The sequence below is a fragment of the Cyanistes caeruleus genome, chromosome 13 (genome assembly GCF_971803275.1).
Source record: "Cyanistes caeruleus chromosome 13, bCyaCae1.hap1.1, whole genome shotgun sequence".
Lineage (NCBI taxonomy): Eukaryota > Metazoa > Chordata > Aves > Passeriformes > Paridae > Cyanistes > Cyanistes caeruleus.
Genome location: NC_141713.1, coordinates 8,779,391 through 8,997,960, shown reverse-complemented (window position 1 = coordinate 8,997,960; position 218,570 = coordinate 8,779,391). Strand labels below are relative to the sequence as shown.

The 218,570-nt window shown below is 39.4% G+C and overlaps 1 protein-coding gene and 1 long non-coding RNA gene across 6 annotated transcripts; one reads left to right on the top strand and one right to left on the bottom strand.

The window, feature by feature from the left end:
• Positions 1 to 2,184: 2,184 nt before the first annotated feature.
• Positions 2,185 to 185,864, top strand: LOC147650687 (uncharacterized). 5 transcript variants are annotated; one of them, XM_086849553.1, is made up of 5 exons: positions 2,185 to 2,230; positions 98,951 to 100,261; positions 130,678 to 130,730; positions 132,650 to 132,722; positions 172,152 to 173,949. In XM_086849553.1, the coding sequence occupies exons 2-5, from the start codon at positions 100,194 to 100,196 to the stop codon at positions 172,339 to 172,341; spliced, it is 384 nt and encodes a 127-aa protein (XP_086705679.1). In that variant the 5' UTR covers positions 2,185 to 2,230; positions 98,951 to 100,193; the 3' UTR covers positions 172,342 to 173,949. The 5 variants fall into 5 exon arrangements, 1 of the variants encoding a protein (XP_086705679.1); XR_015275931.1 differs by lacking the exons at positions 98,951 to 100,261; positions 130,678 to 130,730; positions 132,650 to 132,722 and adding exons at positions 174,880 to 174,965; positions 177,096 to 177,214; positions 183,969 to 185,864 and having other exon boundaries at positions 2,188 to 2,230; positions 172,152 to 172,408; XR_015275934.1 differs by lacking the exon at positions 132,650 to 132,722.
• On the bottom strand, positions 6,282 to 46,675 carry LOC111934069 (uncharacterized). Its single transcript, XR_002867003.2, has 2 exons — positions 46,592 to 46,675; positions 6,282 to 6,429 (listed from the first exon to the last, which is right to left on the bottom strand). It is a non-coding gene; the product is annotated as an uncharacterized LOC111934069 (long non-coding RNA).
• Positions 185,865 to 218,570: the final 32,706 nt, after the last annotated feature.

Here is a 218,570-nt window from a genome sequence, read left to right as displayed (position 1 = left end):
AGAACAATTGAGGGGAAAAAGTGTTTCTTAAAATCCACATTAAAGACCTCTCTGCTTTATCTAGAGCTCATTAGAGAGTTTAAAGAAAACTCAATGTCGTGTTTAAATGCTTTTCCCCCTCAGTTTTATAGATGGTTAAATGGCACACAGGTTGTGCTGTCTCAGCCATCAAAAGCTAAGAAAGGAGGTTAAAAGACCCCAGGGATCCTTCACATTAATTACTACTACTGTCAGTTGGTGTGAAACCATGTTTGGGCTTTTTAGAAAGGAAGAGTGTAATTTGTGCTTTCAGTTAGGGCTGAAACAAATCCTGCAGATACTGATGGTATATACTCACATGTTAAAATGACTAATTTGTTTCCACTGAATTCTTGCAGTTAACCTGGAAAAAAAAATATATGGGAAACCCCCTCACCCTATCCCAATAACTCCAACTGAATTTTAGCAACCTGAATTGGCAGTCTGTAAAACTGGCTTGAATTAATTGGAAGCCTAATCCACGGAAATTAGCTAAAAAATGCATTATTCACTCCAGTGTAGCAGCAGGGAGGAGAAATGAAAGAAGCAGAGAGGAAAAGCAGAAGCAGCACCTAAGGCAAAGGGCTGTCATTTGAATTTCATAATCGAGGGTGAGACAAAGACACCTCTTTGTCCAAGTAAACTACCTTCTGAAAGGGGAAATCTGAAGAAAACACAGAACTATGTAGTCTGAGCTTTGGGGCTGGTTGGACTCTGCATCTCCCATCATTTACAGTGGTGCACAAGAACAACCAAAGTGAAATGAAGCTTCTATAGCACAGCAGCACAGTGTATGGGTTGCATTTGCCACTCGGTGTAGTCTAGTGTAGTCAGCCTGCTGAGAGAGACACATACAAAATAAAAACTGGGGTGCACCACAGCAACAGAAAGACTGGTTTGAAATTCCTTTCCACACCTGCATCCTACCCCATGTGATGGCAAGGCAAAAAGAGATGTTATATGCAAGTTACACCCAGGTGTGTGCAGAGAAATGGCAAAGACTGAAAAGATAGAAATTTTCTAGAGTACATAATGACAATTACCTTGACAACTGGTAATTATCTGGTGCTGCCTAACAAGTATATTTCAGAAGGCCAGAGGAGTTTGGTGCTTTTTCATTGAGTGGTCCAGGCTCTGAGCAGGAACTGCTGTTAAAACTGGCACAGCAAGGTGGGAGAAGGGCTGGCTGCAGGCTGAGACAGCTGCACTGGTCCCTGGGCTGGGACAAGCACCAGGGCTGAGTGCAGGAAGGGGACTGGACCATGGTGGGGGGCAGAGAGGGGAAGGATTAACCCTTTTGGTAGCAGTGAGTTGTTAGATCAGCCCAGGTGTGTCTGAATCCCCATCCTGAAGTGCCCTACCCTTGCAGTTTCACTTGGCTGCATTAAGCTTGTCCTAAAGTCTTTTGGTGCTATGTTGTACAGTGCTCACACTTTCCTAAAAGATGCCATTCACTCTACCCAGGATTCTCATACTTTGCCTATGAGAATTTGGCACATAGATACAAGTTTATCTCAGGAATCCAGTGTTTCAAAGAAGAGATCTTAGAGGTCGGGACACCAAGAACAGAGTGGTTCACAGAAACACAAAGTCTCATTTTCACACATCTCAGCAGCAGCACAGAGAAAGTTAAAGCATGGTGCTGGCATATTATTTTTAATTAGTATTGCATCCCCAACACACTATGACCTCCTTTTTGCTTTGCTACATATGTGTTTTATGATGTGTAACCACTCAGCATCTGCTTCTGCCATTTATAAATTGTCTACAGTGGTGCTGCAGGGCTATACACAGGTGTGGGGAAGAGGAGGCTGTGCTGCCTCCCAATTCCTCCCTCATGCAGCTTGTAATTCCCATGTGAAACTGCTCCTCTGCCTACCTGTGCACACCTCTCAGGGGGCACCTGGAAGTTACTGATGTTTGAGAACTGCTTTAAGATCTTTGGATGAAAGTACAATTGAATATAAACTGATACATTTAATTTTTGGGTTGGTGTAATCCTCATAGAAGTGAGGAAAGGTTATCATAGCCAATATCTACTTCCATCTGACCCTCACACACAGGTGAGGCACTTCTTGCATTGCTCATGGTAGTGCAGAGAGCAATTTGACACACCTGAACTGTTTACCTCTGGCAGTATTTAACTCTTGTTAGGAGTTTTAGGCTAGCAGAGCTGCTGCAGAAAGAGAGGCTCAAGCCTGCTGCTCACCAGGTATTTGTGTGCCAAAGATGGGACAAGTGGAGAGTGGGTTGGTGTAGTCCCTGCTCCTTCTCAGCCTGGGTGATAGGTGATGAATGAGGTTGGTCTGTAGTGGGGTACAGCCTACAGCTCCCTGGTCTTTAGTGCACTGAAGTCTTTTTTGCTCTGGGAAAGGTAAGTCCTTGAGCTCTGGAGATAAAAGGACTTGGGGAGATTGTGTCCAAAATATGGTATAAAGTGATGATCTGTGAGTGTTCTCCTGGTGCTCTTGAAATTTAAAACTCATTTGCTGTGATCAAAAAGCATATTTGCTTAGAAGAATTATGTATGGGTAATGGTCTGAGAAGCTGGTCATGTGTCTGGTTACTCTGGAAAGTAATTTCTTTAGTTTACAAACTGCTACTGACTGGGAAACAATCGCAGAGATGAGTCTCTGTAATTCTTCACCCTGACAGTGTAAAACTGCTTTACTTGTAACCATATTTCTTCCTTAAAAACAAGGAAATTATGATTTTCAGGAAGGAAAGGAAGAAATTAATACTGCTGTGGTCCTAGTTCTCCATTTCTATCCTACTAAAAATCCTATTGTGCCTGTAGTATTAAGACCTAAGGAAGGCAAAAGGAATAGCTTTATCAATCACCTGGATGTGGTTTTGTTATTAGCAGATACAGTTGTATCCTGGTTCTTCTGATCAAAAAGCCACACAGTAATGTCTAATTAATCCAGGTTTGACTGGTACTATCTATGAGTTGTCCTCCAGCTTTGTATGTGATGTAACTCTTGGATATTTTTCAGATATCTAGATCCAATTGCTAAGGCAAGATTGAAATTCTGTTTTGTTTTTGCTTGTTGGCTTGGTTGTTTTTTAATTGCTTAATGTGCTTGGGCAAAGGAAGAACAGATGTTTGGGTGCCTTTCTGGTTATATGTTGTAATTAGGAAAACCTTTGCTATCTCTCAGAATTAGCCTGCTAGTTCCTGATATCAATGTGGCATTTGTACTCTGATTTCATGAGAAGACACATGCCAAATTCTGTGCTAGTTACTTGGGTTAAACTTAAATAGCTGAAGTTTTGTGTAAGATTTCCTGTTCCAGGGGGAAATGATACCATGATGGGATTTAATGAATTGTGGACCTACAAAAGCAACATAGCTCACAAAGTGCTTGGTCAGCTGAACTGCTTGTGCTGCAAATGGTAAAAGTTCTGCTGCTCCTCCTTTCATAGGCATGGCCAGAACCTGCAAATTAGTTTTCATAATGAAAATGTGATATTAGACATAAATGGGAAACATGTGCAGTTGTGTTGGATTGCAATTTTGGAATGAATGCCTAGTTGTGATCCCAGGACTTTTGCATTAGTTTTGTTCATTTGAAGGCTATCAGTGATTTCTCTGGTTCAGGCTCAGACCCTAATTAAAACACTGAGCTTAGCATGGCACTTGGAGATATGCTACCATCTTGCTGAGGAAAGAACCTTGCCTGCTGTTTGATTTTGAGTTCTGCTGGATGGTAAGATTAGCTCTTGATGTTAAGTTAAATAAGTGGTTCAATTATAATTTATTTATATCTGTGTAATTCACGATTCATAGCTTGACTCTGGGTTTTTGGGGCTTGTACTGCAGATTCTCTCTCATTCCAGGAGTTTTCCAACCATCTGCATCTGGTGCTTAGGGCTGGGGAGCAAAGCAGGGGGTGGTGGTGAGCCCCAGCAGTGCTGCTCTGTGCTGGGCTGGTGTTCTGGGAATGCCCCTTTGCTGCAGGGGTGAGATGGATCCTCGTGCCCTGGGCAATGAAAACTCCAGAGATCTGAATGTGAGGGAAGAACTGCCAACATGGGTGATGTTGTGGGACTTGCCTTGTACCCTGGGGAAAAAACGGAGCCCTTCTTTTGGGACGATCTGCAGAATAAACACTGGCATTTGTTGTCTCTGTAAGAAAGTAACAGTGACAAAACACAACCAATAAATGAAGAAAAAAGAGATAAGGAAAGATGAAATAGTGAGATAGGAAAAAAGAGGTTGAAAGACAAAAGGTGAAAAGGGAGAGAAAGGTATCAGATTTCTTTTGGCATTCGTGTGTTCTGTATATAGAGTTTGAATATATTTTCCAGAAGAGGATTTCCCCTTGCATTTGCAATTCAAAGCTTCTAGCAAATTCCACTGTTTCCCTTGGCACTTCTTCACCCTCTGTGGATTTTCCAGTTCTGCTTTTTAGATGCAGTGCAATTGTCAAACTGTGCAGCTTTATTTTTTTCTCTTCCCTGAAGCAATGTGGCTTAAGGTGTATTCAGGCATTCCTTAAGTTTTTGGTTTAAAAACTGAACAAGTGGAGGGATGTTGTTCCCTTCCCTTTACAGTTTAATTCATGGATGGTCTTTAGGACTACTTGGATATTTGACAGTGTTTCTTGTCCTCCTTCACTTTATTCCCTTGCATGAATTAGTGGATAAAAAGATTTGGGATTTTCCATAGTATGAGTAGATGGTGATATGCAGCTGTTATATTCAAGGAAAATACCAGTAATGGGGTGGTTGGGACATGCTCATAAAGATAAATACTATCAAAGGGGATGATGTACTTAGGATAATATGCAGAGAAATAGAGTTGCTGCATTGCTGTCTTGGGAACACAAAGACTTCTACCCCACACAGCAGCTAATTCCATCTCCCCTGTGTGCCTATCCAAAATGTTGATTTTGGCCAGCCAGTTTGAAATCGCATCAATAAGAGGATAACAAATGTTGCCTAACAGTGAAGAGTACAGATGGTTGTTTGGTTTATTTTTACATCTCCTAGTGTATAAAATTAATGATTTTTAACAGAGCTTTGCTTTGCATGCACGCTGTTAACAAGCTGAAAACATTTCATATTTGTCAAAGCAGGACCGCAAAATAAAACTGTGATCACTAAAGCCTGGGTATCTGGAGAGAATCTTTATGGTGGAGAGCAGAGAAGTAACTAACATGTGGCTCTTCAAAAGCCCACATGCAGTGAAGATGTGTTAAGAAAGTGAAAATTGTTTCAACTTGTTCTGAGGTGAAGTAGGATCCTGCTAATGGATCCATTACACACATGCAATAAGGGTTTTCCTAATCACTGCTGTGATGCGCTGCTGAAAGTATTTGGGATAAGCTGCAGTAATAGCTAATTGTATGTGGAGGCCCAGCAGCTCCACCAGGCAGAGGGATTCAAAGGGCTGCATGGGAGAATTCACTTCACAAGAGGCCCCTTTCAGACACTCTCCAGGTTTGGAGCTCCTTTCCTTTTAGTACACATTCTGGGAAAGCACTTTTATAATCCTCCTTTAGAGTTATTGCAAGCGAATGCGGTGATGGTTCAATGAAAAAGCATGAAAACAGTAATGGAATTTCTTTTCTTTTTTCTTCTTTTTTTTCTTTCTTTCCTAATAGGCCCTTTAGAAAGTCAGACCATATGTGTAGAAGCCTTATTAACTAGAGGCCAGGTTTCGAAAGAACTGTGGTAAATTACCGAGATGAATTTGAAAATAAACCTAGAAAACGCAGATTTGAGTTCTAAATTGGTACTTAAAAAAAAAATAATCAGACCTATAATTGCTTGGTGTCTTATGACATTTCAAATAATGTTTGGTATAATTCTTATAAGACTGAAACTTATTAGGCAGAAAAAATGTAAGGGGATCATTAGAATGCTTTCACTTTGAAATAGCTTTCTTAGAAGGGCACTACAGTTTTACATTCCCTGTATTTTAATACATTTATTGCAGAAAATGATTTTTTGGTAGGCTGTGTAAATGTTCTGGATGATCTACATGTGAAATACATAAAAGCATTACACTGTTTTATGTAGCTGAAACTCAGAGGAAGCTGGGGGTGGAGGGAGAAGGCATTGCTTCTCCCTCAGTGCAGAAGGATTTAAAAAAAATAATTCTAAAATATACTTGGTTTGCAAAATGTTCTCTGTTTATGCTTGTTCCTAACTTGTTACAGGCATGTGCATTGTAGGGCTGTATTTTGGGTTGGTTATTTTTTATTTTTTCCTAACGGTACAAGTAGAAAGGATGAAGAACTCAGAGAAACAATGGGCAAATCTTATGAAGACTTTTATTCCCAGTTCAAATCAAGGACTCTTTTCAGATATGATCTTAATTTCCTGTGGATTAAATGACTTTTGTTCAAAGGTCTCCAAAACCTGTAATTTTTGCCTTCTCATTCATCAGCTCTTCTGGTCACTCTGTGGAAGAGGGAAGAGAAGATCTGTTAATTGCCTGTCTAAATCAGATGGATGATTATATCATAACCTTGGGTGTGTGATGTATTTCAGAACAAGTGTGCACTATCTAGTGTGACTGTATTCTTTGGAAACATCATATTCATTGTTTTCCTCCCCAAACTGCTGTTAGATACAGCAGGGTCCAGCTGGTTGAAGCAATATTTTTTCTTTATTATCCATTAATAACCTTTTCAGATTTGCCTGTGAACCTGAAAACTCTTCTGACAGAAAACCTGCATAAGAAACATTTCAGTTCTGCAAACTATCTTCAATAAAAAACCCGTGTTTTTTAATTAATTACTGAATTAAATATCACTTATTACTGACATCTCTTGGAAATTGCCAACTAGACCATGTTTATGGGAAGTAATTTGAGAATTATCGAGAAGGATAGGCGAATTTTACATATTATACAATTTCTTAGATATTATAAAATGCACATTAGTCTTTCTTCTAGATCATAAAATCCTTAAATATTCCATGTGTTTTTTAAAATTGATTTCTCATGTTGTAGATTTTAGCTGGCTGAAGATAATGGTGACTGTTACATTTTAATTGTCCCGAGAGGTGAAAGTGGAACAACTTTGTCCTGTTATTTGTACTTTGCCTTCGGGACTTAAATTTTCTAAATGTTCCTGCAGATAATGATTAAGAATTTGAAATGTTTTGGGGTTTTTTTTCCAAATCCTTATATGCAAAAACGTAAATTGGTGAGCATGTCTAAGATGGCAAGGAATATCTGCCTTTTTTTTTTTGTGCACCTTAAAGATTGGACTGGGAGCCTTTCCCAAATATCCTGAATTACAGCAAATGACAACCTTTCAGTGGATAAATTAATTTTAGGTATCAGTTTTTGCTGTAATAAAAGGCAGTGTTTATCTAGAAATGTGTTTTTCCCTGTTTTGGTCGTTTACTGGTCATGCAAATTGAGCACAGCTCTGTTTCTTGCGGTATCACACAAATGAGTTAGAAATTCTACTGTGAATTAACACAGATTTGGCTACAGATGGAACGGCAGGCAAGTCGTCATCATTATTGTTTAAACCTATTAATGTTTACAAGTGTTGTTTTAAATCAGATTTGTTTTTAAATAGGATGATTGTGAGAATCCTTTTGTATTTCAGAGATGAAAGAAAATGAGAGAAGAGTCAGTTGTGGCACAATTGAAAAAAGTGAAAGATTGCAATATAGTATCTCTGCAAAGATTTCACTGATGCTTGTGGAAAAAAGATTGTTTCTATGATTACTGTTTGTAGAATTATTAGTGAAAATCCCAGTAGTACTTATTGCCTGAGCTGCTGGAAAAATGGATGGATTGAGTTGTTAGGTGTGGAATATAGTGAACTCGTTGTGTAAAAGCCTTTGATTTCTCAATTACTTCCAGCTTATCTTAATCAGGACACTGATTATTGAACTCCCAATTTAGTCTGAATATCTACTCTCTTACTCTCTCCTAGATGTGACTGAATCCTGTTGTATCAATTTATTTTCTTCAAGAGAAGTCTGATTATAAATGTGGGCTGAGGAGCACGTTCAAAGGCCTCTGCAGGCATTGGGAACTTGGGGTTTTGGAGTCCCAAGTGTTTTGCTGCTGATGAGATAATGCCACGTTTGGCAAACAGCTGAACACGGCAGGAGGTGAGGTTTGGCCTTGGCACAGATATCAGACGGTGAAATTGTATAAAGCCCCACCATTCTGAGCATTAACATGGACACTAACTTCTGCACTCAATATTTTTTCATGGACTCAATAGAAATTTTCCTCTCTGCCAGTCTTGTTTGTATTTTACAAGTAGCAGATAAATGACTGTTGAAGAAAATAAACAAAACAAATCCCCCAGGCTACAGCTCCCAAAGAGATTCTTCTTTTCTAAAGGGGAATTTAATGAAAGGTAACAGTTTGTGTATGAAATGTATTTTTGCTTTCTAATTAGAGTTCTAATTAAGTGACAGAATTGTCATTTTTTGCCTACTGGGCAAAGCTTTACTTATATATTGGAGATTTAACTTATTTTCCTTTTTTCTGCTATGAAATTCCATCCTCTGAAGTGGAATATTGATAAAGTGAGAGGGGTTACTCACAGATCAAGTACATCTCAGCAGGCTGTCCATGCTTTCTATGAGCTTTGATTTGGGAGTGATTAGTGCCATGTCTGGCAAACTAATGCTAATTTAAAACTCCTTCTGTTCTTGACCCCAATTCTCAAGAGTTCATGGAAGGTACCTGTTGCAACAACAGTGTTTGTAATGCAGGCACACACACATTTAGAAAAAATTCTGAGCACCAATCAGCAAGTAAACAACTTCTGGTCTTTTCTGATTGTTGCCCATAAAGAGGTTTATAAAGAAGAAAGAAATGAGACTTCTGAGAAGCCTTGGTTGATTAAGAGCTTTGTTATTTGTATAACAGCAATAAACACAGGACTGCTGAAAATTAGGAACTTAACTGGTCATAGTGCTGGCATTTGAAACTTTAGGACACTTTGAGATCAGGCTTCAAAGGTGATGCATTTGGTAAATATAACTGCTGTTCACTACTGAAATGTAATAATGAAACAACAGGACAGGGTATCCTGGACTTGATGGGATTAGCTACTACAGACAGGTTACATGTGAATCCCTTCCTTTTATTGTTTTAGGGAGTTAAGTCCTGTTTGACAGTTTTGCTTCTGAAGGAGTTTTTTTCATGATCAGTCTCTAACATCTGCCATTCAACTTGTTTCTGCCTGGCCAAGAAATTGCAAGGAATTCTGCTATGTTAGAGTAGTTACATCACTGCAGAGGGAAGATTGCTGAACCTGCAAGCCCCTTGTTTCTGCTGTGCAAGCATTCAATATTTCATGTGATAACTTTAATAAATTTTGTGCTTCTGTTTAGAGAGATGAGCTTACTAATGAAACAGATATTTAAAAGTTATTTTTAGTGAACATTTAACATGGCCAGGGCAAGTTTTAGGCAGGTTAGTAGGAGGTGAGAAGTTTGCAATGTCCTGAGGCATCCGCTTCCACTGATCTTTCATATGTGATTAAATTGCTGCTTCGAGATGTAAATCTTGCCAAATAGCTGCTGGCTTTTTTATATAAATTACACAGATGTAACAGGGCAGAATAAACTTGATAAGCTGTATGAAGGCAAAGTGCAAGTTGCTTATGCTCTTCTTTTGGCTAATTGCTTCTATTCACTGCTTAGCAAGAGCTCTCTCCTGTCTTTTTACTGCTGTGAATTGCTTTGCGCATAAGCAGCTAGAGCTTAAAGAATATTCTTTGTAGGAAGATGCAGCAAAACACTTCTGCTTCTGTTCTTTGCCCTGTTTTTATTTATTTTTAAATGCAAGACAGTTTTATCCTGCTCCTTAATCATGGGGTTCCTTTTCTGCTAGGCAGTCTTGGCTGATGTGTGGATTAATGGTCTCACTTGTGAGACTGTGGAATGGGAAAAAGCAGAGTAGCAGGTAGCAATGTCAAGTGACAAGCAGTTTAAGCAGGAGGGTCAGAAAAGCTGGAGAAGAAATGGGGCTGCTGTGCTGCATCCTGCTGTGTAGGAAATGTGGTGGCCCAGGAGTGAGTGTACAAATACATCATCTTTCTGCAGCAGCCTTGCTGTGTGAGTGCTTTTGCTTGAGACCTTCCTCCTGCCATTTCTTTGGAGAGGTACAGGAAGTGACAGCAGGGAGAAAGAGCTCTTCTCTCTGGTGTGGAAGTCTGTAATTATTGCCTTCCCCATCCATGATGGTGGTGTATTTTTAAAGGTACCTTCTCCCCTCTGGGAAACAGAATTAAGTGCCCAGCTTGGCCCTTTTTTTGAGGTGATCTTGGAATGTATGGCAGCTCTGAGACCAGGCACTGTGTGCTGAAGCCATTTAGTCATTATGTCCTGTAATCAGAGGTAATTGCCTTGGGTGCTGTAGTAGTGTGCCATGTGAAACTGGGTAAACACAACTGGCCTAATAGGACTTTAGTTAGTATGAATAATTAAAACATGAACAGAATGCATTCATGGAAACTTTCTAATTCTTTCACTCTGCCTTTTCACCTCTGTCTTGTTGTCCAGTGCTCTGAGGAGGGTGTCCCTGGCAGCCCCCTTGTCCTGTTTGCCTTCCCCCTTCCTTGTGAGGTCAGGAGGAAATGGCAGCTGCTCTTCCTCATGGGGCTCCCAAAATGTAGTGGGGGTGAATGCTGCCAGTCCTCTCGGGAGGTGGTTCTGAGAGTAAACTCACACAGGTGGCAAGCCAGGGCTCTTCTCATACCTGGGGAACTGTGTACAAACTTCCTGCTGTTTTCAGGCTTATTCAGCAGCAATGTGAGGCAGGACTGTGGCAGTGCTTGTGGCCACTGATCATCTGGCTTGGGACTGCAGTTTGCAGCTTTTGCTTGCAGGAGTTTGCATCAGAAGTTGACCCTAAACATTTCATCAGGACCAAAGTGACAAGTTTGTTTCCACAGGCAGCAGTGAGGCTTTGCTTTGTTCCTCCCTCCTTCACTACAGCCTCTCACCCGTATCCTCTCTGGGACATGGGTATCAGTGCCAATTTTGAACCAGTTTGAATTGTCAAAACACATCCTGCTGTCTGTAATTTATTTGTTTTTTAGGTGTCTTTTTGTTACACAGTATTTGTTTTGATTAGGAGTCACATCACTTGGGTCTGAATATTAATCTGAAAGTGATTCAGTTCCGTGCCAGTCTGATGAGTGTGTCTCACTGCTCTATAGCCCAGCACAGTTGTCCCAGTGATATCTCTTATTTCTCTCAAGATTTTGCTTGCTCTCTCTGAAGCAGGACACTTCTTAAAGGTAACTCCCATGCAGTCACACTTCCCATGCTAATCTTCCTGCTCCATACTGCAGCTCTGCTTGGAAAGAGGGGTTGAACTTCACTGGTGCTGAATGTAGATGACACCAAGAGCCAGCAAACTCGGGTCAGGGCACTGCGGTCTTTACAGCCCCAGCACGTGGGAACAGAACAGGCAGGAAGGTCAGCCCAGAGTGAGGACTGACAGAACCGAGGTTGGTGTTGGAGAAACATGCAACTTTAAGCATGGCTGCATCATGCATGTCTCTGCACAGATCCTGAGCTCTGTTTGCCTGCTGAAACACGTCTAGGGATTGCAATGTGTGTGTGAATAAACAGTCTCATCTACGCTATTCCTTTTTAGTGTAAGCCACTTCTTAAGGAGTGATTTCTGAGACAAACACACGCTTACACAGGTACTCTCTGCTGCACCTTTTGGAAGAGAAATTTCCATGTCCTGCCCTCCTTATCTCCAAGAACAAACTCAGGTGAAAAAGTCCTTAGTTGCTATAAAGTTCTATCACAACCTTGTAAAACAAAACCCTAAGGCCCTTCTGTTATCATCTCATTAGAGGCTTAAATGAAAGGAAATTGAGAGTTAAGGCTGAGTCATTTCTTAGACTTATTCCACATTTGCTTGCATGCATATACAGTGTGTTCAAAGTTTGAATGCTCTGAGCAATTTAACTATTCAGGTCTTAAAGGCATCTAGGAAATACAATAATAAATTTTAGTCATAGGGGTAATGTAGCCCTGTGGTGGAGGTGACTATAGTCCTATATTTATCCTCTTACCAATGTGGTTCCTAATGCAATAACCATAACAGGAACTCTAACTATTCAATATTCCTATTGAAATAAGTTATGTTTAATTATAGCTGAATTCTGGTCTTCCTCAGTCTCCTGAGTGTTCATGTTTTCTGGAGGGTGGGTTTCAGATATATTCTCTCACCAAAGATATTTAACAAGTATATAAACCAGGAGTTCCTCTGGCTATGGTGTAAGCTGAGTCTCCAAGTGCAATGTGACAAAGAATTAACGGAGAAGACAAAACCCTACAACCTCCTTTCAGGTGTAGGGAGTGATAAGGGTTTCCCTGAGCCTCATTTCACCCTGCCAGCGTGGGTTAGGAGCATTCTTAACCCTTGACTTTTTATCCAGTTGACTCAGTACACCTTAGAGGAGACAGTCTGAAGGAGTCTGATGTGCCTTTGGTTGTGTGTGGCAATTTCACTTTAAAAACTGAGATTATGCAAAATCAGCCCCTTTAACAGCCTAATTGAGTTTCATGAGGTTCCTTGACAGAAAAACTGAGTGTTGCCAGTATTCTGCTTTTCATTGCTGTTGGCCTGTACTTGGGGAATAATATGTTTATGAAAACTAGAAAGAAAACAGGCATCCCACACAATCATCACATCTCACAATCTGATTCTCCTGCAGTTTCCCATTATCTTCATGCACCCAGTTTTTACATTAAAAGCAGACAAATACTGCTGAGGAAGGGTGAAAAAACCTCGAAACCACAAGGGTGCCAACAGTTGGAAGCTAAGACAGGCAAGTTGAGGTGTTTCAGGATACTGTGCAGCCACCTTTTCCCTTTTCTTTGCTCTAATGCCTGGGAGTGTGGTCTGAGCCCCTGCAAAGAGGGATTTTGGATTCCTGTCGCCCCTCCACACTCCCCCAGGGAAAATGCCTGTCCCTATTCCCAGTACCTGTGCAGGAGGTAGGAAGCTAATGGGAATTTTTGTGTGCACTACAGAGTGTCTGTGCTTCTATTTCTGACTGACATCCTAGATGAATTATTAGAATTCATTGTGTAAGAAAGTGCAGATTACTTTGTGCAAATGAGACATGAACTGCCTCAATTAAATCCCTATAACTGATTTATTTAAAAGAAACCCCAAAAATGCTGAAATTTGCAGGGTCATAGTCATAAGGAAAAAATGTGTGATTTGTTTAAAAAAAAAGTATACCAAACAAAACCCCAATTGTTTTCTCTAAATTGATTGCAAATGTGCAAGTATAAGTAACATTTGGGTTTCTTTAACAAACTCCCAAGTGATTCAGCAGTTGCCAAGGTAACAGTGCTACTTTTAATAACAATAAAGAAAGCATATAAAACTTCCACGCTTCTCATTGTCTAAGATAATGCTGCACTGATGCTGTAATAACATTATTAGCATGTCCTTTTTTACTCATTGAGAAGCATGTCTGGTTCATAAATTGGCTGTACAGTAGCATCTACCACAGTGGGGTCTGGGCTCATCAGGGCTCCTGGATACTGCAGTGATGTGAAGAAATAAAAATCCATTTCTGCAAATCCATTTCTTAGAATGACTTTTTTGATTTTTGTTTTCTGAGGCTGTCATTGTAGCTTGTGTTTGCCCTTTATTAGTTAACTGAGTATTACTGATCTCTTTAATGCAAAAGTATCAGCATAAGCAAGTCCTGCAGGTAGTCTTCAAGACTAAACTATACCTCATAAAACATTGAGGATACTCTTTTATTATTCATGGGAGGATGTGCATTACTAAAGAAAATTCAGTTTTAGTACTAAAAAGTTGTTGTTGCATGCTTTAGAACTGCCCTGTCCAAGTCTAAATGGATGTCTTCTGTTGTGTGTTTTTTTTTTTTTTTATTCCCCCACCCCTCTTGAAATTTGAGCTTCTAGAGAGGTTTGGCAGACAGCTCAGTGTGGTTACTCTGGATATAAACTCCTAGGTCTGGGTGGATTATTTGCATTCTGAATACTTGACCTCATGTTTCATTCTATCTGAGTTTTCCACCTCTCTATCAAGATTTTGGCACCTTAGTGCAAATATTGATAATATTCCGTATATGAGTCAGTGGTCATCCATTCTTTATTTCACTGCAGCTGTCTGTTGGTGTGTGAACACAATGGAGTCTGTGGCTCAGTCCTAGCCTGCAGCAAAAAAGGAAAGTGTTATAGCTTAATTTTTTTCCTTTGGCATTTATTGGTAAGGAAACAAGTATTTTAAAGTATTTCGAGTTGTTTGATTCTCCTTAGTCAATGTGCAATATGCAATTCCTGTGCTCAGCACTCACCTTCTGAGCAATGGCCTCATTCTTTTCCTGTTCTTTGCCGAGCACATCTGGGAGTTGATTTGCTAAGGAGGTGTCACTGGGTATTTTATCTCCTAATGTTTATGCTGGTGATCAGCACCCTGTCTGCCACAGGCAGACACTCCACATCTCACTTTGAAATGCAATGCAGTGTCTGGACCCAATCAAGTGATGCTGAAAAGAAACGCTCAAACATCATCTTGGAGAAAAAAGGGCTTGGAGGGCTAAGAGGGAAAGGTTTAAATCGGTGTCAAATGGTTCTGAGTTTCACTTGGATGGATGGGCTTCTGCAGATTCATCAGTGGATCTGCCAGTAGGATGCTGCTACATTAAAACACAGCCCTGCCCAGCCTCAGATGGACAAGCAGGAGGTAGCCTAAATCCAGTTAAGGACTGAGGTAGCACAGGCTTTTGTTTTTGTCTAATCAGGAGTAGCACTGGGCTAGTAGCCTGAAACATACAGGCTAAGGATGTATATAAGGCTTAAGCCTTTCTTGTAAAAGAAACTGTATGCTCAGCAGGAAAAAAATAGTGGGAATGACTATTTTTAATTACTTTTATAGTTAGCTGTGAATGGATCACTGATGCTATTTAGCTGTTTGATTACTGATGATTTAGTAACATAGTTGAATTCAAGAGAAGCTTAGGTGCCATTTTGATCAAATTCCAATCAAAGATGACACTGTCTGGGGCTGGAGCTGAAAAATACTGTCCTTTATTTTTCAATTGCAAATGAAGTTTTCTACTCTCATAGCTGCTATTCACTGCTTCAGTCACAAGCATGTTTTGTTTATTTTCATTATGGACTGCCTGCTTACTGTTATCTTCTGCTAGCCACCTTTTGTGGCGGATGCCTTTTCACCTGGCTCACAGCAAATGACTTTTTTCTGGATGGATGGCAGAGGTTTTTTTCTTTACTGCTTGGTTGTTTTCTGAATGATCAGTTACAAATAGATCATTCAAGCCATTTTAAGTTAATTTTAAATAAATCCTGCATCTTGTGGCATACTGATGTCTGGAGAACTGTTCTTGTTTGGAAATCCTTCAAATACCCCATCACCACCTTATCAATTAATAACAAAGAGCAGCACAAGCCAATGTTTGTATCATTGCAAACACTTGCTAAAAATTGATTCTAGGGTTTTATCAGCTCTATCAAGCAAATAAAATTTGAATAGGTCTGTGGAAGGCAGTTGTTTTTATAAAAAAAATTGACTGTTAACCAACCTAAGCTCTTCTGTGCTGAAGAGATTTTAAAGTCTCCTCATGGAAGCTTGAAAGTGCTGATTATGCCAGCAGCAACCCCTTTTACCTGAGAAGTTAATTAGAAGACAGGATGGACTGGTCACAGGGTCTAGAGCTGTGCTGGGAGCAGGAAACTGATGTAATTCATCCTTCATGGTGTCGGAATGCAGAAAGATGATGGTGCTGAGAGGTGCTTAGTATGTGTAGACAACAAACTACTTAAGTCTGCAAAGTATTCACGAGCAAAGATAGGGTTGAAAAAACTGTCTAGCAAGTTGAGATCTCTGAGGTTCATTACTGCTGTCACTGAGTGGTGTAGTCCTAATTTTCAAGGTGTCTTAGGAAATATTTTCTATGGCAGGCCATGGTCATGCCAATTGCCTTAAAGAGAGACTGTGACTGGAATATGTAGAGCTGTGAGTTTTTTCTGATCATAAATCACTTTACTGATCATGGTGTGGCAGTTACTGATGAAGATCAAAGATCTTTGGCAACTGCATGTTGTTTCTGCCAGTAGGTTTTTTTAGTTATGTTATAAATGACCTTTTAGAAAAGTGGAAAAGGAATAAAAGATAACCATTCCCAGTGAGTCTCAGAACACCATTTTCTCTTTAACTTGGTAGTAATTTAAAAACCATTGTACAGGCATTTAAGAATTCAATTTATCCAAGGAAATTTTTTGGAAAAACATTCCTTTTAATCACTTGACTATGCTAAAACTAGGTAACTGGAGATTTTTGTTACAAAAATGGTCATGATTGGAGTAATACTGTTACTACTATTTATTGTTAATGGTTGAAAAGGCAGCTTTGAAACATTAAACTTGGGGAGTAGTACTGATCAGACTGATTTATAACTGGGTGAAATAAAGCTCTGTGTTCCTGATAATCTCACATGGAAGCAAATAGATTAATTCAAAAGAAGTCTGAGATTAAGAATGGAGATGAAAATCTGGCCTAATTTATAAATTTTACTCAGAAAATGGGAACTATATGACATTAGTATGTGCCATGCAAGGTAACTACATTTTCTGGAAAATAAGGTAATGCAGAAACATCTGTGGTAAGACTCTTTGCTGCTCTGGTGTCTTTTATAAATTTTACCTGTTATGGTCTCCCTTACACTATTAGTAAAGAATTTGAATGCCATTGTTGAACTTCAAGTAAATAAAAAAATAGCAACCCCTTGGGTAAGTGGAAGGCTGTCCTTTCTCCAATGGCCTGAGACCACTGAAGGCAGGAGGTCAAGGTCATTATTCTGACTTCAAGGTGCCTTTTCCAGCTGTGATGGAAAGCTGTTTGGCTTGGGATGCTTTCCCTAAGGAATGAATGAACAAATAATCTGGAAGGAGGGGGAAAAGTGATCTGAGTGCAGTTACAGGAGAGGTTTTTGGCCCGTGGTACATGGTGGGTGAGGAGTGGCAGAAGAGAGCACTTCAGAGTGAGGAGCTTGTGCATAGAGCAGGGATCCCTCAATCAAGCCTTGGGTATAAGAGGAAAGGCTTTTGAAGGATTAGAGTGTGCTGGGGAGAACTTGCTGCAACTCAGATTCTGTTGTTTTCTTTGAAATGCAGGAAACAGCCAGAAAACTTTTTTTTTTTAATATTGTCACTTTAAAATTCAGCCTTGCTTTTTGGTGGAGTTTTGTGCTGATGACATGGAAAAATGTTGCATTGCTTGTTCTCTCTTTCTGTGACCCTTTGTGAAAGTGTGTCTATGTTTTTTTATGTGAGTGTTATCTTTTGCAAGCAGTGTTGTCAAGCCAGCTTGTCATGTTGTTAGGGAATTTTGGACTAGATGGTGGATCATACTGGTAATACTTCTGGATTAAAACCCTTGGGATCTGACAGAACTGGAACATGTTCCTCCCCATTTTCCTGCTCATACAATTATCTGTATGCTCTGACTTATTTATTTTTTGTGTGTTTTGACTTCTTTTTTTCTATATTTTATTTTTATTTCATTTTTTTTTTCTTTTGCTCAGGAGCCCTCTGGGTACCAAACAGATTGCCACAGACACAAAGTGTGCTCTGTGGCTGCCTTCAGCCTGTGAGGTTTTCCCCAGGCTGGAGAGCAAGGCAGTGTCCCTGCATTGCACTTATGGCAGTGTCTTGCTGGCATTTCACAGATGAAAAACTATCCTTTCTCCTTTATTCTGAACTCAAGAGGCTTGGTTTGGGATTTTTTTTTCCCCTTCAAGAAGAGAGTTGAACCAGCCCTCAATGTACCTGAACTCTAAGATGGCGATAATTTTCCTTCATAGGTCTGGTTAAATATGACATTCAGGTTTTTTCTCCAATATTTATTCCCCAATAGAGTAAAGTCCTTGCTCTTAAGGGCTGCATATTCCATTGGAGAGTTGGTTTCTTCTAGGCAAAGGGTGAAATTTATAAAGAAATTTAAGGAATTTATAAAGAAAACCAGTAAAGAGCTTTGAAGTGTGTAGAATGAAGTGTGTCAAGGATATGTTTCCACTTTAAGTAAGCCAGATTTGAACTTTAACTTTCTGCTTTCTCTTTATGACATTCAGATCAGAAGGATAGTGAGATTACACCAAAATGCTTGTGTATTTGTTATTCCAATGTTTCTTGAAAGACACGTACTGTCAAGTGTATTTGTGTGTGAACTGTTCTGCTTTTCTTTCACTTGAATGGAGGCTTTTGTTTCAAAGGCCAGCATGAAAATGACTTCGGTATCTTTTTGTAAGGCATTATTGTAATTGAAATTATTTTTTTTAGAAAATAGCATGTCTTACTTTCATTTTCTGTAAATAAAATTGGCAGGCTAAAGGAAGAAAAATCTGGGCTTTCAGTCTAAAGAGATCTTTATTGCCATAAAATTGTACACCTATAATTATCAACCAGTGTTGTAGCTGTTCAGGCTTTTATAACTAAAATGTTTATGCCCTTGATTATCTGACTTACAGTAGCAGAACAGGCTATTTAAATCATTGTGATAAAATGAATTGAGCATCATGGCACTTAAACTTCTTGAATACCAACGGATTTAAAGCACAGACTTTTTGAAATGGTGCCCACTCATCCTCTTGCTATTCATCGTGCTTCTCTGGCTCCTTCTCCTCTAACCACTGATAGCAGTGCTCAAACATCTGGTCATTGAAAAAACAAGAGTGAAAACACAAGTATTTGATTTAAGTGATGTGTGCAGTGTTCTCTGGGATGAAAGGAATGCCAGAAGGATGTAGTACAGTGTTATTTGCCCAAGATACTTAAGGCTCTCCTGGAAAATTAGTTTAGTAGCCAGTTTTGAGGAGAGGTGTGTTTTAAAGGGGGGGCTGAGCAGTGGTGGAGTTTTTAATTCACCACACTGAAAATCTTTAGCTGCTAATAAATGTAAGGCTGTTGATCTCTGTGAGGTTTACAGTCTGCTGCTGCTGCTTTGCAATACTCAGCTCTCCACTGCCACTCTGCTCATGCCTGGGAACAGATTGCATTTGAATTGTCAGAAAAATGGCATTGTGTTGGTAGGATGGGCACAGCTGCTGCTTAGACTTCAGTAATTCTTCAGAGTAACACTTGGTTTGCAGTGAGTTATCTGCAAATTTAATGAGGAAAATATAACCACACGCACCTTTTAATAATGTAAGTGACTCAAGTAGCTTCATTGTTTGAGATGATTACTGTAAATAGGACAAGGAACCAATATTTACTTTTGCTTTAATCTCTTCCTCATGATTCATAGGAGCTGGCAAAATTAGGGAATAATTAGAATCTTATTCCAGTATAAGGAAAAGTCTATTACTTAGCATGTGGTGTTTCTCTGGCTAGCAGAAGGAATCTGGTTTAAGAAAATGCTTCATCCTCACGTCTTGATGAAAATGAAATATTACCTTTGACTTTGGTGTGGCTGCATCTGTTGGAGGGTATATATGAATAGGTAAAATATGCTGGATGCGTGGCCTATAAAGTGGTTTTGGGATCATAGGATAAAAGTTGCTGTATGAATGTGAATTAAGTTATCTGATAAACCACAGCTCTAGGGCAGGGATGAGGTTTTTTGGCTAAGGCAGCTTATTACACCCCTTCTGTAGGCACTAGAGCACTATGTATCCAGTTCTTCCCTGTGGATTCACTGACCTGGGTGATCCAAGTGCTTTGTCCTGCTGTAAGGCAGGCACTTCTTTGGGCATAGCTATGATAGCTGTAGGAATGCCCTTTCAGTGACATCTAAGAGCTTTAGATTTTGCAAAAAATGAATAATATTGTGGTCTTGACTAAAAAAGACTAAATGATAAATACAATGGGGTGAAATACTTAAGTGCTTCCAAAGCCCTGATTCCAAGTGCTCTTGCAGGGTAAGTCAGAGGTAGGAAGGTGCAGGGCCAAAAGAAAAAATTGCTGCATGATGGAGCCACAGCACCTTTTTTTTCCTTTGGAAACCCTCTTTCACATACTCCTAGGATGCAGGGTTTCTCCTGGGGGTGATTTCTAGATTAATGCTTCCTTATTTTCTATCCTATTCTCTTTAGCACTGCCACTCTTCCTTGTTTTAGTCTCCCCTCTAAGAATTTATTCATTCTCTTTTGGAACCTGAGTCTCAGTTTTTCCCTCTTCTCCTATATCTTGTTTTCCTCTAAATATCTTCATTTTATTCCTTTAGTCTTTCCTTGCCCTTAAAGGTCTTATGACAACAAGTTTCATGGAAAATCTAGATTCCAACTCATCATCTGGGCATGCTTAGGGAAGAAGAGCTGTGTTAATAACTGGAAGCTCTCTGTGTGCTGTGCTCTAGGGAGATGATACATGTGAAAAACATGCCAAGAAAAGATTAGTCAAGGTCAGGGGCAACCTAGCCTGGACTTGCCTGGATCAGAACATGCCTCTTATTTCTAAGTGCAAGCAAAATATCCATTTGTAATGTTTTTCTAGGGCAAGGACACTTTGATTTGCATTGTTGCAAAGCTTTTTTTGGCCACAGATAGAGGTAGACTCCTCTGATCAGATTTTCCTCCATAAAGATGGCAGGTAGGTATCTCTTGGGTGATGCAATTAAAATCCATCTCCAGTCCCCTTCCTGTATCCACCAGCGAGCCAGTGGCATCATGAGCAGCTGATCCTTAGGGCTGTGTAATGAGTAACCCTTGTGATTGATTTCCTTCTATTTTTGTGGAAGGCTGATGTATGAAATTTGTCAGTTTGGGATCCCTGGAGCTAGGAACGTGTTTGATCACATCTGCTGGCAAGCAGAGGCCAGTGGGGTATGTAAGCAGGAGCCTGGCCATGGGTTCAGGTGACTGCTTCCCAGTTATTTTCTCTGGCACTGCCTGAGATGAGAAAGTGGGGAAATTTCTGAAAACCTGTTTTGCTCAGTCCTAGGCTGCAAGGGAAGGGCATTCCCTCCCACTCTTCCTTTCCTTCCTCTGACTGTCCTCACCTTCTCTCTCTTGCCTTAGGGCTGAAGGGGGTCTGGAGAAGAGAAAGCTAAGCACCAGAAGAGGAGGGAAGTTGTATGTGGGGTTAGGCAGAAATTAAAGTGGGATTATCTGGAGGGTGGAAAGGAAAGAGCAAAACTCTTCTCTTTACCCCAGTTTTGGTAATTTTATAAACTCCATTCAAAAAGCAGTAACCCTGCAAACCTTACCTTTGAGCACCTGTACTGTTCAGTGGCTTACTGAGATCTGTGAAGGTTTGTCAGTCAAGGTTCTTGTTTACTTGTAACAGCATAGAGGCATTTTGAAATTGTCTTGTCAGTTTGCCTTTACACCCTGGGCCCTCTCCTGGGTGTCTGAACATAGAACCTGTTAGAACTGCAAGGATCTAGCACTGTGGTTCCAGGAATAACAGCCAATTTTGATAAAATTATTAACATCCAGAGAAGAATAGGCAGGAAATAATTTATTTACTGACTTTTAACTTTATTTTCTTGTTGATTGCAGATAACTTGTGATTTTTTTGGTGCTAAATAAAACCTATAGAGACTCGTAGGCCTCTTTTTTGAACAGGTAAAAACAGTTGGTCACATTGAAATGGAATATTATGGTTTGCTTATAAGACATACAAATCATGGTATTTTTGGTTTTCCCTATAAGTATTCTGATCTGATAATGTTTCTGCCATTAAACTCATCAACTGGGTTATTCCTGGAAGATGAACAAAATAGCTTATAAAATCTTTATGTAAATTACTTCCCTTAATTTGAGTGGTTTTCCATGAAACAATTTTTTTTGGGGGGGGGGGTGGTATTTTAACCAAAAACTATATGCTTGCCAAGCTCCACCTTGACCTCTGTTTACCTTTGAGGGCAGCCAGCTTTGCTATTCATCATTTTATAGGTTGAAATTAATGGGCTCTGTCTGGTTCAGCAGAAAAGTTCCAGTTTCCTGAAAAGCACCCCGAGAGGTTGTTTTTACAGTGCCCTTTGTGCTTGAGCAGACATGGCAAGCGCTAGAAAGTCTCACTCAAGCTGTTCCCTTGGGACTTCCAGCTCTGTTTTGCAGACAAATGAATTTTCTGAACTTCTGGGTTCCTATCCTCACTGAATCTCTGAACCTCTTTTGAAGCCTGCCTTGTTCTTACAAGAAACCTTAGTAGAGAGGAGGTTTGTTTATGAAAGGATATATTAGACTCCTTCATTTGAAGCCAACAAAAGCAGCTCTCTTTTCCTGGCTGTTCTAATTGATTTTTATTTTTTATTTATTGTTTTGAGGTTAAACAAGTCATAGATTAAAAACCCCTTCAACCTACGCCTCTAGATATTTTTGCCACATAGTAAAAACACAAGCACTAGTGCAAAGAAAAAGCAAAGCACCAAAGATTGGAGTGTAATGTTCCTGCAGATGCTTTGTCTGTGCCTGCTTAAATTCCTCATGAGTGCAGCTCATGGGCTCTGCTGCCATTGCCCTGGCTTTGGGATGCTGGGACCAGCAGTGGCAGCCATGTAAGGGGTGTAAAACTTATGTTGGGGCAGGTTTGAATGTAAAAAACCCAAAAGATTATTTTTCAATGGATTTCATCTAGCATTCCACAGGAGGAGTTTAGGCAAGAATACACTGTCATGGCTCAGAACAAACAGATAATTCTGCTTTTGATTCCAATTCCTAAACTCAGAGAAAAATTAAAAATAAAAACCCTGTTAAAAGCCTAAAGCTTTGAATCTCCTCTTAAACTTCAGCACAAGCTAATCCTTATAATGTTTTTAATTTGGTTAGACCTTAGCTAATTATTGCTCTTTCCTTTGTCCTTCTACTTCATGAGTGCTGGTAGTATTTAATGAATTTTTAAATGATTAGGCCAGGTCACTTAATAGAATATGAAATGTCTTTATAAGAAAAGAAGCATTTTGTACAGTAACATCAAAGCCATTAGAAAATAGTGACTTATTTTGTCATTTATTTTGGGCTGCAACACGCCTGTAGAATGTAATTAAGTTTGAATCTGTAGCAAATACAATTTGATCTGTGTACATTTGCAGGCCTCTTCGCCCATGTGTATGTGACAGGCTATGTGTATGTGATCTTGTTCAGCAAAGCAATAAAGAGAATGATCTTTGCTGAGCAGAGGGATTAGGGCTGGTTCCTGAGAAGGTTCTTGTGTCCCTCTGGCCACCCCAGTCCTGGCACTGGGACTCTCTCCTCCATAACTTCATCCCTGACCTCCTGCCTGCCTTCCCCCAGTGCAGCGGGACACAGAGCTGCTGCCTGTGTCCATCTGCTTGGTATTCTTCAAAAATATCAATGGGTCAGAGCTAAACCTGCTGACACTGGGTCCATATTTACTCCTTATTTATAAAATGAAGTTACATTTAGGAACCAAAGGTGGGAAGGAGCTGAAGATCTTCATGAGGAGACTGGAACAAAAGGTTGATCATGAAAATGAATGGAATTATTGTGTGTGCAGACTTCTTTTTGAACACATAACATTTTCTTAATTTCTTGGAGCCCATAAATTTATAATCTTGGCATAGAGCAGTATCTTTTTTTTTTTCCACAATGAAAGTTGTTTAATTTATTAGTACGGAGATAACTTTTGTTAATATGCCAAGAAGCTGTCTTTGGAAATTATACAGTTGTCTGCATTTGGTGTTGCTAGATAATGGGATTATGTGAAATTTAAAATATACCCATCACTATTGCATATGAGTGATGAGTGCATATTCAGTGAGATTTATGGGGTATGCTACAGTTTGTGTAGTGTCATGACCATTTCTGTGGTATTTAACTAGCAGTTGCTTGGCTGAGTATTTTAAAAAGCATGAAGTAGGGGTGTTGGGGAGAAGTTGCTTTACCTAAATGTTATTTGAGTTTCATAACACCTAATGCTTTAAAGAGGTCTTATATCACACACCACACACACATACCTTTCCCCAAGCACTCCCCCTGGTAATGTGTGAGGAATATCTACTTATAGGAGTCTGGTAAATGGCTGCACTTTCTGAAGGAACTCATAAGATCATATGAATTAAAATTGATAAGAAGTGTAATCTGAGTTAGTTCTGCTGTAAAAACTGAATCAGTCATTAGCTGTGAGGACAGAACACTTCGAAACAGTCCATTAAGGCAAGAGATTGCCCAATTAGATATTCACGTGGCAGTTAAAATTGCATCAGAATGTTAACCACTTCCAAGTTTTAGTCAAATGCCTTTTTAAACTTTGACTGAAATGTTCTTAGTTCTTGCTGCATGGCAAGAGTGAAAAAAGTGCTTGAAATACTTGTTAAAAATAACCAAAGCCCCACATCCACATTAATTTCATGCCAAGTTGTTCTTTATGTAATTTGAAAGGGCTGTGATATTCAGCTTCAAGTATTGAGAAATATAAAGGGAATATTAATATGCCCTTGTAATATTCCCATATGAGGGAAAATGATGCAAAGATTTCCTTTGTAACCTGAGATATGAACAAATGTTTTGAACAAACCCATCTTCAAATTTTTTGATGCTTTTCAAAGTTTGGGGTATTTGTTTTCATTCCTGAGGCAAGGGAAAGAAATTGTAGTGAGGCATTCCAGTTTAATTAACCTTCTTTTAAATAAATTTAAATGCTATTTGTAATTCTCTGGAAGAAATTACAGCAATCACTTGAGGGGAGTGGATCTTCACATTATTGTCTGCAAATGCTGTTAAATTCGGTCTCCTGAGAACTCTTGCATTTGTCTGTGTTGTTTTGGTTGTTTTTTTCCTATCTTCTGGTTGTTGTTTTTTTTTCCTTTTTTAAGTATTGCTTCAGTAAACAGGCAGCTGAACAGTACCTTGGGCAACTGGAGCCATGGATTCTCCAGAGGGACACATCAGTAGAGTAGTGGTTTCCAGTAAGGTTAATACGAATAAATTAGACATTATAACTCTAGAGCCAGATATCTGCAATTGTCTAGTGAAAACAAGACAAAGGCACAGGTGAATTTTCCTGGAAGTCTGCATTTGTGCTCTGTGCTCCTGTATCTGCCACACAAACACAGTGTCAAGGATTTTAGAGCAATTCCTTCAGGAATGACAAGAAATGCCCTGGTTCTGAGGCTGTGCTAAGAGATGAATGCTTGCAGGGATGGCTGTTTTAGCAAAAATGCCAGGGCTGTTGGTTTTAGGAGCTGATCAGCATCTATGTATACTTTTAGAATTATAATCCCAGCATTGCTGTCAGGACTATGTTTAGAAAACTTGTTTCTAAACATTAATAGGAATACTCAGAATTAGTTAATTTGAACTGTCTGTCTTGAAAGTTTTGTTCTGCAGAGGATCAACCTGAGAATGGCTTTACCTCAAATGTGAGGAGTATTTCTTGTTTGTGGGGGCTTTTTGGGGGGGGACTTTTCAACCTGAAAATGGAGGGAAATCCCCTTTTCAGGCAGTCAATATGTTGATATTGACTGATTGTGTAACATTTAATCATATTTAGATACAGAGGCTTGCTAGGCTAAGGCAGGTCTTCAGTGACTGGCATTGTGGAACATGCATATTTTGTTTGGGTTTGGCCTATGTGTCAGAATTTAATAAGAAAAAATGAGCAGAATGGGCTGCAACAACACTTTGTGCTTAATCTGGCAAGTGAGGTTACTCTTCTTGCTTGAAAAGTTGTAAGGAGAATTGGGTGGGAAAGAACTGGGGATAAGTGTTGTCATTATTTTATGTCTAGTGGAAACAAAACTGATTTTTCCCTTTACTGACACTAACATGAGTGCTCTGATCTAGTGTTCTGTTTGCAAGTGTACAGAGCATTATTCCTTTCTAGGGTACTGTGGCACAACCCAAACTGTCTGTGGGTCTGTGTTGTGTTGAAACACATAGGAAATAAAAGAGAAAATGTGGTCAGTATCCTTGTTCAGTCCTTCTGTCCCTTCTCCCTATCCCCAGGGTAAAATGGTGTAAATTACCCCTCTGTGTGCTGCTCTTAATAAAACTGTAAATGGAGAATCTGTGCAGTGCTTGGCTTCACCTATTCTTTTATCATTCTCCTGTAATGCCATGAATCTCTGCTATTCTCTCACTTGAGCAGAGAACTTAAAAATCAGCCTCTCATAATTTGAATCCTCTATTGCTTTAAAAAGTGGGCAATGCTCCCTTTATCACAGAGATCTAAAGAAAGTGAAGCTGAGTGGAAAAAATGGCAAGTGTAGTGTTACTTTTTTTGTAATTTCCAGTAAAAGAATGTAATGCTATTAAGTTCTTCCACATTTTCATGTGATATCTTATGAATTAAATGCCAAATTGTTGGGGTGATCAGAGGATTGATTATATTTCAAATTTGTCTGTGATAGCATGAATGGAGGCATTAGGCTGAACATCATAAAAGAGTAGTATACCAAGTTAGGATCTGTAAAAGTAAATGTCCACAAGCTCTTGTGATATCTGACTTTAAACATTTTATTTTTTCAACTTTACAAAATAAATGAAACTTACGGAAAAAATTTCCTATAACATAGCTGAAAAAAGCATTCAGTATATCGTTTCAATCTAATCACTGGTAAAGCAATCTAATATCAGCTGTGAATGCTATTAGATGGTGGCACTAAGGGAGTCCTTCACTGGGCCACCTATGGAAGTCAAATAACTTTCTGGTTACTTTAGATTTAAAAATCCAAGCTGTAGCACAAGGCACTCTATTAATTACTTCAGTGGGAAAGTAATGTTTGAAAAAATACGGCAAAATGATTCAGATTTATGATGAAAGACGTGCAGGTGCAGTAATTGTATGCTAGAAGTGCAAAGATGTCTTCTAGTCATCATTCAGATATGTTTCCACCAGAAAAGCAACACAGGAATTATTTTAAGATATTAGAAATGGTAAGTAGTGTGTGGCACACATAACTTGTATCTACCAGTATTGGATGGGGAAATGGAGATTAAAAGCTTTAAGCAGACTTTAAAACAAATAAATAAAACCTTGAAGTTTAAGAGATTCCTGAGGTCTAGAATGTGACTAACATATAATGCCTTCATTTGAGGGGTCAAGTAACATACTGGAAAACTTTAGACTGCACTGTTTGATGTCATTCAAGTGGAAAGTCTTAGAAGCTCTTTTAAAGCTTAAGTGAATTTTAATGGCCTAAATGAGAAAACACTTGGAAAAAATGTCATGTGATTAACTCTTTACCTCCTGAGTTCCAAACCAGTCCAGCTGGCAGGCTGCAAAGCGTTGTGAAAAGCCAAAGAGGTGCTTCCAGAATTGTGGAATTTGAGGAAAGTTGTACTGAGATGATGCTGGGTATTACAAAGTGCTGGCAGCTCTTCTGTTAGGAGTGTCTTGTTGCTCTCAACAGAAATCAGATGACAAAAATACTGTATTGAACATGCCCAATGTCTTCAAAGATATGAAGAAAATGGGGTATAGTTTAATTAAAAAAAGTAAAACCTCCACAAACTGAACAACTCAATATACTTGGTTGGAAGGAGAGGAGAAAAAGGACTTGGGGCCAACTTCAGAAAGGAAATTGGAGCCATCAGTAAGCCTTACAGGTTCTGAAGGGTCTCTGTAGTGTGAGATTTTAGGATCTATGATGGAATCCAGGCTTTACACGTGTACCGTAATTGCCTCTGACAATGCTGTACAAAGCAAGGATTTCGAGGCTAGAAATCAATGAAAAGGCACAACAAAACACTGTTGCCTCCCTCACTGCAATTAGATACAGGAGATTCAGATCATTTAAGTTTCTGCTCATAAATTGCAGCACAGTCAGTTAGGAAGCTATAAAAGGTGGGAGCCAGTTTAAAGCGTCGTATATAATGGGTGAGATTCCAGAGCATGCTGCCCAGGAAAGACACTTTCAAGTGAACATAAAAATCCTTGAAGTGCTGATCCCAACATGCACAGCTGCAGCAAAGAAGGCAAACAGTGTTACTGCCAAAGGACTGCAGAGTAAATAAGGGAGCTGCCATTCTCATTATCTGCGGGTTAGAGCACGAGCACGGGGTCTGCTCAGTGTATCTCTGACAGGAAATAGCCACTCTTAATGGGATATGAGGGAGATGAATCCTACTGGTACCATAAATCTGGGAGGTGTTAGTAAGCATAAGGCAATTAGGGTCCTTTTCACTGTAGAAAGGAGACAGTTTTATTACTTCTTTTAAAGTGTATTCCTTTCCTAAGTTGATATAGGTGCCTATTTTGAAACGGTTTCATTTAAATACAGGAATGAATGAGGGAATGTAATCTGAACAGGATAAGCAATCTGAGGTTTTGAGTCAGCTATTTTACACAAACATGATCCAAGCCAGCTGTATGACAGTTTTAAATAATTTAAAGTAGGGTCTGGTGTGTTCACCCCTGGTGCAGAGTGCAAATTCAGGCTTCAGTGGTAAAAGATTTGCTTGGTAGACAGCAATGAACAGCTCCAAACAGTACATTCTCTCTTCCCCACTAATCTTGGCCTCCAGCATATCTCACTTGCCAAACCCAGTGATAATCTTTTGGATGCAAGTGGCATCTCTTGGATTAAGTGCTCCTGGGTAGTGCATGGCTCTCCAGGCATCACAGGATGGCTGGTGGTGGAAGGGGAAGGATGTGTACACCAGCTTTTGAAAACACTGGCAGAGCTGACATCTGCATTTAAGCTTGGAAGAACTTGGTTTCCAAACTTCAGACTCCCCTCCCTCCCCTCTGCTGGCCCAAGATCTGATGAAATGGCCAAAGGCAAGTTGAAAGCACTAATTAACAAGGCAGATAAGGTGCTCTGAAGGACTGAGCTAGGCACCTCCTGTGCCAAGAGATGCCTGTCCTGGGGCTGGGCTGGTGTGTTGTGATGTTTCTTGGTTTTTCTTTTTCTAAACAAGCTAGGTGCAGGCCCAACTGATGGACAGTCCTGTTAGAACCCTTTACTGTATAAGCTGGTACTCATTCTTTATTTTCTAACATGCTCATCACCATGGTATCTGAGCACTTTGTTCTGCAATGGTAACGTGGGAGTGTCTGTTAATTCACACAATCATGGATTTTTCCATTACTTTTCCCAAAAGGCCATTACCTATTTTCCTGTACCAGCTGTGGACTTCACTACAAATTTAACTAACCCCCTCCCACCCTACACCCCAGCTGGAGGAGATGGTTTATTCAGTTTTCTCTTTCAAAACTGTGCAAATTCTTCAATAAATGGACTGTCACACTTGTGCAGCATAAGCAAAGTGCTTTTTTGTTCATATATCCAGACAAAAAATATCACTATCTGCGAATTGTTTAAATTCTTCATGCCTTGCCTTTAGAAAGTCTATTTTAAGACTGTTTTATATGAAGTCTGTGCTATGGTTCTTTTCCCCCACCCTCTGTATTACAGCTTTACATGCAACCCAGATGCTCAACTATTTTGGATATTTAGTCACATATCAGTGGAAGAGCAATTTAATGTGGGATGCTGAGGATTTTGTATTTCTGATTCCTGATCAGATTTTCCTGAGCCTGAGAATAAAAAGGATTTTTCTTACTATGCAAGAGCTTCCCCTGAATCTGAAAACTGTTCCTTTTCTTATCCACATTGCTAGTAGTGATTTCAGTAATTCCACTCTGATCTTAATAGCACTTGTTCTTTGTTGCCTGTGTATTTCTGATCCTTACTGCACCATCCTGAACATGGATGCAAACACTGAGGGGCACCTATTGCTCTGAGCATGCCTGCAGGTATTGGAAATTTAAGTGCTGTCAATGAGGTAGCTAGTGAAAAAAATTATGGCAGTTTTTAAAGAAAAGTAGTTTCTCATATGCACAGGATTGCACTGTGTAAATTAACTATTTTCATTTGCTGAAGTTGTAGGGAATGATTACACTGACAGCTCATTTGGCTGGTCTCTAGTCCTGGCTCCTCACACAATCTTGTAGCGTGGTCAGTGAACAGAGTTTTGAGCTTTTCTCTACACCCTTCCTTACATCTGATTTGGGCTCTCCCCCTGAGAAAAACAGGGTTATAAAATTTCTGGTTAAGCAAGAGTTTTACAAACCAGAAATGGAGAAAACTGAGTAATAGAAGAGTTGACACCAAATTCCCCTATAACTTCAGGGAATCTGAGTGGAAAAATTCCAGAAGCCAGGGGTATCTGGCTTATGGTATTTTATTTTTTACTTTTAGGAGAAGAAATGAAAAGTTGCACTTAGGAAATGGGAGATTCAGAATACAGTAATACAGACCTTGGGAAGTGATCAAATGGAAACTTGTCTGCAACAAATTGCTTTAATGATCAGCATAAATGTGTTTTAATTTGGATTAATTACAGCCTGGGAAGACTTTGCTCCTAAATAAACTTCAGGAAAATGTCATCCATAATGAATATACTAAATAAACTTCAGTATAAATAAATGGGTCACGGCTCTCCTACCCACTGAAGGCTTGCTGTGTTTATAAAATGTACACAGAGCCCTGCATATATACTGTACCTTAAGGTATTTACGTAATGACAAAAGATCACTTTTTCATTTTTCCAACCATCACCAAGGGATTGCAAAGCAATCAAACTTTAACAGCCAATTAATCTCTCTAGATGATGTTTGTGTAGCACTTAACCAGTTTCAGTAAATTAGATCCCTGTGGGCTGGGCTGTTACATTGATAGAAATGTTACTGCTAGCTGGAGGCATTCATTTACTAGTTTGTAAGAACAGCAGTATTGAGAAATCCTGAGCATATGGAAACAAACTCTCTGCACCTTTTAAAAAGAAATGCTGTTTGTAAAGAATAGGAGATTCTGGGACTCGCCCAGCATGGAGTCTCACTAAACTAAAGCAGTTTGTCAGTTCTGTTGGATTGGAGAGACTGCTGTTAAATTCCCTGTAAGAAACAGAATAAATCCATTGGGAGGCAGCTGTGGCTAAAGAAAGATAATTCATTGCAATAGCATCCACTTAAGCAAACAGTTAAAGGAGCAGGTTTATTTTAAGTATTTCTCCTGTGCATGGGTGGAAACAGTTTTTGGAGAAAACCTCCAGGAGTGCAAATTTCTTGGTATATGCAAGATAGAAATCTATTGGAAAAATATCATCATTAAATTAAGCTGGAAACCTTTTCCATGTGCTGGTTCAAGGCATCTGCAGCAGCTCTCAGGCTCCCTGTGTGCCAGTTGAAGCCCACAAAGCACAGCTGGCAATTTCCAAGGGGAGAGCTGCATGACTGATGTCGGTGTACCCATGGCAATAGAGCTGCAGCTGTGGGGTACTGCATCCTCTGTGCACCCCTCTGGATTTAGTTGCTTCATGATTGCTGCATTAGGTTAATGTTAGGGTTCCCTTGTCCATTATGACTCCAGAGAAGGGTTCTGGGGATAGATGAATGAGTTCAGCTCTGCCCCTTGCTGTAGTCAAATCCAGCTGGAAGCAAGGCAGATGAATGGTTCTTGCTTGCAGCTGTACTGGTGTTGCATTCAGGATGCAAACCAGGAGAAAGGACATGACTGCAAGTGTTTAATTAACAGTTTCTAATCCATGGAAATGTCAGGAGGGCTTGAGGGAGAAATTAATTCCTGGCAGGATGAAGGCATTTGGTAAAAGTCTAGCTTGTTGCCCTTGAAGCAGGTGTGTAGAGTCAGTGACATATGGCTGGCATCACATACTGAAGTCAGCACAGGGGATGTGGATATTTTGTGTATGGTTGGCTTTTTGATGAAGGTTAGGAAATCTGTGATAAAAACTTGGTGTTACCTGGGAGATGTCAGCTCAGGAGTGTCATGGCCTGACCCATCATGGCCAGTTGGAGTGGAAGTTGGTTTATATATATTTTAATGGCTGATGAATGTGCTCAGTGTAACTGTATGTTTGCCTTGGAAAGGATATGCTGCCCAAACCTTACTCAAGCTTGCAGTGGTACATGGCTTCCCAAAAATTATTTTCTACAAGGTGTGTGTGAGTATTTGGAGTCTCTAAAAGCTGATGACCATTCTGCAGGTGTTTGCTGAGGAAAATCAGGGCTGTGAGCACCTGCTGAGAAGGGCAGCACATAGGAGCTGACCTTCTGGACATGACCTTCTGCTGTGTTCCTACTGACAACTTACACTGTCATGCAGTGGCTCATGATGTGGCCTGACCATGTGGTGTTTGTTCAGCAGGAAAAGGTTTAATTGATTGTTAGACAGGTAATACATATAGCTGCAAGGCCAAAGAGATGATAAAGGATTTCTGGTTCTGTATCAGCAACGTTGCCATTGCTGAATTTGCTAATAGTGACCTGGAAATTGAGGAATGGTTCAGGTACCTTAGAGGTCATCTGGCTCAAGCCCTTTTTGCTCTCTTATTTTTTACTGACCTCTTGTGTTACTGTTCCAGTGTCTTCCAAGCACTGCCCAGCACATCTAATGAATACAGGGGCAGAAGTTTTATCCACAATTTGAGGTTTTTCCTTGGGCAGCTGAAAGGATTCTGGGGAAATGCCTGGCATTGGTCAACATAACATGGCAGCTTTGGTAGAAGGAATGAGAGGCATGCTAACCAGGCAAGTAAAAGCAGCACAGACCATGTGGATCCAGAATGAGCAAATGTATAGGCTCTTCCAGCATTTTAGCAGAATTTATGCTGCAAATGTATATGTTTAGAAATTTTAGCTGAAAGCAAAATAGAAATTTCACTCTACACTGTAACAATTGTGGGATATGCAGGAGTGGACAGGAAGGTTTTTGAGTGTGGATATTATGGTCAAAACATAATTTAGAACATAAGGAAGCCTGTTGTATAAATGTGCTATTCACTATAATTTTTCAACAATCTGAATGGCTGGTAATGAAATGCTTTCTTAGTGCAATGGTTTTCTTTACTGTTTAGATGCACAATGCACAAGTTTGGATGGAGGCTTTTTTTTTGAGAACAGAGAAATAACTTTGTATTGAGTAAAATTACAACTTCCTAAAATGACATGCTGAGAAAATAAATGTATCTAAGTGATACTTGGCTCTAGGGGTGAAATGAAAGAACAAAACTACAAGACTTTCTCCAGCCAAGTGAAGTTCTGACAAGGTCATATAACAAAAGCATAATAATATCACTCTGGGTTTCTAGTTATCATTTCAGTATGTGCTCTGACCAGTGAAAGCATTGCTAATTTTGTTTTCCACAGCTGTCCTCCATGTCATGAGTTTGTATTTTTTGTATTGTTGGATCTTGCTGTCTTCCAGATATGTCTGTTTTTGGTTTCTTCCACAGAAATGAATAGTTTTGAGAGTGTTAAAATAATTCCCTGTGTTTCTGCTAGAAGCAGTCAACAGAATATTTCTCTGCAATTTAATATCTGGATATAACTTTCAGAGGTTATCTGTGTATCTGCTAAATATCCTCACTCTGCAATGCAGGCAGGCAAATGCATTTGAATTTTTTACACCATAGGTTATAATCAAGCACTGTCAAAACAGGAGTGAGTGGTGTAAAGATTCAAGAGGTGATGCTTCGTCCTGTGCAGACAGTAGACTTTGCAGAGCATGGTAATGGGGTGTGAAGCTGCAAAGGGAAAACCCTGTGACAGACACTTTGCTGACTCTTTGGGAGGCCTGTGGCTTGGGACACTGCCAGCCAGGAGAGCTGACCCACTGCTTCTGTCGCCTATGAGCCTCTTCCCACTGTTCCTCTCATCTTTATCCCTGCAATTCCTCCCCAGCCCAAACCTCAAATTTATTAAATGTCATGGTTGGGGGAAACCTTTAATAGCCTATTGTTATCTGAGACAGGGCAGCTGGTGTCTTCTGGAAGAGGTCAGACATACAAAATTCAGGTTTATGGTACAGGATGCCTTAGAGACAACTGAACTTATGCTGAAGTTTGATCTTCAGGACCAGTCCTGGAGCAATGGGCTGGTAATGTTGAGCAACCTTTAGGCTATCCTCATCAGTGCCTGAATTAGAAAATAAATGTTGTACCAGTATTTGAAGCGTTGCCTTTCCGTTTCCTTGGGACTGGTATATTATAAAAACTGGTATATTACAAAAATATGTTACAAGCAGAGCCTTAGAGCTGATTCTCCCATGAACTAGATCTCATGTAACAATTGCCATGCTCACACTGATGCTCTTTAGCTTTTGCCTGCTTTTCTTTTCTATGTTCTCTGTGTTCTTCACACATATATTTGTAGCTCTGTAGCCCATTGTATTAGTGACTAGTTTTCCCAGTACTTTTCCGTGGCCTTTCCTTAAGCAGAGAGACAAAACAAATTCCAGAGCTCCAAGCCCCGGGAGGTACAAGGCTCTGCTATCCTGGGAGCCAAGGCCAAGAACAACTCTTGGAGATAGATTCTCATGGACAAAGTACAGCTAGTGCTGAGGGGGGGCTCCAGAGAAGGGGCTTGACCTGGGGGGGAAATCACATCACCAATTGTCCCCCTAATTGGTGCCTTTCATCAATTATGCTAATTTCCTAAAACCTATAAATGTACTCATCCCTGTGGGGGTGGGGGGGGTTTGGTGACCATCTTTCCATAACTGCCTCTGAAGGTCTTCAAATAAAGATCCCCTTTTGTATTACCTCCTCACTAAAATTGTCCTGAGTTTGATTTCCAGGTTGGGGAAAAGGCAACAACACACTCTGCTCTTTTTCTTTATAACAGAGCATTCAATTTGGTATCAGTTTGGTTCTGGTGGGGTTTGTGCTTCCTTCATGGTCAATTCTCTTACACCAGTGGACACAGGCTGTGGACTCTGTCTACAATAACTCTGTGGAGAACAGCTGCTTGTATCAGGAGCTTTTGGAGTTGGGAGGCCAAGTTTCCTCTTTGGTAAAAAATATTGGACAATTTCTGACAGAAATTCTTGGTCTTAAATTTCAAAGAATGAAGAGGCTCTTTGCATCAACTTGTGTGAGAAGCCTTCTACAACGGGTTAGGCCATGTTCTAGGGAAATATTGATTGTTTTACTTCTGGGCTGCATTTGTAAGCCTGGTCTTCATGAGACTTGCTTGAAAGTATGAAAACACATGTTCATCTTGGTTTGAATCTTCTGCCTAAGGCAGTGGAAGGAGTTAAATTCATTAAAAAAGAGTTTTTTAAGAAGGCATAGATTTTTCTCATTCTATTTCCTTTAGACTACATGGTGTCTACAGAGTGGGGGAGTGAGAAAGTACCCAACAGCCCTATGTTTTCTGGAATAAAAATTCTGCACTAGGAGAAAACACATTCAGTCTCCTGTGCATGTATGTGTGAACAAGCAGAAGAATTCTGTGCCCCTGGGACTGGCTCCCATCCAGAGGCTTGCTTACACTGCAAGGGGGAGCAGGTGGCATCTTTGCACAATCTCCAGTTTCAGATTGCAGGTTATCTTGGGGGCAGCTTTAGCTCCTAGCCAGTGCTCTGTGGGAGCCCTTTGGCACACACCATCTGGTAGGAGCACTGAATCAGCCTGGGTTGGTCCTGTCCTCTGGCTGTGGTGGTGAAAATATTCTGATTCTTTTCTCTGCTGCTGTGTGCCACTTCAATGACCTTTGGCTGGGGGCTCTGAGGGATTTGCCCATAGCAATCTGGATCTAAATTGGGTCTTGAGAGATGTGCTTTGAAGAAGTATTCTAAAACTGAGAAGTGTTTTAAACCCCAAAACTCTAGTAGTTTATTCCCCTCTAAATTCCATTTTTTTCCCAGTCTGAAAGAGTATCATAGTTCTAGTCTCTTTCAGTATTGCTGACACTTTCTATCCATAATTTCCTTTTTCTTCTAGAATTTTCTTGTCCCCAGTGTTCTTTTTGGATTAGAAGCAAAGCTGAATACAGTTTAAAAAAGTGAAACAAAACTTGAATGCCACCATCCAAGTTTGTAGCGACAGACACATGAAGGTGTGTTAGATTTCATTCTCTGCCCCTTGAGGGGTTGCTCCTGACTCCTTTTTTCCTTTGTTGATGAACACTGAGCTGACACTTCCACAGGAGGGTTCACAGGTTTCTTTTCTGAGTGGCAATGGCTGATCTAATAACTGTGTATCACAGTTGGATTGATTTCCCCATCATGCCTGCAGAGCATGACTTTGAAGTTACTGATGTTGAATTCCATCAGATAAGGCCTCCTGGTCTCAGAAAGAACCTTTGAGGACTGGCCAAGGAAACTTAGAAGTCACAAGTCAGGGAATAGAGTTATTTAGTATTTTGAGTTGTTGGCTTTTGCTGTATTGCTTTCATCTCTTCACACCTTTGGGTTATTAAAGGACTTGTTGAGAAGGAGTGGGGGGCAGACTAGATTAAACAGTGTTAGCTGTTCACTCCTTCAGGCCTCTAGGTGTGACTGTATTGGTGAAAAATGATAAATTTAACTCCTAAGCTCAGAGGAGGTCTGAGGATGTAGTAGTTTAGGGTAGTGTTCTACCCTAGTGTGATATAAGGCTTGGAGGAGAGCAAGTGGTCTTCCAGCTTGTCAAGAAGATAGATCAAATACAAGACAATATCTTGGCACTGAGCCTCTTAGAAAAGCCTGACTTGCTCTATGGAAGTGAAGAAAATTTAACTCATTGCAGAAGTCTAATGACTTCACTAGATCTCACTGAAAATAGAAGACAAAACAGCAAGAAACTAAAAATTGCTACTGCTGCTAATATGTTTTTAGAAGTTATTAATTTTGTTGTGCTTTCTCATTGTGCACGGTACCTCTCCAACCCAGTGCCACAGGCTAAGATATTCATTAGTATTCCCATTTATCTTCAGTAAGAATTAGTTACATTTGAAAAAGCACGTGCACAGGATACATATAAACTGTGTCCTGGTGTTGGCAATTCTGTTCATGCTTGTTAACTTTACTGTAGCCTTAGGGCTCTCACACTGACTCTGTTAAGCAGGAAAGTGCTGTAACTCAGAGTACTGTTTATGTGTTAGGCCTTTAAACTTATCTTTACAAATATTTCTGCTAGTTATACTGTGTTCTCTACCTTGCAGCAGTTCTGAGTGTCCAAACTAACACTCTCTCATTTCCTCCTCTTTCCCAGTCTTCTCTTTCTTAGTTTTTAGTAAAGCAATGGGAAACAGATCAAAAAGGAAGAGGTTTTTTACAAGGACAGTGAGGTTGGTAATGCCCATGTGCAAATTGTTTCAGCAGTTCTGTCTAGGACGGGGGAGAGAGACAAGTATTAGAAAAAGGACAAATCTGTTATGGTGGAAGTGTATCACAGGTCCAAGAAGAGAAACTGGATCTGCTTCAGCTTCGTTTCAGCAATGCTGGCCTTGGGAGAAAATCCAAACTCAACCTTTGTTGAATGTATTTAGACAATTTGTGTCGATTCTACAGTGAAAGTGCATCAGTAACAGCAATCTAATTAGTGCTTATCTGGGTCAGCTCTAAGGTGGAGACTTCAGCACAGAAGTCTCCACGTGCCTTCCATGCAGGTTTGTGGGAACTGTGGATGCAAGAGTTCAGTCAATGTGAAAGCATCTTGCTGTAATTATTGTGGCTCAGCTCTTGCAGGATGCTTCCAACATGCTGCTGCTGATGCTGCTGCTCTTTGCATCACCCAAGGCAGTGCTGGGATCTGGGCAGGGCAGAGGGTAATGAAGGAGTAATGGTGGGCAGCGAGTTAAAGGCTTTATGATGGGCTGGGACAATAGGGCTGTGGTATTAGGACTGGAGGAAAAGGGTTATGGTGTTGAGGCCCTGATTGGGGAAGGCAAGATATGCCATCTGGGAAAGGAAGAGGCTGGAGCTCAAGTTTGAGGATGAGGTTTGGGCAGACAGATCTGAGTTGACTAGAAATAGCAGAGAAACAGAGGGCACTTCTGCTTCCCTGCTCTATTGATGGCCTTTAATCTAAGACCAGTTCTGTTTCCCAATCTGTCATACTTATCTCTAGACAACAACAGAAATAAAATATTGCTGTAGCTGATTGACTTTATTTTCAACAGTTTGTATACTCACCAGAAAGTTTCAGGGAGTCTTTTATGGCCTATTACTTTAAAAGCCACTGAAATTTGCAGCACGCTGTGTTATACTGCATCTTGTAGAAGCCAATGTCAAATTGTCTTAGTGAACAGATTTTGTGATACCCTGTAGGTAGGTGGGTTTTGGTACTGGTACACTCCAGGGCATTCAGCAACATGAATGACTGAGGTAGAAACCTTTGTTACTTGGATATTCAACTTTGACTTGGCTAACAGCTGTGATTTGAAGGATTAAAAAAAAAATAAAAAATCAATCACTGTCAACCTCGCTGTTCCTCTCCCCTTGCCTTAAAAGAAATAAGTCTTGGTAAACCACCTTTGGAGGGACAGACAGTGACTCATGTCATCAGTTGATTTTTGAAAGCCCTGATTCCTAGTTCCTGAACTGACAGGATACTGAGTAAGTGAAATGCCTAACAAAAATGAAAATGTCTGTCAGAAATACTGCAGCTTCCCCCTGTAGGAGGATGTTTTAAATGTGAGACTTCTCCTTTAAACATTCTGTGTGAAAGCTGCTTAAAAAAGAAAATGTTGAGGTAATATTGCTGTCGATTTTGAACATTTTTTAACCTTTCAGCTCTTGGTATGCTGTTATCTGTGTGTGAGATCTGCACTGTCTCAGAAGGCTGGATGTGTGTCCATTTCTATGCATCTAAGGATTTAGTCACAGGCAGCATAGACAGTTATGTAAAATATATCCTGAGGAAAAGTACTATGGTGTAACTCATCTCATGATGAAATTCTTTGAATAAAAATTTAAAATGTTTAGTTGAATCTTTCTGGTGATAGTGAGCTCTGCACCTTTTTCCATGAACTCCAGAATCCTTTAATCTTTTGCATTTGCTGCATTTGCACCTACTTCAAAGCATTGCTGCAGGCGTTGGAAAGGCTCCTGGCACTCGGTGGGAATAGGGTGGGGATGTGAAATTCTGTCATCACTTGGAAACTGCAGCCATTTCTGAAGTGCCAGTGTGATCTATCTTTACAAAAGGGCAGCAGCATTATGCAACTAATTTGGGAATATAAGGAAACGTGTCAGTATTGGTTATAGTTTGAGAATGTTTTTTAAAAAGATCTCAACTCTTTATACTGAGCAGTACTTGCCAATATAAGGAAACAGATGAATATGGTATGGTAATGATTGCTGGGCATCTATATGGGTAAATGCTGATTTACCTTGTGGTTTTGGAACCAGCTGTAAGATGATGTACCCTGGGTGCAATCCAGGCACTGATGTGAGTCTGGTGGCACTAGAATGTAACAGGGAACTGGAGATGAGCTGGAGAAGAGGGGGTGAAAGTGTTAATTTGAAGAGGCAGAGCTGTGTTATTTTTAATAAAGAAGGTAGTCTGACTTTTAGCTGTTATCACTTGTCTCTCAACTGGTATTTTAGGAAATAAAATCTACTTTAGGACATGTTGTTTTAGGTGAGCTGACTTAGCATGGTGGAAGCTGAGGGTGGTGATGCTTTACAAGAACCAGTCTTATGCTCCTGATACCAGTACCCCAAATTGTAGCCCAAACCTCCTGCTGACTCCTGTGGAAACAGCCAAACTTGTAATGCAAACATTTGTCTTGTTTGAAAACTGATATATCTGTATGAATACCCCCAAAAAACTATGTAATTCACAGATATCTTGGTTTCATACTGCTTTATATTTGGAAAAAAATTCAGTCGTAAGTCTCAATCATTAATGGCATCTGCTTACCCTGAGTTGTTCTTTAGCATATACATCTGCTGCTTTGACTTGCAAAACTGCAAGATAGTGCTTTTCATTCAAAGAATTTAATTGTGTACAAAGCTGCAAGGTTTTTATGGTACTTAGATGGTGCTTTATTTTAAAGGCCATATTTAGAGCGTTCTACAATTAAGTTTCAAAAAAACTAGACACTATAATGTGTTTTAAGCTGCTGCTATGATAAAGAATTACAATTCTTGGGTTATAAACTGCTCCTAAAAGTGAAATCCGAGTGCAGTACAGCTTGGTGTTTTGCAGTGCACTTAAGTGATGAATTCACAAGATGCTGGGAACAGAAGGCAATTTCCAAGGTGCTTCCAAGACTGGAGAAATATATTTAGTTTTTTATACTCAATGAGTTTTCAAATAACCTGTACTGCCAATCTCTCAGTACATCTGAATCAGTTGGAAGAATGAATTTTGAGGATAAAATACATTTTAAAGTGATTGGACCTCTAAGTTTTTACTGTATTACTGCGGTAGTTCTGTTAGCTCTTAACATGGAGCTACATGTCCATGCTCCCAATTAATAAACACTCTAATGCCAAGGGAAGAGCAGGAATCTCCAAGTAGGACCTGAGAGAAATATAGGTCATAGTGTCCTGAAGTTGTTTTTAAATTGGAATTGCACATTCAATGATTGCAAAAATAACCTATATATCTCAAAATAATTTTCTCTAGAAATTTTCCTCCAGTCTTTAATTGCTGTTGGAAAGGGAAGAACTAGGCTGCACTTTGATCTGTAGTTAATAAACTTGATCTTGGTTTACACTTCCTTCAGTTATGGAAGATCAAAGGACAGTTAAAGCTGAGACCTTGGATTCTGCATGGGTAATGTGATGCTATTTTGTGTTTGGTGTTGCAGGCAGTGCTGTTTCCTCAGGGCGATAAACTGGGAAGAGGTGGCTGCTGTTGAGCCTTTGTGATAACCACTGTTCATGTTATGGATGCCCAAACAGAACATAATGTGTTCATACCTTATGAATTCTCTTATCCCTGTTAGTTGGCAAAGATCAAACAAACAACAACAAAAAACCCAGCAGAAAACCAACTTACATATTGCTCAATGTTTTATTTTTATAAAATCTCTCTACAACTATTGTAAAATCAACAGACAATCTATAGTAATTGTAGTAAAAAAAATTGTGCATCCTTTTCCTAGAAAAAAATAAAAAAATTCATGACACAACATGGCCCATGCTGACATGAATTAATTTACATATAGTACTAGACATGGCATCATTCATGAGGAACACGTGTTCCTTCTAATTAATCTTGAATGTTGCACAGACTCTGACTTGCCCAGGCAAGAACAGATTGAGAGTTATTGTACATCTGTACAGTAAGAGATCAGAATATCATATTCATTCTAGCTTTCTGCATAGATGCATTTTACAAGTATTGTAATTGCAATATTACTGTAGAGTTTTTAACTGCATGATTAAAATAGGATTTTAATCAGCAAACTTGATTCCACAGACATTCTGCTGGGTAACCATACACAACATAACCACGTTTTGTTGCCTGGCTGTTTGAGACATGGAATTAGTAAGTGAAGGATTCTATAAGCAACAATAAGAACATGGGTGAATCAATGAATGCAAAAATTACAGTTCCTAGATTATACCTATCTATCTATATCTTCACCATTCTCTAGTTTTTAATTCAGTATGTGGACTCCATCATCAATTATTTTGGCTCTGCACATCCATAGTTCAGGAATTTTTTTTTTGCATCTGTTTGTATTTTAATGTTTCCTGCATATATCACTTTGTCTGGTATGATGTGATAAAAACCAAGTTGGTTGGGAAGATGATACTATACTACATTGTTAGAGGAGAAGATTGTAAATACAGTTTTACCACCTGTTCATATCTGGTTTTTCCTTTTCTTCTTTGATTTCCCAGATTGGTGTACTTTGGTAAGAAGTGCTTGCTTTCTTTCCTGAAAGCTGCAGAAGCTGATCTTGTTGGACGGTAAGCAGAGTATTGGGAGAATCTAAAAACATCAGTGTTGTAGCATTTGCTGGTTTTACACTGTGGCAGCAAAATGTGGTTTGTGGTGGGCTCAGCAACCCCAAAGTAGGAAAGGTCTGGCTCTGAGACCCCCTGGGAATCCTGGGCACTGCAGGCACAAACCAGGAGGCCAAGATCAAACCCTTGGCAACTATTCCACTGCAGATGCTGAAAGAGCAGAAAGGCTTCTCTTGGTGCCACCGCTGAGCTGGCAGAGGGGAGTGACACCAGTGCAGGCAGGAAGCAGCATTTGGTGTGGCCTCCTGTGGGGCTAATGACCCTGTGTGTTATCTGTCCATGAGTGTAAAAACATTTTGAGAAAAGTCAAAATTTCCCCATTTTTCTTTGTCTCATGAGGCAAAGTGGAGCAGCTGTTACAAGGACATGGAGAAATGTGGACCCTCTGGCTGAGAATAAAAGACTGGAACTTTGGGTTTTGCCAGTTCCAGCTTAATGAGTGGTTTTGAAGCAGAATTGTTCTGGGGAAGGGCTGATAATATAAAAATATATCTGGTAGGTTGGTTTGTTTTTGCTGTAAATTTTTAGTAGGGAAAAAAGGAAAAAGAAATGTTAGCACTGTAGGGCTGCTGGGAATAAAATTTTCCGTCTCTTGACTATCTTTGCAATTTGAACAAATACTCTCTTCTGAATGTCTGGCATTCCTAATTATTGCTGTAGCTAATTTGTCTTTTTCATATTATTTTATTATTTTGTCTGATAAAGTGCATTCTTGTGTTTGAAAATAGTGATGTGTAGCTTTTTATCATTCACTTTTTAATGACATTTTTTGCAGATTTACGTGGTGATTAGTGCCAAGAAAAATAATTTTTCCCAGCTATTTTCCTTTCCACTACTACCTAGTTGAGTGGTATCTCTCCTCTCTGGGTACTTTATGAGCTCAGGAGATCTTTACTGTTGTCTCAGAAGGTCTGGAAGGCAAAGATTAAATTTCACCAAGGTCTAATCAGATTTTCATAAAGTTCAGCCAGAAAATGAGGTTGCTTCTGTCTCCATTTTTGACTGGTTTGCTCTTTATTTTTTCTAAATTACATCTCTGACTTCCCTGCTCTGGTGGTCAGACCCCGGAGTCACAACATTGCCTCCTCAAGGGAGAGCAAAGCTGCAGAGAGGGCTGCTGAGGATCACAACGCACTGGCAGAGTTCCTGCTCCTGCTCTGGTATTTCTGTGGCACCTTTCCACATCTGAACTGGGAGAGCAGGGAGTGTGAATCCTTGGCTGCTGTTGCTGTTCCCTGGTATAACCCTGGCAATGCCCCGTAAGATCTGAGGAAAGCGGTGTCCCAGCAGAAGGGGAGGCAGCAGACCGGTGTGATGTTCTCTCTCTGAGCACAGGCAGGCTCAGCACAGCTGGGGGACATTCTGCACCCTGCAATGGAGCTCCTCTGGCCTCAGCTCTGTGCTCTGGGACAGTTTGGGCTGAGAGTCCAAAGTGCAAGACTTCACAGCACTGGGCAGCTGCTCTCCAGCTGGCACTCACCCGACTGTGTAGGGAACTAGTTTGTAGATTGCCCACTAGAAATGCTTTATATTTACAGTTTTTTTCAGTCCCACTCTTTGGAACTGAGATAACAGATAAGAAGTGTGAGGTGCTGCTTTTCTGGTATCCATGGCACAACTCCTACCTCCTTCAATAGAGCTAACTAATTCTCTCTCTTCCCTGTCCTTCTATTTTTCCACTTGTTTTTCTTGGGTTTCTCCCCTGCTTTCTGCTGAAGGATTTTTCCAATGAAGGCAGAAAAAGGGTGGTGGTGTGTATTTTCTCAGGGTATTTATTATACTGTGATGAATAAAATGGTCATGGGAGCCAAATATATAATAAATTATATTACACTTATGACCAGCTGTTTAGCTACATGGGATTTTGGGTGGACAGATAGAAGGGAAATGCAACAGGAGCAGAGGGTGGAGGTGAGAGAAGAAACCAACATTTTTTTTCAAAGACTATTCTTGCCCTGCTGATTTACAGGAAAGCAAATCAATAGAATAAATTTGTCACTAAGTCTACAAATGTCCTTAAAGGCATATCTAACCATAGGGAGGAAGAATTTTAAAATATTTCTTGTAATGCTGAGGCCAAAAGTCCACCTGTATGCTATGTGCTAGTGCTCAGTACAGTTATTTGTCCTCTTGATATATGAGGGCCAAATTTTCTTTACAGATTTTACCCATTTAAACCCAAGAATCATTAGCTTTTTTGGGATGAATTGTCACATCTGTGCACTTGGGTGACAAGTGTGTCACCCAGCAGGCTGCTTGTGCTAGCTGTCCTGTGCAGGAGAGCTGTCTGATGCCCTACAGCAGGCAGGCAGCACCGCAGGGGCACAGCTGCTGGGATGTGAGATCCTGTGTGCTCCTAAAATCCCTCCTGCTTTCACTGAGTGCATCCCTGGGAGCAGCTTGCATGGATAACTGACCTGCATCTTTGTGTTTGTTTCCATCCTCTCTCCTCAAACACTGTAGAATTAAAATTATGAGCAAACCCGCCTGGCAAACTTGGCAGATTCTCACTTTATTCATGAAGGCAGATCTAATGTTCCCTGACAAATTGTTCCAGAGAAACTGTCTTGTAAAATACAGGATCTGCCAGTTCCTTCATACCAAACCATATTTCTATCAGGACACAGTGTTAATGGTTCACTGAAAAGTACAATGCTTGGTGCAGAGTGAATCTGAAATCATTTAGCATACTTGATTGTTAACTGAGCTAACTATCCTGTGAGTGCATCGGCTGCCATCTGTCCATTTACTTGACAGCCTTGGAGGGGGGATAATCTTGAGAGCTGGCACCGGTCCAGTTTGCCACAGGTCTGCTTTCTAGTGTTTTTGTAGCAGATGTTGTGCCACATGCCCAAAGCTGCTGCCTGTAAGCTGCTGTGTGCTCAAATTTTTAATTTTGGTGGGGTGTCTGACTGTCTTTGACACAAGGTTTGCATTTATCTTAGCAGCTTCTTATGGAGTGCCTTTGTTATAAATGGTAATCTGATGGAAGAGCCAGAGCCAAAACCTTGAGGTCTCTGTCACAGGATTTCTGATGGGTCCAGTGGACACTGGGTTGGACCCTGACTTGCCAGCTGCTAGTGAATTTTTTATCCCTTTAATGGTGTGTATTTGGAAGCATGGCACTTGTAAAATATTTAGTATGGAATTATGGAACCATCAAGTTTGCACTGTGCTTTTAAGGAATTCAATAATCCTTGCTTATCTAAGATGTTCCAAAGCTGTTTATGTACATAGATCCTTGCCTGTTATGCACAGGGAAGCTAGAAGTTACTGAATTTTTCCGCCTCTGTTATCTTCCATAGATAACATTATTTTGCTGAAAGCAAGTTGATTCTAAATTAATGTAAATCAGCCAAGGTAAGGTGGAGCTTTAGGAACTGCTATGTTTTTCAATTCCATGATTAAAATGCTTTGCTCTTCCTGTGCAGCTTGGTGGTTGTCAGCAGAGTAGCAGGAGGGAATTATCATCTTGCTGCAGCAACCCCTGCTGCTGCTGATAGGGAAGATTTCTTCTTCTCTCATGCCTTGCTTTTCATTAAGAAAAAGCAAAAGGGGAAAAAAGTCAATTAGGTAACGCAACATGATGGATCTCTGTGCATTTTCTATATGCCATCCATTTCAAGAGGTTTGCTATATGAAACTGGAAACTGCTGGGTTATCCACAGCATCTTTCTTCCATCCTGGTCTGTATTTCCACTTGATCACTTTGTTCTGGACTGCCTGGATGAGTTTTTGGAGGATGAAAAATTATATGACTATGCCTGTTCAGCTCTAAAGCAGCTTCCCATAGATTTGCTTCTGACTTCGTATCTAAATAAAATATAGCACAAGAAATGATCTATTTTATGTGTTAGGCATGGGAAACTTGCCAATCTCCGTAATTAATTTATCACCTTTCAGAGGAAAACTTGTAGCTTGCCTTTTCAGCATGTGGCTTAATTTGCCTTTGTACAGTGTCTGTGCCTCTTTGAGCTTAAAATATTTGGTTCAGAGTCTCTGCTTTTGAAAATAATAAAGGTGTACAAAATAAAAATGTGATTACAATATTCAATCTTCCCAATTAGTTTCTATTGTTCAGTCTGTTAAATGCCATTTGCCTGTCAGGGAAATGCATCTTGTGTGTAGGGAACACTGCTGGAGTGCTGCAGAAGTGATAGGCTTTGAATATCTTGAGTTTTGGGAAAGGCCTTCATAATATCTCTAACTAGAATACTGACTAGGTAGTTAATCATAATCTAGGATCTCAGGCTGAGAAATGCTCCTAGCTCATGCTGTGTGTGCAGACATCTGTTACTCAGCAACAAATGTCACTCTCTTTCCAGATGAGTTATTAGCAAATGTTAAAAAGACAGGTATACAGTAAAAGTTTAATGCCTATGAAATGACCTGTGTGGCTGCAAATGCCTTAGCATATGGAATATAATTCTGAGTAATAAAGAGATGAGCATTCCAGAGTATTTATGATGATTTAAAAAAAAAAAGAAAAATACTGCTGCCATGTAAAAATGAATCAAAGAATTCAATTTAGTTTTCCAACAATGCATGCTTTACAAATGTACATACTATAGTTTATGGAGGCATTTAGCTGAACAAGGCAACAAATGTTTTCTGGGAAATAATATGAGGCAATGTATTTGTCTACAGCTGAAAGTGTGTAGCTGTTTTCCTAAGGATTGCAAGCAATCTTGCTAAAGCAGAACAAGAAACTTTTACAATATCAAGGTGCAAGTAGAGAGTGGACAGAGAAAAACTTCATTTAAGTAAGGTGAAGATATGACATTTATTGATCTTATAAGATGAAATACTTCACTTTTCTGTAACTGCTAGCATAAGAATAGAGTTAGAGCAAGCTCTAGCTATCACAAGTATTTTATTTCCCATACAATGCATAGTTTAAGTTTCATAAAAACAAATACCTGCAGTATTTCTCTAAAATATAGACATTAAATTCTACAGTATTTGCATCAGGACAGCTTCTCCAGCTCTTACCTGTTAAATCCAGAGACAGATGTTGGCAGTTCTGGTGCGCAAACGCTTGTGCCAGTGCTCCAGGACGCAGCACCTCTCTTTGTGCTGGGTGTGCATTGGGATAGACAATGAATGAGACCTGATTAATCATGGTACAAGCAGTTTGGAAGACAGGCACTAAAAACAAAGAACTTGAAAGTTTTTACAAATAAAGCTATGTGGAAGCCTTACTTCTATCCATCCTCCTAATCCTAAAGTCAGGCACTCTCCTGCTCCCTCGTCTCTTCTCCATTGCTTAGCAACACTCATGGGTGAACTTACTTAAAGCAGAGCTTTGTTCCCAGATGTGATTTCAGTAATATTTGCAGGCTTAACAGTTCTGAGATGTGAAAATCAGCCCCCTTCCTCCCCACCACCATTAGCCTACTTCACTAAATAGTCTTTCTTCTCTCCTGCACCCCAGGCATGTTTCAGTTTTTGTCTCTACTGTTTTGATCTAACCAAGAGAGTTGTGGAAAGAGGGGGGGAGGTTCAAATAAAGCTTTAATTATGGAGAACACACATACAATGTGCACAACAAAGCTGCGTGTTGGGAATAGAATTGAAGAGTAAATGCAGAATGGTCAAGAAAAGCACTGTTATTTCTCTCAACTCAATTTGATTTTTTTTGAAGTTGAGATTGAATAAATGGCATTTTTCACACCAGCATTTATGTGCTGAATTGGTATGACCAACTGCATATTACAATATAGCCTTGAACAATCATTTTAAGTAGGGAGAAGCTACAGTAGCTAATTGCTTCCTACACAGTTTTTCTAATTTTGGCAATAGAGTGACATATCAGCACTTCCTGGAAATGTTCAGTTTGCCAGGCTAATCTGCATCTGTATTTAGTCCTGTTTCTGGAGGATTATCTGGTTTATCCATTCTGTTTCCTCTTGTTTTCCCTGGCTGTGTTTCTGTAGTTCACTACACTTTGAGTTATGGGTGGGTTTTGTGTGTGTTTTCTTCTGCAAGCCAGAAGATGTTAATGCACACCTCTTTGATCTTGGAGAAAACCTAGATCACTCACCAAGGAGACTTGTGTTGAAATGCAAACATTTCCATTGAAGTCTCTCTCCATTTCTGTGCAGAACACTATATTTATGTGCAAAAGCTGGTGTTAAGTCTTCCAGAATTCTATTGCTTCAACAGTGCCATAACCACCTTGCTGATATTCCACTGAAAAGCTCCTGTTTTGAAATGGAAGACTTCCCAGGCATGGAAAACCTTGGGGCTCTTACCAGGCAGAATGATCTTATGTCAAGTCTTTTATGTTTAGGCCTCTCTCATGGATTTTGAGGTTGACACTCCAGCTGAATTACCAACCTCGTGAAATCAATAATTTTGGAGGGGCTGCTGCCCAAAGGGGATGAAGTGCATGTTCATGTGTTCCCTCAGCTCTAAGACAGCTAATGAAATAAATAAGCCACTTAAGAAAGTGTGGAAACCGCAGTGGAAAATCCTCTAGAATTTTTTTAAGATAGTCACAAAGCAGATTCTGGGAAAAGGTTGCAGAATTTGTCTTTGACTTAGAGAATTGTAATTAATCTGTATTCTGCCTGATTCAATTTGTTTGGATAGAAATCAAATGAAATTCTGAGTTACTGTGCATTCATTCAGTGTCTCGTGTCACAGAGCTTTGCAGTAGAATCCCGTCCTTTCAACAAAAAAATGAGTTAACAAAGGCCTATGTATCCCTACATGAAGTATTTATAAAATTTGAGGATGCCTGAAAACGTTTATGACAAGAGTACTTAAAAAACTTTGTAATTTTTTACTCTGGCTCCTTTGTGCTTGCTAGTGTGTTCCTACTGTTGCACCTTGTTTCTTCAAGGAAAGTGTGCTCTATTCCCTTTATAATCTTTCAGGGTAGTTGTGTGGGGTTTTTATTTAAAGTGTTGGTTGTTATGAGGGAAAGCCAAACAAAAAAAAAAGAATAGAAAAAGGATTGAGAAGGTGAGTTGATTCTTTAGTCTGAGAAAAGTAAGAAAACACGTCAGCTCTGTATCATTCTTACCATGTGAAATTGATAGAAATAGACTTTTTGACTGATGTGTTAGTTTAAATGTGTGCAGAGGAGTTGCTCCAGACTGTGAGGTTCTTCAGGTGTGTTCTCCTGGCTACCACAGGTGGTGTTTCAAACACTGGCCAGGTGTTGTATTTGCAGAGGATGTCTGCTCTGGGGCTACCCTGGAAGTTCCACTCTCTTTCCCTATGTTTGCTTTCATCCCTGAGTTTTTCTGTTGGGGACACAGACTACTGCTGTTCTATTATTGTAATATTACTATTGTAATTTTATGTATTACAATAATATCATTGCACTTAGTGCAGTTCTCTGTATTGCATCCTTAAAGCAAAGTGTCCTTCTCTCCCAGACCACCACCACCATCTCCCCATGCCCACCCTCCAAAAAGAAAGGCACAAAAAATCCCCAAAGCTGGAGTGATATAATTTTGAACATCATAATAAAACAGTAGGCCCATTTCTTGGTGTAATATGAGATGACTGTGATTGTTACTAGTGCAAAATGCTCACTTCCTCAGAAAATGCAGAAATGTGCATAGTCCTGGCAGATCTGTGTGCTGTACTTCTTGTGTATTGAGGCATTTTGATGCACTGCAGGACTGAGTTGAGTTTTTCTATCCTTTGTCTTAGAGTATGTAGTTAGAAGCCAGAGATGCTAGCCACTGAATGAAGAAAAATCATGCATTTTTTTAATGCATTATAATTGTACCATGTTTCCTGATCAATGAGTGTGCAGTCAGACAGCAGAATGTTTGAATCTTTCTCTCCTGTTGTTATCCTTTAAGTGAACACTGCTTTTTCAAGAGTTAATTGAAGACTGAAGATCCCACTTGCTATGTATTTGTACTGTCCAAATTTGGTCTAACAGGATAAGAAAAACAGAGTAAAAGTAAAAGAGCACGGTTCTCACACTCTTTTGGTAGAAGTGCTTTTCAAAGGGAGATGTTAAAGTCTTTGGATTACAGTGTCCTCTAATCTACCTAAACTGCTGTAGGAGTTACAATGTTTGTATATGAAACCTCATAAAGCCAAAAGGACCTGTTAATTGCTTGGGTGCTGTCACAGCTTTGAAAGTGAAAATCACAATTACTGTTAATGGTTTTTAAAATTTTTTTCATTAGGTACTGATCTAACTTTTAGCCAGAATACATTGGGAATTGCACAGCTAGGCTGATGTGAATGAAGAGTAGAACATTTTAACAAATATCTGCCCAGCAATCAGCTGTTACTTGCTTGAAAGCAGATGAAGGGGTTGGGGTGTTGCTGGAGCAGCTCTCCCTTGTCCCAGCCCAGTGAAACACCAGGCGTTCACCAGCTGCCTTGCACCGTTAGGTAGGACGAGGAGCGGTGGTGGTGAGGCTGAAGAGAAAACAATTAAGTTATGCTTTTCATGTTCAAAGCACTTTAAAGACAGTATCAAATTAATCTGTACCACAGCCTGATTAAATATTCCAAGTGGTTTTCCAGCTTGGTTGCTGTCGTCATCAGCACTTTCCAGGTGACGGGATACTTTGCCTTTACTCTTTAAATTCCTGCTGCACTTTGTCAAAATCCTGCTGACTTTGCCATTCTGGCAGAAACCCTGAAAAACACCTCTTTTTTTATTTGGAATAAGATTGATTACACTTGCCTTTGAGCATGTGTAAAAAAAGGTGTGGAAAGCCAGGACTGGAAAAGTAAGTGGGGAAAATTGAGTACTGTTGTCTGAGTGAAACTTTGAGGATTGCAGTGGAGTATCCCTTGTATCTTTTGTTCTTTGTACTAAGGGCCTGGGCTAAGATGATAATTGTAAACCAAGATTATTCAGCTTTTTGGGGAAGCATTCTAAACACCTGGACTGTAGACTATGGTTGTCATACCAGGTGTTTCCAAAATGTGTGTGTGTGTGTGTCCCATCATCTTATCCCTGCTCCCCTGTTTTTGTTTGGTTTTGGGTTTATTTTGTGAAAAATTATTCTGTGAATTTGCAAATTGGATTGAAAAAGGAATAATATGGGCTTGTTTTTTTTGGTTTATTTTCTTTTCCAGATGCATAATGCCTTCTCTGGAGGAACATTTTGCTGCAAGTGGGTCTGTCATGTTGTTAACTTTCCAACTCTCTGACCCTCGTAATTTCATTGTTTCATATCTTGCCTTATCTCTGCTGTTGGACTTCATGGAGAAAGTGTGTAATGTTTGTGTGCAGCTGAGGACAGAGGCTGGACTTGGACTGAGCAGAGCCTTAAAGGCTGTTCAGTTATAACCAATGTGCAGTAATTGCAAGGGGAAATGTCACCTCGCTTTTGTGGGCAGGTGTGGGTAAAAGCAGGCGAGGACACTGATCTTTGCTGTGTTTCACAGCTGAAGAACCAGCTAGCATGACGTGTGAAATACATCAATAAGTTGCTTCTGTGATTCACTGCAGTGAAAACTTTTAAACTCTTTTTTAATGGAGCTTTTGAGTGTTGCTGAAGCACCCCTGCTTAGGCGACTGTGTCACGTCCAGTGGGATGGAGCTCGCTTTGGTGCTGGGAGCTGGGACAGCCAGCCCTCCTGTGGCTCTTTCGGTGTGTGCACCTTCCTGGGAATTGGCTGGATCCTGTCCTGGGCCAGAATCCTGCTCAGACTGCCCCCCCATAACACCTCATTATAAAGGCACTGCAGAATCATTTCCCTGTTAGCAAGTTAGCATGGATAAATTCTGCATCCTTGGGTGTGCTTTGCTCGTGCTTGTTACACTTACCCCTCTCCTTGTGGCTCTACACAGGCAGGCAGAGAAAAGCACTCACTAAAAACCCAACCAAAAATTTGGGTTACAATCCTACAGGCTCTTAGGAACTTGCCAAACTTTATTTGTAGACAGTTGTATTTATCCTATTCTGCAAACTAGATTTAGTGCCTAAGAATTCCTAAAAATTGGAATTTTAGGAATTGGATTCCCTAAAATCAGCATAGTAGATGGTTTTGCCAGTCTTTAGTGGGAACAAGAGTTAACAAACTTAAGCAGGTGAGAGGTTTTTTTTTTTCCTAAAATGATTCCTTTAATAAGGACATATTGTCTCATTAATTTTTAAGCTGAACTCCCTATAGAAATCAAAGAAGTGTTCTGCTGAAAAATCAATTGTGCAGTCTGACCCATAGTTACTGACTGTCAAATGAGACTGAACTGTTCTCTTTGTAATATGCCCTCCATCACCCTCTTTTTCTAAATTATTTTTTATATGGAAGCAAAGCCTGTGAATCTCTTTGGAACATGCACTGAGGTAAAGCCATCTGATGGCTGAAACGGCTTCATTTCCTTTGGCTGTGGAGGATAAGTTAGCTCCCTGTGAAGCTTTACCTCCTGCAGACATCAGAATAGTATGTGAAATATTTAACATTTTAATTGTGTGAGGCTTCATTGAAAACCTTATTTTCCTTGCTTTGTGTCATTTAGAGAGGCAGGGCTGAACTGCTGCTGAAAATGGGAGCCCTGACAGACAAGGGAGTATGGTGCTTGTTTAACAAAGAACAGCATGCAAACTCCATAATGCTTAAGGCTATATAATTCCATTTTCTTCTGTAGATTCTGTTTCATTGCTTTAGTGTCTGCAACACACACAAGATTTTAGCATTCAATAAAAAAAATTCAAAGCCTGCCTAGTGCAATGTCATGTGCAGAGTAACTTAGGTTTTGCATAATAGATGTTTATTTTTTTAACACTAATGTAATATACAAAGCATATAGAACTCTTAACCCCCTGCTCAAAACACAAAATACTAAACCCCTTCAGTTTTCATGTTTCATGTTATCACCACTTGTATAAAAAAAAATGTTTTCAAGGGTTTGATAGTGTTTTTTTTAAATTTCTAATCCGGAGAAAAATTATCTGTCCACAGAAAACCTGCTGTAAGTTCAGTAGCTAATATTTTTCATGACAGACTGAAAAAAAAAAAATGCATCCTCCAGGCAAAATAATTCATTTTTGCTTAATCACCATATTGGGAAAATTTCACTCTTTTTGATGGGTGAAAAATGACTTTTCATGGCTAATGTGCTTCTTGTACTCCACCCTCTCTTTTAGTCACAAAAAATTGTTAGGGAAAGAAGATCTATACTCTTTGTGTAAATTAAATTTTGCATTACTCCAGTTAATAGCTCATATCAGGTGTCCCAAGAGCATTCATCCATATGAAAATCTACAATAGCTTAATTATCCAAAAATGTGGATTTGTGGGATTTTTTTTTGCCTTGTAATTTACTCTCCATGCCAACCCTTCAGCCCTTTGTGTGCCCCAGTCTATGGTTGGATTCTCATTCTTTGTAGGGACCATTGCATACTACAGTTATGTGGTTTAGGTAAATAAACCCTGGTATGTTGAGCGTGAAATTAGTACATGGCTTCTCTATCCCAAATCCAAAATGTCTCTGTAACTTTCATTTTTTTTTTTCATTTTTTTTTTTTTGCCTGGGTCTTATACTGCAGTTTCCAGCTCCAGCAGTGATTAGAAGAAGAAATATCAAACATCTAAATAAGATTGCTGGTATTTCTCACCTGGATGGAATGCTAAGAGAGGGGTTAAGACTGACAGATGGTATTTCTATGTTCACCCCAATTTCAGATTCATGTGGTTTTGTATAAAGTTCAAATAAGGCCCTTTGTGAATTGAACTTGAATCTCTTCTGAGATTCAACCATCATCACTAATTCCCTTTCATACTTTGACATGCTTATAATTCACTTTTGTATCCTGTATACTTTATAAGTGCAAGCCTCTTAACTCATTCTGACTAGGTAGAAATTACAGGGTAAAAATAAACTTTACCTGTGTTCCGGCAAGAATAATGATGCAGCATTTATGAATGAGATTGTCAGCATATATCCATCACTAATAGGAATTTTCTCCAGTGATGACTTGTGCATAGCTGTAAACTATATAAAAATATATGTAAGGTCCATAGCTAAGGTAGAATGTGCTAGAGAATATTCCAAGTTTAAAATTGCTTTGTACAGAGTTTTGGTTCAGGTTGGGCCAACTTGTTTGGCATGAACACTTAAAAATACATTTTTTACTCTTTTCCTAGGGAAGCTGGGATTTCAATAACTAAGCATGTTCCTTTCCAGTCAAATAACCCAAACCATACTTTTTTTTTTCCCTGCTGTAAGTAATCTTTGGGGCTGACTACAGGTAAACTCAGTGGCATGGGAAGAAGAACAAGTCTGTGTCTATGCAAAAAGCCAGTTATATTCACTCTGTCTCTGGTTAAATTAAGGGGAATCAAGCACCCAAGTAAATTGGAGTATTAAAGCCGTCCATGAGGTGTGTCTAATGCAGATCTCAATTTAAAAGAATAGGTAAATATCTACAGGTGAGGGTGGTTTTGTTTTGTTTGTTGTTTTGTTTTGTTGGTTTTTTTTTAATGGAAAAGGAATATTCAAAAAGCACCAAGAAATGTTAATATTCCCTGAAAAGGAAAGACCTCAGGTGCAGTCCATGCAGCAAAATTCTTGTCAGTGTAGTCAAAACACACCAGGAAACCCTTGTTATAGACTCCTACTGTTTATAAGAGCTCTGTTACCCATCAGTGCAGAGCTTCACCTGCCTTCCCCTGGGTCTGGCCATAACCTGCACAAACACTGTCACACCCATTTGTGCTGAAGGAATTAATCCTCAGAGCTCAAGCGTGGGAGTCTGAGGACACTGCTCCTTCTGTTCATGTTCCCTTCTTCTCTGAAGGATGTGCATGGGCTGAGATGCACCTTCAGCATCAGTCAGCAACTTTCTTGTGCTAAAAGACCCCACATGGGCTTCTATTTTCTTTGTTTATTAAAGAAAGTGGAGAGCAACCTGAGGGAAATATCTAAAGTACTTTGAGTTTAAAATGGTTTTGTGTGAAACAAGACATATCAAGAAAGCTTTTGTCTACTTTCATGTTGGTGTCCACTGCTGTTGTCATGTGGTAGCTTTGTCCAAGCAGATTCTGTGGACTGCCACTGCCAAATAATGAAAATTCTGAACTGCAATTTTCATAATTTTGAGTTTTTTAATCCAAAGTGTGTCTTACTCAGCACGATAGGAAAGAGGCTGTTGGGCACCAAGTGACCTTCTGTGTCTCTGCTGTCATGTTAGCAAACATGAGCAGGATGTTCAGGGATCTCATGATGAAGACCAGGCTGACAATAATCAATGAGTTCAAAAGTTTCTCTTGTATTATTATCTGTGTGATTTATTTTTCCCCCCCTCATCCTGAGAAACACATATCTTAGGAGAAAAAGAAAAGCCACAGCTCTTTTCTAAGTCCTTCTTCTTGTGCTTTTATGGTAATGTAACTATGGGGGCTGTTGTGCTGTGTACTGGCTCTTATTCCTGGAGCAAGTTATGCAAAGTTCTTCAAATTATCACACAGTTCCAGCCATTCCTAATGTGTCAGGCTTTATGCTATGATTAGAGTGGTAACATTAAAAAGAAATCAAAGGCAAAATACTGTTTTTGAAACAATAAACTTTGAAATGGTTTGTAGATTTGAAGTTATTCTGTTCAAAGAAAACTACTCAGGAGCTTGCCTGAGTTCCAGAAGTGTTTGGATGACACTTTCAGGCACATTGTGTGGCTGTTGTGGTGTTCTGTGCAGGGCCAGGAGTTGGACTGGGTGATCCTGATGGGTCCCTTCAAGCTCAGCATATTCTATGATTTCTATCATTCCACTTTCTGGTCATCAGCAGTTCAGTAACTTATTTTCACCCTGTTCAGTGTCTGTATTTTGACTTGGCCTTGCAAATAGTCCTGTGGTTAGTGCTACTTTTGTTCATCTCTCCTGCCATGAAACTCTATATACTTGTGATCTTTGGTTGATAAAATATTTTTGTGGTCCAAGATGAGTGATGTGATCCAGCTTGCATTTTGATTGAGCACTTGAGTCTAGAGTCTGGTTTCAGCTGCTGAAGGGGCAGAATGTACATTGCAGTCAATAGAGACTGACAGGATTGGGATTTCTGAAAGTTTGGCAGCTCCTTTTATTTTTACATCTCTACTTCAGTGACTTGTCAGATGTGCTTGAGTTTAAAAAGTGTTGATTGTACTTTATCAAACAAGTTTTCTCTGTGTGAAAAGATTGCAAGAAGTTAGGGAAATGGGATGCAGTAATCCCATGAGTGGAGATATTGTTACTAATAAACAAATACACTGGCAAAGCACCTTTGGGTTGAGAAATTTGGCAGGACTGAAATAGATGGAAAGATTAATCTTTTGCAAAATGTGGTTAGAGGTGAAATGCCTGTAGAAGCATATCAGGATAACAATTATCAGGATAATAAACCCAGAGAGAACACAGCATTTTTATAGGGAAACCAACTTCCTGGTTTGGAGGACAAGGAAGGAGAAGGAACAGGAGAGGAAGTGAGACTCATTCGGGAAAAAAAAAAAAAAAATCTGTGGAATTGAAAGAAATTAATCCAATGACTTTAAGTACTTGATTAAAAAAAACCCCAAACCAACTCAAACCCTTTTTCTCTCATTGAATAGTAGTTTTCTGCTTTGTTTGAAATGGTTTCTGATAGTATCTTTGAGTACTAGGAAAAGTATGTGTGTAGTAACCAGCTAGTTTATGGGATTTCCAGAATGGCTGGAAGTCATCTTCCAGGAGTGGTATAAATATCTGAGTTATGTGAGGTCTTATCAGCTGCCACGGGTGAGGAGGGTCACACTGTGTAGCCCAAAGGAATAAGCCCTAGTGCCTTTCCTTGCCAGAACCTTCCAGAGTGTGAGCTGTGTAGTTGTGTATCAATAACTGTGCAGAAACCCCACCTTCCAGTGAGGAGATGATTTGATTTGTGATTGACATGAGTTGTAACAGCGATAACTGGAACAGGAGCTCCGGAGAGTTTATGCATGTATGTATACACTTCAAACATGCAAATCAAAGAATAATTATCCTAACACTTTGGAAACAGAAGAGAGAGCCCCATATAACACATTAATGCACATGTTTCAGCAAGATGCGTAAAACATCTGCAATTATGAATGAATGGACTCGTTATTCTACCATGTGCTCGCTGTGCTGTACAGAAAGTAAAAATAAATCTTTGAGACACTGCTATCATTTCCTTTCTCATCAAGAATTTACATCTGGAATCCTCATGGGATCTTTCAGAATACCCAGTGATGTAAAATGATCTGCCTGACTAATACAACTATTACATTACACTGGTCATGGCTTTCTTATGGTTTAATTGTTGTAGCCTCTGAAACGTTAGCCACTGGAATGGGAGATACTGATCTCTGTCAGGTGACAGATATTAACCTTTTGTTAACCTGGATCCTTGTCCAGAAAGAAGGTCCTTTCTTTTAAAGAAATGAGGCTTCTGTTACCAAAGATCTCAGACCAAAGTATTTTTGCCTTTTTGTTTTTTAGCTAACAAATTATACGGATTTACAGTTTTGCATATTAAATACTCCTGAAAAAACATAAAGGTGTTATTTTACAGATCTGCTACATTTTCATCTTGAAATCCTGTTTAACTTTGAGCCACATGGATAATCCTGAAATAGCTTTCTCTGCTTCCTGTCAGACACATGCTTTCATTCTGCAGAAAGCAGCAGGAGGCCTTTTGCTTATTTGGAGTAGTGCTCATAAATATAAAATTGAACTGTACACTGGAGTGTCAGAACGAAGGATGAATGTTAATGGATCACACACAAATTGCTCTCTGGAAGCAACAGAGTCCATAGCATGAGGTCTGCCAATTGCCAGGCAAAGAACTGTACCCTGGTATAAGGCTGTTTTGGCAATGTAGATGCTTTATGCAAGTGTAGTACTAAGAGAAAGTTTCCAAAGTGCTTGATGACAAATTGGTGGGTGGGTTCTTCCAAAGAATGAAGGGCTTATCTTTAGATTTAAGACTGTAATGCTTATTTGCTCAGTACTTTGTATTGAGATCTCAGCAAGGGTTTGAGTAATTCCTTCATGTTTCTCAGTCTGGTATGTCTTAAAAATAATACATTTCTCTCAGTACTGAGACTCGTGATATGCAGCCTTACCAGGGGTTGAACTGTAAGGACTGATTTAAACTTGTATTTTGGAAATCAAGACAAAGTTTGTACATTGGAGGCAAATCGCATCTTCTGTTGTTTCTGAGTTTGAAGAGCTGTGTATATTGAGCACTGTGGCAGGGACCCTATGAAGTCTACCAGATGACTGTTAGTTCTCATAAAAATCATATTAGATGTTGTTTCCTTCACTTTTTCAACCTTAAAACTTCCTTGTCTGGTAGTCTGGATAGATAAGTCTGGTATGAAAGTAGTAGCATGTACACGTGTATGTGAAAAGCTTCTATGAGATACTGCAATTGTAAAGAAGGAGGACAGATACAAGGGGAAATAAGGGGAATTAAATGCTAAAGATTTGAAAAGGAGAAAGGAAGACATTGGAATGATGTTATTTTATAGCTAGCCTACCTGTTGGATTGTAGCAAAGGAATAGCTTTAGACCAAGATCACTTCAAGAGGATGGCAAATCGGACTGTACATATTAACAGGGCCTCTCTGGTGGAAACAAATCTCCAGAGGAAAGTACTACTTGGAAAAATTTCACCCTTTAACAAGATAAAAAGATAATTAGGAAGTGTTTCAAATTGAAATAAGATGACATGTGGAACAGTGGTCATGCAGTGAGAAATTAAAGCTCTGTGAGAGAATTGCACCCAAAGTCCACATTTTAATGAGAATTTTTCTGACACTTGGGAAGACCTTCCCTACTTTCGGATTCCATGGAAGAGTTCTGATCAAACAGGACTTAGATGGGGTCTGTCCTGAAGAACAGTACATGCAGATCAGATTAGGCTGCTCCTTCTAAGAGCTTTAGAATTATCTTAATATGCATTAAGCTTTTGCAAAGCCTTTGTAATTTAGGTAAGAGGCCCTTAATTAAGGGTTATATACCTAATGAATGATAAAATAAACATTTTGATGTCAAATATAATTTCATCATAAACACAGATGAATAGTTACCTTGTTTCGTTTAAGGAAGGTCTCATTTAACCAGTTTATGCCTATGTAAAACTGTGTGGAAAGTCTTTAAAAGACAAAACATCATTGCAATTACTTTGCGATGTGGTTTGTGTATGTCTGAGATCTGATACGCTCCTCAAGTTAAAGATACACCCACACTGCTTTTCCTGAATTTACTTCTGATGTGTGCTTTTAATCCTATTGTAACTGGTTATTCAGGAGGCCTAATGGATGATAGAGCTGGCATTCCTTACTATTTTGAAGTAATTATTTTAATCTTAAGAACAGCTTTCTTTTACAAATGCAATATACAGCATCAAAGATGCTGCGGTTTAGAATCTGAAAACACTTGTGCACATTGTCACTATTTATTGAAGTGTCTTGTTTATGCCCTTCAAATACATTTTTGCATATCATTTCATAAGATGTGAGGATTTTAAGCTTTTTAACAACATAGATATTTTCATGATCTTGCCTTTGTGGCAAATGTTTAATAAGTTTGCGAGTAAGAAGGTTTCTTCCAAAAATGTGGCAGGAGTTAAAAGATGAATTGTTGTTCTATGGATGAAAGATCTTTGGGGATAATTGAATTTTGTGGTAGTCCAAAATAAACTGTGCAGTAATCTGTGGAGAAAGAAGAGAACTATTCATGCAGGTCCATCTGAAAGAACAGTAGGAGCAGCAAGACCTGTAAGTCTGAACTCCCTGAATTGCAGCAGAAAAAAAGCAGTCACCAAAGGCCTGACCTAAAGTCTGCTAATTCAGTTAAAAGATTCCTGATAACTAAAATGTGTAACAGATGGTGGACACTGAGGAAAGGTGAAGGAAACAAATATGACTGCAGGCCAGATTTGTGGTCCCAAATGCTGAAACTGAGGATTGATTTGGCCTGTTTGCTGACACAGGAGAGATGTGTCTGACTGGGTTATGTGCACAGCTGTCTCTGACCACAACAGACGCAGAAGACATGTATTTTGAGAGAATATTTTGGCTTAGTTTGGTGTTTTTTCTCTGCCTTCAGTAGGGCAGAGAAAGAAGAAACAAAGCTGTAATCATAAAAGCTGTGTTAGAGAAGTGGTGTGCTTTGTTAGAATTAAGATTTAACTTTGGTTGAAAGTACTTGTTAGATTAAACGGAAATCCTTTTCCAGTCTCTTAGATAATTGTGCATACCTGTATGATAGACCTAACAGGAGAATTGTCTTTTTCCAGCAATTAAGTATTAATTTAAATTCAGGTCTAAGTTCTAGCTGAGAAATCTGCTGAGTGGTGTCTTATGGCCTGCTTTATTCACCTCAATTTCACCAAAATCACTATACTCTCTCAAATATTTCCTGTGATGAGGTAAGGGGGAGAGACTGGAGTGAAATTTGGGCCCAGTGGGCCTGTGCTTAAGACAAAACAAGGAAATTGTGTTCCCAAAAGAGTCGAGCTTGCATGGGGCTAGTGCCATGGCTAAGATTTCTGAAGTGGTTACAACACTTCAGGGGAGGGGAAGACTTGCAGTGGAAAATCCCCTGTCAGTACCTGTGTCCATATCTGAGGGGTTGTTTCATCCCTGCAAGGTTCCTAAATGCAACAGCTGGCCTTGGATCTAATGTTACTTTATAATGTAGCTTCCCAGTTGGAAGGGGGGACTCTCAAAGAAGTACTTCATGAATAAAAACTATATTTAATGTATGTACAAACCAGTCAAAAATCTCCCAAGAGAATACCACCTAATGTCTCAAGCACAGGAATTCGACTGGAACACATTTGTTCTGAAACAAAAACAAGCCAGGCCTGTGTTGTCCTCCTTATGTGTATTTATAGCAGGTACACTATGAAAGAGTTCCTTGTGAATTTATTTTCCCTTTGGTTCTGTTCATTTTTGTGCTGAGAGCTGAACAGGTAATTTTAGTGTTTTGCTGTCTATGGATGAGATGGGCATCTATTTTGATTTCAGTGAGCCAGAAAAGGTGCTGTATTTGTTGGCAAATAAGCAATATTTATGCATCTCTGTCACCCTTCAGACCAGGAAAAATGATGAACAATGACTAACTAAAGAGCATATCATATTCAGTGATTCTGCACTAGAATAGTTTGTGACTGTCACAGTCTCCCAGGCTGAGTTGTTTACAGGTGACTGAAGACATTTTTTCTCCTGATTAATGAATCCACATTAAACTCCAAGAATTTGCCAGGGCTTCTGGGGAAGCTTTGTAATGTGTCTGGGAGCTCTCACTCCTTCTCTGGACACAAGGAACTCGTAACTTGCCTGGCACTAAAAATTAGTCTCTACTTGTGTTATCCAGGATAGATTCCTTGGGCAAGGAGAGCGATGCAGGGGAAGAAAGGGGAGAACGTGGATGAATGTTGTAGCTTTACATCTTAATGTGCTTCATGATAGAGAAACAGGGAAACCCAGATTGCTGAGCTGGTGTTTAATCAAGGCCAGGCTCCCCTCCTGTGCTTCACTCTTCATGAATGTACAAATTACCCTGTGAAAAATTCAGGTCAGAAATGGAATGGTTTATCTTTAAAATGCTAAATAATAGCATTGAATTTTCCTGTCTGCTTCTGCCTTACACAGGTGAACTAAAGTAGGATATTGGCCTGAATTTATGTACAATACAAGATTAGACTGGAAAAAGAGGAGGCAAATCAGGATGAGTTTGAATCTGTCCTGAGATTTTAAAATTTTTTAATTTTCTTTTTCCTGGGTGAGTTTTTCTTCCTCTGGTTGCAGAGGGATCCCAAAACAGTTGCTTCTTTCACAGCACGTTTTTTTCACAAGTGCATATCTGCCATTTTCCACTCTGTATAATAATGTGTAGGAGAAAAATGGATCTTTGCCTTCCTTTAACTTTGGCTGTGATAAATATTAGTGTGCTGTGTGCAGCATTAGCAGCCTAAATGTGGAGGTGGCAGCTGCCTCGAGTGGCTGTGGATCACCAGTGTGTCTGTGTGGTGTAACACAAATATCTTCAGCATTAACTCTCCTGCACATGATGCAGTCTCCTCCAGCAGAATGAAGGTGGGTGCAGAAAGTGAGATAATGGAAGAGGTAAAAAGAGTAAAGCAGAGCTGTGCTGAGCCAGCATATTAGACTAGAATTTCTGAAATTAAATCACAGTTCAAGATTTTGTTATCAGGGATGACTATGAAAGACAAAAGCTTTTCAAAATGGTTGTTGATGCTTATTGGGAGGATTCAATACTTAAAGGGGAGGACTCAGAATGCAGGGAAAATACTGGAAGGTATTTCATAGTTCTTAAACTTATCAGCTTGCCCTATGTTGGGGGATAGAAATAAACCTTAGAGTTCTTTGTTAAGGAGTATTTTTTAAATATCCTTTCCCAATATTTTTGGAAAGGAAATGGCAAAAGGCCAGAAGTGACTTGAAAACACAAAGGAAGTAAAAGACACAATGCTAAGATTTAAGCAACTGAAATATACAGAAAAATACAGCAGAATCCTTGAAATCTCACAAGTGATTTACAAGCTAGAATCAAAAAATGCTTTGGATAAGTTGAATTAGTCACACTCTCAGGAAATTTTGAATGCTGTCATCTTTTCATCGTTGGGTCCTATGAAACCCACTGGGTAGAATATCAAACAAAAAGAACTTTTTTGCTGTAATGTTTTGAAAATCTTCATTATAAGACTAACAAACCATAGCAAGATAATCTGTATTCCAAACATGCCTAAGAAATGGCACAGCACTCTGAATATTCAATAAGTGAGTTGTCTCTTTAATAGTTATTATGCTTAGTATCAATGCCTGACAACTGCTGTCACCCCATCGAATTGTGCTAAATCCTCCTAAACAAGACACCCTTGCAATAAAGCTTGACTTGCAATCATTTTTTTGGCAAGCACATCTTACAATTGTTATTATTCTAACTGCTCACACTCACATACAGCATGAGGTTCCAATGTTTTCAGTTCCAGACATTAAAGATGTGGTGATAGAGAAGGTGAAACCTTATTAATTCTGAGAGATTTGCTTAATTGGGACACAATGTGAAGATTCTCAACAATAATAACAGATGATGGGGAATAAATAGGCATGGCAGGAGAGAGGCAGTTTCTGGTGTGAATTTCCCTTTGCTTCTGTTTAATTGCATTACATACTGTGGGAAGTATCTGGAATATGTGTCTTCTAGTTAATTTTTCTCGACTGCATCCATCTAGCTACTGCTCCTGGACATTTTAATGTTTGATAATACTCTATTTGCATATGACTACACATCAATAGCTGTCATTAGAACCAATTTACATACATGATTTGCTTCTTGAAGTGTCAACGTCTGAATTTTATCTAGAGACAGGAATAAGGTCAGGAAAGTTTAATTGTTTGTATAATGCAATTGAAAAGGCTGGCAGGAATCTAGGGCAATTTTGGAACATCTGTCTTTAAGTCATCAAAAATAAAGCACATAACAGCTGTGATAACAGCAGGATTATGATTAGATATACAGCATTCGCCATCAGCTTGAACAAGGACTGGAAAACAAAAGGAGGTAAATAAGTCAGTTCTTGTAATAACATTACAAAAATTTTAAATGGGTCTTTGGGTTTTTTACTTTTAAATTTTATATGTAAATACACAGTTAGACAAAAATATAAATAAAATCTTATTTTTTCCTTACAAAAGCTTATATTTATTCTTCAAAGGTAGAACTTGTGGCCCAATAGCACAGTAATGTAGCTAAATGTTGCTTCCCACTTACTATGTTGTGTGTTATGTTAGCAAATCCTGCTTTAAAATTGCAGCTACTTGGCCTTGTTCATGATTTCTGCTTAAGGAACTGTGAAACATTTGTGACTCATTTTCTTTATAACATTAAATCATCTTTATCTGTTTCTCTATTGTATCTTTGTTTATCTGTTATAAGTATAGTGAAAACAAATAATTTGGAAAAAGTGAGCTCTATCATGTTCTTTTAAACATGGACTTTTGTATTGTTTTTAATAATTTTTAAGCTTCTATTATTTTGTCCTGTTGGGTACTTGAGTTTCAGCTATTTTGTATGTGAATGTTGCCTGAGACTGGCATTGTTTTAGCATATGAGCTACTACCTAGTTCATACTATAGACTCCTAAGAAGTACTTCAGTGAGATTTCCAAAAATCAAGTTGTTTGCAATCTGAACTTGTTTCTTAATTTCAGGACTGATTCTAACACACAAGGAAGTGTCTAAGTGTCAACTATTCACATGATAAATTACTTTATATCATTTCTAGTGAAGTTTTTAATTTGATGAAAGCTGAAAATATAAAAATATATAGTTACACACACTTAGTTTAGAATTTTGCATCTGTAACTTTTAGATGCTATTCAGCTAAACTTGACTGTATGACTTTACAGGCAGAACAGAAATACATTTTATATTTTTTAGTCACCATAAGAAAGAAGAATAAATCTGAAAGAAAATGAACAGCTTCAGCATTCATTTATGTCTTCTACTTAAACTAATTCATGAGGATTGGATACATGAATAATGACACTTCCAAAATTAAAACACTGGTTTGTTCTTCTGTCAGTATGAAAAGTCATTATGCTGCAGCAATACAGGGGAAACTACAGAATGCTTGTAAAAATATGCAGCCCAGAGCTGCTTTCTTGTCCGTAGATGATTGTTGGGTTAACAAATTCATTTCAGTATCAAACCAGAAGTCTGCCAGCAGTTGAGCTGTTGGGATGTTCTGTGGCTGTCTAACGCCACACTTGGCTTTGCAAGAGCGTTTTTGTTGCTGAGATGTCTCAGCAGCTGCCCCATGTGGTATAAGGCAACTTGGAGCCTTGGAATCTGTCACTTATTTATTTCAGATACCCAAATCTTCATTTATAAGCAGGTTTTGGCATAGAAAAGCACCAACTGCAGAGAAGTATGTGTTTTATGCCAACTAGCTTTTTCCCCCATAAGTGTCAGTGCACTAACTATCATGTCATAATCAGTCTTTAGGAGATGCACTATTGTTTTAATTCCTGCAGGCTCCAGAGAGTTTTCTCTCAGATACTTCACAGAACCATAACATTGTCATTTACTGCAGCAAGTGCATGTAAAATTTCTTCAGGGAAAAAAAAAAATGCTGCTTTACTGATAGCCAATAAAAGTAATTATCTAATCAGTGTTTTTCAAAATGTACTGAGGCAGTGTAGCTCTGACTTACTGACAGCTTTGGATTGGAAGAGCCCTAAAAGAGCATCTAATTCAACCTCCCTGCCATGGGCAGGGCCACCTTGCACTAGCCCAGGTTGCCCAAGGCTTCTGATTGAGGATGCTTCCAGGGGTGGGGGAATCCACTCAATAGACAACCAGACAATGCTGGCTGAGACAATAACGTGGCAAGGCACTCTGAGACCCCCTCCTGGTTAATTTTGGTTGCAGTGATGAAAATCTGTAGGTTTTTGACTGATCTGTCATATGCCAGCCAGGAGTTGTTTTCTAGTTTGTTTTCTCACCTACCTTAAGACTGCTCTGATTCTGAACTACAGCAAAAAGACTAGTGAACTCCTCATTTTTGAAATGAAAATGAAACAGCATGTGGGAAGAAGTAAAGTATGCTCATGAATTTTGCCTGTAGACCTAACATCATGCCAGCCAATGTTGACATCAGCAACTTGCCTCCACAACATAAGGATGTTGTATGAGTTAGTTTCCCTTAATGATAATGGGTAACAGCTTGGGGAAAATCTCTGAGGGAAAAGCAATTTATTCTAACTCAGATTAGCCCCAGTTTGATTTTTTTTTTTCCAAAGTGAACTAAAATATTCCTATCTAATTGAGTAAAGATGTCCACACATTTATATTAGTGTAAGTACAGCAAATGTGCTTTCTCCAAAGTAGAAATGGTAGTAAGCTGCCCAAACTAGGAAGTACCTGGGATACAAAAATTTGGAATAAACTTATCAAAAGGTCTTAGATGTAGCAGAATTTTTCTCACCAGTTGCTGCCTTCAGATCTCTCTTATATGTTAGGACTTCTGTGCAGCTAAAGCCAAGGATGTCCTGGAACACGAGAGGTAGACAACAGCTGACCTAGCACATACTGCAAAGCCTGCTGTGAGTCTGCAATGCAATGACATGTCACCACAGAAATAAAGACACAAAAAGAAGACAGGTTTTTGAAGTCTGAGCTGAAAAACTTTGGGAGTAGAAGGAAATAATACAGAAAATCAAAGTGTGTGCAGCTGGGGCCAAAGCAGAGTCCAGTCAGAGCTGGTAGAGGTGCCTGGTGTGTAGCATGAGGGAAAGTAAGGACACTTTAGAGGAGACATGGCCTCACTGGCAGTGCCTCAGCAAGGAGGATGACTTTTTAAGAGGAAAAGATCTGCATTTCTTGCAAATCTAGAGCAATTTAGTCACTTCATCTCTCAAGTAAGAAACTGCAACTTCAGCTTGTTTCCCTGGTCTGTACCTCAGGATTCTATGCCAGCTGGGATCACACGACACTGAGGAGCTCTGCCTTAAAGCTGGTTTCCAAACTCTTCCTTCTCACAGTGTGGCTCTCTGGAACACTAATGGCTGCTCCCAGCACCTAGCAATGTTGAGGGTCCTGTTGTGTCAATGCAATCAATGTCTGTTCAGTCAGGATTAGAATTTCAGGCACTTTGGGGCAATGCTTTCAAAATGGAAGTCTTTATTTGTTGTAGGGGTCTGCTGTATGAAGTGTTCAGAGGAACTGTATCACTCTACTTTTCCAAGCTGATGTTATGTCTTTAGCTAGAGTCAGACTTTGTAAAAGGATGTCTTCATTTCTTTGTAAAGGATTTGAAGGTTAGCTGTCTTCAACTTATCAAGCACATTTGAATGGCAGATAATGAAATTATTTTGATTTTACTTTGTAAGTCTTGGGAAAGGCTTGTGTAAGTCCTAAGTATCATTGACAGCTCTCTTCAAAACACAGCAGTTTTGATTCAAATCAAGCCTCTTAAAAGATGGTCATGTTCTTGGCAGAAGGATAAGACAATAGAATGAATAATTATTTTGCTTGTGATATCTCTGGGCACACAAGACAGTTGCAATCTTCTTTTCCTTGGAGAGAACAAGGAAAACATTTAAGGTGCTGCAGCTAGAGAGAAACTTATTGCTCAGGTGGTGAAAGCACAGGTGGACTGTTCAGGGTTTGTGTTTGGGTTTTTTTTTTCCCCTAAGGTTTTAATCTTAGGAGGAAACTTACATCCTTTTAGAGAAGCTACTGCATCAAAGCAGTATAGCAGCTTTACATACTCAGATTGTTATATATGAACAGAAAGATCAGAAGTTTTAAAATTGGCAGAGATAACATTGTCCTGCTTTATTAAACCATGAATGTGGGTGTGATGTTGGTGTCCTGGGGCTCCTGTTGTGCCAACATAACTGCAAGCCTCGAGGCAATCTAACGTACCAGTTTACAGCAACACCAGAACCCATCATTACTTCAAAACAGGCAATGTCAATTTTTGTTCTAAAATAGATATGATGGTGTGGTGACCTCAGCTGGCTGCCAGACACAGTTGTTCTCTTGACCCACTTCCTCTGCTGGTCAGGAAGATAAAAGATGGACAGGCTCAAGGGTTGAGATAAAAAGGAGACTAATGAGAAAAGTAAAGGCTGCACAGAAAACCAAAGCAAAGAAGAGGATATTTATTCTCCACTTCCCAACACCAGGCAGAAGTCTGGTCACTTCCTGGGAAGCAGGGCCCCAGTGTAATGGTTGTTTTGGAAGACATGTGCCTGAACCACAAATTTCCCCACACTCCCACCCCTCAGATTTTTATTGCTGAGTGCAAAATCACGTGCTAAGGAATGTCTCTGCTCAGTCTGGGTCAGCTGCCCAGGCAATGTGCCTTTTCCATCCTCTTTCTCTGAAACTGCTTGTTGGCCTTTGGGAAGAGAAGGTGAGGCTGGAGAGAAAGCCCTGCTGCTGTGTGAGTTATCAGTGTTATCACAAATGCAAGGGGTGGCATAAGGAGAGTTAACTCCATCCCAGCCAGACCCATGGCTGGAATTGAAAGAAAACTGCTTAATCTGAAAATTCCTGCTAATCAGATTTCATTTTCTCCTCCCTTCCTTGCATCCACTGTAATGTTACTGATTTCCTTATAAATTCATCTATGATAATGTCTTGTGGCCCTGAGGAGAAGAGTGGGCCTGGAGGAAAAGAAGGCATGTCAGGAAGCCCACTCTGCTTCCCTGTTCATGCTGCCAGGGATGTTTGGATGTGTTGTAAGTACAGGCTGGAGCAGTTCTGAGATGTGGCAAGCTGTGGTTGTGAGTTAACTCAATTCCCAGTGAGACCAGTAAACCTAAAAAGTGACTTTTCCCAGATATATTGGGCAGTACTGCCTTGAAGTCAAAACACAGATACTCTGCTGGGACATGTAACTGGAAACAGAATGTGTGTGCTGATGTGTTTGTATGCATGGCTTTCTCATGAGTACGTATGATGCATATGTATGAATCTTTCCAAGTTGTTGAAAGTTTGGAAATACAGATGCAAATTAAAACAGTTCAAGGTGCTGTCTGGCTTGACTAGAAATTCATCCATGAATTTCATTCACAAACTCTGCTGGCAAGTAGACTTATTATTCACTTAGTGAATTTGGTCATTTTTAGCTCTGAATATTTCCTTATGCAAACTCATGCAGGTTATGCACTCCGTTTTTTTGTTGAGCTTGAAAACGCAAGGCTTCTAAAAGGATTAAAATGTTTTGGAATGAGTTTCTCCAGTCACTGTAGCACTAGTCCCTAAGAGCTCTCCTGCATTTACGAAGATTAAAGTGTCTACTGATTAGTGCAACACTTTGGAAATTGCATAAAACTGGTTGTGAAGGACTCTTGCAGATTGAGAGTCTGATCCAACAACCGCTGAAATTGATGTAAAGACGAGCGTTAGCAAATGCCACTTTTAAGTGCTTTAGCGGAGGAACAGTTCATTAAAATCAGAGTTTTTTTCCCACAATCTGAATGCACTGAAACAGGATAATTTTGTCTGCTTTTACATAACTTTGTGTGGGGAAGAGATTTGGCAGAGAACAGTCAGCAACAAGCCTCTCTCTTCTGTCTGTGGCTGAAGCCAGATGTATTCCTTCTTTTGCCCTCTGAGGACCAGAGATGATATTCTGAATATATGGTGGAATGGGAGTTACAATTTCAATTTTGTTTTCTCCCGGTGTTACTTTGACAGGGGGATGCTCCTAAGCATCACCTAGTACATAGGAACACTACCTAATAACTAGGAGGACTTAAGCTGTGCGATGCAGAAGATGCTTTGTTGGCTCTCACATGTGAGCTGTTCCAGTTCTCTTCTGTTGTGGTTTACCCCCACCAGTGACTAAGCACTACACAGCCTTTCTCTCACTCCCCCTGCACTGGGATGGGGGAGAGAATCATGAGTGTAAAAGTGAGAACCCGTGGGTTGAGATAAAGACAGTTTAATGGGTAAAGCAAAAGCTGTGCATGCAATCAAAGCGAAGCAAGGAATTCATTCACCACATCCTGTGGGCAGGCAGGTGTTCACCACCTCCAGGAGAGCAGGGCTCCTTCACACACAATGGTTACTTGGGAAGGCAAGCACAATCACTCTCAATCCCTCCCTCTTCCTCCTTCTTTCCCCAGCTTTATATGCTGAGCGTTATGTCCCCTGGGCTTGGCTGGGGTCAGCTGTGTCCCCTCCCAAATGCTGGTGCACCCCCAGCATTCTGTGTTCTCCTCACAGCAGAACAGGCTCTGGCTCTCTGCAAGCTCTGCCCAGCAGCATCAAAAACATCCCTGTGCCATCAATACTGCTATCAGCACAAATCCAGAAACACAGCCCCATTCCAGCTACTGCAAAGAAAATTAACTCTGTCCCAGCCAAAACCAGCACATCTTTCCATGAAATCATACTGAAAGACAGTGGAGTTAAAAGAGCAGCTTCAATGCCATGTATATGAAATCTGGATAGCAGCACTAGAGTCTCAGCAGACAGAGACCCTTAAATGCAGTGTTTTTCCCAGCTGGAGTGCCAAATGTCTCTTGATTACCAGGCTCTTGACAGCCTGCAGATGAGGGGCAGAATGTACTTGGCTTTTGAAAAAAAAAATAAATATAATGGTAGCTAAGCCACCTCTTCTCCCTTAGTGCTCTCTTAGATGCTCTCAGACTACATGGATGCTGTGCCTGAAATTTTGATCTTGTTTTAAAATATTTATTTCCTGAAATACTGCTTAGGCATTTATTATTTGACAACAGAGGAGTTATTTTAAAACTCCAAATTCTACAGTGTCAGGGTTTCACTCATAAAAATTCAGTCCAAATCTTTTAAAAAAAAAAAAAGGTCTGAAGATATGTAAAATGTTCTGTTTGAAAATGGGAGGGGGAGAAGAGCAATTAAAAATGTAAGAATAGAAGCTAATTATGAGCAATTCAGGCAGAGCTTTGTTTAGAAAATGTATCAGTATAAAATGGATAGGTGAATAGATTAGCGCTGATTGCAGTTTTTACATATAATAGTCTCTTTTTCATGAGTAATCATTAGCAATTATAATGTAGGCTTTAAATCAGCTTGAGATGGGACTGCACTGTAATATGAATACTAAATAATTGTATGTTCTCAGACAGAAGAAGAAAATAACTTTGTGATTTGGTGTTTAAGTCCATAGTGCAAGTATTTCCTTGGACTGTGTGTCATTTTCTCTCTTTATTTCTGCTCCAAGTTCATTAATGTCACCATTGAGTGCCAAGGTTCATCTGACAAATGATTGTTACCTTGTGCTAGCTGGGAGTGGAAATTACAATTATGCTTTTAAAGAAGTATAACTTCATGTAGTAATTACTGGCATTATTAATTGCTAAGAGGGGAAAAAAAATTATCCAGGAGATCAAGTGGCAAAAAGTAATGGTGTAACACAGTACATGGCTGTAACAGTGTAAATGTATTTGGAGATTGTGTGTGCCAGTTAATCAGTGGCAAATTTCTTCCTGAGCCTGAAGGTTCTGGGCATCAAGAATTGTGCAGGACTACATGAGAAGACCTTGTTGATGGTGCCTGCTAACACCTGGGGTATGGATTCCTTGGCTGCTGGTTGAGTTTTTTAGGAAAGCTATGGGCAGTGAAACACTTATCCTGATTTACATCTGAATTTCTGTTCAGGATTGTGACCCTGTTATTTTTGGTTCTTTATCCTTTCCTGAAAAGTTCACATTTCTAAAGGGTACACACCTGTCTGAGAATGAATTAAGCAGTTCAAGTAAAAGCAGCCAAGTGATCTGTGAGAATTATGGATCCAGACTCAGTTTCCTATTTTCCTGATTTTGTTAAAAAGGTTGTGGGGTATTTTTGTTTGCTTTTTAAATGGAAATAACTTGGGATTCTTTCCTGTCTGACTGCTAGATCCTTGTCCCACATCCTACCTCACTTACTGGCTAATTTTAATCAGTCTAAACAGATGTGCAAAGGACTTCAAGAAGATAAGCTTCCATGAGCTTTGTGTAAATTGGTGGCCAAGAAAGGAAGAAATTAGAGCAGCCTGCATCTTTATTCTCTTAGTAAAGAGTAGCAGAGAAAAATGGTGGAAGGGGAAGGAGTATTGAGCAGAAAATTGTGGGACTAGGCATCAACAAACAGAAAAAAGCGCTTCAGTGACTGACATCCAGGCTTAAAAATGTTTTTTGACTAGGAGGACAGGAGTCCTGGTTTGACACTCCACTAATGTCATGTTGATGCTGTTCTAGCACATTTCTGGTTCCAGATAAGAATCAGCTTTTTATCCTGAGTTTTTAAGAATGTCTTGGATACAGGAAGCTGCTCAGCTTTTCTGTGGGCCCAGAGTAAATAGATGTAATTACTGGAAGTAATCAGATAGAAAATTTACATAAATTTCCAAGCTGATCTCCTAAAATCTTCTAACTACATGGACTTCTCAGAGGTGCAGAGGTTTTAGTGCCTTGAGAAACACATTCTCTTCTCAGAGATGAAGGCAAGGCAGGTGCAGGTTCCCTGTTGGCTGGGACAGCCATCCCAGCCCTCTCTGCTTGGAGCAGGTTTTCCTGCTCCCAGGGCTGTCCCTCAGCATCCTTGTGCTGTATCTACATCTGTTCTTGTTGGCAGCGCTGTAAAGACAAGCAGACAAAGACAAGCTGCTCTTTCACTCTGATGGTTTGTGGAAAGGTTTGTCTTGCTGACAAAATAAAGACAGAATTTTGAGCTTGGTCCTTCTATGTTGAGTTGGGCTTTATGTGATGTCAGCTACCAAAGCTGCAAGCACACCCATTTCAGAAGTTTAGACACAGAAATTTAGATAACAGCTCTTGGGAGCATGCACATATTTTGTAGAAATTTAGCCTGGCATGTTTTCTTCTGCCTTCAAATTATGTTAGGTGAAAAAATTAAGTTACAGCTTAAATAGTCATAAGAAACAATGCCAGGTACCAAAACAAATGGGGGAAAAAACCCCAGTGAGACAAAAACTCAAGTGTCCCACATGTGTGTGGTCTGTCCCTTCAAAAAAAGAAGGTTATTGCTTATAATACATGCAATCAGGTATTTGTGTATTTATCTCCCCTTTTGAAAGGGAAGTAGCCAGTGAGTGCCTCCATGATTTGATTCTTTGGAGGTCTTTGTTATCCCTTTCCTCCCTAGGGAAGACGAACCTCTAGAAATATGGGAGAGGGAGGGAGATGGAATACTGTGAAAATCTGCATTCTAATGTTGGCACTGCCCTGAGGAAATGCCCTGCAGGTATAAAAGCACTGCACATTATACTTGGCCAGTCCAAAATGACTACTGCTTCTCCTAACAAGGTCTCCTTTCACACAAGTCTTACAGGTTTCTATAAATAACTGTGTTTTTAATAGCCCAACCAACACACTCAAAAAAAATGTTTTGGGAAATGTGGAATTAATTGCCTTCCTTCTCCCTATTTAGATATTCTAGGATTACTTTTTCCACATCCTTGTGAGAGGGATATGCTGTCATTCTTTACCCTGTAAGGGCTGATTTAGCCCCCATTTTTGCATCAATTTAACTATTAGAACTGTGTTAATATATGATTGCAAAAAAGTCATCTTAGTTTTGATTGAGCTAAAACTTAAAGTCCAAAACCATTAAACTTTAAACAAAACTTATCTCAAGGCAAATGGTTTGTTCCAGTTTTCATTAGTCAGTTTTATCCTTAAATGTAACCCTTTTCTTTTGGTAATGCCTGAAATCTTATATTAGAAAGAACTGAAGTGAAGCAATTCATCCTTCTCCCGGCATTGAATATTCCTCTTGACTGCAGTGATTCAGAAAGTTGTGAGTTATTCTGGTGTTTAAACTGCTGTGGCTGTAAATGTCCAAACATCTTGTGGATGAGCCCTTGAGGGAGGCGATATCAGGGTAGCCTCAGCTGCTGGCTCCTCCAGAGTTTCTGTGTATTTTATTATCCATGTGTATTTTATTATCACCTTTGTGAGCCTCTCCTGTTCTCATGGATGAGGTTTTGGAGTGCTTGGCTGGCTGTGTCCTGCTCTCTGTCCCTGCCTGCTCCCGCTGGTGCTGCCACATGTGTTCAGTCCTGGAGGAACAGATCCAGGTGCCTTCAGTTTAGTGTGGCAGCTCCCAACCCTTTGGATACCCCATGGACACCAGGAACAGGACTGCAGGAGTCACCTGGAAACTGCTGGGCTCTGCCTGCTTGCAGAAAGCCACGGTGGCTCTGAGAGCTGCATCTTTGTAATAAATTAATGGAATCGCTGTGGGATTTGCAGTTTCAATTCTGCGTATTTCCCCCTTTTCACTTGCTTTAAATGAATTAAGAATTCCATTCTTAATTTTTGGGATTTTTTTGCAGTGTGTGCAAGTGCTTCAGCCCTTGAGGGAGGGACTCTATGAAGTGAAAGAAAGAAACTGGTATGGAGTGAGATTGAGCAAAGAGCTTCCCCCCTTCCTTCCCCCAGATGCCTGCATGTGATGTGAGCAGTGCTGCTCCCCACCACCCCCCTTAGCAGCTCTACAGTCTGTGAGCAGCCACAGGCAGGCATTTAAGTATGAAAGAATTGATAGATCAGGTGCTGAAGGAGAGGTTAAAATGTCTGTTAGCCTCAAGTCAGATAATAGTGTGTATGTTAGGGATAAACAGATGCACAGCTGTCCTTAATCTTTCATCATTCTGTTTATATACAGAAATAAATGTGTTTCCTCAAATGTAAGGTTACTGTACTCATTTAAACAAACATTATGTGTATATGGGAAACCTCAGCCTTTATCCAGTCCATAAAGGCAACAGATATTTTATTTTCTCCTGCTATAGAGGAGCTTCTGGAAGAATGATCTCTTAGCCTTCCTTTAAGATTTTGCACTGTCCCTTGAATAACCTTGTGAAGAGCTGAAACAAATGGAAATTCCTGTGTGAGCAAATAGCAATATGCAGCAAAATGGGGATTAAACAGAATTCATGTAATTTCCCTAGTAATAGGTTGCCATTAAGGAATGTGAGTAACAAGGCAAGCTCTCTGCCTGCATGGAATCAAGGAAGTGGTGCCTGCCCTGACCCTCCAATTTTTTTCTTTTCCACCGGGGGTTGAATTTCAATTTCCATATAAGATTGAGGTTTTTGACAGCTGGAATTTCTGTAGTGCTGGATCTAAACACCTCTGAGAGTGCTCGTTTGCACCCCTGCTGTACATGCTTGCAGACAGGTTGAGGTTTTTTTTGTACTTGAATTCCCCTCACCTCCACATCTGGCTTGTCTGTGTTGAGCTGATAAGATATCAGCATATCTAAGCAAGGAGCACGTGAATGATCTCTTCTTGCTCTATTCTTCCCCTCCCGTGATTTGTAAGTGTTAAAGCACTCATCTGTTCTGGCAGTTAATGTATGCAGCCTCTCAATAGCTAATATCCTGTCATAGGCAGCGCAAACCGGCTTCATCTGGTTCACTGCTTTAGCAAGTAGTTGAGAAAATATAGGTGAAATGAAGAACTCAGCTACAGGCTGGGAGACTGGCGCCTGCCCTGCTGCAGAGTGAAGCAGGGAGACTGCACAGAAAAATGTGCTGCTAACAAAGATCTGCACTTTGTTGCTCACAACAGCTTGGCTGTAGCTCTCTGTCCCACTCTGTGTCTCTGAGCTCTGCTACTCCGCAATGGGAACACTTCTGTTTGAGGATTTAAAATGCAGATGCATAAAATCTGCAATGAATTGTAACTTGGCAGAGATGACCAATAATGAGAAGAAAAATTGATTTTTGTGTCTGCAGAAGCCATCATTCTGCATTTTTGGAAGTCTGATTCATTTGCTTTGGTAATAAAAAAAAAATAAATTAGTCATTTGGGCTCCAAATGCTTTTCTGCCCTGATAGGCTGAGGAAGGAGTTAATAAAAACAATCCAAACTCAGGCTCCCCCAGAACTGAACAAAATCTTTTGCACCTACAGACAATCTGGCAGAACTAAGCTCTGTCATTTTACTGTCAGCTGTGCCTTTTCCTCTGCGTTCCCCTTAACGTTTTCACAACTTTCCCTCCCACATTACTCTGTGCTTTAACAATACAAAGAAGAAGAAGTGAGTGCAAACCCAGATGAACCTATGTTTTAAAGTTCAGAATCCTGCCTTCATCTTGTCATCTCCAGGGTTTTGTTTAAAGATGCACCTTAAATTGCAGAATATCTCATGGGCACAATGGGAACTGGAAGTGACTGGAACTGAAGTGACTTGTAATGTGTTTCTTGGCTCCCCTGGAAAAAACAGTAAGAAGAGTGCTTTTGAGAATTGCTGCTAGATGCAGTTCTTGCTGTGCCAGTTGGTGACTTTTTCTGGGGAGACAGATGGTGGAAATCTCCAGAAATACTTTGCAGCAAAGCAAGACAAGACCAGAGGTCCAAGGCACAGTGACCTCTCTGAATAGACTTCTGTTAGGGGGATTTTTGCACTCTCTGGAGATGCTCAGCATCTCAGCTGTGTGTACCTCCAGCCTCTGGAAGTCAGCTGAGGAAAGCCCTAAGGCTGTGACAATGCTATTTCTTTTTTGACTTAAACTCTCTTTGATCTCCTCTCAGATGTATGATGGTGATAATCTGAACTTCCTTTCTGTTGCTTCTTTTTATACAATAAAATGTTGGCATCAGACCTAACTGTAGCTTCGGTGGTAGAAGTTAAAAACCAGAATCTGTGACACTGCCAGAGTCTCAGAGCTGGCTGCTTAGGGATTGAATGCCTGGGGGAGTTCACAGGGCCAATAACAGGGATGGATGGATGGATGACAGACCTGCCTCCTGCCTCTTCACAGATCACTCTGGAGGAAGTAATTTCAGAGCTTGTGTGCCCTATAGCCACGACTCTGGAGCTTTTGATTGTTAATAATACTCTGTAGCCACCATCTGAAAAGTGATACCTATTGCTCCAGAGTCAGATCTCATTGAGACAGTCACCTTGGCAGACCCACTTGGTTCTTGTACCCATGGAGACAAGCCAGATGTTCTTTGCTGTCTCAAGGAGCTAAATTCAGTCACCTTGCCTCCTGGTGCTTACTAAATTTTTGTGTTTCTTTTTTTGTTTTCAGCATAGGATAATAGCTCTCTGCTGCTGCTCTGTTTAGTCTTGTGGAACTATGGTAAATATGCAGTGTGATAGACCTTTGGTAAAAAAAGCTGCCTTTTGTTACGTGGTACTGAGCACACTCAAGAAGATATAGATGATATCAGTTTATCTGAAGCTGAATTCCCCATATTGAGTGTGTGTCATATTGCCTTGTATATGACATTTAAGTGATGTTTTGGTCTTGAACTTACAAACAGCGTTCCAGTTTTTGTACTTGTGTTTTCTGTAAAATTAAGGTTTTTACACTGATGTCCTTTTAATGCTCACACTTCTCACTAGTGTTTTGCTTAGGGAGTGTTCTCTCAGCATGAATTTCATAAAATACTACGCTCAGCAAACCAACTGGTCTGGCAGTCATCTGAATCTTATTTTACAGAAGGGTTGATTAGGCCTGTAATGTTTTCTGAGCTATAGGAATAACCTAGAGATGATTAAAATGAAGATATATCAATAATGTATAGATCAGTGATAAGTAAAATAATTTCCTTGCTGGTAACTTTAATCTTGAGTAATGCTCTCAACAGGGTGGTTACTTTAAAAAATGATGCCTTGTGGAAGTGAGCAGCTCTTCAGTGGAAAGCTCCCAGGGAGCCATGGTTCTCAGCCTTTGAAATCTGTGCCACTTCAGCCTGCTGTAGCTCCTTTGTGTGCTTGGCCATGCTACATACCAAAGGTCCTCACACCTTTCCTGTGTCAAGGCACACCTTGGAGCTGGGGGATGTGGCTGCTTTCAAGCTGACAGTGAGGAGCACTTTGTTCTCTGTAGAAACTCATAGAGAAGCCTGATATGTATTTCACTTTGTCTCTCTATGTTTAGTCACAATATGCAATTTTAAGAGCTCTTGTTACCACAAAGTTCTCTCTGTAGCAGGGAGGAATGGGGATTATAGACTGCTGCTGATTTTTCTACCTGTCTTCTGCTGCTGCTGGCTTAGAGTGTAGTAAATATAAGCTGAATTGAGCTGTCAACCCCTATCAGGTATAAATCTTCATGTGCTAACTAAGCATAAAAGCTAAACAGGGTGTTATAGGTCACTCTTTGGTCATTTTCTGATATCACCCATCATTTCATCATGTTATTGTGGTGATGGTAGAGAGGGTGAGGGAAAGACAGAACAATGGAGCTTCTGCCTCACTGTAATTAAAAACTTTTATATTTATTGATTTTTTTTCAGTTTGCTAAATGCTTGTGCTTCTTTGGTTGGCTGATGTAGAACATGGCAGGGGAGCAAGGGATGAATCTGGTGATATGGGTTTTTGTTAATTTTGGGGGGTTCCTGGGAGACAGTGTTTTCACAGAAAACAAATATTGGAATCAGATGGTCACTGCTGATGAGTTTGCCTCACTTTAAATGCAATTTCTGACCACAACTTTGCTTTTTTGCTCAGTCACTAAACAATTACAGCAGCTGAGGTGTGGCTCCTACAGCTCCTTTGACAAAAATTTGAGGAATACTTGTAGGCAGGCATAACCTGTTTCCATTAAAGGATTTTTATTTTGGGGAAATGCAATTAAAGCAGAGTTCCTAGGGTTGTGTAGCTGTTTAGGAAATATTAGACACTGATGTTGGGTGATGCCTAAGCAGGCAGATGTACTCACCCCAATGGTTCTTCTGTCACCATCTGATTTAGAAGAGCTGCTGTTGTCTCTCAAAGGTGGAACTTGAAATTCTGCTGATGGCATATGCCTGTGGGGATGGGTGCTGGGCATTTCTGTCTTTCACAGGCTTCCTGAGGTGTGAGAAGCTGTGAAGGTTTCTCAGCCACAGGTACTCCTCTCTATCCATTTGTCCTGCTGCACTCAGGTGGCCACACACGAGCATCTCTGTGGTGAGAGGGCAGTGACTGAGGTGCCTCAGTGCAGGTGATAAAAAGAGAATGTGGAACAGTGCAGATGGGCACTGCTCTGTGGAACAAACATGTCTTGCTCTGTGAAGTCCCCATGGCACACAGTGGGAGTGGGGAGCCCACCGCTGTGCTCAGTGTGCCCATGGCTTTGCATCCCTCCCTCCTAATATACAGAGATTGTGCCTAGAAAGATAAATCTGTGTGCTCAGGGGGAGTCTTGTAAATCCCCTTTGTTATGATAGACAGTATTTGTGTTTTATGACTTTCTCTAAAATTCATACTGCTTCCAGAACAAGGGAACTGGGTTGATCAGGTGGAGCTTTCTGGTGCTCCTCCCTGCGAGCAGCTGGCAAAGTGCAGCTTTCCAGAAGCCCTCAGGCAGGACAAGGAATGGGGAAGACAGCTGAAGCCAGAAGTCTGGAATATGGTAGTGATGGTAGAATATGGACCAGTCAGGCAGACTTCAGGGGATATTGCATTGTGTGTTCAGTCACCAGGTTAACCAAAAATAAACCTGGAATTAAGAGCCTGCCTGGAGGAACAGGACAGGTGGAAGGAGATTTGCTAAAAGCCCTTAAAACACTTCTGTTGTCCTTTGTCCCATGAAATTAAAGGAATGCTTGTGCTCCACATGGATGGTTGAGTGTTTTTAAAAGATTAAAATTTAAGCGCTGTCATCTTTGGACATAGATACAACTTCTAGTTTAGTTGTCTGTATTTAAGCAGCCCACATTCATTTGCAAGGTCAGATTGTTGGAGATTTCTGTTCCAGGCTAGAGCTTTTGAAACTTCTGGACTTTCTTATGCTTCTTTGGTTTTTTGGGTTTTTTTTTTTGGTTTTTTTTTTTTTTTTTTTGTGTGTGTGTGTTCTCTAAAATGAAATTATACAAAGCTGGAATCTTCAGTTTCTCTCCCCTGGATCAGTGGTATCAAACTGCAGCAGTAGCACACTGAAGGAGGGGAGGGAGTTTGTGCTTGCATCTGTTGCTTTGTTGGGCTCTCAGAGTTGGTTGCTCTGCTCTGGGTGCAGCTGAATTTCATAACACAAGCTGAATGCACAGGCCAATGTTACGGTCCACAAACAAAACAAGAGGCAGAATGTGGAATTTGTTTGCAGGAATTTTAGAGTCAATGAATAAGACTTAATGGAAGCAATTTTTTCCAGTCCTTTCTATGTGAAAATACTTTTGTTGAATTCCTGCAGAGCACTTACATATGTCATAGCTTGTGACCCTGTGATGTAAAACACTTTGATTCCCTCCAGAGGAAGTGGTCTCACTAGGAATCGGACCAAGCATAGATGAAAACACAATAATTCCCAGAGTCTCCAGCAACTCCAGCTGTTGCTTAGTTAAAAAGCCACTTTTCTGGCATTACAAATGTAACAAAGCAAGACAAAGAAAAAGAGGACATTGAAATTTGACTGAATTACTCTTTCAGTTGAAAAAGTATTTTGTTAATCGAATGTGAATGTCTGTAACTTTTAAAATACATTTTTCATTAAGTTTTTTTTTTCCTCCTGTAAGAGACAATCTCATTTTCCAGTTCAGCCTGACAGATTCAAAATGTGATTTCCTGGTTAAACTACCTTTCCTCCAACCCCCCTGAAATAGCTGGCAGTTTTTCTTGGTAACTACAGTATTTATCTCCTAAAACATATCCATTGTTTAAGGTTTTACATGCTGGTGGCGTTTAGGAAAGCAGCATTTCGGTTTTGTGGAAATGTCTTAAAAATCAGTCCCTAAGACTTTTTATAATTATTGTGGGGTGAAGTAGTTTGGCAGGACAGAGGATGTGCTCTCACCCTGCACGGGAGCCTCCTGCATCTCTCCTTTTGTGCTGTGAAATCACCAGGTGTCTAAGCAGCAGACAAGTCTCCTGCATTTATTTAAAGTTCATCTTGTACATCCTAAACATCCCTTCCTGGACTTTTAAGCTGTAAAAATAGACATCAAGGCAAAGCAGGAGCAGATTTGAAGAGAAACAAAGGTTTTAAACTGCTTTTTTGTTTAAGTTAGATGTTGGACTAAGTTGATGATTTAACCATCTCATCTGTGTTGCCCCTGTGCCTTGCCTGTGACCCTGAGGAGCAGCGAGGGAGCCTCAGGCTGTGGTGAAACTCATTGTGTGTGATTCTCTGCTCCTTGCTTTGCAAAATGCAAAGGTTCTCCACATCCTCCAGGTGATGTGGTGGAGTGGGAGGAGATTTCAGTTTTAGCTGAGGCCACTGCCTGAGCTTTTTGTATTGGTGTGACTCCTCATATTCCCATGGTTTGCAGAACTGGGTCCCACCAGCTCTCAGGCACCTGTAGGACTTTCCAGCCTGTCCCTGCCCTTCAGACACACTACCACAGTGTTCTTAATTCATAGGTATCCTTTTGAGTATCATGAGGGAAGGAATCATTATCACGCAGAGCCAGGAATATTTGAGGCAGGGAAATTCTGAAAGACTGAATTTCTTAGAAACATAGACGGTGTGAAAAGGAGAAAAAAAACCCAATCAATTTTGTTTGATGTTTTATTTTTTTTAAGTTGGGTGTTTCTAAAATGCTGTCTCCATTTTTCCAGCAGCAGTTTAAGTGAGGGGGTGTCAGCCCCTGTGGCTTCAGGAGAGGGATGTGTGTTGCTGCCTGGCCACCTGATGGTGAGGCAGATATGGAGTGGTGCCATTTCCATGGCTGTGTTTTGGCAGTGGCAGAAGGGAATTGAGCAAAAATGGCCAGAAAAGCACTTGTCCCCTGTGACTGGGTCATAAATATTAAACTAAGGCCTTCCTACTTTTGGAAGGTGCTTTTTGGTCTTCCAAAATCAATACCAAATGGAATGAGATGGTCATCACTGATCATCCACTTGAATGTTTAATTTGAACTCTTTAATCCTCCTGAGTTTGAATTTCATGCAGAGCAAATGATTTTGCAACAGCTAACTTGAGGGAATCAGTGAATCCCTCATCTATAAATGCCTGGCTGGGGTACCACCAACTTCATGTTTTCTATAAAAATGCAGGCAAAAGAGTATGGCATAATTGTATATTTCTAATACTGTATTACTATAGAAATATTTTTAAAATTATAAACTGCCCATATACTTGAAATATGTTTAGCTGAAAGGAGCATTTGCCATTTCTAAATTAAATGTATTCTGGATTTAAAGACCTAGAATCAAACATTCAGCATCCTCTACCACTGAAAGCATATTTTGACATTTCTACAACTTTCAAGCACACCCTTTACAGGTACTAGCAAATCATGCAAATGAACAGAGCCCTTTAGCTGATTTTCTGCTTGTTTAAGTATTTGCTGTGAGTGTATAATATACCTGTCAGGTGCTCATGGTAACGACCATTCAGAGGTGCTCAGAGGTTTCAGCTGTATCCCCAAAAGTACAAATTCTAAGATTTGTACAAATTCTGAAAAGTTTTATGCTTGCAAAATTCGGTGTACCTTTTCTGCCTTCTGCTAATTATTTTTCTGCTACTGCATGAAGCTGTTCCTGCCAGGGCTGAAGAGACAAGTCTGGGTCTGGGGCACAGCCCTTTGGTGGTTTGCTGGAGGAAACTTCACCTTCTCTGCTCTTGCTTGCTGTGGTGGCCAAGAAGGTTGCAAGAAGAAAGTGAGACATATTTATTCACATAATATGTCTGAAGTTTGCATGGAGCTTGTGTGCTGTCTGTATCTCTTCTGGAGAATCAGAACCACCTCTTCACAATTAAAAGTAGTGTGGGAGAAAGCCAAGTCTGCATCAGAGAGATCTCTTGCTGAATAATCTTCAAGGCACCTCATCTTGCCATGGCTTGGCACAGGGCTGATATTGTACTTTGCCAACAAAATATAATTTCTTGTGTCCTAAGCATTCTTGCCCTAATTTTGAGGATAGCATTGTGGTATATTTTTCTCTCAGATATCAGCTCTGTGTCGTTCAGTTCAGAGGATTTAATCATAATTTTGAGTGCAGTCAGGGTGTTTTCTTTCAGCTTCATTGTAGTTCTACCATTTGAAGTGTAATATGGTAGATTTTAGGTTATTTGTTTTAATGTTTATATTGAGATATATTGTATGATAATTTCTTGTGTGGAAAATACGTATATTCAAATATACTGTTGGAAAAAACTTGTTTTCTGAAAGCAAAGGCTGTGCACAGCCTCAGATTTAAGCAGCTTTTTCTTGATTTGATAATGGGATTTATTTTGGAATATAAAGACTGTATTTGGAGGTGATACTATTCCCATTGCAAGGAAGATAAGTAAGTAAAACCCAGGTTGTAATTCCAGAGCACTGCATTGCTCAGGTTTTTGTCCAGGCAATTCAAATTTTCTTCCATGTGTCATACATGGATCATGATTTATACATTAAAAAACTGTTTCCTTGCAGTTTCTTATCAGACTTGGCAGATGCTACTGCACAGAAGAATGTAGTGCTATTGTTTTGTCACACAGACACTCTACTGTATGGAATTGTATTTCTGTTCTGCCTGCAGTGCATTTATTATCATCGCTGAAAGATTGTTAACATAAGGTAAATACCACATTTACAGGATGGCTGAAGGCAAATTTAGATTTTATTAAAAGAACCCTCCTTGGCTATCAGCTCTGCATTAGAGGAATTTCAATGCATAACCTGCAGGGCTGCTATCCTGTTCTAAAATAGACTTTTTCTTAATTGCATACTGAGAAGGATCTCATTCCCAAGCAAATGGCTCATCCTTGTATGTGAACCAAAGGGCAGAAGTTGCATGTTTTGGCAGAATCCAGACACAGGTTGCAAATTCCCATTTAAAACAAGAAGTCTGCTTCTGTGAGGGATTTAGAGTATTTGTAATGCCTCAGAGGACAGTTGGCTTGGTTGCTATGTTTTTTTTAAATATAGCAGAATATTTTTCCTTTTCTTAAAAGAAAAGGTACATACCATTGAAAAAGGTATTGGTGGGCATTTGATTTTCCTGGGGATGAAAAAAGAAAATGAGTATTTTTCCTTACCTCCCACCGTGTCCTAACTTTTTAACCAAGGAATCCTAGAAAGGACACTTCTAAGGATCTGAAATATGACAGCTTTGTTGCACTGAGAGCTTTTTTTGACAGGTCTGGTGCTGTTTGGAGTATGATTGGAGGATGACAAGGCAGGAAAATCCTGGCCAAGTGCCCATCCACTATCCCCAAAGTTGCTGGTGCTGCTGGTGAATCTAGCTACTTTCAGCAAATGCTTGAAAAGATATTTTTCTTAGTCAGAATGCGTATCTACTGTAATTTAAACACAGTCCCAGGTGGCTGGTGGTCTGTGTGGGCTCATGATCAGCAAGAAGTTTTGAGGATGTGGGGTTTGGAAGTGGAAAGGTGATGGTCTGGGAAATCAGTGCCTTGTGCACTCTAACAGCAGCACGGTCTTTCTAACACTGTAAGGTGAAAACTGCATGTGGGGATGGACAGCAATTGCTGTCACAGATAAAAAATGATCCATGGAAATAAGCATACATAAATCCACTCTGGGGAGTGGATCCAATTATCATCTCTGAAAAGCTAAAAGCCCTGAGCACTTGAGGGAAAAGCTCTCCTCAGTAGCTGTTGTACAAGGTTCTGTATCCTTCATGAAAACTCTTAAAAGTGTGGTCTTGATGGGCCACCTGTACCTGTGTCTATAGCTTGTAATTTAAACTCATTGAGAGCTTTGTGGAGGCTGGTGTGACAAACAGCAGATTCATTTTTGCCTTCCACTGAAAACCATACCCATGCTACAGTTGGTCTAGTAAGAGTGCCTGCAGCTTGTGTGTGGTGACTAGTGTCTACTTTTTTTTTAATTTTTAGTTGTGGGGATTTTTTTTGTTTGTTTGTTTGTGGGCTTTTTTTGTTGTTGGTTTTTTGTTGTTTTTTTTTTAATTTTACATTTTGTTTTTCATTCTTCCTTCTCTGATCTCTGTGAGTGGAGAACAAAGTTCCCAGATTGCAATGGACCCAGACTGGCTCCTGCAGCCATGCCTGAACATTGGGAATGTGCTCCTACATCCCTTCCTGGGAAGGATCAGGTGCCCAGGGTGGGGCTGCTGGAAAATCTAGTTGGTGGAAAGGGTTGTGGTAGAAGTGCCCTGTTTGGGTTCTGCAAATGCCCTGACCAGACATTCCTGAGCTGGGGAGCCAGAAATGGGCAGGAGGAGCCAGTTCTGCTCGAGGAAGGAATGTGCTGCTGCTTTGAGCAGGTACAGAGCATTTTCTGTGAATGATGAGCTGCAAAGTTTTAACTTGCCTTCTGCTGCTCTTTGACAGAAGAATATCCCAGGGATGAGGTTCAGACAGTTGTCTGAATTTGGGATGTTTTAAAAAAAACATGAGAAGTGTGGGGTAATTTCCTTTTCAGTGAGTCTGAAACTTAAATAATTTATAGCTTTTAATTTTTATTTCTTAGATAGCTACCAAAGCCTTGATGCTGTTGTGTTACACATTTAAAAAATCCATAGAGGAGTTTGTGGAAATAGGCTTATTTTTCCTTTTGTTTATTACTTGTGTTTTACACAAAGTATGCACAGAAATATGCTCTGTTTAATGAAATGTTAGTGATTTCCCACTGTGGAAAAGACTGGCTTATCTGAGTCTGTCACACTTGCCAGATATTAATTGATTAAATATTCATTTGCTAATTTTGAATCCTATGGCTCTGTGAGCACACTGAACAGCCTGCAGAGGTCACAGCCATTGCTGCTGGAGCAGGAACATCCAGGGGAGAGGGGAAAGAACTGCTGGCCATCTGGCACAAATCCCCCCAAAAGGGCCTTTTGTGCTCCTCTGTGGCATGTCCTGAGCTCTGCACTGGGGTTTCTGCCCTGCCTGTTGTGTGCAGCCACAGCTGCTGTGCTGTGCAGCCTCCCCTCAGGCATCCCCCAGGAGAATGAGACCTGTTCCCTCCTGCTCCCAACTACAGACCCCTGCCCTCAGTGGGGAGGGATCTTTGCATCTCCCCTGTCCCTAGGCATCATCTCCCCACAGGCTGCCCAGGGCCTGGCTGTGCTTTTGAACAATGGCTGCTCTGGTACCAGTTAATTCCTTGAACTGAACTGCAGTGCACATCCTTAGGAATGAGACCTGTGTGAAAAACTGGTAGCTCTGCCAGGAAAATGGGCTTGCAATTAGATTTCAGCTACACAGGGAAAGGAGACAATAGCATTTTCTTCTCTTTATTCAGCCTGATTCCTTTTTAAACCATATTAAAATGCATCAGAAGTGCCAGCCATTATAAAAATCTGAGATACCAAGCAAATGAGGTAAGTAAAATTAGCGGCAATTGTGCTCAGACTACGTTCTACTGAGAAATATTAGCAAGATGGCTCCCTGGAGACAGCCTGGCTTTTAGAGGAAGCACTGAGACTGTTGTAGTGAGCTGATGAGGTCTCATGACTTAGTAATGAGACATCAGATTTTTATTTTAAGACTTACATTATCAGAATTTCAATATTTCGTGTGCTGCTTCAGGTATTGTCTTAAGGCTCTACTCCTGTTGCTGATTTTTGCTCAGCCCTACTTGAAAAGTGAGCCTAAATTTTTATAGACATTGTAGAGAAGCATTGTTCTGCATTGGACTCTATGAGGGAACATTGCTCTCATAATGGAACCAAACCAAAAGATTTTGTCCAAATAGGTCTCAAAAATTGATAAAGAAGGGCACAAAGAAGCAATGCATTGAAAAAAGGGAGGTTTGTACCCTTGGGGAGTTAAGAAACAGGTTCAGCATCTTTCTGCTCTCTAATGTAGATGAGTACTGATATCATTTGGAGAAGAGTTTGTGGGTTCTGTTTTTTGTATCTCAATTAAAATAGACAAGATTTTAAAAATTGCATAATGAATAACTTGTACCTCGAACAAAAATGTTATTTCAAGACAGTCATGTGTTGGTGGGTGCCAGTAAGCAAAGATCAGGCTGTGGGAGCTGTGTTCTTCTTAAGGTGTCTGAGCAGTGATGGAGGGAACCCCAGGGGCATGAAGGGTGATGAGGGGATTGGTGAGGGAGTGGTCACCAGGGACGGCTCTGAGGACATTGCTCCTGGACTTGATCAGCAGTTCCTGGCTGCCCTGAGCCAGAAACAGGCCTTTTTGTGCCTGTTCCTGGATTTTGGGGTATGGGCTCCCCAGATGCTTGTATAGGGGAGAGGTTTTGGTAGAGGAATTGGTTAAATGCCAGAAAATAAAATTATGCATCTCTCTCTTTCCTCATCTCCTTTGCATAGCTTCCAGTTTCTGGGAAACTTGTAGAATTTTAATACTTTCAAAGCGTGAATAGAGCCCAAATTGGTCAGTGTGTTGAAAAGCTGCTGGGAAAACAGATAGGCAATCATACTACACATGTGTGCTTGTCCAGCTAAGACTTATTTCTTTTGGGGGATTAGACAGAAAAATCTACTTTGGTCAGAAGCTTTCACATAAGGGATGCTGTGCCTGCTCATCGTGTATGCATGAAACTTCATTTAGCATTAACTAACATCAAAGGGGAGAGTAGTTTCCCATAGTATTAGTTATAGGATGCAACGCTTCTTTCCAGGCTTTTTAAGAAGGAAAGCGTTTGTGGAAATGTCTGGGTTATAGAAATTTAGAGAAAAAAAAAAAGAAAAAGTGATGAATGTTGTAGAGTTCTTGTTTAGTATTTGTGCTCAGCAGTGTCTGATGGTTGTTTTCACAAGGTCTAGCTATCTCCTAAAGTAATAAGCAGGGCTGGTTTGTTTATACAATGAATGTTTTTATGCAGTGTTCTGCTACAATGGACTGGTCAGGTGTGAGACTGAGGGGTTTTATCTCTTAAATGTGAGCTTTTATAATATGAACTGGGCTGTGCTTGCAGTGAATTCATCAGTCTGTGGCTAAGGTCAAGAGAAACAAATGCTGAGTGACTGCATTTTCTGAGCTTGTAAGTTAACAGACATAGTGCTTTGATTGACTCCAAACTTTTCATAATATATTGTTCATGCCAGAATCCTCTGTTAGAAGAATACTGCCAAGATCTGACTATAATGTGATTTTCTCCTCCATCCTTTTTACAATGTGCAATAAATAATGATAAAGGATGTCGTGCCTTGAAAGCACAGAGATACGCGATTAGGAAAGGTGCTGATTTTTGAATTACAGGAACTTCAGCACTGTTCATTAATGAACTGTTACAGCCAAATTTGTCCATGTTGGCACTGCTGGACCCAGAGAGTTTATAGCAGTTACTGTGTGGGTTGCTGGTTTCAACAGAGAAGCAGCCATGAGCATTAGATAACCTCTATTGAATGATGGATTGGTGTATAACTGTAATGCTTCACTGATCAATCCCCTACTGATCCTGCCTCCCAGGATCAATGCTGTCATGAGAAAATTGAAGAGGCTGCCATTATTTATATAGCAGAATTGACCATCTCATAGAAATATTTTCACTGCTTCTTAAATGCAGAGTGTTTCCATCAGTATTCCTGTAGACTTTACCAACACTCAAATAGCTTCTGTGACCTACCTATCTAGTACAGGAAATGCTGCTAATCACAGCCTTTGTGCCACACCATTCTGCTATGTCTTCACTGCCTGTCTTTCCTTCTGTTGTCTGGATTTTATAAATAAGCTGGAAATGGTGTAATTTGAAATTAATAATGTGAGTCTTGGTAGAAGAAAAGGAGATAACTTAGTCTAAATAGATTTTATTGAGTTCACATGATCTGTGATTACTTTGCAGAATTCTGATATGGATTATTTGCTAAATTGATAGCTTTCTTGCAGGCATGTTACTAAATTTTCTTAATGTGCCTAATCCCTCCATACATATCCACTTATTAAAATGAGGGTCTTGTTTCCCCGTGTGTCTGAACATGCTGTCAGCAAAATCCTGCTGGAGGGATGAATGGATTTTCAGGCTCATGTGTTTGTCAGAAGAACCGAACTTGGAAGAAACAATTCTTGGGTCAAAAGCATTCTACTGCCTTGCTGCTTTGTACAAGATGAAATTAGCACACAAATGCTTAGTGCCAGTAAAAACTGAAGGTGCCTGTGTTTCCTATGGCCTTACGGGGCCAAGTGCTCACAAGTACCCTTTTGCCTCATGCCTGGATAAATTCCTACATTATTATTTCTGAATGCATCTTGCAAGTATCTAATACCATAGGAAAAAATAACTTTGAGAAACACAGCCATTAATTCTAGCCTATGCAGTTTAAATGGCCTAAATTAACACAATTATTTCTTGACAAATAATGCTCAGTTACGTGTTCTTGGGCAACCACTGCTTCAGCCAGCTCTCTCTCCACTGCTGATTGCAAAACACAATCAACAGCACTCTTCACCATGAGACCTTTGCTGAGACAGGAGTTTCTTTCAACTTAAAGGATAGAATTACCCAATCGTTAAAAAAAAAAATTACCCTTATAAAGATTATAAGTAAATGAGCTTCTTTTATTTGTTTCTAAGTTGAAATTAACAATACTAGAAAGTTTCTTTGTATTGCTGAGTGTGACCTCTGCTCTAATTTGGGAAATCCGTTCATGTGGAGGGACAAGTGAATTTTCTGGTTTTTAAATTCACTCTCCTGCATGAGCAGAAAATTGCTATTAGCAAGTTCTACATATTGGCTGTATCCAAAACAATTGCATTAGAGCAGGGGGAAGGAGCCTTTCCTTTGTTTTCAACTAGAAAAACTTTCGAAACACATTCATTGTTTGGTTAAAATTGTGCTAATTCCAGAGAAATTTAGAAAAACTAATCTGTTTTCTTATCCCACCCTTTGAAAATTGAGAAATTTGTCAAGAAAAATAATTTTCTGAGAGGAATTTTTTGCCATTCTTTCTTAGGCTGCAGAAATCCATAATCTTGTTGCTATTTCAGATTTTTCTGGTGGGGTGAACAGATGGAAGAGGAGAGGTGATACAGCCAAGTCAATAGTTTTGCAATGTGCAACTTATGGCTGCATCTAACTGAAATCATTGTTGCAGCACGTGGCTTTCAGAGTCAAGGTTTTTATTTATTTCATTGCAGGTGCTCATTTAGGAGGGTTCTGTGAGGTTGTTTGGGATCTCTGAAAGAGCCTTTGTTTAACATGTCAATTCATATATTGTTTTAGTATGAACTGCAAAATGAATTTCTCAGCCTCTTCCCTTCTCTGGTAGCATTGTTGACTCCCAGAGCATGGATACATAGACCAGTTTGTGACTGAAACTACACTGATGGTCTATCTCAGTGTCACAATAACATTGTCCTTTTCTTCTTGTGATACTTCTTGATTAAATTAAAAGGAATTTTCTGATCAGTCTTAAATGCAATGTTATCGAGGATATGTATTAATGTTTTTTATTTTAAAGTCACATTTTACCTGTAAAAATGTGTAAAATTTCTCTGCTCTCTTTCCATTTCCTATCTGGCAGTGCTCTCTCAACTGTTCTTTTTAATGTACTTGTGCAGCAGTCTCATGTTCTGTAATTAACATCTACAAGCTATTTGATATTCATAGTGTAAAATATTTGTTTATTAGTTCAGTAAATATATATTAATGAATCTTAAATCATTACCTGGAAAGTATGTCTCCATCGGTTATTGATTTAACCGGAAATTAATCTGACAGGTTATCCAGAGTAAAACCAATTTCTTGCAGTGATAGGAAACCTACATTTATGTTTCAAATATTAGATATGTGAAAAGGCTTCTTGTGTGTTTAGCTAGTAAGATTGTGTATGGGCTGCTTGCAGTCAAGGCTAGTGGAAGGCAGGCTGTCAGTAATTAGTATGCGCTGCCAGACTTTGATTATACCAGCTCTTTGACCTATTTTTAACAGAAACTAGGGCAGTCCTTTGGATTGCCTTTCCCTGTCCCTGGACACCCTGCTGTGTTATGTGCTTCATATTTGACATTATAACATTCAACTGCGGTGCCAAACTGCACAACATCCCTTGGGGGTTTTCACTGAAACAGATGTAGCAGATGTCTGCCCACTCCGAAGTGAGCAGTGGCTTCTGGTAGCAGTCACACAGCAAATGATTTTTCTGCATTGTTTAGTAAAGGCTGCTTTAGTCCACAGCACCTTTTGGAGCATACTGGGTCAAAGGTTACTAAGGAATTAATTTTCAGACTGATCTGAAAGATCCTCTCTGTCCCCACCTCGTTCATTTGCATCCTGGGCTCAGGTTATGGCAAATGACTTAATAACCATTTGGATAACTAGGAGATCACAGTATCAACTGTTCAACTATTGGACACGTGCACACCATTGTGGACACGTACTCGCAGATAAAAAAATCTCTAAAACCTACTGTCAGGAAATTCAGCAATGCATGGCTTTGCTAGGAATACATTTTAAGGTGCTTTGAAACAATTACAGCACTGCAGACTTCAAATGCTTCAGGACAAGACCAAAATCTTTTCTCTTTGCTCTGTTTCAATCTGTTTCCTAATGTCTCTCTGTACCTTTGGGGAGCTGGGAGTGTGTGAGTGGCAGTTTCTGCAGGAACCAAACAGGCAGATGAACTGAACTGTGCTGAAAGAGGGGAAGTGAGAGGTTGGCTGTGGATGTGAGTGGGCAGAGGAAGAGGAGGAGGAAAAGCAGCAAGAGCTGAGAACTCTGCCTAAGCAGGGATGTGTGGAACAGATGCTTGGGGCTGGAGTGGATATTTGCTTCATAAGGAGTTGTCTGGCCTGGATACTGAAATGAAGGACAAGAGGAATGTAGGAAGAACAGAAGGCTTGGAGAGCAGAAACAAAATCACCTGTTTGACTGCATTTCTTTGTGGTGTTCAGAAAAATCCATAGACAGTCTTTAGAGAGGGATTGTGTGACTGATTCTCCAGGGAGTTTTCACCTCTGTCAATCCCTAGGAGCTGCCCTCCTTTCCTATTTCAGCTTTTGGGAATTGAGGCTGATGGATGCCATCCACCCCATCTTGTGTGAGCTGCTCCTATTGGAAGCCATCACCTTCTCTGCTGGTGGGAATGCTGTCCTCGATGATGCTCCATCTTTCCCTTGCTCTCATTCTCCCTGTGCCACCTCCTTGCAGCACTGGCATACAGCCCTTGTGCTGGGAGTAACTGGTGCTTCCTCGCCCATGCACAGACCAGCTAAGGATGAAACATGGTCTTTGTCATTGAGTGAACAAGCAGAAAGACCTTTGTTCCCCTCTTGGTGTTAAATCTTGGTGTTTCTCTTTAGGAAAGTAAAGCAGGGCCAAAAAGATGGGGGCCAAACAGGCAGGTGTTATTGTTTCTTACACAAACTCTGTACCTTCAGAGACTCTTCTGAGTGTGGGGCTGCAGCTCCCTGAGAATTTGTCTTGCTCAGAATCAAATGCATGTTTCTGAAAATCCCATTTGATTTGCTTGCCTGAGTCAGGAAAGGTTTCTTTCACTGCTACACTGAAAGCTCCTGTTTGTCTCTCGTGGGTTATGATAACACACTCATTACTGAAGTTGTATCTGATTGCTGCACAAAAACATTACTTGATTTTTAAATCAACATATTTGATTTTTTTTCTGTCATGCTTTATTAATAACATTGTATTCTAGTTGGAAAATTAATTCCAACCATCATGCACAGTGTTATCCTAGCAAGCAGGAACACTTCATGCATATGTAATACTCTTACCATGTCATAATTTTTTATATTTTTCCACTTCAATGGAGTAATGATAGAACTTGCTCTACTTTTAGAAATGTATTTCAGTGCTGGAAGAGGTAAATCACTGTATGGTTGACTTGAGTAATCTGGGGATGATTTATAAACCTCCACAGAAGGTTCATGCTTGGATGCATTTGCTTGCTTAGATCTATGAAATTCAGTGAAGTCCCCTTGGAGAGGCTGGGGGATCCCATTCTAGTGCGTGGATTCATCTGAAGCAGTTCTGCAGGATGAAAATTTTGAAGGTGGTGGAGGGACCAGCCAGGCTCCTTCTGAGCACTGAGGAGGTAGAGCAGCTGTTGGAGCTGCACCACACAATGCCTTAACAATGTTTAAATTTCAGTCTTTTGGTGCTTCCTAAGGTAGAATGGTTCTTAATGTTCCTAAGGAACAGAAAGCAAATGGAACTTCAGCTGAAACCCCAAATCTGCTGATGACATCTGGGAAATGAAAGCGCTGAGAAGAGGTAATTTGTAGGTTCTTAGTACAGCAACTGACACAGCACTGACCCTGAGCCTGAGAAACTGTTCTTTACACAGCTTCAAAGCTTTTGGCCTTGGTTGTTAGGCCACCTCTATGGAAATGTCCTGTGCCCTTGTGAGATCCCTGAAATTGTGCTGGGTTCCACTGCTTCCTTCAGTGACCAACCATCCTGCAAATCCCTGCAAACCCTGACAGATCAAGGGTCAATGCTGGTGCTCTGCTTGCAACACAGCTCTCATCCAGCAGCTCTAAAAGCACATTAAACAAGGAATCCTGCAGGCTGCTTAGGATGCAGAGTAGAGAATGTGGAGGCAGAACTTAGAATCTTATGACAGAAGTCACTGGATGGTACCTGCTGTCCAAAGTCTACAAGAGCCACACAATCCAATGTCCTGTGTTTAAATTTACTTCTAAAGAAACTGTTCCAGGTAACAAAACTGGTTTTCCTTACATGTAATGAAGACAATAAGTTCTTGGTGCAATTTCTTTTTCTTTTTTTTTTTTTTTTTTCTGAGAACTGGAGAGCCATCTATAGGTTTTAGGTCTCTTTGATTTAGATTCCTTCAGATTAACTCCAAGGACAATAGACAACTTCTTAATGAAATGCATGTAGCTGCTTTTGAAATTCACTGATGGCACATGCTCTCCTTGGGTCATAATCTTATTAAGGTCAGTGTGACAATAAGGATCTTCAGGTATAAAATATACAGGCTGTTATTTCATTTAATATTGAAGTAATGATTGTGTGGTGTTATACTTGATCCAACAATATCTCTAAGACAGCAACAGTCCCAGGATTTGGAAAGCATAGAATATAAAGGATAGTAATGAAAGTAAATAGAAAAGATGCTGAAAGGCATTGGTTGCTGCAGTTATGAATTATGTAGAACTTCAATGCTTCCAAGCCCAAGCAGCTGCACTGAGAGAGAGCTCTGTACAGAGCATTTATCAATTGTAAGAAGAGGCTACAGGTATTTGCTTTTTTTAATGTTCCATTTTGTATGCGGACTGAGTTGTGTTTCTGCATAGCAGAAATTCTGATGCTGACATGATATGGAAGAACATTTTGCTATCTGTAACCAAGGACTTGGGTCAGAAATTTGTGATAGTCAAATATGTAATTTTTGTCTCATTTTGTTTTAAACCCCTGTTTACATCCATTTTACCTTTAGAGGGAATGGATTATGCTTCATTGGTCTGAAAAATATCTTGTATTCTAAGCAAATTTGCAGCATTTGCCAAATGCTTTGGGTTTTCTTTCAGAAATTCATGCAAATAGAAAATGCTGTTATGAAGTACAGCCTGTTTCCTGATCTTAACCCCTAATGCAGTTTGTTGGTCCTGGTCCTGGTAAAATGTGAATTCTTAACTGAATCTCAAATATCAATTTTAATATTTTTTTTTCCTACCAGGGGCACATTGTTTTAAGAAGGTAAAAAAGAGCTGCACACAATGACAGTGTAATAAATAAAGATTGACAAGCTAAGGCCAAGAATTTTGGGACAGAGAAGACATAATTCACTTTTTTCTTTTTCATTGCTGTGTTTTCTGGTAGTTTCTTCAACACTCAAGTGGAACTGTGTGCCTGAGGTGCTCATGTGGAAAACAGCGTTAAAACTCCCTTGACTTTCCTCTTCTGACTCTCCACTCCAAGTATCCAGTGGTAAACCATGACTAAGTGTATAATTACTCCATGTTTTACTTCACTTTTTAAGTGTATGTTTTCAGCACTGTTTTGGGGTTTATTTTAATCACGTAAAACAGCATGTCTTGAAAAAGTTATGAGCAGAAAACAGTAAGACAGCTGAATTTGAGGCAGTTGTACCTGTGGTGTCTGCCTGTACCTTGAAATATTTTCCTTATAAGTGCAAAGAATGCTGCAGCAACCACAGCATCATCAACCCAGACTTCATTAAATGCTATTTGCATCATAACTTTTGCGAGTATATGGCAAACCAGCAAATTCTAGAACCCAGCTTCTTTGGGAGGTGAGCTATAAGCCACTTGGGTTCATGCAGTGGTTGCTAAAGAAAACTGTTGATCCTGCAAAACATGAAACAGATTAAGATGGGGTTCTTCTGCCTGTGGATTGAGGGATGGTCTGGAAAAGTTGAGCAAAAACCACCAATTTGGACTAGAGGTGGTTTGAAACTGAGTTTTCTTCAGCTGGCTGACAGACAGTTAACCTGTCCTAAAAGAGAATTGGTCTTCTGTGATTTATTTTCCTTTTGTACAGTGGTGGCATGTGTTAACCTTCCTGTTATAACTGCTCCTTCCCTTCAGCAAAGAAAAAAGCTGCAACAAGGCAACCTGTTGGGCTGTGTAATGATTTTGGCTGCTCTGTGGCAAAAGAAGGATGTAGGGCAGATCTGTCAGGTTAAGAAGGAAATGTACTCTCAAATTAAGCATCTCTGTGTGTCACCTGAGTTATGCTCTCACTAAGGAAAGATGAATGAAGCTACAGCCAGAGGTCAAGTTGTGGATGATTTTTGGCTGATTAACTCTGTACAGGTGGCTTGGTGATAGTGCCAGGTGCCAAGGTTCTTGAGCACTTTTTCTGTAAGGTGTTCATTTCGGTTTGTAACTTCACTGACTTCTACCTTTTGGGGTGTACTTCTCCACAGCTTATGTCAAGGTATTCTTCCACTTACAATAAAGTAAGTGTTTTTCACGTTGAAGAATGAGGGATGGAAAACATAAAATACCTTATCCCTTAAAAAAATCTTCCTCCAAATATTTTCTTTTCCAAAGCTAACTTTTATCATGCTAGTTATAGGATTTTCTTTTGAGAGTTCAGGATGTATTTCTTCCTACACAAGCCTACTCAAATCTGGCCAAACTTTGAGTGCACCTCGAAATATTAGCTTTGTTTAATTACAAGTTGATCTTTAATTTCCTGCACCAGTAGGAACGAACAGTTTGCCTTCAAAGGCTAGTTTGACATGAGTGCTGAGCTGGCTGGTAGATGTTAATTGTCATTCCTTATAGTTACACTGGAGCTAGAACAGGAAGTTCTAATGAGATAACTAGATGGTGTTTGATTCTTTATAACCCTTGCTTACATGATTTTTACATAATGCTGCACTGTATTTTGTAATAAAAACCAGTGCTGCATTTTTAAACCTGCCCTTGTGAGAATTTTATATTAAGTATATTTCTACTGGTAATCCAATAATATTTTTCATTTTTGATACAAAAATGTATTTATTAAAATAAGGAATTGACAAGTGGAAGATTTTTTTTTAATACTTTGTGGGAAAGCATCTGCTGGTATTATGCAGCATATGCTGAAAATAAGTAAATACCAACATGTGTCAGAGTGCCCCAACATTGTCTTAATCAAAGTGCAGACATTATTTTTTCCTGGGTCTGGTGAGCTCAGTGTCTGGCCCATTTATTAAACATTCTTTGTGTTTCTTAGTAGTATTATTTCTAAGCCTTTTCCCCTTCATATGCTCCTGCTATTAACTGAAACATTTTACCATCTGTTTTTAGGTGGGGTAGGGAATTGATTACTGATTAAAATATTTCCAAACCTATCTATAATTTAAACGTAAAGGCGTATCATTTCAAGTGTCATTGAGTTTAAATGGAAATTGTGACCAGATTAATAATGTGTTGAGTTTGTGTGATGGCACATCTCCAAAGCATCAGCTCAGTGCAAACTGCTACATCTGCATTTCATGGCTTTAGAGGAGTGCCAAGACATTTCCACTGGGGGCAGCTGCAGAGCTCTGTAACAAGGCAATGGATGCCTTCTGGTCAAAGAGAATCACAGGAAATATCTGAGCTATGTGTGGCCTTGTAGAGTGTCTGCCTCACTGGTACTGCAGAGGTTTATTTGAGGAATGCTTTAACACAGTTAATTTCTTTGCTTTTGAGCACAGTAACAGTTTAGTATAATCCAACAAGCATGTGAGTAGGTATGAGGATGAGAGAGAGAAGGCTGGAATATGATTATTAATGTGAAATGCTAGTGCATTGTGGTAACACATCTGTGCATGGGATGCTGTAAATCCCAGAGTTACATGGAGAATGGGAGTTCAGTTGTCTTGATCTTTGAATGACTTAGAAGCAAACAATAGGTAGAGCAATTGGAAATAAATCACAATTGGTGGGGAGAGCTTCCTGGTGAAGCATTAGGAAGTTCCTGTGTGAAGGTGTTGCTTGAGGCTTTTGTCACACAGCCAAATCATCACTGCTATAAAAATTAGCCACTGCATGAGCTTGAAGCAAGGGAACTCTCCAGGGGACTGCACATGTGGAGGTATGGATTTGTATGGCTCCTATAGGGAACTGCCTCCTAAAACATAGCTGTTCTATGATTCTAGTGATCTGGACATCACTGCCTGCTCTTGCTTTGTGGGGTTGGTGGGAGGTAATGATTTTCTACTTCTATACTATTTCTGCTGGAGAAAATCCTTGGTTGAACTTTTAACTTTACATTTTGTATAGATGGGAAGAAAGGATGAGGTTCTGCTACCTGTTCTATTCTGAACTAAACATTTTAAGGCAAGTGAAAGATCTCATCCTGTGCAAGTTAAACCAAATACACTCTGTCAGTGTTATCCTCTAACATTTATTCACACTATTTCTGTGCTATCTGGACAGTCATAGGTTTCAGTTTCCAACTGGTAATAGGTGGAAGATTTCTGAGGCAAATGAAGGTGACAAGTTGAAGCCCATGCTAAATCAGTGAGATGTTCAGAGCAGTGAGCTGCCAGGCTTCTGGGCTGCTTCTGTACACTTCCTGCAAATTAACTCATTAACTTAACTCTCTGAAATGTGGGGTTTGAACTCCTGTTACAGTAGACCTGTAATATGCAATCTGCTATTAAAATCAGCTCTTAGTGTGAGATAAAGTACACAATACTTCCTGCTTCAAATCCTTTTAATTTTTAGGAAAGAATCTGATATTTAAAGACCAGATGGACTTTCTGTAAACAGTGGCACTTGCTGTATTCCAAATTTCAAGGACCCACCAGATCATCAAAATGTTACATTACCTTTTCATATTTCTTGTCAAGCTGATGTGTGCTGAGGCTTCTCCTTGGCAATGGTAAGTTTAAGTAGCATTGATAGGAAATTTTTGTGCTATGAAATCATAAGTCCATTTCTTATCTCTTATGTCCAGGAAGAAAAAATAACATAAAGGAAAAAGGTAGCAGATACACAGAGGTTTGGAGCTTTTTAATTTAGAAAATCTTCCCTTCTGAATAAACTGTATGTTTTCTGTGTTGAATCATTCCATCTGAAATGCATTTTGTACATTGTCTTGCATTCAAAACAGGGAGAGGCAGTGTGGAAGCCAAGAAGGGACCAAACCTATGGATTTGATTAGGTGTGTTAGGCAACCCAAACATGAGCTAAAATATGGAGCAGGTGACTCTCTTGGCTGCAGTTAAATTGCAGTTGGGATTAATATTTTGACAGGGCTCCTTCCCTTGCTTCAGGAAGGCCTGAATACAGTCAAGGGCTTGATTGGAAAGAATGTGGCTTTATTGCAAAGGCTGTGTCTAGTTTGTGTTTTCTGTTGCGTGATGGATTTTTGTTGTTTTGTTTTTTGTTTTTCTAATTTCTTGCAAAAGTTCTTTCATTTTTCAGATGCTTTGTGGAAAGCTGAGCTTGTTGGGAACTGGCTGTTGTGGAACCATTGCCCCAGCTGTTGCCATAAGGAAGCTGGACTTCTGCTGTGTTCCTTTTTTGTCATGATACTGAGGGAGTTACATATTTCTGGAGGCACAGTTAGCATCTGCCACCTAGATTTAGATTGTTTCACATTGATTTCTGATAAGCCAGAACATGATGATAGCACCCACAGCAATTACTTGGCATGGTTTTGTCATGCTGTTGGTCTGAAATGCATTTCCTCCCCAGGTACATTGTGGAAATTTAAAATAGACTTACAGGATGTTGTGACAAGCCATCCCAGTTCCACTGGGTCCATTAAGGCATGGTTCCTACATTTTGATCCTCCATTATCTTTTCCTTGCACGTGCTGCAGTGATTAATAAACCTTGAAATTATCAAGAATGAAAATTCTTCCTTTTAAAAAAATATTTCTTTTAATGAAAGAGGTTTGCCCTTTAGAGGGTTGCCCACAGCCATCAGACAGGGAGTCCCACTATTTCCCAGTGCATGGCTGTGCACTGTACCCCACATTTTGGTTAACATGGGTTTCATTTCAATGTACTCCAAGTGCATTCAGACCCACATGATTCTTGTTTCACAATAATATCTTACTGCAGCAGATGGTGGAGGTGTCAGGGAGCTGCTGAAAACTGCCATGTTTATTAAACCTTCTCAGCACAGAGTAGCTCATCTGTTCCTGCTGGCAGTGGTTCCCAAGGGACTAGATGCCAGTCAGGATATTCAAAACACATTGTGTCCTGGCTGTGTTCTTGCCTGGATTTGCATACTCTTGCCTTTGACTGTAAGAAAAGGCTTTGTGTTGCTAGCAGTACATGTTGGACAAATGTTTCAAATGTTCTCCAAGTTTAATTCATCCATGGCAAGCATGAAAGCAGGAAGAGTGCACACTGCTGGCCAACCTTGTCCACTGCTGCCACTCTTTTCTTAAGTGCTGATAGGGCAGGAAAACTTTGATAAATTCATTATCTCCCCCTTGTACGGCCTGTAAGAGAACAGAGTTCCACAGGAGTCACGTTTCTGCAGTGCAGCACAAAGATGCTGAAAATAGTGTCCAGTTTGGCTCAGCCATCAGCACAGGAGCAGGTCTGGGAGCTGGGGTCTTAATGTTTGAACTGTATTGGTGAAACCAAACTGGGTAAGCTGCTGGCATAAAACAGAATACTCAAAACTCGAAGTTACATCATTGCTAAATGTGTGAACATAATTGCATTATTCCTTTTGCTTTCACTTCTTTGGACAGAATTTCAGATCAGAACAGGAGTGAATCTGCTTTCAACCATGGAATGGCTTTGTTTGTTTTTCCATATCAAGACTGAACTGTTAATATGCTTCCTAATCATTTTAAGGATTGGAGAATAAATGGGTGACACACATTTAACTTGATTGGTGTTAATGTACCTGAGAGAGGAGTTCAAGAAGAACCTAATCAAACCCAACAACAGGGCTGAGGCTTCATCTAACGTGGAAGGAATGGTCATGAGAATGGAGCTTTCTGCTTTAGCACCTGTGGATGCCAGTGCAGGCTCTGGGCTGGGAGCTACTGCTCAGCTCCCCATGTGCAGCCCCGCAGTCCCTGGGGTCTGTGTGGCTCAGGCAGATTGACAGCACATGAAAATCAGTACAGGCAACTGTGAGGTGTCTTGTATCAGAAGGAACAACTTTAAATTACTTGTACACGTTGCTGGATGTGAAATGAACTGCTCAAGGAAAAAAACCCAAACTTCTTGGCATCATTATGGATACTTCATCGAGAACATCTGCTCTTCACAGAGCTCTGGGTTGAAAGAGAAAAGAAATTTCATCTCCAGCCCAAGTGGTCAGTGGATTCCCTGGAGCATTGGGATGGATAGTGTTTGTAAGGCCAAGTTTTCATTTGAGTGTGTGTCTTTGGACACAGCTCACCGACAATCCATGACATGAGCTCACTGCTTGAAATCCAGTCGCTTTTCTTGCATGCTTTATTTCACTTCCAGAAGTAACTCCTTACAAAACTGAAAGTCTGAAGGCTTCCCTCTTGGAAATGATGGCCCAGAATGACTTAATACTAAATAGAAAACAATGTCCTATGTTGTGAGTGTTTTTAGATTGCTTTAAGAATCATGGATAAAGGCATCAGTACAAACAGGTTTAATATAAAAGTGACAGCACAATCGAGTTTATTGCCAAGGCTCACTCTGCTTCTTGTGAAATAGTTAAGGCACAACAAGGAAAAGTAAAGAAAAATCCAGAGTCAATCAATCAAAACTGAAACAAATACAAAACTATGAAGAGGAAGCAGAGGTGGATGAAGAGACAAAAGGATAGAAAAGAATACAGCCTAGACACACAACAGCATTTAAATTTAACAGCACTTAAGTTAAACTTAACAACATTTGACTTCATTTATAACACAAGTTAAACAATTTAGCAAAAGATTTGTATCAGATTCAGTATACCACAGTACTAATTTACAGGCCTAATTTACAAATACATGGTACTTAAGAATGCAGGAGAGCAGCATTCCTGGCACATTTGCTACAACATTCCATTTAGGATCTTGGCACACTATGAGGTAAATGCTACAGATGACTAAAAGAATGAAAGAGTTAAAATATTTTCTAGTTTTGACAGCTATGGAAGGTACACAAAGGTAAAATATGATATATTTTATCTCTTCCTCTGTAAAATTGCTGTCTGAGACTGGTGCATGTCTCTAGTATTTCACTGTGTGCCCAGTTCTATAAAGAAAATAAAGCATTGTGTGATGATAAGTTTGCTACCTCTGTTAAAACAGAGATTTTAGCTGTGGGCAATGAAAATCAATCAGATGAGTTTGCCTCTCTCCTTCTGTTGATTGGCAGTAGTGATGAAAATAACTCAGACAAAAAAATCAGCTTCTGATGTTGAAAGACTCTTAGTGGCAAGATGACCTGAAGCTGTTGACACAGTGTCTTTGTTTCCTTGTTGATCCCAGCACATCCTTAGCTATGAGTATAAATAAAACCCAGGAAAAACTGTAGGGGTGCCTTAGGGAATTCACTCTACAGAATTTATGTGAGAGCAGGATAGGATTCCACTGTTTACCTTTTCTTCCCATGCTCTGTCTTCTGTCCTGTGCAGAGCTGATGTGCCCTTGGAGCTAACTTAGGCTTGAGGACTTCAGAGTAAAGTCTCACAAATTTTATATGCAGCACAGAGTATTTTTGAACGTGTGCTAGGAGAACTCATTAGCTTCTGTGACCTCAGTGATTTTTTTCTTTATTCCTGAAATGATATCCTGATCATGGTAAGAATTTGACTTAAAAAATGTTGGAGCAATTTTTTTTTTTTCCCAGACCTCTAGTCAAGAGGAAAAGCTGTTTGCATTAAGGCCTTATTGTCTAATTAATAGAAGGCAAAGGATGTTAATTAACCCAGTAACCACTCCTTTTGTCTTTCCCTGTGCTGTACCACCTGCCTTACAGCATTACACCAGTGGTGCTGGCCAGAGCCCACCAGAGATGCCCAGTGGGGCTGTCATGAGTACTGGAATACTCAGACCTTTCAGAGCTTCCTAAGTGTTTCCCTTGAGGAAGAAATGCAGAACTATATTAAAACATCACCCTTGATAATTTCCTTTTGTCTCCTCTCTGCCCACACTTGTTTTTTTAGCTTGGTCTTCTAAAGGGCTGGAATAGCATCCTTTTATTTTGTTTCACTTGAGATTCTGGTAGGTTTCTTTTTGGGAAAATGTGGTATTGCAATTTCAGCAAATGGACCATTAGCATCTTGGTTAAGATTAATTTGCAAAATTGTAGGGATTTTCCCAGTAACGCTGTTTTGCACTTCTCTGTGTGAGAAGGGGAGCACTGCCTGTGAAAAATACCCACACTTTCATTGAAGTCTTGGTGGGATTAACTCCCTTTTTCTATTTAAAAAATTCCAACCCACAAACCAGTAATGTGAATTGTTGGTGGCCAATGGAGACCTGACTGCTTGCATGGTGCTGACTCCTCCTCTGTGTATAAGTTGCTAAAACATATTGTGTTACTTCTATAATGCAGCATATTGCTTTTCAGTGTAAGTAATTGCTGTGGTTACCTCATGAGCTTTAGGAAATCAGCAGTGGGTGGAGAAGTGCTAGTGAAACACATTGTATAATAAGCTGTGAATCATTCCATGAATAAGTTTGTGAGGCTTTTGCTTCAGAGTGCAAAATCAATATCTGGGCCATGCACAGGTCATCCTTTTTATGCAGTGCAAAGTTTAAAAAAATGCAGTAACTGAAGGGCTGCTTTCAGGAAAAGGCAGCAGTGAATCTTTTGCCAGTGGCTTTAGTAAAGCTCTCCTGTGCTGGTGAGTTATTGCAGAATTGGCCAAGGCAGTTTTCTAATTTCACCACTTTGCCATGAGTCAGTGTTGAGTATGAGTTTAAAGTTGTACAATATTAGAATATGTTATGTTTGGCTAAAAAAGCAGCTCTATACTTCCAGTCTGTGCTTATTTCACATCAAAGGAATATAGGAAATAAAAACATCATCAGTAAAGGGATGAGACTGGATGTGTCTTTAGCAGACTTGTCAACTCTAAAGGCTCTTGCAAAAATCCCATTATGTCTTGAGGTTTTTCTAAAGGCTCATGTGCTTAAGTCACAGTCTGGTTCATGTAGAAGGAGGTTTCTAGGATTTTTGTGTTTAATTATAATTTTTTTTTTTTACAACTTATACTAAAATGTTACCCATTGCATCATCTAGCTGAGTTGCTGGGTTTGAATTTTTCTCCTTTGATTCTCCCAGCTTAAGATGACAGGAATGCTGCACTAGAGGTCATGCAGGGAATGCTTTCCTAACAAAAGCACAGTTGCCAGATCATAATGTGGTGTGGTTCAGGAAAAAAGGTCTGTCTGGTTCTGATATTGTGCTGCAGTTTTCTCAGTGAAAAATGAGCTGTGGATTACTGTCCCCACAGGCCAGCCAGGCACTCCAGTGGAAATGCAAAAATGCACACCAGGAGGCCACAGGTTTTGAGCAGCCAGACTAGAAGGTTTTCCTAGAAGAATTTCTGCCATGTGACAGGAGTATTTTGAAGAGACATCCCCACTTGTTTTCTGAAACTTTAAAATCAGATTGGATATTAAGAAACATTTTTTCACCAAAAGGGTTGTCCAGCATTGGAACAGTCTGCCCAGGGCAATGGAGTGACCATCCCTGCAGGCACTTAGGGACAGGGTGTAGTGCTGGATTTGGGAATTCTGCATTAGTGGTTGGACTTTATCTTAAAGGTCTTATCCAACATAAATGATTCTATGAGTTTTGATTGGTTGAATTCCTAGCTAAATTTGTCATGAAAAAAGCCCCTAAAAACTATGTAAAAGACAAAAAAAAAAATTCAGTTATTACTGGGGTTTTTTAAAATTTTATCTGATTTATAGCCTAATATCCATCTTGAACTACAGAATTAGGAGAGATAGGAGTTTTGTTTTTTGAGTTGTTGTGGCCAAATTCTTTGGTAACATCCCCAAAGGCCAGACTAATGTGCATTTGATAAGAATATGTTTGAGTAAGTCAACGGATGACTTCTTTGTGTGATAAATGCTGGTTAACTAATGTAGAATGATTTAATATAATTGATTCTCTTCTGTCATTGCATACTTTGTTATATTACCTCAACTGCCACTTGCTGGAGTTTGTTTGGATATAAAAGCTCATTGTCATCAACAAAAATATATTAAGTTTTCTGAATATTTTGGGCAGCCAATTTATGTAAAATGAAATAAAAATGATCCTCTTCAGCCAACATCTAGAGATAGCCAATTGCAGTGTGAGTGGAATCACAGAATGCATCATCAAATGAAATTCTTTGACTGATCCAGCTGCAAGGATATCAGCCAGAAGACAAAACTCTATTTTGTTCCAATGCAAAAAACAAAGTGATCCAGTGCAGTATATTATAAATATATCAGAACAATGCTGTTTAGTGATTCCTCTGATCACTGAAAGATGTAATGCTCCATGATTTAAGCTAAAGAGGAATGGTAAATCTTTGCTTAAAACCTATAATTAAAAAGTACATGGCATACTTCTGGCACTGAGAGTTTATTTGAAGACTACAAGCCATGCTAGACCCTGAGATAAAGGAAAGAAAAATTACATGATGAGAGAAAACAGTCCAGTTGTTTGTTAGCAGCCCCAAAAACCAGAGCTATCTAAAGTGAAGATTCAATTAGTAGTGTTGGTATTAATGCTAATAGCATTCATATTGACCTATAATTCTGAGTGCATTTGGAAAAAACCCAAAATTTGCTTGAAAATGCTCTTGCTTTTTACTGTTTTTCCACTTATACACTTTTCCTGTCTTTCCAAATTAGCACTGTGGTATGCCCAAAATAACCACGTAGGTAGATGAGAAATCAGCTATGCTTCCCAACTGTGGTGACTTGGCTTTTATTTCTGACCTCCAATCAATTTGCTGTTGGCAAACACAGAATACAGCATGAGAATAGAAAAATATTCTCACAAGTTAGCTAGACTGGAAGTGGTCAACAAGAGAATGGAAGTGTTCCTTTCAGGTGAGAGGGTTTGAATATTTAAATCAAATAATCATATCCTAAGAAGCCCTGCCAGAGAGTGTTTAACTACCAGCCAGCCACTTAGAGATGCTTGTAGATGTAGTATATAGCTAAAAAATGTACCTTGAAACTTGTAGTGCAGCTCAGCTACAGAGAGACTATTTAAAGTGTAAGATAAATAATTTCCTTAATTTTAAAGGAGGCATGATAGCCTGCACAGGTGCAAGTATCATGTACCATGAAAGCCATGCTCTGGGAGAGTAGCCCTGTGACTGCTGGGAGTGCAAAGGCAGAGCAGCAGCTGTGTGTTCTCTCCTGGAGCAGAGGCAGCTTGTGCTGGGGGCTTCCCCTGCTCAGGTCAGTGCTGGGGTCCCTGGTTTTGAGTGCTCGGTGCTCTTGGCTCTCAGCCACTGCTCACAGTCCTGCAGAGTCTGAGCCAACACTCTGTCAGTGGGAGTCCTTACGTAAAATTTGGAGATATGGTGTAAAAATCCTGTTCCCATCTGAGATCTTGAAAGCTTCAGCCTCTGCTGTTTATCCCTTGGAGTGACAGGGCACTGGTTTGGCTCAAGCATATGATTGAGAGATTCATCAGAAATGTTCTGGTTGATTGCGTGACAGGCGAGCTAATATTTATTACAGGATCTGGTCTTAGATTTTCTGGATGTGATTCATTTCCAGCCATTAAGGCATTATGCAGTGATGTATAATGTGCATCCTAAATGAAATATTGATCCTTCTAAAATCAATTGTTTTACTTTTATGAAAAGATTTTTCCTGTGTAAAAGGTTTACTTTTTGGAAGAGGACATACCAGAAAAAGTGGTATTTATCATCAAGTGACCTCTGTTTGAACTTTGTTGGGTGAGTGGTTACACTCAGCTCTTTAAGTTTCCTTGTACATTAATGTCTACATATATATATATATATATTAGTGATGTGTGAATGGGCAGAAAAAACCTGGAAATAGGCAGTCTCAGGCAGTTATTTACAAGCTTTCAAAAACCAAGATAATGATTTCCACTTTGCTATCATAAAGGTGATTACTTTCTAGATGAAGCAATTGTTAACCTATGATCACAAAGCTCAGTACAGCAGGGTATTGCCACTTGTTTAGAAAATCTGGAGAGAATGTTTTGTGTAAAATCAAACATTTGCTCTTTGATCTATACATCTTGCTTTTAGCATGTTTTTGTATGGTTTTAAATAAATGTATTAATTTCAGTGCTGTCATCATTTTACCGAAACAACCTTGTTTTTATAGTGTATTTCTTTTAATTGGGGGCTACATAGAAGATCAAATCAACCTCTCACTGAAGCTTTTAAATTTGGTCCTGAACAATTATTTTTGAAGAGCCTATACTTTTATGACAGGGATTGCAGTCTGGGTTGATAAGGAAAGATGTAAAATCAATTTAGACCTTTTCATATTTGAATTCATTAAATTGGTCTTACTTCATTAAAATAACAATTAATTTAAGGCAGTCAATATTGTGCAATTGCAATGGGAGAGGAAAAAATGCAAGGTAATAATGATGATAGATTTGTCAAGTTACATGGTTGGAACTTATTACCTTGAGTGACAGTAATTTTGCATTCATTTAAAAAGATTGTACTTAATAATAATAGAGTATCTAAGGATCAGGATTGGAACGGATAGATCCCTTTATTCACTTTAGCTCTATGTATTACAAATAAGGATTTGGCATTGATGTAGCAATGAAAAAAGTCTTAACTGAGGCTCATTTTTATTCTTCAAATAAAATTTGAATAGGTCTTTAAGTACGTTTTGTCTCCTCCTGGCACACTTTGTACTGGTACCTAAAAGCAAGCTTTAGTCAGAACTATTTATATGTAATTCCGTGGTTAATGCACCAAACATTCTTGAAAAGTATATTGCTGTCTGCAAAGTGTGTTTCTAGCTCTGTGAATGCAGAGCAATCAGTGCCCAAGAGATATTCACTTTAGCTTTCAGTTTTTCAAAAAGCACTTTGGAGGGTTAAAGACTGATGTTTACTACTTCCTCTAAGACAAAAGCTTTGCTTGGTACTTGTTACATTGGTAGCCTATATATTGTCAGACACAATATACAGGATTTGGAATGCAATTAGCACAAGCTTATTGCAGTCTAAATCCAGAGTGTAGGCCTACAGTGTGTTTTAAGCCATTTTTTACTGACTAGGTTGATTAAAAGAGTAGTATGCCAGATTTTTGAATGAAAATTATCAGTTGAGGTGCTGTAAAGCCAGAAGAATTTTAGGATTTTAGTTTTGGCTGAGACAGCTTTGAAGAAACCCAAGAAGTAGTTTTGTTGGTTGGTTGGTTGGATTTTTTGTGTAGTAAAGGTAAGCACCTCTAATGCTGAGACTATTGTACTGGTTTTACTAAATAAAAAACCCTCCAAACATATGTCATATGTGTGAATCCAAGTAGCTCTAATTACTGCTGGGTGCCTTGGTCATTGTAGCTGGGACACAGCATCCTGCCTGACATTGGCCTTCCCCGCTGGGTGTGACAGAGAAGGGAAAAACAACCAAACCAGGAAAGCTTTTCCCCCTCAGTTTCACTTCTGTTTAAATTTACATGAAGCCACATGAAAGATGCTGGATCCATTTTAATGAACTGCAACTGTGTGCATGCAAACCTAGTAACAAAAATAATCATTTTAATGCATTGACCCACAGACTGGCAAACAAGATTGCGTAGCTGGATCGGTGGTGCCAAAGGTAACTGCAGCACACAGCAGCTTAGTGCACCTGCTGTGCAAGTGTCCCAGCCCTAGAGGTGAGAGGAACATTTGTTTCTCTTGAAATGATCTGTGCTAATATAATCAAAGGCTTCCACATCTCCTTACTTGCTTCTGTAAAGTAGGTGCTGTGTCTCCTGGGGCTAACAAGGAATTGCTGCATCCTGATTTATGTTACCCTTGCTGCTTCAAGACCAATTAAATACTTAGCTGTAGCAGTGGTACACTGGTTAATCTTAAAAATTTGGTTGCAAATGAGCTAGATAAGTAGCTTTAGCTTAGCTCACTCGTTTTGTAGCACTGGCAGGACTCAAAGCTGAAAGAAGCGATTTGGCTCAACAAGTGAGCCTGGGCTTTCAGGGCCCTTCCAGGGGTGTGATGGTGTCTGGCCCAGCCACGATAAGGTCTGATCTGTTTTGCAGGCACATAGACCAGGGCCAACAACCTGTCAGAGGCCTCTGCTGGTTGCTTGTGCTCTCTGGGCATTGGGCAAAATCAAAGGCAAAAGGAATTCTTAGATGCCTATCCCTTAAAGGGAAATGCAATATGCACAGCACTGGGAGGCTCTCAGCTGAGACAGTCTCCTGGTAGTACTGATCAGAGTTCAAAGCATATGAAAAATCCTCTGTTAAAGCAATTGCTATTTCTAATTCCTCCTTTCTCCTCCCCCTTATCGATTTATTTCAAAGGCCAGGTGGGAAAAGCCAAAGCAAAAGAGGGAGTCTTTGTTCTTCCAGTGGAGACAGCCCAGCCTCGCAATCCCTTGCAGACGCTGAGCACCACTCCCCACGGCTGTGGATCTCAGCTGTGGGGTGACCCCACTGAGCAGAGGTGGCAGAGGCCAACCCTGAGGCAGACCTTGAAGATTAGGGCTGACACTTTGGATTTGACTTCTGTTGAAGGGAAATATCTCAGAATAACACCCAAGTCTTTGCATGAAGGGTTGTGGTGACTCCCAGCGAATCCATAGCAATAATATGGGCAATGGTATGAAAGGAGCAGAGCTTTGCTTAACTGAACAACATAACTCCCCTGCTTTAAATTCAATAAGAAAATCAGATATTAAGTTTATTTAAAATCAAGAAACTGTTTGTTGTCTAAAAAACGAGCAAGAGAAAAGTGCAGGAGTAAGAAATGTTTCAAATAAGAAAAAGAGCAAAAACAACAATAAAACAAACATTCCAAAAATGGAGAAAGAGAGGAAAATGGTGATTGATTTACAGATACTGTCTCCAGTTTAGGGTTTTTGAAATAAGGTCTCTTTCAAGTTGCTAAATACTCCCATGATAGAGTAGAAAGGAACAGATTCTTTTATAATATTCTTTTTCTTGTTTAACTAGATTCCCAGATAATGTTTGTGAGTCTGTGGGGATGCCTTGTTATAACTGGTTTGAGCTATTTGTTTATCAGTGATTTACCACAGCTTAGTGAGTTCTTCAGGTAGTGGTGTTAGGACCCTGCCCATTTCATATGTTTTATCCTCTTCAGAAACCAAGCAGAAAACCCCAAGAAAGCATTTCATGCAAATAGCCAGGGAAGCAGCTCATTGTGAAAACAACTATTCTCCCATTATGTGACTCTCCAAAAATCTTAACCAAGCTCCAGCAGATGCAAACACAGTGCAGACAGTTGCAGTAATTATGCTAACCAGAAATAAAAGCTTCCATTTATGTGGCCCATCTACATCCTCAATGCAATCACTTCCAATCGCAAAATGCATCTACCACTTGGAAACCCGGAGCATTATTAGATTGCATTGACTGTGCTCCCCACAGCTGAGGGAATGCTCTTTCCCTGCAATACATTTTCCTAACAATTTCATGACCATTGAGATACACCCTTGAGTCAATTAAAATTATCTCCACTAAACTAGACTGCAGCTTTTAAAGTGCTGGCTAATAGCTTGTGTGAGCAGCACCCATCTAGATTAGTTATGTATGACGGTTTTATTAAACATAATTTATATTCTCAGCATGTCAGGATAGAATTCTTATTCATTTTTCTAAAAAAGCAGTGCATAAAGCCATTTTTTTAGTACAATAAAGACTATTGTATTCATCTTGCAAGGAAGAATGAACAAATGTAAAACATGGTGTTTTTTCATCTGACTTTAAGTGTTGCTGCTTTTAGGTGTAGGGAAGGTTGCACTTTGATAATAAGAGGCAGGTGTCTAGTAAAACGCAAAATGATTATGTGCTGCCTGCTATTTCTGCAGATCTCCTTTGCCTTTCTCCTTTTTGCTTTATAGCTTTTTTTCTTCATCTTCGGGTTTACTGGAAAGCTGCTGTTAAGTTACTGCTGGACACGAGAAGGATTAAAAAAATGTTTTGGCTATATGGACTGAGCAAGGGTGGCATTAAGCTTGTCAAATTAACTGGAAAAACTGGTGGCAAACAGGCCACTTCAACAGGGAATATAGTATTTTCCCAACACATGTCAAAAAAAAAATTCAGTTCAAATTCAGGTGTAATCTTCAGTTCATACTTCTTTTTCTTCTTCAAAAAAAGACAAGTAGAGAAGACAAAATTCTGCTTCAATTTAATTTTAGAAGTGCTATACCTTTACTATACACAGCTGGAAAAAAAACCTGAATATTTTATGTTTGCATTGTTGTAGCTGTCATTAGAAAAGTCTCAAAAGATTATGAGGTGGAAATTGATGTTCTAAGCTTTTGCTTTCTTTAAGTGATGCTGGTAGTTTAATTTGGTAGCAGTGGGCTTTGATATGAGAAATTTTCAAAGATTATATAGTATGGATTCTGGAAATAATTGTGTTCTTAGAGGTAGTGGGGGAGATCAGATATCACTTCTAAAGGGGATGTTTTATGTGCAGTCTAGAGGACAGTTTGCTTATTGCCCTTTGATTAGGGGCTGAACATGGGACATGAGTTGCAGTTTAGTGGAGATGTCAGATACGGGCTGAGCCTGGGACTGCTGAAAGCATCACATTTTCCATAATGTTTTGGGCATTGTCTTGTATATGGTAAAGTGTTTACTTAGCAAATTATTCACCAGCCATCTGTGGGCTCCGGCACATGACCCTGCTATGGTTTGTTAATGCTGAAATTGGTAAATCTGTTCTGTAGTGCAGCCTTGAAAGTGCCCCAGAAAAAAAAGCTCTGTTACAGAAGCAGCAGGAAATTCCCACATCCATAGTCAGGCAATGAAAGATCTGCTGGATTGAGAATGAGATCACTTCCTCACGTTTCATCCTTTACACATCCTTTGGTGTGTGGGTGAGTCAAACCCTAGGCTGGTTTAATGTATGCTGAGTGAAAGACAGAAAGGAGGAATGTCACAGTGGGCTCTGGGAGGGTTTGGCAGGAGCTTTTCAGTCCTTCAGGCCACAGGTGTCAGGAAGCAGAGTCCTGATGCTCTCTGAAGCTCTGGCCTCATTCACTTTGCCTCTTCAAGTGCCTATAAATCTGCTTCCTTTTGAAATTTGTAGGTGTTAAAACATCAAAGTTTTAAGAAGTTTAAACCAAGTCCTAGTTTGACAGCATTAAAACTGATAGTTATTGGCATGAAATTAAAACTGAGCAAATAATTAAAAACATTAAATGACTAGTAAAATTTAACCTTTTCACTGACTGTAGAATTTCAAACCACTGTCCTCAAATTCTAAGGTTTTCTTCTTGATTAGTACATTCATGGACTTGACTGAAGTTCAGAAACAAAAATAAAATTTAAAATTGTAGGAGTTTACTTTTGCTGGAAAAAAGTCTTATGGCAAGTTGAACTGAGCTGATTTATTATTTAGACACCAGGCTTTGTTAAAGACAAGTCAGGCTCCGTTATTATTTCGGCAGTTGTGGAAAGAAATAGGGTATATTCTGCTCAGAAACCAGCCTGACCCTGTAAAACTTTTCCAATTACTAAGTGAAAATTTTATTCAATTGATCTCAACACTACCTTTCCAGTTGATTGACTACAGACTTTCTCACTTTTTGAAATAACTCTTGCATATAAAGTTTTTTAAAAAATCAAGAAATTTAAAAAGGTTTTTTTTCTGTCTATGAATGGTTTCACTTTCCAAACAGAATCAGGTAGAAGACTGAAGTGAAAAGTTTTGTAAATAATGCATTGCACTCAGCTATTGTCAGATTCTATAAAACTTAAATCCTACTAAATATCAAGCAGGAACTATGGAAAACAAGGAAAAAGACTGAAATATCAAAAACATTTACACTCAGATTCAACTCAATGCCTAGGGAAATCATGGCACATGTTTTGCAGGAAAACATCCTTCAAATGCAATATTATAGCATGTTGACAATGCCCATTTAGCGAGTTACCATTAAAAATCAAAACTTCCATGTACAATATTTAGTAGATGTCTGAATGAAAAGCCATGATGAGGAAGCATTTCTAGCTGGTACTTTGTGTCCCACTAACCCTTGGCCAAGACTGCTGTTTTTTAACCTCTCTGGGAGCGGAGTGGTGAATTAGGGGTGTGTTTGTGAAAGCGATGTGCGGTGGATGATTACTCAGGGAATGGAAAAATAAAAGTAGTGAATAATGCTTATTTCTTGGTGGTTAAATAAATAAAGTTCTAGAGTGGAGATGAAAGCAAAAACTTAGGGAAGGATATTTTGGAGAGTCTCTGCAAGAAGTTTTAATTTGCCGAAGAGTTTAAACCAAAGTTTGAAATGCTGAGAAGTAAGAAATATCAAGGCTCAGAGAAGAATTTGCTATCTCTTAATGCAATGACCCTTATGGAGGTCAGAAACCTTTCAATATCCTGTTGAGGAGAATGAAAGAAAAAGAAAAACTGGAAAAGGAAATTGAGGAAAGATGTTCTTAGCAGCAGCTTCCTGGGAGTGGCTGCTGGTGCTTGGATTGGCTGTGCCAAGGAGGGGAGAGACTTTCATCTACATATGGCTGAAGCATTATCTTGATGTGGGCTATAAGGGAAGGGAATGTGCTGCTTGAGAAGATACTAAATTAATTTTTAAAACTACAGGTGAAAAAACTATATTGGCTTGCCAAGTCTTTCATTAAAGCAGAGCGTTGGAACTGACATGCTGTGAGAGACAGAAAACAAGACCTGAAATGATTCACAAGTTGAGGGGGAAGTGATACTCTGGAAGGGAAAAAAAAAAATCTTCTTAGAATGGAGTACCAAAAAAAGTGAGGATCAGTGATCATACAACTCGAATTTTTTCTTGAGAGCAGATTTAGTGGCTTGGGGTGGCTTTAATGAATGTAGATCAACATTTACAACCACAAACTCCAGTGTATTTGCAGAAATGCTCCCCCATACTGACACAGAAAACATTCCTCTTTGCCACTGTGTTACAAAAATGATGAGAAATACAGGTGATGGAGCTCTTGGAAAGCACCCTTGAGGGTGTGCACAGCAAACTTGGAAACAAGCTTTTGTATTACAGCTTGGAGTAGAAGCCCTCCTTTGGCACTGAAGAAAAGCAGGAGATTAAAATAGAGAGGAATATGTTAACAAGTGGCTTCACTTACTTCAGCATTGGGCTCCAGTGTGGCCACTTTATTTCTTGAAAGTGCTCAGTCTGTCCTAAGCAGCTTGCAGGGATAGACAGCCCTGACCCCTGTTTCAGTGCTTGGCCAACACAAAAGGGAGGGATGTAAGAGTTCCAGAAGGTCTCTAGAGCTCTGTTCTCACAGTATGGAATTTGGGTGCCTGGTGTGATGGCCATGGCAGTGAGCTTTAATAGATATTAAACCATAAATAATTGGGAAAGACAAGAAAAGGATGGCTAGAAATTTACAAATTGCTTTCAACCTGATTGAGGCCATTATTTTTGTGTCAGATTCAGCCAGTTTGCATCACAACCTCTAAGTTTTAATTAAAATGGGTGCTTCTGCCATTAATTGTATATTTCAGTAACTTTAAATAATGCAGATGATTTTTATTCAGTTGTCCTCTCCTGGCCGTGCCCCATTGAGATCACTGTTAATTAGATACTACATTACATCTAGCAGTGTCTTTATTGCTGTTAATGTTGCTGTCTATATTATCTGGATGGCTCCAAAGTGAGAACATGCTGAGAATTTAATAAGATGGCTGATAGCTGAGAAGCAGATATTAATGTGTTGTAAAACATCTCATATGACATGTTTCCTAATAAGTGACCATGTCACTCAGAGAAGAGGATGATGCAATTCACAGTCAGAGCAAAAATTCAGCTGCTCAGCACACTTGGTTTCCTTCAGCAGCCTTAACATAAAGAATATTACCATCAAGCCCATTTCAGAATGTTTCCCCACACACATTTACCTTGTGCAGGATGTGGATAAGAATTATTAGGAAAAGATTTGTGCTTAATTTGGTTTTGATGCTGCTGAATTGCTGTGTTCTTGTGAGGAAGAAGAGTCTGCTGGCTGTGCTGCTGTTTGAGTTGGCTCCTCGTTCCAGCTTGGCTGGATGCTGCCAGGCAGGTCCCTGACATGCCACTTCTGGAAACAGAGGAATAGCTCAAGGTGTCCTGTCAGAATCCACTGGAGAGAAGTGTATATATTCACATTTACACATTTTTTTGTCACTCTACTACAAGAGTGTTTAAATATGTTTCAATCAGTGCAGTTCTTGTTTTCATAGTGAAACCATTTTGGGGTCTTTTTTGAAAGAAAATGGTTCTCTGAAATTGCTCTTTTAAAAAAAAGCAATGTCTCATTAAAAGCAATTTCATACAATACTTTTAAACAGGGTCTAAACTTTGTTCAAAATCCATCTTTTGCCTGTCTGTGGTGCCTGCTGTTTGTGCAAGCCTCCTTGGAAGTGGGGGTAGGACCAACCCAGCAGTGTCCCCGCTCCAGCACGGTCTGTGTGGCGGGTGGGCTCATTGAAGATAAAGCTGGACATTCAGAAGCTGGCTTCAGAGAAGCAGTGCCAGTCATTCCACTGATAAAGCTTTCCTTTGAAGCTCTCAGGCTGTGTTTTCCATCCCTGTGTATTTTCAAAAAGCTCTGTGCATGTTGAACAGTGTAAATATATAAATAAAGCCTTATGAAATGCTCTCTGATGAGCTGCTGCGAGTGTGGGTGCAGATTATCCCCAGCTCCCAGCCAGCCACCCCTGGAGCCTTCAGGGTTTTTGGGGTTGTGCACTGCAGGGCTTGCCATTAGGAATTCATTCCCAATACCCAGACCAAACTTCTTTCCTCTTCATTTAATCTCCTGACTATTAGTTACAGCAATTATCATTTACTGAGATTGCTGCATATTTTAATGATATTTTAATCTTGTTATTACAATGAGAAGGAAGTTTTCACTCCTAGTTTGTAGTGCTGGGTTGAACTGGAGATGAAAGTGAGCTTAAGTACTTTGTTCTTGAGTAAGAGTAATGAGGTAAATATGTTTCTCCAGGTCCTGTAGAAGTACAGGGGGAGCAGCAACCTGTTTCTGTAGAGGCAAAACATGTATGGGGGTTCTTTGCACATTGTAAAAACTGAACAGTCATGTGAACCATTTTTCTTTTTTTTTCTCAACAAAGAAAGCCCTTTCAGTTTATGCACTGATCTGCTGCATACAGGGATTGAATTACAAGCTGTTTTCAACATTGCCTATGAATTTAAAGTCTGGAAAAGAAAAATAATCCTCCTTTGGGTTATGGTTTTTGATTATATCTTTCTAATTACACACATCTAGTGAGATTACATCACATATTCCGCAGACATGACTGAAGTGTATGGCTCAAGATTTAGGAGATAAACACTGAGCTGCAAACATGTAACTGCAGAGTAATGTAATGTCAGTTAGGAAAATTGGATTGAGGCATCCAGACTAACCACAAGCAGAGGGGGAATATGTAATTTCTCCTTTATCTGCTGTATGTTTTTACAGATGACTCTGTGGGCATTACATTGCCCTTTACCAGCATGTGCACACAGAATGCTATTGGTTAAAAATCATCCTAATAGTGGGAGTAACTGCAGAGAATTGCTGTGAGGTTAAAAAAAAAAAGAACCAGTGACTGTGCTTTTCTTATGATTTGTAGGTGATTCCATAATCCTGAATGAGTGCTCTATTGCTGCCCCACTATCGAGCTGTAGGTAAAATATTTCTCCTGCTGGGCAAGAGGATGTTGTTGAGCAAGACACATTTAGTCTTACTTTAACCAGGATTACGTCACGTTAGCTGCTGGAAGTTTGAGCTACAACTAAACAGGAAAGAAAAGACTAAAAGGAAAGAAAAGGAAAGGAAGGCACAGCTCTAAACTTCTCAGGAGCATGGGCAGGATAAGGTACCAGCCATCAGCTATCACATTTTCCTCCTGCAGAGGAGAATGCACAGTGGGAAGAGGGATCTCTGCTTCCCAAAGAGGAGAGGTGCTCCCCAGTCTGTAGCTTTTCCTGGCTGAAGTTCCCAGTTCCTACCATTTCCTCTTGTGGTAAGGGTGGGGAAATTTGCCTGGTGTTTCAGCAAATTGCTGCACCTGCTGGAATATTGCCTCTGCAGCGCCTGCTGAGCTGTTTCCAGCACTCAGAACGCTGTCATTTGTATCTGAAAGGTGGCAGAATGGTGCTTCTGTGCCTGCAAACCTGCTGGAATGTACCACTGCACTTCAGACAGAGAGCTAGCTGTCTTGGTAGTAAAGCCATAAAACACTGCAAATTAAGAAAAAATACTCAGAACTGAGCATTGCCAGAAAAAATGCACAGTCTTAAGCAACTACTTTCATTTGAATATTCATTTAATTATGAATGTCAAAGGTGATGAGATTTACTTTAATCATTTTGACCTCATTTTTTCAAAAATCCGAGTTCCTTAAGTTAAGTATCTAAAACTATATTTAGACATCTCAGTGAAAGTGGCCTGATTCTCAAAGGTGCTGAGCAATTAGAGGGATGGAGATGCCTGATAGCTTTTGTCCTGGATTCTGAGGCTTAAAAGTTATTACAAGAGCTTGCTGTTGGCAAGGATCAGACTGTGTGATATTTTAAAAGGCTACAATCATATGGCATTGCATGCTAATGGCAATTTACCCTTTTTCAGTAGAAAAAATGGAGATTACTAATATTAAAAGCAAATAAAAACTCGTTTGAAATAAATTATTTTACACTGTCCTGGAATATATGCAACCAGAGTAACATAAAGGATCATTTTAAAGAAACCTAAACTAGTGACAAATAGACAAAAAAAAAGCCCCCAGCTTGTTAGACTGGATCTAATCTGAAGTATTTTGTTTTAATAGTAGCTCTACAATGTGGAAATTAAAGCATAGATGGGAACACTGACACCACTTTAAGTTTAATGGCATAAGGGCACTACTTAAAACATTTGGTTAATGTGGTCACCCAGCAACTCTCAACTGCAGGGGGGTCTCCTTGTTTGGTGAACACTCCATCTTGTGTAAGATGTTTTGAATGACTGTCTTTCCAACTCAGAACTTACTCCTTGGTTTTGTTTTTTTTTCATAATGTTGACATTTTTCACTGCTCTCCACATATGTCTGATTTATGGCAATTTTATGGCTGCAGTGGATTGCCACAAATTGGGCACAAAGAAAATAGCTTTGACCTCACAGTACGTTCAGAGTCTTGGATCTTTAGTTTTAGCTTCTTGTTTTGTTTGGGTTTTGCTTCCCTGGGTGAATGTTAAGATTCTGCAGTATAATGGGTCTTTTTTCTTCAGGTATGCTAAAGTTTTGTTTTGTTGTGTTTTTTTTTTACTCTTTCATAATATTAATGGGCCATAAATGGTACAGAAACAACTTGCTGAGAGCATATCCTGTGGGAGAAGTTCCCTATATATTTTGGAGCCCAAACTAGAAATGTGACATTTTTTTGGAGAAATGCTATTTGTAGTGGATGTGGGGAGGTTGAAGCTTCTGAGCCCTGTAAATAATTCAAGCTCAACATTGCATGTCCAGCTGGGGCCACGGGAAGTTTTGGAGACCATGAATATATAACTCATGTCATGGTGGACAACACCCATCAAAAAAGTTTGGATGAGTGTTCCATTCCCAATTTGGGTCATGATCCCTGTCCTTAACTTGTATTTAGTTCTGTACTTGTGTGTGTGTGTGTTAATAGGAGCTGTAAGAATCTTGAAAGCCAGAAATACTCTACTAGAGGGAAACAATATAAACTAGGCTTTATTATTCATTCTAATGAGTCGTGTTGCTAAGGAAAGCTGAAGTTGTGGTTACCAGTAAAGTTGAACATTACAGACCTTGCTGAAGCTATGAAATAAATGATAAAGTAAATGAATTAGAAGCATTTAGTTTTCCAGAGAATGGTTTACAGGACTGGAGGAGCATTGATGATTGACAGGCTTGGAAGTTTGGTACAAGGCCCCTTTTGGAAACAGCTTACCCTCAGTTCTGTCTTTTTCACTCCAAATGGTGAAAACTTGCTGATAGACTGGTTCTGAGCAGAGAACTTTGACTTGGTTGTGCATCATAGCTGTTGTTTCCATTGTTAGTAATTCTGGGTGTAAAATAGAACTTAAAAACCAGCACCACTGCTGAGCCACCCTTTGCTTAGCAGGGTTGGAAATACGACCTCCACTCTCTGAAGTGGTGCCCTGATTGAGGGTAGGGCTTGAGGCAAAGGAAAAGTAAATCACTTGTGCTGTCTCTGGTTGCATTCTCTGGACAGCAGTGAGTCATGAAAGGTTCAGCTGAGGTCAACATCCTCTGAGAGGTGTGGAGAAACACTGTTTCCCTCCAGTAACTAACTCTGGGGAAGATACATATTTCATTAAAATGTTAAAGAAGATTTTTATTCCAAAAGAGAGCAGACTCCAGCATGAAAGAGGCTGTGCAACTGCTGACTTGTATGAACTCCCTGGCACCTTGGGAAGGGAAGGAGCAGACCTTTGCAGTCTTTTGAAGCCTTTGAAGGATATTGTTCAGCAGTTTGGCAAGGTTAGTGGTGTGTGCTGAACATGCAATGCCACAGCTTAATGTGAGTGGGACTTCTTTTTTTTTGTTTTTTTCCCCTGGTATCCTGGAGCTTGGTCAGACCAGGAAGAGTTTTGAAGAAATCAACACCCACAGCTGGTGGTGTTTCTTGGCTGACACATCCACTCTAAAGTTAAACCAAAAGAGGAAACACTTATTGCACCGCTTGAAGATTTAGAAGAAAGACAAGTTTGTTTAAGATGAAAAATAGAAACACACACACAAAAAAAAAGAGAAACAAGAAGACTCTTTGTGCTTTTTGGGGCCTGTATTGTAGTCTTCAGTAAAAACTGAGTAATATTGTGGCATCAACCCTAGAATCATATCATCGTTTAGGTTGGAGAAGCCTTTTAAGATCAGGTCCAAATGTTAACTCAGTCCCCTTGTGTGGTTCCTACTGGCCCCAAAGACCTCTGTGTGTGTCTAAATGGTGTAGAGGGTCACTGAACATTTCCCCTTGGATTGTGGGAGCTCCTTACAGATCCCCATCCCTGCCTTCCAATTCAGGAGGCTGGGTACCTGCAGAACAACTGGTCATACTCTGAAAGACTGAGGCAAAGAAGGCATTAAATACCTCAGCCTTTTCCTCACCTTCTGTTAGTTTCCTCCCACATTCAATAAAGGTTGGAATTTCTCCTTACCCTTCCTTTTATTGATAATGTATTTATAGAAATATTTTTTATTGTAATTTATGGTATTATCCATAGTAAATTCTACTTGGGCTTTGGCCAGTCTAATTTTTCCCTTGCATAACTTTACTACATCATTTTAGTCTTCCTAAGTTGCCTTCTTGTTCTTCCAAAGATCATAGATTCCTTTTTATCTGGAGTTCCATGCAAAGCTCTGTTTAGCCACCTGGTAAGGTCTTTCCTGCTGTCTCCTCATTCAGGAGATGGGGATGTCCTGCTGCTGCACCTTTCAAGACTTCCTTCTTGAAGAACATCCAGGCTTTCTGGAACCCTTTGCCCTTTGGGTCTGCCTCCCAGGAAGCTCTGTCCAGCAGGCTCCTAAACAGGGCCAACACCTGATTACCCTGTCTTTCTGGACCTTGATAGATTTGTTTTCCTATATTCTGAGTCATTGTCATGGTGTCTTTAAGCACCAGGCATGCTGATGGTGTGTGGTGAAGAGGAATAATTGTTGTTGTAGCCAGAAAGCTGGTTTGCTTCCAGCATGGAAGAGATAGTAGGATTAAGAAGAGGTTTTAGACCCTAGAAAGTCAAAAGAACACTTTCTGGAAAGTGTCTTGTATGCTTTATTGTGTTTCTAGGCCAAATAAAGGATTTAGGTCATTTCAGGGCATCTGCAGGACAAATATTCCTCAGTTTGGTTTGCTATAAGACAGAGTAACTGTGAACCTTTTGAGATGCCAGCTGGGAAACAGGAATTTTGAACTCCATCAAGCCACAGTAACAACACTTCTAAAACATAACCCTGGAAGCCCTATGACTGGAAATATAGCATTTCTCCAATATGTAACCAAACCACATTTTTTCTCCATTTTTCTCTGGTGTATTTCATTTCAGTCTTTATATTGTTACTCAATTCATAAACAATATTATATTTATATATAATATATTATATTTATATAATATATAATTATATATTAGTGTTAATTGTATATTAATTATATATTATATATAATATATAATTATATTATATATATTTATATATAATATATTTATCTATTTATAACATACTTTTAAGTGAACTTATGCTTATCAAGAAGCAAGATAGCAATATTGCCATGGTTTTCCAGTGCATAGGAAGGAAATCCAAGGCAAAGGTAATAAATTAACCCACTTTCTTGTGCTCACCTTCTCTCAGAGACTGGCCAACAATCAACAGATTCATGGCAATCAGAGACATTAAAAGTAATTGTGTGAACCAGATAACAGAAAGTCCTGGATTTTTTTCCATCTTCAGAGCAATCACTTTCAGTGCCAAAATGCAGCCAGATGCAGTTACAAACCAGATGCTTTTAAAAGACAGCTGAATTCTGCCCTTCTGAGAGAGCCACCTCCTTATTTATTGTGTTTTCCCAACAATTCTGGGACATTTCACTTATTAAAACAGTGTCATCAGCAGGCAAGTCTGAGTTATCAAACAACAGTGAATTAGATCCAATTAAATCAGTGTTCCAGTATACTGTTCAGCTATTCAGTGCATATTGGGAAATATTTAACTTGCACAGTGAGTAAACTCCTTGATCATTTGATCTTTGAGCACTTCATAGGTACAGCTGAAGGTGAAAAGCTGTTTCTGTTTTGGTTGCATTTCTATTGTTCTGAATTTGTTTGTGCTGGAGGGGGGAAAGGTTCCTGAGTAAAGAGTGAGGTGAGAGGTTCTGTGCAGGGTTCTGTGGCTTTGCACCACCTGAAGATTTTTGTTGCTGGTGGTTCTTGGTTGCTATATCACACCTTCCAATTTGCTGTGGGCTTTATAAATCTGGGTCTTGGATTTGGTCCTTTTGTATCTATAGAGGTTTATTTTTTCTTATTAAAAATACAATGTTATTGTTGGGCCAAGCAACTTAAACATAACCAGCCACAAGAATTTCTTGCATATGTAATGCTTTACAAAGAGTATACACATGAAGAAATGAGTGTTACTTTTTCTTAAAGACTGGCAGAATTGCTTTTAATAGTCTGTGTGTATTTCATTTTCTTTTTCTTTTGTTTTCAAATGCAAGAAAAATTTTAAACCTGGCAAGGAATGAACAGGAGAAATTGAAAAGCATTCACTGTTGCCTTAAGTTTGTCCACAGATGTAGTGATGCCAGTGTCACCTCATGAATTCCTTCTCTTTGATTTTGAAAAACACTTTTGTGGGTAGAATGTCTGTTGACCAAGGTGTTTAAATGTAACAAGGGGCATTAAAAACAACAATTTTTTTTGTTCAAAAGCAGCTTCCTGTTTTACCTCCCAGTTTTCTCCTCCTCCTCTTCTGTGAGGAGCACAAGGAGAGTAAGTGACCTGAGTTTGGCTGCAATGTGGCCAGTGCCATGTGCAGCTGTGGCGTGGGCTCTGTGTGTTCCTCTGTGTCTCAGAGGGAGAAGGTGATGTGCTGAAGTGATATTGATATTTAACATATTCATTTGGTTTCCTGCAGGCAATGCTAGGCTTACAGAGTACACACACAGCATTCACTGCTTCATTTATCCTTCCTCTGCATTGTGTTCTCTCAAATCTGTGTTTCAAAGTGTGGTAAGAAAAAAACTTGGGTTATGAATACAAATATAATTTCTAAGAGTGTGAACTGGAGGCTGAAAATAGTTCACATCTGGGAGATTAGACCTGGATTTTTTTGTCTTTTCTGTACTGTTGCTTACTGTGTGGTCATTCTAGTTTGCAGATGCATTTGGGTGGTCAGGGGCCCAAAGCTACAATATTGCAAACACACATGAGACTTACTTTATTTTTACAATTTACTTATTTGGATCATGTAAGGAAATTTAAATGTCTGCTCCAGTGCCTCCTGCATTAAGCTAGGATTTGCTCAATTCCAAACTCTTTAGTGCATAATTTTTAAATAAAACCAGAATTTTTTCCAGAAGTGTTACTAGTGATCTGTTATGGAGTAGCTCAATATAAGGAGGATTTGTCTGGATTTCATATCAACTAAACAAAAAAAATTAGTTATTTAAAAATCTTGTTAGGATTTTTATTTGTTTTATGTCTTTTGTTTGAAACAAAAGTTGAAAAGACCACTTTCAAATGCAAATGCTAATTTGAGCAGAAAACAGGTTGCTTGAGGTTATTTTTTAAAATGTAGATTTTAATTCATCTATCTAAAGAGTTTAATTGTTTTAAGAAAAAAAAATTAATCTAACAACCCCAGGAGTAGATAAGAGGAATGTTTATAAACTGCTCTTGGAGATAAAATTGTTTTTTATAAAAAAAGACAATTAAAGAGCTTTCCAGCTGAGGCTTTGTATTCTTGTAACTAATAACTGCAGCTTGTGTTCTCCTCTTTGGAGAAGTCAAACTGAAACCTTTGCTGTTCTGTGTCAGTAGTTTGGATGAGCTGACTCAGAAAGGTCGGGCTCTGCTCTGGGTGCTCAGTGCTGGTAGCTGCTTAATGCTCTTATAAAACTGAGGGTCTTGGTGACACTGGTTTTTGCAATTACCACTGGGCCTGGGCTAGCTTTGGTGAGATTACTCTTGCTGCCATGGGTGGGAAATCTCAGAAGAAAACAAATTTTAGAAGAAAACCCTAGTTTTCCTGGGATTAATGTGATAAAAGACTGTGTAGGAAGTAATAGAAGAGATGAAGAGTAGATCTAATTGTTCTCCCACACCATGTCAAGATTTTTAAGAAACCTTTATCCATCTTGAGGAATAACTAACAAGCAAGTAATTACATTTATTCAAGTTTGCTAGACTACTTTCCCAGAGGCAAAGTACCATTTCCTAAATTTTTTCATTCATAAATGCTTAAATGAATAAAGTAATTTTACACAGATGCTGAAGGAGTCCATTGTCTTTCTTACAGTACAACTTGTCAATGAGAAAGGAAAGGGTAAAAGTTTCAAGCTGTCAAGAAGAACTGCATTCAATCTCCTTCTGGGTCTGCTCCTATTCAACCAGGTAGTTTTTCCTGGCTGAAATTTTTCTCTGATCTCAAGGCAGAGATGTTGTGGCTGTGAGCATCTGAGAGAAGCAAAGCCCTTTGGAGAAGGTTAAGGGTGATTTGGAGAAGGTGAAGGGTGATTTTGTATGATTTGGTGTAGCTGGAAGAAGCAAAGAGACTTTCTGAAACCTTTTGGTGGGACTGAGTGGAAGATGCATTTATTGGCAGTAGCAGCAGTGTGGTGACCCCTCCTTAACCTGTGAATTGTGGTCCCAGATGCCTGTCCCTCATGTAAAAGCCCTGTATGGGAGATCTGTGTGTGCTAGGAAGCCTGGCAGAGGTGATTAGGCATAGTACCAATGAGAATAAATATATAAATATTTATTTATAATAATATTATTTTATATAATATTATTTAGGAATTGTCATATAGTCACTGAAATACAGGAATCAATCTTTAAAAATGGAAAAGAAGAAAAAGTAGTATCTCTAATAAAACTCAATCCAGGTTATGAAAAACACTGAAGCTTGATACAGTCCCCAAGTCCTCTTCTTAATCAGTTTCTTGCTGTCTTGTGTCTTCCCTTGTGCAATTTCACATATCAGTTCTCCTGTTACCATGTGATCTTCCAAGGTCAGCCAGCCCTCCACACAAATTGGAAAAACCTGTCAAAAACCTTTACTCCCAAGGAGTGCAATTCCCCCCCTGACAGCCTGGTTTAGTGGTGTGGCTGCCAGATGTGGGCAGATGTTCCTGGGCTCACAGGCACTGAGCACAGGCTGCTGCTGGACACAGGAGCTTTAGGAGCCTCCCTCCTGCCTGGGGAAGGGCTGCTGGCATGGCAGAGGTGCCCACCCACAGCACAGTCCTGAGAGGCAGGAGAGGCACAGGGCAATATAATCAGCCTGGGGTGAATATCACTTGTGCTTCTGGTAGATCTCCTTAGGGCTGCTAGGGTCTAATAGCAGGAAAATGAGAAATGCCCTGGCAAGGATGAGGTGACTGAGAGCAAGACTGTGACCTGTGCAGTTCTAAATGTGCATTTTCTGTCCTATTATGAAAAACTTATCAACACCTGTGAGATACTGCTTCTTAATACCTGCTTAACTGCCAGCAAAATATAATTATTTGATTTCTGGGATATATACTGAGCTTTAATCCTTGAAAGTCATAATCAATAATTTTGTCAAGAGAAGAACCTTCTGACTTGTTTATTGTGAGATGCAAAGGCAGGATATTTTTTAGAAGCATTTCCTGAGGGAAAAGCAGCTAGGGTGAAATCTCTTGTGCTTTAGAAATAATCCCTTAGGAGCAGTGTATGCTTAGGTAGACATGGCTGTAGCAAAGATGAAAGATTCACAATACAATTGAGCTTTATAATTAAGATTTCAGTTCATTGGAGTGCAAGTCACTCTTCTAGGACAAATAATTTTTTTCATTACCTCTGTGTACAGTTGTAATTTGAATCATGTACCATCTCTTGTTTGCTCAAGACATTTTTCTCTGCTGAGCAGAAATCTTATCTAAAGTGAGAAGATACTTTTATTGTGGAGGGTTCTTTTGATTGGATTTTTTTAAACTTTAGCCATGCTTTCATGGAGATTTAAGAGAGTTTAAGAAACAATTGATGACTTTTAAAGCAACAACATTCCAGGACTGTGCATTTAGTTTAAATTTATTTACAGTAAACTTCAGATCCAGGGTTTTCTTTGTCTCAGAGAATTTCTGTTGTTGCAGCTTTCTTGTCAATGATTAGCTACAGGCCAGTGTTGTAGATGAATTTCAGCACAATATTAAAATGCATTTTCAGTTCCAGTAAAAGGCTGCAGAAACAATGATACCTGCACAGCTGAATTCCACTGTCAGAGCCCAGCAGCCAAAATGCAGCCCAGGGCCTGAGTCTCCAAGAACAAACTGACAGGTACAGATTATTTTGAAATGTCAAGTTAGTTAAAGCATATATTGTGTCATTTAGGTGCTTTAGTAAATGAGGACATCTGCTATGCTTTTTAGTGAAGTTGTCTTTAACTGAATTTCTCAGTGGTCTTTGAGATAGCTTCTTGCTCATGAGGCCTTGAAAATCTTGCCAGAAAAAGTAGCTGAGACTGGTATCATTCAATGATTCAAGAGCAGATGATAAATATGTTATGAAGGATTTCTGCCAGGGAAGCACAATAAAATAATGTCAGGTATTGTGCTGGACTGTGCTAATTTTGCTCTTGTAACTCTGTGTGTTATGACAAAAGGCAAAATTCAAAGTAGGAGCTGTGTGTGGGGTTTTATAAATGTTTTTCTTCTGATCTGCATCCATTGATTAATCCTTACCAAAGGCACTGCTTGCTTTACCTCTGTGGTGGAACCATGTTACTGCAGAAGTGACAAAAAATTTGCAGAACAGTCCACAACAGAAAGACCTAAATGAAGTTTCCAGAATAAATGTAAGTAATCCTCATTGGTGAGTTGGTGATGAATATAACAATAAAGGGATGATGAAATTTGTTGTTCAGTATGCTATTATTCAGATGAAATCCCAAATATTATATCTCTCTTTGGTGGTGCTTTGTCTCTGATTCATAAACCAACGTGCCTCCTGCCGAGAGGCTGCTTCTCTGTTACATGAAATAATCTTCATTCTGGTAACTACTAAATGCTGTATAAATTGCAGGATTGCATCTCAATTTTCAACTTACTTCAGTAGTGTTTAGTTTTCTGGGTTTTGTGATTTCACATCTGAGCTCTAGCTTAAGAGGTAAATTCTCGGGGGCTCACAGCATTGTGAATGCTTCAGTATGAGATGTATGATTCAGCAGCTAATAGTTACTTCTGTAACTTAATGCATTATTATGGTTTACTGTAAAAACAGCTATTCCCACTGGCTGCTGCCTCCCAGGCACCCATAGGACAGTGACTCACTGAATCCTTAAAGCAGTATTAAAAGAAATACATTCCTTACATTATTATGACTAATATTCAGGAGAATCAGGCTGAAATTTTAAACACTTTACCTATCTTTCTTAGAAAGTATACACATATTTAAAGTGAAATGTGATCTCAGTAGTGGTAGTACACACAGAGCTGTGCAATCTGCACAAAACTGTGTCACCCCCTTGGAGGTGACACAGCTCAGTGGTCTGGTGAGGTAGGTACAGAGCTCTGAATGGAGGGTCTTTTAGGCTGAATTGTGGAATCCAGGGGTGCAGTGAGCATAGGCTTTCAATTTTCTGCAATTCATTTTTTTTTTCTTTCTAGTAACTTACTAGGAAAAGTCTGTTTCAAATAAAGAGTGTCTGTAAGAGCACAGGATTTCATGTTTTTAGTAAAGCCTGGGTGTGAGTCACCCATAGCAATTCCCTCAGCCTTTAGTGCTGAAGACTTAGGGGAAAAGCAAATGCTAAAGATAAATGCTTCTGAAAATGCCTTGAGGAACAGCTGAATCTTTGTATCTTCTGCCAGATAAAACATATGCATTGAGACAGTGATGATGTTGGTAAAATAAGATGGTCACAGGCTAATTTTGAAACCTGCTTTATGTCCTACTGACATACTTCATCCTCACCAGGGTGCCATTCCCTCTCTCAGCAAACACAGTGAGGTTCAACCCTGCAGGAGCTGATGGGCTCTCCTGTCAGCTGTGGGCACTTCAGGTATGGGATGTGTGGGAGACAGGTTTTCCTGAGTTTGCAAATATTTATTTCAGCAGAGAGATTTCTGTCCTTTAACACACAGCCAAACTTTTTTGGTTTATATGGTTTTCCTCCCAGACCATGGCTCTTCCCAGTGTCTGTTCAAGTGGGACTTTTGCTCCCAGGCTCTTTGACTTGTGCACAGGTAAGGAGTTCACTGCAGTAAAGAGAGGAGGCTCTGTGCAAGAGCAGCAGCTCAGGTCCCCTCTCCTGGGGCTGCAGTGGTCTGTAGTCACCACACAGGTCTTTGGCCAGGAGCACTTTCCTGTGGTAAACACAGGACACTGAAAGGTGGTTATTTGGAAGATATCCTGAGAGCTGTAAACCCTGAAAGTCACTTGGAGAGGCGAATTTCATTTTCAGTTCATCATTTAAAGGCCTAAGGACTTTTTTTTTTTTTTCTTTCTTTCTTTTTTTTATAATCCCCCCTTCCAATTTAAACTTTCTGGTATTCATCTGTAGATGAATCAGCTCCAACCTTATCTCAGTCCAGGCAAAAATCTGTAACAGATGCATCACACAGTAGCAAACGATTTTAGCCAAGCTACCGAGTACACTTTGCTCTCTCCTTAGCACAGTCATGTCCTAAAACAGCACCATGACTTTAGCAGCTGAGAGAAAAGTTATTAAACCAAGCAGGAGCTGAACACTAAAGAAGAGATCTTGCAGGCAGATAGGTCCCCTCCAGAAATCCTGCTGGATAGATGTGACTGGTAAGCTGTATTAGAACCACAACACACTGGGCAAAGCTTCTAAAAACAAGCACCTTTTCTTACAGCTTACCCTTATTCCACTGAATAAGGGTACCTTTCATAATTTCAAAGAGTAAGGTCTGATTTTATTTGTTATTTTACCCTCCTCAGCAGATGATAGAACCTTTAGGAGCAGCTGTTTTGAATCAGGCTTTGCATTTCTAGGTGTGGTAAGGGATTTCATTCCTCAATCCTGCACTGGTGGATTGCATTTGTATGGGCTTACAGCTGAGCTATTTCCAAGAATCAACCCTAACCAAACATTTCAAAATAAATTGAGCTGCCATTATGCTATGCTCCTCCAGAGAGCCTGCCATTTTCCTGGAAAGTTATAATGCTATTAATTTTTAAATAGCAAATATCATCCATAAGTAAAGCCCATGTTAGTTGCTAGAGTATTACAATTGGGTCCACTACATTTTAAATCTATGTGAAAGTACAAATGTGTAACCCCAAATGCAATAAATTAAAGTTTTAATTTAATTTTGGAAGGTTTTAAACAGACACTAGTATTTTCTGTTTGCTAGTTTTACCCTTAAATTGCTTAAAATGATTTCATAAAGTTTCATTCTCGTGATTTGCTTTAAAGGGTTTAAAATATGAGTCAGTCTCTTTTCAAAATAGTCATATTCCTATGAAGTGATCCCAGTTTGATATCAAAGGAAAAAGGGCTTTAAATCAGTCCTTTTGTTTCAGCTTGAAATGTGACTTGTACTTGTCCTAGAGAGCCAGGGAAAAAAACACCAATTAAATCTGCTACTCTGGAGGGCTCAGGATTTTATTTCTAGTATTTTCTAATGACTTTACAAAAAAAAAATATATATAAAAAAGCAAGGAACTGCAGCCAGAAGGACAGAATTTGCTATGCTTTATTAAAAGTGCTTCGTGAGTGATAGAGGCAAAATTTCCAGAGGTCTCTAGCTGTAAGAAAAGGTGTTTGTGTAAATACATCAGGCCTTATGGACCCAATGCAAGAAAAAGAAGAGTAAATAAGAATAAATTTGAGAGGTTTCAGGGCAGAGCATCTTCTACATCAAGCCTACAGACAATTGATAGTAGCTAGGGTGTTTTCCCCAAAATAACAGAGAAGATAAATTTAATTTTGTACCAAATGATTCATGGCTTGCATGAATTCCCTGAATGGACAAAGGAAGCTAAAAGGTTTTTTAAATAGATCTATGGCAGCAGTTTTGGATGTTACAGAACCCAAGCAAGACCTGGGGGACCAGGCAGGGCAGTACAAATGGGCTGCTGGTGTCCACTGAGGCTGCTGCCAGCTCTGCTGGGCAGGCAGCTGGTGTCACCTCCGTGTCCCCACGTGTCCCCATCTTCCACTGGGGGAGAACACAAGGGAGGGGTGGCAGCAGCTGCTGCCCAAGGTGTGGCACAAACGACTTGTGCTCCTTCCATCCCTGTTTCTGTTTCTGCCCTTAAACGATGGCCCTCAAAAGCCGTGCAAGCAGGTAAGTTCTGGTTGTCCCGTGCCCCCCAGGGCTGTGTTTTGTTCACCAGCTCCCCAGAGCTGAGCTCTGCCCTACTCAAACCTTGCCTTTAGGACCAGCACCTTCAAGGACATTTTGCTTGTGGGGAAGCTGTGCTGGAGCCCTCGATGCTGAGTGTGTGCTGGGGAACGCTGTGAAGTAGCAGCAATGTGTTCCTCTAGCTGCACTGAGTTCCAATGAGCATTGCACCTTGCAGGACAGAAAAGAATATATCCCTTCAACTTTTCTGTGCTTTGATCCTCTCCCAGTGTCGCTGCCCTCAACAAAATATGAACTAGCTTTAGATCTTATACAATCTTTTAATGTCGTGACATTCATCAATAATGATACGAAGACATGAACAGGTGTACACAGCTTCATTTTATAAGATGAAAGAGGGGAACAAATAATAAACATGAATTTGCAATTTTACTGAATTAAGCTTTCTTGTGGTGGACTTACTTTCCTTCTTGTGCAGTCAGATGGTTACTTGGCCAGTTTCTGTTCTTACTAATGCTGATACGAAAACTTACACCATCAAGGAAAAAAATTCCCCTGTAGCATGTAATTTTGTGCTTAATTATTAAATGCCAATATTTTTATCAGTGATGCAAGTACTGTTTCTGTAGGAATAAGCAGCATGGTGTTATCTGCTACTTGTTCTTGATAAAGGACTTTTTTAGGCAAGTTTCAGGTATCAGCTAAAGTAGATTCAAGGTTGGGAAAACAAACAAATGTCTTAAATTTTCATTTAGAGTAGATCTCTTTTATCCACAATATGATGAAAATTTCAAGCAAGTTTCCAATTTGTGGTTCTGTCCTAAATTATTTCAGTCCCATCTCCTGAAATCCTGATTTAACACAGACCTCACCAAAGAGATCAAGAAAAAGTGTACACAAATAGTTTTCCATAGTGAACATGCTCTGCAAGGTATATTTTTTTGTTTTAATTTTAATTAACTGCATCTCAGTTGCAAATATTTGCAATGAAAATCTAATAAAGCTTGCTTGGGTTTGGTTTTCATTAACATTGCAAAACTAGGAACAAATGAATAAACATGCATAAAAGGATCATGAACTGTATTGAATGTACAAGGGATTATGTCCAAGGCTTTGAGCTCCCTTAGATTTCTGAGCTGGCTTGGTTATGGTTTTGCAAATGTTAGAACCTGGGACACATTTAAAGACACCATCCTAGGAAGTCAAATGGTTATAATAATAGTAGAGAAATTTTTTTAATATTAAGAGTCTCTGCAGATTAATCTTAAAATTTTTATCACAAATTAGATCTAAACACAGAGAGAATTGGGATGAAAGCAAGTGAGGGAAAAGCTGGGGGACTTTCAGCCTTGCTGGCCTTTGTGACTCAGACAGCCACCTCAAGTCTTGTTGAAAAGTGGTGGTGGAAGGATTATAAAGATGTAAGAATCATGGTGTCCAGAGTAAAGCCCAGGCTTTGCTTAAGTTGACTTAATTTAAAAAAAAAATTAGTAGGGGCATGTTCCTGTGGATACCTTTTCCCCTTGTGGCTTCATCACTGTGCTACTTGGGGAAACCTTATGTTTTTCTCTACTTTTGTTGCTATAAACTGTGGAAATACAGAGGCTACCTGAAATCCAAGGCAGCAGCAAGTTTCTGTATAGCAGCCCTGCTTAACTTTGCATCAGGAAGTCCAATAAGAACTTTTACTCTGGCTCTGAGGTTCTGTCTTTCATACTGTATAAAACTTCTTGGCTGTTACTGCAAACCCACTGTCCTGGATTTCGTCTTGCTGTTTTTCACAGCTGTGTTTTAACATGTTCAAGATGAGAATTTCATTATGGAATCTTCAAGTTTGTAGATTCTTAACACAAATAGTGATAGAAAATCAAAGATACCCCTAGCAACAGAAATAGTACAGCTACCATGAAATGGGAGGGTTGAAAGGAATAGAGTTGAAATTGTAAAAGCAGTTTGAATACACACATGATTGCTTTTCAAGTGACTTGATGTGGTAGTGCCTGTTTTCCCTTTACAAACATTTATGCTTTTGAATTGGCATTAATGTTAATGGAAAGCAAATTCTGAAATCACATGTGTGATTACTTACCAGAGCTGAATTTCAAATACCATACATTCTACTAGTAGGAAAAAGGCATTGCCAAATGTCAAAAAAATTCAGGTGCTGATGGAATTATATTCCATGTCACAGGTCCAAAGATTTTGCTAATTTCAGCCTCCTTCTCAACACATTCTTGTGTCTGTCCAAACAAATATACAGATTAATACACTACAAGGAGTTCTCTGTTTCATTTTGACCTCTGCAACCCCATTTGTTTATTTGCAGGGCTTCCTCTACAATAGAAACCAAGGAGCTGTTCCCTTCTCCATGGCAGTCAGGTAAAGGTCAGCTAAAGCTGTGTTCATTTATAAGGATCCATGATTTTACTTCACTCTGTGTGAACCTTGAACTTAAATTGTAGAGTCACTGAGCTCTTTGCAGAATTAGCTCTGAAGCCATTATGCTCAATTAAAGTTTTTCCTTGACTTTTTGGGCATTGAGTCAATATTTTGAGCTCCTTCTGTTTCCTTCCAGTCCATTTTCTTTACATAATTATTAAGTGGCTTCATAGCTGCGTTATCATATTTGAGAAAGGCACTAAATAAATGAAAATAATAACCTTGCATTTTCCCAGATATATTAATTTCAGAGGTATAATGAGGCATAATGAAATTGTAGTTAATGCCTCTCTTTAAATATGATAATTAATATATTGTGATTGCTTTTAAGAGTGTGTGCAATACCTGCTACAAGGTCAGAATGCATTTCCTTAATCCCAGGTACTTGGTTGTTTCACTCTAATCCTCTGCAAAGTTTGAATGTAGTGTGCACCATGTTAAAATGATGAGACATCACATTTGGACTCACTCACAGGGGCCTTAGTGTTGGTTAAGGTGCAGTTACTGCAGCTCAATCATCATGAAGATTTCCCAGTGCTCAGCACTTACCCTTGATACCAAATTCTTCCACATGCATGAGTGTAGCTGTGGAAGGCCTGCCCAGCTGGGCACTTCTAGATCAGAACAGCAGTGGAAAAATACCAGCACTGGTCATCCACTTAATGTACTTTATTAAAGACTCTCTGCATCTTGATTTGTGCAGGCCTTAAGCCTCAAAGGAATCCTTGGCTTCCCATTCACTCACACATTTGCCCACACACAACCCTGGGCTTATTTTTTTTTTTTTTTTAATTTTTTTAATTAAAAAATCTAAAAATAATGTGATTTAGAAGTATCTTCATTTGGAGTAAGGCTAAATTAAAGGTATAGACCACATGTCTAAGATATGAAAATATATGAAAAATATACCTTACCTATACATTCTGTGGCCTGGGGAGCGGGCACCTATTCCTTCATTCCCTGAAGGTGGCTGAAACTGAAATATATTTCCACAACTCTTTCTATGTATAAGATGGACACTTGGAGCATCTCCAGAGTATTATCAGTTTTTGAACTTTTTTTACCTCCTTGGCATACACAAAAGGTATTGTGGAGCCTTGGTTGAATGGTTTTCAAACCTCCAATGGTTTGAAAGCTGTTAGGATGCACTCCCTAGCTGGGAGAATGTCTCTTTGTAACCGCAGACTGCTGCAAAAGTAAATTTAATCCTGTTGCAGCTGGATCTTCAAAGGCAAACATCTTAAAGAGCCTTTGGTGCTTCACTGAGGTATTTGCAAAAAGATTTCTCAAACCACTTTAAGGATGAGCTAAGGAGAAGTCTAACCAGAGACCCAACTGTATTTATTTACATTTTAATGCTCCTAACGTGATTTGATGGCATGATGTTTAATAAGCAGCAGCAGTTTGTGTTTCCTGGGCTGGATTGCCCGAGCTGTGGATATTGGCCTATTACACTGTGTAATGAAATGAATTGAAGTGAAATGAAATGAAATGAAACGCGAGCTGAGGCATCAGTGCCGGGATCTGTCACTCCTGCTGGGGCTGGGGGAGGAGGGCACTGACTCATGGTGCTGAGCAGCTTTCATATCAAGAATGTGTTGCAGACATTACTCAATGCTCATAAAAAAAAAAAATAAATAAAAAAAATAGTGTTTTAGAAAAAGATGTGGCTGATTTGCTTGCAAAACAGGCAGCAGTGCAAATCAGAGTGCTGGTGCTGTGTGAAGGACTCAGTGATTGAGATAAAGCAATTCTAGAAGGACAATGTAGATGTAAGGTAGCTAATTATTTGTCTGGGTTAGCTCTGACCTGTGATGGAATGTTTTCAAAATCATTCAGTTGTACCACTTCTTTCCTAGAGGCACAAAACATTATTTGGTGCAGCAACTTGAGAGACATTTCTCATGTCTCACCTCCTTCTCATGCTTTCAGGTAAGAGTTGTCAAATATTACCTGTAGGAACTGAAAGATGACAATTAACATTTGGAACTGGTAAAGTGCTCAGTACCCTCTTTATTGTTTATTGTGTCAGCAAGTTTGTGGACATTTGGCATCTTTTTCTGACTTGCACTTGGAGCCCTGTACAGTTGGATTGTGTTGAAATAATAGCCTTTTGAATTGAATGTGAAATAAAAAGTTCAGTCAGAAATGATGAGGCTAACACCATCGGGTTGTCTTATCTCTTGCTTGGATTTTGTTTGATTTATGAGGCCTGGTCATCTGCTAACCCAGCAAATCAACACTGAATCTGTTACATACCTGCTCTAGAAGTATGTTAATGGCATATATCTTTGATTCATGGAAAAACTGAAGCCTGGGGGAAACATGGTGTTTCCAAAGTGATATACCAAACTAATAAGCAGATAAGATACATGCTTTATTCACATATTTGGTTGTTAAAACTTTCAGTGCTGAAGCAGATGTGGAAAGTGTTGTTGTTTTCTATGCAAAGTAATATAAATTACATTTTTGTTACGAGATCAGCCAGAGTAGCCTTGTGATTTATGCACCACATCTATGAGCCAAGTTCTGGGAAGAGTGAGGTTAAAAGTAGGGCAGCAATAATGAAATATTGGAAGTAATATGGACATGGAAAATGTTATATAAAAATTCAATCAAAGATGATAAAAGAAATTTAGGAGATGGTCATATTTGATTTCATAACCAGGAAAAAAGGAACTTCTGAGAGAAAGGATCTCCTTTCTTTGTCATCATCCCCCTCATGCTTTTTCCATGTTGAAAGATGTCTTGTAGCATACAGTGCTGTAACTGTGATGCATTTCACTTTGTGTGGGTGTGGTTGGGGGGTACCAGCCATCCCCAGCCCCTGCACAAGCATCACTTGGGCTATTTTTTGCTGTGGATGACACAGCATTTACATGTTGAAGGAAGCCACGTTGAACCAGAGGATCCTGATGTACTGACAGAAACAGCTTAGCCCTCTTTTTAGCTTCTGTGAGCATATTTCCTTGTGTTGTACCCTGTTCTGTGGTACTTCTTTTGGACAAAACGAGAGAATGAGAGAAGCCATGGGCTGTGGATCTCCCATTTCCAAGTGTTCATGGAGCAGCAACTTGTTCTGGGTGTGCAGAGGATCCTGCCCCTCTCAGATGTGGGACAGAAGTCTGCTGTGATGATGGTCCCCAGGCAGATCTTCAAGCAAAGATAACTCCTGCTGATAGAGGGGGACAAGTTGAGCTGTCTTTGGGGTTTGTTTTTAACTGTTCACAAGCTTAGCTGGCTGATACAGAAGGAGGAAGAGAACACCTGAAGTAAACAAACATGGGCTTGGCTATAAACAAGAGATTAGGGCCTTTGGCAAATGAATAGAAGCTTTGCTTGTTGTAATTCCGTGAGGAATTGTTCACACTGGACAAGATGCCTTGACAGGAAACATATTTTTAAAATTATGAACCCAGGGCCATTCAGATCTAGACATATGGTAAGGCTGTATTAAACCAGGTCCTACTCTTCCCTGAGGATGTCTGAGACCCTGCCACATTCAGGGGGCTGCACACAACTGTACACCTCAGTTCTGATAGGCTGGAATGCAGAACTGAGTTCTGCTGGTACATTTTGGGATTAGTATAATTAGAAACTTATTTCAGGGGCTTCTTCCATCAATTCTTTTGTATTATAATACCAGTGGGTGTGCTTATTGACTGGAGTTAGTCACTGACTTCTCCCTTGCTTTTGCTCAGCAAGGCAAGGCAATGATGCAGCTGCTGCCTGCTGTCAGAGGGGCAATTGTCAGAAGTTGATTTGCTTATCTGCTTCCAGCTAAACAATTCTAGGATGGCTCAGGATTAATTTTCAATGACTTTTCCATCTCTGCATTCTTTCTTCCTTCTTATAACTATTTGCACAGTTCCTGTTCTGCGACAACCAGCTCCAGTAATATTCCTTATTTTATTTTAATTTAGTATAAATTCCTTTACAGATTTTTCTGATGCAGATCATTGCTTTTGTGATTCTGTAAGCACAAGACCAAATACAGTTATGCTGGTAGAAATATTTCTGAAGCTGAAGAGCCACTTTCCCATGTTTAAGTTAAATTGGAAAAAAAATACCACCCCATCACCTTGTGTACTCTATATGAATGCTAATAATAGAGCTCAGGTGTGTGATTGAAGAAGTTATTGTGGAGACTAGGAAACAGAGGAGCTCCAGCAGAGATTGTTGATTTTTTTTTTTTGTTTCAAAGATGTAAAGAAATCACAGATACAGTCAGTTGAGTGCTAGTAGCAAAACTGTATGAGAAACAAAATATGAGTTGAGAGAATGAGTACTTTTGTTTTGTAAAGTGATGGCCTAGAGTTGTGACCAAAGAATATTTCTTTTGTTGTTTCATCCCTCTTGTATTCAAAGAGTAGGAGGATTTCTGGGACTCCAGTCTCCCTGAGTATTGCACTGTTGTTCCAGTGCTCATTCAATAAAAATCTGATGCTTCCCAAAAGCGATGGATTACTGCACATGTGCTGTTGATTTCTGGATACAGAGCAGCCCTTGGCACAAGCATTCAATATATTGCATATGTGCCCTGTGAGGGTATGCATGTCTGTAGTCAGTCTAGGGTTTCTGCCAGGAAAAGGCTGCCTCATGTCTGGAAACCCCAGACAAATTCCTTAAAGTTCATCCAGATGAGATTAGAAATAGGGAAAAAAATAATATTGTAAATTCTTAGAAAAATAAGACCACAGGAAACCTGAAGATGTTACCTGTTGTGCCTCCTTGATGGAAAATGATGTCAGTCATGCTTATGACATTCTTAATTACAATTTTGTAACCTGTCCTAAAAGACCTCCAGGAAAAGTTTCTCTAGATAGTACTTCCCTGGGCAGCTCACTGTGAGTTTGACTATTCTTAGTTTAGAAAGCCTTTGTCCTAAGGTTTAACTCTAGCTGTATCTTTAGACCTGTTTTCATAGATCATGTTTTCTGGGCTTGATGATTCTAATGGCTTTCTCTTTTGCCTGGTCCCAATCTATCTGTCCTGTAGTCAATCACACAAAAGAAGGGATAGGGATGGACTTAATCCTCTGCTTTGTGTATCCATGCACCTTGAAGCCTGTTTATGGTTTGAGTATCACAATTGTCTTCTTGGGTTTTTTTACTACAGAATGCCATCATTGATTCATATTGATTTTGGGATCCCCTGTAAGCATTCTGAATATTAATCCTGTCTTCCAAAGTACTGGCAGACTTTCCATGCCATGTTACTTGCATTTAATAATTATTATTAATTCTTCCATCAACAAGTCATCAGTGATGGATTTTCAGGACAATGGCATCTAGAGTTATTTGTGCAGCCCTGTTTGATACTTCTCTCCACTTTGGCTACATGCAGGCCAATAATCTGCAGGCAAAACTTTGTTTGTCATATGGTAGTTTGACATACATCAAACTTCTATTGTTTGCTTGTGAGGACATCAGGGCAACATTCAGTGTTTTAAGTCAGAGCTTTTTATTTTGTTACAGAAAGAAGTTAGACTGGTTTGATATAATTTGCTTTGAATAAATCCATGTTGGCTGCTCATAATCTTCTTGTTTTATTCCAGGTGGTTACGAATGAGTTGTTTTTTCATGAATTTTTCCAGGAAGCTGCAGTTAAGCTGCCTAGCCTATAATTTTCTTGCTCCTCAATTTCTTCTTTTTGATAGAAGGCATTAACTCTCCTTTTTCTGCTTTTCAGTGGCCTTACCTGTCCCCAACAAGTTCTTGGAAATAGCTGCTTCAACTAGTTGCTTAGGTAAAAAGGGCTATGTGATATCCCTAGGATTACACCAGAAAAATATCTGACTCTATAATCAAATTATCTCCTTAACACAAAAAAAGCCCTGCTAAATCCTGACAATTGGCTCTGTGTGAGTTGAGGCATTTTGCAATTTCTCCTTTAGCAATCTCAAAGTGGTGTGATAGCATAAGAAATTGGAGGAAGAGCACAGCCTGCCTGATGAATAAGCTGCCTCCTCCCTTTGTCTCCTGCAGACCCTCTCTTTGCCTTTAATAGCTTGCCTTATATTTCAGTAGTTTCCATGGCAGCTAATAATTTATTATTGAGCTAAGTAATAATTGCTTTATAATTATAAATCCAAGCAGCATGCTGGCACATCTATCTGAAAACTTAGGCACTAATTCCTTTCATATTGATCTTCCTCCCTACTTGATCTTTTTGAATTCATGAATTGTTTTATCTCACCTCTTAACAGTGAGTAAAACTAATCTCAAGCTTTGTGTTGTAACCCCTTTTTGAATTCTGCTGTTGCAAAGCCTCCCTGACCAGCACAGCACTAGATATAATCCCCTTTGAATGCCTTCATATAAATCCTCCAGAAGAAGCTGCTTTGAGCATGCCCTTGCCCTTAAATTTGATTGTTTTCTCTGCCTTTTCACAAACAATTTCACGGTAGAAATTTATAAATATGTGATCGTAGTAGTAAATATGCTGCTACTTACATATACAAATATTTAGTATTAACAGAAAATATGCATCTGGACAACAATTTTCTTTTCAAAATTTAAATGAAAAGTTTCGGTGGGAACTATCCCTGATACCAATAGAAAGCAGGCACTGATTTTGTTGCTGATATGTCTTTATGTTTTCCTGTCTGCCTGTACAATCCCTGTTGCTCCTAGCCTAAATATGAGCTTTTAGCAACTGTACTCTTTGTTCTGGATTCATGCATTTCTTGGCTCATGACTGGGATCATTGGGTTGAGAGGTTACACAAATAATAAGAGTAATCATAAATAGAGCAGGATATTGATGTGGGTGAAAATTGAAATATGCACTTTCTGCAAATGACAGAAATAGTTTTTCCAACAGAGTAATATTTTCAGATAGGCTAAGCTGTTGATAAATGCATATTTTCCTACCTGAGAAGTGCATCTCTCATGCCAAAACTGAGAACCTTTTTTATTTAGTAACACTCCTATGGAGCCTGTGCAAAGCTTAGTGATAATGCAATAAATCAAACAGTTTGTTACATTCTATAGTTCTCACAAGTTAGATGACTATTTAATCTTTGCAAAATCCCTGCCTTTAAAAATAAAAGAAAGTCAAGCAAAGCTTGAAATAGTTTTTTTTTGTTGTTGTTTTTCCTCAGAGTCAAATTTCCTGCCAGTTTACAAGCCACAGCTCCTGCCATACTATTAGACCATTAGGTTTAAAATTGGAGTGTTTCTAGGTAAATAGGCACAACTCAATGATTTCCATGACTGATGCATCTGCCTTGGGCTTATGGCACAGACCACTGCCAAGGCAGTTTAACCTGATGGACCTACTGTATTTGAGCTGCTCTCCTAAGGATGCTGAGACACTCTAGACACAGTTGTTCCTTATCCTCACTTATTTAGAGATTAATCTTACTTTAGGAGACACTGTACTCCACTGCCTGGCAGGGTTTCAGTTCTGTGAAGGCACTGTGTGATTAGGCTGAAGTGTTTAGTTAAGGAAGAAACAGAAGCAATCTAGTCAACAGTTCAGTAGTTATAAATCTGGATGTACTGTCATAATAAAAATAAGTGTATATAGGTTCATCTTTTTCTAAATTGATGAGGTTTTTCATACCTGCATGAAAGAAAAAGACACTGGTCTGCTTTTCTTGTTAAAGATCTTCACAGTAGTTTCTCATGGAGATATTTTATTTGGTTCTCTAGGTAACATTAAACATAACCTTTAACCTTTCTGAATATTTTTAGTGCTGCTTCATAGAGAGTTCAAGCAAACATTTTCATTTAGGTGCTAGTATGTAGATAGACATATCTTTTCTAGAGGGAGGCTTTGTATTTCAAAGTATATATGATTATTGTATTATTTGCTGCATATTTGTTTTGCAAGACACACAGTTTTCAGATGCATACTTCTGCTTTGGTAACTTTCTCCCTGCTGTACAAGTTTATGGAGACTTGTAGGTAAGGTGTGGGTGTACAGAAGATTTATTGAAATTGTTTATCCATTGTTCTGTACTTGCATGGCAGTTCACATCTCTGACCTATTGTTCTGTGCTTGTGGCAGCTCAGCTATAACATCAAAGGGAGTTCTAAACATTATTTGTGTAGCTAATTGTTTAGAATTGCCCAGACCTGCTAGTCAACCCCAATGCCTTACCTAACAAACTAGAACACAAATACATCTGTTTGACTGTAAGTTATGGTCAAACACCAAACTCTGGGCTATTTGCTGCCAGAGCAGGTGGTCCTGTCATTTGGGCTCAAGGAGGGCTGCAGGTCTGGTAGCACAAGATTTGCTGACCAACACCCAGGGAGGAGTTGGGATCAAGCACATCCAGGGCCGTGCTGCTCAGAGATTGTTCTGCTCACTGCTGGTGTCGATGCTGCACCAAGCTCTCAGTGTGGGTTTTCCACTACCATGTCAGGGAATTTTTATTTTTGTTTATTACTATGCTCCAAAGTTTTACCCTGACTCTCTTCCTTGTCCCAAGTGACTAAATGTTCAGGCAGGGTCAGCACTCAGCCTTTGTGTCTGTAGCTGCTCATAGCTTTCTTTTCTGATGCACAGCAAAAGCAGATGGATGGCATCACTGCTCCATCCATTAAGCTACACACACATCTTACTTCTTTTCAAAGTGCTGCTTGCTTTTTTAATCATTAGCACTTATTTCCTTCTGTTGCTTTCTTCTCTATTGGCTATAAAGGATGTTTTTTTTCATGTTACACTTAAATTTTGCTGTTAACAGGCCCAGTTGGAAAAAAGCTTTTGTAACAGTGATAAAAAAAATGTGTGCAAGACAGCACAAATAACATGCAAGCTTATTCCATGAGGTTTGCCTAATTGAAGATAAATAAATTTATTATCTTTCAATTACTGTGGCTTGTATGTGTAAACAGCTTCCCAGCAAGTTCAGCAACTCAACTCTACATGCTGCTTTCAACATGGCACGAGGTTTTATTTCACTGCATCTTGGAAGAGTTTTCCTTCTGGTTCTCTGGGCTCCTTGATATACAGACAAGATACCATGTCAGGATCTCTCAAATTCTTCCACAGAAAACTCAGATAGGAACATTGAGACAGAATAGCAAAACAAATAAAAATGTTAGTGACTAAAATGCAGCTCAAAATGCTTTCCAATTCAGAGTATAATTTTCTATGAGATGACTCCTAATTGATAGCACTGATTAGCTTTCTTTTATTGTTATTATTTTCATAAGAGGAGAAGCACATGAAATAGAAGAAATCACTCACTTGGGATTATGGGAAGGAGCATTGTTGAAACGTGAAACTGTTGTTGGAGCTTGGCAGGCTCATTCTGCCATAATTACCCCATTGACCCACAAGTGAACTTTACTTTTCAAAGAAACAATTTTGGAATGTTTCCTGGGGAGCGTTTTGCTGCTGATGTGTGAGCATACAGTGCAAGATGCTAAAGATATATCCAAACTCGTGGCTAAGTATTAATGCAGCTCCCTGGTGCAGCTCCACAGCTGCTTTGTGGTGCATCATGTCTCTGATGGGAGTGCTTTGTGTCCTGAACAAATCCTACCCATGGACTTGTGAGATGCTCAAAGGCGTCATTCTCGATTTTTAAAATGCAGTCTTTAGTGAGTGTGGAAACTTGGGAGCCTGATCCCAAATGCTGTCCAAGCACTTGCTATTAAAGGGGAGGCCAACACCTCATAAACATCAACAGAAATCTTAAAAAACTCCACTGATTTGGTGGTGTAGAGTTTTCTTTTTTTTGCTTTCTTTTTATTAATTGTGTACCTGGAGACCTCTTTCTCCCACTCCTTTTCAAGGCACAGACCCAATTGGCTTTGCTGGCACTTGATCCAGAACTGAGCAGAGAACTGTCCTGCCAGAGTCAGCTTCTAAGCCTGTTTTTTGAACTGTTTGAGCCACTACAAACCAGGACACCAAAACATGGTCACTTACTGATCTTCCAGTCTCCAGGTGTCTTGCAAGAAAGAGTTAAAAATGCTGAAGCCTGAATATTTTTTACTTAAGCCTTTAAAGAAATTGTTAATTTTTCAGAAGAGTAGACTTCTTGTGGCTACTCAGATTTGCATTTTTTGTTAGCAATGAAGCCTTTCAAAATGCATCCATGGAAAAGGAATAATCCCGATAATTCAAAGATGAATTATATTTGATTAATTTTAGAAATTAAATTACATTGTAGAATAATAAAAATGGGCCAATGTAGTGGTGGTTCATTAAATGGAAAAAAAAATCTTAATATACTAATAGCCTAATTCAGGAATTAATTGCTAATCCTTCTTCTTTGTAACAATTCAAATTTCTTTCTTCCTTGACATGGTTTTGATAAGGTAGCTGTGGATCTTCTTTAATGCTGCTTATGGTGACATTTTTTGTTGTGCTAATTTTTATAATTTATCCTAAATATCAATGTAGGTATTAGATTCTGTTCTATGGGAAAGGTGGCAAAAGGAAAAATTGTTTCTGAATTACTGAAGATTCATCTTGAATGCACATCCCAGATTTCAGTTTTGTTAGTTTTTTTCCTCAGAGTTTAAAAGAATAATGTTTCTATGGACAAATCCTCTGCTTCTTCAGAAAATGCAGCTCTCGTGTAACTTTCATTTTATTTCCTTGCCTGCAGAATTAAAACACAAACTCGAGACCTTTTTCTCGACACTTCCATCGTCTATTTCTCATTATGGTCCTTGATGAGATTTTTAGGCTTCACAGAACACCGTCTAGGCAGCTAATCCGATGCAGTGCTAAGATCACAGCACTTCTTGTGTAATTCTTATTAGGTTAATCAAGAAACTTACTGAAGCAGGAGGTTTTTTAAGGCCTGCCAAATTTGAAGCGATAGATCAAAGTTCATAGCCCTCTGACCCTTTTGCCCTAACTTGCCTCAGCAAAGTCTCCATGAATGGCCTTATTGTGAGTATGGCAGCGTCCAGAGCCTGTACATTTGCAATTGTTTAGGCTTAGGAGGGGCATTGTGCTGCCACTGATGAAATGCATTTTCTTCTCTTTCTGAAGTGTAAAGGTTTTCACCTCCATTGCCTATACAAGTGCTCTGCTCATCACAATAGCACTTAGGTGATCCTTGTTCCTGTCAGGCTGAGCACCCACTTTTATGACAGAGTGTAATTAAATGGCTCAGAAGCCAACATTTGGGAAACAGCAGTGAAGAACAGGGGAAAAGCTTCATTTCCATATGGTCAGCCAAGCAAGAACAACACCAGCATTGTGATCTGGAGTAGATAGTTTAAGCACTATTAAAGAGACATCTATTCTTTAGTTGTCTCCTGGATGCTGCTGCACTTTGATTGTACTTCTTCATGGTCAAAACCTCTTCCTAGCCCAAATGATTTTTGCAAGGCATGGCTTCTTTGGTGTTATTAATATAATAGCAAGGATTACTTTGAATAACACTGAACTTTGGAGTGGAAATCAAGTAATTTAATTAAATGAAGTTTAACCCGGACAGGCCAAGGGAAATTTGGTAAGGTTGACTTCATAACATTCTGATTTACTGTGTTCTTTTTCAGGGGAAATTACAAAATTAAGGTTGCAGTAGAATTGGGGTAGAAATGGTAATTGTCCTTCTAAAGAGGGCCTGAATTTATTTTGGTAAATCAAATTGCATTCACTTATTTCAAATTTCAGAATTAATTTCCCCAAAAAGTAACCTGTGACTCCCTGGATTTAGCAATTTGCCAGCCAGAAGGGTTAAAATGTTCTTGCAACCATATATTGCCCACAGCAGCTATTTGAGTACTCAAATGTAAAGCTTAACATCTCGGTTTCAGATGTACATATTGTTACAGCCACTGTGGTGCTGAGCTGGTCTCTGTGCTCCCAGAGCCAGTGGGAATTTGGCTGATCTGAATGTGATATCTTTGGGATGAGCTACCAGGCTCTGGGTTCCTGCATTGTCAAAAGAACACACCTAAAAGTTTACAGTGCAGAAATAGACAAGAGAGTGTGTGAGCAGCATAGGTTTATTTGGGGGTTTTTAGATGGATTTCTCACTGAATTGAAAGCAAGTGCTTAGGAACTACATAATACTTATTTCAAGAGCAGTTAACTCGAAAGTCAATGAGTCAATTCTTGTGTAATGCTAAAATTATCAGATATTTCTGAGAAAACCCTTACAGCCTTTACTTAGAGCACATGAGCATTCTATCAGAAATTACAGGAGTTTATTAAAATAAAGCAAGAGATGTTCAGATCACCAATTTACTAATTAGAGTGTCAATTGATTAAAGCAGGGTGTTGGTTTACAAATCAAACAAAACAGACAATTATGGTTTTCCCCTTGTTGCAGGAAAACATTTGAAAGTCTGTCAGGCAGTTGTTTACTCAAGATGAGTATTAAATTCTCTAATCTTCCACTTTACAGAAAATCACTGTATCACCTGCAGGAAGTTCTCAAGATAAATACTCAGTGGAGTATTTTGGTACAGTCAAGTTGCAGCCTGCTGCCTTTCAAAGAGAAAAAGTGGAAGGCAGAAGTGATGAAAAAGATGTCTTTGAAGGTTCTAAATTTTTTCTGCCCAACTCTGTCTTGACTACAACTTAATTTTAAAATGCATCCTTTTGCCTGCCACAACCAAATCGATTTCCCCTCTATGTATGTAACAGAAGTGTCAGCTTTATTGGAGCCTTATATATGGAACATTAAGGTGTGTTACTGTTATACAAAACAAAGTTTATTCTGGTGAATTGCATTAACACAAGTGATGTGACAGGTACAATACAAGCACACACTGTGTCAGCTGGGGAAGGAGTGTGTGTGCAGAAGAGAATATTGTCATCACTCACTGCAAAATAACACAGAATATTACTTTATTTATGGCTTGAAAAATGGACAGACAGTTAAACCTTTGTGTCAGTCAAGTCCTGATTTAAAACTCCAGCTGCTGGTATTCAAGGACTCAATTATGTTATGACCTTTCATCTTTTTCCTCTTTTCAGCAAACACAGTGCCCAGGCACCACTTAATTATTTTTTCTTATTTTTTTCTTTGTGCTTTTCTCACTAAATGAAAGCAAGGAGGGGAAAACTTCTTTCCAGCAAAAATTTATTTTCAATTTTTGTTGCATCATTACCATTTTCACAGTTGTAATTCCATGGCGTTTCTTCCTGGCATAATCTCACTTGCCTAGCCAGTGGAGCCAAGTGGGAATTTACCAATTTACTTCTGGAAACTAAATGGCCTAATGTTCCTCTCTGGTTATCTATCCTTTCAGCTGGTGGGATATATGCTCTGCCTTCTGCCTGCTTAGTGCCCTGTAGATAAATTTGAACAGAATTTCTTTAGCTGTCAGAGTGATGGATGGGCGGTACAGTGCAGCCTGCTCAGCCAGAGCAAGTGGCTGCCTGTGCCATCCATCACTCTTCCTGCTGTCAGCTCCTTGATCAGGGCTGCAGAGCAGGTTCAGGCTTTGTCTAGGTCACAGTGCCACAGAAAAACAATTAGTTTGTCAAGGATATACATATTTTAGCATGAGGAGATTTGACATCTGAAATGCTGTTGTGTTCTGTATTTGATAAATCTGATTTTTTGCTTTGTTTTGAAGTAGGAGCTTTGTGCTCAGGGGAGACTGAATGTGTCACACTGGGTATTCTTGTAGTCATAATTGTGGATGGTGGGAAAGAAAAGAGTGAGATCTGCTAGAAAAAAAAAGAAAGGGAGCAGCAGCATTTGATACCTGAGCACTGGAGGCAGATGTATATTTTAAAATGGCTGTTAAAAACAGCTCTGGCCTTTTAAAGCATTTAGGATTTTTTCCTAACAGTAATTTTTAGTAACTCTGATTCTTTTGGGGTTTTAGGTCATTCCCTGGCTTGGTTTGTTGGCTTTTTCAACTCACCAACTATTTGTGAAATAGGAAAGTGCCAGACTAAATGGAAGTATTTCTTTTTACTTGTGTTGTATTTCACTAAGGCTTGTGTTTCTCTGTATTTCATTACATTTAATGTGTTCAGCTGGTAACTTAAGTTTCTGCTCTTAACTGCTGGGCAGGATTTTTAATTCAGAACAGTCCTTAACTCCTGCTGATGACCTTAATTTTTTTCTTTGCATTTAGAGATGCTGGGAAGAAGAAAGGAGAGATACCAACAATTCATTTAGCTGGCAGTGAAGCGGGGTTAGCTGCTAGAATATTCATTGGTCTTCCAGTGGTTTTCACTGTCTTTTGAGGGACTTTTCCACAGTTTAACAGGAAGAACTTGCAGATCTGCCAAGGTTCTGCTGGGGACAGCCCCACAGGAGCACTGCCTGCTGCTGAGCTGAGCTGGCTGTTGTCACCTGCTGGAGAATTCCTGGAGCCTGGGGTTGTGCTGAGGAGGGGAAACACTTGTGATGTGAACATGGCTACATCAGTATCACAAACCTGCTTTTTGGGCACCAATCACACCAGCAAAAGGCAGTGATGGTGGTAGAGCCTTGAGGTTGTCACAGGGGTTAGGAATGCCTGATGCCAGCCCTGAGTGCCCTGTGGGGTAAGGGAGCAGCAGGCTGTGAGTGCTTTGTCGGACAGGCTGCGAGTGGGGAGCCACCACATGGGAGGGAGAGCAGCATCATTTGTGCCTGGCTGAGCAGCCACAGCGCTCCTGACCCAAAACAGGACTCACATCTTGGCTCTTCTGTCCCCTCAGCTGTCACTCAGGGCTGGGTATGGTAGCACCCACTGCCTGAGAACTGAGCAATCTGCTTGTGTGCACAGGCACAAACCAGTCATCTGTGGCACCTGCTCTGGGACTGACCTGTCAATGATGTTTTCCAAAAGTAAACTGGTCATGTTTGACATTTCAATGTCTGAAGAAGGCGTTGCAATGTCTTGCAAATTAAATGGCCTTGCAAATAACTACCATGATGTGCACTTGAGAGGGAAAGATATTTAAAACCATAGTCTGAGCAGCTTGTGTGGCAGAGTGGAGCTCTGCAGAGACAAAGTGACTGTGTTCTGGGTATGCTGAGTGAGTGCAGAAATAACTCTGCTCCTTGTTCACTAATATTCCTGTTATCTATCACCAGCCACTCTCTGTCAGCTGGAACAACTGTGCTCACAGGATTGTTTTCTTAGAAGTCTGCTACATATTTATGTTCAAGTGAGAAGGATTTCTTCCTGGAGCTCTTACCAGTGGGATTGGTAGGGGAAAGCAAATCTTTGCCAAATCTGTGTTTTTCACATTTTCAAGTGATCGTATTATGTTTATCAAGTTTCTGGATAAATGCAGGTTATCCTCAGCTGAGTAAAATTGTAATGCTTCTCCTCCATAGCTAGGGAAGGGGTTATTTCTGTGTGGATGTTGTGCAGACAGCTGCCTGGATGGCTGTGAGAAAGATGGCATAGCTCAGGCTATGTTGACATATTTAGAAGGAATTAAGCTCTCTCCACACATCTGTGTTTTAATAACATTGCTTTTTCCAGTGTTTCTTTGCACAGTGGAACAAATCAGAAATAGCCACTGAAGCTGAAGGCAACTGAGGATCTTGTTCAAGCAACAGTGTGTTTCCTAGTCCTTTTCCAAACCTTTCTTAGACAACTGCTTGTTACATTATCCCGTTCAAGCCTGTTATCCTGTTCTATTTGATTTGTTGCTGTCCTCACATGTCTCACGTGATGCATTTAAATCACAATGTCTTCATGACATGAACTTTGGCTTGGATCTAGAAGGATAATATACAAGTGTAGAATAGACATTATTTACTTTCAGGAAAGAAGAAATTTGGCAGCTGGCTAGGAAAAGATGGAATTTCTGATTATTAGAATAACAGGGCAGGTTTTTGTTACTAAGCAAGCATATAGACATTTCTGTTAACATGCCCATAACAAGGTAACTTGTCATGCTAATTTAGTACCAGGAAAGTACCTACATTAATGCAGGTGAAAGTGGAAGAAATTTAGTGGAAGAAATTTAGTGAAAGAAATTTAACCTGTTCCTAGTGTATTGAGAGAGAAAATGAGACTAGGGTTTTAGAATGAATTAATAAATAAAAATCCCCTATAGTGGAGAATAGCTAATTGCTTCTTGTTTTTCATAGTTAAAGGAAGTTTATAGAATAGGCTGCCTGAAGGACTCTGAAGGGGGTCCAAGAGGAGTGGTTTGGCTCTAATTTCCCCTCCTTTCAATAGGAGTGGAGAATCTGTGTCCTGGCAGAGGTACCAGAGTGCAAGGTCTGTATCTGCTACAGGAGCTGAAAGTCAAGCACCAAGTTGAGAGGTCACAATGCATGCAGTAAATATTTAAATATGCTTTAAAACAAGTGCTTCTGATTTTAAAGCCTTTTAACATCTTATACAATAGTTGGACAGGATAATGATTCCTGCGTGCTTTACTCATCTTGAAAAGTACCGAGTGAAAGCTCAACTGGCTTCTATTTTATCCTGTTGTGTGTCTGTTTGGCTGCTTCACAAGTGGGTGTTACATCAGCTTTATAGGGAAACTAAGGCTAATATCTGAATTTCTGCAGCACAATCACCTGGGGCATTGTGGTAACCTGGTGAGCAGGGTGGTGGGTGTTCACATGAGCAGTCAAAGAATTTTCCATCTCACTTCAGTGGTCATAAAGCCACATTAGAATAAATATAGTAACTGAGGAATAATACTGCCAAAGAAAGGGCAGTTTTAAGGAGTAGATTACAGACCATTAAAGAAGGAAAAAAATTGTAAGAGGACATAAGTATCCAATATAATAAGTGCAAGGTATGTGTTACTCAGTAGCTAGAGGCTGGACTAGTTATCTGTAATAAGCCCCTGGAACTGAACAGTTATGAGCATCAGGTGTTTGGCATGTGGAGCTGAATTTTCCACCTTAAAATCACTTCAGTGTTTTAAAGCCAGAAAGGACCTCTATAGTCTTGTTCATGCCTTTGTTTTATCAAAGAACACTGATACATTCAGCCTAACATCTAATGTTTAACTTCATTTTCAGTATCAGTTGTTCTCTATCAGTCCTTGGCCAAGCCAGATAGTTCCCAGTTCATTGTCAGGAGAGGTGAGATATAAAAGTAATGCAACTGATGTGTCCTATATATACTGACTTTTAGTGGCTCCCCCAGTTGCTCAAAAGCTTTTCTCTCCGGGGCCCTCGTATGAACATGACCTTCTACAATGCTAAATATTAAAACAACTGTTTTAAGCTTCATGTTTTAGTTTTAAAAGCAAAGGAACAAAGTGGCAGTGGGGGCCAGCTGGCAGACTTGCATAGCAATGCGCAAACCTTTCCCCTTTAGACACACCAGAATTTAAATTTGCACTTAAATCACGAGTCAGGATGAATTTAAGCCTATCCAAGAACTCATTTATGCACATCACAAAACCAGCACACAAATTGGTACGGTACTTTTCATCTGGCAGTCATTCCTCCAGAGACATCCAGGACAGAAATAGCAAGGGTACTGCAGGCCAGATATTTGCTGGCAGAGCTGCCTGTGGTAGAAAACTTGCTCAGCACCTGCCTGTTTGTGCTCTGCCTGGCTGCCATGGCCTGTATTACACTATTGCATTTATAAAGACTGGAATTGTTCATGTCATTTAGGAAAAATACTGGGTTTTGTTGTTTCATCTGAGCTAAAATTTTAGGTGAAATTTAGAGTGAGTGAGAAGACAGAAAAGATCAGCAGGTCTGAGCAGAATCACTGTTTTCCAAATCTTGTAATTTCTTGGGACACAAGCTTGGAATTGGCTGTGCCAAGCAGAGCACTTTTTCCTCTTTTCCATCTGAACAGCTCTGAGTTAAGGTTGGCAGGTCACTGTGTGGGTGTGGAGATCTTGGAATTTAACAACTCATATCTTACTCAGATTTTAAAAACTGGAATATTTGTTAATCAGCCTCTTTACTTCTGCTTGCCCAAGTTCCTGTCTGATGATAATCCAAATGACTATCAAGTGAACCGTCTGCTCTCAGGAAGAAATGTGAATTGTCAATTAAAAGTAAAACTTGGAAAGTAGGTCAGGATGATCTTAAATCCTCTCAAAGTCACCTGGTCAGTGCTGGGAGACAGATCTTTGTAACCTCATGAAAGAAATCTTCAGAGACGTTTTCTTTTTGCCAGACCCTGGAAAAAGAGGCTCTCCGTAAAACATGAAGACTGTGATATTTGCCCTTCATGTGAAATATCCAAAATGGTGTAATCAGTGGTACAGAAGAGAATGTGGGAAAGAATCAGGTTTTGCCTAATGATTTTCATTTTTTCCTGGAACATTAATCTAGCGTTAAATGTTGCCTGGATAATTGATGAGATAGCTGAGAGTCTCCTTTTATAAATATGCTCTCTCTCTCACTGGTGTGCTTCACCTTCTGGAGAGCTAGAAGAGCTCCAGGAATTCCTCTTGTTGGCAGTGATGGCAACATGTTCACTGGCAAAAATATTAAGCCTAGCTTTGTAGGACTATTTTAAGCAAGAGTAGAATACCTTAGAAATGGAGAAGCCCGCAGCCAGTATTGATTATTGTACCAGCAAACTCTCTTTACCAACCTGTGTGTAGGATCTGTTGCATGGAAATTGCAATCCTTTAATTCTTTAAGGCTTTGCATCTCTCAGCAAATCTACCCTTGGAAAGCCTGACAAAATAGACTGGATATTTTTCATCTTATTTTTCAGCATGTGTACAATCTGTAAGCAGTTTTAGGGTTTATTAAAAAAAAAGAAACATGATCTATTTCAGAGAGGAATTTTTTTTTTACAGCAGCCTCATTTGAAACTTTCTTGAAACACAGACTTACAATTTAAGAAGCTACAGACCAGGGAGAATCATAGAATAGAAGAGAATCATAGAATACACTGAGTTGGAAGGGACCCATCAGGATCGTGGAGTCCAACTCCTGGCCTTGCACAGAACACTCCCACCACGTGCCTGAGAGCATTGTCCAAACACTTTGGACTCAGAAATTATGTGCACAAACTAAAATAATGAATATCCCTAGAACCTCTCTTTATTTTTTTGTCCTGTGTACATGAGAACTGCATTGTGCTCAATCCAGAGCTCTCTTGTCACAAAAACAGTGAGCAGTTTTTGTGTGCTATGTCCAGCTCACTGCTGCTCCCTGGAAGTGAACCTCACTTTACCTCTAAAAGGCCTTGCTTTTTCCAAGGGATCAGTTTGATCCAATTGTCTTAATCTGTGTTAGTCCCTCTGCTCTAATTGGACCTGGGTTTTAACACTGGTGATCAGCAGAGTTACTGCTCCTTGCTGTACTTGGAATTACTGCAGTGTTGGCCTGCTCCGGCAAGACTAGAAGATTTCAGCTATAATTACTGCATGAAAGGCTGTAATTTGTAAAGACATATTGTCACACAGCTGGGGGAATACTCCCCCCAGCTGGACGCTCACCAGGCTGCTCTGCTTGCCTCCTGCCACACAGCCTCTGGGTGTTTTATGATTCCTGCTGGAAAGTAGGGAAGATAGGCACTGCAGTCTGTGGTGTGCTCACAGGTCACAGGCTGTCTGTTCATTTACATAAAAATGGGACCTCAGCTGCCATAATCTTCTCGAGACACCACTGATCTCCAGGCCCAGCCTCTGCCATCTCAGGCTGGAAAAAGATGTACTCTGTGGGGGAGCTCTGAGTTTAAAATTCAGATTCCCTGAGTTTTTTAGGGTTACAAAAAGCCAACTGTTTTCCATGTCAGTTACACAAAAAGTATGTGTTTTAGGACAGATTAGTAAATCTGTGTGCATATTTATGGACTTTTTTTTTTTTTTTTTTTTCCTAGCCCTCAGTGGTGTGTGCTCAGGTTTTCTGTCAGAGTTTCCTGCAGAACCCAGGGGTCTCTCCTCTGTCTGCATTTTCCTTTCTGTATCATAAAGTGCCTTCTAATATACAGCTACTTTCTCAATTCTGGTCGGTTCTCAGTTTCTCCAGCCTTTGTTTGGGGTCCTGCCTTTATGAGTTCCAATTTGTTTCATTAAGTGAACTTTTGAGGCAGCAAAAGTTAATGGAAACTCTTGATGACTTTCCAGGGAGGGAGACTGCAGACTCTCTGTATAGACACACCTGGTGTTTTATAGAAATGTCTGTTGAGTTATGAACTACAAGTATTGTAATTTCTGTTCATATTACTAGTTATTTCCATGGACTAGACTAATGACTTTTTTGCTTTATTCTCAGGTTTATATAATTTTTTATTTTCTGTAAGAGAGGCTGTTTCACTAGGATGCTTGGGTAAGAACATTGTATAGGTAACTGTTCTTTTGTAGTAGAAATAACTTTCTCAAAAGTGGTAGCAATGTCCTACAGGCTTTGCAGATAACTTTAGTGTGATGTGATACAGATTTTATAGTAAGGCTTCAAAGAGTTTCCATATCTGAATCACTTAGATGGGTATTTCAGTCAAACATTTTTCTGACATGAAAGCAGATGGAGAATTCTTGTTTTGTTTTCTTGGTTATAAAGGGAAGTGAATTCTCTTACCAGTAAATGATTGCAATAAGCTTATTCATGCTGTGGTTTGAGAAAGTACATGGAAAATATGCCAGTGATGGAATTGCAGCCTTGCTTTGAGTCCTGCAGCATAAGTGGGTTAAGGGGTTCACCTGTATGATCCCAGTATAAGATCAGTGACCATGAAAAGAGGGGAAAATAGATGAAGTATAAACAGGAGAACAGATTTTCTTTGAGGGTCTTTTGAAGAGTCTGCCTTGGCTGGTTCTACCATATCTAGGTTAAGCTGAATTTTTTTCCCCTTTCTCATCTCTCCAATTAAACATTAAGATGTCATTCCCAGCTCTTATAGTTTAGGAATTTCTTCTCGTTGATGAATCTACTTTCTATTTCTGTCTCTGAATAGAATGGTGCAATTGTTTCCTTCCTGGTGCAGGACTTAGAAGACACAAAATTGTCATTGCTCTCATCTGTACTGATGCAAATGACATAAAAACACCGAGTGTGCCATGTACCTGTGTGCCACTGCAAGCTAAATTGCAGCTTCTTCCTGAAGTTATTGAGATAACCTTGAGAAATGAAGTTTCTCCAGTAGTGTCCAGATCCAGATGTTTGTTTATTCCAGCTGAATGAATTATTACCATACTGCTCAATAGTTCCCTTTATTTTAGTGAGTCAGGCAGGCATCCACTTCTGGCTGGTGTTTGCTGTTCCCTTGTTTGGGTAAGGAGATCTGGTCACTCTAAATGGATGGCTACCCTGGATCTGGCAGCTATTTTTATTTAAATACTAATTTGTTTATTTTTGTAAGGAAAGATTTTGCTGTTGTGTCCTTTCTTTGTTTTCCATGCAGAATTTGCAAGTTTTCTCAAATACAGTCCAAAAGTTCTGCTGTAGGTATGTGTCTAAATAAAACATTTGATACAGACAAACCTCAGTATAGCAGTGGAAAGGGTGAAGCACAGGACATGAAGGGTGCAAGAATGTGCAGCCTGGCTTGTGATAGCCCCTCCAAAGCTTTTATTTTAGGCAAAAATTTAGGGAGTAGGACAAAGATAAGGAAATATCAAGCCTTGACAGTCTAACCTCTGACTGTTTTGGAATACTATGTGGGAAGATAAAGTGATTGGGAGTAGGAGTAGGAAACTCAAGAGTACTGCGTATACAGGGGAACAGATGAGGAAAAACATTGTTAGACAAAGCTTGGTGATATCAGCTCACCAAACACCTTGGGGAGTAAGTTAGGAATCACCCAAACGTGAGTGAGCTGGGAGAGATAATGTGTGTTAGTAAACATAATTCCTCAGTGGCTGAGAGGGTATGTGCCTATCTACAGCCACAGGCAAAATGTTTTATGCCCATACTGGGCATAACTGTGTGCTTACATAGGAAGAAGCTGCAATTGCTTTTGTTTGTGATCTTTGCAGATTGTAAAGAGTGCAGTGAGCCTATTGCCAGGGCCAGGACTGAACAGCACAAAAGGTGTTCAAGAGAATTGAGCTATATATAATTAAAAGCATGGGTGTTTAGAGTGTAGATTTCACTGCTCTCCAGCATTCCTGGAGATTTCTTGGATCCTAAAACTTTGAATATTGACAGTGTGGTCCACAAGTTACCTGGATCTGCAGTGAGAGCCAGGAATATTCAGCGAGGCTTTAACTCAGCTGCACATCCAATCTCACTGGTTCAGCTATCTTCCAATCCTGAACTCTGTGTCAAAATGGAAACTATGAGGAAAATATCCCATAAGAGTGTCATCTGTAGATACAAGTTTCAAAAGTATTGTGTGTTAAATACAGGAGAAAAGCCTCTCATTCTCCTGTCAGCCTGGCTGCCTGTCCAGCCCTGGATGCTGCAGAGCAAAGCAGACACACAGCAGAGAGGGACCAGAAGCAAGCAATAAAGATAATGAAGAAAAATTCCAGCTAAGAAAGCAAACTGAAAGCATTTTTTTTTTGTAGTTTGGAGTTGGGGAAGGCTGAGAAGATGTATGCAAAAAGCTGCCCTTTGGAAGAAGAGAATAATCTGTTTTTTCATGTTTTCTTGGGACAGGACAAGAACTGATGAGCTTAAATTAAAGCAAAGGAGATTAGGAGATAGATAGGAGGAGAAGCTTTGCAATTGTTTAGGATAATTTGTCTCTGGAATGGATAGCTTAGGGCTGCTGTGGAATCACTTTAACTTGGTGAGATTGGGTTTGACAGACATCTGCCAGGAGTGCCAAAGGTGCTGATGCCTGTGCCTGGGAGCAGTAAGGTGAGCTCAAGGACTACTTGAGCACATTCTCCTAGTTTCTTTAATATGTATCTTTGTATTTTCCTTCTCACACTGCTGTTTTCTGTGACTCCCTGCTCATCCAAAAAGAAATTTTATTTAAAATGTCTGTTTGATACCTACTTCAATCAAACAGCAGGAAAACAAATATAATGTCTGGTTTTGTGACAGAAGGAAAGTTAGTCTGAGACAGATTTTGCTACAGAGACCAGCTTTAGGGCTACCACAATTTTTAAAACATCTGTTTCGCTGTGGCGTAGCAGGAAGCAGCTTCTATTACACTTTATCAGCAAAAATTCAAATCCTTAAGTGACAGGGCAAGCTTAGAAGGAAAAACAGCTGTTGACGAGACTGTGGTGTGTGTGCTGTGGGCCTCAGCAAAATAAAACTTAATAGGAAGGGAAAGCAAAGCATCTTTTCATTCAGCTTTGAGGAAAAATTTACATGGTCCCAGATTATGGAATGGATTTATTCAGCAGTTTGTGGGATGTGTTACTCAGAGCAGTGCTGTGCACGCTGCTGGCAGTGACCCTGGTGCAGGCAGTGCATCCCCCAGGGCTCGCAGGCAGGGCAGGGCTCGGTGCAGCAGATGTGGCACAGGGCTGGGGAAGCAGGGCAGGGATTCTGCTTCCATAATTCATTTCTTTTGGATAAAACAGAATGGGGACTCTGGCCAGCTCTGTAACTGGATGTGTTTCATTAGAGCACTAGGGCTACACCAAGGGATAAGATAGGGGATTGTGGTATAGTCACACTCTCTAAATTGCTGCTGCTCAAATACTGAGCATCGGTTCTGTAGTACTAATTACATTTTGCCTGGCTTTCTTTATTTTCATTTTGAAAGGAGTTTTCTCCTCATCCATATCTAGAAGGACTTGTTAAAGGGACTACTGCTTTTGGAGAAAAGACACAATAAACCATCTTTCTCTTATGTTTTTTTCATGTGTGTGTCAGATCATGGGCTACACGTTGACTTTGAACATAAACAAGATTTGGTGCCCTGAAAAAATGTGATGTTAAATTGTTCATTCTTCTTCAGTAAATGGTGGGGAGTGGAAAAAAAATGTGTGATCATTATTTAAAAACAAACAAAGCTGGAATTCATGCTACAAGCAGGGCATTTATTGTCACTGGTCTCTAGAGTGATTAGAAAAAGGACTGCATCATAACATTTGCTTCACTGCTTTGAGTTCCTCATTGAATCTCTTTGAGTAACACATATTCTTTTGAGACAGTGTCTTACTTAAAAAGCATAGGCATTAAATTGCAAAACAAAAAAACCCAAACCACCTAACTAAGTATATCAAAGAAAAAAACCCAAACCACCCAACACCAAATAACAACCAAATAAACACAACACCCAGAAGTTATTAACTAATATGGTTACAAACTTGTATTGCAAGAATGCATAAAATACCCCAGATTTGGTGAGGTTTGTATGTGGATGTTAATGAGCTAAGTGAGCTGAAAAATAAACAGGATGTGCCTCATTTCCCCTGATGAGCTTTTCTGTACAGGATCCTGGAATTTGCCTTCAGGTGAAGTGTCAGAGATTGTACTTTCTCTAGGGAAAGCCAATTCTAATTAAGCAGTACACAGACAAAATCATCTCTTTGTTCTGCTTTTACAGAGAAACACTTGAATACCAGTTTTGGCACTGTATCACTGCTGGGGACATTGGCAGTGGCACCTCACCTGTGCACCTCTGAGCTCTGCACTGTTTCCATGGGATGTAGGAATGAGTATAAGAAAGGTTTCCACAAAATCAGCAAAGTGGGGTGAGCAGTAGCTGAATCTCATTACATTGGCTTTACTTTCAATTTAGACAAGGCAAAAATAATGGGAATTTGTTAATTAAATAGTGTGCTGGTAATGTTGTTTTTTTTTTACCTCATGAGGTAAATGGCACACTTAAAACAGTGAAAGTTTTTCTAATGGGCATATGGAAAACCTACCCAAACATCAGTGACCTTAGTTTTTGCAGCAGAAGAAATTTCTTTAATTAGATGAGAGTTGTAGCTGCTTAACCTGAATTTTATATGGAGCATTTTCCTAAATATTTTAAGGGCTAATAATGCAGTTGATGGTGAAGCATGGGGAAAAGCCTTTGTATAATTTCACATGTTGGTAAATGAACTTAAGACTGTGCAAAGATGCAAGATTTGGATTTCCTACATGTGTTTGCAGATCTGGATTCCAAGAACATGGGAACTGGGAGTGAATCTTGGCTTAAATATCTGGTTCCTTTCAATATATTTTGTTTCAGGTGAGCTTTTATGGTAAAGAATGGGCTTAGTAGCCATAGTTGTACATTCATTGGGTGAGGTTGATCTTCTTGGAGCACATTTCTTGGGACAGCCTTGTGAGACACTGTACAGTGAGTGTGCTTACACATAAACCTGCCTTCCTTCTCAAGAACAATGTGGGAGTGGATATAGAGCATGGAACCAGCATTAAAGGGAGATTTACTGATTTGTGGATTACTTTTCCCTGTCTTCAGTGGTATGTTTGAGGCAATGATTCATTTTGAAGTGTTATTTTTCAGACACCTGTTTGAAACTCACCCTGCAGTTGGTGCCCAAGTGGTTTTTGCATTCCTTCTGTTTTTTATGCAAGTTCCAGCTCAAATAAATTCCCAGAATCTAACATGTAAATTATTCAGACACATTTAATTTCAGCCTTTTTTTTCTGTTACTCAGTTACCATTTTTTTCATAACCAGAAGTGTATTGACTGATGTGTTGTTTTAATTTTATAAGGAGGAATCTCATGATATGTTTTGATTTGAGACTTATTTTACTAATTAAACTTTTGTTTACACTGAGATATCAATGAGACACAATTATTTATCAGTGTGATCACAAAACAGAAAAAACATTTCAGAAAAATCTAGCAGTATTTGGTTGTCCAACTTTTGAGATAGACATTTTGAGATTTTGAAAGACTGATTTCACAGCCAATTGAGACTTGTTCCTGAAAATGGGATTTCTGTGGAACCTCAGATGTTCATAGTTGTTATTAAATGTTCACTGCTAAGAAATGTATTGTTGAATTCAAATGTTAAAATGGGGAGACTGTTTTCTCTTGTAATTTATCAATGAATCATGTTCTTGATCTGAGGAAATTCTCCTTGAGTCATCCTTTTATAATCCCAGCTGATGAGGTGTGGTGGGTGATGGTGTATTTCTGTCTTCAGCAGTCAGGTCGTGGCCATCAGAAAGAACATAAAACTGCAGGTCATGATCTTGAAGTGTAAAAGATGTCCACCCTCTGCCAGGCCTGCAGCCTTCCAGATGTTCAATATCCTTGTCATTGTTTAATTTAGCAGTCCAGGCAGCTTTGTGGCATGGGTTACAGTGAAATGGCATGCAAAAAGCGCAGGAGCAATGCCCCCCAGCAGCCACTGTGCAGGTTGCATATGTTCTTTAAAATGCCCCCAGAAATGACAGACCACTTGAAGCTGAAGCAGAGCAAGATGTTTGTTTGGTGAGCATTCCTCCTTTTGGCTTGAGCAAGATGACTTGGCAAACATATCAGCATCAGGCTTTGTTCTCTTTTTCTATTTCTTTGTGCTGTTTTTCTACTGTCAGGCATACAGTAATGCCACTGAAGAACTGAAAAGCCACTTGCAGTAATATTAGCTAATGTCATGTTGGCAGAGTGAGAAATCACCACTGTTCTGCTGGCAAAGGACATTTGTTTTGCTTCCTTTTATTAGTCCTGAAGTCTCACTTTGGGAAACAAACCGAGTTACCACTGCAGGAATCAAACGAGCTCAGTTACAGGAGAGACATCACCTCTCTGGTTCAGGCATATGTCACCTGCACACACTGGTGGAGCTCTTCATAGCTGCTTTTGTAATATTTACGTGTTTTCCAATATACTTCCTTTCTAAGTGTACTGAGCAATTTGTAATCTATTTCTTTTCTGTATCCAGACAACTCTTTCTGCACTTTACTGTAATTTACTGCTCCTCTGTATTTTGGTGTAAATGTTTGAGGCCAATTTGTTTAGTTTCATTTTTCTCAAGCATGGATGTTTTTGTAAGTGAAGTTATGAGAAGAGAGTTAATTAGACTTTGTGGTGGATTGCCTTATTGATTCTACAGACCATTCACTCTACAAAACTGAAAACATTCATAAGCATGATTTAGTACCATAAGGATGATTAGTAAACATCTTGAAGATGTTTTCTAATATCTTTTAACCTGAAAAGTGACATAAATAATTCATAGACCTGCAAGCTGCAATAGAGGCACCCCTCTCCCACCCCCTCAAAAAAACCGAAAAGAAACCCAAACCAACCAATGAAACAAACAAAAAAAAGACCCAACCCCAAATTAGCCAACCAACCAAAAATCCTCACAAATAACCCAGCTCATGGGCAACAGCAACAAAATACACACTGGGGGACTGATGAGATTAAGAAGCATTGTGAATTTGGTGTTTATTTTGTTTTTAAGGTTTTTATGGTGACTTTTCTTTCCTAGTGGTTGAAATTTATGGGTGACATTCATGGGATATGGCTAATACAGTTAAAATAAAAGTAGAGGAATGAATAGTGATTACCAGCTGGCTAAAACCAGGGTGTACTTAAGCTTAAGGTTGTGTTGATTACAAGAGAATGACAAGCTTGCATTATCATCTTCATGTCTGAGATAAAGAGGATTTAGTTTGGATTCAAATGAATGAAGGAGATTTGGAGTTGCTTGTGTAAGGGAGGAAAGAACTTGACAGAGGCTTCTGTCTGTTGTGTATCAGAAATAAAAAGCTCAAGGTGAATGTGAACATTGGAAATACAGGTTCAGCCCAGGACCTTATCAGAGGTGTGAGGACCATTGTGGATTTACTGCAAATCAGATAAAACTTAACTTGGAGGAATGCTGGCACTTAGAGAAATTATTATATTGTAGCTGACCCTCAAAACTGACGTCAGTGGATCCAAAGGAATCTCTTCCTTATGCCACAAGTGTCTGGGCTGCAGGTTCACTTCTGGCTAGCGCAGTGAGGAAAATAGCTTATTTTGTTTATGTGGTGCAGAAACAACAACGGCAAACCCCCTTAAATAATTGTTTAGATAATATCATTCATTTAAAATTCGCTGCTGCTAATTAAATAGTAGGTCTAAAAAGCTAGGAGGTAAATTTTGGCAACATACTAAACCACAACAATTATTAATGTAATTATATTTAGTTATCTGTGTAGATGAGCAGAATGGTGCATTTAGTATAGCAGGAGCATGTAGTGGTGTAATGGAGTATAACATAAGAAAAAGTCATCACTTTTTCCCTTGAGCAGAACAGCAGCAAGAGGAGAGGGTGCCTCAAAGGCACATTGTGCAGCATTAGAACAGAAATTACTGATTGATAACAGAGGAAACTTAATACTCTTCTTCTGACTTGCTATCTTTGTAGTAAAGCCAAGCTCTTAGAAACAGTTAATTATCACTTCAATAAAAATATTTAGATGACAACTGTAAGCCTTCATCATTTCTGCACATATGTTAGAGAACTCTTTTGTTGTTTCAGTATGTGTGAAGGAGGAAGTTAAGATGAACATGTAAGAACAGATCTGACATCCCTAAATTTACTTTCAGCAAAAGCCAGGAACGTCAGGACAGGTTGTTTGGTCTCAGCTGCCCCCAAGTTTAATTGAACATGGTGTGAATTATCGGTGAGTTGCTGTGCCTCAGTCAGTGCTTCTCACATGCCTCAGAGCACGTGTGGGCAGGCAGTAACTAAGAGAAGGGGAAAACCCTGCTTTTTTTGTCTATCTAATAATGGAATCTGTTTTTTAATCAAGGTTTGAGATGTGTTTAGGCTATGATACTCTGGTTAGCAGTTCTGGAAAGAGTTAGAATTTTTCTGCAGGGTGCAAAAGTGGTGGGTTGATGAGAATTTCTCATTCCTGGTACTGTTATCTGCACATTACTGCAACCTCTGTTGGACCAGCTGGCTGAAGTGAGCTAAACATTGTCAGCATCCCCAGGGCACTTTACTGATGCTGGAATCAGACTTCATCTTCCCCACTTCTCAGGTACATTTTTAGCTGCTGCATGTTGGTGCTTGCTGTGTGCTGCTGATGTGTTTGGCTTCAGCTGGAAACAGCTGGCCAGGATTACCTTCCTCTCGGCTGTCACGCTGGCTTTTACAACTGATTTTTGGCAGGGTGAAAGATTGAGCTACATTCTGCAGCTAGGGAAGATGCTGACATGGCTAATTCCCATCCTTTTGTGGCTTTGCAAACTCACAGCCAAATGGCTGCAGTTCTGAAGGGCTGCAGTGTATACAGAGGAAATGGTTCTCTTCGAGCCTACGCGTTGCTGGGGATTTAAAAGAAGTTTTCCAGGGATCGTGGACTTCTGTTGGGCAGTGTTTGAACACAGTTTCTGTTTTGAACTTATGGTTTATTGTATGTATTCTCATGAGATGTGTTAGGAACAGATGTTCCTTTGGGAAAATAACCCTGTCCCTTGACAGTAATTTTTTTTCTTTTGTTTATGTGCTTGGAATTGAGGCCTATTCTGCCTTACTGAAAATACTGTTTGGCAGGGTTCTTGTACCGTGTCCTTTATTAGCAGTGAAGTAATAATGTACTGTAAATAATCTCAAGCAAGCTGAAGAGCAGGACAATGCCATCCACATGTGCTGTAGAATGAAAAATCCTGAAGCAGGAACTGGGGGACTTCCTATGGAAGTGACTGTGCATTCTCAATATGCCTCATGTATTCTCCACACGGATTGAGAGGTGATGTTTATACACACTCAGTTGCTGATTTATTCATAATATTTTGAGTTATTTATCCTTGGCTTCACACACACTGTAATTTTTTTTGTATTTTTATTGCACAGCAGAAAAACAATATTCTGAGATTTACAATATGTGTTTTTAACTGTTAACTCTATTTAACTCTGTTCCTTTGTTTCCTTTCCCAAATTTATTTTGTATCAATAAATGCAGGGGAAGGTCTTGACAGGGCTGTTTACTTTGACAACAATTTCAACAGTGCGATGTAGCAGATGTATTTGTGACAGTAAATTTGAAATACACTGTTGTGAATAATCACAATGGAGATGAAGGCACGGTTTATCCTCTGGGGAAGCCCATAACACACCACACACCTGAAAGTCCAGCCAAAAGAACTGGGAATTTGAATATTAAATTCTGCAATGCACAATGTGCAAGGATTATTTATGGAATCGTTCACAAGTAATATTTAATAATGCCTTTGAGAAAAATCATTCAACCTGCCTGAAAAGGAAGAAAAATATCAGTGCAGGTTTTGCTTTGACTGTGAGTTACATCTGACTGTATGACCTCATAGCAGTGCAGAAGGTGTCTGTGTATTAATGCATGAAAACCAAATGCTTGTAAGGAAACCTTTAACTGTGCAAACCTGTTTTATTGGAAACTTCTAATAATGTGCAAGTGTGCTTAGTGTGATGGGATAAAAAGAAATAGGCAATAGGTGAGATCTGCCATGGTCTGCTGTAGCTGGTCTTGATCCAAGCTCTCAGTTGACCGATACCCAGTGTCATGCCAGGAAAAAGACCTGTAGCTCATTTATTTTAGTGTTTGGTAAAACTTAACCTAAATTGGACTCCCTAATGGGAGGATAGTCTGCTCTGAGAAGTGGTTTTTATATTTGATGTCCTGTAAAATGAAATCTCTCCTCTTATTCTTCTGCTGAACCAGTTTCTCTGGTTTGGAAAATAAAGCTGTTGCCACCTTCCAATCAGATGTGTAACTTTAGGCCTGTCAAGGCTAAATGGAATGAGGTGGTACCAAAGTCCAGGAAAACAGCAATCTGGAGACTTTTCCCTAAATTACCATTTACTTACTAGACTCATAATCCCTATCAAATACTCAAATATACTTGATTAGACTCAGAATCAAAATCACACCTTAGAATTAGACAAACAGCCAGACAGGAACTGTGAAGCTAGTAGTGAATTCAGCGCACTGCAAGTGAGAGCCAGGGAGCTGTTGAGGCACAGGGTAATGTCCAGAGCAGGATATTGGCTCCATGAGTTCATCTGACCGTGGCTGGGGTGAGTGTGTGAGTGATTAATGCCTGGGGCTGCTGGGTGATGTGCTGCAGTGAGCGCAGAGGAAGGAAGGAAGAGAGGAGGGAGAGGGAACGTGGATGGAACAGCAAACCACAAAAACATCTCTTTGATCTCTGGGGGTAAGAAAAAAGCACTTAACAGTGAAAGGAATGGAGTGGGGGAAACTGTACAGCTAGACTATTTGAAGCTAAATTGTAGGACCCCAAAGAAGAAAGCAGAGTAGCTATGATTGCATAATACCATAACCCCAGCTCAGAAGTACTAAACAAACATAGAATACCTCATTACATATATTCTCTATAAACTTCCAAACCACACCTAAGCATAAGGTTTCACCCTCTTCCTCCCATTTCATTAGTTACCCAAAGTGGTGGATTTAGAGAAATTGCAAAAAAACACAATTGCACAACTGGAATTGATTGGGTGTTTAGATAATTTTAGTTATCGAGACTTGCATCATCATGGTGTATCATAACCTGCATTTTTCTGAAGAAACTTTTGCTTTCTTTGGTCATTTGAAGCCATTTTCTAGAAGAGGTCCCTTGCTCACCTCTTTAGATTCTTTGTGGTTACAGAGTGTGTGAGCTGTGCTCAGTTTAACAGCACATATGGTGTGTTGGGACTGACATAATTCCAAGGCTATGCCACCATGTGGTATTTAGAACAGGAATTAGGGATGAATATGTTTGTTGCCAAAGAAACAAAGTCTGAACCCCTTCCTGAAAGGTAGGTGATGGCACTCCTTGGAAGCTCTAGACCATGAGACAGAGCAGTGGATCTTAGAGTGAAGACTGGCAGGTCTGTGCAGAACATGTCCCATGGAGACATTAAAAAGTCCAGGAAGTCTCCATCTGAACTTTGTGTTTCTTCGTGTTCTCCTCCCTTTCCAATCTCTCTCATTTCTCTGCTCCTTCAAATGTTTGTCTCTGGCAGCCACATGAAAGAAAAAAGCAATTATTTTGTTCACTGGGCCTCAGTCTGAGATTTGGGTTCAGACTCAAGTCCAGTGGGCTGCTGAGGAACAGGCTGATAGGGTACTTCTCCCTCTTGACCACTCCCAAAGAAGTGAAAAAATGACATAAAATCATAATATTTTGGAGTGCAACTGTTTGGTCTTGCTAACAAGATGGTATTTTTTCAGCTGCAGGATGATGTTGTAGATGTTTGTGGATCATCATTGGACATGATGGGAATTGCAAACCTTTGTGTCTTACCCTGCTTAGTACTTCCCCTGTTTGACTGGCAGAGACAGATTCTCTGGCTTTTGAAATTATTAGAACACACTTATATTTCTAAAAAGAGAAAAAACAGCAGTCACTCTAGATTTTCAGTTAGGTTTTTTATTCACTCAAGAAAATTCTAACTTAAAAAATATTATAAACAGAATCCATATGAATGTTTTCATTCTTCCTTCCATAGTTTCCTATGTGTTGTGTTGCTCCAAAGAGATAAAGGAGATTACCCTTTGCAGCAGCACAAGACATCAAATCCTTCACAAGCACAGCCAAATTGCCCTGCAGCATTTCAGCACAACACAGGACAGCTTATTGCCATTAAACTATGGGGGTTTGTTCATTGTTCCTATCAAAAGGTACCTCCCTCTCCCTGGAAAATTAAGTGGTTTAAGTCCAAATGGGAGTTTGTGTAGACTGCAGGCAGCACCTTCCTGTTCCCTCAGATGGACTCTGACATTTCTTAAGGCACAGGATGTTGCTGATATTCACAGCAATCTCCTCTGAAGGGGTGCATTGCTGGTGCTGGATTACTTTTCTAAGGTTTGGATCCCCAAAGTGCAGAAGGATGGGATTGCTCCAGTGTAATGACTAAAAGGATGCTGAAGCTCACCCAAGCCAGCTCGTTGCATCTATCCCCTGGTTCTGGGCTGCTGTTTTGCTCTGCCCATCCTGACCCTGCCCAGGGGAGGTGTGAGACTGCACTTTGTCCCCTGACACAGCAACTCTGCTGTAAAGTTTCAGATCTTTCCTTATCTCAAAGGACAGTTGCAGCTTCCTTTGAACCAAGATATTTCTTACAGCAAAAAACTTATTGCCATAGGAAAACTGTGGCATCTCCTAATTTCCTTTTTATTTCCCTCTTTGTTAAGATTTTTTTGTTGTCATTGTGCCAAGATCTTTATTTTTGCAACCAAATTACTTAGGGTTTTGTTTGTTAGCGGTTTTGTTTTGTTTTGGCTTAGAAGTGGATTTGCACAAATGTGATTTTCTTTTCTGGTGCTAGCAAGTCTGAATGAAACCTTCTGGGTTCTGCTGGGGCCCTTTCCTGACTGTGCAAATATATAAGAGAAGAAATAACGAAAACTACAATTTTTGTTTTAATGAAAAAAAAATAGATTTTATATACATGCAAAGGAATTCATTAAAGATGCCATTCCACTCTGTAGCTAATAGTTTCTCCTCTATAACTTTTTCAAGAAATTGCTTATTAGAAAAACAACTATCACACTGAAGAGAAGAATTAGGCCTATTTCAAACATATTATTTCACAGTTTCTTGCCAGTGGGAGACTCAGGGAGGGGGCTGGGGGCTTACAGTGGCTAGACAGACCATTAAATTGGTATTAAACACTTTTCCATATGAAGGAAGTCACCTTCTGCCAAAAACCCAGGAGCAGAGGGATTGGTTTCAATGCAAGTACTGCTGGGATGGGGCTAGATAAACTTTGAAAAATTAAAAGGTCGCTGGGGTCAGGGTGCAGGCTTCAGAGCCTGTCTGGCTGGCTTCCTTATAGACTCTTGGAGAGCTGGCACACCAAAGCAGCATGACGTCCTGCATAAACATTTGATCCTCCTGACCAGTTTTTTCCATGGTATTAACTTTCTTAGCAGGAAAAAAAAAAAAAAAAAAGAAAAGTATATAAAAATGACCAAAGCTGTTTTATATCAATTTTCACCATGCAGAGGCACAGAAAGATTTCTGTGTTGTGTCCAAAGCAAAAGGGAGGGCAAAGGCAGAAAGAGCAGATTGCCAAACTACTTATATAGATTCACAAACTGCTCTAGTTCCTAAAATAGCAGCTTAGCACAACAGAGGGCTCCTCTACAACTATGATAAAATACACTGTTATTGATTTTTCAGCTGGTTAATCAAGTGGAAAAGACAAATAATACAAACCATGCAAATCTAGGAAGATGAAAAAGAAAATTAAATGATTCTTCTAAACACCAAAATATAAAAAATGTTAGAGGGCTGGCTAAATCTCCAAAGCAAAGAGAACCTGGATGGACACAGAGAGACAGGTCCATGGCTGAAGGGAGCTGGCACTGTGTGAGGAGGGGCACAGGTACATTTTCAAGTTGTTTTGTGTGTCCTTGGCTTTGGGGACACAAATCAGTCCCACGGCAGCTGGCTCAGCTCCAGGGCTAAGCTCTGTGTGTCCTCTGGCCCCTGGAGACCCCGGTGTCCCTTGGGACCATGATGTGCTGTACTTGGTTTGGAAATGGCTGGGCAGCAGTGTCCTGCTTAAACTGAGCATGGAGAGGCTGAAACCTTGGCTGGACAGATACATTTCACTTTCCTGGAAGGCAGAGCCAAGAGGAATTAAGGATTGGCCCATACCTTCTGTTGTGAAGAACATCTCTTCTGCCTGGCTTGGCTTTCGTGCACATCGTGCTTCGACTTCAAAATACTGACCTCAGTTCAGGAAAAGAAAACAAGCAGAAAATCCTCACTGTGCTGTTGTAAACTTTCTTTTATATGCTGGAGTTTAGTTTGGTTATGCTTTAATGCAGGATCTAGATTCTGAAATGAACTAATGAGGTTCCTGATCAGAGCCTGACCATGAGAAAGTGCATTAGGCAGCTCACTGCAAGTTCAGAGAACTCTGCATGGGAATCCTCCAGCACAGAGCTTTGTGCTGGGAAGCAGCTCTGCTAATTTCCTGAGGAATTTGTGTGGCATATCTGCACTAGCAGATGGTTTTGTAGTAACAAAGCTTAACTCTGAGAGAATTTGGAGCCATTAAATAGGGAAGCAGCTCAGGGGTCTGTATTGTCAATAGAGGATCATGAAGGTTTGTGAAATCTGCTGGTTTGTGGTATTTGAAAGAGAAAAAAAAATCTTCTGTTTTAAAGCTTAAGTTGTTTTTTTTTTCCCTAAATATGGAGACATATTTAGCATACAGAGCTATTTTGCTGTTCAACCTTTTCTGAATGCTCTCAAGGGCTGGATGCTGCCATCCTACACCTGTAATGTGACCAAAACCAGTTCTTCTCCTGGGGCTGTGGGAGAGCTTGGTCATGGCCTGTATATGTACCCACAGATAATGCATTGCTTGCCATGGGTTCCTGTGATCAAAGTGCATTTTGGAGGTGGTAGGCTCACATCTGGAAACATATGCAGTTCTGCCATGAGGCTGGTAGAAAATTCACTCTGTATTGGGGATGCTTGGGTTTTATTGCATAAAACTTCCACATCTGGTAATCAGAAAAAAAGGAGGGATATTCCAGGTGATATTCCCTTCCATGATATGACCCCTGGTGAGAGAGTAATAAAGGAAGAAACTTTAATGACACAGAAGACCATTGAAGGCTTCATGTAAGAGGGGAAAGCAGGATCAAATGACATGACAAAAGTCAAGCAGAGAAGATTTAATATGTTGAACTAAAAGCTGAAAATAACTCAGGGAGATGATAAAATCTACAGCATGGGGGTGGGGGGAGCAGAGCTTAAGGAAAAGAGTGGAAACCACAGAAATGACCATAGTCCATTTTTATTTTAACCACTTACAGGAAGGTGATGAGTCACCTCTTCCATTTCTCTTTGATTTATTAGCAAGGTGAGTTTCCTGCTGTGGAAATTAGAGCCAGCAGAGCTGCCAAAGAGGGAGGAAGAGTGTGCACAGACATCTTTGTAAGCTCTGCAAGAAGCAGAAGGAGGAGGAAACCCATTTGGGTGGGGAGAGGAACGTGCCAGAGGCACAGGAGTCAGAGAGCAAGAGTGATGTTGCCTCTCAGGAGGTGAACAATAAAAAAAAAATTGTCAGGATTTCAGATACGGAATAGACCCAGGTAAATGAAACATTCTGAATTTAACTCATTTTTATGGATATCTGAGTGCAGAAAACTTCACTCTTGAAACTCTGTTACTTTGCTAGGTCAGTGGAAGGTCAGCTGTCCAATAAGTTACAGAGCTATGTTAATTTGTTCCACGTTGGGCCTGAAGTCTATAACTAGGTGAAACACAACTTCGTGGAAACTTTACTGAAGCAAAAGCTCAGATTTTCAGGTCCTGTCATTTACATGCCCTTTCTGGACCTGAGTAAGTCTTCCCAGAGAGCTTGAAAACCCTCTGGTAAAAAGATGTTGATAAATAAATATATGTATAAATATATATAATTTTAATGAAGTTTGGGGTTGTTTTTTTTAACACAGCTTTTCTGGGTTTTTGGTTGACTGTTTATTGTTAGTTTTTTTGTTTTTTTTAAATTAATACCTTCTTGATAATTTTCTCAGAAATTGTCAACACTATCAGTTGTTTTGCTCAGCAAAGATTAAAACTTTTCTGACAAAAATGCAGCCTAGCAGCTGAATACATATATATCTGCCTGTGTGCTGTTTGGTCCTCTGGGGAAAAGGACAGGTCACTCAGAGGTGCAGACCTTCTTCCTTAGCTGAAGTGCTTAAGGCTTTGAACCGAATTATTTTTGTATGTGGATGTGTGGGTATTGTTACAAATAGATACTGTATTGAGCATTAGTGCAACAGGTTTAAACTGGAAAATAGTCTTGAATGATTGCACAGCTGTAAATAAGATTTAATGTTCTCCATGTTCACTCATCTGCATTGTCAGACTCCTTTCTAACTCTGGAAATTCATAACTCTGAAGCGTTGTTCACAGAAAATCAACAGAAGACCAGCTTGTAAATATTTTTTCCATTCTTAACTGGGGTTCAAACTGACACCATGTGTTCAAATACCTCAATTTCCATTCTGAGCTTTGCAGATCAGGTCAGTCCTTATTAGCCAGGCATTATTCATCCTCACTCTTTTAGATAAAACATTCATTGTCATCATGTTAATATTTGTTATGTGGGCTCATTTTATATGGTGGGGTTTTTTTTTCCAATTTCCTCTACTGCTTCAATAACTCCTCCATTTCTTGCAAGACTTAATTTGAAACTATTTAAGTTTATTATTTCGACTTCCAAAGATGATTATTTGGCATTGAGTAAACAACCTTAGCTATGCACTTGCTGACATTCCTCCATAATAACTCTCTGCCCCTATTTTATTGCTTATGGAATTGCTTTCTAATCCTTTTCATGGTTCTTTTTAAAAATAGCTTTCTTATATAATAGATAGTAACATTTGTTATAAAATGAAAGTAAAACCAATTAAATCTGCCTTATTGTATTTACAAAAGATTGATGTGTGTAAAGTCTAACAGCTTATTTGGGGATTTTAATCTAAAAGTGCCCTGCAATAACATTCTCTTGTGTTCTGGGAACCAGCAGTAATGGAGAAGCCACTGCCTGCAGAGATGCTGAACTAAATTAAAGTATTGTGTGCTGGTATTCGAGCATCTGCCTCATACGTTAATCTCTGGGAAATGCTTGAAAATACCCTAAAGTAGCAGCCATTTCTTTGTTTAAGTTTGAAAGCTTTTTGTATCCATTCTCATTAATGCTGTAGTGCAGAAGATTTGCTGTTCAGTAAATGAATTGAACAGAAGCTTCTGCGAACCAGGAACAGATTGCAGCTTCCCCATTTCACTCTCCATTTTATTTTTTTTTTTGTGTGTAAAGGATTTAAATTTGAGCTCCAGGGACCTAGGTTTTACTGTATTTCCTTCAACATATGCATTCCCTGTAACATAGAAGCAAAATAGTTGGACTTAAACGAATACTGAAAAAATTTAAATATAATGCTGCCTGAATGAGGATTTTTTACCATACCTTAGTCTTTTTCTTGAATTATATTTACACATATGAGACTCTAAGTGTATGCTTTCTCTGAAAGGTGGCTTCCAAAAATGCTTCATCTTCATTGTAAAGTCTCTCATTTTTCTTCTCCTTTATAACATTTTCATTCACCCAGCTCTGGATCAGAAACAATACCATGTGATTTACAATCGAGTATGACATAAATAGTTGAAGCTGTAAGAGCAGCATGTAGTAAACAAACAGACTGTAGGCAGTAATATATTTGAATACAGGATTTTTATGCATGAATAATCCATGAGTTTATAAAAATCAGTCTGTTTATAGATAATTTAGGAAAGAAGAATGCTTTTATTCATGAAATAACTTATCTTCTCCAGCTTAACAAACAGTTTCATGAAATGCAAGAAGAGTTGTGACGTAGGTTTGCCAAACTTAGCTGTAGTTATTTCAGAAAATAAAAGTGTGCATCCATAAGGATGAAGCCTGAAAATGAAGTGTGTATCTCTGAGCACACTCCCTTCGGTGCTGATTTCTGCACTGGCTCCTAAGCTGCAGGTGAGCATCCCCAAACATCCTCCTGCAGCTGCAGCTCAGCTGAGTGAAAATATTATTATTTTCTGCTACTCCTTTCCCCTGCCTGGACCTTAAATCCCTTTTTTAGCTGCTGGAGGAGCTCAATTTTTTGACAAAGCAAATGGATTGGCAAAATAATGTTATTTGTTTAGGAGGCAGTGTCCATGAGCAGCTCTGAGAGGATCTGAAAGGACAGCTACAACCAGAGTAAGGGAATGATGTCTGTCCATCCCCTGGCTCTGCCTCTGGCCTGGTAATTCAAGTGTTGCCATGCCAAGTAAATCATCAGCAAGAGAAGTAGCAGGATCTTCATCCTGGCACAGACTGAGCCCTGCTCAGAGGGGCCTGGGAGTGCCTGGGCAATCAGGGCAGTGCAGGAAGGCCAACATCTGTTTGTCAGTCTAGCCTGAAAGAATGCAGGTGTTTCACAAATAATGACATTTCTGAGCCTTTCACTTCATTGGTTTTCTGTGGCCAAAGGTATCTGTTGAATTTGAAGTAAATTGTACATATAGTTTATCACTTTTTTGAAAATAATTTTTATAACTAAGAAACTCATTTCCTTGCCCAATAAAGTCCATCAACTCCTCTCACCTGGCCTCTTTCCTGCTTCTGATGCAAGTTTCTTTAATGGTTTATAGTAAGGTCTTTATGCCTTTCACCTTAGTTCTCATGTGTTTAGAAACAGTACTTGCAAAGAAGGAGGCTCTACTAGGATAAATTAATATCTTAGTGTGCTTGCAATTAGAAACTAGAAATAGTAGATTTAAAATGCTTACAAAGAAAACAATTTGAAATGGGAAATCAGAAAAAGACTGTGTAGAGAAAATAATGAAGGGATTAGGAGAGTGTGGTGGTATTTCAAACTGAGGTTCCTTATATGTATTTAATTAAGAGCCAATAAAGTAGGATTTAAATATACATAAACTCGACACAGTAGAAACTTGTTAATTTGCACTCTAATAATTTGCAGATTTTATAATTTGTGAAAAGAAAAAAAAAATTAAAAGCTTCCTTCTGCCTTCCAGCAATGGTTTAAACCAGAGGCAACAGTGAAATAGCCTATTATTAACACTAAGTTTCTTTGGCAAGTATACTGGAAAGCAGTGGCTACGCTTGTGATTTTGTTGTAAGGGATTAACCACTGAATCATAGTTATTAATGCACCACAAAACACACTTTATTCCTACTCTTTCAGACAGCAGCCAGTGTAACTCTCCACGATTTTCACCGATTTGGAGTTGCCCATAAATAAGCACAAATCAGAAATGCAATGATTTGCAGTAACTCTCAGGCATTGAAAACACAGATCAACACCACCAGCATGGAAGCTTTTGAACATGTGCCTGGAAATTCCTTATTATTGTTGGAATCTTGTCCTTGAGGAGGTTTTGTCAGCCGTGGAGGGTGGCAGGAGGCTGGTGCAGCTGCTGCTCAGGTCTCTGTGTCTGCAGGGCTGGTTCCCAGTGGTCCCATGTGAGTACAGGAGAAGGAACCCAGAATGGTCTGGTTTAGGCTGATGTGGATTTTTCTAAGGTGAATCCTGATAGGCCAGCTCCTGCCCATTATTATTTATTGCCAATTAATATAGGTCTGATTTTATTGCCCTCTCACTTGTGCAAGAGATCACAATGCTCAGTGATACTGTTCAGGTGTCTTTTCCTTTACACTTATTTGCATAAAGGGTAAATTGAGTTTGATGTTATTCTGTGATTAGACATATTTGACTGATTCTTCAGCCACTTTTAACCTGTTACATGAAATATTTTCCAATGAGGCTGTTCACATAGAGTCCAGGAAATATTTAACCCTAGAGAAATTCCAAACATATTTCATACATTAAATTTAGGTTGAGATGTTAAATATGGTTTTATTTCTGAAATAACTTTTACTGAAATGAATTATGGATCAGTTTTCAATTTTTATTACCACTACAGCATTTTAGAATATTTTCCTTTGAATTCCAATTGTGTGAACTGAACTTGATGTGCACTGCACTTGATCCACACTAAACCAGAAACAAAACCCCAAATAAAACTGCAATATGACCATATCAGATGAAGATATTCCAGCCTACTTTAATTCTGATTTCAGTTACCTGGAAGCAGTCTACCCAGTTATATGTAAAATCTTAGAGGGATGGTCCATTGAGTCAATTTTTTCGTCTCCCAGGTAATTACAGCACTTGGTATCTTCATCAGGGAGTTGCCTACATTGAGCTCTGGGCAGAGCAGGGCCCATTTTTATATGTTCTTCTTATGTGGTGTATTGGCTGAATCAAATCTACTTCTCTGCAGCTTTCCCTCTGCAGCCTGTAACAAGCTAGAGGATTTGCATTGTGATTCCAATTAGGTTGAAATTAGTGTGAACTTATGTTCAGTAGCTGATGTTTAATGTATGTTAAATTAAGTGGGTCTTTGATAAACTGACTCTGAGGGGTGTTATGACATTTCTTGTCTGCATCCTACAACGTGATTGAACTGCAGTAGTACCATGTGATTAACAAATACAGTTCTATCTTGTGCTGTACCCTGCTGCTACAGGGAACCCACCAGATCAGCTTTTAAGGCAAAAATTGTTTAAGAATAAACAAACAAAGGCCTCAGAACCTAAAACCTCACACAAAATACACACACACACACAAAATTAGTTCCCCCCAGATAACTGAAACATCTGTCCTTACTGTTGCAGTAAGTAGCAAGGATCAGAATAATTTCCAAGTGGCATAGGAAATTAATTTTCTGCTTTATTTTTATCTATTTTGTATTTTCATTGAAACAAAGGGTCTCATGGAAACAACACACATTAGATATGCTGAGAAAATGCTTGCATTGCATCTTATTGGCAAAACCCCAAACGATAAACATTCAGTATTTGAGCCAGCCAGGTGTTGCAGGGTTTGGCCAAGTCCAAATCCTCCACAAAATGATCTATTATTTTAGCACTGGTACCTCGAGGAAATGCTGGTTTCTGCAGAACTGAGGCTCTAGCAAGAAATCAATAGGCCCTGGTGAGTGCAGGACTCACCTTTCAGAGGGTCTGTGTTTCCAAAACATCTCTCATGTACGGCTTTTGCCAAGGCTCATTTAAGCAGAAAACGTTTTCCTGGTTTTTAGGGACATTTTCCCCCTGAATGAAGTGAGATCATCTTGTCAAGAAGTTTTCTTCTGCCTCTGTTACAAGTGGTCCTGTTATCCCACTTTGCCTTTTTGTCCCCAGGTCTGCAGGAAGTGTGTCCAGGATGAAACAGAAGGAAGCTTTGGGCAATGGAGGAATCCCCAAGAAAAGCAATGGAATTTGCTGCAACAGTCCCTGGCCAAAAGGAGATGAGCAGAAACATTATGCTGGCAGCAAAATACTCAAGGATGTAATTAGCAACAGTGATAAAAGAACAGGCATGGAAACATGAAATTAAATGGAGCTAAGTGTGCAAACCTGCTCTTGCAGTGGGTCACTCAGTGATTTTCAAGACAAATGTGAGTGGGCAGTATCAGCTTTATTCTTAATTTTATATTCATCTGCTGGTCCTCACAGCAAATACTCTTGACTGTGTTTTCAAAAATCCCACATCTGTGGCAGATTGGCACTAGGAGGGTGTGGGGACTTTGGGGTCCAAGGTGTCTGTCCTGGCAGTCAGTCCTGCCTCCAGCAGAGGAGTGGGGGCTCATGCCTGCTGGGACACTCTGTGACACCTGAGCAGCAATTTTCTAACCTTCCCCCTTAGATGGAGCCAGGAGCCACCTTCATGCTTTAGTTTCAGATCACAGCTGACAAAGCAGTTTCTCTTTTATGTATTCTTCTAGTTAAGTTTTTCAGACAATTTTTAAAAATTGAAATTTATAGTTGAGCTTATCTTTGAAAAAACTGCTTTGAATTCTTCATAGCAGTCAAGTTGTTTTCCAGCATTTCTTTAACTATTTTTAAATTGATTTGTCTCACTAGTAAATATCAGTGATTTAAGATTTATGATTTTTTTTCTTCATTTAAATGTTTCTCCTAGGATTAAGCTTGAGATAAATCCTTTCATGTTGCTGCCCACTACTTGCATTCATGGGTAAATTAAACTGTCTGGTTCCTTGTCACTGATTTTTCAAATGTTAGTAATTAAAATTGCAGAAGTATTTTTAATGCCAAAGATTAAACAGATGTTGGTGGATATATTAGGTTTTGACAAAAGTTTGGCAGGTAAAATATAAAGTAAGAATAGCATTTCTATATTATTTATTTTTAATTTTAGCTTTACTGGCCTTTCAAGTGTGCTCAAAAGCGAGATGGATCATTAAAATGTTTGCCACAGTCTATTCTCATAGATTCCTAACACAGGAACATGTGAGCTGAGGAACTCATCATCTGGAGAGATGTGTGTAATGGCTGATATCAAACACTGCTCACCCATCCTCAGTGATCACAACCCCCTGAGAGCTCTCCCCAGTTCATTATATCAGCTGAAATTATTCTCTTCCTGCTATGATCCGGCTGCTTTGGTATTTTGTCTCTCCTGACCCTGAAGCTCATTCCTTACGCTGATTAATGTCTTCATATGGTCCTGAAACTCACTGCCCTGCATGTCTGCCCCTGCTTCTCTTATGCTGTTACCTTGTGAGTGATTTCTCATAATTACAGCACATTTTTGTGAAGACACATTGCCTGGTCTGTCCTGCCAGACACAGTCCTCAGAGTCTCAGTAGCTGGAGGGCAGCCAGGCAATATTTTGCAGCTGCTTTTGAAAATCCCAGTGGCTCAGACCTCAGTGATGTTGGACTCAGACATAACCAGATGTCGAGAATTCTTACCAGGCACATCCTGAGCTTCAAAATGTTCACAAATTCTTGTGAATAATGGTGCATCCTATCTAAAGGGTGCTGCTTTAATATCTGTTTTATCTCCAATTCATACTCCCTATCCCATACAAGTTTAGAAGGAAAAAAAATCTGCAAACCATCTTGTGCTCAACTAAATACAGGCCAAGTCTCATCCTGGTGTAAGAATGTTGCTAAATAAAAGCTGGTTTAATGTATTTCTAGCTGTTTGAGGTATGGTCCACATACTGAAATGTTTGCTCTTTTCATACCCTGCTATATCAACTGCCATACAAGGACCAGCAAATTGCTGATCTAATTCCATGAAATATCATGTGGTGGCTTCTCCACCCTTGGGGAATTCTCCTAGAAAGTCAAAGCTCAGCTGGAAACTATTTTTTGCTGTTGGAACAGTTGAAAGAAGCTGCCTCCCACCAGCGAGTTGAGCGCGTTGTGCCTGACAGATGTTTGCAGTGCTGCCTGAGAGCTGCAGGAGCTCACATCAGAGCCTTCTCCTGACAAAGCACATCTGAGTGGGCTCCTTTGTTTTGTGTCATTTGCTTTTCCACCCAATTTAGCTCATGTGCTGTGCTCTGTGCAGGGACATCCTGCAGCCAGCACCCAAAGCTCTGGGGGATCTCAGAAAAGGGTGCACAGGTCTCCTCTCAGGAGCTCTCTAATCTCAGTGCTGTGAATGAGACAAGTCATGTCCTCAGTGTCTGGTCTAGGGGAAGTGGCAGGTTCCTGAGTTGGAAGGTAGGATGACTTAGACTTTCTCTGGAAGTGGAGAGGTGAAAACCTGGGTTGCTCTGGGAGGCTTTTCAGCTTGGCTTATCTGTTTGTGCTCCTGCTCTCTTCTTTCTCAGACTGTTGGGTGTTTGTAATGGATGATTTTTATTTTTTTTTCCCTATTTATAGTAAACCTGAGAGATGAACCTGTCCTCCATTGGAGCCTGTGGGATTTTCCCCACTACAATGAAAACAATTGAAAAGGGCATTGTAAGGCACACTCCGCTGTAAAAATCATTTCCTCGCTGTTCTCTCAGATTTGTACTGCTCATTGGTGATTAAAATGTAAGTTTCTGTTTTGATATCAAAGTTAAAGCCAGTCTTTCTATGTAATTTTCCCTTTTTCAATGTCCTTACAGTGCCCTACTGCCACTCACATCCTGTCTTTCATTAAGTGTTCCACTGGCTTGCTGAGCATTGCAGAAGAGATACAGGATTGCCTCAGGTGAGTTTTAGTAGCCAGGGTATGGAGGTGTACTTGGGAGTCTGGAAAACTAGAAGAGTTTGACTTAATGCTTTTTATTAGAAACTTACTTTCTTGCAAAAAGTAGGATTTTATTTATTTTCCTTGCTTGGTGAGGGCAGGTCTCTGAAGTAAATGTGATGTGGTCTTCTTCAGTCAGGAGTTAACTCCAGGAAAAATGAGCTTCTTCCTGTTTCACTACCACTCTCATCTTGAGGGATCTATGTCTAACCAGAAATGTAAATATCTGCTTGCTTCCCCAGCTCAGTTTCTGAGAAATTTGGAAGATAATGTCTTTCTCATTGAGAATTTAGGATGTTGTATTATCTCTTAGATGAAAACAGCATCTGCAACTACATGAGCCGAAGTTCCTCCAGCATTTCAGCTTCCTCTCTTAGTAGACCATAATTTTATTTTAGGAATCAGTGAGCTGCCCACCCCTGTTCACATTGGGATGCAATAAGCATTTGATGTCTCTCAGGTGTGTGTGTTTGTCAGTAACACACACATGCAACTGCTCCTTGTGCCTCGTCTGACCCCCGAGTCCATCCATCCTGGCAATGTGTGTTAGTGTGTCACTACTGGCCAATGGCACTTCCCTTTTTCACACTCTGTGCCTCTCCCTATTTTTCATTCATTTTGCTTCATGTTAACTGTGTATCCTTAGCATCACCTCTTCTGCCTTTTCCTCTCTTTTGTTTATTTGCTAGTTATGCCCTATCCTGGCTAATTTCATTGTTTATTACTGCTGCTGCATTTATTGATGAATGGCTCATTTCATCCCAAACCACATAATCTGCACTCCTTCCTTTGCTGAGAACTTGAAAAATGTACTTGCAGAAATATTTGAGGATAAGACAGTTTGTGCACTTCAGGCCAAATTAGAGACACAAATCTCATCATCTTTTTTAGGGTGCACATCTAATACTTCATACAGCACTGGGGAGATTTATATCCCTGCCTCTGTTCCTCAATTAGGTCACACGTTATTCCTGATTGTATTATGGTTACTGACACATCAGTGCTGTTTTTTATTTTATCCTACCTTTCTTTTTAAGAGCTCTCATGCTCTGTCTTGCAAGTAACCCAATTAATGGCTCTACTACTTGTAATGCAGTGATAAAATCCCTGCTGCCTGCAGTGGGCAGAGGATCAATCCTTATTTCTCCTCGTCTTGATGTCCTTTTTCCCCACCTGGTGTTGGAGTGCTGAGTGTCTTGTTTGGCACAGTGGGTGGGGCATGGGCACGTCTGTGGTTTCTGGAAATGCTGCCAATGCAATTGTCACATGCTGCTACTAAATATTGCATTTCTGTGGGTTTGGAAAATCAAAACAACCACCTTCTCACAGTCTCCCAACTGCAGCTCTCTCTGTCAAGTCACTGAGAGTTTTTGAGATTTTGCTGCTTTATTTTTATGTCATAACCTGATTCCTCATATTATTAAAAAATAATCAACTGCATCTAGCTAGTACAGCTGCAATACAGTATATGCAGATAGCTCTACTGCAGGCTTAAAAATTTAAATGGTAAAAAATGAATAATGGTGCTCAAAGAGTAATGGATGTAAAGTCAAGCACTCATGGATAGGAAGGATCAGGATTAAAACTCCCACTTGCAGGCACCTTCTAGGATTTTCAGAAGGATCTAACCAGGTAAGGTATCTAGGTTCCATAGGAATGTATGAAATATGGTTTAAACCATTATGTACTCTTGAAAATGCAGTTATTGATTTGTATTTTTGGATATCTGTACACTTTCAAAAGTAACCCTGGTAAGTGGGAAGTCTGTGTTTAACTGGAAGTCAATGAGATTTAGCCATTAGTGATTTTGCATTAGTACTGAGCCCTACATATCTATGGAAAAAATAAATTCTGTAATACTAGGCCACTTTTCAGAAAAGAGGGACTTCCTCGGATTTTTAGGGGATTTCCTTTAGAACACAAATCTGAAAAAGAACAATTGGAGTGACTTAAAATATATAAAGTTTTAAGTTGTTCACAGAAGTGAGGCCATTAATGCAAAACCATCCAGTATATGAAGTTCTTAAAACATAAAAAGCAAGTGTGTTTTGCTTTTGAATGATTAATCTTAATCCAAATTTTTTTTTTCAGGTTAAGCATGAATTTTCTTTTTCAGTACCGTGCCAAGTTTTTGCTCTTTGAAGATATCATTAAAAACACCTCAAAGTTCCTCTGCCTCAAACAATGTTGTTTTCAGGAATTGCTTGAAGGTAAGCAGTAATGTAACTTTGTGTTATAAGGTGAATAACTAAGAAATGAGAAAAGAGATGAATTAATGTGCTGTCCATGAAATTAGCATTCTGATAATTGTTTGGTTTGTAATTATATTGAATTTAATCTGACAATAATACTAAGAAACTGTGGGTTTTAAAACCATCCTTTGTTTGGGAGAAAACTCTAATTTGTTTAAAACAATTCATTTGCATCTATGTTTTTTCTAAGATTTGTGTTGTTTTTTTTTTAATTTTGCTAAACCTTGAATGAGCTGTTTATACAACCAGATACATTAAGCCAGAGGATAATTCCATTTCAAGAGGAAGAATGAAGGACAAAGTTGAATGTGCACTGTTCCTAAGTTAATGGTTGCACAAGGTACCCAAGTGCTTTGTTGTTGTTGTCTCATCAACACGTGAGCTGCTTAGAATTCTTTGGAATGTACATCCCTTCTGAGGTGTGAAAGGTGATAACTATTCTCCATATTTTACTACTGATGGACCTCTCAAATGAAATGTATGTGCTGACATCTCTGTGCTTTGAAGATTTAATGATCTCAAATACTGAGAAAAAAAAGACTGACCTTGAAACTCCTATCCCAAAATTCCCTTTTTTTAGCACTATTGCTTTGCTGAATATATTAACTTGTGGAAAATCCCATAAAGGAAGATAATATTTCTTGTGCTATTATAAAGCTAAGTCTTGTGCCAGATAATTCCTAGTGAAACATGTTATTGAAGTGACTCCTGTGTTCCAAGGAACAATTTCTAATTAATGTGAAGGAGAAAAGCTTCAGTCTTAATGTTATATATTTTCCACCTATCAGAAATATTTCTGATTCTCAACTGTTGCTGAAATCAAGATTCTGACCAACTTTCATTGCAATTTATAGTATTTAGGAAAAGAAATACTTTTAGCAATTTGACAAGTATAATTTTCCCTAGAATGTGTTACAGTCATCAGAATGTCAGGAATTTGTTGAATTAAATAAATGCAATCACACACTAAACTTTTCTCTGGTGATTTCAGAAGACAGCTTTGCAGAATTTTGCTCTCTTTCTTCTCTTATTTTTATGCAAGTGCTGACAAGAGATACTGAGGGATTCCAGCAGCAAAGGTCTAGAGGAACATGGGATTAGTCTGATTAAGATTTCAAAAGATTGTCCTCCATGGTTTACAGAGTTACATCTATTTTTCCACTACTGCATGTTGGTTATTTGTGTGAAGGGAAACATTCCAGTAGAATATACAGAAGTCTGGACCAAAATATTCTGAATGTAGCAAAGGAGGGACTTAAAGCTCTTGCTCCTCTTTAGACCAAATCTAACTTGGACTTTGTGCTGAAATTAGTATTGTCATAAGGAAATCTAGAAAATCAACAAAATTGTTGAGATTTTCCTTTCAAAGTTGATAGACTACAAACAAATCTTGATCAACTTTACATGCTAGTCAGAACAAAACAAGGACAAGTAGAAAAAGAGCAGAGTTTTTTGTTGCTTGCATTTAATGTTTTCTATATAAGATGCTGCAAACAAATCAAACTAATATATTTGATAACATATAATCTGAAAAGGTAGATTGATTTGCCTGGAAAGAGGGGCTGTAATCTTCAGGAGTCACTAGTCCTGGAAGCAGAGACATCAATAATTTTATTACTGGATGCTCTTCCCCATTGGTAAACTGAGGGAAATTATAATTTTCAGAAAAAATTCACAATTTAAAACTGAAACTACACTTTTTCTACTGAAAAAAATCACATATTTTCATAAAGAGTTCAATGGTGCTTAAATTCATATGGTGATATCCATAAACATTAAGGTGATACTGCATGTTTATAGAAAGCAGATGAGTCAATCCACTCAGTGGGAAACACAAAGGGAAAATGCTCTAATACTTTAGGTGAATTGTAGGTGGTTTTTGCTAGCCCTGTAAAGTGTGATCTCTCTCCATATATATATGGATACATATTATGTATAAAATGTCTTTTTTTCTGTATGCAGATTGCTTCTGGTAAAGGCTGTTTTCCCACTAATTGCATTTTGAATCATTTGTTTTCTAGAATTTCCTAAAAATTATCTGATTTTTGGTAGTTGTTGTTTACAACTATGATAAAAGTATTTAAAAGTGACATTAAGCAGAACGGATCTCACTGGATTTTGTTAGATTGTTCAAAAAAGCCTTACTGTAATTCTGGCCTCTTGTGTAGTGGATGTGTGACATAGCAAGACAAAAACCCACCAATTTTTTCTTAAATAAAGAATCCTGTTGCATGATGCACGAATGAGTGTGATGGATAACAGCCAACACTGTTTGAACAATGAAGCTTTTTATATTGTACAATTTATGGTTCTGTTGATCCAGTTCATTGCAGCTTTTTTTCCCATACAAAACTAACTTTTGGGTTCAAATGTTCACCCTGATGTCAAGGTCTGATATTTTTATTTCTCCTTTTCTCCTAATTTTATTGATTTTTCTAGGCTAAGCATTCCATAAATTAGTTATAGTAAGAAGGCATATTGTGGAATGTGATATAATTGGCAACTGATTGTTGATGTAGGAGATTTATGTCAGCCTTATAGTAATAGTTCCTTATAATTGGAAACATATGTGATTTTTAGTGTCTAGACTTGGGACCTTTCCCAGGAAGGAGTTCCAGGTGGTTATCTAAGCATAATAGGCCAAATGGCTACTTAAAGGCTGCAGGCAGACATGAGAAATATATAAATGTTTCTAGCAAATGTAATTATTTCATAATTTGACATTTATAAATTGCCCTATATCAATTTACATCTGATGGTTTGACCAGCTGATTTGTTTTGTAAATTCATGTTAAAACCTGAAATTTGCTTTCTGACTGAAATAGAGTAAAATATACTTCATAAGTTCTTGATATACCTGGATGATAAAAAGCTTTTATCTATATCTTGTGCCTAATTTAGTTGCATTGATGTATGAATGTTTAACTTGAAATAGCAAATAGTAACACTTAATAGAATGAATCCTGTGACATTTGGTTTGGTATAGTTAAATTACCTGGCGCTTTGAGCTTTGTGTTTGTTTGCTGGTAGTCTGATTTCTGGAAGGACCTCAGAAAGGAAACATGTCTGGAAGTTGTAGAGCCTACTAAAACATGTGGTGATTTGATATTTCCTTGATCCCAGTTTGCCTTGAACATGCCTTGCACGTTAAAACATCCCTGGAGAGAGGGAAAGCACAGTTGGCTATCCCAGCATGAATACTCTGCAAATATTGTTCTGGGACCTGCACTGCCTGTGACTCACAATGAATATCTTCAGCTCTGGTTCTGACAATAGGAAATAGAAAAGAAAAGAAGTGACTTGCTGGGGCCTAACACTGGATGACTTGATCATTGTGGCTTGCACAGGGAACACGGAAGAGCCCACTAGAAGATGTGAAAAGTCCTCTCAATTCAGTTTTCATGTGCCAGATGGTTGTTTCTTGTTGTATTTCTTTTTTTTTTTAATCCTACCTGTTAAGATAGCAAAAAACAACATACGTTATCTGGCTCTGCAGCCAAGTGTGTGGTCCAAATTATTTTCACAGAATGCCTGACAGAGTCTGCTTGCTTGTCTGCCTGCCTCAATCATTTTTCTCAACTAATGAGAAAAATCTGCCAAGCATTGTTGGGCTAAGGCACTAATTATTCTCAAACAAATGTTTCAATTTTGCACAAGTCAGGAAGTGTCTCTGTTTTAAATGATTACATGCCAAGATGCCAGAGTAGTTAGACCAGTTTAGTTTGTCAATATGTCTGGAAATCCCAGAGGACCAAAGAGATGAAATCATTAAAAGCAAATGGGTCTTCAGTCTTAGGTGCTCATTTAAGAAATATTGCTGCAATACTTCTTTTCTGTGTATGTTCATTTTTAATGAGAATTAGTAGGTCTATTTTCCTTCTGGAAATGTAACTTCTTGTGATATTCCTGGCTGCTTTGGTCCTCAGATTCTCTTGGTTTTGGCACTGAATTAAAGGAAATTTTGTGACTAGTCACGCAAGACTGGCTCATCTAATCTCTTCTCAGATTTTGTAGCCTGCTCATCATCACCCTATTTAAACATTAAGGAAGTTGGTCTCTGATAGTGACAACATTGGAAACTATCTCCTTGTAAAACTTTCAGTTGAATTTGGCAGCTGGAAGAAGCTTGAACAATTTGAAGGAAGTTTACAGCTTGTTTTCCAAGCAATGTTCCACCCTTGGGCCTGAACTGCAACCTTCCCTACTCAGAGGTAATTGTGAGCTTCCAGAATAGCTTTGTCCCACCTCTGATCACCAAATGTTTAGGTGACATCAATTTGTGACAAGGCTGAAGGTTCTGATGGTTTGGTGTGTCCCTAGAGAGGGGACTGCCTCTGCTCAGCTGTACCTTTGCTCATGTGCTGCACTTTTGTCCTCTGCCTTTCCCACTGCTTATCCTCATCCCAAAATTGCTCCAAAAGCAGATAGATTGCCAGGTGTAGGGGGATCTCTTGGGTTTGCTTATGTTTGTACCAACAAAAATAAGAGTATTTAAGAACTATCTTCCTGCCTTTAAGTAGGGAGCTGCATCTTTTCAGAGAAAAATGTGTTTTAAAGATGATGAGAAATTCAGCAACTTCTTAGGGATAATTGTAGAGGTTTACTTGAGCCAGATCTTCAGTTTGTTTCATAGATGCATGTTGGATTAATTTGTTTTTAAAGCATATATATAAAGAGTAAAGGAAAAATTAAAGGATTAAACCACCAGAAAGCAGAACTTGGAGCATTTCATGACTTGATTATTTTCCAGCAGCCACCTTTGCCAAGGAAGAAAATGTGCCTAAATATTGTGGTATTTGTATCTCCTCAAACAGTTACTCATAAAGAGATAAATGGGCAGTAATAACATGTATTTGACTAATGGTTTATGTGTTTTGTTGTTAACACAGCCCCTTCTTATTTCAGGAGAAAATATGAAACCTGGTGCCTGGATACTTTCTGTCATTAATTGCTTATTGCCCTTATCTGTACCCACTAGCTTAATTACAATCTGTCTGCTTGGTGCATGGTGTGTGCTTTTTAATATGAATTTTGAGAAATTACTGGTAAAAAGGAGATGTACTGCATGGAAAAACCCACCCAGTCTGAGGAGCTGGGCAGTGCTGGCAGCTCCTGGAAAGAGCTGTGGGGCAGCAGAGGGGTGATCTCAAGTCAAGGCATTGCCAATAAAACATTCCTGGTTCTCAGTGCAGGGCAGCAAAAGCTGAATGAGCTGTGAATCCCAGAGTGTTCTCAAAATTCAATCCACAGTCAACTCCCAGGCAGCAAAGAAGGTTTTCAAATAATGGTGTTACATATTTTGAAAGACTTTCACTTTTCCTTTTTATTGCTTTTTCTTGTTCAGTCTCCAGTGCATTGTTATTTGCTAGATAATTATCTCTTTTGATTTTGAGGTGCTGGCTGTCCTTGGTAAGACCTAAACCTTACCTGTAATGTCAATTACTTTGTTTTAATCAGGAAATACACACTCCATGCAAACTTTTGATAGGCCTCTCTTGCTTTTTTGACTTGTGAGTGTGTCTGCTGAGAAGCAGAGCAAGAGGGAGGGTCTGAATTTGGTTTAGCTGCTCCAAGACCAGCAAAGACCTGGTGGAAGTGAGAATACCAGGACACCCAGGTGTGCCTGGACTGACTCCTAGTGATGCAATACCTTTGTAGGGGTATGAACTTCCCAGGTAGTTCTCCTTCCATTTTAAGGATGTTTCACGCATAAAAGAACTTTGAGCATTTTTGGTGTAGCAGGGATCCCATGTCATGCATCAGTTTCATCACATTCATTCTTGAAATACATTTTATGTCTGTTCACTTAATTTTTAGGAAGTTGTAAAGACACAAAAGAAGAAACTAAATGTTAATGTAGCAGTTTCTTGTAATGGATTAATTTTCATAAGCTAAAGCTGAATACTCTGAAATCAGCTTACATTGCAAATTAAGTGTTAGTTACCCCTTCAATTTCCTTACAAGCAAAGAGATTTTCTGTGACTGGTTCCACTGCCATTGACATTTTGGCATATTTAGGCTAATTCCAAATGTTAGTCCTTCTATGTACCACTACTACTTCTCTTTCCATAAAAATGTCCCAATTTACTTGATTCTCCTTTTTCTTTCGTGTGTGTAAAACTGAAATTTGAGCACACTAAGTTCAGCTGCATGTGCTTGTGCTATATAAACCTTTTTACATTGAAGTTTAGTTTTATAAACAACCACAGTTTCTTCAACTGAAAAGCTGTACTTTCCTCCCAAGAACACTTCCTATTTTGTCTGTCTACATGAGCTAGTTTGCAGAAGTGCAATTGAAGTCTAGTGGGAGTAGCATTCCATTGTAGCTACACAAGTGTTGCATTGTTATAAAAAGAGAAAATATTGCCATATAAATCCTATTCCTCTTCTTTCCCACAACTTGTTGTTATAATTCTACCTAATTCAGTAGAAACTTTATTATACTTAATTTTCTCTTTTTAAAAATAATAATTTCTCTGGAATTATAACTCCACCAAATTAAAAATGTTAAAATATGTGCAGCTGAAATAATGTGGAGGGTGTTTGAGAATTTTTAATTTGTTGCTTCAATTTGAAGGTTCTTGAATTGCCCTCTCAGCAGTTTGCACCTATTTGCACCTATTATGCAACCAACATATCAACAGATGAACTGATTTAATGTGTCTCATCATTTATACCTGAACTTTTTCTTTTTTTTTTTTTTTTTTTTTAGTGCAACCTAAAGGATGTCCTGATTGAAAAGAAGCTGCTGGGCCTCTGATTTGTTTTATTCTGAGCAGGAAATGTATCAGCACTGTTCAAGAAACCAGTAAATTGTTCTTTCCATGGTGCTTGGGAGGGTGATGAAGTGTCTTCTCAGGGGTCTTGCTCTTCAGTTATTTCTCAGTGCATCGGTAACGTCTGAGTGTTGCATCAAGTCATTTTCCTATGAGAGAGGAGCTTTCTCTTGCACAGGTTAGCCATAAACTCACCCTAAGGAGCTGGAGCACAATGAATGTGAGATTTAAGTTGTCAGGTACATGATTGCACATCCCACTAATCACATTCCTTGTGATGGAAAAGAGGGGAGACGGAGGAGATTCACTGCTCCAGCGAGACACCGGCATTGTGCAGGCAGCAGGGATAATTCTCTCTGCTCCCTGGTGCATTGGTGCTGCTGCTGCTGTGCTTGGCAGGAAAGCATTCAGCCTCAAAGGTTATAAAGTTTATAGCTCTTCACAGTGTGTCACTGCCTTACGTAACCCAGTAGGGCACAGCTATGGAAGGCGCCTTCTTGAAGAGCTTGTCAATATATTTTGTCATGTCAGGATTGATTGAACTGCAAACATAAGCTGTGTGTCTTAAGACAACACTTTTTTCTTGCAAAGTTACAGTGTGGAGCTAAATCTGCAGCTTGCTGTAGGTGCTTCATTCTCCTCCAGCAAGGGTCCTCCCTGTTTCTTTAGTAGGAAGCCTCTGTGCCCCAGCCTAAGAAAGGGAGTCAGTGATGCACAGGGTTTTGGCTGGAAGTGGATTTGGTTGCAACATGTAATTGAGCAGAGTGACAGAGGTTTTAAATTATGGAGTTGATTTTAAGAGCTGACACTGGCATTAAATGTTCTATATTTGGAGCTCCTGCTTTAGTGGCTAAAATGGACATTTATAGATAGAAAATGTGATGTGAATTCCCCTTGTGGGCTTGGCAGATTGGTTTGAGAGTGATTTCATTTTTTGTGTGTAATTTTCTTTTGGCAAGAATGAGTGCAGGGGGTGGTGGAGAGGTCAATTTGTCTATGTTTATAGGTGCTGACAGGTTTCCTGAGATTTAATTTTAAGTCAGCTTGTTTAAAAATTGCATGGCAATGTTTTTTTAAAATACACCATTGCCAGATTTTGTGTTGACTTGTATGTGTATACCATCAATTTTATGACACAAATTTGCTTTATTGATAACCAGTGTGTTGCAGTTAGCCAATAGCTAGTTAAATCTGAGCTTTCAAAAGTTCAAACTGTATTTTACAAAGCTACACATTCCATGGGTTTTATATGTTGCTAAGAGCTAGCTTATGCTTTTAGAAATTATCCCATTTAGTAAGGTAACTACCCAGTTAGTAGGGGCTTTTTGTGAATTTGATATTTAATGATAGCTTAAAAATTTGGGGGTTTCAGGTGTTTGGAAAAGAGCTGCTTTAAAGGTAGAAAAAGTCATTGTAAAAGTTTTGGTTATTTCCAAATAAGATCAAATTTGCATTATTAGGAAAAAAAAAAAGGCAAAAATAATTATTTATAGCAGCCTGCATTTAGAGTATCTTTAACCTCAAATATTTTCTTGTACCTTGCTTTCTGAAGTAGCACCTCTCACTTGATCATGAACTGATCTAAACCATAAATTAAGATTAAAAACAGTGCCAGTAATACTGAATGGTTACACTGCAGGAATCATAGCCAATTAAAATTGAGAATTTCTGAAAGGGGGGGATAAACTCTTAATTTTAAACATCACTGGAAAAAATTGCAGCCCTGATCTCCACAGGGAAGGAGGGGAAAAACATTGATTCAGAAAACATGTGCTGCACTCCACTGTATAAATCTGGATTTCAAAAATAAACTTTTTTTAGCATGCTTGAAAGTTGTTGCTGACTACTGCCAACTAGAAAATTTAATAAAGAGTCTAACTTTGTGCAGCCAAGCCAGCTCTGCAAACACATGCTTTCCTGCTGAGATCAGAATGAGCATCCAGCGCAGGGCGTGCGAGCCAGGCTGCAGGAGCAGGGCTGTGGCCATGAATCCCTGCGCCATGAATCCCTGCTCCATGAATCCCTGCTCCATGAATCCCTGCTCCATGAATCCCTGCTCCATGAATCCCTGCTCCATGAATCCCTGCTCCATGAATCCCTGCTCCATGAATCCCTGCTCTGATCCCAGGCACTGCACTGCTCCATGCCTGGCATCGCTGCACAGAGCGTGTGTGCGAAGCTCTGCTCCAGCTCTGCCGTGCAGTTTAGGTTTTTGATTATTTTAGCAAGGCCTCTCCCATCTGCGGGCTTACTCTGTTTGGTAAATGGACACATTTACCTTCCCAGATGAAAAATCTTTTTATAGATGTCTTGTGCTCTCCTTGCATATCTTCTAGTGCAGGATTTTGGAATTCAGCCATAACCGTTTCTGAAACAGCCTCTTAGTACAAAGAGAGAAAATTAATAGATTGTTTTAAAAGTCACATAATTTTCATTAGTTCTCTTTGAGAAGCTTTTTCAAATCTAAATTTAGATATTGGATTCAGTATTGATGGGGAAAGGAGTTGAAAACCTATTTTTACTTTCAGTCAAGAAGAATCCAGCTTTTGTTTAGCAACATGTGGTGATAAGAGAGGGCTGAGTTAGCGAGGGCAGCACGTCAGGCTCTGTGTCAGGGTTTGTGTTTCAGCCCAGATCTTTATCCTCCTCCCAGAAAGGTCTGGGGCTGTGGGGAAATGGGCTTGCTAGCCTTGTTTTGGGAGGAGTGTCATGTAATGCTGAGCAGCACCAATGCAGAGACCTGCACAGGCATGTCCAAATCTGGCCAGTTACCCTGGGACTGGGGCAGGTCCTTGAATGAAGGGAGGAACCATTTATAGCCACAGGAGCAGCCACTTCATAAAACACCATCCCTGGCTCTGTGCTTCCAAATGAACACCCCTTTCCAAAATGGCAAACAGGAAGAACATTTTTTTTTTTTTTTTTGTCAAAAGCTAAACTGGAAAAAATGCTGCCAAACTGTCTTCCCAAGATTTTGGTGTAATGGGGCATGGAGGCTTGGGAAATAGCAAAGAGAGTTCTCTTTGAAAAACTGAGTGAGAAAGAATTTAGGCTATCAGTGATGGCATAGTATAGGAAGAAAGATCCATAAAATACCCTGCTGTGCAACTGTCTCATCTGAATTGCCCAAACTGGATTGAAAGAGATTTTGGTTTTGCTTCTGTTATTATTTATTTACTTGTTAAGGGTGAGAAAAAAAGGCAACCTTCTACCAATTTCACAAAAGGGCAAATCATTCCTTTTTTTTTCCCTCAGTCTTGGGATCATCTTGCTCAGTGTGAAGGCCAGAGTCCAAGAGGTGAGAGCACACACATGTGCAAGAATATGTGCTGGCAATTATTGTGTGAAGTGATTTTTTCTAGCTATTTGCAGTAGGACCACTTCAGGCAATACTTTTGATTTCTTTTCTGCAGTTTGTGGGGCTCAGACATTACTTGTGGGGATGTTACATCTCAATGCCTTCAACAAGTTCCCCTTGCCTCCATTTCTAAATACAGCTCTCAGGCTACCTGTCCAACCCACTGAGGCACTTCTGGCTTGATTATAAAAACCACAGATCTGATAACCTCACACAAGCTCTACAACAAAGCAGTTATTGCCCATTCAGAAGCATCCTGTATTCAGCCTTTATTGTGAGCTCCTAGTGTTTTGTTTCTCTGGCATTTGGTCTCTGTGTTCACCATTCTGACTAATGCAGAGACAATCTGGAGTCACACTTTCATGTCTCTCTTCTGATCATATTTGTTATTCTAAAGTAATGCCACTGTGGTGGTGGTTTAGTTAGCAAAGCAAATAATGTCTGTTGAAATGAGTGAAAAACTTATCTTCTTTTATGTCTGATGACATGGCAACATTTATACTTTATACATATATATATATATATATATATATAATAGTTTTGGGAGGTGCTTTCCAGCAGTGTTGCCATTCTTGCTTTTTAATCTGCAATGTGATATGATGTGTTTGAATTAAATTATTGTAAACACTTGTGCCTGTTGGAAAAACAAGCATTTGTTGTCACAGCAATGGGGACAGCGAGAAAAGCACTGAAGGAAGTTTCTTCATAGGACAGGTGTAGTGGATGAGTTTGTACTGCAATTGTTCACTCCATGTGTAAAGTGAGTACTCAGCCTCTTTTATATAAAACTTTTCTAGTACAAGTTTTCCTTCACAAAAAGTGATAGTAGAATAAAAAATTACCTAAATGGATTTGGGAGATGAATCTGGATAAACATTTAGGGTTTTTTTCCAATGAATTAAGTTTTGGGATGCATAGTACTCATCCTTGAGTAAACCAAGTATTGCCCGTGATAATTACAAGAAATAAAAACAAGTTAGCAGATGGATAAAGGTAGTCCTAAAGTACTGAGGGAAAAAAGTGAGTTGTTCATCCTTATCTGAAATACAGGAAAAGTAAACATTTTCACGTAGCATTTGCCTGGAAGCATTCTGGATTATAAGTAAAATTTGAGTCAATATTTTTGATTTTAAATGGAATGCTCTTGAACTCAATAATGGAGTATTGTAATACTAAGCTTCTTGACTCCTGCTTTGACTAGTTTTGGTGGGTATTTTTAGTTATTTTCCTGTCATTCCCTGTTTACAGGTGGGATATAAACAGTTTGTCCTAATTTTTCTATGGAGTCTCACCCTTATACAAGAACTAATACTGTAGATCCATAGATAAAATTCTGCAAGTAAATGCATTCTCTGCTATCATGGGATTATGGAGATGTGGGTGAAAAATTAGGTTCCCCTGAGGAAGTGGGTAATTTTGATTTTTTGGAGACTTCAGCTGAAGACTTACATGTACATTGGTGTCTGTGGTTTCACTCCCTTCAGTTCATTTTGGTTTACAGTCATGATGAAAAAATAAAATTAAAATAAAAATGAAACAGGCAGTACCCAGAGCCAATTGGTCTGTGTGCCATTTGTGTGAGAGATTCTTGAGGTTTGGTTTTATTGTGTCAATCTGAAGCATGAGGCTGCTCCAATGAAAGGGATGGCAAGAAGTGTTCTGCTAACTAGGCAATTGCATTACAGTAACACTAGAAGGCTGAGAAACCAAGACAAGAAATGCAATTCAAATGTAGGAACTGCACAGCATTCAGGAGGAGCAGGATAAAGTTTGCAGATGCTGTGGCTTTGCTGCTTATTCTTGGACCTCCAGCTGTGTGTTGCTGAAAAGAAATCCTTGCCATGAAGAAACATTTGGATATGAACAAGATCATTTTGAAATGCCCATTTTGTGGAAGTTTTTAGGAAAAGCAAGAAACCTGATAGCTGAAGTTTCAATGAATTTGCCCCTTTGGCAATTATTCCCAACAGAAGCAAACACCCTGAGAATTTTGCTTGGCACAGTCCACAACAATTGTTGTATGGTCTGCCTTTAACTATACAAAATCTACCTAGGAAAAAGTGGGTTTAAAACTTAAGGTATTGCTTGTAATGTTTAGATTTAGGATATTGGGGTGAAGGCAGTCTAGGCTGGATTCTGAACTGCTGCTCTGTTTTCATATAACCCCAAGTTGTTTTGTCCTAGAAATGCAAAATTTCAGAGTCATCTCACTTAACTGAGATGTTAATTTTAGGATCACACATGTCCCAGATTCTCAATATAGTCAATGAGATACAAGCATCTCTGAAGGGTATTTTGCCCCCTGCTTAAGCTGAGCCTGCCCTGAAGGTAACTTCTCTTTGTCCATGTGGTTGTGAGATGTGCATATGACCAGACCCAAGATTTGTGATGCCTGATTTATGTAACTATGTTTGGGATTCTACCTGAGCAAGTATGTCTTACTTAGCTTTACTTTAGGGAAAATTGACTTGTGGCATTTACATGTATAAAAACTTACCTTAAAATGTCTGAAAAGTGTGCAGGGAATCCGTCTGAAGCTAGAATTCTGGCTTCAGCTGCTAGGACAGAGGGGCAGGCTAAAGGAAAGTAGCAATAGGTATTATGCAGCAAGTAAGTCTGGGAAGTGCACAAAGCTTGGATACAGGGAGAGGCACCATAAATCCTCCAGATTTTCAAGGACATGGGTCAGGGAACTTGCTGTCTCGTATTTGAGGTCAGAAGAAATGGAGGAGAAGAAGAAAGATGTGGTGCTGACAGAGCACAGGTGAAGGGATGATGGAAAGCACAGAGCTGGGCTGAGGACAAAACATGAAGAGCAGAGACATACTGTGACAGTTGAATAGGGGGAATTGGGGCATGCTATAAATGATGTTCTTAATGTTTTCCACATTTAGAATAAAATACAGGGTGCAACCTCATTTCTGAATACTTTGTGCAATTCCAGCTGTCCCACCTAAAAAATATGATGAAAGTTGTGGAGGCACAACAGAAAGCAACCTGATCAGAGGGATGAGATGGCTTCTGGGCAAGAGAGGATTCAGTGACCTGGGTTTCTCCAGTTTTGAGAAAAGGTGACTAATAAGGGGGAGGGCAAGGTATGCTGGAGCTACATAAGTGAGGGAAGAGATTGTGATTATTTACTCTCACTTGACAAAAAACAAGTGAAGTGATCAGCCAACACCTAATTAAATTGTGGCAATTAATACTACAGGATGCTGAAGATGCCAAAGTAAAAATGTTTTCTTAAAATTATTAGATAAACTCATGGAAAAAATAGTTTATAAAGAGCCATTAAAGATACTGATGTAAAGCCAGGCTGCAGCTCAGGAAATTTCAAAACTGCAGGTTTGCTGAGAATTGTCAGCACATACCCTATGCTTGTCCTGTGTTCATAACCTTTCCTTAAGCATCTGCTTTGGCTGTTACCAAAGACAGGACACTAGGGCTAAGTGAATCTTTGGTTAACCTGCCATGTGGGCTTCTTGCTAAACCATACAGTACAGGCCTGCATGAAGTGTCTACCATGTAAACCAGATACAGTTTTGCCCTAAAAATTCTAACATCTGCATAAATTACTCTTTCATCTACAGTATTATTTAATCATGTGAATAAACCCCAATCTTCTGGGCTAAATTTAGTGGTAAAATTATGACTTTTTTTTCCCACTGTGCTGCCCTGTGTTGTCTTCTCCCTATCAGGTTATATTGACACTGGCCCATATTATGTGTATTTTAATCTGGTCTATGAAAATCATTTTTTGGTACTTCACTGTCGCTGTTTAATAAGAATACTGACCTGGGTCAATTACCTTTAATTATCTAGAAGACATCTTTGTAGGATAAGTATAACCTTGAAATATTATTAACTAATATGCAGACCCTGGTGTATAGGTCTCATTGAAAGCTGTTCCACAAGCAACTAATAAATGAAATCTAATGAAACTTCTACTATCTTTTTGGACTTATTAGTCACATCACTTAAAATAGCTTTTGCTCCAATCCCCATTGTTCTGTCTTCTTTAGAATAACAATATTTGCAATCTCCTGCTGAAGTGCTGCTTAGAGAGCCAGAACTGAGTGGTGAGCACAGTGGGATGCTGTATGCATTCTGGAGCTGTTCCTAGGGTTTACTCCCAGAAGACTTTCACACCTGTGTGACAGTCAGCAGCAGGCCAAGAAGCTTTTGTTTAACATTTTTCATGCAAACTGATCTTCAGCTTGAAGTTTGGGTGGTGAACAGCACAAAGAGAGCAACTGCTGCCCAGAGTATGGAAGGGGATTACGGCCCAGAGAAGGCTGCTTGTAAGAGAACAGAGAACATGAGGCTTGATCAAATGCCAAATTAATTTGTTGCAAGTTAGCTTGAGTAAATAGACATCATCTGAGACCTCCTAGTGTGTCATTAAAATCTGAATATCAGTCATGTCTTACAGATGGGAAAACTGAAGAAGGGAAAGATTAAATGGCTTTCCTATGTGTAAAAACAAGGCAGTAACAGAACTAAGAGAAGAACTGAAGCCTCTGGAGTCCCATTTTCTTCTCTGTTGGACCATGTCGTCTCAATTACAGGGGCAAGGACACTAAGGAAAACAGGCCTGGGTGGGGGGCTCTTTCCCTCTGATCTCCTTGCATGTCATTCTTCTAAGAGAACTCCTTCAAGGATTACAGCAAAAGAATGTGCTTCTAAAAGCCGTTTTGATGAAATCCCAAGACTAGCAGCAGCCAGCAAGCCTTTCTCACTTTCCAGCTTGATAACAAGTCTCACCGGTTGACAGTTTATTTTCTTTCCAACAATCAAGTCTTGAGTGAAAGAGCACTTGATTCTTGAGTAGGCAATAACAAGCGTAGGCATGGAGTTGTTGCCACTTGTGCTTTCATTTCAACAGCAAAGTAGAAAACCAGATTTGCTGAAAATGAATTGAAATGTTTTCCTTAACCGCCTTCTCCATGTACATCTATTTTCTGATCGGTTTTCTTAAATGGCATTCACAGAAGTTGACAAAGATTCCCACTTAAGTTTTTTGTTTCTTTTAGCTTTTCATTTCAGGCTTATATAACAAGGTAAAAGATTGATAAATCTTGTCAGCTTTTACAAAGGGTTAAATGTCTTGGCTTTCTGTCCAACTGTGGAGGTGGTGAACAGATAAGATGAATGTGAAACAAAAGTGTTAAATCTAACAGTGAAGTTCACAGAACCTCATTATGGGCAGTGAACTCAAATGAAGAGGGAGGTTAGTGAGCAGCACTTAAACCATGCCCTCAGAAAATCTGGTTAAATCAGGAATGCATTGCCTTGCTTGTGACTGTAGTGTCCAGAGGGAACATAAATTATAGACTTGACCAAGGTATCTACTTATGGAGGTAAAACAGTATTTCTGTGGAGCCATTTTCCATTCCTGTTTCATACAGTCTTCGCCCATTCCCAGAGCTATCTGCTGGAAACAGGACTTATATATATAGGTAAGCCAGCAAGTTTGGAGTTCTGGGAGCAGGAATTGCTACTGTTTTGTAAAAAGCCTGGGGCACCGAAGTGTTGGCCTTGATTTGTATCCTGAAGGGTTACTGTGCAGAAATATTTTGTGCATAAGGGAATAGGTTTATGGAATTACTACTGAATGTTCCATGGGAAAGCCATGTCCAGAGAGAACATTGGTATATTCTCATTTGTCTTGGATATCATCATTTGCAGGTACCTTACAAAGTTTATTTTCCCAAAACTGCCAAACCTGTTTCATAGGTTGGTTATTTTAAAGATATTTTTAGAAAATTTTGTTCTGAACTAGTTTAAATCATCATTGATTTTTAAAGTTCATCAGCATCAGATGTTACTACTATCCCAGACTCCCTCATTTCTGTACTCTTTGAAAAGACAGAACCTTCAAATCCCATACTTCATTAGAATAGAGCTATTTTTTTTTTCTGTTATCCTGTATAAGTTGTGTTAATATAAGAAAGTCATCTGCCATTCCTAAGACTTTCTTTGAACTTTGCTTCTAAAACTGTCCTTTGAATCATATTTTCTAGGACCTCTTAGGGCTTTGTGCAAGAAATCATTCTCTTCAGCATTACACAGACATTGACTGGGAAATCTCTTTATCAGTGGTTTGAATCAAAAGTAATTTTTTTCCCCTAGAATTCATTTTAGTCTCCTGTACTGCTGGTTCTCAGTGTGAGAGAATCTCTTTAACTGCCTGCTTTTTGGATGGCTTTTAATGTTGTTTTTAGATTTGTACAAAGAGTATTTTGCCAATGAGCCTCTTCATCTTCACCACTAGAATGACTTTTAATGGACATCCAGTAGTTTCATACTAAGTAGTTTCTTTTAGCTTTATTCTCCCTAGGGAGGAATGCACTGAATGGCTGGAAATGTCAGCAGCTGCATTAGCTGAAGAGTTTAGCTGCTGCCACCTCCTAGATAAATCTTGCCCTTTCTCATTTCTCTGTTTCTTACTGTTTCCCTCAAAGTCAGCCAAAGAAACTTCCTGTCTGGCATAACACAGATTAGGAACTAAATTAGCAGCTATTATAGATGGGCATTTTTCTATTTATTGCAAGGCGAAATCCTTTAAAACTGGCAGAAAAGTTGGCTTCATTTCCACAGAGTCAATAAAATCAAACAGAAACATGAAGCTGAGAAAAAGGAAGGAATGTGTGCAGCTGCTGGGAGTCCAGTCCAGCTCAGCCATTGGGAAGGGTAAGGAGGACCTGGGCTGACCAGCAGGGGAGGTGGATTCTGTGTGGGCAGGGACACTCCCTGGGCTCTCACTTATCACACAGATGAGGTTTAACATGTCAGTAAATTTGCCAGCATAGTCACCCCTTCCTCCAGCGTATCTGATCATGGGCCCAGTTGGAGATTGGAAATAAATTAAGCCAGCCTTTGCTATTACTCAGCCAGGCAGTTTCTGTCTTGCCCTCATAAACTGATAAAATTTAGTATTGCTGATAGTGATGACTTAGTCATGTGTTTTGTCTGAGAATGCCTAGACCCAAATCTTCTCTAAGGCCATGACTATGCTTGGTATTAATTCTTATACTTCATTTGTAGGCATGTTGCAGTGGTTGAAAATAACAACTGAATGGTTTGAGAAATCCTCTACATTGTGAAATGGACCCACCAGCATATTTTGGTAGTTTGTTGATCTCTCAGGAAAAGTCAGTGATATTAAGTATACATCTTTAATTCATGTTATGTGATCTGTAAATTCAGAATTTTGGTTATACAGCTCAGACATATGACAGGCTGTTCCTTAGAATATAGCTCTGGATCTGTCCTTCATCCAAGTTCTACAAAGAAAAGAGAGCTTGTGCTTTACAGTGACAGAATTACATTAAACATATATAGCTGCTTGATTAGAACTGAGATCTTGTGTTCAAAGTTCTTGATGTTAAATACTGGAGTCAGCATATCTCACAGCTGTGCAGTTATTTCCAGTGCCAGAAATCAGGTTTGTAGGAAAGAGATTGCATGTCTTGAGTCATCAGTACAGATTAGCCCCCAGAAATGTTATTTAGTGTAATGGGTTATCAAACTTCACAGTGACTTTCAGAATGGGTGTTTTTACAGCTTATTGGTAAAGCTGTAATATGAAATTTTATTTTTTGAACTGCTAAAATACAGGCCACTTCATTGCCATGGTGCATATGATGTTAATGAAAGGCTTTTCAAAACAACATTGTCACTGGTTTTGAGTTAGTCAAGCACTCAGTCTCACAAGTTTGTTCCAGTGAGGAGGAGAATTTGATGTTGGAGACAAATGTCTTTCATCTAATCCTGTTTATTTAAAAAGACATGCCAAGTACCTTTTCCTTAAGCATAGGAGGATCAAACAACAGGAGATTGTTTTCAGCTGGTACCCAGACTCAAAAGCTCTGTCTAGGATTTTCTTTGTGCTGCATCCCACATTTGCCCAGCCTGCATCTGGATTTTCTTTCTAAAATTCTGCTTGTCTGTTGTCCTTTTCATCATACCCACACGCCAGTCAAACAAACAATCCTTTACATAGCTTAAATTCCTGTCTCTTCTTTTATATTCCTGGTTTGGCCTGTGATAAGCTGTGTATTGGGTTAAAGAATCTTTATTTCTTTATTTCTTTATTTTCTTTTTCTTGTCTTCTGTTAGTAAGATTATTGTTAAATAGTGTTCCTCTGGTTTGTGCTACCTGTGAGCACATTTTATCAGTCTGCTGCTTGCAGAACAGAGCAGTTCCATGGACAAGAGAAAGATGAATGCAGCATAAAGTAAAACCAAGGCTCAGGTAATCTGCCAGTTCATTGTAGAGGAAGAGGAATATGCATGAATTTTCTTGAATAGTGAATTCAGTGATTAATTTCTTATTTTCTTTTTTTCAACACTCAGGTTACAGAATAGGCAAACTAGAATTCTAAAATGATAATGGTAGTAATAATAATAATAATAATAATAATAATAATAATAAAGGTTGTGTCTAGAAGCTGAATAGTTCTGGTTGTGCTTCATTATTTACAAATCCCAAGCATAATTTAACATAATTTTCCCAAGCAGCACAATGCTCTTTAATCATGTCCCTTTCTCAGACCATCTCTCCTTCTTGTCGAAGCGCACCCAGATTTTCTCATCTCTCTATGGGAAGCTGTCAGACAGTTATGTAAATCCAGCAGGCAGGACCAGCATCTCAGTGGCATCAGGATTCTCTTACAGCAACCCCTGAGCTGAAGGCCACCCATCTGCAGAGCCAGAACTGGGGTTTAAATTCCCTTTTCCTCAGCACGCTCAAGCAGAAACAGACAAATGGGGCACGGGGCTGAGTTTGCCACTTCCATACATACTTGTGGATAACTTACTCTCAGGATATCAGATTTGCAATAACCTAAAGCCATTAGAAATGGTTCATGAACATTCAGGCATGCATACATAATTCATGTTAACTGAACACATTTATGTGCACGCTCATAAAACGGAAACAGGTTGCAACTTATTAGCGGAATAAATGGAATTGCTTCTTTATGGCACGTGTTTTATGCTTCTCCCTAATATAAACCTAGATCATTAAAATAGAAAGTTGGCTGATAATTACAATAAATATTCCCATAACATTTCCACTTGCCAGCTTGTACATAATCTTCTTTTGTTTCTCTTTAAAAACATTTATTCTATTTCACTTTGTTCAATATATGCCATGAGGATTTAAAATCTGTGTACTGGTGGGTAACTAACTTCTAAAGGAAGGCTTGAGGTAAAATATCAAGTTTTACCTGAGTCAAATTACTTTTAGTGGAGATTCTCTGAAAGGATTGAATCCACTTCACAATGGCTGTTGCTCTTGGCTAAATTCCTCCTGCATTATTAGACAGCTTTACCAATGTTATGTCACTGTTGTCTAGAGGGAGAAAATAACCCACAATAAACATCACTCATGTTGAGTAGGGAAAAAAGTGGTGGAAACAGGTGTTCCTTCTGCATAAAAATATTTATATTTTACAATATAAATCCTGAAAATGGAATAACTTGAAACCATTTTATTCTACATGAAATGATGAAGGACCACATCTCATGTGACATGCCATTAGGCTCAGAGAGATGTTTGTTTTTGGGAAACACAGAATGTGCTTATGAAGGAACATGCAAAGGCTTTTTTAGTACTGATTTTTTCAGTGTTTAAAAATAAAAAGTCCTTACATAGTTACAGTTTTGAGCTTCACTGCAGTAAAAAATAGTTTTCTCTATACTCAAAAATTAATGTCTGTCTTGGGGCTTGATATTTTATGAGATTAATGAGCAGGCATGCAAGTTTAAATCCTATTGCATTCAGTGCAGTAAAAGCTGTCCTGTGGAACTTAATTTTCAGAAAGGCCTAGAATCTGAGTGTTTTATGTGTCTACAATTTAAAATCTGATCATTTTCATTATTGAATTTAAACAAAAGCCACATCAGATTTAAGTTTTATTAGATGGATTTAGATCATAGTGATTTATATATTTATAAATAAAAAATCCAAATACATTCATTATTTATTCATATTACTTTAGTATTACCTTATTTTTTGTGATTAAAGACCATATGAAAGAGGATAAGTTTCAAAGTCACAGCTCTCGCACCGAGAGTTAACTGAAGTTAGATCAGTTGGAATGACTTCTATTGATTCTCTGATGTGTTCTTTTATTGTTTTGCCACAAAGTGAAACAATTAAAAATCTTAAATCTGTACACATTGATATGGGATGTATGATTTCTGTTTTTCTAATGTTCAGGTAATCACATTTACAGGATTTGATGCATGAAGTTTCTTATACCTCTGTCCTTATGTGAGTTGAAATACCAGTGGAAAACAAAAATGCTCTGGATTTTTTTATGACCACACAACTGGATGAAGGTTTTTCTTTTCCTTATATCAAGATACATCCTCAGCATTTTCATCCTTGAAAATATTTTTCTCCTTAGAATGGAAACATTTGTCCAGTGTTATCAAAGCCGACACCCAAAGCTCCATACTACACAGCTTTCCTGTTTGGAAGGGCTGTAAATCATCCTGCTTTTGTTGTGGGGTTTTTGTTGTTGGTTTGGTTTTGTCTGACAGAAACCCATGAGCTTACAAATGCTTTCTCTTGTTGTATTAAGGAAGGCTGAATGATACCTGGATATTGGGAAGAGAAGACAGGAATGTTTCCAGATGAAGGTGGAGGTTTGGCTCTGGCACACAGCAATCACTGCTGTAATCACTCCAATTCTTTGGCAGATTGTTTAATAGCAGCCTGGTGTTACGTGGCCATGAGTCTGATGTCTAGGTCAGACTACCCAGGATGGGTAGAACTTTAATTCCCTTGCATTAATCCTTTTGATGTACACCATGAAAGCATAGCCTGTAGCTGTCAAATTATATATGCACTGTGGGTGTAGTCTGTTTAAGTTCAGGACTTAGCATCATGTATTCCAATTCAATTTATTTTTATATCTCATCTTTCACACAGAGGGTCTGAAAATGCTCAACAGTGAGAGACAGAATAATGAGATAATGCTTTACAGAGCTGTGAAAAGTGACTTGCATATAGATATCAAGCAAGGCAAAGGTTGGACTTGAGTGAGAGAAGACAGCTGTAAATTAAAAGCAGGAGTAGTATAAATACAGAGCAGTTCTGATAGGAGACTTGAAAAGTGTAGGGAAAAGGTTTAACTTCCTGTAAGAGTCAGTAGTAGAGTAGTAAAGCTTCTACATATTCAGTGATGAAACATGGTGCTAAATGATTTTTTGCATTGCAGGAATTTGTGTTATTGGGATTGAACAGCATGCTGCAAAATTTGTTACTTATGGGAGAAATAATAGAAGGATGGAAAGGTAAAAATCTTTTGACATCATCTGGTTGATGATAGAGCTTCTACAGAGGGGCTTAATCAAGACATGATTAAATTGTGTGAAGGAAGGAAAAATATCAAGAAAGTGGAGTATAAATATCATTTTAGACAAAACTAATTCTGTTCTGAGCAAGAATCATAATGAAAATATGGAAATAGTGCTAAACCTTTTGGTAGGAAATCAGGATGATGGGAGGTGATAAAAATAAAGGAGTCTGTGGAGATGATAGGTGTCTTGGGTTGGGTGGTCATTCCCAGATCATTTCATGTCTTTCACCCAGAACATTTTCTTATTTCTCCCAACCTGCAATATCCAGCTCTGCAAAAGGAAAGTGGATCTTCCCATCATGGGATTTTATCCTGGTTTTCTTTGTTAAAATCTTTGTGACTTTCTTGGTAAGGTCTGAGTCTTGTGATGTTTAGTGAGGTAGTAAAACGGAGTTCTTAGCTGAAGACAGTGGTAGCAGAATCAGAGAGAGCGTTCTACCTTTGAACTCCTCTACAGAAAAAGACAATATATCAATAGATTCACTTCCCCCACATTCCTGAACTACCTTAGTTGCATGCACACAATCCTGATGTAGATCAGATTTGAACTGAGGACCATAAATAAATTTACATCAATTGCATAAAATTGATGGGCCAGCCTGAAAAAAAAGCATAGAAGCTGGGGGAATAAAAGAGGTTGAAAGCACAGAGCCTTAAGCAGTGAAGAATGGCAAAGGTATATAAAGCCTAAAAGCAGAAAAAAAGCTTCAAACATAGATTTTGCTCTTTGAGGACAGCATCAAAAGCTGACTGTTGGAAAGGTTTGGGAAGGACAGAGTATAAATAACCAGTGCTCTTCTGGTCACTCATCTCTGTTTGACTACATGTAGGCTGCAGTCTGAGGCTTCTTGTGTCCCATGAGACTGAGTAAATAACTGATTTTTAGATAAAAAGCAGATGTGAATGTATTATCAAATGGTTCATGGTCAGAAGTTTGAAAAAAGGCATGGCAAAAAGACAAAGTTATGAGAGTAATAAATTATAAGGAAGATATCAAGAAATAGTAAATGGATCTCCTTGTTGGAGACAAGAAGAGTCCTGTCCCAGTATTGTCATGTGTATTTGGTTGACCTTCACTGAACTTCTGAAAAGAGCTGGGTTTAGAAGGTAATCTCACTCTGATTTGCAGAGTCACAATCATCTGTGTACAGCTTCCTGCAAATTTTTGATATACACCTTAATATGCAGTGTAGCATGTTATAAAATTGAATTACCAGAGAAGTTTTTTTGTTCCCAAAGTTCCTTTAATATAAATGATCTGGCTGGAAATAGTAGACAATTGTGGGGTGTTTCATACCCAGTGATGAATCTGTCATAGGACCACAATATAACTAGTTATTAAATATTGTGAATATATTATCTGCTAATAAGAAAGTCATGCTGTTTAACATCATTACGCAGAGAAGTCACAGTGACACTTGTGTTAAGTCCTGACACAAATTATTATTGTTTACACAGACCTCCCAGAGCCTGCTAAATGCAGTTTGCCAGTCAAAGTTTTGTAAATGTGATGCCTCAAACAGTTTATTCTTTTACACAGAGTACAGGGCTGTAGTGCAGATTACTGGTGTAGTGCATCAATAAATCCTGGTTTCTGTTCCCTTTCCACATCTATGTTACGAGAACAGAAAGGATGTTTAAAATTGCCCAGGTGATCTGAGAGGATGCTATCTCACACCTCCCCTCTATCCTTTTTATCAATAACTGTGTCATAGTTGGTGTAAAATTGTAGCATGTTGAGAAAGGTTTTGGATCTTAAAGATTTCATCACCTTTAAATGACAGCCAGTGGGGGAGCTTAACTGAACACATGCACTTTCTGCTCTATGGAGTAGTTAATAAAATATGAACTTAGCACACAGTCTAATATTGATTTCTCTGGGAAAGACTGGATTGGTATTAGATAATGATGTTGCATATGGACAGCAAATGACTTGAAAGACCTACTCAGCTTTTTGATATTCACACTGCATTTTCAGCACATTCTGCAAATATATCAGAACATTTCCTATCTAACCAAAATGACTGCACCTGATATTTGTCAGAATGTTTGTCAGTATTCTCCTTGTGCCTCAGTGAAATGCTTTAGATCAGATTTTGCAATTTAGGAGTTAGTTAGAGAAAGTGGTGATGTACCCTCTGAAATTCAGACAAGGAAACCTTCCAATATACCTCAAAACAACAAGTGTTGACTTTCCTGTCTTTCAGAAAGTGAGTCAAAGAATGCTCTGGCCATTCTCTGGGGAAAGAAAATCTTGACTTTCCATTCCCTTGCATTACTAGCCCAGAATCTCAGCTGTATCTCTACAAAAACATGAACACAGTCAGGAAAGTGTCAAGGAATGCCAAAAATTTGGTTAATATTAGGGTTGGGAAAGGAAGAGCTCTGTCAGCTACTATAGTGTGTTGGGTCAATCTTTCAGTAGCTTTTGGTACTGAATGTATCTTAAGCTCTTTCATTTATTAAACCACAGATCTAGTCAAAGGACAAAATATTAAAGAAAAAAAAGTCACCTTTGATCATACTATCTCTTTTTTGAGATTTTAAGAATGTTGTATGGAATAATGCTCTCTTATAACTGAGAAGAGTGCATCTCCTATTTTTGGAGCCTTCTAGTTTTGCAGTAAGCCCCAGCCAGCATTAGGGTACAGTACATTTAAAAGAAATGGTCAAGCAGTGGATAATGAAAGCCTAGCAAAAGGAACAGGGTGGAAATGTGGACAAGAGGTCGGAGATTGGGCTGTGTGGCATGGGCATACAGAGGGGTGTAGTTAGGACTGGAATTAATGTTGGTGTCAGGGGTACCAATAGCCTCCTAAATAGGGAGATGAATATTTTCCTTCAATAAAGTCTGAGTATTGTTTTGAAGAAGCTACCACAGCTCACTCTGAAATTGTGGACCTGATCCAGAAATAATTGAGAGAGGATATTTGGCTTGTGGTATATGGTAGTCAGGCTAGATGATAGGAAATTTATTTTGTGGCTTCAGAAATATGAGTATTTGTTTTCCAAAGGCTCTGCCCCATAAGATGATGAAGTCTGGTGATTTTTTCTTTGTCATATAGATAACCACACTTGGAGTCTTCTGACATCAAATTCTTAAATACTCTAAGTTCCATAGAAAGGCACTTGCTTACCTTCAGGTAAGGTAGCACCAAGAAAACATGCATATTTTTCCTTCAAATTAAGTAGACTGTATATATATATATGACTGTTTAAATGACTGTTTACTAAGTTTATTGCTTTATACATGAAAACTGAGGGTTCCTGAATGTAAATCTACAAATAGAAAGCTGCCATATTGGAAGTGGTGACATGTTCTGGGAGTAATGTGCTGATAATCATGGCTAAAAGAATGACACAAGCCATAGGTGGTTATTTAGCACATGGTGCATAACTTATTTAATGTGTAAGAGCACCTTGAAAATCCATGTGCATTTCTAATTGTATACTTCAGTCTTGGTATGTAGTGGCACAAGTTGAAATGCTTTTGTTTCTCTTTCTGAAAAGCTTGATTTTTATTGACCACATCTTTAAGATAATGTAGACTGGTTTTTTTTCAGAGATTTGGGTATGTTTTTTTTTAAAATACATTGATTTTATTTTCCTTTCATAATTAAAACTAATACAAGTAAGGCCAAAAGGGAGAAGTTCAAGAATCCACCCAGGGTTGTATTTAGTCATGAGAAATAGCTGTGACAAATATTTCTTTTCATTAAAGCTTTAATCTAGTGAGATTTGGAAGTGGTGACATGCTCTGGGAGCAGTGTACTGATACTGTCCTGGTTTGAACAACCTGAACTGCAGGTGCCTCAGGAAACTCAGCCTTTTGGCCATTTGCAGCACAAACCACGCAATTCCTTACTCTGCTGAAGTGACAAGAGGAAATCTGATGGGCTGCCACCCCCAGAAAGGCAGCTTGAACAGGGTGCTTGATTGCCACTGATATTCTGGGAGAGACTTTGGGGTCTTTGACCTCGCCTGGTAAAATTCTCTCTTTAGCATCTCCTTCCTCCCAGAACATCTCTGGGTGGAACAGCGTGGTGCCTTGGTTCCATACCAACTCCAAGGGAAGGCTGCCACCTACTGAACTCCCAATTTTGTTGCCTGTAACATCTGTATTTGCCAATTTCTCACCCCAAGGAGTGACCAAATCCTGCCTTTTATTGTAAGGAACGTGTGATGGCCACGGTCCCGAAATGACACAGCTCTGTCCATCATTGCACTGGATGAGATCACTGCAGCCTGGCACTTGCTAACAGATGTGAGTTTGCTTTTTGTTGCAAGCATTAGAAGGTGTATTTTAACACACTAATTATAAGAGATGGCAATAAAAGTGCAGATGACAACAGCCCACATAGCATTGCTATTATCTGACCCTGATCTGAACTCTTCGCTGCTGTAAGTGCTAAAATGTACTGCTAAGGATTTCTTTAGAAATTCACTATTAATTGGTGTGATATTTCAGTCTCAGTCTCACAAAATTTAGAAGTGTCTTTAAAAAGAATGAAACCAGTAAGACTCCTCACACTTCCCACTAGATGCTCAAGTGAATTTCATCAAAGATTGTCATGCAAAATTTTCAATTATCATTCCATAAATATGGATGAAATAAAATATATATTCACCCCATAAACTCTTCTATTCTTTCCAAGATGACTGAAATTTCAGATTTCTTCATGCTTTTTCCTTCTAAAAAATCTTTCTTTTGGCGGAGCAGAAGGAAAAAAATTCCATTTTTGGACATGTGCATATTCATTTCCAAAGGAAAACAGGACAACTACAGTTTTATTTAAAAACTGAATCTCACTGAGTATTTTGGACACTTTTTAGATACAGCTTCAAACTTTTGTTTAACAGTGATTTGGCTTCTCATGGATCATTTGGATTAGAGGATGGGTACAGTAACTTCATGGAGCAAAGACAAGTAATAATATAAACATAAATATAAAGCTTTGTTTCATTTACCTCTGCTAGGGGGGAAAAATAAGAGACCAAAATAAAGTTTAAAATGGGAGTAACAAGGGTCTTTCTTTTTGGGAAAAATACTTTGAGAATTCTATAAAAGGATTAGCTTATATTTGCATCACAGTTTTTTGGTGACCTTGTATAAACAAACTTCACATCTGATAACTTCAGGCTTTTCCTTTAGGCAGCTTCTGGGCCATTTGTAAAATTAAGATTGTTCATAGTTCCCGCCACACTTCAGCAAAATCATCTGCAGATGGTCCCTCAAAATTTGTCAGAAAATAAGACAATGGATGGGGGGAAAACACAATTGCAGAAATAACAAATCTATATATTTTATTTTATTTTACTTTCTTGTGATTTGAGAGATTTAACTGTCGCTGTGCAAAGTAGGCAGTGCTGTTCTCTGCATCCTGCCTGGCACAAAATTATCTTCAAGCAAAATCAGCAACATCTCTTGTCACAATTTAGTTCCTGGTATTGTTAGACCACAGAGGTAACTCTTGGCCAGAAAATTCCCATTACTTCAGTGTGTTTCTTTTGGAATGTAGTTACATTTGGGTTGTTCAGGGTATTTCTTAAGAGCCATCATGGCTCACAATCGGTGTATTTTAGTGGAGTTTAATTTCTTCAAGGTGGCAGGTGATTCTAGATATTCCACACATTGGGAAAACCAAGTTGTGACTCAGTCATAGCAGAATCTTCCCATTCTCCTTCACCTTAGTTTTGCACTTGTTTAAAGGAATTATCTCATGGATTGACTCTTTTTCCTCTCAGGCAATCACAGCCCCTGCTGTAGCTCTGTACTTTGGGGAGGGTGCAGATAAGACCTGGTACAAATTAGCCAAAATGTTCACTCTGAGCTTGAGGGAAATAGGGGATCCAGCTCTGGTTTTAGTTTAACTACATCAGCACAGCTCCAGGCATCCTGAACTGGTTATTTTGCTTTTGGAAAAGAGCAGCTGACATAACCACATTTATTTTGTGATGAAGCAGAAAATTCAGTAGAAACAAGCTGGTATAATGTGCTTTTTATGCCTTTTTCCTTGCCCTCCCCCATAGTTTCCATTCTTGGGTTCTTTTCAGGTGAGTTCTCCCACTCATAAAATCTGTCAGGTTTCAAAGGATGTTCAAACAGCTGGTTCTGATGTAATGGTTACCTTTTCCAGCAGGCATTGGCTTGAAACCCATCAAGTCTTAGCCATGCTTCATAGGGATCAAGGGCTCAATTCCAGAAAATATAGAAGCATCCAAACACTTGTGATTGCAGTGAGATTACTCATGGGCTTAATGTGCTTAGTACCTGGCTGATTCATGCTGTAATAGGAGGCTCTTTGTGCTGTAGAAGGAAATAATAAGAGGCTTGACTCTGCAGCTTGTTAGGTGAAGTTCAGTAGTAAAGCTCTTATCACCAAATAGTTGGTATTTGGGGAATGATTCTATTTATAGAAGCACAATTTCTTTGTTTTATTTCCTTGCACTGTTTATTCAGAGACTTATCTTTTCTGATTATCATAAATATGTAGGCTGCTGGAGGTGCTTTTATATGTCATGTTTCTTCCTCTGTGCAAGAACAAACTGATGCTTTATTCTATTTGCAGCAAATTGTTGCTTAGTATAGATGGTGCAGAGCAGAGAGCTTCATGTGTTTTCTTTGTTTCTTTGCAGAAAAATGAAGTGACAGGTGCTTAGCCTCATTTTTCATGCTAGCTTTGCCATGCCATTTTCACCAATAATGAAGGCAGCTGCCAGAGTTTGAGGAAATCAGGCGAAAAATTCAGCTGGCAGGTAGACCCAGTCACTTTAAGAAATGTAATCTTATGTTAGCAGATGGTAATTAAAAGGCAGAAGAAATAAAATTTTGTCTCAGTTTTCTGCACTGTTACATCAATTAAATCTGCAATAGAAATGCAAGCAGAAAATATAATTTATTTTCATGTGGCTACCCAGTATGATTGTATGCAAATCTAATGATTTGTTTTGCAAAAACAATTGCAGGTTTTTTAACCTAAGTAGAATAACTGATCATTTCCAGAGAGTATGTGTGTGCAGTAAATCTTCAGTCTTTAATATGCCTAATGCAATGAAATGCATCTCCTTGTTTTCTATTTGTTGTTAAACCTCAAATTATGTTCTGCTGTCTATACATTTCCAGCTTTCAGAAGCACAAATTTAAATCTGAGCAGTTCAGTCTGAGTGGGGAGAGCTAATCTAGCTCAGGCCTCAGCAGGGGTGCATCCTGTTAAGAGAGAATATCCAAAAAGTGCAAGATTAAACTGGGTAAGAGTCATTATGATCTTGCAAGAAAATGATGTTTCAGCTTTGATAAGATTTCTAAGGATTTTCTGTTGTTCCTGCTACTTGCAGACATCAAGCCTTGAGGACAGAGCCTTATCATTTCTCATATGTTACTACTTATGGCTTCTAGGATCACGAGCAACATGTGCAGATCACTTGAAGTGTGAAATAATTACATAATTAAAGCTCATTATGGCAGAGGTGAAATGCTGGTGTAGCTACATCACCATTTTGGGAGCTGGCTGTGATTTGCAGGGCTTTTATGAGTCATGCACAAATATTCACCCAGTTTTAGAAAAATTCACCCAATTTTGAATGTTACAGCATAATCAAACTTGAATGATATTTTAGTGCTGCTATTAATTTTTTTTAAAAGACAGGGTTATTTAGTTTGGAATTGTTTGACCAAATGTTTATTTTGTATTTCTGCAGATCCAAGCCAGGTTTATCTGTGATGCTGAAACCACACTTCATTTCTTACCACTCTTGCACCAAGCCTACATTTAAGACAAAAAAGAAATAACCTAGATATGTTGTTTAAAAGTGCAGCTCCCAGTTCTTCTGTCCCATTGACTGATTGCTGATGACTTTGAACATAATGGAAATTTTATCACTGTAGATCCCATTCTAGTGAGACTGGCATAGGAAGCAAGATTTTTTTCAGTTTTTCTTAAGTGTTCAGCTGAGCAGAAATGCAAACACACTCCTTAAAGCTACAGTGATCAAAAGCATCACTTCAGACCAATGAGTTAATTCTAGTTGTGCCTGATGAAATTCCTGCTCATTTAAACATATAAAAATAGATGATCATGTCAATATCTGGGATTTTTATAAATTCTTATGAGTAACAATGAATATTAGTTTTGAATCAGAATTCACATTTATTTCACGTTTGCCCATGGAGTTTGCCCATGCATTTGCATTTAAGAACATATGTAAGCATTTAAGTGAGAGATTTCACTTGAGCAATTCCAGAGAGATGAAAATAGCAGAGCAGGGAAGTGAGGAGTGGGCATTTAATTTATTGAGAAGCAACCATACCTGTGTGGCAAGGAGTGGATGGCACAGGTGTCAGACTCTACTGATGCCACACCCATCCCAGAGAACCACCAGGTAACACAGAGAGCAAAAGGGGCCACGGCTTCTGATCCAGGTTAGGCTGGTGGTGACTGCAGACACCTTCATCTCCTAGTATGGTCTCTGAAGTTGGCTCTTTCTGGTTTGTTTGTTGTTTTTTCTTTTATTCCAGGTGATCCAGTTTGCCCTGTGGTCCCTGGTGCTGAGCACTGATGTTGGCAGGTGCAGCCTGGGGCAGTGGTAGAAGGGGAGCAGAGGCTGCAATTCCTGTCACACCCAGCCTCAACAGGCTGGCAGAGCATGGAGTGAACTTCAGCTTCTTGGGGCCCAGGGGCTGCTTTTGGACACACATCAGGTAACAAATCCCTCGACACATCACAGAAGGATGTGCAGTTGTGGGCAAGCAGAAAGTGGAGTGGTGGAGTCTGTACTAAATAAACCTCTGTTTGTGCACCTGGGCAGCAGCAGCTGGCTGGGGATGCCCCCTACAACTCTCAACATGTTTCCTTTGCTCTTGCTGCCATCCTGACCCAGAATATTCTTGGAAGTTAATTTGTTGAGCTCTTGTTTTCCCAGGACTGCAACTATTTGCATGTGGTGTGGCACTCTGAAACACATCTGTGTCCACAGAGACCACAAAAACATTTTCTCTTGACCCAGGCCAGGGCTGATTCTCAGACCTGGTAAAAGGTTTGGCCATTTAATCCATCCTTCCAAATATCAGCTTGCAACTTCCAAGTTTTTGTGATATTTGCTTCACCACACTATTAAGCCTAAAATACTTCTGAGTATCAGAGATTACAAAGGAACAAAATAAATAAAGAAATTAGCAAGGTAAGAGTCCAAATGTAAGAAATTTTCCCTGCCTGCTCTTTGTTAAATGGGAGAGCACCTGATAATGTTGGTTAGTATTCTTTTGAGGCATTGAGTAAGGTACTCCACCACTGTTAAGCCTTTTGCTTTCTCTAGACATTGACATTTAACCTCTAAGTTGTTCAGATGCAGGTTTTAGATCTGGAAGCTCCATTTGTATCTGGCTTTGCAAAGGTAAGTCTGTAAGAGACAGTGAATGCCTGGTGTGTCTGAGGATATTCAGTGTTTGAGAAGCCAGTGCTTCTGCTTTTGAAATTTCATCTGTGCCCTCTGAGAAATTACCTTTTTATATACCCAAAGGATAAAAACCCTTCAGCTAAGGCCTTCCAAAAAATGAATGCTGTATTCCTTTGTCCTGAAGAAGGAAACAGATGCTTCACTTGATTCCTTCTCTCACACAGAAATCAATAAAGAAGGTAATATGAAGTCAAGTTTTGAAAATGTGCAAAGCAAACTCAATGCATACTACCACTGGGCATTCTATAAAATACTTCAAGGCCCTTAGGAATTTTGTGGCCTTATTCTTAAAGTGCTCTATTCAGGGCACTTAGAGAAACCCAATGGTCTTACAATGCTGAATAGCCTTTCCTGATAAATTTGGGTTATTGGGTGTGTTGCATCCATCACTAAAATCACTGACAAGAAATAAATAAATAGTGGCTTCAGTATTTATGCCTGTCCCTTGTGATTCTTCCAAGCAGTTTCCTCCTCCATTTTCAGAGTTGAAAGAAATTATGGGAGTGGTTTGAGAAATGGCAGGGTGTTTGTACTAGGAAATGCTGTGGTCTGAAAATAAAAGCAGAGGGGTTAAGCAGGCTCTAAAGGAGGGAGGTGAAGTGGGAGAATAAGAAAATAGTTTGGATTCAGTTTGACATTTTCTTTTATCATACCTGCCCTCAGTCAGCTTGTTCAGTGATAGTAATTTCTCAGCACAATGTCAGGTACATAAAAGAAAGTGACAGCCTTCCTTGCTCACCCGGGCTGCCTGATAGAAATTATCATTCATTATCATTATTAGTGTAACTATCCAACCCCAAGTCTGATCCCATTCCAGTGGCACTGAAATGGCAAAAATCCCAGTCACATCAACACTCTAGGCTCAGGTCTGAAGCTCTATTATTTGAAGAAATCCAATGGTGATTACTCCAGTAAAATAACTGGAGTTCTGTTATTTTATCTGGGATTTATGTTCTGTTTTTTAATGGAGTGTGTTAAATGAGAAGCTCTAAAAGACTAGCTGCTACAAGAAAAAGAATTTAATGTGACTTTATAGTTTTTATATATGTTACCAGATGTAGCCAATCAATCAATAAAACAGCTTTTCTTTGAGAGCATTCTACTCCAGTGGCTAAACTTCCATAATTACCCTGCCACCATAATTAAAAATTATCTAGACTCCCTCCTTCTAGTTTGTTCAAGCTGATGAGAAACCGATGAGATGGAGCTTCAGTGCAAGTGACATCTTATCACTTGGCAACTTTCAAATGCAGAGTATTTCAAAATCAAATCTCTAAGATTGCACATTACTTTGAGGAAATGTGTCAACAAAATGCTGTCAGCTCCTTGCCTCTTGACAAGCTGTACAGATTTCAGATGACTCTTAACCATAGCTTGTCCATCAAATCAGCAGATGTCTTTTGGCACTATTGGTAGCACAGTTAGGGTGGCTGGTGGCTTTTTTTTAAAGGCAGGAAAGAGTTTCTGATTGTAACTGAAGCCTAAGATCTAGTTCTAAATGAGTAGAGAGGAACAAGGGATGCTTATGCTGATGTACCTGGCAATGGGAAGAAGGAAGCCCTGAAGACTTTGGCATTTTGCTCATTTGATCTCAGATAGGGATGGGGTGTCCTGAAGGGCAAGAATGACTAATTGGATCTGCTTCTCTCAGCCCTAGAAAATGAAACAAATGCTCAGAGCACTTGCTCAGGCTGCAGAGTGTCACATGTCTTGATGGTTTTCACAGCTGTCACTGCAGTATGTAATTTCCACCCTTTCACCAGGGACAGCAGGGAAGTAGCACCCGTGTCCCTGGGAGAAAAGCCTCTGCTTGCAAAGTGTTTCTGGCTGCTGTTACCCCTCCTCCTGTGGACTGGCTTGGCTGGAGAGGTCCAGCTGTTTCTATTTTCATTGAAAGGGACTATAATACACAGATTCAGCAGGTTTAATGTTTTACATGCCAGTTTAACAGATTGTTAGACTGGAGCATCTTGTCATGAGCCGAGAGATGGTAGAGTGCCTCTCTCAGATTTATGTGTGTCCTGTGGGAATCCTCATGCTGTACTTACCTAGTACCTTTTTGGGCTGCTTTTGCTCCCTAAGGCCACTGTGCCTATGCTTCTCAAATAACAAAACCAAAGGCTGTTTGTAGTCTACCAAATAAAGGTTGTAGAAGGGAAAGCTGATCTTTTCCACCATATGGATTCCTCAGTTTTAAATTTAAACTGGTTAAAATAACACTTCAAGGGATATTTCTCTAAAATTTGTGTGCTTTGACTCTATCTTTGATTACAAATTAAATCTGATTTCCTTACATTCTATAATAGCTTGCAGTTTTGTTTTTCCTGGCACAAAAGCTCTTTCCGTTTGTCCTTCAGTTAGTCAAAGGTAGAAAGCTCTCCCTGAGAGAAACATTAGTTTTTCTCACTAGAATTTCAGACTGCAGGATGACAGTCTTCTCTGGCATACACTAAGCTCACCACCATCCTCAGTATACATGAAATCATAATCAAAGACAGATGCCTTTGCCTGTTATAAATAATCAGTGCTGCTTGCACAGACCAGGAAAAATCCTTGTTTAGACTGGTCTTACTTTCTTTCTTGGACCTCTGTATTTCCTTTGGCCTTCCTTTATTTTTCATCTTTTCTCTGTCTCTAATTCTAGATATTTGCCTAAGGAAATAAAAGGAATGGGGAAAGTAGATCTTGGCACTCTCTGAATTCTCAGTGGATTACCCTATGGAGTGAAATTAAATACACATGACATATAAAAGGGAACAGCCTTTTAATTTATAGCAAAAACCCCAGTTCACAATAAATCAGTTCTTTCCTGTTTGTTCATGTGCATGATGAGAACATGTCATATGCCTCTGTGAAGCTGATATAGGAGCTCTTTGTTCTGTGTAGGATTAATTTGTTTTGAATTGGTTAAAGGTTCTCTGTAAATATCAAATACCAACTCTGAATACACTTTTAAACTGGTGATCAAATTCACTTGCTTTTATAGCAAAACCCAGTACAGCAGCATCTATTTTAACAGCTTCTTGTAAAGGCGTTGTCCTGCCAACTACAAATTGTCCTCGAGTAGTGATGAGATTTCCATCATGTCAGGGCTCAGATTAGAGCCTCTTTTGGGGGAGGATTTTCAGATCTCTTTGTGGAAATATTCTGCTCTGGAGGTGGATGCCATTATGATTTTTTAGCCCTGGGCAGTGCAAAAAGCACTCCTGTGCTGACTTTTCTGTAAGGTTTTCAGTGGCAGACACCACCCTATCAACATGCTTCTAATTCAAATATCCTGAACTCTTCCTGACTAAATTGTCCGAATGTGTTGTTGTGCTGTTTTATCCTCTAGGCTTCCAAATTCTTGTGCTGGTTAATTTTTTAGTAATGCGTAGAGTGATGGGGCAGGGATTGTGAAAAGAGCCTTGCACCACTAATGGGTTGCTACACAACCAACCATGTTCTGTGTTCTTACAGGAGTTTTCCAAAGGCCTGGCATTAAGAAATGAGAATATAATTTTGCTTTGTTTTTGGTTTTTTTTTTTAATCCCAATGGTTTACCACAAAAAACACCACTGCCAGTGCTTTGGTAGAAATCCAGGCTGGTCCTGTTCCAAGAGACCCAGGCTTTTTTCCCCAAAGGTCAGCTTGTTCATGATGAAGTAGGGATTGAGAAGACTTTTTGTTTTTTCCCTGCTTGGTTTGTTGGGTTTTATCAACATATGGGCTAATTCCAGTATTAACTGCTTCAACTCTTATTTCACCATGGTAAAAAATAAATTGCTGTAGTTTTTTTGCCCATTACTATTTATAGCTTTCTCCTTTACTGACTGTTTTCCTCCTCTGCACAAGACCATAAATACATTAAAGAGCAAAGGAAGGAATGGTTGGTTTGTCTTTGACACATAGGCTCTCAAGCTTGTTGATATTAGTCACATTAATTAATCATCTTATGGACTATAGGTTTTACTAACAGAAGCATCATCTGATTCAAGAAATTAATTCACTCCTGAAAAAAAACCCTACTCTTAGCATCAAGGTGACTTGTTGATACCAATTGCCACAAAACCCAGATAGGTCAGATGTGGTTAAACTTGGATTTCTGAGCAGCAGTCAAGCTTTCCCTGTCATAATTTTCCCTGATTTTCCACTTCTCTGGGAATTATTTAAGAGTATAATAAGATGAGTATAATGAGCTGAAATTCCCTGCTTCAGCTGCCTTGGCCTTGGTAATATTCTTTTCCCCCTGCTCTGCAGTGGGAAGGATCTGACTCAATTCAGCCACTTGCATTTTCCTCTCACTGAAAATTTCCTTGGTCAGCAGTGCAGGGAGTGTGCAAGGGAAGGCCCCAAGCAGTCTCAAACCTGCTCTCATTCACAGCATGGACAACTTTGACACTCTTCTCTTATGATACATTCTGGGGAATGAAAACCCTATGGAGCAAGGTACATGATCAAACTTTCACTGAAATTCCTGTTCTATCTGGACTGCCATTGAGTCTTTCTGAAGCCTTTGAGTTAGGAAGTGGTATATTTCCTGAGAGCTGATACTCTGTGTTTTGGATAAAGTCATGGCAGAAATGTCACACTGAAAATATCCCAGTGGATTTTTACACCCATTTAATCATCCTTTGGAGAAGTGAGGCGTGTATCACTGGTGATATGAATGCTGTGTATTGACTTTCCAGCTCTATTGGACATAGCTTAATCATATTTGGTTAATAAAAACCAAAACATGAGTTGTGCTTTCTTCTCCTGAAGAGATTTCCTTTTCTCCCCCCTCCTTTGTGTTTTCTTTCTTTCCACCCTGTTGTTTTGTCTGTCTCTGATAAAATGACAAATTAGAATGGAAGCCAATTAATTAACTTTATAAGGGAATGCTGAATTATAGTCTTTGGGTCACAGTTACAAACAGAAGCATCTTGTCCAGAAGCATGAATTTTACTAAAACATTGCATAAAATCCATTTGCTTAAGCCAATGTGATCTGCTTAAATGTTTGTTCTCGTGGATGAGGGAAAACCAGATGATAAATATTTTAGGACAAATCGTGCAGTTACTACATTAAAGTGAATTATTATAGTTTATGATTTTGTGACTGACCAGCACAAGCTATGTTGTTGTAACCATCTGTAAACAGTCTGCACCTCCAGCCTTTCTTTCATCAAAACTAGGCAGTTTACCTGTAGTTTTCTCATGCTCTGCATGCAAAAATAAGGCCATTGCCACTGAGACAGTCCATTAGACTGATTTTTCAAGCACACAAAAAGCACTTTCTAGTGAGTAATTGTATATTTGACCTAACATACTGTGTTTTCAATCCTTGCAATTGATGTCAGTTGAAACTGAGCCTAATTCGTCCTTCCCCTCACCCAGAGAGGGATATTTGTAAACCAAAACCCATGAACTGTGATTTCATCTTAATACCTGTTACACAGCTGAAAGCCTGGCTTAATGCTGCTAACTGGTAGTCAGCTTGTCTGTGTCAAAACAGTAAATGAAAAAAAAAAAATATTTGCTGTTTGTGCACAGGAGTGTAACATCAAGGATTTCAGTAGGGATGCTGTAAATAGAAAAGTTCATTACAAAAATAACCAGTTATAAGCTATCTAAGGGTATTTCACTCTCAGGCCTGAGTTAAGTTAACCTCTAGCAATTTATCAAAGCTCAGGTGTGTAGGAATTTATAAGCCTGGTTTAGTTTCTCTAATGATGAGACCACATTACAAAGTCACTTTGAAGAAAGTGGTTTTGGGGGCAAGCATGAGGCAATAGATCAGAGCAAGGTGAGAGGCTGGCAGTTCAGAGGAGACCTTCAGCTCTGTTCCCTGAGGGGTTTTGTGTGTGAGATATCAGTGTGTGCACCTGTGCTTCAGAGGCAGGCATGGCTAAATGGGAACGGCCTGGAGCAGGGACAGGGACCGTATTAAACTGCTGAGGAGCAAAGATGGAAGGCAACATGGGCTGTAACAGAACCCAACAGATTGTGAGCTGGATATGGACCAACCTTCTTTTTTAGTTTGCTGGGGGGAATTAATTGTGTCCAGCACATTTCATTTTAGATCATGTCTGTCTTACTTTTTGGTAGTCTCCTTCTGCCATTTGCTTAGATGTTGAAATGGCCTTTCTTGCTTGTTCTTCATCTTGGCAGTTTTCAGTGGGACTGCCAAGAAAACTAAAACCTCTTCCTTATTCTTCGAAAGCAAAATCAGGGAGTTAAGAAGCCAAGATTAGTCTTGCTAATAAATGTGTACAAGAAAATTCCTTTGGGGATTTCTGTTTTTCTAAGTATTTGCTTTAAAGGATTATGAGTTTCTACCCCCCCTCGGGAGATAGTTGGAGTTTATCTCGTCCTTCTGTGTGTTGTAGAAGAGAAAACACCCAGTCAGTCTGGTCACTGATTTTCCAAAAGACCCTTTTTTCACTGTTTGGGCGGTGGTAATGTTTTCCTTTCCAAGGACACTCCAGAGACATGGCTCATCCCCTGAGGAGCTCTGCTCAGTACTGTCTGCTTCCTCCAGGGAATAACAGCAGGCATGGCAGCTCTGCCAAATTCATGTGTGTCCAGGTCACCATTCCTTGCAGGGGATGGCTGGCTTGCCTTCGAGAAGGGGACAAAGGTCTCCAGGTAGACAGAAATTGCTGTGTGATAAGGATTGTACATTCACAGATATCCAGAATCCTTATTTCAGGTTGCTTTAGGCTGTGTGAGAACACGTCTCAGCATATCTTTGTCTGATGTCAGCTGGTGCCTTGGGAAAGGAGATGTGAGTGGGTGGAATTTCCACTGGTGAGCAGAGAACCAGCACAGCAGCCCTGCACAGCCTGTTAGCCTCTGCCCAAAGAGGGTGAACAGATCCAGCCTCACCAGTGATTTTGTGCTGGCTGCAGCCACTGATTACTCTGAGGCCATTCATAAATTATGGTTTAAACTGTAACATTTTTCAAGGGCTTGAAACAATTAGGTGCATAGATTGAAATAACGCAGTGTCATGGTAGTTTCATGCTGTTGGAAGCCTCCATCTGTGCAAACATTTTAACTGATACCATTCTGAAAGAATTTTGATGAGTGGCAGAAGAAAAATAAGTTATTTAATTAATGACTTGGTTGCACATATGGACATGTAATCCCTGGCCAGATGCATTCAGACATTTTGGATATTATATAAGCATGGTTGGTCCTTAGATAGCCGGTTACAGGCACCCACAATAAAGTTAATACTGCCAAATACTGCCAATACTGCCTTTATTTCTGGGTGGTTTGGGGTGCTGTGTGTGTGATTCATCCCTCACCTCCTCTTGTGTTTCTGGTTTTCCCTTTTCAGTGCAGCAGCAACCCCTTCAGCTGAGGCCCTTTGGATTGCTTTGATATAAACATTCAAAAAGATCAAAGAGAAAGCAAGGCTCAGCTGGTGGCCTTTCCCTTTAAAGCAGTGACTTTTAGGCCATGTCCCTGCTACAGATGTTTGCTTGCAGGGCTGTGTCAAGCCAGGTTTGATGAGTTTGATCCCTGTCAAGCAGATTTGTGTGAGCAGATGCAATTCTTCTGGTTATGCTGCATGTGTTTGCCTGGCAGGAGTGAGCAGTGAATGGGCCTGGCTGTGCTCATGGTGCAAGGGCAAGTTTGTCAGCTCCAAAGGAATTTGCACAGGGAATGACAGGGACCCTGTCCCTGCTCATGCAGCAGACTGAACAGTGTTCATGCATGTAGCTGTGCTGCTCAGGAAGCAAAGCAGCTGAGCCTTTAAATTGATACTGCTCTGTTGGCAAAGACTCTGAAAGAAATGTAAAACAACTCTCTGGTGTAGGACTATGTTCTGTTTTAGCAACTGGTTTAGCCTGTGCTGGCACAGAAACCCTCTCTGAGGCAGGCTTTTTTCAGCTGGAATGGGTTTATCCTCTCTAGTTTAATTCTATCTCATTTGTTGGAAAACCCTCCTATAAAAGCAAGACACCATTTTCTCCTCCATAGCTGGGTTCTTAGTAGAAATCCTGCTGTGAAGATCAAGAGAGAGATGGACCTCCAAAATGTGACTGGCCTCAGAAGCCATCCCATTTTTGGTGGAAATGCAGTGCTTCAGTGTTTGCCAGAATGGATCATAATTCCTGTGTTCTAAGAGATGTTTCCTCTTGGTGATGACTTGAACATGTCAGTAATTTAGATACTTAAGAATTCCTTTCATTTTCAGGATGCTGAGTTTGTAGTGCCAAGGAGATGCATTTTGGGGAAAGCAGCTTATTTCTAAATGACTAAAATGGAATTCTGGGCTGCTGGGAATGAGCTTGACAGAGGTGCTGCTCAGGACACACATCTGTGCCTACATCCAACAGAACTGCACTTCTGGAACAGAGAAATAAATGGCTCTACTTTCTGCAACGAGAGCTGCTCTTGGCTTGGTCCTTAAACAAAATTTAGGGTGTGATACTGCTCTCTCCTGCCACAATCCAGACACGATCTGGACTAAATTACTTCTTTTATTTAATTTCTTAATTGTTTTGGTTTTTTTGGTTTGGTTTTGTGTAGGCACTAAAGATGGTCCAGGCTGTGGATTACCTGTGAACTTCAGTGCACATTACTGAACTCCACTACTCTGAATTCAGGTACACGCTATTTAAGCATAAATTTCATTTGGCTGAGGTTTTTAGTAAGAGAAATTATCTTTACTGAAAAACAAGCTTATATGAATGCTGTTTTCTAATGCCTCCATCTTTTAGAACTCAATTGCAATTTACAGCTTTCCTAGATGTTTTGCTTTTATTTTAGCTAAGGTTTTAATTTTTATACTGTTGCTTGGTTTATTGGGCTTCTGGTAAAGGATTTTTTTTTTTTTTTCTTAAATTATGATTTGAAGGTGTAGGGCTTTTTTTAAAGTATGGTGTTCAAGCCTACTTTTGCAACAACCTACTCAGCTGGGAGACTGATCCAAAGTTCTCTGAGATCAATGGAAAACCTCCAGAAGTTTTCATAAGCTTTGGCTGAGGCCTTTTTTGAGAGCATGAGGATGAAGGCATTTTTGTTTTTACTGTTGCATCCTTAAATCTGAATAAGCAGAAAATTGGATTTATTACTAATAGAAGCAGATCTATAAAAACAAAGGGCCTGTAGTTCTCTACTGTAAGGGATATGATTTGGCAAGATGTAGAGCAGGTAACTCTTACAATGTGAAAAATGTAGACAATTGGAATTAACTGCAACCAAATGTACCCTGGAAGCATTGCTGTAATTTATAATGCAGTCAGGAATGCACTGCAGACTCCTCAATCGATAAGCTAATAGGGAAAAAGCCTGCAATTAATTACAAATCAACTGGGTCAATATTCTTTAAATGAAAGATATGAAATTACTAACATTTGGATGGAATTTCTTTGCCAAGTATATTTATAAACCTCATATAAAATATGATATTTATAAAAAGAATAAAAGCTCCTTTCACTGTTAAAAGGCAGTACTCTGAATGCCTGATTTCCTTTTGCTATAAAAATTCAACTGAACTGACTTTATTTCAACAAGTTTTCTACTGTATAAAAGAACTGAGTAATTTTTACCTTTAATTCAAGACCTTACAGTGAAGCACAGGAGCTATAAATAGGACTCCTGGGGTGATGCTGCCCATGACTTCATGGTCAAAACATCTAAAATGATGAAAGTTTGTGGCCAAATGGCTCTCTTAGTAGATGTCAGGACCTGAAGCATTCTGACTGGTGATGCTGGCAATCTAATATCTTGTTACATTTATAGAAATAGCCCCAAAAAAGGCAGCCAGGGCAGGAGGAGATGGGATAGTGCTGGAACATGAAAGCAGCTTGTTTTCTGTGGGGTCTCAGCTTCAAACAACTCTGGGCCTTTACAATTTGCTAAGCTGGAAGTGCTGCTTACCCAGAACCCTTTTCATCTGGCACTGATGATATTTTCCATATATGTTCTATAACACTTCTGCTTTTTATTAAAAAGGTGGAGGAGAATCATTGCCAAGGAGGAAATAATATTATTGAACTTGTGAATCTCTACTTATTTTTTTTTCAGATAAGTTTGTTTTGTTACCTTGCTGTATGCTTTTTATTGGCCTTTTTTGGAGGCAGTGGAAATCAGGAAATCAGAGGATTGCATTGTAATTATTTAACATTAATGAGACTTCAAATGAAGAGTAACTATTCTTGAACTGTAACACAATAATAGTGGAGAATTTTTTTCAAGGAGGTGAACAAAATGCCCTAAAAGACACTAACAAACAATAAAGGAAAATGAGGACGAGTTTAGGGCTTTATTACTTAGTTTCTCTCCTGTACCTTCACTGCAGAGGCTGCTGGATTTAATCATTATCATCATAGAATTTCAGTGATATTACTAAGCTTCCCAGGTTGTCTGAGGTTC

Bases quoted from the DNA above. Each gene is read 5' to 3' on its own strand.
- LOC147650687 (XM_086849553.1), top strand. From the start codon at position 100,194: ATGCAGGAGAGCAGCATTCCTGGCACATTTGCTACAACATTCCATTTA. The intron at 130,731-132,649 runs GTAAAGGTCAGC...CTTCTTTCCTAG, and splicing joins CCCTTCTCCATGGCAGTCAG to AGGCACAAAACATTATTTGG. The intron at 132,723-172,151 runs GTAAGAGTTGTC...TTTTGTCCCCAG, and splicing joins CCTCCTTCTCATGCTTTCAG to GTCTGCAGGAAGTGTGTCCA.